At 45.0% G+C, this 288,358-nt stretch overlaps 3 protein-coding genes, 1 long non-coding RNA gene and 1 pseudogene across 14 annotated transcripts; 2 read left to right on the top strand and 3 right to left on the bottom strand.

The window, feature by feature from the left end:
- Positions 1 to 3,158: 3,158 nt before the first annotated feature.
- Positions 3,159 to 5,288, bottom strand: RHOB (ras homolog family member B). Its single transcript, XM_074991326.1, has one exon. The coding sequence runs from the start codon at positions 5,153 to 5,155 to the stop codon at positions 4,565 to 4,567; it is 591 nt and encodes a 196-aa protein (XP_074847427.1). The 5' UTR covers positions 5,156 to 5,288; the 3' UTR covers positions 3,159 to 4,564.
- A 31,952-nt stretch (positions 5,289 to 37,240) lies between these two features.
- Positions 37,241 to 37,999, bottom strand: LOC142010734 (b(0,+)-type amino acid transporter 1 pseudogene; annotated as a pseudogene).
- Positions 38,000 to 67,913: 29,914 nt separating this feature from the next.
- On the top strand, positions 67,914 to 192,778 carry PUM2 (pumilio RNA binding family member 2). Of its 7 annotated transcripts, none has more exons than XM_074991322.1 (21): positions 67,914 to 67,985; positions 109,678 to 109,746; positions 118,883 to 118,988; positions 119,359 to 119,546; positions 120,255 to 120,427; positions 125,246 to 125,516; positions 125,828 to 125,921; positions 131,525 to 131,650; positions 134,832 to 134,968; positions 137,464 to 137,602; positions 150,950 to 151,093; positions 152,154 to 152,435; positions 157,566 to 157,802; positions 164,283 to 164,550; positions 165,070 to 165,199; positions 176,688 to 176,816; positions 177,098 to 177,235; positions 180,539 to 180,664; positions 181,263 to 181,384; positions 187,884 to 188,076; positions 189,704 to 192,778. In XM_074991322.1, the coding sequence occupies exons 2-21, from the start codon at positions 109,696 to 109,698 to the stop codon at positions 189,833 to 189,835; spliced, it is 3,186 nt and encodes a 1,061-aa protein (XP_074847423.1). In that variant the 5' UTR covers positions 67,914 to 67,985; positions 109,678 to 109,695; the 3' UTR covers positions 189,836 to 192,778. The 7 variants fall into 7 exon arrangements, with proteins under 7 accessions (XP_074847423.1, XP_074847422.1, XP_074847421.1 ...); XM_074991321.1 differs by lacking the exon at positions 67,914 to 67,985 and adding an exon at positions 68,076 to 68,118; XM_074991319.1 differs by lacking the exon at positions 67,914 to 67,985 and adding an exon at positions 76,826 to 77,149.
- Positions 107,236 to 155,704, bottom strand: LOC142011586 (uncharacterized). 5 transcript variants are annotated; one of them, XR_012645141.1, is made up of 6 exons: positions 154,102 to 155,704; positions 143,890 to 143,949; positions 142,886 to 143,078; positions 138,729 to 138,796; positions 137,429 to 137,606; positions 107,236 to 108,359 (listed from the first exon to the last, which is right to left on the bottom strand). It is a non-coding gene; the product is annotated as an uncharacterized LOC142011586 (long non-coding RNA). The 5 variants fall into 5 exon arrangements; XR_012645140.1 differs by lacking the exon at positions 142,886 to 143,078 and adding an exon at positions 138,085 to 138,134 and having other exon boundaries at positions 154,102 to 155,676; XR_012645142.1 differs by lacking the exon at positions 138,729 to 138,796 and having other exon boundaries at positions 154,102 to 155,678.
- A 45,318-nt stretch (positions 192,779 to 238,096) lies between the features above and the next one.
- SDC1 (syndecan 1) lies at positions 238,097 to 278,859 on the top strand. Its single transcript, XM_074988982.1, has 5 exons — positions 238,097 to 238,242; positions 274,999 to 275,083; positions 275,892 to 276,397; positions 276,668 to 276,791; positions 277,596 to 278,859. The coding sequence occupies exons 1-5, from the start codon at positions 238,183 to 238,185 to the stop codon at positions 277,760 to 277,762; spliced, it is 942 nt and encodes a 313-aa protein (XP_074845083.1). The 5' UTR covers positions 238,097 to 238,182; the 3' UTR covers positions 277,763 to 278,859.
- The last annotated feature ends 9,499 nt before the right edge of the window (positions 278,860 to 288,358 follow it).

Below are 288,358 nucleotides of genomic sequence, written 5' to 3'. Positions count from 1 at the left end.
AAAAACAAAAAAATCCTTGCTTTTGTCCAGACTATTAGTGGCTCACCCATTTCTATCTCCCCAAAAGGTCATCTCTATATTTTCCTTGCGTCAGTGAAAATACATTCTAATGATGGAGTATCAAGTTGATAAATATTTTTAAAACCTTATTCTTACAGAACTATACCTGTTATGGGTGGACCTGGCAGGGTGGAGGGAAAAGGAATGGGGAAATAACAAAACTTCCCTAGACTACTTCAGATCTCATACACCTAAATGGCAGATATCTAAGAATTCAAAGGGGACCCCTAGTTAGCATCTCAGGCCTGAAACTGCACTGGTTACTCGAGCAAACCTCTCACTGACTTCTCAGGTTGAAATCAACTGCAGTTCTGAGTCTGTAAAGGAGAATATGGTTAGCACTATACTCTTGTCCTTAACTGTATTAATGTTAATGAGTATGTGCCAGGTACAACACAAGACAAAGCAAACTAAGGCTCCAATCTTTTAATGTGATCCGCCAGCTGGACTCGTGTGTGATCTCACTATAGTTTTACTTATAAATTAGCAGATGGCATAAGAAGGCTGTGCTCAGCTATAGCAGATTTTTTTTCTTACAGTAACCAAGAGGAAGCCGTGCTAGTCTATACACTATCAAAACAAAAAGCAGTCAAGTAGCACTTTAAAGACTAGCAAAATGGTTTATTAGGTGAGCTTTCGTGGGATAGACCCACTTCTTCAGACCATAGCCAGACCAGAACAGACTCAATATTTAAGGCACAGAGAACCATTCTGTGCCTTAAATATTGAGTCTGTTCTGGTCTGGCTATGGTCTGAAGAAGTGGGTCTGTCCCACGAAAGCTCACCTAATAAACCATTTTGCTAGTCTTTGAAGTGCTACTTGACAGCTTTTTTTCTTACAGGTTTTATTTTTTCTCTTGAGCCAGATACTACAGTACTTATGCAGGCTAAACACAAATGGTGTTTAGCATGAACATACTTGCCTCCTAAGCACCTTCGTACTAAATATGGATATTTCATTTTGTAGAAGAATATAGTGTTTATTTCTCTTGCCTCAGTTTCCCATTGTATAAGACAGAAATGTTAATACTTATTTCACCGGGACACTGAAAAGGAGCTTTTGGTTTTTGCATAGCTTGATATAACTGTACAATGCTACTGTAAGTAAAAAGTATCAATATTACCAAAATCAGATTTTTAAAAAGGGTCATGTTAGGTTTATCAACTTTGGGCAAATTACACAGAGGGTCTCTGAGCTAGAGTAAGGGTCTGAGTTTGTAGTTCCTTTTGCAGAAATAGTCTTTGGCAATAGCCCCTCAAAAACACTGGATGGTATTTTCAAAAGGGACAAGTGATTTTTGGGTACCTCAGTTGTTGGAGGATCAAATTAACATATTTTAAAGGGGCCTGATTTTCAGAGACTGATTAAGAGTGCCCATAAAAATCAGCTCTCCCTTAGAGCATTTAAAGCTTGGAACTCAAAAATTGAAACATCCAAAATCATTAGTTATTTTGGAGAAATCCTGGCCCCTATTTTTGCCTGGATTAAAAAGGCATTTTTCACTGGCAATCACTAACAGCAATTACATTCATTTATTGAATGTTAAAAAGAAAATCTTCAAATGCAGTACAAGATTTTTCCTGTGTCTACTGATTGAATTTCCAATGTGCAGAATAATAAGCCTAATAATAGCTAGGTGCCCAGTGATTTCCATGGGATGCAGCCATCTCTTCTGAAACAAAGTGCCACAAAACATGCTGTGTTTTGACGATGGTCACTTACTTGGCTCATAGTGCCAAGGCTATTAGTAACCATTTAGATTCTGTAAAACTGAAACACCTTATTCTCCAGTCACTTAGTGAAGTCAATGGGGTTACACTGGTATAAAAGGAGAACCAGATCAAGGGCTTGAGAACTCTTGGAGCGCACGTGAATTTTTACTAAAATGAGACTATAATTTTGTGCCTGAATCAGCAAAATGCCTTTATTTGAACACATGACATTGTCCTCAAAGAAGTCCCAAGTGATCCAGACCAAAAGGAGAAGAAAATGAAGAATATTTACTTGCAGAATGTCAGTTAGGGTCTCCCCTTCAACCATGGCAGGGGAGATGGGGTTTAAAAAAGTCAGTGATGAAACTTGGTACTTGGAAAAAAGGGATCTTTAGTGGGCTGCTCATGTGCTCCCTCCCTTTTTGAGTGGTTAAGAAAGAGTTATGTAGTGCATCTATGTTATGCGGGGTTGGGGGGAGGAGAAAGTGGCCAGTTTCACATCTTGCATTTGCATGCAGCATGTATTAAAAAAAACTCTTTTGTTGCCTTATACACTCAGTATGTTTTGCTCGTGGTAGTTATTTTCCCCTGGAAGTCTAGAAAAAACAGAAAATCATATTGGTTTTGCCTTCCTTGTTCCCCACCTCCAGCAAACAATACAAACTGTTGTTCTTTAACAGTCACACAATAGCCTTACTGTTGACTGAATTTAGTTCAGTCTGAAAGGAATGTCTGTCCTTGCAGTCAAGAACAACCTATGGCAAAGAACTTTGGGACACAAGTGGGGAAGAATCACTGACGCCACCCAGCAGGACAAAGGAGGTTTGTGTTTCTGAACTGGTTACTAATTGAGGAAGTGGAAAGGACATCTCGGCCAAAACAAGAACTCCATAGGGACACCACCACTTCCCTTCACTCCCTGCCCCCACCTCAGAATTTGCAATCCTCTCCTGCACAGGAAGCAAGATGTGATTTCCTCTGGAAAGCTCACCGAGGGACACCCTGCAAACACGTTACAGAATTCTGCTTCAAAAGAAGTGCAATACATAAGCCAGACTCACCCATCCCAAGGCTTATTTGGGAAATTAAGCCACAATACTCACACAGCAACGAAGGGTCCTGTGGCACCTTATAGACTAACAGAAAAGTTTTGAGCATGAGCTTTTGTGAGCACAGACTCACTTCTTCAGATGCTGGTCTTGGAAATCTGCAGGGCCAGGTATAAATAAGCCAGAGCAAGGGTGGGGATAACAAGGTTAGCTCAGTGGTCTGTGCAGTATGTAGATTGCAAAGGATTTTTCACCTTTACCCCCCCGATACTTAATACTCAGACAGTAGCTCCTGCTTCATTTAAGCCACAACATGGAACTACACAAAACTTCTCATGAATGTCATCATAGAATCTTTTAATACTTTACATAAAAAACTGCATACACAGCTTATGTAACTTCATGTAAACATCATACAGATCTCATTGCCTTTGCCATGTCAGTTCATTTAAAAAACTCTAACCCATCTTAGTACCACAGGCAAAAGAGAAAGCAAGTTACCTCAGAAAAGGACAAAAAACAGATGGATGGGTTCGTTCTGTGAACCAGAGAAGCACAGGTTTAACAGCTGCCCTATACAAATATATTTCAAATAAGCCCAAAAACATCTGGGGGGGGGCCAAAAACCAGTGATTCCACTCACTTTAGAGGAAAAAAAATAGTGGTTTTATTTCTTCTTTAAACTCTTAAGTAAACCCAAAACAAAAATGAGGTTATGTCAAAAGTGTTCATAATGCTACAGTGTTGTATGCATTCAACAAGTGTTAACTTTTAACCTCTCACTGTGCAAAAAAAAAAAAAAAAAAAACAAAAACAAAACAAAAACAACCAATTCTCACTGGCAAGATTCTTTTTTTTTTTTTAAATTAACCAAAATACATTTGCCGAAGAAAACTTTAACTAAAGGAGCAGGCATCGAGAAAATAAATGGCAACTCTCCCCACCCTTTTCCCAGCCTGCAGTGACTACCATCAGCAGATCTAAGGAGAGGACAGCAGATCATCTGTAGTTCAGCAGGGCGACTTCTACAGCTGGAGGTCAGCTCAGCAGGCTTAGTCATTCTTGACTGTTGGGGGTGGGGGGGGGGGGGGAGAAGAGAGTGTGTTCCTTTCATGACTGAAATCCAAGCTAGAGCAAGCAGTTTGACACCCACTCCCCAACTGACTTTAAATAAAAATAATATTTAGGTATATACACACTGGATAACCCACCCCTCCCTGATGTCCCTTTTAATCCAAGTCTTCAAATAACTATGTTACACAGCAGGTACATGGAAGTTCAGCTCAGTTCAGGAAGTCTGCCCCCCGCAGGGGGTTGCTGCTGGTGGTCTAAGAAAGGCAGCCCCACCCCAAAGCAGACAAGGCCTGGGGTAGCAAAAGCACACACCCCAAGGAAAGTCTCTTCCAAGTGCACCGATTCCCCTCACAAAGGAGACCGGCAGGCAGCTTTTTCCCGGCACAGTAGGTGGAGGGCGAGTCCCTAGATGGAAGTTGGGTTCCGTTCCCCTCTCCCACCATCTCAGCAGCAGCTGCTCTGGGGCTGCGTGTCAGTCCAGGAGCCGGTGGTTTGCAGGGGGTGGGAGCAGCCTGGGTCTCTGACCGACGGGCGGCTCCTCCCGAGGCTCAGGGCATGCAGACTCCGACCTGCTCCACAGCGGTCCCCCCGGCGCGCCAGCTCCGAGCAGGGGCGCCGCCCCCCCAGTGCAGCGCCCCCCTGCGGAGCGGGAGTGAGCCGGGCGCGCCCTATAGCACCTTGCAGCAGTTGAGACAGCCGCTCGGGGCGCCATAGCGCTTCTGCAGGGCGGCGCGCGTGGCCGTCTCGAAGACCTCACGGACCCCCTCCTTGGTCTTGGCCGAGCACTCCAGATAGTCGTAGGCCTGGATACGCACGGCCATGGCCCGCCCGTCCTCGGTGCGCACGGGCTCCTGCTTCATGCGGGCCAGCTCGTTGCGGACGTGCTCGTCGTTGCGCAGGTCCTTCTTGTTGGCCACCAGGATGATGGGCACATTGGGGCAGAAGTGCTTCACCTCGGGCACCCACTTCTCCGGGATGTTCTCCAGCGAGTCCGGGCTGTCCACCGAGAAGCACATGAGGATCACGTCGGTGTCCGGGTAGGAGAGGGGCCGCAGGCGGTCGTAGTCCTCCTGGCCGGCTGTGTCCCACAGGGCCAGCTCCACCTGCTTGCTGTCCACCTCGATGTCCGCCACGTAGTTCTCGAAGACTGTGGGCACGTAGACCTCGGGGAACTCGTCCTTGCTGAAGACGATCAGCAGGCAGGTCTTGCCGCACGCCCCGTCCCCCACCACCACCAGCTTCTTGCGGATCGCGGCCATGGCCAGGCTCGCCAAGCTCGCCTTGCGGTGCAGCAGGGCGATGGAGGCGCCTTCCTCCCCGCCTCCCGGCCCCCTTCCTCCGCCTTCCTCCCCCGCTCTCCCGGGCACCGTGGCGAGCCGGCGGGGGCTGCTCACGGCACCCTCAGCAGGGCCCCGGGGCTGAGTTACCGCCGCACGCCCCCCGGGCGGGTCGCGCTGCTTCAGGGGGCTCGCTGCACCGCCCTGCCGGGCTCGCCGCCTCCAGCTCGCGGCAGTCAGCACACGGCAGTCAGCGCGCGGCTCGCCGGCTCCTCCCTGCTTGCGGCTGAGGGTCCGCCGCGCGCCCGAAGCGGCCTCTCTAGGGGCTATTGCGTGGAGCAGGGTCAGCAACGTGGATCACAGCAGCGACCGCCACCAGACCTGCCGCACTCACAAGTACTGCAGGCTGCAGCCCGGCGCTGCTATTTAAAGGGGCCGGCTACTTTCTTAATATAGCTGGCCAATCGGAAGGCAAAGAGTGAGGTCATCGTTTTGAACAGACGCAGCCATTGGTGCGGCGGTGCAGCCACTGAGGCGGGGCCAGGCAGTCTACAGGCGGGGAGGGTGACTGGGCTGTGGTGCGCGGCTGTGAGCTGGGCAGCGGGAATCCCGCCCAAAGGCTGGAGGACGAGGGCGTTAAAGGAGCCGGCTCTGCTCTTCTCTCCAGGGTCGGGTGCCCTCAGTCTTCGTCCGAGGGGTCCCCTGCTTGGGAGCATTCTTGTGCTGGACTGATTCGTCTCAAACTTCCCGAATGACACAGATATTTTCCTGTCCCCCTCCCTGCCCCGCTCCACCCGTAGTGCAGCATCTCTCCATCAGAGTTTCCCAGGGCTTCACAAGCAGCTGTGCAGGATCCCTGCAGCTCAAGCTGCTCCTTCATCACAGCTCCATCTCCCCCTCATTCACTGGCTACAGTTAGTTATTGATACCAATCATCCCTGGGCTAAACGCTTCCCAGGCCGCATATGATGTGGAAGCAGTTAAAGATATTTGGAGTATCACTTTCTTCTCCCCCGCCTCCCCTCTCCCCGGGAATAAGTAACAACTTCATCAGGTTGTGATAGTTTGTTTTGTTCTGCTTTACGTTTTCTACTGTTAGTATCCTCCCTATAATGTGTTAGGGGGGTTGGCATATTACTAAGAAAGTTGCTTTGCTAGAGAGGGGGAAGGAAAAAGCACTCCAGAAAGGAGTATATGCCCAGTTTTGCCTTAATGCCCTGAACAAACATTGATCTGCAGTAATCTCAGAGGGGTAGCCCTGTTAATTTGTGTCTTCACAAATAACAAGCAGTCCTGTGGCAATGCAGGGACTAACAAATGTATTCAGTCATGAGCTTTGGTGGGTAATGGAGTGGAAAAACAGAATCCAGGGTTTATATGGGTAAGAGAATATACAGGGGGAAGGAAGGGGGAAAAGGGGTTACTGATCACTAGTAGGACTAGTTAATAAAGCAAATTAAGTAGGATGTGTTGCATCCCTGGAATGATCAAACATGGGGAAATTGTCCTTGTAGTGCATACGACAGTTCAGATATATATCACATTAGTGAATGTGCATGTCCCAGGAAGGCACCCTGCCATGTACATCAGACAAACCAGACAGTCTGCACTAAAAGATGAACTGACATAAATCTGACATGAACTGGAATACTCATAAACCTACAAGGGAACACTTTAACCTCCCAGGACATTCAATAATGGATTTAAAAGTAGACATTCTTCTACAAAAGGATTTTACCACAAAACTACAGCAGGAGACATCTTAATTAGAATTCACTTGCAAATTTGACATGTTTAACCTAGACCTGAAGAGAGATCTTAACTATCATAACTATCAATAGAACAAAGAAGCAATTATAGTTCACGTCTTCCTATAAAGTGGAATTAAAATTAGTCTGCTGCAAGAATCTCTCTCTTTCCCATGCTGTCAGCCTGTATTTTGCCTTTGCAGAGTTATGCTTTTGATGACCTGGTGCTGTAGATCATTTCCACCAATGGCTTATGGGATCCTAGTTTTAGCTGGCTGTAAATCCTCTTGTGGTGATTGGTGTGGTATCTTTCACAGTCAAGCTATTAAAACTACACATAGCACAATCATACTCATTTTAACTGATGTTGGGATCATGTTGGTATTAAAGGGACAGCACAACTTCCAAAGGAGAGTTGTAGATAACCTATGCTCCAACCAGAGTACAAGGTTCTAAGTCAAATAAGTCACACCTTCAAAATTATATTTCTCTGCAAAATTCCCTGTCCCCAGGAAAATATGACCATAAAGCCCCAAAATGCACTTGAAGGTTAAGTACCTGATACACTTTTAATTGGTTAGATTTCAAAGTGTTGGTGTCCCTGTGAATCCACTCATTAGGTGAACTCTTTCCCCGTCATGAGCTCATAAAAAGTTAAGCCATATCTGCAGAAGGAAGATTTCACTTTGCATGAGGTGAGAATCCTTCTAACAGACTTGTAATGTAAGAAGATAACTGAGGATTTGTTGTATCGAGTACTTTTTAAAGATAATCCAAGTTAATTTGCTGTGTAATTTAAAACATATCATCTACCTTTGCCATTTGTAAGTTAATTGAGCCTCTTGGAGCATGTGAATAAAAACTGTTTTTTTTTCCCATTGGAGGTTAGTGCCACCCTGTGGTGATCCCAATAGTCTGTTCTGCTAAGTCAGAACTTTTGCATCTTGTGAGGCAGAAAGAGAATTTGTGAATAATTTGTAAATATTTCATTTCTGTACATTCAGTTTAAGATTTATTTTTGTTGAGGGTTTTTAATTTGCTTTCGGACTCCATGAAGCTCAAATCAGATTTTGTCATTTTGTAAAAATAAATAGGGAAGCAGGTGACTACAGTAAACACCCCCCCGACTTACACGATTTTGACTTGTGCTTTTCTTAGAATGACGTGAGCAGCAGCTAGGCCCTTGCACTCCCGACTCCCAGCAGCTGCACCTAGCTCCCAGCTCTCCTCCACTTGTGGGAGCAAGGAAACTGACCAGTGCTGCTGCACCTGGCTCTGGGCTCCCTGCCATTCACAGGAGCAGGGATCCAGGCACAGCCAGGACTGCGGGGGACCCCTTCCTGATTTACACAAAATTTGACTTATGCATGATTACCCAGAAACGCAACCTATGTGTGAGTCAGGGGTCTACTGTAGTTAGTTATGTTTGACCTATCAACTGTGCTGTGAAATGAAGAATAAGGAAACGTATTGCTTATTAATTTCAAAAGTACACGGTCTGTTGTCCGAGAATGGTAGGGGGATTTGTTTGTGTGCATCTGAGTCCAGCTGCTGCTCTCCTTACTCATATGCTCTCCTTACTTCCATCTGGGACACATCACACAACCAGTCGTTTATAGTCAAGCCCTAAAATACAACCTCATCTGCTCCAATCCTACTGTCAGAGACCAAAAACTTCAAGTTCTCTATGAGGCATTCGTAAAATTAATTACCCACCAGGAGAAGTAAAGAAACAGATTGACAGGCCCAAACAACTACCCAGAAATCAGCTTCTTCTAGATAGGCCCAAGAACAGAACACCGCTTGTCATCATCCCAACCCAAACCCCTCCGGCACATTATCGACAATCTACAACCTATCCTGGAACATAATGCTAGGCGACAGGCCAGTTCTTTCCTATGGACAGCCACCCAACCTCAGGAAAATTCTAACTAGCAACCACACACCACACCACAGAAATACTAATCCCAAAGCCTTTCCTTGCAGCAAACCCTGCTGCCAACTCTGTCCACATATTTATACTGGAGACACCATCACTGGACCTAACTACGGCAGTTACATGATCTGGGCTCATGTTCCTGCACTTCCACTAATGTGGTATTTGCCATCATGTGCCAGCAATGCCCCTCTGCCATTTATATTGGACAAACTGGACAATCACTTTGCTAGAAAATGAATGGATACTAATCAGACATTAGGAATCTGCATACACATAAAGCCATAAGTGAGCATTTCAAGTTAGCTGGACTCAGCATTCAACACCTAATGCGTTCTAAAACAACAAGAGATTTTAACACCAGATTAAAAAGAAAAACACCTGAATTGGAATTTATTTTCAAGTTTGATACCTTTAACCTCAGATTCAAAGATATCAATTATCTCATGCATTACAAGGACAATTTCCCCTCCTTTGATATTCGCAGTGACCACAGGCATCCCACTTAACTTAATAGACACTTACAGAGGACTTTTTCTCCTCCCTTCCCCCTTCTTTCCTTCTGCCCTATCTAGCAGATTTGTCCATTTTTCTCCTGTCTTTCTTTTTTTTTCCCTATCTTTTTCTTTAAATTCTCTCCCTCTCCGTTATCAGGATTCTCCAGATCTGAAGAAGTGGGTCTGTCCCATGAAAGCTCATCATCTAATAAAGATTATTGTTGGTCTTCAAAGTGCTACAGTCACATATTTTGAGGGATTACTGTACTCTTCAAGAACCAGTGGTACATAGGAATATGGTCTACTCAGGTAAAATTTCCACTAAGTGCTGAGAGTTCTTCCTAAGAATTAATTTGTCATCTTCCATCTCTAATTAAAACATCAGCATCAGTGCAACTATTGAGGTTCAGTCCCTTTAAAATGCTAATTAAATATAAGACCAGTTGGCCACATTCAGTGGAACGTTTTCAGGCCAGGTCTACACTAGGAGGTACAATTGATTTTAGATATGCAAATCCAGCCAGGACAATTACATAGCTGGAGTTGACTTATCTGAAATCAAGTTTTGCTGCAATCTACACACTGGGAGGAACTCTACTGTCAACTGCCCTTACTCCTCATGACTGCCAGGAGTACTGGGGTTCACAGCAGTGCCATGAAGTTCGATTTAGCATGCCCCCACAAGGTGTGCTAAATTGAACCCTGGAAGATCAACTGCCAGAAGGTTGATCTTCCCATAAGCGTAGATGTACCCTCCCTTGCACCAGCAGTGACATCAATCCATAAACATTACCTTAACATCAAGATATAAACCCAAAAAAGAAATTTAGAGTCTGAGCCAAGGCAACTGGTGCAGCTATGTGGTACCTGCACTGAACTGACTTCTTTAGTGCTTAATAGATTTAGCTGGCCCAGGAAAACGCAAGGGCTGTGTCTACACTAGCATGTTCTTTTGAAAGATTTTTTGAAAGAAAAGGGCTCTTTCAAAAGAGCCCGTGCAGCATCTACACACAAAAAGTGTTTTTTGGAAAGTAAATCAAAAGAATATGGCGCTCCGTTAAAAATCACTCTTCCTTTCCCGTTTCAGGAAGAGCGCCTCATTTCAAAAGCTTCTTTTGAAAGAAAATGTTTAGAATGTGTAGATGTTCTGCAGGGCCCTTCTTTCGAAAGACCAGTCTTCATTGTCAATCCCTGGCCTGTTCTTTCAAAAGAATGTGGGTTGTGTGTACACTCTCTTTCGAAGGAGCAGATCACTCTTTTGAGCTGCTTTTTTGTGTGTGGACGCACTCTTCTTTAAGTTCTTTTGGAAGAGATCTCCCAGAGGGGCTTCTTTCAAAAGATCTCTGTAGCATAGACTTAGCTAACATAGCCCTATTTCATGAAGGCTATGATTGGAAGTGGAAATCTATGTATGTCCTTTTGACTTCCTGCTTGAGCAATGCATCAAGGTGAGCAACAGAGAAAGAGCGGTGGGCAGCCTCAGAAGTCACAGTTGTGTGGGTCACAGTTGGATGATTCCAGCAGCGTCTGGCAATTGACCTAAAGAGATAATGTGCATCAGTGCCTGAGCTTCCTTCTTAAGTAGGTGATTGAGGGCAATGGTGGGAAAGCAGGAAATTAAAATAAATATAGGCAGCTGGGACCAGATGGCTTTTCCTCCTTCCCAAGATATTTCATAGTCCCAGAAAGGTAGCCAAGTTAGTCTGTACCTTCACAAAACAAAAAAGCAGTCCTGTAGCACTTTAGAGAGTAACAAAAATAATTTTTAGGTGATAAATTATTTTGTTAGTCTCTAACATGCTACAAGACTGCTTTTTTGTTTTGTGAAGGTATTTTATATCATTAAAGGGCCAGGTCTGCCTTTAGGTTTGTATAGATCCCACTGAAGTCCATATGCATTTTTCAGAGCTGAGTTTGGTCAGGAGTACCAAGTTCTTCATGTTTCAGATATTGACGCTTCAGAAGACAGCTTAGATGGTTAAAAATTAGGCAAGTGGAAAGATAAAGATGAGAAGGAAATGGAACACCCTGCTGGATAATGCTGTTTGTTCCACTCTGCTTAGTTTTGCTCTTCAAGAAATCGGTGAGATACTGCAAAAAGAGGGAAGGGGTTGGATTAGGGAAGGGAGGTTTGAAGACAGTTAAACACAGAGCCTCCAAAAGTGTCTTTGCTGTTCATGGCAACCTATGCTACCCTTCACCAGCACTATAGTCATTGAAATTATCTTTAGAGATCATTTATTTAAACACAGAGAACCCTCACTTATATTAACACCAAAATGTGAACTTCCTGGGAAATTAATTTAATAATTGCATTATACCACATACATGTATATCAACTATATATGTGATCATCAACAGCAGTCTGATGTTTCTGTAACCTGTACATTATCATTATTGCGTCTGTATTTATTATTTGTGACATCTAGTGATTGTAGCCATGCTGTGCTACATGCTATACAAATATATAACAAAGATATCAGCCCACATCCTCAAAGGTAATTAGGTAGAGTACTTAATTTTTGTTAGTATCAGTGGAAGCTACGAGTCTAAATACATTTGAATCAGAGAGATAGATGTGTTAGTCTTTATCTTCAAAAACAACAAGAAGCCCTGTGGCACTTTATAGACTAACAGAAATTTTGGAGCATAAGCTTTCATGATGAAGTGGGTCTTTGCCCACGAAAGCTTATGCTCCAAAATTTGTATTAGTCTATAAGGTGCCACAGGACTTCTTGTTGTTTTTGTAAATACATTTGAGTGTCTGAGCCATGGTCTCTGCCCCAAGTTGGTCATAATCAAAATAGAAAATGAGAGACAATAGGTAGATACAAACATATGGGGAAAGCCCACATTAACAATGAGATCATACTATTTCTTAGCTTCCATTCATATATGTGATGATCTCCTGATTTAAATTCAGATTTTTTTGCTTCAATACGCTAATTCCATTGCTTGAATTAGAGATGGCAACCTAAACAAAACTATCTAGAGTATATATCTAGATAATATATATTTTCTCTGTCCTTTTCTTTGAAGGATTTTACAAGTGGTATTTTTATAATCCAGACAATTTATGTTCAAGTACAAACACACAGTAAAAATGCAAAAACCTAGCTAGGAAGCAGTCACTTCTCACTTTGCAAGTGACTAGGCAAGTAAGCTCATTTCCTGCTGTGGGGCAACACTGATTGAGGAACTCATATGTGCTAATAGCATTCTGTGTTCACTTGTATATTGAGTCCTCCAGGCTCTCTCTTCCCATGATGACAAAATCTTTACCCTACAGTTCTGATTTAGGTAAAAATCCCCCTGAAGTAAGAAAAGTGGGATTTGCCTAATATGGTTACTCTGAAATCCTATACTAAGAAACCTCTGATTAGCCGTGTGAAGAAAGGCTCAGATAATTAGCATGGGGCTTTCTGATGGGAGAGGAGAACTTATGGCATTTGTAAGGACTTGAATGCTTATTTCATGATGTGGCAAGCTTATTGCTCTTACAGGTCCATGAGAAAAGCTGAATTCAACACTCAAATATGGAAAGTGAAGGAATAGAGGAGATACTTTCCTGGAATACAAACACACTAAACAGGAGTTCACCAGAATGCAGTAGAACCCTGAGATACATGCACTCAAGTTGCGTGAATCTCAGGTTAACACTACTCTGAGCTGTGGGGAGCTGATGCCTGGCTTCAGGCTGCTTGCCAGTCAGGGGAGCAGGGAATTTGACCAGTGCAACAGTGCTGGTCAGTTTCCTGGCTCCTGTGAGTGGCAGGCTTCCGGGAGCCGGTCACCAGCTCCCTGCCATACACAGGAGCAGGAAAAGTGACCAGTGCTGCTGTGCTGGTCACTTTCCCTGCACTTGTCAGGGGCAGCAGCCAGAGCCTGACTCTCAGCTGCTGCCCCTGACAGGAGCAGTTTCCAACCCTGACAGAAGTGGGGAAACCGCTCTTGTTGGAGTGGCAGCCTGACTGTTGGCTGCTGCTACTGATGGGACCTGGGAAACTGACCAGCACAGAAGCGCTGGTCAGTTTCCCCTCTCCTGTGAGCAGGAAGCAGCTCAGAGCCAGGATCTTGGCTGCCTGCCACTCACAAGAGACAGAAAACTGACTAGCACTGCTGCGCTGGTCAGTTTCCTGGCTCTTGAGTTACGTGAAATTTGACTTAGGTGGGGTTGCACAAGAACGCAACCTCCACATAACTCGGGGGTCTACTGTAGCGTACTTTTGTATAACAGGCAAGCAAACAGGTAGTGCCTTGCACAGATATAAAATTGGCATTCGCCTCTGCATCTGCAAATGATTTGCAGATGTGGTTATCTGCGGATATAAAATTGACATCCACAAATTTGCAGGATTCTGTTTACAAAATTGGCATCTGTGTCTGCAAAAATGAGCTGCAAATATCTTCATGCATTTCCCCAGATATGGACACCTGATGAAGCAGGTCTTTCCTCATGAACGCTTATGCTCCAAAATATCTGTTAGTCTATAAGGTGCCACAGGACTTCTTGTTGTTTTTGCAGATATAGACCAACACAGCTACCCCTCTGATAACTTGCAGATATAAAGCGGATATCTGCAGATTTGCAGAGCTCTAACAATAGGTGCAGTACATGTAAGAGTCTATCCTGAATGAAGAGGGATTAACCTGATAATATGTTAAATAAATGTATAAACAATCAGAGTGTAATCCCACAAAGTGCTCAGCACCATGCAGCATCAACCCCTAATGGGATCACAGTCAAAATACTTTTGCTTTAGGACAATACCTTTACCCAGTGAACCATAATGTTTAGGCTACCAGAAATGTTCTTGAATCACACCCATGAGGACTTGTACAATCAGCCTAAAACATACACAATCATAGTAAAGAAGATGTATGTCAGAACATATTCAGGGCTCCAAATTTAAAAAAGTAAGTCATGAATTCCATGTTCGTAGGCTAAAGCTATCTGAAACCTAAAACCATGTTACAAATAGACAGCTCCTTCATAGCACCTCTAAAATTAAATGACTGGGGTGCTTTTCTCCAGGCATTGGCAGGCCAGCATGCACATAAAGGTTAGGCCAGAGGCCCCCACATTACAGGTGTGCTCCCCTCCGGGTGGGATGCAGAAACCCATTTACAAGAAATACAGCTGGGGCCTGGGTCAGCCCCCAGGGTGCAGAAAGAGAGAGCACCCAGCTCCACTCCTGTCCCTGGCATTACATAGGGGCTCCAGCTACCAACACCATGCCTAGTGCCTCTGGTGCCTGCCCTGCACACAGGTCTCTGTTTCCAGTCTCATGCCTAGGGTCCCAGCTGCTGGCCCTGCCTTGAGGATCCCAGTTGCCAGCCTCAGCATCTAGTCAAGGCTCCACTCCAGCTTGTGGCCTCAGCCTCTGCCCTCATGACTATGTGCATCTCCTCTCTCAGAACTCCTCCAGGGAGGAGGGGTGGTGTGGATAGAGGTAAGGGGATGGGAGACCAAAAGTTTGGTGGCACTGAGCTAAACAATGTGACACTGGGCACCACATTATCTCACTTTCAGGCATCCAGAACATCGATTCTCAAAGTGTGAGTTTAACACCTGAGCTCCTGTACAATGACTGGAAAGAGAGGGGTGCCATAGACTGTGGCTCACAAAAGCCAGTGTGCTTGGCAGGAAGCCCCCTGAAGCCAGCCAGTTGGAGATGCTGGCTAGGGGGGTGTGCGCTAAGTCCTGCCCCTCTCACAGAGCAAGGTGCCTAAGTCCAGGATGCAGGGAAAGGGGAGAAAAGGGTGGGATGGGGGGAAACAAGGACAACACAGGAAATTACAGACCAGTCAGCTTAATTTCTGTGCCAGGAAAGATGGAGCAAATAATTAAGCAATCCATCTGCAAACATCAGGAAAATAATAAGGTGATAGTTAACAGCAGGAATTTGTCAAAAACAAATCATGTCAAACCAACCCAACAGCTTTCTTTGATAGGATAACAAGCCTTGTGGATACAGGGGAAGCAGTGGACATGGTAAACCTAGACTTTAGTAAAGCAGTGATGCAGTATCACAAGACTTTCTTATCAATACACAAGGGAAATGCAACATAGATGGGGCTAATATCAGGTGGGGGGTGTAACTGGTTGGATAACCATCACAGAGAGTAGATACTAAAGGTTCAGTGTCATACTGCAAGGCGATAACAAGTGGGGTTGCACGGGGTCAGTTTCCAGGCAGTTCTGTTCAATATCTTCATCAACAATACAGATAATGGCACGGGCAGTATGCTTACCAAGATTGCAGGTGATGCCAAGCTGGGAAGGATTGCAACTTACTCAGAGCTTCGGGGGATGAGGTCAGAATTCAGAATGATCTGGTCAGACTGGAGAAATGGTTTAATGAAAACAGGATGAAGTTCAATAAGGACAAATGTGAAGTACTGCATGTAGGGAGGAACAACCAGTTTCACACGTACAAAATGGGAAGTGACTCCCTAGGATGGAGTCCTGCAGAAAAGGATCTAAGGGTTCTAGGGGACCAGAAGCTGAGTATGAGTCAACACTGTAAGGCTACGTCTACACGTGAAGCCAACATCGAAATAGCTTATTTCGATGTAGCAACATCGAAATAGGCTATTTCGATGAATAACATCTACACGTCCTCCAGGGCTGGCAACGTCAACGTTCAACTTCGACGTTGCGCGGCACCACATCAAAATAGGCGCTGCGAGGGTACGTCTACACGCCAAAGTAGCACACATCGAAATAAGGGTGCCAGGCACAGCTGCAGACAAGGTCACAGGGCGGACTCAACAGCAAGCCGCTTCCTTAAAGGGCCCCTCCCAGACACAGTTGCACTAAACAACACAAGATACACAGAGCCGACAACTGGTTGCAGACCCTGTGCCTGCAGCATGGATCCCCAGCTGCCGCAGCAGCAGCCAGAAGCCCTGGGCTAAGGGCTGCTGCCCACGGTGACCATAGAGCCCCGCAGGGGCTGGAGAGAAAGCATCTCTCAACCCCCCAGCTGATGGCCGCCATGGAGGACCCAGCAATTTCGACGTTGCGGGACGCAGATCGTCTACACGGTCCCTACTTCGACGTTGAACGTCGAAGTAGGGCGCTATTCCGATCCCCTCATGAGGTTAGCGACTTCGACGTCTCGCTGCCTAACGTCGAAGTTAACTTCGAAATAGCGCCCGACGCGTGTAGCCGCGACGGGCGCTATTTCGAAGTTAGTGCTGCTACTTCGAAGTAGCGTGCACGTGTAGACACAGCTTAAGGCTGTTGAAAAAAAAGCAAACATCATTCTAGGGATGCATTAACAGGAGTGTTGTGAGCAAACCATGAAACGTATTTCTTCCACTCTACTCTGCGCTGATTGTGCCTCAATTGGAGCACTGTGTCCAGTTCTGGGTGCCATGTTTTAGGAAAAATGTGGAAAAATTGGAGAAGAGCAGCTACCATAAAAGCCAAGTTATACGTCACTCTGATACCCAGCACATTCAGTTAACCGGCATGTGACTGGGGCTGACTGCTGCTTGGCTGGGAGGGGGTGGGGTGCAGAACAGAGCCAGCTGCCTGCTGCCTAGCAGAGGGGCAGGGAGGTGGGGGAAAGAAAGGGACACAGAGGTAGGCTGGCTGTCCACTGCCTAGCTGGGGGGCAGAGCAGGGCTGCTGCTGACCCCAGCTCTAATACCCAGCACATTTTATTATCCAGCATCCCCCATTCTCCTAGAAAATATGACCTATGAGAGAAGATTAAAAGAATCGGGTTTGTTTAGTTTGGAAAAGAAAAGTCTGGGAGGGGAATTGGTAGCAGCTTTCAGGTACCTACAAGGGTGTTACAAAGAGGAGGGAGAAAAATTATTCTCCTTAGCCTCTGAGGAGAGGACAAGAAGCAATGGGCTTAAATTGCAGCAAGGGAAATTTAGGTTGGACATGAGGGAAAAGTTCCTAACTGTCAGGTGATTAAGTACTGCAATAAATTGCTGCAGGTGGTTGTAGACTCTCCATCATTACAGATGTTTAAAAATAGGTTGGATAAATATCTAATGGGGTGAGCAGGATGGTGTTTGGTCCTGCCATGACTGCAGGGGACTGGACTTGCTGCCCTCTTGAGGTCCCTTCCAGTTCTAGGCTATGTCTACACTAGAAACATCTGTCCACATAAGTTACAGTCCACATGGTAATATTGACAGAACCTGACAGCAGATTGCATCTACACAGGACTTGCTCCGTTGGCAGAGAACTGTCAGGCTGCACTGCCCTCTGGTGCCAGAAAGCAGAATGGCAGCTCTGCAAAGAGGGCTGCCAGGCAACCAGAAGCCCTGTGTCGACAGGAGTGGCTACACCGCACTTTTGTAGACAGTACTGTGTCCAGAGGTTGTTATGCCTCAATTTTTTGAGGGATTATACTGTCAAGGAAAATGCAGAGCTCTGTCGAGACTCTGTCGTCGAGGCCCCTTCTGTCGACAAAACTATGTAGTGAAGCCCCAGCCCTAGTGTTCTGATTCCATGAAGTGCCTATCTCTGCCTGCGGTTCTTGGACTCAGGCACAGGCAGCTATGCCATTTTTTCAAGAAGCCAGGGATACCATTTAGGCCAGAGAGAAAGTGGTGGGGGGGAATGTGTGTGTGTGTCGGCGTGAAAGCTTTGTCCACACTTCTAAAATTGAAGCACAGCTGGGGCAGCGCTTTAATGTGAGCGTATGGCTACAGCAGGCCTGCTTGGCGAGAGCTCTCCCAGCCCTCCAGGTAAAACGCCTCTCTGAGGGGAGTAACTCCCAGCACTCAGGTGGGGCGGCGTTATTTTCACATTGTGGAGCATGGAAGTTGCAGTGCAGTAAAGTGGCAGTGTAGACTTAGGCAACGAGAGCACAAGCATGAGAATGACTATAGCCTGCGAGCATATACCCTGGATACGGGGGATTCAGAATCCTGTTCCCCTATTCCAACGACTCTGATTTACCTACAGTACAACAACTTCAACAGGAGAGACTGAGGGACGCCCGTAACAGGTTATCCCATATTCCACTGCTTAGGGCACTCGCCTGAGATGTAGCAGATCCCTGTCCAAATGCCTTCTTCCTCTTGAGCTGAGTGGTGACTTGAACTGGAAGTCGCCTACATCCCAGCTGGAGCTCCCCATCGCTGGGCAAAAAGTTCTGAGGGAGTTGTGCCACCTGTCCCCTGCTCCCAGCAGGCATGGTCAGATGGCACCAACTGGATTGAGTGCCACAAGTGACTGAAGTGTCCAGATGCTTGTCTTTCCTTGGCACCTGAACCACTCAGAGTCTCAGTGGGAGATGGGCAAAGCTGGATGCCCAGTGTCAAGCACCAGTGCACATGCTGACAGGCAGAAACTTGGGTGCATAGGGAACATCTGCTGCAAAAATTTAGGATTAGGCACCTACAAGGTTCAGCAGCAGTTTTATGTACCACAATAGTGTGAAACTGGGATCTAGGGATGTAGTCCCTTTTGTGCGTTCCAGCTTAAGTATCTGCATTTCAGATAACACCCCTGCAATTGATACTCTCAGTACACACCAAATCAATCTACTGTAGTTGCTTGTATGACCTCATTACCAGACCATCTGAGTGCTTCCCAATCTCTAAGTACCACACTGTACCGGGAACCCACTGATCGCTTTACTTACCTACACGCTTCTAGCTTCCATCCTGCACACATAACTAGATCCACTGTTTACAGTCAAGCCCTTAGGTACAATCGCATTTGGTCTGATCCAACTGACAGAGACCAAAAACTATAAGATCTCTACCAAATATTCATAAACCTGAATTACCCACCAGGAGAAGTACAAAAACAAATTGACAGGGCCAGATGAATACCCAGAGACCAGCTACTCCAAGATTGGCCCGAAAAAGCCAAGAACAGAACACCGCTGGTCATTAGCTACAGCCCCCAACTCAAACCACTGCAACAAATTATTAAAGACCCACAACCTATCCTTAATAGGGATGCGACACTCCAGAAGGCCCTAGGTGACAGGCCTGTTCTCTCCTACAGACAACCTCCTAACCTTATGAGGATTCTTACCAATAGCCACAGTCTATACCGCAGGAACACCAGTCCTGGGACTTTTCGTTGCAACAAAGCCCGCTGCCAGCTTTGTCCACATGCCTATTCTGGCAATACCATCACTGGACCTAACCAGGTTATTCACAGAATCACGGGCACATTTTCATGTTCCTCAACTAACATCATATATGCCATCATGTGCCAACAATGCCCAGATGCTTTGTATATTGGACAGACTTCAAATTCTGGCAGACAAAAGCTCCCCTAATAAATTATTTTGTTAGTCTTTAAAGTGCTACTTGACTGCTTTTTTGTTTTGATAGTATTTTGACTAGCACGGCTCCCTCTCTGCTACTCCTCTTTTCTAAGTTGCCCTTCCATATCAGAAGAAGGGTCTGTCGGTGTGATACGATGCAGAACTATGATCTGCTACTGTCCCGCATGCTCTTCCAGTTATCCACCTTACTAAAGGGTTTCTGTCTCCTGGATTGTTAGTCTTACCAAAGCACTAAATGACTCTGAACTTTCAAACATACAGAGACAACTTACTTGGGGGGAGGGGGAATTTTAAGCAGCAGTCTTGCCCAATCCAAATGAGGAAATGCCTGAAGCAATCTGTACAGGGCATGGCACAGCATTGCATAAGTGATATTTTCACCCTCGTTACATTATTACAAGTGAAGTAGATAGCCTTTTAAAGCAATGATCTCATTCACTCCTCTTTGCTGGTTGGCTGGCTAAATTAAGAAACACAAACATATTCCTTTAAAACAATACATCTGACGAAGTGGGTCTTTGCCCATGAAAGCTTATGCTCCTTAAATATTGAGTCTGTTCTGGTCTGGCTATGGTCTGAAGAAGTGGGTCTGTCCCACAAAAGCTCACCTAATAAACTATGTTTCTAGTCTTTATAGTGCTACTTGACTGCTTTTTGTTTTGATAGTGTATAGACTAGCACGGCTTCCTCTCTGTTACTATCCAAAATATCTGTTAGTCTATAAGGTGCCACAAGACTTCTTGTTGTTCTCGAAGCTACAGACTAATATGGCTACCTCTCTGATACTATTCCTTTAAAAGATTGTTTTCCATGAGAGTCCTTCAAGAGTAGTGGAGAGCTGTCTTCATAGGTGAATGAAAACAAAAAGGCAGTCCATTAGCACTTTAAAGGCTAACAAAATATTTTATTAGGTGGTGAGCTTTTGTGGGACAGACCCACTTCTTCAGACCATAGCCATACCAGAACAGACTCAATATTTAAGGCACAGAGAACCAAAAATTGTTATCAAGGTTGACAAATCAGACAAATTGTAATCAAATCAGAAGAGCAGAGGGGCCATAGGAGAGGGAAGTCAAGAGTCAGATAAAGCAACGTATGCAAAAGAGTCCTTATAATGGGCCAGGTAATTGCCCTCCCGGTTCAAACCACGTGTTAATGTGTCAAATTTGAATGCAAAAGAGAGCTCAGCACTCTGCATCTGATGAAGTGAGTCTGTGCTCACGAAAGCTCATGCTCAAAACTTTTCTGTTAGTCTATAAGGTGCCACAGGACCCTTCGTTGCTGTTACAGATCCAGACTAACACGGCTACCCCTCCGCTACTTGACACTCTCTCTTTGTAGGCAACTGTTAAAGTTCCTTTTCAGTAAAAAACTGACAAGATAAGATTAGATAAAAGTAAATGTCCTACTGATCTTCAAGAAAGGGAAGAAGGGTGTTCCTTGAACTTACTACCCTGTAAGTCCAACTCCTATTCCTTGTACAGTAAACCCTCGTAATGCGTGATTTCTAGTTGCGCTTAATTTGTATTTATATGAGTTTAGCACAACTCAAAATCCAGCTCCCCCTGGCCCTGGCTCAACCTTCCTGGCCCTGAAAAGCCCCGGTTTAAACCCCACCCCCAGCACCAGTTCACCCCCACCCCACATGGCTCTGGCTCACCACACTCCATGCACGGCTCTGCCTCACCCCCCATGTGCAGCTCCGGCTCACCACCCCCTGTGCAGCTCCGGCTCAACCCCCCACAGGGCCGCATGGCCCAGCTTCACCCCTCACACCTCCCCTGCAGCCCTAACCCAGGTAGGAATGGTGTCCTTAGCCTCTGTTTGTCAGAGGCTGGAAATAGGTGAAAGGGAAGGGATCCTTCAATTATTACCTATTCTGTGTCCTCCCTCTGGGGCAACCAGCATCAGCCACTGACAAAGACAGGATACTGGGTTAGATGGACATTGGATCTGACCAGTTCAGCCATTCTTATGTTCACACAGCGTGTATTCTTAGGGCAAAGAGGCTCCATGCAAAAGTACATACAACCACAGGTTCTACCAACCTGATCTTCAATTACTGACTGCTTTGCTGCAGGGATATGGGGCACTATTTAGGGAAGGCAGGGGGATTAAAGCCCCTCATACCAGGATGCTGCTTGCTCTTCTTTTATTTTATTTTCCTCTTTTGTTGAGCCTAGCTCATCATACAGAAAGACAACATCCTTTGGTATGTTTCTCAATGACAGTTCCATCACTGATAAATCTTGCCATTGGAGGCAACAATCAGAGTAACCAAAATCTTCATCCTGATACATTAGCAAAATAGCAAAACCCAAAAGAAGGATAATTAAATTCCACCTGATTTAAAATAAAAGCCTTACCCATTCTTCCCACCTGATAAGAGTTCCATTGGCTGTATCACTAGGAGAAATCTGAGTGTGGTTTAGACATTGGTTGTTGTACCACCATGACTCAGAGTTCCCTTCTGCCATCCTTCTTGAAGTGAGGTAGTAGGTGGTCATAATTTGGCTTCCACTATGCTTTTCCAGTACATGCACTAATTGATCTTCAGCAGGAGTCATCTGTTCGTCTCCTGACTTCCTTCAGTCTGTTTCTGGGAGCAGGTAGTCCCCAGCAGGTTTGTCTGTGGAAGGAGTTGGCCTGTCCCAGATCCTATTTTTATTTCCATCAGTATTTAGGTTCCTCAGAGTTTTCACTGCCACACATTATCCTCCTCCTTACATTCTTGTTGCTGCTTCCAACATGGTATATTACACTTAAGTAATTAAACAAACTAGAAATCATTATCACCGTATCCACTCCCATGCCAAATTATTCAAATGACAAGTGGGCTGATTTACTTGAAAAATCAAGGCCTGGAATTTATAACAAAAAAGTTCAGCCCTATTAATGTGAAAGTTCACCGAGGGACTTACAAAAGAGAGACCTTACAGTGTAAAGAGAGATGCAAAGTATCTGAGTTCACCCATTTCTGGATTCTACATCAACCTCTAATAGCAGTGGTAAAATCCCCTCTACTTCAATATGCAATTATGGCTACAGCTATATTTACAAAAAATTTCGAAAGTGCCATGCTAATGGCCAAATTGAAAAATACTAATGAGGTGCTGAAATGAATATTCAGTGCTCCATCAGCATGCCATGCAGCACTTTGAAAGTGCAGCGGTACGCTCGCCCATGACTCGTCTGCACAGGGGTCCTTTTTGAAAGAACCCTGCCAACATCGAAATCTGCTGATAGTAATAAGGGGATTTCAATGTTGGCAGGGTCCTTTCGAAAAGGACCTCTGTGTAGACGAGCTGTGGGCAAGTGAACCGCAGCACTTTTGAAGTGCTGCATGGCATGCTGATGGTGCACTGAATATTCATTTCAGTGCCTCATTAGTATTCTTCAATTTGGCCATTAGCATGGCCATTTAGAAGTTTTTTGGAAGTGTAGACATGGCTTACATCAAACTGTTTTAAGAAGAATACTTTGCATTTCTAAGGCACTTTTCTTTCAAATATCCCAAAGCTATTTTAAACACAGTTTGCTAAGCCACATTGCCTCTCTCTGAGACAGGCAGGCACTATCTCCATTTTGCAAATGGGGTTACTGAGTAACACCAAGATTCAGTGAGTTGCCCTAAGGGGCAGGGGTCTGCAAACGGCAGCTCTGGAGTTGCGTGTGGCTCTTTCAGGACTTTTCATGGCTCCCAATGCTATAATTGCAAAGTTTTGGGGTTTTTTTTCTTTTTTAAAAAAACTCCTGATTATTTTTGATAAATGCAGCAAGAAGCCCTGTGGCACCTTATAGACTAACAGTTATTTTGGAGCATAAGCTTTCATGGGAAAACACCCGCTTAGTGTCTAAAAGCCCAACAACAAACATCTCATATCTAAATAGCAAACACTATGTTATCTCAAAATGTTGGATAACTCCCCCTAGCGTCCTCCAGAGATACACACCTCATGGAGCTGGAAGGGACCCTGGGAGGTCATTGAGTCCAGTCCCCTGCCAATTGTCCTGTATTTTCAGCTCCAGCGCCCCCTGCTGGGCAGCCATGCTCAGTGCGGCTGCAGCAGTCTCCTGCCTGTGGCTGGCACACTGTCAGGCAAGCTCAGAGGCAGCCACACCCATGAAGCCAGTAAGGGAGGCTGCCTGTGTGTGGTGGAGGGTTAGGGTGTGTGTCACCCCACCCCCATACACTCTAAAGCAGCATATCCAACGGGCTGGGGGGTGGAGACAGCCAGCCCTTTCAGGCTGTGGGGATGAAACCCGATCCCTGGCACCCCCCTCTGCTCCCCATGGAAGCTGAGAGCTGCAGAGCTGAATGCCCAAGTTGGTGACCCCACAGGGCTGAGGACAGGCACTGAGGGCTGAAGCCCTGATCCGTGGTGTTCCCCTCTCTCCTGCCAATGAAGCCAGAAGCTGCAGGACGGAATGCCTGAGCGCTAGCAATCCATGTGCCCCCCCGGCCCCCGCACAAAAAAAAAACTGAGTAAAAGTGCAGTGCAGTCCCAGGGACAGACCCACTCCTCCTCTCTCCCTGGCTCTGGCCAGCTTCCAGCCCCCTTTTCTCACACAGCCAGTAAGAGCTGCCGGGGTGCAGGCAGAGCCGTCAGACAGCAGGGGCTGTGGGGAGCCCTCCTGGCACCCAGGCTCTAGTTATCCCCTGTCCACACACAATCTCTAGCTACGCCTGCCTGCCCACAGCCCCTTGCTACTTCCTGCCTGCCCCCTAAGCTACTCCCTGCCTACCCACAGCACCCAGCCACTCCTTCTGTGCAGCATGAGCTACCCCATGTCCACACTCTGCTTCTAGCTACTCCCTCCCTGCACCCTGAGCTACCCGCTGGACACATACAGCCCAAGGCTACTGTCTGCCTGTCCCCTGAGCTGTCTCCTGCTGGCACCCTAAGCTGCCCCTCCCTGCAGGCTGAGCTAGATGCTAATATGCACACAGTCCTTAGTTATCCGTCCCTGAACCCTGAGCTGCTTGCACACACACCCCAGCTAGTTCTTGCCCGCACACAGCCCTGCCACTCCTCTTTCCACACCCTGTGCTACCCTTCCCTGCACCCTGAGCTGATTCCAAACTTTTTGAGAAGAGCCTCAGCCCCACCACAGCCAAGCCAGGCTGGGTGGCTGCTGGTGTGAATGCAGCAGAGGTGGTGCTGCCTCCCTGGTCCTGTCCTATGGAGCTGGCTTGAGCCTCCTGGGCCCTGCTGCAAAACAGAAGTCATACTACACCTTTACCTGAGACCCTGCCTCAGCCCAGCCCCTCATGGCCCCCCTCCCCTGCTGGGCCCTGGAGTTTTAAAGTATCTTGGGAGCAGGGCCTCTCACAGATCCAGGCTGTGCCACACTTGGCCAAAATTTCGAAATGGCCATGCTAATGGCCAAGTCGGAGGATGCTAATGAGGTGCTGAAATGAATATCAGCTGACAGGAATAAGGGGATTTCGAAGTCTGCAGTGTCCTTTTGAAAAGGACCCTCGAGTAGCCGAGTGAGCGAAACGTGGCACTTTCAAAGTTCTGTGGCTGGCAGCATGCTAATGAGGTGCTGAATATTCATTCCAGTGCCTCTTTAGTATCCTCCGATTTGGCCATTAGCATGGCCATTTCGAAATGTTGGCCAAGTGCAGCCACAACCCCAGAGAGGCCTGGGCCATGCCCAGCTTTTGAGAGCCCTCGTCATAATACAAATTAAAAAAAAAAGATGATACATGAAAACAAAATAAGATTCCAAAAAAGAATGAGATGGAACTGGAATCCTTTTTTTAAATGTAACAAATGCTTTTCTAGCCTAAGAAATGGCAAAACTTTGACAAGTGTCTAAATCACAGGCCTCCTTTGAGCTCGACGTCAAGCTCAAATGGCATTTTACCCCTTCCCACCTGTGACCTCACTCCCGACTGGCCCTGGTTGCAGGAGGGTAGCACATAGTTCTGATTGATTGCCATTGAACTCGCTTGAGTTTGAGCCATTTTACCAGGTGTCCCGTATTCTCCAAAGGGAAGTATGGTCACACTATCCAGAGACGGGGAAGGTTCAGGAGTGAAAGTCAGGAAGCCAGTGGTACAAACACACATGTAAAGTGTGAGGAAATAGAATATGTAAAAGGTCTCTGAACATCCCGCAGTAAACATGTGTCGCCTTAGAAGTCATTGTGTGCACGCCGGTCTTAAAACAAGGGTTACAAAAAGCCTGGTTTGACGTTATTTATTAAGAACAGTCTTATATTCACATGCATTGTGGCTTTTGAATTATTGAGTTTTTACAAAGCAGGTCTTTGCCCGTGAAAGCTTATGCTCCAAAATATCTGTTAGTCCATAAGGTGCCATGGCACCTCTTGTTGTTTTTGAGTTTGTTTACTAAAGTTTAAAAGCTGGTTCTTCTTGCTGCAGTAAACTCTTCAACTGGTATTCAAGCAACCAGTACTCTCATCTAACTGGCACTGCCACCAGGCGCTAGCCCAGCACCTAGGCTTGGGGCTGCTGAGCACCAGTGGGGAATGTGGCAGAATGGGGGCCAGACCATGGGGAGCCAGCTCCCTCCCCTGCTCCTCCCTGAGCGGTAGCACGGCTGGGGCCTGAGCTGCTGATGCACCTGCTGAGCTGTGGTGGGACCCAGTGCCCCCCCCCCCACACACTGCTCCCTGCACAACAGCGCAGGCAGGTCCTGAGCCAGAGGGGGCCGCTGAACTGCAGCAGGACCCGACCCCCGCTCCCCCTGCCGCATGGCCAGGGCCTGAGCTGCTGAGCCCCAGCGGGGAGTGCAAAGCAGGCTGCTCAAGCACTCTGGGGGCCAGGCTGCTGAGGGCTTCTGGGAGGGGAGCACTGGTGCAGCACATCCCCACTGTCAGAACTGGTGGCAAGGGATCACTCTCTATTAACCGCACTATTCTCATACCCGGCAGCCTCTCTGTGCAGGGCTGCGGGTGTGAAAGAGTTTCCTGTATTACAGTTGCCGATCTCTGACCCAAGCTCCACATTCATGGATCTTTCCTCTGCTTGACTGTCTTTCCCTACATCCTGTTAATTCTCTTTTCTTGTCTCTTCAGTTCCTCCTCTACTTCCCCTGCTACTCCCCTGCCTCTCAAATAGTATTTATCTGATATGGGTCCCAAGACAGGAAATGATCTGCCCAAGGGCTATTCAGCTTAAGTGCCTATTGAATTCAAATCACCTGCTTAAGCACTTTCCTGACTTACGGCTAAAATTCTTTCCGTAACGTGGTACAGAGCTTTATCGATTTGGGTGAGTAAGTGCTGCTATTCCCATTTTACAGCTAGGGCTGCAGTGTGGGGTTGGGGAAACTGGGGAGTAGAACACATTTTCCAGTGTGGTCTCCACTTTGAGGCTCTTCACTCTTCTCTGGGCATCCAGCCTGAGACACCGAGGGCGTCCTTTACAAAACATTCACAACACAGGGCACCCGAATCTGGAGGCCACTTTTGAAAATGTGGAGCCAAGGAAGCTGGTTTCTCACTTGAATATGTCTAGCACCAAACTGACTGGCATCTGTTTTCACTTCGGTTTTTTAGACTTTTTGCCTTAAACCAGTGGTTCTTAACCAGGGGTGCATACACCCTCTGGGGGTGTGTAATGCCCTTTCTGGGGCTGCAAGACATGCCACGTTTTTTTAAAAAGTAAATCCTCAAAAACACAAATTAAGCACAGGCACGTAAGTATAACTACTTTGTTTCATCAAACCTATGTATTTATTAACATACATTTTTAACTGTTACTACAATATACTGACAAAAATTATTTTCAGGTTTTTAAGTTAATAGTAGTGAAATTATCTTGCTACAAAATACAGTGTATTGCCATGTTGCGGGGTATTTCTTGACGCATGTGCAGATGATGAGGTGGCAGTGCAGTGGCTTGGTTTGAATTCAGTTAGTTGCTAACTGTTAGAGCGTCGGTTACAGTTTACTTCCACAGCAAAACTCTGCAACATCTCTGGGTTGTACTTGCGTATTTTTGTATGCCTCCTGTACTATTATTTGTGGTGAGTAATAACATAAAACTATTTTGCATACATTTAATATGCATTTAAAAGTGTTTGGCCCCCCCATCTCCATTTTAGATTTTTAATCAGGGGTGCGAGAACATGTTTTGAGAACCAAATGGGTGCAGGCTGCAGTAAAGGTTGAAGAACCCCTGCCTTAAACAGTGGCTTCACCTTTGTAGCTGTCAACATTTGCGTCTTATTAATCAGTCCTTGCCTTGACTTGACCTCTGTGTTTGCATCTTGTTGGCTAGTTACTGGCTAACACAAGACTATCAGCCTTGCAGAGCTGGCACATGCAGCCTTTTCTTACTGAATAGGCTTAACTGAGCTTGGGAAACAATGAATTCTTTTGTCTAATTTCTCAGGCTATTGTCACATTCCATAGGAGAAATCTAATTTTCCCCTTTTTAGCCACAAACTGTCAAATGGGCTTTTAAAGATAATCCTAATATTGATGCCGAACAAATATTTTCCCCAAAATGATACCAAACTTTCCTGTAAAGTTGAGGCAGACAATGCTTCATTTGAATACTTTGTCAAAACACAAAACAATTTTTTTATGGCTACAGAGCTTCTACCAGCATATACAGGTATAAAATTGCAAGGTAAATACAGCCTATGCAGGCAGAGAGAGTTTTCAGCTCGGTGAATGAAGTTAGTTCTGTCAACATAGCTGCATCTGCACCGAGGGCTAGGTTAGTACAACTGTGTTGGTTGGGCCTGTGGTTGTTCATGTCCCTGACCCATGTAGCTACATGCACTTAACTTTGGAGGGTGACCAAACCTAAATCTCTGGCTCCTCACACTTTTTTCAAGAGCAAATTTCAATCTGACTATACAGCAAAACGCATGCCAGCGCATCAGGCCTCTGGACCCCTTAAACAATACATAGACTAAAACAAAATTAGCCTGTCTTGTTTTAGGGTTGCCAGATTTTTGGAGAGGGTTAGCGGGACAGACAGCCCCAGCTGCAGGATCCCTGGCAGGGGGATGTACGGGGAGCCCGGCAGCCCTGTGGCTGGGAGACTGTTGCAGCAGAGAGGCTGCCGCCAGGCCAGGGCACCCTGCACACCAGCTGGCTCCTGGACGCAGGGCTACTGGGGTCCCTCTGCACCCACGCCCCTCCCCCAGCTGGGGTTCCTGTGGCTGGGAGCCAGCTGTGGCATGAAGTCCCACCAGCTGTGGCATGAAGTCCCACCAGCTGCTGTTTCTCCCACCCCCGGCTGGAGTTCCGGCAGCCAGGATTTTTGGCAGGGCTCCATAGCCCAGCTGGCTACCAGCCACGGGGCTGCTGGGGTCCCCTATCGCCTTGTCTGGGCTCCCAGCCACCTCTGAGCCCCACTGGCAGCCCTAGCCGTGGGAACCCCAGCCAGTGCCGGGAATATCCATGACATATCCTGTGGTCCTACTTTTAGGCAAAAATGTCACTGTGGGACATTTTGGCGTAAATGCAGGATGCGGGACTTCCCATGGAAATTCGGGACTGCCCCGCAGATGCAGGACATCTGACAACCCTAGCTTGTTTTGAGTTTTAGTTATGAGCTAAACAAGAGGAAGGAGAGTCCAGTGAATAGGATTCTAGACTTGGGAGGCCCAGGTTCATTTCCTTGTTCCACTACAGGATTCCTAAATGTCTTAGGGAAAGTCACTGTGCCTCCCTCTATGGAGGATCTGAGAACTTTCCTCTTTCATAGAACGTTGCGATGATAAATGCGTTAAGGAGTGTGAGATGCTCAGATACCATGGAAATGAGGGCCATTAGAAGTATGTATCAGAGAACCAGACAATACTGAAATGTGAAATAAAAGTCAAGAGTTCTTGTGAATTTAAACTGCCACAATTCAAAATCTGTGTCATGCCACACCAACAAAGCAAGACCCACTCTGCAATCCATAAGTCCTTTGCAGGCAACTCTTTCTTCCAGAGTAGCTGGTGATAAAATGGTGGTTTTGTTTTGTCTTTTGAAAAATGTGTTTTGTCTCACTCTAATTCTACATGTTTACGTAAATACAAAACATGGCACTTTTCATTTGATAGACTTGATTACCAGTGAGGGAGAGAACAAGATACATTTATATAGCACTTTGCTTGTCAGTGAAATAAAGCAACTTCTAGGAGAAATGTCATGTATTTTTTTACCAGCTCTTACAATGCTTTAGGATAAATGTCCCATTGAAATAGCTAAGGAAATTTATACTATGTTACATGACACTGACAGAGTTGCAACTGGGCCAAGATTGCTATGCAAATTTAATGACACGATTGTGTAGCTAAATGACATTGACGTTGTTAGCACAACACTTATATGACAGAAAAAAAAATAACAGAGTACATAGCAATAATAGGATACTGTGTGGGAGTAATTTTTCAGTTTCAGCCCAATTTATGTCTGCATATTTCCTGGGGACCCTAGGGTGAGATAACAAACAATGCATTTCATTTAGAGAGTACGGAAGCCATAATTTGTATGTCCACCACAAAAAGCACATTTTAATAGACTTTCAAGTTATGGAGGCAAGTTCCTGAACAGCCCCAGTCCAAAGCTTGACAAAATTAAAAAAAAAAAAGGAAAGGCAAAACAAAATATAAATTATTTCTCAATTGTAGGATGCGCTGCATGAACATTGACCTTTATGTGAACTCAGAGTTATTTGTGGGAGAGGGAACTGTTTTGTGCTTTTCAGCACTGACCTATCATTTTGAATTGATTTTCCTTGTGTGATTTCTGCTTCCATTGCATTCTTGGAACACTATTGGCTCCCTCTTGTGGCCAATATATCATCTGCCAGTTCTCTACTCAGCGAAGATTAGCGCTGTCAATAATGTGCTTTGTGTTGAAAATACATTCTTTTGCTTTTGTAACTTGTTTTTTCATAATGTCTTGCAACTTTGGTATTCAAACTCTACTGCAGCTGATTAAAACAATGCAGCATTTTACAGTTTATAGCAACTGCAGAAGCAAACTGGGGTAAAGCACAGGATTTGTCATTATAGTTTCATGGAAATAAAGGACCCAATTAAAGAATTCTACACTTTAGATGCCCATGGTAGTCTTCTGTCCCTAGAAGGATGGAAAAATTGGACTTGCAGCTGGCAATGAACATAGGCCAGATGAGCCCAGAATGGACAGCGAATGACTGTGCTTCACGCATCCAAAATACGTAGGCAAACTATTGATTAATCACGGTTAACTCAAAAAATTGTGATTAATCGCAGTTTTAATTGCAGTGTAAAACAATAGCAATAAACTCTGGAAGCTCCATCCCCAGGGCTGGAAGCCAGCCTGGGGGACACCAGCAGCTCCAGCAGCCCCAGGGAGCAGGCCTAGGTCAGGCAAACTCCAGCAGCCCCAGGGCAGGGGAACTCCAGCAGTGACATGGAGCCCTGCTGGCAGCTCCAGCTCCAGCCCCAGGACCTAGCAGCACTGGGGGAACTCTGGCAGCCCCAGGGCAGGGAGCTGGCAGAGGCACAGAGCCCCATCAGCAGCTCCAACCCCAGGACATGGTGGTGCCAGGGAAACCCTGTCAGCCCCAGGGCTGCATGCCGGCAGGGGTGCAGACCTCTGCCAGCAGGAGCCTGGGGAACCCCAGCAGCCCTGGGGCGAGAAACCCCTCCAGCAGCTCAGAGTGAGGAAAGGCAGTGTTACCGTAGAATCTTGAGGTATAAGCACTCGTGTTGCACGTATCTTGGTTTAACTTGACTCAGGGTAGTGTGGCTCTGGTGCCTGGCTCTGGGCTGCCCACCACTCAGGGGAGCCAGGAAACTGACCAGCACTGCATCAATGATCAGTTTCCTGTCTCCTATGAGTAGTGGGGAGCTGAGAGCCAAGCTCCATCTCCCCTCCTCACAGGAGCCAGGAACCTGACCAGATCTGCTGCACTGGTCAGTTTCCCTGCTCCTGTGGGCTGCAGAGAGCTGGAGCCTGGCACCCAGCTCTGTGCCACTCACAGGAGACAGGAAACTGATCAGCACAGCAGTCAGAGGTGCTGGTCAGTTTCCTGGCTCCCCTGAGTAATGCGAAATTTTACTTATGCAGGGTTGCACAGGAACACAACCTCCCCATAAGTCGGGGGTCTCCTGTACTCACATGCTCAGTTCTGCTTGCAGAAGGGGAAGCAGCATGTTTGTGCCAGTTATTTGAAAGTTCCGGTTGAACGAATACTGGATAAAACAGTTCACTGTATTATAGACATCAAAATTTTCGAATATATAGAAAACATCCAAAACAATTAAATAAATGGTATTCCATTATTGGTTAACAGTGTCATTAATCGTGCGATTAATCATGATTCATTTTTAATCACACAGACTAGAGAAATGGGTGGAGGGAAATAGGATGAAGTTCAATATGGATAAATGCAAAGTACTCCAGTGAGGAAGGCACAACAAGTTTTGTACATACAAAAGAGGAAGGGACTGCCTAGAATGTAGTACTGCAGAAAGGGACCAAGGGGGCACAGTGGACCACAAGCTAAGTATGAGTCAATAACATGACACTGTTGCAGACAAAGCAAACGTGATTCTGAGATGCGTTAACGTAGACATAACTGTACTCTGCACTGATCAGGCCTCAGCTAGAGCACTGTGTCTAGTTCTGGGCACCCCATTTTAGGAAAGATGTGGAGAAATTGGAGAGCATCCAGAGAAGAGCAATTAAAACGATTAAAGTTCTAGAAAACGTGATCTGTGATAGAAGATTAAAAGAATTGGGTTTCTTTAGCTTGAAAAAGAGAAGGCTGAGAGGGGACATGTTAACAGCTTTCAAGTGCCGAACTTCATTTGCTCCCATCCGTCAGACAAACACCTACAAGACCTTTAGCAATCATTCTTAAAAACTACCAGAGCTAACTGAGGAAAGAAGAAACAGACTGACAGAGCCAGATGTGTACCCAGAAGCCACCTGCTACAAGACAGGCGCAACGAAGAAAATGACAGAACACCAGTGACCGTCACCTACAGCCCCCAGCTAACACCTCTCCCATGCATCATCAGTGATCTACAACCCAGCCTGGACAGTGACCCTTCATTCTCACAGACCTTGCAAGGCAGGCCTGTGCTCGCCTACAGACAGCCTGATAACCTGAAGTAAATTCTCACCAGTAACTGTAGACCACACCACAGTAACTTTAAATCAGGAACCAATCCCTGCAACAAACCTCTGTGCCAACTCTGCCCACACAGCTGCAGCGACATCATCACAGGACCTAACCACATCAACCACACCATCAGGGGCTCATTCACCTGCACATCTACTAATGTAATATATGCCATCGTGTGCTGGCAGTGATCCTCTGCCATATACATAGTCCAGTCTGGCCATTCTCTATTTAAAAGAGTAAACGGGCACAAATCAGATATCAGGAATGGTAACATACAAAAACCTGTAGGAGAATACTTCAATCTCCCTAGACACTCAGTAGCAAATCTAAAAGTAGCCATCCTGCAACAAAAAAAAAACCTTCAAAAACAGACTTCAAAGAGAAACTGCAGGGTACAATTAATTCACAAATTTGACACCATCAATTTAGGATTGAAAAAAGACTGGGTATGGCTGGCCAACTACCAAAGCAGTTTCTCTGCTCTTGGTGTTCACACCTCTGCATCAGCTGCTGGGCGTGAGCAACGTCTTCCCTGATTGAATTGACCTCATTAACTTTGGCTTTCCTCTTGATTGGTAATTCACTTCTTTTCATGTGCCTGTGTAACCCTTCTGCCAGTAGCAACTGGCAGCAGCCAGGACTGGGTTCAGTATCTAAGGATTCCTTTTCATCCATCTCACACAGAACCAGCTCAAGCTCACAGCCAGTAGCCTGGAAAATTCACACGCACCTCGGAGAGGCAATGCTTCCCCACTCACAAGCAGAGTCTGAGCATAGAAAAGAAACTATTCATGAAAGGGGCAGAGAAGTCACATGGCATTAGCCTGGGTAAATACCACACCCAGAGTTCATAACCAACCCCCAAGTAACTGTCCCAGCTCAAGTGGATTGAACAGTGTCCTTGACTCTCAGGCTCGCCAGTCCAACACTGTGAGGCTGTGTCTACACTTGCAATCCTCTTTCATAAGAGGCATGAGAATAAGGGAAATTGAAAATGCAAATGAGGTGCAGATTTACATACCTGACACCTCATTTGCATATTCTTATTTCGAAATAGCTTCTTTCGAAAGAAGAAAACCAGTGTAGACAATGCAAGTGTTGACCCAGCCTAAGAGTCCCATTCACATACCCAAACTTTCTCTTTCAAACTTTCCCACTTCAGATGCTCCACATACAGCTCTGTCCAGTCAGTGTAGACCCTGAGTTCCCTCATTGACCCTGAGGCAATGCCACCTTTGTGCTGGTCCTGTAGTCCACTTGCTCCTGTCAGCTGCCCCACTGGCCACCTGCCACTTCTACCGGCTGCCTGCTGGTTGCTTCTGCCAGCTGCCCACCACTTCTCCTACCAGCCACCCACCAATCGCTCCTGCCAGACGCCTGGCTGACTGCCTGTCCACCACTTTGTGGGTTTGGCTTGAGTCAAAACCCTGTGATTTCGGCTCTCAGTGACTTCAGCTGCCACCCTGTGATTTTAGCTCTCAATTTCAGTATCCACCGGGGTGGATTCTCACACAAAAAGAATAAAGACTCTAGCATACAGCTTTTAGTTCTGTCTTTGAACAGAGGTGTGGAAGGACTGGTTAAACCAGGCTTGTGGGTATATGGCCAAGGCTCAGGGTCACCTAAGGCTCCCAACCACTTAGTTCAACAAGCAACCTCTCCCACCTCACAATGTTCATATGTGAGGAGCCCTGTGCGATCCATATCTTAACAGCAACGATGACTGCCCTGTATCCTCACAACAACTCCAACCATTGGTGAGATTCCACAATTCTTACACTGCGTTACAGCATAAATTGTGACTTTACAACAACAACTCATTGCTTCACCTGCTACCCATGAGGTTTTGTTTGCAAGGCATTACATATGCACACCTTTGCATTTTCATGCAAATTATCTCTAAAGGACACATTCCTCAAATCCTTCAGCAGTATTGAGCTCCTGCTGACACATTCCTTATACCTATGTACACCTGCCTCTGGAATTTCCACTACACGCGTCTGACAAAGTGGATCTTTGCCCATGAAAGCTTATGCTCCAAAAATCTGTTAGTCTGTAAGAGCAACGAAGGGTCCTGTGGCACCTTATAGACTAACAGAAAAGTTTAGAGCATGAGCTTTCGTGAGTTAACTCACTTCTTCAGATGCTGGTCATGGCTACCCCTCTGATACTTAGTCTGTAAGATGTCACAGGACTTCTTGTTTTTGCAGATACAGACTAACAAGGCTACCTGTGTGATAAATAAATTATGTATCATTAATCACATGCAGCGGAAGACAGATAACATTTAATATTCTTGTAAGAGTCTCCACCCACTGTTAAATAGTTTAATTCAGCTTATCTGCTGGAGGTTAACTTTAAATTAATGTTCCTCTTAAAGTGCTTTTTTACTATTCTTTCAAAATGATTAATGGATCCAGCTACATTTTAATAGCCTACTGTAAACATCTTATAGGATGCATTAGCAATAAATTGTTAACAGATGGTGATGTTTTAAAATGTACTCCAGACAGCACAGTTTTGTGCTTTCATTCAGTCTGACCTCCTGATGAGGGGTACACAGGCACTTTTTTGAGCTACAGGGAGCTCAGTTCTGGATGGCCATGGTCAATTTCCACATGGGATTATTAAATCAGCTCAATTTTGCTTTGCACTGCCCCAGTGCTACAGGCAGCAGGTGAGCATGGAGGACCTGGTATGAGACTTTGACCAATTTAAGTGCAAGCTGATGACGCTTGAGGGAGCGGTGTCTAACGTCTGTAAAATGCATTTGTTTTATGTTCCTCTCCTAAGTCTCAGGCCGTCGCTTTATTTGCTGCCAGTCCTGAAGATCACATTTTGTTGCCTCATCCCACGAATGTGTCACTGAAATTGATGACATATGAATGTGACAACAATGACAACGAAGAATATTCAATGTGTCAAAGGTTTAAATGATGTTTAGATCACAGTTTGTCTGTGACAATTTGCCCTAACTGTCCTACAGATTTTTGCAATGGGAATATTCATCCATTGGAAGGATTTTTGGCTTGTATTATTCAGCAGGTCAGATTAGATGACTGCAGTGATTCCTTCTGGCCTTAACGTCTGTGAATTATCAAATACTAAACGCAAGGTTTTTTAACCACAGATATCACAAGTGGAGATCACCTGGCCAAAATTCTCCTTATTCCTACCTGTACCGTGGAACAATGTGCTGTATTCCCAAAGACTGTCACCCTCCACTTGAGAACAATGATCCCCTTTACTCTTTTCCACTCATGTGCAAATGTGCACCACCAGCAGAAACAAAAAGCCTAGCTGTGGGTGCTCTACTAATCAGCTGGGTGGCATTTGAATTTCTCATGATTAGCCGCACAAGCACATGGCTTACAGGGGAATGCTGCCCTAAAGGCATCTGCCTTTTAGTATTTAAAGCTCTTTGGGAAGGAGTGTTGTGTGATGTAAGACATTAATTGCAAGTTAGATAAATAGTGAATTGCTCACCTTTTACCAGATCTGTAAATTTATTTTGTGATACATTGGTATGAGATATACTCCATATACTTTTGCATTCACATGTCCCCATTTAACCATGGGCTGGTCTGTGATCTAAACATCATTTAAACCTTTGACACATTGAGTGTTCATCGTTGTCACATTCATATGTCATCGATTTCAGTGACATGTTCGTGGGATGAGGCAACAAAATATGATCTTCAGAACTGGCAGCAAATAAAGTCATGTTAAAATGATCAAGAGTCAAGCAACAGATTAAAGTACAATCATGCGACTTTGGAAATATATGGTTTAATCATTCACTTGACAACATAATGATGTTTTTCTCCATTAGGCAAGGAGTGCTTTCTGGTGGGAAATGATAGCTTGTAATCTTAAAGCATTGTGGTTAAATAGATGGCACGCACCATTTTAATCCTCAATTTATGGGCAGAGAATGAAGCACAGAGAAGTTAAATAATTTGCCCTAAATCCTAGAAAAATATTAGGGACAGAATCCAGCTTGCTTGGTTCCATGCTTTAACCACGAGACATTCTGTTCCCCCTCATTAGCTTAATAAAATAAAGCATTATGGGGAGTAAAGAGCACCAAAGAACTAGGAGTCACCAAGTGAAATGAATAGGGAGCAAGTTTAAAATAAAGAGAAGGAAGTATTTCTTCACACAACACACAGTAAACCTGTGGAACTCTTTGCTAGAGGACGTTGTGAAGGCCAAAACTACAACAGGGTTCAAAAAATCCAATAACATTCATGGAGGATAGATCCATCAAAGGCTATTGGCCAAGGTAGGCAATGATGGCATCCCTAGCCTGAGTTTGCCAGAAGCTGGGAATGAGCAGCAGGGGATGGATCATTTGATGACTACCTGTTCTGTGTAGTTCCTCTGGACCAACTGACATTGTCCAGTATCAGAAGAAAGAATATTAGGCTGGATGGATATTTGGCCTGACCTCATATGACCATTCTTATGTCCTTGTGTAAAATTAAACAAATAAGTAGCATTAGTATAATCTACTCACGTCAGGCTTCTCTAGTTCCTCCGTCACAAAATGCAGGTTCTTCCATCCATCATAGGACAACGGTCCCTGACAAAATGACATTCCAACTGGCCCAATGCCCGCAATTGTATTTTGAAAGGCATCCTGGAAACTTTGTTTGTCCGTTGACAAGCAACACCACACCACCTATCACAATCACCAGCAAAGCTAACAGTTTGGTGGCTGTAAATACATTCATAATGGCTGTGGCCAGCCTCACATTCAGACAATTAATGAAGGTTAAAAGCAAGATACAGCTAGCAGCTGCACACTTGATCACAACCAGAGGGGTTGAGCATCCTTGGTAAAATGGAGCAACAGCACATTCAGCAAAGCTTAAAGAGACAGCTGCAACGATGGCAGACCTTACCAAGATGATGGAAGTATATGCAAAAAGGAAAGCAGGAAGAGAACCAAAATTCCTTAAGATATAAATATAGTCCCTCCTGGCTCTTTGATTATGGTCCCAAGTTCAGCATAAGACAGGGCTCCAAACATGGCCGGCAGACTACAAACAGCCCAGATGATGAGATTAACTTCAGGGCTACCCATATGGTACAGCATCCACTCTGGAGACATAAAGATCCCAGATCCCATCATGATGCCAACAATCAATGACACAGCTCTAATCAATCCAATCTCTCACTTCAGCCTTAAACTCCCAGTCTCTTCATTTAGATCTGCAGCCAAACTAGAAGAATCTAGTCTCCTCCTTTTCCTCATAATGGAGCTGTTAATATATGCTGCTTCAGAGAAGGTGTAAAATAGCAGAACTCAGTGTTTCAAGTCAGGACTGTCTCAATCCTTAGGGTCACAGTTAATAATTGTCAGAGGTAACCACAGCTAGTCCTGTGGCACCTTATAGACTAACAGATATTTGGGAGCATAAGCTTTCGTGGGCAAAGACCCCCTTGCATCTGATGAAGCAGGTCTTTCCTCATGAAAGCTTATGCTCCAAAATATCTGTCAAGTAGCACTTTAAAGACTAACAAAATAATTTATGAGGTGAGCTTTCGTGGGACAGACCCACTTCTTCAGACCATAGCCATACTTCTTCAGCCATGGCCTTTCCGGTACAGACATCAAAACATTCCTGATCCACAAACCAGTTAGTCTACATTTTAATGGAATGGGCCATTCTGTTAATGACTTAAGAGTTTGCATCTTATTGAAGAAGAATTTTCAGTCTACTTTAGAAAGAGAAGCTGCTGAACTCTCTTTCATATTCAAATTCGACACATTAACACGTGGTTTGAACCGGGATGCAAATTTTCTGGGGCATTATAGGGGCTCTTTGGCATACTGGGCTTAATCTAACTCTTGAATTCCCTCCCTCCCCCCACCCCTCTGCTCTCTGATTTGCTCACCTTGATAATTTTTTTCTGATTTGTCAACTTTGATTACTATTTTTGGTTCTCTATGCCTTAAATAGAGTCTGTTCTGGTATGGCTATGGTCTGAAGAAGTGGGTCTGTCCCATGAAAGCTCCCCTAATATTATTCTGTTAGTCTTTAAAGTGCTACTTGACTGCTTTTTTGTTTTGATAGTATGTAGACTAGCACGGCTCCCTCTCTGTTACTATCCAAAATATATGTTAGTCTATAAGGTGCCACAGGACTTCTGGTTGTAGTTAATATTTACAACAGTTAAATAAGTTACTTCAGATATTACTGTTCTGCCATTTATAAACTTGTCATGTGATATATGAACTTACTTTCCATTTAGTACCATCTGATCCCACTGTAATAACCGCAAATTGTTACTCACAATGTTGGCTCAGGTCTTTTCGCTCTGACTGCAGGCAATAGGATTCATCTGCACTTAGCACTCGACAGCTGGTGCTCAGCGCCTGGCAGCATTGTGTAATACTGATTAGCTTGCATTTTGCACTTCTGTGTAAATCCAAAGACAAGCTGCAGACTAGCTAAATTCCCACACACATATGTAGTTTACTCTCTAAGGCTGATTTAAAGTCACTGTTTAAGCACTTTTCAAAAGTGGTACTGTAGACCCTGCATGCTGCTGGAGAAGTTGCCTTGTTTTTTTCCATTCAATATGAAGAAGCTGTTTAACTGGGTCTTCTCCAAAAGGATGATCATAGAATCATAGAACACTAGACTGGAAGGGAGCTCAAGAGGTCATTGAGTCTGGCCCCCTGCCTTCATGACAGGACCAAGCACCGTAGACCATCCCCAATAGATGTCCATCTAAGATGATTAAAAAATTCTGATGAAGTGAGTCTGTGCTCACGAAAGCTCATGCTCAAGACTTTTCTGTTAGTTTATAAAGTGCCACAGGACCCTTCGTTGCTGTTACAGATCCAGACTTACACGGCTACCTCTCCGATACTATCTAAGATGATTGTGTCTTGTTTGGCTTAGCCCTCCTTTCAGTTTCTAAATCAAGGACAGTGCAAGTGAGGTGAATATTCTGTCACAAACAATCCACACACATCATGCCTGCAATCATGGAATCATAGAATCATAGGGCTGGAAGGGACCTCAGGAGGTCATTGAGTCCAACCCCCTGCTTCAAGCAGGATCAACCCCGCAACTAAGTCATCCCAGCCAGAACCTTGTCAAGCTGGGACTTAAAACCTCTATGGATGGAGAATCCACCACCTCTCTAGGCAACACATTCCAGTGCTTCACCACCCTCCTGGTGAAATAGTTTTTCCTAATATCCAGCCTACTCCTCTCCTTCTGTAATTTCAGACCATTGCTCCTTGTTCTGCTATCTGATACCACTAAGAACAGTTTCTCTCCATCCTCTTTAGAGCTCACCTTCAGGAAGTTAAAGGCTGCTATTAAACCTTCCCTCAGTTTTCTCTTCTGTAAATTAAATAAGCCCAAACCCCTCAGCCTCTCCTCATGGGTCATGTGCTTCAGCCCCTTAATCATTTTTGTTGCCCTTCGCTGAACCTGCTCCAGCAAATCCACATCCTTCTTGTACTGGGGCACCCAAAACTGGACACAATATTCCAGATGTGGCCTCACCAGTGCCAAATAAAGGGGAACAACAATCTCCCTAGATCTGCTCGAAATACTCCTCATAATGCACCCTAATATGCTGTTAGCCTTCTTGGCTACAAGGGCACACTGTTTACCCATACCCAGCCGTTCATCAACCATAAACCTTAAGTCCCTTTCTGTTGTACTGCTGCTTAGTCAGTCAGTCCCCAGCCTATAACAATGCTTGGGATTCTTCCATCCCAAGTGCAAGACTCTACACTTCTGCTTGTTGAACTGCATCAGATTTGTTTTGGCCCAATCCTCCAATTCATCCAGGTCACTCTGGATCCTAGCTCTACCCTCCAACATACCTACCTCTCCTCCTCGCTTAGTGTCATCCGCAAATTTGCTGAGTCCCTCATCCAGGTCATCAATAAAGATGTTGAATAACACCGCCCCCAGAACTGAGCCTTGCAGCACTCCTCTTGAAACCGACCACCATCCAGATATTCAGCCGTTGACCACTAGTTGGGCCTGACCATCAAGCCAGCTTTCTATCTACCTTATAGTCCATGGATCTAATTCATACTTCCTTAACTCATGGACAAGAATGTTGTGGGAGACTGTATCAAAATCTTTGCTGAAGTCAAGGTATATCACATCCACTGACTTCCCCATGTCCACAGAGCCAAGTTACCTCATCATAGAAGGTAAGCAGATTGGTCAGGCACAACTTGCCTTTGGTGAATCCATGTTGACTACTTTTGATCACTTTCCCCTCTTACAAGTGCTCCAAAATGGATTCCTTGAGGATCCCTACTGTTATTTTCCCAGGTACTGAGGTGACGCTGACCGGTCTATAGTTCTCTGGATTGTCCTTCTTTCCTTTTGTAAAGATGGACACTACATTTGCCTTTCTCCAGTCATCTGGGATCTCTCCCAGTCTCCAAGAGGCTTCAAAGATAATGGCGAAAGGCTCAGCAATGATGTCTGCCAATTTCCTCAGTACACTTGGTTGCATTAAATCCAGACCCATGGATCTGTGTACATCTAGTTTTTCTAAGCAGCTCTTAACTTGTTCCTTCCCCACCAAAGGCTGCCCTCCACCTTCCCACGCTGCATTGTCTAGCACCCTAGTGTGGGAGCTGTCCATGCCTGTGAAGACTGAAGCAAAAAAAGCTTTGAGTACTTCAGCTTTTCTTACGTCATCCGTCACTAGGTTACCTCTCTGATCCAGTAACAGCCCCACACCTTCCCTGGTAACCCTCTTACTGTTAACATGCCTGTAGAAACCCTTCTTGTTACCCTTCACATCCCTTGACAGCTGCTGTTCCGATTCTGCCTTTACTGTCCTGATTACTGCCCAGCATTTTCCAGCTGTATATTTATACTCCTCCTCAATCATCTGTCCAGGTTTCCACTTTTTAAATGCATTCTTTTTTAGTTTAAACTGACCAAGGATTTCCCTGTTAAGCCAAGCTGGTTACCTACCATATTTGCATTTCTTACTATGCAGCGGGATTGTTTGTTCCTGCACCTTTAGCAAGACTTCTTTAAAATATTGCCAGTTGTCCTGAACTCCTTTTCCTTTCATCTTTGTTTCCCAGAGGATTCTGCCCATCAGTACCCTCAGGGAGTCAAAGTTTGCTCTTTTGAAATCAAGGGTCTGTATATTACTGCTCACCTTTCTTCCTTTTGTAAGGATCCTGAAATCTACCATGATGTGATCACTGCAGCCCAGGTTGCCACCCATAATGAAGGGCAGGTTCTGGCCACCCTTGAACGGTGTGAGAAGGTGAGGGAGAAAGTGTGCAAGCAGCTGTCTTCTCCCTACAGACTTCTGAAGGGGGCAGTGTCCCCAGTCCATCTGGCTATCTTACACAGAGGATAGCAGCTGCGGCTCCTCCCTATGCTCCTGATGCATTCTGGGGCTATTCTGCTTGCAGCTATTTGTTCCCAGGAGAGGCAAATTATGCAGCCTTTTCTTGGCCCCAATGGAAATTATACCTGAGTAAGGATTAATTTGGCTTATAAATTATTCATTTTGTGAGCGTATGCATTTCAATGTCTATGATCTATATGAAAGCACTGATACAGGACTTTTAACATATGGTACCAACGGAAATAAATCCAGCAAGCTCTCCGAAGCAGAGAATAACTGACAAAATCAACCTCACCAGCACCCCACCCACTTATACACATGAAGAAAACCAACCTCACAAGTATCACAGAGTCGGCTTTAAATTTTTCTACCAAGTTTTTTCCATAGAAAATATTGCTTTAGCTGAGGCAAAAAGTTTTTGATTAAACACTAGAAATTGTTTTGCTTATGTAAGGAAGCCCCCTTTCACTCACACTCCCAGAGTGATTCTGCCCTATACACACAACATACACACACATGCACAAACATGATCTTAGACACAAAAACCTCTTTTGGAACACTTGAAATAATTTTACTGCAATGTGTTTTGTTGAAAACCAAATACCTACATTGCATGGAGAATGCTGAACAAAATTAAAAAAAAAGTCTTTGGGAGAAGTTTTCACAAAAAACACACTGACCATTTTTGACAAGCTGGAATCACAAACAAATGTCAGCCAGCAATGCATCACTCCATCCTGAAAAATTTTTCCATGTAGCACAGAGTCAACCTGTGGAACTCCTTACCCAGAGTATGTTGTGAAGGCTAAACTATAACAAGGTTCAGAAAAAAAAAACAACTAGATAAATTCATGGAGAATAGTTCAATCAATGGCTGTTAGCCAGGATGGGCAGGGTGGTGTCCTCTGTTTGCCAGATGTTGGGATGAGAGACACAGAATAAATAATTTGATGATTACTTGATCTGTTCATACTTCTGGGGCACCTGGCATTGGCCACTGTCAGAAGACAGGACACTGGACTAAATGGACCATTGGTTTGACCTAGTATGGCCGTTCTTATGTTCTTATGTAAAATTATAATGAACCTTCAACAGTCAGGCAGATGCATCTTGAACAAATGATTTTAATGGAATAAAAAGCCAGACATCACGGTGCACATCCAAACAGCTGCTTTGTGGCACACAGATTTTAGGTGAAGATACTGAGAGAAGAAAAGACTAAGATGCTCCATCATTCACCAAGTCCAACTTAAAGAGACAGGGGCTGCAGTGGAGGCTGGGCCATCTGAAAACAATAGGTAACAATCTCACTAAGCCACAGTTCTGCAGTGCCTTTCATCAAGTACCTCACAACATTAATGGTGGATGGAGTAAGCCTCACAACATCCCAGAGAGGTAGGTGTGGTATTATAATACCTGTTTTACAAATCAGGATAGGAAGGCATAAGGAACCAGACTTTTAAAGTTGTTTAGGCTGCTGTGCATATGGGGTCCCAACTCACAATGTGAGGTAGGGACTTAGTCACTTTTGAAAATCCAGATATGTACCATCTGCATCTTTGGCTTCCTAAATGCCTTTAACAATTGAAAAATAGAGAAGCCTAGAGACTTGACCAAGATTCTGAAATTTCTGCACTTCAGCAAGAGCCTCACAAATGGGAATAGTACTGCTTCCTAACCTTGCAAGGCTGTGACATGGTTTAATTATTAATTATATGACTGATGAGGTGATCCGCAAATGAACTGCTATTATAGATGTGTAATAAGTATTATTGCCCTTCATTTGCTTTATACCACTAACTGGGATTGCATTCTAGGTTCTGTACAAAATTCAGATTCTAATCTATCAGCCTGTTGCACATCTAGGATCATTCTGCATTTTTCCAATGATTTCTTGAAGACGAACCTTGACCGACTTGCAAGCTTTAATGTTTAGTTTGCCTCTGATTGCCATTGTACACAACAGATTTCTCTAGGAAACAGAGACAAATTCTTTTCTTAGCTGTATTTGTGCAAATCAGGAGTAATTGCAATGACTTCAAGGAAATCAATAGCGTTACTCCTGTTTCACACCATTATAGTGAAAAGCAACTTGTCACCCCAGGGGCATACCCACAACAGCCCCAACAGAGGAAAAATACTTTCAAGATTCATACATCACTGCAGTGATAACTCCTTTGTGAGATTATGGTAAACTATTGTGGGCCTATTTTATTTATTAATAATAAGTTTAACATGCAAAACTGAGAATTCTTGAGTACTTAGCAAGCATTAGTTAAGCCTCAGGTCATCTCTCTGAGATATTTAAAATTAATTGCACAGGGGAATAAACAAAGGTAAAATTGTATTTGCCCCAGATCACACAGTAAGTGAACAGCAAAGTTGAGAATAACTATTCCGCCAAACAGGAATCCTGATTTTTTGTTCCTTGCTGTAACCCATAAACCACAATTACTGCATTTTATGCTTATTACCATATTATTATAGTTTCTGTCACCAGACACCTGGCAGTGTGCTACATTTAAAACTGTAGCCAAAATTATTATTTAAATTATATTTCATCTTCTGAAAATTTAACAAGTCCCAAGGTTAAGATAGAGATGTATGTGTGCTTGTGTATCTAAGGTGAGGGTGGATGGGGAATGCAAATATACAGAGAATGTATTTTTGTATCTTTCTCTCAAACCATATTCCAATCCACCAAGTCTTCTTGGAAACAATATAATGAAGAAAAATGGGGAGCTGCTAAACACTACATATGGGTTTCCATTTCATCCAAATGAGCAATTAAAAACTGAAAATGAATTAGCTATTCACTCTCTTCACCTCCCCATTTTATTCCAAACTAAAGCTGAGTAACATTTTTAGATGAATAATTTATTTGATGAAAAATGCAGGTTCAGTCAAATCAAAGTATGCAGGAATTTGCCATGAGGAGCTTCAGCCAGAGAAGGGGGTAGCGCTACATCCTCCTCCCCAGCACACTGGTTAGTCCAAGTGGCATTATGTAACCAGCTCCTGATACTGAAAGGATCTTTCCTGGCTTTTACACTACCCCATAGAAAAGGACTAGTGAAAGGTCCCCTTGATGGTTCTTCTTCTGCTCTCCTGTGTGGCAGGGTCCTCATAACCCCAAAAAGGCTGGGTCCAGGATCCTTGGGGACTTGACTGCTAACCTTCTCGTGGTGACCAAGGGCAGGGATGAGGTTGTCCCCTCTCGGGGGTGGCTCTCATTTCACTGAGCATTTACTTCATCCACTGATAATTACATAGGGCTTGTCTACACTAGCTCCTTACTTCAAAGGGAGGATGATAAGTAGGGTGTTGGGAGCTTATTAATGAAGTGCTGTGGTACGAGTCCACAACACATGCGAGTCCACAACCGGTGAGCCTGTGCAAGCTCAAGATGTCATCGTCGGACACAACGGACTACCTCTATATGCTGTGGTGCATATGCAGCACTTCATTAAGCAAATTCCCCCCCATGGCAACTTCAAAGTGTTAAACTTTGAAGTGCCGGCTCGCGTCTAGCTGTGGCTCACCCACCGGTACTTAGAAGTGCCTGGGGTACTTTGAAGTCCCTTTACTCCTCAAAATTTTGCACTGTAGCACTTCATTAATAATTGCCCAACACCCTACTTACCATGCTCCCTTCGAAATACGGAGCTAATGTAATTAGCCCTATGTAATTATCAGTGGATCAAATAAGTGTCCAGTGAAATGACAGCCCCCCAGAGAGGGGACAACCTCACCCCTGCCCTTGGTGACCACAAGAAGGTTAGCGGTCAAGTCCCCAAGAATCCTGGACCCAGCCTTTTTGAGGTTATGAGGACTCTGCCACGCAGGAGAGCAGAAGAACCATCAAGGGGACCTTTCACTAGTCCTTTTCTATGGGGTAGTGTAAAAAACAGGAAAGATCCTTTCAATTGCAGGACCCAATTACATAATGCCACAAAATTTTGAGGAGTAAAGGGATTGCAAAGTACCCCAGGCACTTCAAAGTACTGGTGGAAGCGCGGCTACACGTGAGCTGGCACTTCGAAGTTTAACACTTTGCAGTTGCCGCGGGGCGGAATTTGCTTAATGAAGTGCTGCCTTTGCACCACAGCACTTCATTAACAAACTCCCAACACCCTACTTACCACCCTCTCTTCAAAGTAGGGAGCTAGGGTAGACAAGCCCATAAAGTTCAAAGCAAATGCAATATATTACACAACTATACATTTGAAAAAAGAGAATAAGGACAATATGGAAAAAATTAATGAAAACGCATCACTCCACTCAGTGGCAGCAACACACACACACACACACACACAAAGTGCCTCTGGAATACAAGAACAGCTCACAGTCTCTTCCTTGTAGGTCCCAGGCCTCCTTCTCAGTCCCTGGCTGTGCTGCAGGGATGGTTCAGGTCAGACCCTTGCTCTGGGTGGCAGGTCCCTTCCCCCAGCGTCAGCCACCCTTGTGCTGCTCTCAGGCCATGCCACTCCGGGAGAGAGGCGGCACTGCCCGTGTTCACCGGAAGCGGTGTGGCGCTGATGGTGAGTGCGGGGGTGGGGCCATGCTGGGGTGCATGAGCCTGGGGGCGGGGGGGAGCACACACTGCCTCTGCTCTCTCTTGCTGCTTACTGCACCCACCTCCAGCATGCTCCAGCACCAGCTCCACTCTCTGCTGCTCTGCCTCTAGCTCCATGGCTGCAGCCCTGCTCCCAGCATGGATCTGCTGTCCGCACTGTGTCTCGGGGTCTCTCCTCCGCAGCATGGATCTGCTTCTGGGCTGTGTCTGGTTCTCTCTGGCTGGCATAGCTTTCCTCCCGAGCACAGCTCAGCTCCCTGCTCTCTCCTCAGCTCAGCCCTACTCTGTCTGACCCAAGGAATTCCAGATCACACAGAGCACAGGACCCAAACTCAGCCTGCTGCCTCCCCCATTAGCCTACGAGGCTGTCCTGGAGCATTGGCCTCTTCCCACTGTTCCTTGCAACTGTCAGTCTCAGGGCCCTGATTTCTCATGGACCCTTCCCCTTTCTCTGGGTACTGGGGCTAATCAGCCAAAAAAAAAAGAGATTTTGAAAAAGTCAGCTTCCACCCTCACAAAATAGCAACAAATGAACTTCCCTGGTTCACTGAAAGTGTTGAAGAATTTCAAACGCAGTTGGACTCCAGCCACTTTCTCTTCACCTCCCATTTTTGGAACTGCCACTAGGGGGCAACGTGTGGGGTGCACCTCCCAGCGCACTCACTATGAGTACTGCGCCACTCCCGGTGTTTGTGGGAGCATCCCTGCAATGCGCAGGAGAGTGCAATGGTGCGGCCCAAAAGCAGCATGAGCCCTGGGGAAGGGACGGAACTGCCCCATCACTCACCAGAAACAGGAGATGGGTCGGAGCTAGGACAGAGCAAGGGTGGGGAGTGGGGGAGCTCAGGGCAGAGAGGCACTCGGGAGGGCATGTGGCCCATGAGCCCCCTTCTCATCAGTTGCCACTGACTGTCACCAAAATGAAACATCAGGTATTCCAGGCTCAGTTCAGTTGTTCCTGACCCCCTGCCTGACCCACTAGAATTTGTTTCCAATAGCTAGGTGCATCCTATGAGAACTCTTTCAAAGGTGAGGTAGGAAGAAGACTACTGTAGGGGTTGTCTCCTGTTTTTGATATTAAGAAATGTAAAGTATCGGAGGCGTAGCCGTGTTAGTCTGGATCTGCAACAGCAACGAAGGGTCCTGTGGCACCTTATAGACTAACAGAAAAGTTTTGAGCATGAGCTTTCATGAGCACAGACTCACTTCATCAGAAATATAAAGACACTCTAAAAATACTATGTTCAGCTTGTTTCTTTATAATAGGAATATCATGAATACAATCCTTCCTGTTTTTACTGGAAGTCTACTTAGAGCAGTAGAAGACAGCAGCAGGAGTTTTCTCAGTGTTTATTATAAGCAGACTAGAATTTTTAACAAAGATCTTTCCTCCTTAAGCATTTGAGTTAAATACGTGTTACCATCAATGAAAAGCAACATATTTTAAACAGACCACCTAAAAACCCCTTCTCTTCTCAAATGTTCAGATTGTTCTTTCTTTTAATTTGTGATAGCAACATAATGCTACCAGTTCAGCAGTTATCCAATCTTCTCAATGATATATGGTATTCAAAGCCTGAATTTAAAGTTTAAAAATAAAGCAGTACAAAACTTTTTGTGAAGGTGGACTGGGAAGCCTATTAGGTCTTTTATTACAACAGAAAAAGAGCACTGAGTCATTTATTTTCCTTTGCAGGTTATCTTTCAAGCAGAAAGTAGATGATCTCACCATTATAAGAAGTTCCTCAGTTAAAAAAATGCAATAGAAGTTCCCCTAACACTCAATTGACTAGTATTTCACAAGCAGGAAATTGATAAATGTTGAATGTACTTTCTGCAATAGCAAAGGCAGCCATAAAGCCTCACAGGTGAATGAACTGCAGCTCTAACTAGAATGACTACATGACATGCACGAGGAAGTATTTATCTTCTGACCACGGTTAGTTGGTTTTCAGAGAGAAAACTGTTGACAAATTGTGTGGTACAAGCAGGTGTTTCAAATGAGTTAATGTATTTGATATGCTTGGAGAACCTTGGAAGTAAGGCAGCATAGCAGCACTAATGAATGTTATATTTAGTTCCCACTAATGACAGGTTTGGCTAACTTTTAATGGTGCTTAGAATGGGTCTAAGTCGCCCCCGCACCACACACTTGCCTAAGGGTTTAGGAGGGAGTTTGGCTGTGGGGTGGCGTCTCTGGGCTCAGGCAGGAGGTTGGGGTGTAGGAGGGAGTTGGGGGATTGGTGCTTATTTCAGGCTGACAGCTCCAGAAAGTGACCCACATACCAGTCTGGCAGCAGCTTGGTGCTCAGGAGAGGGGCAATGCAGGGACACACCACCCTGCAAGCTGCATGGGCATGGAGCTGCTGCGTAGGAAACCACCTTAGTTCTGTTGTGCCACCAGTGGTGGTCACAGCAGTGGCTGAAGGCCGCTGTGACCTTTTAAATCACCGGGGGGCAGCAGGAGGGGCCAAGGGACAGACCCAGCTCTGAACATTGGTGGTACCTCTGACCTGCCCCCTGGACCTCGCCCACAGCCTGAATGTTTCTGGAGCCGGGCACCACAAGCCCATACAATTCACCACTGCCCTTAGTGCCTATGCTGTAGTCTGTTGTGGGTCCCATAGTCTCTCCCGATGAAGCTGTTCCACTGTGGATAAATAACAAATGAGTGACTGCAGCAAGGGAGTGTGTGTGGACTCTGACTCCCCCATTTGGGACAGAGAGAGTAAGGCAGGGAAACTCTGTAGCCTCATGCTTGGGGCACCCACCTAAGAGGCAGGAGACCCAGGGTCTTGCCATCTCACTCTTTATTTGTACAAAATGGACCAGCGTCAAGAGGAAAGACTGAGAGAGGCCCTCTCCCCTGACTGTCCTATGGCTCAGTGATTAGCACACTGGTATAAGAATTTGCTCAACACCTTCTCTCCATCAGGCACAGGGGGCACGGAACATGCATCTCCCCCATTCCATGTGTGTATGCTCTAAGCGCTTGGCTAAGAGTTACATCACTGGCACCACCTCCTGCTGCCACTGCCGCTAGATGCGCACACCTAAGTACTTGGTGGATCAGGGCCCACATAATGAAGACTCAGTAGCTGTTGGTCAGTCGCTTTTTCTGGTGGTTAGAGAGATCGGTTTCCATTCCCATGGTAATTAAATAATGTTTCCCCAGTGTTCAGTTTTCAACCAAGCACCCAGTTGAAAAGGAACCCTCACCGGCTGGATGGAAATGAGTGATGCTGGAAGTAAGTGGGGCAGAGCTTGGAGAAGTGGTGTGACAAAGGGTGCTCCGTTTTGTTTGGGCAGAAATTCGGGAATCGGGACATTGTTAGCCGGTGGCCAGGTAATATGCGGTGAGGTATTCCCCTGGGTCCTAAACAACCCAGTTTTTTACTGTTAGAGCAGGGAGCTCCTAGCACTCTCACCTATGGCCAGGCTGTGGTAACCAAACGGTTAAAGTTCTTTTTATTGTGCCGGCTGTGTTGCAGTGACAAAAGGGTTACAGCAGTCAGGCTTAGATCTTAACTAGTTACAAGTTTATTAAGCTACAGTTATAAGCGTGTGGTTACAAAAGGCTATTGTCTACTTCTTATATGCTAGCAAAGTACAGGTGTTAACAAGTTACGTTACAATCCAATACAAAGATATCTGTTACCATCTAACACAATGATATCTTGATACAATGACATCTAGTTACAGAGCTCTAATTCTTTAACTGTGCGCACCAAAAAAAAGGAGACCTTGCGTGGGTATATCTTACCCTCTCTGCGTCTCTCGATACCAGTGTAGCCAAGCTGGATCGGTCACTCAATTTCGCGGAAAGACGAATACGAGGTTGGGCGTCCCCAGTTGCGGACCTCGGGAGGCAATCACCTGACCCGACCAGCAGGTAGTTGGTGGAATGCACTCAAAGTTAGAGTTCTGCTGGGCCCACCCTTATACCCCTTTTAGGTTACGTATTCTCTTTCTTATCTAAGGTGCCAGATCGTACTGGTCTGTCTTTTGTGACGCCAGTTTGTTACAAGGGCAATTCTTACTTAATTTGCACTTGTAAGACAGGAGATAAGCAATTTGGGAGTACAGGACATTCTTTTGCAGGGGCGGAGATTTCCTCTTCTGGGATGGCTGTGCGGGCATCAAATCCATCAATGCCAGCTGGGGTGATTTCCTGAGGTTCCCCCCCGGCCCACCTCTTGTTGACAGTTTGGCCTGTTAGCCTTTTATCTGTACTTTCTGTTTCTCAGGGTCACGATGAGCTAGCACATCTGGGCCTCAATGAGGGGCATCAAAGACTGTGCTGTCAGCAGCCGTTTCCGTGCCCTGTGTGCTCCTCAGTTGGTGTGGGGGGCAGCGAGCAAGCTGGCTTGTAAGGGGGAGACTTTGTCTGGCTACAGACATCAAACTATATAGAGAATCAGTCCCAAATTTCTTATTCTCCTTACATCTGGATGAGTTATTTACACCTATTCTATGTGGGTGTAAATGGAAACATTCTCATGTATTTGCCCGGATACCCTCATTTTTCAAGGTTTAAATAACTGCTTGGCGTATGAAACAGTGGAGATTCAGACTCCAAGTTTGTGTCTAATGTAAACTAACTTTTTATGAGCTGGATAAAGAGTGGTTTCATCATTGTCCTCCCGAAAAAGATTTGTGAGCAAACAAGGTCAGATTACCCTTTTCCCTTCTCTTGTGATTAGTGGGATCTTGCAAAACTCTTAGCAGAGCTGGTTAATAAATCCAATATCTTAACAACTCACTGGCATGGAAACTGAGAGCCATTAAACCAAAGTGAAACCCTGTATGTGACAGAAACCACTTAAAGCCACAGGGTGCATGCTTCAGCTCCGTTAGTTAGAGCACCTATACTTCATGATATTTGTTTTTGTCTTAAACATTTTAGACTTTCTGAGATCCAACTTGCTGGTGCCATCTGCTGGCTCATAAACAGTACAACATTTCATGGATTCATAGGGCTGGAAGGGACCTCAGGAGGTCATTGAGTCCAGCCCCCTGCTTCAAGCAGGATCAACCCCAACTAAATCATCCCAGCCAGGACTTAAAAACCTCTAGGCATGGAGAATCCACCAGCTCCCTAGGCAACACATTCCAGTGCTTCACCACCCTCCTGGTAAAATAGTTTTTCCTAATATCCAACGTACACCTCTCCCTCTTTAACTTCAGACCTTTGCTCCTTGTTCTGCCACCTGTCACCACTGAGAACAGTTTCTCTCCATCCCTCCATCCATCTCTATATTTGTCCTGTAGATCTTCAGTATTGACCTAAACTTATTTTTTTCTGTTTTTATGGGTTGAAAACTGTTGAAAATTGTTAAAACTTGAGGAAAAAACTAAGAAACATAAACTTGCAGAACACACTGAAAGCAGGAATGAAAATAAACCTAAATAGTTCCACCGAATATCTGGAGGCAGGACATACTTATGTTATGTGTGTGCGTGTATATTGCAAGGGGTCCCTGGGGAAAAAAAAGATAAATAAAAATGATCACAGAAAATAAGTTTTAAATGAATTGCAAAGTTACAATTAATTACTAGTTTTAAATTAAATATCTTCCAATCATGTTATTAATGACTGTCCAAAAATCTATGTTGTGGTTTCCTTTTTCATTCAATGAATCATACATAGCGGTTAGAATTGGCTTTGATGGGGGTCTGCAGTTTGGGGGTGTGATTGGGGATCTGTGTACAGTTTGGAGGGGGTGATTGTGTGGGTCCACACTAGTTCCCACTAATCTAAGGATATCCATAAAAAAAATAGTGTCCTACCTGCTGAGCACTTATTAAAATAACTGCATCTTCCCCAAAGATGTGGCGGGGATGAGGGAGGGGAGGGGTTGATTCCTGCCACTTTTACTGAGGATTATGGCCCCTTTCTAAGAAACTGGCACCAGTTTGGCCACGTCAACACCAGCAGCTTCTCCTGACAAAAGTGGCCTTTTGTTGACAAAACCTGCAGAGCATCTACATGGCCAAAGTGCTCCATTGGGAGTTTGCCAACAAAACCCAGATGAGCAGCTGGCAGAGTTATATCTCTCCCCAGTCAGGTAAAGCGCCTCTGTCAACAGTATTCTGGCGACAGAGTGCCCAGTTAGACACTTCTGTCGACAGAAAGCGTCCTCCACGGCCTTGGCAGTTGGAGCCAGAAGACACCCTCTCCACTGCAAGTGGGGCTCTATAGTCAGTGCTTCCACCTGTGTTGAAAGCAACAGAACCCCAAGAAGCCCTGTGCAGGAAGCTGGAGCTGTGGCTGCAGGCTGGCAGCACGTGCCCAGTACCACACCCCAGCAGCTCCTTCCTGGACATTGAAAAAATGGCAGAGACTGTCCAAGAACGTCCTGGCCCCTCCCAGATCTCCGACCAGGGTTCCCAGGAGCCCACTCAGGGGACCTGAAAGCAGGCCCCTTCCTGCTCCAGCGCAGAGGACCGGGACCTGCTGGCCCTCTGGGATAATGAGCCCAAATGCTGGTCCCATGTCCCAAACGCTGCAACACCCCCGTTACACCTGCATCACCGAAGCCCGGTGCAGCATGGCCACCCTGCACACACCCTTGAGCAGGTGCGTGCAAAAGTAAAGGTGCTGCGCCAGGGCTACATGTCAGCCAGAGATGCATGGCTGTGGTAGGGAGAAGGGGTGCCCTCATACCCCCATTACAAGAGGTAATGACCACATGCTGGGCGTGATGACGAAGGACAGAGCCAAGACACCCTGGACAGCAGGGAGGAGGTCCTCTCCACTGAGGTGCTCAGCCAGAAGCCAGGATCCTTGCCAGAACTACCTGAAGACCTGCTCTCTGACCTCAAATCTGGCCAGGGCACCCTCATTATCACCCCATCCTCCAGCCCCTCCTGTGCCATAGCATCCACATGGGCATCCCTGGACCTGTTTGCCAGACCACATGGTGAGCACCCAAGAGGCACATACACTCAGCCGCTGAGGGTGGGAGTGGCAGGGCATGTCACAGGCCCTGACAGGGTGGCCTGGGCAGGAATCCATGCCCTGGGCTAGGCACATGCACCATATCCACGCCGGGGCACCCCACCCGGACTCTGCAGGCAGACCTGGGCATGGCTACCGGCCCGCTCACAGACCCACAATGAGCCACACAAACCTCAGGGCCCATTGGGGTAGGCTGACTCCCACTCCCATGTCTGGGAGTGTGCCAGCCATATGGGTGACAGGCCCACCACACACACCCCACCACAGAGCGTGTCCCTCTGTTATCGGGCATGCCCATGGGTCATGAGCTGCATCCACCTCTCTGGACACCACTATAAGCTGCATGTATGTGTGGGGGGTGGCGGGGAACCCCAGCTACACCTAGCTAACTCGCCACGCAGGCTGGGGGACCCTCCATGGCTGTCCCCCCCACCGGCTTGGAGCACTTGTGGTATCATGGGCCCGGCTTGATGCGGGGGCTGCGGTCAGGCCGGTGCCCATGACACCACAATGTCCTCATGCAGCAAGGCCCACTGTTCAGAGGGCATGGGCATGCACACCCCAGATGGACCCATCCTACAGCCTGGGGGTGGGGACTGCTCCTCGTGGGGTGTAGGGGCAGGGCACTGTGGGCTGTGCTGCAGGAAGGACTCATTGTCCCCCCTCCTTCCCTTTAGCTGCACCTTCTGACGGCCAGGTCAGCCCCCCGTCCAGCCAGGCAGCTCAAGGGAGTAGCCAGAGCCAGTAGAACCAGGACTGGCACCATGCAGGTAGGGCACCCACCACCACCACAGAGCTGTGCTTGTGGCCCAAGAGTCCGTTGCCGCCCAGACAAGGACAGCCAACGATCCAGGAGCAGACCGAGTGTTCGTAGGGGCCACCACCCTCTGGCCCCTACTCCTGGAGAAAGTCCTCCCTCTTCTGTTCCACCAGATTATGGAGGGTGCAACAAGTACCACAACATGGGGGGCATTCTGCTCCCCCACATCCAGATGATTCAGGAGGTACCAGAACCATGGCATTCGAAGACAGCCATGAGGTTCTCAACATCGCTGAGCTGGATGAGCCTCCACAGAAGAATGAGGGGAGAAGACTGGACATGCCTGTGAGGATGTTGGGGGATAGCAGGCCTGGGCTCAAGCATCCTATGGCACCCGCCCCTCTACCCTCCCCTTCTCCACCCCACGCCCCCTCCTGTCCCCTCTCCGCCCCTCCTGCTATGCAGGGCCTGAAGCCAAGGGGTGCCTTACATGCATTAGTGTGGCCCTGAAGGTGGACCTCCCAACGCTGAATTGTTGGCTCCTGGAGTGACAGCTGTCGGGGTGACCAGCTTCCACAGGGCAATCATGACCCACTTCTCAATGGGGATGGCAGTTCTGCATGTTGATGTGTTGTCATAGGGCAGAGACAAGCCAGTTGCACAATTCTTGTACATCCTGAAATTCTGGGTCCACTGCTGATGCCGCTCATTGCCCCATGAGCAGCCGGTCCCACCAATCAGTGCTGGTGGGGTGCTGCCAGACCCACCTGGGCACCTGAGGCGGCGAGAGCGGCTGGGGCATTGTGGCGCCCTGGGCCTGCTCTGCTGGCTGCCTGTCAGGGTCATGCCCCCAGCTGCAGTGGAACAGACTCATGATCACCCGTGGCAGGGTGAGTATGAGCTGGTCCTTAGCAAGGGAGCCCTGCAGCAGTTTTGCTTTCCCTCAAGGAGGTAGACAAGCCTCAGCATGGGCAGGGAGTGTGGCTCGGGGGGGCCCTTTAAGGATGCGCGTGGCCAGAGGTACAGCATAGAAATCTCTTCTGACAGTGACTTCTGTCAATAGAAGCTTCCTATATAGACGTGGCCTTTATGGGATGAAGTGGAAAACTTGAGAAATCCATAAAAAGAAGATGAACTGTTGAGATTTCCAGGGCATTTGTCATTGAGTTTTGGGTTTCAATTTCACATGAAAAGAGGTCATTTTTGCTGAGTAGTGCTCGCTGGCGGACTCATCCAGGACATAAGAAGAGATGTCCCTTTCTGATTGTTTTTCAAGGCACAGGAAATTATGGCTGGGGTAGAGAGGGTCCATGGAGAGTCACGCCAAGGAATGAGCAAATTGGAAGAGTAAATTTAGATTGTGTTTTGTTCTTGTTTAACAATAAAGGCGAGCCCCAGGACGCAGGATGTTGTCAGGCTGGATAACATCTGGTGTGTATAACTTGTACTAAGACCAGGTTGTGGAATCCCTCTACTTACACACCTAGGCTCATACAGCGGAATTTCTGGGAAGGGGTGATTTTTATTTAAATGTGGAGCACTCCTCCCACAGCAGGCCCTGCCCTTCTCCCCCCACCGCTGGCTCTCCAGCTGGTCCTGCCCCGACCCACTCCAGCTGGCCCCACCCCCCCGGCATCCCCTCCAGCCAGTCAGGCCCTGACTCACTTCCCCAGCTTCTCTGCTGACGGAGGCCACACCCCTGTGCAGAGGGGCTCCTGCTGCCCTAATCCTCTCCCCAACTCCTATCAGCCCTGCTTGCCAGTGTCCTGGCTGCACGTGCCCGGAGCTCTTCCAGCTGCCCCTCAGCCTTGCACATGCAGCAGGACTCTCCTGACAGCATGCAGGGCAGGGGAGCAGTGTTGCCTCCAAGATTTTCCAACCTTGGGTAGGTTGAATTTTCTTTTGGGCGGCTTAAAATTTCCTGTGTGCAACATCAGTACTGAGGTAATGTGCGGATGCATACCACCAGCACGAACAAAGAACCTAGATAGAAATCTATATTGCAAACAGTCCAGAGGGGTGGAAGTTGTATATTAAAATAAGGGATAATTAACCAGGAGCAATGCTTACTGTTTATTTAATATGACATCAAGTAAAAAGAAAATGAACATAACTCTTGGAAGTATCATCCTGTGTAACAACTCACACTAGTGAATGCACCAAGATGCATATTATCCACACACAGAGCAGCTCTCAGATGCTGAAGAAATCTACAAGTCAATGAGAAATATCCCAAAAAATTCTGGGATGGAGTGTGGGAGGCTCAGGGAAGTGGACTGGGGAGGTGGGAGTGCAGGACTCAGGGCTGGGGCACAGGAGGTGCTCAGGGTACAGGACTGGAGTGTGTAGAGGATGCAGAAATTATGGCAGGGTGCTGGGGACATGGAGGTCCAGGAATCAGGGTTGGGGTGGATGAGGGGCACAGGGAAGAGTGCTGTAATGTGTGGGGTGCAGAAGTTAGGGTAAGGAGCTGGGGATGCTCAGGTTGGATCTGTGGGGCAGGTGGGAGGGGATTAAGGCTGCGGCGTTTTGGATCTGCGGGGCCAGCGGGGAGGTTCAGGCTGCCGCGGTTTGGGTGTGTAGGGCCAGCAGGGGGGTTCAGGCTGCAGCAGTTTGGGTGTGTGGGGCTGGCAGGGGGTTCAGGCTGCAGTGATTTGGGATGTGCAGGACCAGGAGGGGCTTAAGGCTGCAGCGGGTTGGGGTCTGCGGGGCTGGCGGGGGAGGTCAGGCTGCGGTGGGTTGAAGCCACATGGAGGGGAGTGAGGCTCATATTAGACGGGGGGGGGAGTTCACTCGTCTAGTGAACAACGGTAAGTATATGTGCCCCTCATTTTAGCGAGTACTCAAAAGTAGAGTACTCGTTTAACGAGGGATGAGTGTATTAGGAAAGATATTAGGAAAAACAACTTCACCAGGAGGGTGGTGAAGCACTGGAATGATTTACCTAGAGAGGTGGTGGATTTTCCATCCTAGAGGTTTTTAAGTCCCAGCTTCACAAGATCCTAGCTGGCATGACGTAGGTGGGGTTGATCCTGCTTTAGGCAGGGGGCTGGACTAGATGACCTTCTGAGGTCCCTTCCAGCCTTATGATTCTATGATTCTAAGACAAGTGTCCTTTAGAAAAGGATACTTTAACAAACACGGAGAACTAATAGGTAAGATCCCATTGGAAGAAAATCTAAAGCTAAATGGAGTTCAAGAGAAATGGTAGTTTTTCTGAGATTATATTAAAGGTGAAATAACACGTTATACAGATGCTAAAGAAAGATAGGATGAATAGTAAGAGAGCAATATGACACAAACAGGAGATCTTTAATGATCTGAAAATCAGAAAGGAATCCTACTTAAAATATAAAAATAGGCAAATTACTAAGGATGGATACAAAATGATAGCGCAAGCACACAGGTACAAAATCAGACAGGTTAGAGGTCAGAATGAGTTACATCTAGCAAGAGTCGTGAAAGTCAACAAGAAGAGACTCTATGAATACACGAGGACCAAAAGATGGATGAAGGAAATTATAAGTCCACTGTTTAACAGGGAAGGAGAGCTACTAATGGACATCAAGAAGGCTGAGGTATTTATGTCTGCTTTGCTTCATGTTTTACCGAAAGGGTTTATTTTGACCAGATGCTCAACACAATGAATATTAATGATAAGGGGAAAGAGACATGAGCTGAAATAAGAAAAGACTAAGTTAAAGAATACTTAGACAAATTATATGTATTCAATTAAGTGGGCCTAAGAAAATTCATTTTAGGGCACTTAGGGGACTATCTGAAACAATCTCTGAACCATTAGCAGGTATCTGTGAGAACTCATGGAGGAAAGGTGAAGTACCACAGAGCTGAAGAAGGGCAAACATAGTTACTATCTTTAAAAACAGGAAATAAAACGGTCCCTGGAAATTATAGATCAGTCACCCTAACTTTAATACCTGGGATGATATTGGTACAAGTTATCAAATAATTAAGTTGTACGCACCTTGAGGGTACTACATTTACAAATAATGGCCAATGTGCATTTGTCAAGAACAAATCAGGCCAAACCAGCTTAATTTCCTTCTTTTACAGGGTTACTCGCTTAATACATGGGGAAGCAGTAGATGTGATGCACCTTGATTTTAGTAAAGCTTTTAACACAGTCCCATCTGACCTCTTCACAAGCAGGGAAACGGGGTCTAGATAAAATTACTATAAGAAAGGAGCTCAACTTGTTGAAAGACTGTAACAGCAAACCACTGATAACTAGTTCATGAAACCGGGAGGATGGGGATTTATTTGATGGGGCACTGCTAAGATCTATCCTCAGTTTGATAATAGTTGATACTTTTGATCTGAATATTAATAATCTGGGTGCTAAAATAGAGAGTGTGCTTATGTGGGTAGCATCAAGATGGTTGGAAAAGCAAGCACTCAGGAAGACGGGATTAGAATTCAAAATTACCCTGATAAATTGGAGAAGTGGATTAAAATCAACAAAATGAAATTCCAAAAAAGACAAGTTCTTAGGAGAAAAAAATTATTTGTGGAAAGAGGCTGATATCAATTTGGGGTGTATTAACAAGAGTATCACTTGTAAGTCTTGGGTGGTAAGTGTCCCACTCTACTAAGCATAGGTTAGACTTCAGCTGCAGTACTGTGTTCGTGTCTGAGTGCCACACTTTAAGAAAGATGAGGAAAAAGTGGAGAAAGTCCAAATAAGAGCAACAAAAATATAAAAGTTTTAGAAAGTTTGATCTCTGAGGAAAGATTAGAAAAATGCTGGCATGTTGTCTTGGGGAAAAATCTGAAATGCGGCAGGTGGTCTAATAAGTCTTTACATACATTAAAGGCTGTTGTAACAAAGGTGTTCAATGGTTCTCCATGTCCACTGAAGGTAAGAAAGTATTAGTGAGCTTAATATGCAGCAAAAGAGATTCAGGTTAGATATTCAGAAAACCTCTCTAACTGTAAGAGTAGCTAAATTTGGAAAGGTTGGACAAACTCCTTCATCAGGACATAGAGCTGGTCTTTTTATTTTAAATTGTGCAATTTTCTAAAAATGATAATTTTTCTTAATAATTAAAATATTATACGTTAAACCTCAAATACAGTACTCCCTCATCTGGCAACATCCATAGTCCTGCAGGATGGACCACAGATGTTGCCAGATGAGAGAGTAGTGGGCTGCTGCAGGAGCCCTGAAGCAGGGCGGGGGCTGTGAACAGCAGCATGTGGCTGGGAACAAGAGCCCCCGCCTGCTCTGTGGCAGTGCAAGGGCTGTCTGAAGCCTGTGGCAGTCCTTTGGGGCCTGGCTGGGGCCAGAGTCTCAGGGGAGAGAGGCTGGAGGTTGCACAAGCCCTGGCAAATTCTCTTGTGTCCCAAGCACACCTGATATATAATTCCCTCTGGTTGACTAACTCTATAGGGAAACTTTAATGGAAAACAGGTTGCCATGAGAACTAAAACAGGTACTATAAAAGACTGTAAAAGTTACAGACTTTATTATAAAGTTAAGTACATCAATACATTCCACTGTACTGTTTTATATGAAGACCCACCACCTCACAAAGACAATTTCTCTTCCATGCTCATGTTTGTTGACCTTCACATGTCAAAATTTAGAATGATATTTTTAGGACAGGAGTTTAGGCTAGGAGTTTCCTTACTGAATGTGGTTCTGTGCACACAAAATAGGCAAAATCCAGCATTGGCTGATTTTTCAATGCATCTCTCAGACACAGAGTGTGACATGGGTTCTCAACCTGGATCGCTACCAAGAGGAGCCAGAAGGTTCTGAGCACCCTGTCATTGGAACATAGTTGGGGTCATGTCTGTAGGATAGTAAGTTCCAGTATGGGAAAGATGGTGCTGGTAATGAAAAGACTAAGAACCACTGGTCTAGACATTAGAGCAAAAGACTGAGAAGACCTGAGTTTTACCCCAGGATTCCTGTATCACCTTATGCAAGTTATTTAACCTTTTCGCACCTGAGTTTGTTTTCCTATAAAATATCATCTATTGTATTTATCAGGTGTGGCTTGAACATCTGTCTATGAATATATCTACCTCTAAAATTCTAAGACAAAGGGCATTATATAAGTACATAGTGATGCTATGAATATTATTTTTATTTTAACTGAAGCCTCAGTCAAAAGACTTTGCAAAGACTTAGATGCTGGCTTTTCTGCATTTATGTGAATAATCAAATTGAAGTCAATGGGATTACAGGTTGAACCTCTCTAATCTGGCAACATCTGTTGACCAGCATGATTTTAGGTAGCTGGATATCCATATATCATGGGGGTGGCCAAGTTTCCCATGGTCCCATAACGTTTTTATAGCCACAGTTCTGGCTCTCGGTGTTCTGTGCTGCCATTTAGCTGGTACCTATCCATAAATGTCTTCAAAGAACCCAGTAAGCAGTAGAAGTGTTGATAATGTGCTACACAATATTGACCTCCTATAGTTTGGCACATTCTCTGACTCAGTACCAGTTAGGTCCCAAGGTGCCAGATTAGAGTGCTTCAGCCTGTACTCACGTCCATAAAGTTGAGCACTGAATCGTCTTTGCAGGATCAGAGCCTTTGATTGTAAGTTTCTTGGAGAAAGGAGGGAAGCTTTCATTTTGTTCCCCCGCCACCCAGCATATCTATGACACTTAAATATATTCCTCTTTCATTACCTTCATTGGTTAGTAAAGAGTAGGTTGTAAAACAATACATTGAGGGTGGAGACAAATGCTCTTTTACTCAAAAATGGTTATATTTATTACCTAGGCTATTTTTTTGAATTTCCAGTGCTTTTTTTATAAGGACTAAAATTAGAATACTTTTCTACCTATAATTCTTGTTTTTTATACAACATGCACAGGAATCAAAATGAAATTAATCCTATTTACAGCTTCAACTATTGTTTGTACTAGGTTCACCACATGATCTTTAATTGCCTAAACTATGGTGTACAGTATATTCATCTCAAAGAGCTACTGCAATTAACAATTCACTAACTGAATCAGAGAAAATTATCATCCTACTGAGACGATTTATCTAAAAAAAGATCAGATTATAGCTGCTTAACTGTGAACAAGGTGGCATCATCTGAGGCCAAGCTATATACAAAATGTGAAAGTCAGCTTTTGCTATCCTGCTTTGGGCCCACATTTACATGCACAAAATGTTGTCATTAGCCACTCATTCTGCATTACAATAGCTAGCCATCTTGACTGTTGTGATGCTGAGGTATGTTTATTATGTATATCTATTTATATCCCAGGCTATTAAGGGGAACTGAGTGACTCAGAAACAAAAGTTGTCCTGCTGAGGAAATCCATGTTCTAACTATAGTTCCTGGTTTAGTCTGCAAGATAGTCCTACTGTGCTCTGCACTACAGAAAAGGATGTTTATTTGTGGCGATGTGTCATTGGTGATGACACTCAGATTAGGACTGTGTGTTTGACTCGCTAATCTTTCACTGGAAATTTTTGCAGAACATTGTTACCCTACTTATTCAAAAAATGAAATAATCTGTAGGGGATAAAATAATCTAATTAAACCTTACAGCAGCTTGTACATGTATAAAAAAGTAGTATAAATCTAACATGTGACTAGCTTTGAAAGCATTGTCACACAGTTGGGAAAATTCTAAGTCTTGTAGGTTCTTCCAGTAAGAGGAGAAACTGATGGAGTCTAGTACCTTTTGATGCAATTTTTATTTGCAAAGAATGTACTGTTTCTCTGAACATAGACAGAAAGAACCAAAATAACAGCACATACTTTCTTTGCTAACACATAACAACTTCTTTCAGCCAGCAACCCCCAGTAGCTCTCTCTGGAGACTTTTCTCAGAGCTGTGCCACCGATTGTCTATACCTTCTGCCTCTTCTGCTGCTTCTCACTCACACCCATGCATACCCTTACCCAGAGAATGCCTATCCAAAACTCCTCTGCACGTTTCAAATTCCTGAGTGGACTCACGTGTGCCTGTGTTTTAGACTGGAGGTTGCTTAACGTGAAGGGTGGTGATTATACCTCACCTATGACAACACAGCGTAACCCACACCCTAATATTATTATTTATTTCATTTGTAATTTCTCAAGGCTGATTTCCCACTCTGACGCTCCAAGTGCCCACAAGAGACCCTAAAAATACCTTGCCTCTATCGGCTTCTGCTTCAAAGCTTCTCAAGGACACAGAGGCTACATGTACACTGCCTCTCCCTTTTGGAAGGGGCATGTAAGTGCAGTGGATTGAAAATGCTAATGAGATGCCGACAGGAATATACAGCCCCTCATTTGCATAAGAGGCCACTCCCCATGTTGAAAGTGCTGCTTTTGAAATCCAAACGAGCCGTGTAATCGGGGCTCCTTTGAAAGGAAGGCCTGCTTTCGAAAGCACTGTTTTTTCTAATTTTTTCCAGGAAGAAGGGGTGCTTTTGAAAGCAGGGCTTCCTTTCAGCTAGTTTGCATTTTGAAAGCAGCACTTTCAATGAGGCGAATGGCTGCCATTACTACTTAAAAAATGCAAATGAGGCAGTGAATATTCATATCAGCGCCTCGTTAGCATTTTTGACCCGCTGCATTTATGTGCCCATTTTTGAAAGAAGGGGCAGTGAAAACGTAGCCAGATTCCCTGTCTTTGGGAAGTAGCTGCCACCACCCAAGTGAGAAAACCCTTATTTAGAACCCAGGAAGATGTACTTGGGATGTCTTCCCATGGGGTAGCCCCAACCTCTTAATCCTCCCTTGGAAGAGAGCTTGAAGACAAAGAGAGAAAGGAAAAAAACTAAATTTCAATCTCTGATAGCTGACCTTCAAGTTTTAGGTATGCGTACACACAGACCCTTCTCTAGGACACAGAAATTAAATCACTGCCTTAGAAAAGGTGATTCATTAACAAAACAGAAGATATACATGATAAAGTGTACTTGGTTGCTAGGTGTTACAGAGCCACTAAAAAAAGATAGATCAAAACAAGAGAATTACTTCCCTGGGTTCGGTTTAAAAGTTACAGTATACAGGGGAGGTACATTAGGCAGGCTGAGAATTTCCACACCAGACCCAAAATAACAAATAACCTACTCATGTCTGACTAAACATTTCCTTTCTATTTACATATCTCTATTCCTAGATTAATTTTGAGGCCTGGATATTTACTGAAGTTCCTCAGACCTGGTTCAGACTTAAACCATCTTTGTGTTTTTCTCCTTTAGCCACACAAAAGACTCTCCCAGCAGGTAACTGCTTCAGTTCAAAAATCCCCTTCCCCTTCCCCTTGGCTCAACTGGCTGCTGGTCAACCCAGAACCTACTATCTCTGGCTATGTCTAGAGTAGAGTGAATTGTTGTCAGAAGTTTTTGTCAAAAGATATCTTCTGACATAACTTCTGTTGACAGATCATGGCCAGACTGCAGGGTGGATCAAAAGAGCGATCTGCTCTGTCGGCAGAGAATGGCCAAACTGCCCAGCCACTCTATCGGCAAAACAGCCAACCAGAAGCACAGCAGACAGGGTTGCCTGGTACCCTGGAAGCCCCTTCTGCCAACAGAGGACACCCCAGAATGTACGGACTGGCTTTTTGTTGACTGATCTATGCTGACAGAGGTGTTCTTCCTTGTAGTGAGTGGGGTACAGTTGTTAACAAAAGTGCTGCATTAAGTGTAAGTCGGTTGACTTACTGTTGACAGAATGCACTTGGGAATCTGGATGCTCCACAGGCTTTATCAACAAAACAGCTATTTTGCCGACAATACCCTCAAGTCTAGACATAACCTCTGGGTTTAACCCTTTACAGTTATTCACTCCTGACAGTACTGATTTAGCAGTGTACTTAAGAGCACTCATAATGGACCAGGACAGAAATGTGGTAGCACGGCACAAACACAGAACAAAAAAGACAATCCCTGCCCAAAAGAGCTTATAAGACAAGAGAGGACAGACAGTTACAGATACACAGGTGGGAAAGCACAAGGAAACTGTGAGACAGTATTAATCCTTATATAAGCTGTGGTCTTAGCACACCATCAGCGTAATCAGTGTCATGTTTTTATGGGTATCATGTTAAAGGAGAGTTATAAGGAGAGATTTGAAGGAGGCTAATAGATGTATAGATGGGAGAAAACATGAATGTGTTTCTGTTTCATTGGGATGGTGGTGAAGCACTGGAATGCATTACCTAGGCTACGTCTACATTAGCACACAATGTCGAAGTAGCCTATTTCGATGTAAGAACATCAAAATAGGTTACTTAGATGTGTACTGCCTACACATCCTCCAGGGCTGGTGCCATCGACGTTCAATGTCGAAGTAGCGATGGAGAATGTCGAAAGGAGCCACCCCAGAAGGAAATGCAGCGCGTCCACACACACACAAGCACTCCCCGTCGAAATAAGGGGCCAGCAAAGCCCCAAGCCGCTCCCTTAAAGGGCCCCTCCCAGACACACTTGGCCTGCACAACACGAGATCCGCAGAGCCGACAACTGGTTGCAGACCCTGTGCATGCAGCATGGACCCCCAGCAGCAGCAGCAGCAGCAGCCGCCAGAAGCCCTGGGCTAAGGGCTGCTGCACATGGCGACCACAGAGACCCACAGGGGCTGAACAGAGCATCTCTCAACCCCTCAGCTGATGGCCGCCATGGAGGACCCCACTATTTCGACGTAGCGGGACATGGATCATCTACACACGCCCTACTTCGACGTTGAACGTTGAAGTAGGGCGCTATTCCCATCTTCGGATAGGAATAGCGATTTCGACGTCTTGCCATCTAACATCGATTTCAACATCGAAATAGCTCACAGCATGCGTAGATGCGACGCGTACTATTTCAACGTCGTGCCAACTACCTCGAAGTAGGTGGCTAGTGTAGACGCACCCCTAGAGAGGCGGTGGAATCTCCATCCCTGGAGGTTTTTAAGTCCCATCTTGACAAAGTCCTGGCTGGGATGATTAGTTAGGATTGACCCTGCTTGGGGCAGGGGGCTGGACTCAATGTCCTCTTAAAGTCTCTTCCAACCCTAGGATTCTATGATTTCATGTGTGTCTTTGAAAATTTAACAAGTAAGCAATGGAAGCTGGTATCAAAGGCCAAATGGAAGCTTATTTGACAGTGGAGTTGTTGCCCAGAACCGTCCTATCGAGGGGTCAGGTCTGCAAACCAACACTGTATATGTAAAACCTGTTATATGTTGCATTCTGCAGCAGGTCCAACATATGAAATACATACCTTTAGGAACAGAGACAATTAATATCTTGCTGATGCTGATGCTACACCATGAGAAGACTAAATAAAGTAAATTCAGGTTAATATGTGAATCATAAGAAACCCCAGGAGAGTGTTTGGGAAAGCATTATCAATTATTAACACCTTAACATTTATGCCCTAGCATTTTTTAATTAAGTAGATCAGAAATGGATCATCAATTTAAATTATAAATACATAATTTTGTTTCCTTTCTGCATGAAAACCAGGAGTGTTCTCCCTGTCCCTTTTTTTTTCTTTTTGTAGTGTAAGAAGTTTGAATGGTACTCTTGATGTGATAAGTTCCTATTTTATTTTTCAAACTAATTTATTATCACATTTACACATTTTTCTACTTTCTTTATTCATCCTACAAAGGGACAAATCAGACCATATATATTTTTGAAACTCAGGCTGATCAAAAAAATACTTAGCACTTACAGGGATAGTAACAGATAGGTAGCCATGTCATGAAAAAACTTACAGGGATGTAACACTGCATAGCATTTTAGAAGCATTAGCTAATCCTCACAAACACTATTATGTAGTAGAAAAGTGGCATTTTCCTTGTCTTACAAATGATGAAATTAAAGGAAGGGATAGCAAAATATTTTAAGTGATCACTAATTTTAGATACCTAGGGCCTAATTTTTTTCAGATGTGCATGCTGTACAACTTCAGCTGAAGTTCCCAAATCTTCTTAAAATGTGAGAATTGTCAGTACTTTATGCATGCTTTCTTATGGCATTCAGGAGGTTTTGTCTCCTGGGAATGGCCAGGTTGTAGCAGTGCTTCTATCAAGCTGCCTTTCCTCTAGTTAGGCCTCCCTGCTCTGAAGTTAGTGTTTTGGGAACCACTGCATTGGTTCTATGCCACCTGGGAAATTCCCCTCAGTTGTGGAAATCCCCAAGTAGCTGGTTAAACTGGCTTTACAGTACTTGTGCTCAATAGAACCATCCTAAAGTAGATTGGGAGTTGGGACTCCTGGTTGTCACGAGTATTTATTCAAAGTGTGGACATGTTGATAATATTGGAATATCAATGCTTAGACAAGTTTCAGCTTTGTCAGGGATTGAAACTTACCTTTTTTAAAACTATATTTTGTAAAACAATGTGTGTGGGTGCTATGAGGGGTTTACATACATATATATATATATATATATACACACACACACACACACACACACACACAGAGTACCTTTACATTTCCAAGAATTCCACGTTTGCTAGAGCTGGTTAGAGAACAGGTATGTATTTTATTCTTTCATGGAAGCTGTACTGATTTGTTTTTTAGTTTAAAAGCAATTGTTTTTAGATTGAAAATACACACTTCTTCACTGTGTATGGAAAAATATAAATGAATCTTTTATTTACATGTTTTTGGTTAGAAGGTTGTTTTGCTATATGGATCACGTGTGAGTGTGTCATGCTCCTTGAGACAAAAAAAATGGTATGGAAATAAAAACAATTTATTATGAAACCAAAAACTCACTGGTTTGAGTATTGGCCTGCTGAACCCAGGGTTGTGAGTTCAATCCTTGAGGGGGGCCACTTAGGGATCTGGGGCAAATAGATAAAAAAAAAAGGGGGGGGGGCTGGTGCTTGGTCCTACCAAGAGGGCAGAGGACTGGACTCCATGACCTCCTGAGGTCCCTTCCAGCTCTATGAGATGTGTATCTCCATATCTTGTGAGTGGTCTTACCACTGACCCACCTTTTTTACATTTTTCAGATGGGGTGGACATTCTCTTTATCCACACTCCCATGCAAACACATCTTCGAACCCTAGCCAAATTCTGTATTACAAGAATTCACCCTTCCAGCACAACCTTGTTTGGTGCTCTTGGGATTTTTCACTACCGCAGTAAGTCACAGTTTTCTTACTTTCCTTCTTAAAAAGCCAAGCAGTCCTGTTGCACCTTAAGGGCTAACAATTCTAGGTACAAGCTTTCTCAGGTGAAACCCACAGCTTATTTTTTGTGACGCTTCAAACTAACCGGGCTGCCCCTCTGAGACCGTAGCCTTCTTGCTCTCAACGATTGCTCGCGCACTCCAGGGGTGGCTGAATGATCAGCCCCAAAAGCGTGATCCCAGTCTTCGCTGCGCAGCTGGATGGAACAATGAGTTGCTCGGTGTTCCGCCCTTGGAACTCCGCGTCGCCCTCACGCTCGCAGGGCCGCCTGCGGGAGGCGGGTAGGACATGAAAGCGCGCGCAGACGCCGCGCCAACCCCGCTGATAGGCGCGCGGGCGGAAGGGACTCGACAGTTCCTGCCGCCCGCCCCGCCTCAGTCCCTGGCCGCAGCGCGCCTGCGCAGTGGGGGTTGCCGCGCTCCCTGTGTGTGGGTCTCTCGCCATGTTGTTGTGAGTCTCTGGCGGCTGAGGTGGGGGGGGAGGGGAGGAAGGAAGGAGAGACCGGGGGGGGGGCGGCGGGGGCAGGGGGTGTTTCAGGGCCCTGTCCGGCTCCGTTCCGGGGAGCAGCGCCGCAAGCCAGCCCGTGAGTATCTCCCGGGGCCGGGCTAACCCAGGTCGTGCGGAGGGGGCGGCAACGGGCAGGCGGAGCCCCCTTACCATAGCCCCGTTTTGTTTCGGGCCTCGGGGGCAGTGTTGTGGCTGGACACCCAGCTGGCCGGGGCCTGCCCGATGGGGGCTGCTGTCTCCTCTGCCTTTGTGCTGCGCTGCCGCGGCCTTCCTCCGGGCCGCCGTCGGAGCAGCACAAAGGGGGTGGGGGAGGGGACAAGGGTGTATGTGGGCGAGGGTAGCCTGGGGGAAAGATGGATGTGTGGGGGAGGGGCGTTTATCGGGGGCAGACTGGGAGCAGGGGAGCGTCTGGTGTGGGGGGAGGGGAAGGACTCTTCGGCGGGGGAGGTGTGTGTTGTGGAGTGGGGACTGCTGTGTGACCCTCTAAGCACCTGAAGGATGCTAACAACACTCCCCCCTCTCCGATCGCTGGGGGAGCTTACTACGTTTTGCGTGAGGCGCTTACGTGAAGGGAGGGGGTTTAGATAAAAGAGATGAAGTCGTGCCTGAAAAACAGCTGTGGTGAGGAGAGAAAGAAATGGGGAGAGGAGTTCCTGAAGGCACATCTGAGATCTAGACAAAGGAAATGTTTTGGAAATGTAAAGGCGGGTTTCTTTTCTCATAGCTTTGATAGAGTTTCAGGCCATGAGCTACCATTTCGGATGATCTCTCTATATCACAGATTATTTATTGTTTATTATTTCTTTAGACAGGATACCTATGTGTGTGTTTTGTTTTGTTTTTTTAAGGGATGTCAGGCTCAGAAGGCTAAATGCACGTTTTGTAGTTAATGCCACACAATGAAATGTTGGATTTTATTTTTTAAGGTGTGTGTATCTACACAGGCAAAATCAGAGAATGCATTGTGAGAGAATATTGCCATTCTCACATTGCAACTATGTGCAATGTGGATAACGTCTTTATTTGATTACCACTGATGTTAAAAACCTTTTTAACGGTCATTATACAAGAGATTTTTTTGTTTGGTTTTGTTGCAGTGAAGTTTTATGTGTACTTCAAATTATGTATTTAATTCTGTAAAAGTAAAGTGATACACATTGTACACTTTATACTCATCTGTTGTATGAAGCATACAGTACAAAGCAAGGAAGGTATTACAACTTAAAAAAAATGTAATGTGTTTTACGTGATGGCATGATAGTTATTTTGAAATCAACCAGAGTTTGGGGATGATAAAATGATAAAGGCATGCATGAGTTATATGTATCATTGAAAATAAATGCCCAGAAAAATCTTTACACCAGACATTTTTTTGAAATGTCTTTATTATTTACAGTCTCTTTTGTGTCCCTCTGCTAGGCTCCTTTACTTATAATTATTCAAACTTTGTAGGTCCTTTAAGGAGAGCAGAAAGGTAAACTAGTACATTTTTCAGATCTCTAAATACAAAAAAAAAATTGTTTTTTTAAATACATAGTGCTGCTAATTTTAATGTCTGGAGGATTTTAATCTGGACCTTCCTGGATTTAGAAGTAGGTACAGTTGTGTTCTTGGAAAGCTGGGGATCTTATTTTTGCAATGGTATAAAGGGGTGTGAGATTTTAAATCTTCCCTTGGTCCATGATTGAATACTGTATCATTGTCAATATTTTTAGTAGGTGAAAGCGGTGAGAAAATTGGAATGGGGGGGATGATTGACTTCTCTGGCAGTTTTGTTTTCTAAACAAGGCGTCTGGCAAAAAATTGGAAAGTTGTTAGTCCAGAGGAGAGAGATTTAATAGGCCAATGCATGTAAGGGTGTGCTTGATAAATACAGTTTTATTGCAGGGGTTTATAATGTATTGTTTGGATATCAAATATGTCTATGTACTATTTGAATCTTTGTAATTTTTTTTTCCAGTTTGGTGGGAGGGAGGAAATAGAATGGTGGTTAGGCAGTTACAATAATGAAAAGTGGAGAAACAGTTACTTATTCATTGTAATGGTGTTCGACCAGGAAGTATGCAGTTAACTTCCCTTAAACGTTAAATACAGTGAGAGCTATTACAGCAAATACATGTTCATTGATACAGAGAAAAACTCATATTTCCCTTTCCTTGAAGTGGGTGGGACGTTGTGATCAGTTTTAATGTAGGGATAGAATATGTTTCTAGTGTTTTTTATTGCCTGGTTGTATATTAATTAGTGGTGTAAGAGATTGTGGGCATATCATGGGTTAAGCATTAGCAGGTAGCTAATCTCATTCCCAGGTTCTCAAACTAAATAGCATTTTTTTATTTTACTTTTGTCCAGTTTTCCCTCTTCCTAGGTATGCATGTATACATGCACCAATTTTGTGTGTAGAAAACTTTCTAAAATGTGCTATCTTGAAAAATCAAGTCTTTGTCTTCTACAGTTGCTTCCAGAATGTTAACAGATTCCAAATGCTGGGGATGGATGACCTAGGATCACTTGAGAATTTCCCTGTTCTGATTCCTCTGAAGAGTCTGACACTTGGCCACTATCAGAAGATAGGATACTGGGTTGTAGGTAGACCACTGATCTGACTCTGAATGGCCTTTGTTAATTATAAAAGTTATTAAGATGGGCAGAAAAAAGCATTTGGTTAACTTTCATTATTCATATTAACAGTGATGGATTCTTTCTGGTATACAGAATTATGTAGGATGTCATTCTTGATTGCAGTAAAAGCTTCATTAAATACTAAGAATAATATTTAGAAGTATGAGGTGGTGATGACTGCAACATCTCTTCTTAAAGGTACCAAAAATATTGGTACTTAACATTTTCTTAAGGGAAGAAAACACATATTTTATTTATAAATGAAAGTTACTGAAGTGGCCATAGAAGTGTGTGTGATGGGTAGATCTTATAGATCCTGTTTAGGTTATATAAGGTGCGTTCATAGGCATGAGACATATTGATTTGCTTTTTTTAGTTATGTTCTTAATCTTCTTAAAAATTCAGTTGAAAAATGCTTCCCTCATCCAGGGTGAAGTTTTTCCACCCATAACAACTATTTATTGCTTATTCCACATGGTGGAACCTTTCCAGCATTGTCACTAAGCCAGTATTTAAGCTCTGTGAAATGGAACAAGAGGTCAATCATTGAAAAGCTTGTTTTCACTTTCTGTAACAACAAATTAAATTTGTACAGTTCCTGTAATAACAGGCTTTAAAGGCACTTGATAGTCATATAGTAGAAGTACTCCACAGATTCAAAGCACGTAGACTAAATATCGGTTCTAACGGTCTCTGTGATTTCCTATCTACAAACCAAAGGTGTGGGGGTTGAATGGGGGGCGTGTCTCGGGTCAGGGTGGTTGAGTGGGGCGGGGTTTGGAGCCCTGCGCAGCGCGCTAGGGGCTGTGGTCTGGGGCCACAGGAGCGGGGGAATTGGGGCAGGGAGTTGAGCTGCCAGGGGATTTAACCGGGGTGAACTGACCTGGCTGTCAGGCGGAGCTGTGCTGCTCTGGGAAGCAGGGGGAAGGGTGTTTTAGCCTGCCTGGCTGCCTGCAGGGGCACCGCTCTGGGAAGGTCGAGGGAAGGGGCTCTCAGCCTGTGTAGCTGCCTGCAGCTGCTAGAAGCTAGGCAGGCTTAGAGCCCAGCAGCTTCATGTTGTGTGAAACTGGTGTTTGAGTGAGTTTCGCGCACCGTGAAGCTGCATAAAGCAGAGGATTACTGTATGAATTGGGGGTCAGCCGCATAAGAGCGGGGTTGCATACTCTGAGACCTTACTGTATCTGTGTATCTATGGGTCCGTATAACTTGGACCAATGTAAGTTGGGGGTTTACTTGTATTTCCCAGACTAGGGTGAGAAAGTTATGTAGCTAATGAATTGAAACTATCTTATCTGTAGAAATATCATTAAAAGTATCCATTTTGTTGTCTATGGGTGGGTGTGGTTTTTTTTGACGCCAATGAATTATGTATTCTGCAAGTGGCTCTTGTAGAACTAACGTACTTATTGGAGGTACAGTCCTATGAACACTGTGAGGTGACTGTCCTGGGCACTGGGGAAGGAATGTGGAGGAGTTCTGCACCACTCCATGTTCAAAGAATTCATGTACCCCACAGATTTTTCTTCACTGCAGAAAAATGACTTTCTGATGGTGAAGCAAGGGGAAGCCACAGGAGTGGTTGTGCAGTCCTTTCCAGCAGTACGTTTTGAGTTCCCACGGCAGCTGTCAGAAAGGTAAATCACTGTGGGGCAGGGGGTGGGACAGGGGAAGACCTGACTAGTGGCTGCTACCCTGTGCTGGGGTCAGCTAATAGTTCCAGCTGGGAGGGGTAGGACATGACTTTCTCTTCCCCTGCATGGCATCACGAATCATGAAGCTCACCTCTAGATTTCTCCCCTGTCTGCAGGAAGCTGTGCAAATTCACCCTGCCATTTCCTGTGTCATTGCACCTCAGCTGCACGGGGAGGGAATCAGTGTATGGGGATCTGCTCTCCCATCTGCCCAGTCCCATAAATCCATACCTCATCATACCCAGACTGTCCTGCAAAGGCTCACTCTTCCTGTACCAGGACCACCCCTGTTGAGCCACCTGTACCTGTATTCCCCAGCCTACCAAACCCCAACCAGCTAAATGTGATTCCTTTATCCTCCTGAGCCTCCTCTATCGAGCCCCACCCCCAACTGAGCTCCAGCCACCTTCACCTGGACCCCTCTGCAGAGTCCCTTTACTGTTGCACTTAGAATCCCACACCAAGCCTTTGTGCATCCAGATCCTCCACTGAGCACACCCAGTGTGCCCACAGCAAGCCCACACCTGCAGCTTTTCCTCACTGCTACAGTTGAATCTTGCCTCGCTGAGCCTGCCTGCTCACACCTGGTGCATGTGGCCCAGAGGTGCAGGTCCCTCATATTGTTTCTGGGGTAGTCCTGCTCCTTGTGCTGTGTTGGGGTTGGTGGGTACAGCGTCACCACAAAGCTCATGTCCCGAGGGAGTTGACTATTGATCTCCCACTTCTGTGCAGTCAGTGGCCTCTGCTCCCCAGTGCCAAGCTGGAGCCTCCGGATTTATTTGGAAAGTACAAGTAGCAAAATTACGCAAAATTTTAAAATATTGTTGTGCAGAATTTTTAGGGTGGCTTGTGATGTGTGGGTGTAGGTGTGGTGTGCTGTTTTTTGTGCAGAGTGTACTCAGCAGTAATACAGGAAACTCTCTTCTGACCAGTATTCAGTCAACTGGTACTCTCAAATAACTGCCGCTGCCACCAGGTGCTGTCCCAGCACGTAGGTTTCTTCTTCCAGGTGGCTGTGCTACTCACACGCGGGGAGAGGATCCCTTCTGCCCTGAGCCACTTTGTTGTTTCCCTTCTTAAGAAGGGTCTGGTACTGGGGTGTGGGTAGAGAGCTGAGAGGAAGCTGTTTCATCTGCTGTTCCCTATCTCTTTCCCTCCCCCCCACCGCCAGGGCTGCAGAGGCTCCAGGGGTGCTCAGAAACTGCCACCACTGGTGGGGAGAAGAGGGAAGTGTGTCTTTCCACTGCACACCAGCCTCCCTCCCATGCAGCAGCATGGGCCAGTGCTTCAGCTGCTGAACTCCAGCAAGAGTACAGCAGGATACTGGAGCATGAGGTGCCTGGGGCCTCCCCACCACCCACCCTCATGGCAGTATGGGCTGGGACTGCTGAGTCCCTGGGGAGCCAGCCCCTCCTCCCCACATGGCATCCTGGGCCAGGGCCAGGGCCTGAGCTGGTGAGCCTTGGTGGGGAGAGCAGAGTGGGCTGCGCAGGTAGAGGCACCACTCCAGGGACAAGGGATCCCCCTCTGTTATCCATAATATTTTCATAATCTGGCAACCTCCCAGTCTTGGGGCTACCTGATATGAAAGACTTTATTGTATAAAGCTCTGTGAAATGCAGCAGCTGCAAAGCTATTGAATATATAATGTGCAGTAGGCATGTTAATGTTTAACTGGTAACGATGAGGCTTACTGGTTATGATTACCAGTTGAGGCTGGAGCAGCCCTCATCCTCCTGAGGGGGAGGGGCTGCATGTGGGTGAGGGCTGGCCATGGACTGGGCCTACTTTGGCCAGGGTGCAGTGGCCCCTTTATCACTGACCAGGGCAATGTCACAGGCAGGGACACTGTGGAAAAATTGAAGCAGTGTGGGTACCTGGTACACAGTGGGTGTAGGGGCTCCAGCCCTGCCAGAGAAGGCCTTGTCTGTGGCAGGGGGCTTCTACAGTTCAGCTGGGCTGGTGTGGCCTCCCCAGATGCCTCTCCTGCATCTTTTAATTGGCTGACTGGTTAAACCTAGCTCTTAACCTGTTAACTCATTAAATGGGATTTTACATCCCTAAGGTGCAGGATTTTTAACAAATAACATCTATCCAGAACAAAATACTGTGACTTGGACATGGTCAGTGTGTAATATTGATGGTCATGGTAATATCATGTGTTTTAATCAATATATATGATACTTTTGATTTTTTTTCTTTACAAATTAGAGTTGGTAATCTGATGAACATTTTAACAATTTAATCAATTATTTCCAAATAAATCTGCAATTTGCCTAGTCCTGGTAAAGCTAAGTAACTTCTCACTTATTGGCCGTGTCTACACTAGCCCCAAACTTCGAAATGGCCACGCAAATGGCCATTTTGAAGTTTACTTATGAAGCGCTGACATGCATATTCAGCGCTTCATTAGCATGCGGGCGGCCGCGGCACTTCGAAATTGACGCGCCTCGCCGCCGCGCGGCTCGTCCCGACGGGGCTGCTTTTCAAAAGGACCCCGCCTACTTCTAAATCCCCTTATTCCCGTGAGCAGATGGGAATAAGGGGACTTCAAAGTAGGCGGGGTCCTTTTGAAAAGCAGCCCCGTCGGGACGAGCCGCGCGGCGGCGAGGCGCGTCAATTTCGAAGTGCCGCGGCCGCCCGCATGCTAATGAAGCGCTGAATATGCATGTCAGCGCTTCATAAGTAAACTTCAAAATGGCCATTTGTGTGGCCATTTCGAAGTTTGGGGCTAGTGTAGACACGGCCGTTCAGTGCTAGAGAATACATGGGAGAAATGGACAGATATGAACTGCTACACTGCCTGGCTTTGTTTCTGTTGTAAATCTCTTTTTGCTTATGTCCATCATAAATGTGTGTGTGTGGTGTTTTTTTGTTTTTTTTTTTCTCGTGGGGAAGAAGGATGTAATAAAGGTGGATAGTCTGGGTATGTTTAGTTTCTTGGACACATAACATGCAAATAATGAATTTTCACAGCGTACATTTTAGCACAGAGTCACTTTGAGTTTTGTGTGTGTTCATTAAGAAAAATAAACTTTACATAGTTTATATTGCATTCATAATCTTTAGGCATACTGTTAATGCATGGTTACATTTTCAGTATAGAATGTATTAGTAGATTCTTTATTCTGTCATAATTGCTTTGGGGGTTTTGTCTTATTGTTGAATCTGAAGATGACTTAGAATTCATACCATTGTTCGTGGACTTTCATTTCAGTGAGGTAAACTGCTATTGTTATAGTAAGCTACATATAAATAGCATTGAGTCTAACAATGGCAGTAAAACAAAGCTTATTCAGAGTTACAGGAAAACCCTCAAACCATAGTATAGTATAGTGTTTTTTTTTTAAGTGACTGTACGTGGAGGAGGTGTTAACACTGGAAATAAAATGTGTGTGTATTGAGGAATTAGCAGGGGGTCATGATCTCTTCTTGTCCACAATTTTAGTCTTGAAAACTCCATTGCAGGTGAGAACTTGAATGAAGAAAAGCTTCTGCATACCATTTTTATGCTATTTTTCTAAGTGATAGTGGAAGATACAAAGTTTATTGTAAAGCTTTCATGGTGTACTTTAAAATGAAGATAACTGATAAGTTTTGTGGAAGCCATGGATTATTATGTTGTAGGATATATTTGTCTTATATTTATGTATTTATCCAGGTCTCCTTGAATTTAATGTTGCTGCCATATGATTGACAATACACTCAACAAAATGGACAAAGAGGAATCAGAAAATCAAAAGAATTCATGATTGGTTTTTTCCCTTGGAGATTTTTGGCAATAAAAACACAGGAGAGTTTATTTTTAATCTTGTCAGTTATACCTGTTTCAAGCCCAAGTGAAATTCTTCAAGTGGTCACTGGCAGACTGACTAGACACAATTTGTGGTCAGTGGAAAGCCAAAATATACTGTCAATTTGGTCAATGCTCTTTTTGATTAATATGAAATTTGATGTTAAAATCTCGCAGAAGCGAGAACACTCAATATTTTTCACTTGTAATATGTTTGCATTGAGGTTTGGAAGAGCTTTCCGTACTACTTAGGTGAAAGTGCTTGGGGACTGTGGAGAACAAAGCTGATAATAGAAGTTATAGACGTTATATGAAGGAAAGTACGTGGCAGTTGATAGTGACTTTTTACAATAAATTGACAGTCTGAAATTATTTTGCTCAGATATTTACATTACTATGTTTGGCTTCATGCTATGTTTTATCTGAGAATCTTATTTTAGAGACTTAGGTTGATAACTCTACCTTAATGACATAGAAGAAGCTTAATTCAACATCAAAGTTCTTTGTTATCTTATAGATCCCGGATTTTTTTTTTAAATCCTAGTTATAAGAACTGCATATTTAAAGACCCTTCATGCAGAAAGCCTTTTATGTTATCAAGACTTTTTCTTTTTAGGTTTCTACGTGGAATGAAAATTCCATGTGTCCTTCTAGGCATGAATGAAGTGGCCTGGCAGGAGACCAGAGGAATGATGCATGCGAACATTGGGCAGGAAACCATTGGGGTTGAAATAGGGGTTGCCTCAGCTGGAACAGTAGGTGAAGCAACAGCAGGGCCAGGGTCTGGAACTTCAGTGCCCAGTTCAGGTGGAAGCAATCCTCCCACCATTCCTAGAGCTGCAGTGTCAGGTGCATCCAGTGTCCAGGTACCCCTCAGTGGACGATCTCAAGATGATGCCACAGTTGGATATTTCTTCCAGAGGCAGGATGGTGAGGAGTTGAGTGGCTACTCCAGCAAACATCGCTGGCCCACAGGAGATAGCATTCATATAGATCATTCGGTAGGTAGTTTGTTTTTTTTTCTAATTCAGAAACTTCTGATATTTTTTTCTTGCATCCATATCTTTCAGAAAGATATACGTGGGTTATGCATGTTTTCTTTTCTGTATCAATTATAAATTTAAAACACATGATTTTCCATAATGTAAATCATTCAGGTTTTTTTGTTTTTGTTTGAGCAGTTAAATTAGCTTGCAAGTTAAATACAGTTATTCTGTGGTGATACTTCGTGTTCATAAAAACTTGCTGGGTTAAAATAAATAAGCATAAATGCTAGTTTTATTCTCCCCTCCCCCCCAGACCAGAAAAACTAACAAGTATTGATTATTAGATTGGAAATCAGATGGTAGCCAACCGTTTGTTTGATAAAAGGCCAAATTATAATAGTGCTAATGAAAACTAACGTGTCTCTTGCACACAATCTTACTTGTTGCACTTGCAGGTAAAAACTTGTATTATCAAGACTATAAAACTATAAGCGTTAGAACTAAGCAAGGGTTACCTTTTCTTTAAACTTAATAGTGTACGACAGGTATCTGCTTCTTTGGTAGGTAATGTAATCTAATTACCCATAGGCCGTATCTACACTAGCCCAAAACTTCGAAATGGCCATGCAATGCAGATAGGAATAAGGGGATTTTGACGTTGCCGGGGTCCTTTCAAAAAGGAGTCCCATCTGGATGAGCTGTGCAGGGATGAGCTGCGTCAATTTCGAAGTGCTGCGGCTGCCAGCATTCTAATGAAGCACTGAATATGTATTTCAGCGCTTCATTAGTAAACTTCAAAATGGCCATTTCGAAATTTTGGGCTAGTGTAGATGTAGCCATAAGGTTTCAAGTAGAAAACATGTAGCTCCAAGTGTGTAACTGCTACAGCTTTCTAATTTCTCTAGCTAAACATCTTTCCTCGAAATTCAGATAACAAAATGCTCTTTCCTGTGAACCTGAGTTAGGCAAGTTACAGAGTTCATTGGCACTTTCTGTGTCTTCCAAAACCTCTGGATTGTGGGATAAGTTACAAGGCAGTACTGTAAAATGGAGGAAGTAAATGAATAAAACAAAAAAAACTATCATCCTGAGAGTTCAGTTTTCTTTATTTTTTCATCCATTTGCTCTTTCCTTTTACCTGAATTTCTCTTGTCCTTTTATTTCTTGATTTTTGTATAAACTGTTAAAACATAAATCAAACCTCTTGCAATACTCTACTTGCAACTTGGAGAAGTAAGGTTTTTTGAATGCGTCATAATGTAATAGATTTTCTTCCCATCATTTTTGGTTTTGTGACAAATAGTAGATAACTAGAATGTGAACCTAGATTATTTTTATTACAGTTTTGCAAAGTGATACAGTCTGTGTGTGCGTATTCAAGTATATTAAGCTATTGATAAAATAAGAAGTGGCATATATTCTCCCCTATCTGGTGAGCAGGGAGAGCTGCAGCTCAGATGAGCTTTGCATAACAACAGTATTTGGATCCTTCAAAGTATTGCAACACTTGTTCAGCAGAGAAAAGTAAAAGTAAACACCTGGTACCTAAAGTTTTTAAAAACAAGACCTCCAGAAAAAACTGGTTCTTGACAGTATTTTGTTTTATGCATCATAAAGAGAAAGCTTAGTTTACTTTTGCTTATTCAGTTTTAATTGTTTGGGAATGGTAATACTTTTCTTCTAATCTGTATAACTGAGTCATATATCTCTCATTTTCTGCCATTTTCACCCTTCTTTGATTAGTCTAGAACAGGGGTCAGCAATCCCCAGCATGGGTGCCAAGAGTGGCACAAAAGCCGATTTTCATCGGCACGTGAGGCAGGAACTCAGCCCCACCCATCCTCCCTCCTGTACCTGGGGGCTTGCTCGAAGCCACACCGCCTGTGGATTAACAAAAGAACAGCTAATGCTGCCAACTACCACTTAAACGGTAAAGCTCTGCATCTTAATTTATTTATCAATTAAGCTGCTTTAGGACTATGGAATCATAGAACACTAGAACTGAAAGAGACCTTAAGAGGTCGTTGAATCCAGTGTCCTGCCTTTGTGGCAGGACCAAGCACCATCTTCTAGATCATCCCTGATAGATGTCTGTCTGCTCTGCTCTTAAATATCTCCAGTGATGGAGATACCACGACCTCCCTAGGTAATTTATTCCAGTGTTTATCCACCCTGACAGTTAGGAAGTTTTTTGTCATGTCCAGTCTAAACCTCTCTTGCTACAGTTTAAGCCCATTGCCGCTTGTCTTTTTTTTTTTTTTCCGGGGGGCGGGGGGGTAGGGGCAGGGGCAGGGGGGAGCCCGGGGACAGGAGGTGGCCCAGCTTCCCTTCCCCAGACCTTGTGGGTAGGCACTCACATCATAACCTCCCTCTAACAAAATCTCTCCCACCAAGCACCTATTGGTGACTTTAGAAAGTATCACCCACACTTGGAGATCAGAAGGTCAGAGGTCAAAAAATCAGATTTTGGTACTCCGCCTCAGAAAGGTTGCTTACTGTTGGCTTAGGAAAAATAGGAGATTACCATAAAAGAACAGACCAGTAGACTTCCCTAGTACTGTTCTGTATGCCTTTTAAAAGTTGCAGAGTGTTCTTTGTGGGCAAGAAGGCACACCGAGCAGCAACTTTTTGAGTGGGGATGTAAAGACAGGAATTACATTAATATTTATTGTCTTGTAAAGTGACAGCACTCAGAGTGAGATACTAACGGATGAGGTGCATGTAAAGCTTCGAAAGAATTCACAGTTCCATAACTAACTAATTTTGTGCCTGAGGCAAGAATATAAAATTGTGCACCCTCATGTTTATATATTCATAGTTATTTAGTAAAAAATGGGAAAATACATAAATAACACAACATTTGTTTGTTGTAGTTATGAGGGCTTTGTGCCTGACCAGGACCTGAAGACACCATCTGTGTAAAATCTGTCTGGAGGCTAAAGAGTAGGTGCAAAACATGCCAAGGTAGATGCAGCTGACAAAGAGCACCTTGCCTGCCCAGGAGAAATGGGTAGGACAGGAGGCACATGAAGTACCAAATCAGATGGCTAGCATGGATTGCAGTTGCAGAGAGAGTGCATTATCCAGGTAGGGAGACAGCAAAACGGGCACACTGTCTATCAGAATGACCTTGCCATGAGTAGTTACTGGGGCAGATAATTTGAGGGATTCAAGCAAGGGAGGGATTGAGCTCTCTTCCCAGGTGGCACCTTGGGGAGGAGTGCAGGAATGTTATCTGTATTTTGGCTCTAAAGAGGGGAGCATTACCTACCCCAGAGCCTAGAGGTGTTGAGGTTACTATCTGAATGACTCATTTTTCTAATTAGGGGTCCTGGGGCAGGGGGCCCTATCTACCTGTTTACTCCAGAGGAGAGCATGGCTAGTGGGTGCATAACCTGCCCAGGTGGGGAAGATAGCAAATTGGACATACTGCCTGGCAGAATTCCCCTGTCATGAGAGCAGTAGCTAGTGACATGATTAAACAATGCTGAGTATATTTAGGTTCTTATACAGGCCCCATCCTGGTAGTCTAAGTGCTTCCCAAGTAATGAAATGTTACAGATATGTGAATGAGTAGTTTAAGTTTACTGCAGGATCAAAATATTGTATTCATGTGCAAAAATGTACATGCATGTGTGGTTTTAGAATAAGTTAGAAATAACCTGTACACATGGTCTGAAACAAAACACTTGTGTTTGTCTGTATGGACAGCATACATACAACACACACTTAGTATTTGTAATTATTTAGAGCTAAGTGAAGAAGTGACAGATAGCCCAGAGAACATTTATATTTTAATGATTTCCTACTGCTTTATATTCATACCAAATTTGTACATATAGTAGTTTAAACTGAAGCTAGTAGGTCTCCATTAATGGAGTGGATATTATTGGATAAATTAATGCCGGGGTGAGCAAATCTTGTAAATTGGGTCCTGCTTTTTGTCCCTGCAATCAGTAGGGCTCCCCCAACCTGTCCAGAAGCAAGTGGTGGTCCCCCAGAGGTGACGTGCAACGCTCCCTCAGCGGTGGCAGAAGATGGGAGAGCCAGCAGAGGTTATGTGCACCCCTGCATTAAGGTGCCATGGGACTCCTTGCTATTTTTGCAGGTACAGGCTAACATGACTTCCCCCTCCGAGACAAAGAAAAGGATTTATTTTAAGTGGTCTTCTGGCTTCCCAGCTTTTAGCATGCACTCAGCTCATGTTTTTAAAGTTTTTCTCTGTAACTGTGAAGTCTGGAAACATATGTGGGGGGGAAGAAACTGGTGATCCTCCTGAAATCACTTGACTCCAGGACCTGGGCCTGTAAGAAAAACACCAAGTAACATGAGATGCAATAAAATTCAGAGAACTAGCAATACCAGATGAAAGCCAATGAATGCTAGTCAGGGCCCTAGCTTTGTATGTTCCCCTTTGTAATTAATCTGTAATGAGGCAGCACTTTGGACAAATTGAAGTTCTAGGTCTTAGTCACAAGCCTTTTGCTTGAGGATAGTTGGCTCAGTGCCAGGATAAAGAATAAACAGTTGTATGCCAGTGAAACATGGACTTTGCGCTCAAAACAAGAGCAGCGGCTCAACACATTCTACGTGCGCTGCCTTAGGCGCATACTCGGTATCTCATGCAGGACAAGGTCCGCAGTAGAGCAGTGCTTGAGAGGGCAGGCACCGCCTCCATGTTCACCCTTCTCAAACAGAGGCGTATGCGCTGGCTGGGCCATGTCTCACACATGACGGATGGCCGAATATGGAAGGACCTCCTCTTCGGCGAACTGGCATCTGGAAAGAGGCCGAAAGGGCAACCTAAATTGCGCTACATGGACAAGTGCAAGCGTGACCTCAGCGCTCTCTATCAGCGTGAACACCTGGCATTCGCTCGCCTCAGACAGGCATGCCTGGAAACAGGAAGTGAAGGAAGCTCTTGCTATGTATGTAACTACCTTGGTGAAGGAAGCGGAAGATGGGAAAGCCCTCAGGAAGATCCATGCCTGTGATGCCAGAGCGACATCTACCTACTGCTGCTCACAGTGCAGAAAGGACTGCCACTCCCGGATTGGATTGCACAGCCACAGAGATGCTGCTTGAATCAGTCCAACTGGGGCGCAAACTTATCAACCCTCGGGACCGAAGGATGCCGCCTACTACTACTACTACTACCTGGTGCCAGCCGCTGCCTCCCCGAACTATGTGTCAGCTAGGGTGGGAGGGTTCATGCTTGGCTGATAAGATGAGAATCTTGGTTTCAGCTGTTTTTGCATGTTGTCGTCCCCTCCCTGAGAGGCATCACACATTCTGGAACTTTCCCTTGCATGCATCATGTGGCAGCTAGTCTGTGGATAGTGGTTGTGCTTGGTCGCGAAACTTCTACTCAGCTGCTTACATGTTGTCCTGACCTCCCACATCCCCTCCCCCTCGCAGTGCCACACAGTCTGGAACTTTCCCATGCCCAGAAGCATCATGTGGCTTGACCCCGAACCAATAAAAGGATGTTTTGTGCAAGGTGCCAGGTAGCTTGCATATGGTGAGGGTCCTGTAGCCGGCCAGCGGAGGGTCCCCCTGCTCAGTTACAATTTTTGGGAAACAGAAGAAAATACTTTGTCAGTAGCATGGCTGTCCTCTCAGAGGAAACTTTTGAATGGTCTTTAGTCAAAGGCCAAAGGACTGGCTATAGTCTGGAGTCTTTTAGCTGCCCGGGGGAAGTCTCCCTCAGCGATCATGATTTTTGGGTGCCAGCTGTAGCTGGGTGTCTGGTAGCAACCAAAGCTGTAATTGTTTCATTGATTCATTGCAGTTCAGTGTAGCACCCATTTCAACTTAAACAAACTCTTGTTCTGAGGTGGTTCTTTGCCAGGAGGTCTATATCCAGATCCAAGCCTGCAAAGATCCAGTGCTTTTGCATCATGTTTTCAAAAACCTGTCGGTTGGGAAACCCAAAATCTTTTTTCTATCCATTCCTAAGTGCTTTACTACCCCCTCCTTCCCTCAATTATAAACAGTATGTCTCTTATAAAGGCAAGCCAGACCCATCTGGAAGAAGGGACATTTGTTTAACATGGCAAGGGAAAAAGGGTAATGAAATGTGAAATATTAGCAACAATAGAATCAGCAGTTTAGGTTACTTGTGTTGAAGCATTTCCTTTCTTAAAAAGAAAATCCAAATACTTTTTATCTTCAAGAGTAAATAGACAATTGTATCTTGGGTCTTAAATAATACTGCATGCTTAAATATGGATTTTTCTTTCTCAGACTTGCTGTGCTAATATGTTTGGCAAACTTTAGATTGGGAAGGAATTTTCCCACACTGGACTGTACAGAAGTTTGCCCTTACTTTGGAGCAGTGCAGTTTCCCATTCACATTTGGTGAATGTTTCCCGCATACGTTTCCTCTACTTCCAGTGCAAGGAGAACTTAACATTCTTCCAGTTGCATAGGTGCCTCGCTTTAAAAGAAAAAGTGTTGTTGGAAATATAGGCAGGTTTTTTGTTAGATTAATGATCGGTTTCATTACATTAAAAATGTTCTTGAATGCCTTTTGAACAGTCATTACCTAGTTGCCCAAACAGAATGCCGATACTTTTGTAACCCATTCTTAGTTCATGCCTGAGAAGAATTTTTTTGCTTGAATTCCGTCAGAAACTGACTGTGCATGACAGTACTTTTTATCTGGCAGTGTTTGAAAATTCTCTTTTGGATTGTTTGGGAGCATCTCAAATTTTTAAAAAAAAATTCAAATTCAAGCCTCCAAGTGTTAAACAGATTTAACAATTAACATACTATTTCTCAAAATAAATTTGTCTAATACGTGGATCAGTTTTTTTCTCACCACTTGCCTTTCAGTTTTTAAGTGAAATTCAAACTACTAATAATCTTTTGTACTCTATTGAAAAATGCTTTACAAGTAACAACTTAATGACAATCACTAAACTCAGTTTGTTTAAAGTGGCAAAAGCTAGCATGGATTGCCCTTATAGTGATTAAGTGATTGTCACGGTTTACTTTTCCCGGCAAAATCTTAAGATTATAACAATTAATGGTGTTACTGACGCTACCACTGATTCCTGTTTTCCCCATTCAACAGGAGCTAGAACAACCTATTTAAGTGAAATGGAAGAATACTAGGATCATCTTTTTATCCCAGTGCTGCTGTCGTCACCATCAGCTTCTCATTAGCTTGCTTTGAATTGCCTCATTACCATGGCCCCTCCCATGGGACAGTAGTAGTGCATCAGCAGCCTGAGAAGCTGATGGTGACAACAGCAGCATTGGGATAAAAAGATGATTCTAGTATTCTTCCATTTCACTTAAATAGGTTGTTCTAGCTCCTGTTGAATGGGAAAAGAGGAATCGGTGGTAGCAGCAGTAACGACACCATTAATTGTTACAATCTTAAGATTTTGTTGGGAGAAGTAAACATAGAATCCTAGGGTTAGGAGGCACCAACTGGGTCTTCCAGTCTAGTGGTGTTCAAACTTTATTTTTTTTTCACCACCCATTGGAAAAAAAACGCCCCGGCAGCTCAACATTGGATCCTCTGACTAGAATTTTCACAGAATCACTATAAAGGGCAATCCATGCTAGCTTTTTGCCACTTAATGACAATCACTAAAATCTGTTTGTTTAAAGTTATCACTTATAAAGCATTATTCAATAGAGTACAAGAATAGTTTGAATTTTACTTTCTTAATTTGATGGGTGGGCTGGCATGTTTGTTTCTGATCTCAGTATATCAGGTGCATTATTCAGTTGGTTTCCTTTTTGTTTTTAACCTTGTCAGAATCCAAAATGCCAGTTTGTACATGTAAGCTATTGGAAGCCATAGTAACGACAGGAAAAACAAATCTTAACAGTTGATAGTCTTTGAAAACTTATCCAAAATGACGGGTTTAATGACTTATGAGATATTTTGGGTGTGCTTTTATAGGTAAATTACCGCAGCATTTTTTATTTCTAAGGAATTAAGTTTAGTGCCATTATTGATTTAGGATTTTGAAAAGCAAAAACATTTTTCAACCAGCTCTTCTTCAAATTTTCAAACCCCTCTACAGGGAATTAGTGACTCCCACGTTTCTGACAGAGCTGCAAAATGTAACTGTGACACTTCATATTTTCTTTAACTTCACTGCTGTTCTCCTCAGCATGTTGTAACACTGGGAATATGTAGTAGCTCTGATTACTTTTCATTTGTGTTTGCCACAGTGCTAATGATTCTTGGAATACTTTTATCTGTTTAGTCACTAAACAAATCATTTCCTCTCCCTTGTAACTTGAAATTCAGTTTGTTTTATGAGTTGGGAAGAAGGGAATTTCGAAGTCTAGGGTTTATTTCAAAGAACTTATGGCTACATGGCCAGTTTGTGTTGTGAAGCAGCACTTTCGAAGTGCAACTGGTTGTCGTTATGCTAATGTGGTGCTAAATATTCCTATCAGCGTCTTGTTGACCAGTTCTGATCCGTGTCATTTAAATATCCCTTCTGAGAGGGAGGGGTAGTGTAGAGAGGGTCAATCAGTTTTTCAGGGTGAAGTTAACTAAGCCTTCAATTTGAGTCTACGCTGAAAACAAAACTGACATTGTAGAAAGTAGTTTTTAGGTGATTTCATTCAAAATGGCTGTGTTCTGAAGTGTGTAAACAACTGTCTACAAACAAGTGTTGTTAGAAATGAGTAAAACATCAGACATTTAAATAATTTTAATATTTTAAAATTGCAATGAAACAGACTTTAGGAGATCATGACTAATGCTGTGCAACTCAGTATTAAGCTGTGACCTGTTCTTTGAAAAAAATTATCTAGTGTAATCTCCCTGCCAAAAAGTAGGATTTGTCTTAAACATTCAAGGGAGAAGTTTTCAAGCCTCTCTTGGCACTCTATAGCTGAAATGTTTTCAAGGTTTGATGACAAACTGGTTCGGCTTTTGGCATCCTACTTGTTAAATGTAGTTTCTTATCAGGAGCTTCCTATATTGATTCTGTACAGTGGACCACCTATTTATGCAGAGGTCGAATTCTTGTGCAACCCTGCCTAAGTGAAATTTCATGTTATTTGAGGGAGCCAGGAAACTGATCAGCATAGTAGTGCTGGTCAGGTTCCTCTCTCCTTTGAGAGATGGGCAGCTGAAAACCTGGCTCTGGCCTGCCCGCCCCCAAGTTGTGTTAAACCAAGATATGTGCAGCATGAGTGTGCATGTCTTGGCATTCTACTGTATTATTGCCGCTTGCTTTCTTGGTCACGGTTTTAGGTGGACTGATTATTAAATAAAACTAACTGGTTTGAAACATGTTAACTTGAGAGACAGCCCACCTCATTTATTCTTGCAACAGTTTGATGGAGGTACTCAGGCTGGAGCTGCTTTGATTTAAGACAGATACCTACCTTCAGGATGCTTCCCCTCTGTGCTTACTGTGAAATTGCTTAGGTCTGAAGTTCTCTAAGGTATGCTGCAAAACATATCTAGTTTTCAGATGCTTTCAGGGAAATAGAGGTATGGTTTGTATTTGTGGGGAGGGAGGTTAATCTGGAAATGGGAAGGGAAGATAGGCTGCTGGATTTTGAAGATACTGTAAAAGCTCTGTTATCTGGCACTCAGTTAACAAGACAGCTCCATGAACCAGCATTTCCGGTACCTGCCAGAACAAATCTTCAATCTGGTAACTGGGACTTACAGACTAGTTATGCAGTGGCACATTGTGCACTGTACTTCTATGCAAAAGAGGCAGAAGACAAGAAAACATGCTGATACCAGGGTTTTAATCAAAAAGCAGATTCCAGGGTGTGTCATTTGGGCTGAATCTGTAGTGACCCTATCTCCTGTCTTCTACATTTCCAGTTACAATGTTGTTAATCGTTTCCCTGATGCACTGTAAGAACCTGAACTGACTTCCGGATCCTAAAAGATTAAATTGTGTTCAGTGTAGCTTTAATGTTAGGCGTATACAGACATTTTCACAGTAGGTATCTTATGACACTACATATCACTAAGGGTAGTGGTGCAAGGTGTAAACCCTGGTTCCTAAAAATACACTTAAATTTTTCAAGAAATCAACCACTCACTGGAGTGGTGAGTACCTGCCTACTAATTTATAATTTATTAATTTTATTTTGCAGAGGGGTCCCCATTATAAGTCGTTTTGCGTGTAAGTTGTCAATTAAGGAAACTAAATTCATTATACGTTGCACAGATCCACACTTAAGTCGTTTTTCAAGTCTTTGCTTCATCCTTCTTACTGTCTGTAAGTTCTGAAGTACATATAAAACGTATGTTTAATTTTATGATTTTTTTTACATTAAAAATGTTTAGTGTGTAGTGTATGTGGTTCATTGTTAACAGACATTAAAACAAGAAAACAACTTAAAGGACTCTGTCTCTATCCCAATGTATTTACATGTATTCTTACTGTAGAAAATTCCGCTTTGTAAGTCGTCTAGGCATGGTTACTGTGTGGGAGGTCCCTATCCCCCATTTACAAGTATTCTTATGGGGCAGAATTTCCCTTTATATGTCATTTTGCTCTACATTGTGACTTCACAGTCCCTAACTACCCCCTCTATTCTAATTCTTTGAAAATTAGTAATTCATTGGTAAAATGTAATTATCAGTTAACCAGAATATTTTATTAGTGTATGCCTTCCATTACCCTAACTGTATGGATAACAGAGCTTTTACTAAGTTTACTTGGGTTGTATTTTTAATAGCATTAAGAATTTAGCGTAGGGGATGGGTTAAGGTTTTTCTTCCAGCCCTCATAATCAATTATCTTGACAACTTGAAATCTTCTTTCTGACTTTCAGAGATTCCAAGGCCCAAAGGAGCCATTCTGAACATTTAATCTGACCTGCTTTATAGCAAAGGTCATAGAACTCCCTCAGGATAATACCTTTTGAATTAGTTTTGCTTTTTTTTGTTTGTTTGTTTTTGTTTCTGTGGGGGGAGAGAGAGCTCAGTGGTTTGGGCATTGGCCTGGTAAGCTCAGGGTTATGAGTTCAATCCTTGGGGAGGCCATTTAGGTATCTGGGGCAAATGGGGAAAAAAAAAAGTTGGGGGAGAGATGGTGCTTGGTCCTGCCAAGAGGGCAGGGGACTGGACTCAGTGACCTCCCAACATCCCTTCCAGTTCTATGACATGTGTATCTCTGTATTTCATTTTTGAAAAATCTTAAGTGTTAAAATTGCCAAAGGACCAGTATTATCAGTAAGCTGAGCGCTTAGCCAGCCAGCCAACCAAGAGAGATTTAAATGATGCCCATCTGATTAGCAGAGTGCCCACAGCTGGCAGCATGTTTTTTACTGGTGGTACACGTATACACATGCCTCGGTGCACATAACAATTTATTCTGTACATTGGTGAAATAAATTAGAGGGAGCATTGAACATGACACTTGAAATTGTTCCAGTGGTTAATTATCCTCACTTAAAATATTGCACCTTATTTTTAGCCTGGGTTTGTCTAGCTTCAATTTCCAGCCGCTGGATCATGTTATACCTTTTTGTCTCCTGAGCCAGAGTCCCTCATGAAGTATTGTTCCCTTTGTAAGTGCTTGTAGGCAGTGATCAAGTCACTCCTTAAGCTTATCTTTGCTCAATTGGAGATACACATCTCCTAGAACTGGAAGGGACCTCAGGAGGTCATCTACTCCAGTCCCCTGCCCTCTTGGCAGGAACAAGCACCATCTCTGACATGTATTTTCCCCAATCCCTAAATAGCCTCCTCAAGGATTGAACTCAGAACCCCAAGTTTAGCAAGCCAATGCTCAAACCACTAAGCCAAACAGAAAAGTGTTGAAATCTACACTGGAAGAGAGGATTGCAAAGCAATGGTTGTAAATAGCATTGCTCATGATGTAGGGAAGGAGGAAGATGGAACATAATTGAAAAAAACAAATGTGATTGAGAGATTAACTGATTTCTTGAATAGTGGATAATCTGATACCTAAAATTCTAATCAGAAATTAAGTGAATTGTTTTGAGTCCTTTCTTTACCATTCTAGATTTGTTTTGTGTGTAGACAAATGTTCATGTATGTAGAGCTGTTTTACTCCGAATGGCGCAATTCTGTTGATGTTGGCTAGTACCTTACTCTTCTAATTCACATTGGCCATTTCTACGCATGCGACTTTCTTTGAAAGTGGTGTGCTAATAAATGGCCTGAAATATGCTAATGAGGCACAGATGCAAATTCCCCACACCTCATTAGCATATGGTCACATGATTTGGAGTCCAGAAGACATTCTTCTGGACTCAAAAACACCATTTAGAAGCATGGCCCCTGGGGGGGCGGTTCTGTAAGCAAGTCCTTCTTCCGGAGGCCCCTTCTTCCTGAAAATTTTTGGGAAGAAGGGGCCTCTTTAAGAAGGACTTCTTTCCGGAAGACCCCCGCCCCCCAGGGGCCACACTTCTAAATGGCGTTTTGGGCTCTGGAAGAACATCTTCTGGGCTCCAGATCACGTGACCTATGCTAATGAGGTGCAGGAAATCTGCATCTGCACGTCATTAGCATATTTGGGCTGTTTGGCATGTGTAGAAACGGCCATTGAATCCAGGGTGCCTCTGCAAAAGTTGCAGAATTTGCCATAGAACTTTCTATTCCACTGTTTTGTTATGACCCAATACTAGTAATTTGAGAAGTTTCTTCTACAGATGAAGTTTAATATTTTATGACTTCTGAGCTACCTGTTTATTTTCAACAACTTGTTTATTACCAGAAAAGTTTCTGCTCTTTTTGATCTAGAAGTAATAATTTCATCCACTTCCTTTGAAGAACTATTTCAGTCAAAACTTTTAACTGCGTTTTAGTAAGAGACACGTCCATGACTAAGCTGTGTTTTCATGTTTTGGTACCCAAAATGTATTGAAGTTCAGGAAGTCTGTTTTCTTTCACAGCTGCCTGTCCAAGACACTGTAAGAATTGTATTCCTGCTGTCATCCAGATTACTTTAAAAAAAAAAAAAGGTACATTGTCCAAAAAGTACTTCTTCTGAGGACTAAAGTAAATGGGTAACCGTAATTCCTTTTAAACACTGTCTTCAACATTTCTATAGATTAAAGTAGAAAACTCACACTCTACTATACCATTGAAAATTATTTCTCAATACCATTTTAAGGCACACTAACTAAATAGTGCCATAATAAAAAGCTTTCAGGTGCTACTCAAGCTTTTCTTTAGATTCTAAAATCTTAAAGAGCCATGGCTGTATATTTTGAGAAACTTTTGATCTGCACACTGGCACTTTGGCTTCCATTGTACAAAAGTAAAGCTTAGTACAATCCAAAAACATGCCTCTTTTGAATATGTAACAGTTTAGTGGTATTCTGTGCTTCCATCCCTAAAAGAGGAGACTAGAAATTGTCTTTCTACTACATGTGCTAGGTCAGATGAGAAATATTTTCAGTCCCTGCTTGGACAGGCTAGTGGTTCAGCTGCTCCTGCAGAGGTCAGGCTGTATTTATTGGCCAAAACTAGTCCACCAGGCGCACTACTGATGTTTATGATGTGGTTAATTAGGGAACAGAAAGTCCTGGTTAAGAGATGAACAATAAGAGAAATAGTATCCCATATTTTGGTGTTGTATCTCCCTAGTTCTTAGAAGCAATATTGTTTAACAGCTGGTGGCAGACCTTACGATTTGAAGTCTTTGCTTCATTCTGGTCAGAGTAATTGTATGGAGGTCATAGAAATATGGTAGAACTTGAGAGAAAGGAGGAGTGGTAGGTTTTGTGCTAATAGGCTCCCATCTTGATACAGGAATCTAAGTGCTACACTAATACAAATAATAATGCTCAGTATTTCCTGGGACTTCTGCTTAATCTGTCATAATATCCTTCAACACTACCCTTAAAGCAAGATGTCTGAGAATTCTGCGTTCTAGGTCCGAGTTAGTAGTAGGCCAGTCACTGTATGGTAGGTGTTAATCAGTTCTGCCATGTTTTTGTAAGTTTCTTGAAAGAAGGAATTTTCTTTGTAAATGCTCCAAGATTAGTTCTTTGTATGTTAGCTCTCTGTTTTTCTGGTGTTCCAACTTTTCAGTTTCCTAGTTGGTATCTAAAGAAAATACTCTTTGATGGAAGTATTCTTTGTGTTTAGACACAGTAAATGTGCACCACTCTGTAATATTCATCTGATTTTCAGTCTGTACAGTAGACCACTGACTCACTTGTAGGTTGCATTCCTGGGCAGTCATGCGTAAGTCAAATTTTGCGTAAGTTGGGAGTGGATTGGGGGAGGGGCCCTGCTGCCTTCAGGTCCCCCAGTCGTGGCTGTGCCTGGCTCCCTGCTCCTGTGAATGGCAGGGAGCTCAGAGCCAGGCACAGCAGTGCTGGTCAGTTTCCCCACTCCCCCACCCTGCTGCACCAAGCTGCCAGGTGCCCCACACACCAGAGAGCCAGGAAACTGACCAGTGTAGCAGCATTATAATCACATTGCAACTTGCATGGAAAAGCTATTATTATAGGCAAGGCTAGTACCATTTCAGGAAAATTTAGCAAACTTTTCTTTGAGTTTTAGAAGCTAAGAGTCTTGTCTTCACTAAACGTGCGCTGTGCTGCCAATGGCTCAACAAAACCAAGATACAAAATTTTCTATATAACTGTTACTCCCAGTTCTTTTGGGATGGTGTGAGGCACAGAAATTGAGAGCTGGGAGCTTGTGTGCTATACTGTCAGTGACCCCTGTGGCTGACATGCTGGGAAAGGAAGGCATCACTTTAGAATGAACGTAAGGATGAAAAGCACAGTTAGGGATATGGAGTGTAGTGAGACTATGACTGGTTGACCAGTGTAGCTGAGGTTTAGGTTGGGAAGCTGGGACTAGATGATCTTGAGAGGAAGAGGGGAGGTTACAAATCAATTGATGGCCAAAAAATAGTAGGTTGGCATACTCTATGTAAACTAGTGCCAGAATGGGACAAGACATGAACTTTGCCAATGTGTTTCGCAGACTGGGACTGTCTGGGCATGGAGAATTGGTCTGGGACAGATAACTGGGGAGGGAGGTGGGGCAGGGGCAGATTGGAGGGTTTAGGACAGGAAAGGTCAAACGTATAGGAGGAGACAGATTAGAAGTTTGCACCCCCTGGAGCAGACTCCTAGAGCCTGGAATGGAACCCAGGTTTCCTGAGACCTGGTCTACAGTACACTCTTGGGTCTGCATAATTGTGTGCTGGGAGGAAAACAGAGTGTGACGACCTGCTATTCAGTTCTGTTATTTTGTAAGCTCAGGTGTCAGCTTTGTGTGGTGGATCTGAAGGTTCCGACTCTGCTGAGCCATGTAGATGCAAGTATGTCACATGATTGAATATTTTTCTCCAGTTGACCTTTTAAAGAAAGCTAGGAAATTACACGCAACTATTGAAGTTTCAAAGTCAAGCACTCCAAAATTAAGAAGTGCCATACTTAACGATATCTGTGCAACCTGAAATGGGCACTCTTTTATGTATGCCTTATTTATTCATGATTACTCATTGTATTTTCCACAAGACCTTTGCCTTATTCATTGTACACCTTGGACCTTCTCTGTTGTAAGTCAGGATTGTGTAGTGAGGAGACTGCTGATTGCATGACCACCCACGGATCATTTGTTGGTGAAGTTGGAAAGTTTGTGTGCTTAAATAGGGACTGAGAAAGTAGTTGAGGGATTTAAATGTGACCCTAGAGTAGAAAGTTAGATTTTATGCCACAGAGTTCTTTAGTGATTCTTGGCATGTCACTTCAACCACACATTCTGACTTAATATGCTGGGCTCTGAGATGTAGCAGGGCTGCAAACTGAAGTCACTGGAAGCTGTGCTTTGAACATGTTTATGCTTTGTAATGAATGCTAAATCTGATATCTCAGTTACCTTCTACCTCTAATAGTAATATCTTTGTGCCTCAGTTACCCATTTGTAAAATGGGGTTCTCATCACCCTGTCATCTCACTGAGCTGTTATGAAAATAAATTAGCTTTTCTGAAACGCTCTAGTTCTGTAGTGATGAGTGCTATAGAAAAGTCCATGACAAAATTTATAAATCTGCTTCAAAACAGGTATGAATAATGTGGTGAACTAAGATGGGGGCTGAGAGTAAGCAACAAGGAAAAAAATGAATAGCTTGTTCATTGTATGACTATAGTTCCAGTTTGTGCACCAAATGAGGCAGGGATCCTATGGGGACAAAATAGCTTTTGATGTATTTTAAAAGCATATCAAAATGAACAAAAGCAAGAGGGTTGAATGCAGATTATTCTAGTGTTTCCTAATTTGGGTGCTTGATTTTGCAACCTTAATATTCTTTTAGCGTAAATTGAGGGGTTGGTTTAATATTTAGCATAAGCATATTGCAGTGTGTGCATTTGATGAATGTACACCTTAAAGTCTGTTTTTGGGCTTGTAAATTGATTGTCTAAGTTCTGTCTCCACAGGTAACTCAGTAGCATCCACTCAGAGGCAATCCAGGATATTTCAAAAGACCTCCCTTTGTGTCATCATCTGACTGACTGATGCAAATCCTTCAATTATGTGTGTGTTGCTCAACTGGAAAGCAAAACGATTACATTTGCTTTTGTAGTTTGCCAGTCGTAACCTGTGTTCATCTTCTGAATAAGTAAAACTGAAAAGGGGTGGTAGATCATGTATCTTTGCGAACTGCTCAGTTTATACAGTTAGAATGCTTGCTTGTTTTTTCTCGTGCGCAAATTATTTTTGGGAAATAACCTAACTATAAATCTTAGTAATTAAATTATGTATATTAAGATTGTTAATATTGTAGAACAGGTATTAAATTGCAGAGGAGCTGATTCTGAAAGATTCCTTGTATCACTTTTTAATATGATCTAAATATCTGTAACTTAATGATAAATGCAAAACAAAGCAAGCAGTCCTGTAGCACCTTAAAGACTAACAATATTATCTATTAGGTAATGAGCTTTTGTGGGGAAGACCCACTTCAGATTCTGGAGCAGGACTGAGAATCTGAAAAAGTGAGTCTGTCCCAGGAAAGCTCGTCACCTAATAAATAATATTGTTAGACTATGAGGTGCTACAGGACGGCTTGCTTTGTTTTGCAAATGTACCAACGAACACAGCTACCTCTCTGAGATTGATAGATGCTTCACATTGATGTGCTTTTCCCCAAAGGCAAAACGTGCAAATAATCACAATGTTTAATCTGCAGTATTACTATGGACAAATAGGAAAAAGCCCTAGTTCAGAGAGGATTTAAGATGGAAGGCTTATTGTAAAATAATAAGAGGACCAACTGTACTGGGGATAGTAACAGAGAGGTAGCCTTGTAAATCTGTACTCCAACAAAACAAAGCAGCAGAAGTACAGCACTTTAAAGACTAACAAAGTGATTTATTTGGTGATGAACTTTTGTGGGACAGGATCTGATTAAGGGGTTTGTCCCACAAGAGCTCATTGCCGAATAAATCATCTTATTAGTCTTTAAAGTGCTGTATTTCTGCTGCTGTGTTTTGTACTGTGGATGTTAACCCTAAATAGGTGAGGCTTACTGGTCACAGTTAACTAGTGGGGGCTGGAGCAGTTCTCCGCCTGCTGCAAGTATGGTATGGCTTCAGCCTCACAGTGTTCGCCATGGGCAGAGACTGCCTTAGTATGACTAAAGCAGCCCTGACCTGCAGCACAGGTGGACAGAGGGAGCACTCCAGCCCAACTGAGCTGGACTGGCCCTTCCCCACTTACTGTTTAACCGGTTTACCAGTTAAATAGGATTTTACATCCCTGGACTGTACTTACATTGTAATACATACAGAGAATGTTTCCTCTGATAACAATACATTCTTGGAGAGATGGACTGAACTCTAGATTTTTTAAAATAAAAAGGCTTTATCTCTTCTAAAGTTTCAGGTTTTAATGGGAAGTGAAAAGTTTCTCTGCATTAGTGTCTGAATGAGAAAGGAATTTATAATTTTAAATGCATCCAGTAAAAACACCCATGGAAATTCCAGTGTTTTATTTGTGTATTATATAAATTACCCACATTAATTCAGGTTATATGTTTAAATTTATAACAAATAATTTCAGGTGGGTAGTACCATTATGACTCATGACGTTGGTAAATTGTCCTTTAAGCTATGGTATAGTTCTTGTAATTGGGAAAATAATCACCTCCTCGTCATCCTGTGCCCTAAATTAGGGAAATCATAACTGGGATAACTCTGCCACACCACATAGAGGAAAATATCCTGCAATTGATATTTCAAAGGTAACTCAGCATTTTCTACAACATTTGGTTGGTGGTTTGGGTTCTAGATTTGTGTGTAGTTTTTTCTGATGTGGGATTTTTTTAATCACATGAGGAAACGTTGGGGAAAACTGTGAAAATGAGTAAAAAAAAAAACTGAAAATGAATGAAATTTTAAATATTATAGCTATAACTGGACAGTGCCACCTGTATTAAGTGACTAGAAAGGACAAATTAAAGCCCAGCCACCGAATTTTAAAAAAAGAACCAACCTACTACTTTTTCCTATTGAAATTCTGTTTTTGATGGAGGGACAGCCAAATTTGTAGCATATTATGAATACAAACTGGGATTTATGAAGAAAAGATATATACTTTGGGCTTACATACATGACTTCAGGTGAGAAAGTATGCCTTTGGGATTTAGTATTCAATTTTGTAACCTAATAGTGTGACTTTTAAACTCAGCGTAGTAATTTTCTCTTATAAATCTCAATTCCAATCATTAGTGTACTACAGTTGACCCTCTTACATCTAGCGGAGGGATACTCTGTAAGGTGCCACAGGACTTCTTGGTGTTCTCGAAGATGCAGACTAACATGACTGATGGATATTTTGGAGCAAAAGCTTTTGTGGGCAAAGACCCACTTCATCAGATGCAACTCATCTAATGAAACAGGTCTTTGCCCACAGAAGCTTATGCTCCAAAATATGTTAGTTTGTAAAGTGCCACAGGACTTCTTGTTGTTCTCTTACATCCAGGACTCTCTGGTCTGGAACATATGTGGTCCTATAGTTCCTGAGAGCTCTGGTGGCTTTGGGTATGTGGCAAGCAAGCATACTGGCAGCCAGAGCCCTGGCCAGGGCAGCCATAGCTGGGCCAGTGGCTGGAGGGCCATTACAGGCTGGGACGCTGGGGCCCAGAGTAGTGGCTGGGCTGGGAAGCTGGCAGGATATCATTTACTTTCTCTGGTCTGGCAAAACCCTGATCTGGGGCCACTATGGTTCTGAAACTTCTGGACCAGTGAGGTCAAATCTGCACAGGGCATGCATGACAGGACCCATTAAAAGAAAGTGTGAATTGCCTCTCTAAACACATGGTCATTCGGATGTAGCGTATAGCCCTGAGCGATTAGTGTAGACAAGCACTTGTTCTATTTACAGAGATGTAAGAGTGACAGTATAGGTCGTGGTGATTATTTATTTATTTTTGTTAAAAGCTATCTTGTAATGGTATTAAAATGTTTGCTTTTCTAGTTAATCTTTGTTAGCTATGTACCAAAGCTGTGAAATCAGGTTTTTGTGTGTACTCTATATATGGTTGTCCAACATAACTATAAAATACAGCTTTTGATCTACTAGGAGACTGTTTGATTTCAAATAGTCTGAAAGAGAGCCATGTTAGAAGGTAGTGTGATATGAGTACAAATATGATAGCAACTACGCTTCTACCAGTGTAAACAGTGAAAGGGATATCCATAGTCAATCAGATTGATGGGTCACTGAGCCTAGTTTTGTAGCCCAACAGTGGCAATAAAATATTTATAAGAAAGTTCAAGAAAATATGTAACAGGCATTTGTGTGTTAACCTGTCTTGGGGGAAGGTTCCTCTTAATAATCAGGATTGGTATGTGCCCTGAAGTGAGAGGGCTTGATGTATCTTGTGAAACTCGTTTGTTTAATAGTTTCAGTTGTAACCCAAGATAATCTTGTTAGACATATAAATGTCAGTTCCTTTTCATATACAGGTATTAAGTACCATGGAGTAATTGAGGATTGTCTGGAAAAATATTAGTTCTTACCCCCTTTGGACCGGCCACCTTTTACTTTTATTGACTATTCCCTTTTTTTTAAGTAATTGTGAAAGGAAGCTTGCATTGAACTTCTGTCTGTGCTATTCCTTATATTGTATATTTTCTTTCGTCTTTGAGGTAAACAATCCCAGTCTTTTCAGTCTCTTCTCATATGGAAAATTGGTCATTCTTGTTTCCCTCACTGAACTTCTAATTTTGCTATAGCATTTGTGAGAAACATTTTGTAATGGGGTGATCACAACTGAACATGTATCCTCATCATGCGTATGTTATATTGATTATTATAATGGCAGAATTTTTGTAATGTCCTCACTCTGATTGTGTATCCATCCTGAAATTTTTCTTCCTACTTTTTGAAAAAAGGTCTTCGTTGAACTGCCCTCGGTGATGGGTAGGTCTGATTGTTTTGAATTGATGCAATCAGTGTCCGCCCTTTTTTTTTGTGTGTGCTCCCACAGAATGCTAAGACTGGAAAGGACCTTGAGAGGTCATCGAGTCCAACCCCCTGCCCTCATGGCAGGACCAAGTGTTGTCTAGACCATTCCTGATAGACATTTCTCAAACCTGTTCTTAAATATCTCCAGAGATGGAGATTCCACAACCTCCCTTGGCAATTTATTTCACTGTTTGACCACCCTGACAGTTAGGAACTTTTTCCTAATGTCCGACCTAGACCTCACTTGCTGCACTTTAAGCCCATTGCTTCTTGCTCTATCTTCAGAGGCCAAGAAGAACAAGTTTTCTCCCTCCTCTTTATGACACCAGTTTAGATACTTGAAAACCGCTATCATGTCCCCCCTTAATATTCTTTTTTCCAAAGTAAACAAGCGCAATACTTTCAGCCTTTCTTCATCGGTCATGTTCTCTAGACCTTTGATAATTCTTGTTGCTCTTTCCCAGACCCTTTTCAATTTCTCCACATCTTTCTTGAAATGCGGTGCCGAGAACTGGACACAATACTCCAGCTGAGGTCTAACCAGCGCAGAGTAGAGCAGAAGAATGATTTCTCGTGTCTTGTTCACAACACACCTGTTAATGCATCCCAGAATCATGTTTGATTTTTTTTGCAACAGCATGTTTAACTTGTGGTCCACTATAACCCCTAGATCCCTTTCTGCTGTAGTCATTCCTAGACAGTCTCTCCCCATTCAGTATGTGTGAAACTGATTGTTCCTTCCCAAGTGGAGCACTTTGCATTTGTCCTTATTAAACTTCATCCTGTTTACCTCAGACTATTTCTCCAATTTATCCAGATCATTTTGAATTATGACCCTATCATTTAAAAACTGAGTGATTGGGCAGCAAAATGGCAAATGAAATTTAATGTGGGTAAGTGTAAGGTCATGCACATTAGGAAAAATAACCCCAATTATACATACAGTATGATGGGGACAAATTTAGCTACAACAGATCCGGAAAGGGATCTTGAAATTATAGTGGATAGTTCTCTGAAAACATCCACGCAGTGTGCAGTGGCAGTCAGTAAAGCAAATAGGATGTTAGAAAATAAGACGAAGAATATCTGACTTCCCCTTTATAAAACTATGGTACGCCCACATCTTGAGTACTGCATGCAGATGTGGCCTCCTCACCTCAAAAAAGATATATTGGCGTTAGAAAAGGTTCAGAAAAGGGCAACTAACATGATTAAGGGTTTGGAACGAGTCCCATATGAGGAGAGGCTAGAGAGACTGGGACTTTTCAGCCTAGAAAAGAGGAGACTGAGGGGCAATAGGATAGAGGTATATAAAATCATGAACTGTGTGGAGAAAGTGAATACAGAAAAGTTATTTAGTTGCTCCTATAGTATAAGAAGTAGAGGACACCAGATGAAATTAATGGGTAGCAGGTGCCAAACTAAGAAAAGAAAATTTTTCTTCACACAGCGCACAGTCAACCTTTGGAACTCCTTACCAGAGGACTCTGTGAAGGCCAGGAGTCTAACAGAGTTTTAAAAAGAGCTTGATAAATATTTGGAGGTTAGGTCCATAGATGGCTATTAGCAAGGGGTAAGGTATGGTGACTAGCTTTTTGTCGAAGGTGGGAGATGGATGGCAGGAGACAAATTGCTTGATCATTGTCTTCGGTTCACCTCCTCTGGGGCAGCTGGCATTGGCTACTGTCGGGAGACAGGATACTGGGCTAGATGGACCTTTGGTCTGACCCGGTGTGGCCGTCCTTATGTAGCAGTTGCAACCCCTCCCAGCTTGGTATCATTTGCAAACTTAATAAGCATACTTTCTATGCCAATATCTAAATCGTTGATGAAGATATTGAACGGAACCGGTCCTAACACAGACCGCTGTTGAACCCCACTTGTTATACTTTTCCAGCAGGATTGAGAACCATTAAGAACTACTCTCTTGAGTATGGTTATCCAGCCAGTTATGCACCCACCTTAATAAAGTAGCCTCATCTAAATTGTATTTGCCCAGTTTTTTGATAAGAATATCATGTGAGACCGTATCAAATGCTTCACTAAAGTCTAGGTATACCACATCTACCACTTCTCCCCATCCGCAAGGCTCATTATCCTATCAAAGAAAGCTATTGGATTGGTTTGACATGATTTGTTCTTTGCAAATGCATGTTGGCTGTTCCCTATCAGTTTACCACCTTCCAAGCATTTGCAGATGATTTCCTTAATTACTAGTTCCATTATCTTTCCTGGCGCAGAAGTTAAACTGACGAGTCTGTAGTTTCCTGCATTGTTCTTATTCCCCTTTTTATAGATGGACACTATATTTGCCTTTTTTCAGTCTTCTGGAATCTCTCCTGTCTCCCATGATTTTCCAAAGATGATAGCTCATTCCAAGGCATCCTTCAGTCTGCGTAGACTATGGATCGCCCCCTTAGTACCTCCATTTAAGATAGTCATTTGCAGTGTTGACTGTGACTGTGGAGGCCCACATGAGAGTGACAGTCCTTGCTACATCTGCTGCATATGTAGTGGGTGTCTGGCAGGTCCTTGCTGTCCTTTCTACGGGCTCACTTCTCCTCTGCCAGCTGTCTGATCTTCATCTCGCCCTTCTGAAGGCCCTTGTGTAGTTCCTGCTTCCAGATGCTGCGGTCGTCTATCCACTCTTCTCAACTATTTGGATCGACGTCTACCTCCTTGAGGTCCCTCTTACAGACGTCTGTGTAGCACAGTTGGGGGTGTCGGGGAGGTCTTTTGCCAGAGGCTAGCTCGCCGTACAGAATGTGTTTCGGGATCCTTCCATCGTTCATCCTGTGGACGTGGCCAAGCCAGCGGAGCCGCCGTTGCCTGAGGAGGGTATGCATGGTTGGAATTCCAGCTTGCTCGAGGATGGCGTTGTTGGGCAGTCTGTCCTTCCATGATATCCCAAGAATGTGCCTGAGGCAGCACAAGTGGAAGACATTCAGCCTCTTTTCCTGGCGGGCGTACAAGGTCCAAGACTCGCTGCCATAGAGGAGGGTGCTGAGGATGCAGGCTCTGTAGACTTGCATTTTGGTGTGAGTGTACAGCTTGTTGTTCCACACTCTCTTGCTAAGTCTGTACAGAGTTGTGGCTGCTTTTCCAATCCTCCTGTCTAGCTCAGACTCCAGCGACAGGGTGTCAGTGATGGTGGACCCGAGGTAAGTAAACTCGTGGACGACCTCTACCGTGTAATTGTCAGTGTTGATTGATGGAGGTTCAGCAATGTCCTGACCAAGTTCGTTTGTCTTCTCTAGGCTGATGGTAAGCCCGAAGTCCTTGCATGCTTTGGAGAAACGATCCAGCAGTTTTTGAAGCTGGCCTTCTGCGTGTGTCACTGCAGCAGCGTCGTCTGCAGACAGCATGTCTCTAATGAGCACTTCTTGCACCTTAGACTTACCCTTCAGCCTTGCAAGATTAAACAGTTTCCCGTCAGATCTTGTGTGCAAAAAGATGCCCTCTGTCGAGTATCCAAAGGCATTCTTCAGGAGGAGTGCGAAGAAGGTCCTGAACAACGTCGGAGCAAGGACGCATCCTTGTTTGATGCCACTCCTGATGCTGAAGGTATCCGATGATCTGCCATTCTATTGGATGGTTCCTCTCATGTCTTCATGGAAAGACTGGGTCATCTTGAGTAGCCGTGGTGGACAGCCTATCTTGTGGAGCACTTTAAACATCCGTCCCTGCTGACTGAGTCGAAAGCCTTGGTCAGGTCGATGAAGGCAACATAGAGTGGCTTCCTCTGCTCCCTGCATTTCTCCTGCAGCTGCCTCAGGGAGAAGATCATGTCAATGGTAGATCTCTTGGCACGGAATCCGCACTGTGATTCAGGATACACCCTCTCAGCGAGCTTCTGGAGTCTGCCGAGGATGACAGGAGTGAACAATTTATCAGTGATACTTAGGAGGGAGATACCATGGTAATTGTTGCAGTCACTTCTGTCTCCTTTGTTCTTATACAAGGTTACAATGTTGGCATCCTGCATATCCTGTGGAACCTCACCCTCTCTCCAGCACAGGCACAGCAGCTTATGAAGGAGTCCAGGAGTGTGTCCAAGGCATACTTGATTACCTCTGGTGGTATACCATCCTGGCTGGGGCTTTCCTACTGCAGCGCTATCAATAGCTTTCTTCAGTTTGACCACAGTTGGTTCCTGGTCCAGCTCGTCCATGACTGACAGGAGCTCGACAGTGTTGAGGGCTGTATCAACCAGTGTTCTCACATGAATACAGCTTGGAGTAGTGCTTGACCCATCGCTCCATCTGTTTGGCTTTGTCAGTGATGACTTCACCAGATCTAGATTTCAGAGGTGCCGTCTTGTTCTGGATGGGTCCCATTGTCTTCTTTATGCCCTCGTACATTCCCCTGAGATTACCAGAGTCAGCACAGGTCTGGATACTGCTGCCGAGCTTAAGCCAGTAGTTGTTGGCACAGCGCCTGGGTGCCTGCTGTACTATTTTTCTGGCTACTCTGAGTGCTTGCTGGGTACTCTGACTCAGTGAACGTTTATACTCCAGAAGTGCAGTGCGCTTCTTTTCAATGACTGACTGAAATCATCTCGTCGGTTAGCTTTGAACCAGTTGTTTTGTGTTCCAGCTCTTCTTCCAAACACTGACAAGGCCGTATTGTAGATTGTGTCCCTCAGATCCTGCCATCTGGATGTCGCATCAGCACCCCCAGGGCTGCTGCACAGATTCTCTTTAAGGGTCTCTCTGAACATTTCAGCTTTTTCTGAGTTTTCCACCTTTTTGGCATCAGTGCGGGGCCTTCCAGTTCGTTTAGAATGGTGCAGCTTCTTGAGTCTCAGCTTGAGCTTGGAGCAGACTAGCGAATGATCTGTATCGCAGTTGGCACTATGGTAGCTGCGTGTCAGGAGGACATTTTTGAGGTTGTCGCATCTGGTGATGACCAAGTCTAATTGGTGCCAGTGTTTCAAGCGTGGGTGTCTCCATGACACTCTATGCTGTGTCTTGGTTCAGAAAAATGTGTTTGTGATGCACAGATTTGTGGTACATGCAAAGTTCGAGGAGACACTGTCCATTGTCATTCATTTTTCCCACACCGAAGTGACCTAGGCAAAGAGGGCCATGACTCACGATCAGCTCCAACTCTTGCATTGAAGTCACCCGAAACTAAGAACTAAGAAAAGACCTGTAAAGAAAGATCTTTTAATTGGGCTGCAACAAGAAATAAGGTATTTTGTAATCATTTAGATAAACAGTACTTGAGGATCCCAGCAAGCATTGTCTTTGATTTGTTTATACAGTATCTAGTACAATAGAATCCTAGTCTGTGACTCAGATACATGGATGGTGTGGTAATTCGTGTAATAAGCAATACTACTGAGAACTTTGTGGCTGCTTATGTGATTTCAACCAACATATTTTCTTTTTGGGTATATAGATTTCCTTAATGAATTCTTTAATTAAATGAAGAATTAGGAATATTTTGGTAGACAAGAAACAAAAATCTCATGTCCTAGAGACTAGAGCAGACAAACTTCTTAAAATATCACTCTTGCTTGCAATACTGTTTCTGATGAAAACATGACTGGTGAAGGAGGTACAAATAAAGGCTCCATTCTTCTGGTAACAGTATAATCTTATGATAATATTGTTAATTATGGGAATGGAACATAAACAAAAGTAAAGTTTAGGGCAACGTAGAGGATTGATCTACAACCGTAGAGATCTCCAGCTTCTCAGTTTTTGTTATCCTTTACTCTTTTTGTAGAGCTCTGGAGATACTGTCACTGTAATTTTGAATTTTTTAATGTTGAGAACTGTGTAGGCTTTATAATCATAGAACACTAGGACCGGAAGGGGCCTCGAGAGGCCATCGAGTCCAGTCCCCTGCCCCGACGGCAGGACCGACCACTGTCTACGCCATCCCTGATAGACATCTATCTAATCTGTTCTTAAATATCTACAGCGAGGGAGATTCCACAACCTCCCTTGGCAACTTATTCCAGTACTTGACCACCCTGACAGTTAGGAACTTTTTCCTAATGTGCAACCTAAACTTCCCTTGCTGCAGCTTAAGTCCATTGCCTCTTGTTCTCTCCTCAGAGGCCAAGAAGAACAAGTTTTCTGCCTCCTCCTTATGACATCCTTTAAGATATCTGAAAACTGCTATCATGTCCCCCCTCAGTCTTCTTTTTTCCAAGCTAAACAAGCCCAGTTCTTTCAGCCTTTCTTCATAAGTCATGTTCTCCAGACCTTTTATCATTCTAGTTGCTCTTCTCTGGACCTTCTCTAATTTCTCCACATCTTTCTTGAATTGGGGTGCCCAGAACTGGACACAATATTCCAGCTGAGGTCTAACCAGCTCAGAGTACAGCGGTAGAATGATTTCTCGTGTCTTGTTCACAACACACCTGCTAATGCATCCCAGAATCATGTTTGCTTTTTTTGCAACAGCATCACAGTGTTGACTCATATTTAACTTGTGATCTACTAGAACCCCTAGATCCCTTTCTGCTGTACTTCTTCCTAGACAGTCTTTTCCCATTCTGTATGTGTGAAACAGATTATTCCTTCCTAAGTGCAGCACCTTACATTTATCTTTATTAAAGTTCATCCTGTTTACTTCAGACCGTTTCTCCAATTTATCTAGATCATTCTGAATTATGACCCTATCCTCCAAGGTAGTTGCAACCCCTCCCAGCTTGGTATCATCTGCAAACTTAATAAGCGTACTTTCTATGCCAATATCCAAATCATTAATGAAGATATTGAACAGAACTGGTCCCAAAACAGACCCCTGCGGAACCCCACTTGTTATGCTTTTCCAGCAGGATTGAGCACCATTAACAACTACTCTCTGGGTACGATTAGTCAGCCAGTTATGCACCCACCTTATTGCAGCCCCATTGAAGTTGGACTTGCCTAGTTTGTCGATAAGAATATTATGCGAGACCATATCAAATGCTTTACTAAAGTCTAAGTATACCACATCCACTGCTTCTCCCTTATCTACGAGTCTCGTTATTGTGTCAAAAAAAGCTATCAGGTTGGTTTGACATGATTTGTTTTTTACAAAACCATGCTGGCTGTTCCCTATCAGTTTACTACCTTCCAAGTGCTTGCAGATGACTTCCTTTACTACCTGCTCCATTACCTTTCCTGGCACAGAAGTTAAGCTGACTGGCCTGTAGTTTCTTGGATTGATCTTATTCCCCTTTTTGTAGATGGGCACTATATTTGCCCTCTTCTAGTCTTCTGGAATCTCTCCTGTCTCCCATGACTTTCCAAAAATGAGAGCTAACGGCTCAGCTACCTCTTCTATCAGCTCCTTGAGGATTCTAGGATGCATTTCGTCAGGCCCTGGTGACTTGCAGACATCTAATTTTTCCAAATGGTTTTTAACTTGTTCTTTTTTTATTTCAAAAACTAACTCTACCCCTTTTCCACCAGCATTCACTATGTCAGGCATTCCTTCAGACTTCTCTGTGAAGACCGAAACAAAGAAGTCATTGAGCATCTCTGCCATTTCCAAGTTCCCCGTTACTGTTTCTCCCTCCTCACTGAGCAATGGCCCTACCCTGTCCTTGGTCTTCCTCTTGTTTTCTAATATATTTATAAAAGGCCTTCTTGTTACCCTTTATTCCTGTAGCTCGTTGGAGCTCGTTTTGTGCCTTAGCCTTTCTAATTTTACTCCTGCATTCCTGTGTTATTTGCCTATGTTCATTCTTTGTAATTTGTCCTAGTTTCCATTTTTTATAGGATTCCTTTTTTAGTTTGAGATCATGCAGGATCTCCTTGTTAAGCCAAAGCGGTCTTTGCCCATATTTACTATCTTTCCTACATTGGGGAATAGCTTGTTTTTGGGCCCTTAATAATGTCTCTTTGAAAAACTGCCAACTCTCCTCAGTTGTTTTTCCCCTCAGTTTTTCCTCCCATGGGATCTTACCTACCAGCTCTCTGAGTTTACCAAAATCTGCCTTCCTGAAATCCATCATCTCTATTTTGCTATTTTCCCTCCTACCAGTCCTTAGAATTGTGAATTCTATGATTTCATGATCACTTTCACCCAATCAGCCTCCCACATTCAAATTCTCGACGGGCAAGTCCTCCTTATTTGTTAAAATCAGATCCAGAACAGTTTCTCCCCTGGTGGCTTTTTCAACTTTTTGGAATAAAAAATTGTCTCCAATGCAGTCTAAGAACTTATTGGATAGTCTGTGCCTTGCTGTATTAGTGTCCCAGCATATACCTGGATAGTTGAAGTCCCCCATCACCACCAAATCCTGGGCTCTGGATCAATATTTCATCTTTTGTAGCAAAATAAAAGTATATATAAAAAGACTTCTGAATGTGGTTAACGTTGTTAGACAGTGACTTCCACAATATTTGTATTTTGAATGTAGATTAATAAGAGCGTGTTACAAATTGTTTGAGAAGTGCACAATGATCAAAACCATTTTCTTGGAGGTGAATTATGTATACATTATGTATATGTCATGTTTTATCTTTCAGTAGTAAATTACACATTAATATAATACTGGAGCCACTTTACTATCAAGAAGTCTTCAATTTTTTTTATGTATGTCTGTGCAGGTCAGTTTAGTCACTAAAAATTTAGATGACCCAAATTCAAAAGTATCTTCTAAAATTGCAGTTCCATTTTTTCCTCAAAATTACATTTTCCACACACGTGGATTTTTCATCTTTTTCCCTAAGCTTTTCAGGTAAAAGTTTGTCATTAAACAGGTTGCTAATCTGCTGTTGTTTGCTTACTTCAGTTTCATTGATGTAGTCGGTGTGAAAGTGGGTGTGGCATACTTTTTGGCCTGTATGAGGTATGGAAATTGTATGGAGGATTGGGTAGGGTCTGAAAGGCTGTGTCTCTCCAAACAGCCAAGCGAGTCCCAGCCTTCCTACCAACACCCTCCTATCCAACCTTCTGACATGTCCTGAGACTCCTGCTCCTCACATCCTGATCAAACTGCCGAGCACACTTGGGTTGCTGGTTCAACAGCTATGCTGCTCAGATGTAGGGGGAGCTGAGGCTGCAGGGAGGGGTTTGGGTTCTAGCCTCCCCTGGAAATGGGATCACCAGCAGCTGCAGTTGCTTGTTGGCTGCCTAGGAGTTGGGGTGGATGCTCCCAGAAAGGCTGTACTGACTCTGCTCCTTGGCGGGAACTTGGGGACTAGACTGAAAGGTTTCATGGTCTGGACGTGGTCTGTGGATCGTAGTTTGCCCTCTTCTGGTGTAAAATCACCCAAATTGACTTAAACGCCCAATTTTAAAGTACGGCAAACCAATATTCACAGTCCTGGGTCCGGCAAGTTGCTGCACATAAAAATATTGTGGTTAATAGATAGGGATCCCTTGCCACCAGTTCTGACAGTGAGGATGCACTACATCAACATTCCCCTCTCCGAAGTCCTCGGTAGCCTGGTCCCCAGAGTGCCTGTGCAGCCTTCTCCGCACTCCTTGACAGGGCTGAGCAGCTCAGGCCCCAGCTGTGCTGCCTTGTGTGTTGTGGGGGGGCTGGCTACGGTTACCCATCCTGCCACGCTTCTGCTGGGGCATAGCAGCCCCCAGCGGCTCAGAACCTGGCTGTGCTATCACATGGAGATGGGGGAGGAGGGGAGTGGCAGGTCCTGCCGCAGCTCAGCAGCCCCCTGTGACTCAGAACCTGCCCGCACTGTCGTGTGGGGAGGCTGGGTCCTGCCACAGCTCAGCAGACTGTGGCTGCTGCCACGCGTAGGGAGGTGTGTTTGGAAAGGGGGATGGCTCCCTGTGCTCCTGCCGCCCATCCTGCTGCACTGCTAGCTGGTGCTCCACGGCCCCCAGCCTACATACAGAGAGAGCTCCTGGTGGCAGTGCCGGTTATTTGAGAATAACGGTTGAAAAAGAGTTTACTGTATGGGGGAGTGAAAGTTTGTTTAGGTTGCTCTTTCAATAATTAAGCTAAAAACAAAGTATCTGCTAGTGCTGGTTGAATACGTGAAGACTCACTAGGCATAGAATAATGAATAAAAATGACCAAAATGACTTTTTCCTCAAGAAGTTGTATTTTATGACTTTCAGTTAAGTATTTGCTCAAGTAAAATGAGCTACGTACTCATTCTGACATCACAGGTTCTATTGTAGTTTAATATACTCCCGGCTTGACAAGGTCCTGGTAGAGATGACTTAGTTGGGTTTGATCCTGCTTGAAGCAGGGGGCTTGACTAGATGACCTCCTGAGGTCGCTTCCAGCCCTAAGATTGTATGATATTCAGTAATGACATCTTGAGAGAACTTAGTTTTAGCTGTGGAAGAACCACCGTCTCCATGAAAGCAACACTGTTGTTTAATTTTGGAATGCTAAATTTGCTACAAAAAACTTGCTGTTTGAGGAATTTACACAACTGCAAGTTTATCCAAGCTATCTACAGTAAGTTGATCACATTTTTACTTGCAGTTTTCAGCAAATATAGTTTTTCATGTTTTCATAACTATGTTTATGAATGACTGGAAAAACCCTGATGTGTGAAAGAAAATTGCATTTGTGTACCTTGTTAAATAAACATCTGTTTAAAATGCAACGTTTTGTGCAGTGTTTCCTACTGTGGATAGGAAAGTGCACATGCACAGTGTTCCAGGAGCAACTGGTTGCTTGGGGCTGCGACAGAACAAAAGCAAGGAATTTTTTTGCTTCAGCTTCCTTCAAAAATCTTAGGTATAGTAGTGATTCTAAATACTGTGCCATCTGCTGTTTATTGTTCCAGACTACCCATCTGGGGTTTTGCTTGTTCTTGTTCCTCTTCTTTTTCTGAGTTTTCCCTCGTGTTGAAAGTTCCTTTGAAGGCCATCCTATAGAAGGAGAAAATATTTACTAAGTGTTTATTGGGGTTGAGGTCAGTGTGTCTGATGGTGATAGGATAAACAAGTGTTTACTAGTTTTATTTGGCCACGGAACCCTTTTAAACTCTAAAGAATTTTGTGGGACCCCAATACAGTTTTGTATATGGAGCTGAAAATGTAGACCACAAATAAGTAAGGATAATAATAAATGTTAAACAAGGTCATAAGATCAACGTTTAGCTTAATTGCACCAATTTAAAAACAAAAATCACATTTAACATGTTAAAAAAATGAAGCTCAAAAACTAATATGCATTATGATGGCAGTTATGCGAAGAGTGGCTTTTCTTCTTTTTTGGCAAATTCTTTTTATATTTGGTTTAATACTGGAAAGTTGGATTTGCATATCGGGCACGGCATTCAGTCAATTTCTGTTTTTTGTGGGTTTTTTTGGTTTTTTTTTTTGTTTTTCTGCATAATTTGAGAACCTGGTTTTGCAAAAGTATGTGCTAGCGAAGGGTATTAACTGACGAATTGCATGTCTTGATAAAGCTGAATGTTCTGGACATCAGTGTCTCAAAAATGATCCACACTCCTGAGAGTGAGTAAGGTGGTATATAGCAGGTGAGCGCACCAGTGACTGCGCAGTGCTGAATAGTGACGTTGTCCTGGGAACTCTGGCTACGCGGGCTATACACAGGGACGCTTATCTTAGCAAACACAAATGATAATTGTTTTTAATAAAATTCATTAATGCTTAAATATTAGTTGTTTTTAAACCGCAAAATATTGTTGTAATGGAATTTTCTTGCAGAACCCTTATTTTCACTTCATGAAACCCCGGGGTTCTGTGAAACACCGTTTGGGAGACAGTGGGATAGGCAGTAGTGATAGCTACTCATCTGCACTCTGAGCTTTTTCCATACCTTTGTCGACCTTCAGGTGTACTCAGTAACTTTGTGTGCAACAGATCATTTCTTTTCCAAGTTAATATTTGTAAACTAATAATTAATTTCACAAATGCTTGTGTTGTGGATAGAAAATCTGTAATATGTTACACTTACAGTTTATAATAGTTGTCCTTAACACAATAATGCAAAACAAATTTCAATATGAAGTATTAAATAATTGGTTATAACCTTAAAGTAGATTCTTTACCATATCTGAGAGGTGTATGATTGTAGACTGAGTAGCAAATTGTAGAAATCGAATTTAAGAAACTCTAAAAATCCAGTAAAATCAGAGGTGGATTAGAGAATTGCATGAGACCTAAATGATGATTAGGATAATGGATAGCTAATTGTCTTTTTTTTTTTTTTTCCTCCCAGGTTCGATCTGTGGATGAGATGAATCATGAGTTTCAAGCTCTTGCACTAGAATCTCGGGGAATGGGAGAGGTAAATATTTGTAGGCAGTTAGAAAAATCCTGTTTGAAGGATTGAAAATTCTAATTACATTTCACTGTTTTAGACTCTTACTGTGTTAATGAAGTGTTTTTGATCTGAGACAGCAATTTTTGAGATATCCAAGGACAATATTTACAGTATCTAAGGTGGTGTCTATATTTACTCCAGTATTGAAGAACTATAGTAAAGGGAGCTATCATGTTAACACGGGTCAGCAACCCCTGGCACAGGTGCCAAAAATTGCATGCAAGCTGATTTTTTCGTCTGCACGCTTCTGCTCAGCCTCTTCCCTCCTCCCCCATGCAGCTGGGAGTTTGCTCAAAACCATTCTGCCTGTAGATTAACAAAAGACAAGCTAATGCTACCAACCATTCCTGAACAGTAAAGCTCTGTATCTTTATTTATTTATTTATTAGTGAAGCTGTTGTAAATAGGATTGTTGGTAACTTTAAAAAGTATCAACAGTGCTGGATCATACAGCGTGGTCAGGAAGTCAAAAGGTCAGATATCAGCACTCTGCCTTGGAAAGGTTGCTGAACCCTGTGTTAATATTTTGGGATTACCAGTTGATAAGATTGGAGGGGGGGAAAGAGCTAGTAATTTAAGTTGTTGAAGTGCTTGTGGAAAAAACAAATCCCTGCTGTTGCTGCTTTCTGAGAAGTTATTTCCACTGACCCCAGCCTGACCGAGTGGAGGTGAAATCTGAAAAAAAGGTCTTGATATAAAGAGTGGCATTAAGATTTAAAGGAATCAGGTGTAACAATCAAATCAAAAGTGATTGGCTCATTTAGGTAATATAGTGATAAATATGGGTTATTCAAATGGCATGTGTGCCATTCAATGAGTCTTGTTTATCACAGTATTATGTAAGTGAGCCAAAGTATTTCGTGATTTTTGGCGCGCTGTATCAAGTATACCGTTAGGCTTGCTGTTCTCAAGCTCAAAGGTTTATCCTTATTTTTAAAAATTTGACTTTTTTCACCATGTTCCCAGATTGTGTTAGTTAACTCTCCAAAAGTGACCGCAGTTTCAAACTCTATCATAGAGGTAAGTATGAGACATTTTGCAAATATGCACCATGTACACCTGTGGTGGGCAACCCACAGCCCCTGGGACTCCACCTGCACTGGCATTGGAGCTCCACAGTGCCTTGTTCTTTCCCCTTCTTCCCGGGACTTCTGAAGTGTGCTAATTGTCTGATTCGCTCTCTGTCCCTGTTTCTTTCCTGGCCTCCCAGCACTGGAACACCATGAATCTGCTGTTTGTGATGTTGCAGATTTGGGAGGAATGGGGATGAGGAATGAATCTTGGAACTTATGCTGTACAAAAGTGCTGGGTGTGGGGGAAGAGCAGGGCTCTAGTGCCCCAGTGTGTAAGAGGCATGTGGGAGAGCAAGGCCACAGGTGGAACCCCACTGGGAGTGCTTTTCTGGAACACTCTCACTCTGGAAGACTGTTCTAGCCCTAGCATCTGTATGAATGGGAGACAGCCAAACTTGCAATCAGTTTAAGAACTGCAAACTTGAACAGAGATTTCTGGCTCTCCAGTCGCAAAGCTCCTGAATAATTAGGTGTATATACTTGAATCTGCACGTGAAACATTTGAGGTTTGAGAAATGCACTTGTCCAGGGCAATTACAATATGATATATGGAGGTACGCATCTCGTAGAGCTGGAAGGGACCTCAGGAGGTAATCAAGTCCAGTCCCTTGCCTCCTTGGCAGGACCAAGCACCATCTCTCCCCCACTTCTTCTCCTTCCCCCCCTTAATTTGCCCCAGCATCCTAAATGTCCCCCTCAAGGATTGAGCTCACAGCCCTGGGTTTAGCAGGCCAATGCTGAAACCACTGAGCTATGCCCTGCTCCCCTCCCCAGTGCAATCATCTTCTGCAAAAATCTAAGTCTCAGTTTTTTTATGCAAGTAACATATAGGCTGGGTCTATACTTGCCCCCAGCTTTGAGGCATCAAAGTTCGAAGTGCTGGCGTGCGTGTAGCCGTGGGTATTCCAAAGTGGCAGTGCTACTTCCAAGTCCCTTTACTGCATAAAATTTGATGCTTCGAAGTTGCCATGGGGGAAGATTGGCCTAATGAAGTGCTGCATATTCACCGCATTACTTCATTAATAATTTCCTGTGGCCCTGATTACTATGCCCCCTTTGTAGTTGGAAGCAAATGTAGACAAGCCCTTAGTGATGCAAAGCTAACTTTCCATATATAAGCTGATGTAATGGTATTTCCTACATTGGCAGACACAATGTATATGAACCACAGTACCTGTGATTTCATTGCTTTGATTATATAGTAATTAAAGGGTGCAGCATAATTGTACATAAACTGGTCATGTGCTAGGTTAAGGCATGATAATTCTGCTTAACGCATGTTAAGTGACAGCCCTAATGTCTTTATCTTTCTAGTTATATTCCTCTCTTCTTAATGACCATAAGGTCTAGGGATTTGAATATAAAAAATAGTGAAATGGCCTTCAAATATAATTTACTTTCCTCCTGATGATCCTGCCAGCCAGCTTTATTCCTGGCTAGTAGGCATCTAAGAAATTGGAATATTCATCCTTTTGTTAGAGGAGAGGAGAAGCAATGGTGTTGAGTTGCTCTTTGATGGGTAAGAAGTGGGATCTCATCTACTCTCAATACATTGTCTCTTCTTGTTGCCTCCTCATTAATGTCTCTGCTTACATTCATAGCCAATTAACTAGCACCTGTAAATCTTGTCCATTTCTTAGGCTACATCTACAGTATGAAGTAGTCAAATTTATTAAAGCTGACTTTGTAACACTGCTAACAAAAGCGAACTTTGTAATAAAGTCGATGTTGAGTATTCACGTGCCCTCCACTAAATCTCCAGAGTTTGACTGTTGCAGCACTGCATTCTGGGAACCTGTCCCACAGGTCCCTCATCTCTGTTGCATTCTGGTTTTTTTTTGCTGGTGCTTCATGGTAAACAAATGACCCGTAAGTGGGTGTGGGTGTGCGTGTGCATGTGCATGTGCAATGTCATCTTCCCACACTGCATTGTCCTCATTCTCCTCCTTTTGGAAACGGACATTTTTCACAAGTCTCTTTCTCTGATGAGAGAAATTGTCATCTGCATTACAGATCTTTTAACCTGAGAGCACCCTCTGTCATCTTCCCACTCCTGTTTGAAAGTAAGTGGCCATTTTTCAAAAGGAAAGATGGAAAAGTATTGAATCCAAGGGGAAAGAAAACCATGATTGAACCATGGGAACAGGTTGCTCAGCTAGTTTTTCCCCCGGTGAAAGAACACCAGATCATAGAATCCTAGGGCTGGAAGGGACCGCAGGAGGTTATATAGTTCAGCCCCCTGCCTAAAGCAGGATCATCCTTAACTAAATCATCCAGGACTTTATCAAGCTGGGATTTAAAAACCTCTAGGGATAGAGATTCCACCACCTCTCTAGGTAAAGCATTCCAGTGCTTCACCACTCTCCTGGTGAAATAATTTTTCCGTATATCGACCCTATACCTCTCCCTTTTTAACTTCAGACCATTGCTCCTTGTTCTGCCATCCATCACTACTGAGAATAGCCTCTCTCCATCTGCTTTAGAGCTCCCCTTCAGGAAGTTGGAGGAAGCTATCAAATCGCCCCTCATACTTCTATTCTGCTAACTAAATAAACCCAGATCCCTCAGCCTCTCCTCATAGTGCACAGCCTACTCCAGTACATCCACATCCTTTCTATAGTGGGGAGGGGAGCCCAGAACTGGGCTCAGTACCCCAGATGTGGCCTCACCAGGGCTGAATAGAGGGGAATAATAACTTCTCTAGATCTGCTGCAAATGCTTCTCCTAATACGCTCCAATATCCCATTAGCCTTATTGGCTATAAGGGCACACTGTTGACTCATATCCAGCCTCTCATCCACTGTAATCCCCAAGTCCTTGTCTGCTGCACTGCTACTTAGCCAGTTGGTCCCCAGTTTGTAACAATGCTTGGGATTCTTCCATCCCAAGTGCAGAACTCTGCACTTGTCCTGGTTGAACCTCATCAGATTTCTTTTGGCTCAGTCCTCCAGTTTATTTAGGTCACTTTGGACCCTATCCCTGTATCTGCCTGTCCCCCTAGGTTAGTGTCTGAGGATGCAGTACATTCCTCATCCAGGTCATTAATAAATATGTTGAACAATACCAGCTCTAGAACTGATCCTTGGGGCACTCTTCTTGAAACCAACCACCAACCAAACATAAAGCCATTGGGCTCATCTGTGTAGCCAGCTTTCTATTCATCTTACAGTCCATGTGTCCAACCCATACTTCCTTAACTTACGGGCAAAAATATTGTGGGAGACCTGTATCAGAAGGTTTGCTAAAGTCAAGATATATCACATCCATTGACTGCCCCATGTCCACGGAGCTAGTTACCTCATCATAGAAGCTAATCAGGTAGGTCAGGCATGACGTGTCAATGTGGATTCACTTAGGGCTATTCTTGTTCACTTTCACCTCTTCCAAGTGGTTCAGAATGGATTCCTTGAGGATCCCCTCCATGATTTTTCCAGGGACTGAGGTAAGGCTGACCGGCCTAGAGTTCCCTGGATTGTCTGTTTATCTGTCCTTTTTTTTTAAAGATGGGCACTGCATTTGTCTTTTGTCTCTCCCAGTCTTCATGAGTTTTCAAAGCCAATGGCCAAGGGCTCTGCAATAACATTTGCCAGTTCCTTCAGTATCCTTGGGTGCATTAAAGCTGGACCCATATATTTGTGTATGTCTAGCTTTTCTAAATATCCCTTAGCCTGTTCTTTCCTCACTGAGGGCTGCCAACCACCTTCCCGTACTGACTTGTCTAGTGCTGTAGTCTGGGAGCTGCCCTTATCCGTGAAGGCAGAGGCAAAAAAACCTGAGTACTTCAGCCTTTTCCACATAATCTATCACCGAGTTACCTCCCTCATCCAGTAACAGCCCCATGCCCTCCCTGAACACCCTCTTATTGTTAACAAGCCTGTAGAAACCCTTCCTGCTGCCCTTCACTTTGTTTGCTAGCTGCAGTTCCGGTTGTGTTTTCACCTTCCTTATTACTCCCCTGCATTCTCTAGCAACATATTTATACTCCTCTTTAGTCATCTGTCCCAAGTTTCCACTCCTTATACACATGATTTCTCTGGTAAGCCAAGCTGGTTGCCTACCATATTTACTTCTCTTTCTATGTGTCGGGATGGTTTGTTCCTGGGCCTTCAATAAGGTTTCTTCAAAATATTGCCAGTTCTCCTGAACTTCTTTTTCCTCATATTAGCTTCCCAGGGGATCCTGCCCATCAGTTCTCCGAGGGAGTTGAAGTCCGCTCTTCTGAAATCAAGGGTCTGTTCTCCTTTTTTCCTTTCATCAGGATCCTGAAATCTGCCATCTCATGATTGCTGCAGCCCAGGTTGCCACCCACTTCTATTTCTCTTACTAGTTCTTCCCTGCACTAGAAGAATCTGGATCCATGTGAATGGACCAAGACTCTGAAGGCACTGTGGAAGTAAGGGTGGCAATGCTTATTCACAGAGAAGGAAAGTGGGCAGTCCCAAGGGAAAGAAAGTCAAACAGGTGGTGGGCTTCAGAAGCTGAAGCACTCTTCAAAAATGTGCTGTGGGAGCACACAGCTGATTGTGCTATGTCAATAGATACCTCAGTGGAGGAGCACCTTTCACAAAGCAGGAAACCTTCAATCTCACTTATTTTTACAATAACCAGACCACATGTGGAAAGGTAGGGAGGAGATCATGTCAACAGGTACCTCAGTGAAAATGCAGCAAGCCTGCCGCTGCTGAGATTGTGGCTCCCCGAAGCCACATCCTTTGGGAAGAGAAAGTAGTGAAGTGGTGTGCTGAGGCTGGGGGGCCAGTCCAGACAATTTACACTGCCCTCTGTGGGTCCAGCCTCTTTTCCCCCTCATCCTTCAGTGGACTGTGTGCCTAGATGGAGGGGTGAGGGAACAGTCCCCAAAACAGAAATGGCTGAGGCCAGCCCCCCAACATATTCAAGGGCCAGCTGAGGCTCCTCTTCACATGGTTCCTTATTAGCCATCTTCCTGGCAGGTGTTGCCTTACAGGGGCCAGCCAGCCCCTGAAAATCTTTGTCATGCAGGGAACCAGTGCCCTCTTCCCCCGGGTCCCCGGGCACTCAGTGAGCCCCAGAAAATGTGAAGTGCAGAAACCTTCACCCCACGCAGGCCAGGATATGCCGCTGTCTGGAAGCATGGTCCTCATGGCACAGCCACCGCATGGTGCGGGGGTGGGGGCTAGTCCTTTAGCTGAACTGAGACCCTGGCTCTCCTGATGGCCACATGCTGGGGCTCTCTTAAGTGGCTAGAAGCAATTGCGACATTCGTCATAAAGAAATGAATTCAAAGTGCCAGGCTTCCTGTTTCGTGCATACCTGAGCTGCGTCTACACTAGCAAGTTCTTTTGAAAGATTTTTCAAAAGAAGGGGCACTTTTGAAAGATCCCATGGAGTGTCTACATACAGAAATGTTTTTTGAAAGTAAATTGAAAGAACGCAACGCTCCTTTCGAAATCACTGTTTCACTCCCATTTAAGGAGTGAATATTTAAGGAAGAGCACCTTTTTTTGGAAAGCGTCTTTCAAAAGAAAAAGTGTAGATGTTCTGCAGGGCCCTTCTTTCGAAAGAGCAGCCCTCATGGCACCTGTTTTTTTCGATCCCTGGGCTCCTCTTTGGAAAGAACGAGGGACTATGTGGACTCTCTCTTTCAACAGAGCAGATCACTCTTTTGAGCTGCTTTTTGTATGTGGACACATCTTTCGAAAGAAGTTCTTTTGGAAGAGATCTTCTAGAAGGGCTTCTTTCAAAAGATCTCTGTAGTGTAGACATAGCACTGGAATGCAGGGGAGGTGAAAGCAGACAGAATGTGCACCTGTGGGAGTACCGTGGGATACCTCTGGAGACCAGGAAAATTGATGGAAGGTAGTGCTGTTTCCTCACTAGCATTAATCTGACCTTTTAAATTTGAACTTAGCATTAGGCCGACTCTCACATGGTCAATGTAAAAATGTCAGTGTTTGTGCTCCCTAAAATCGACCTAATGTTATTTGCAGTGAAGACAGTGACATTGTAAAATCAAACTAAGTGCCTTAAAATCGACATTATACTGCAGCGTAAACATAGCTTTAGAAGCCCTACCAAATTTGTGAGTGGGGGAGAGTGTCATGTACTGTGAAATCTAGTCTCTTGTATACTTTTGCCCTATATTCTAAAATACCCTGTGCTTCTGAGTGCAGCTTTTGTAATTAGGTATCCTGCCAGCAACTGCTGTTCTCTAAACCCCACCTCCAAAGGCATTATGGAAGTAAGTGTGGCAATGCTGTGCCCCCCACCCCCCCATGAAAGCCCGCAGATCCCCTTTTGGGGCAGGCCCTCAGTTGGAGAAACTGTGTGAATCCTAAGGGCTTTGCACATGTATATTTTTTCTATTTTGTAAAATTGTGTTTTGTTACACCACTGAAATTTAAGGTTGAAATATCTTCAGTATTTTTAAAATGGACTCTAAATTTCGTAGGGCCCTTCCTATATGGTGGTAAACAGTAGTAGCAAAACAGAATAACTTATGTTCCTTATTGCAGCCAGCAGCAGCTGTGTAAGCACTATTGCAAATTAAGCAAAATAGTATTGTATCTGATTCTATTTGACGTTTTTCCACTTTCATAAGGCCTAGAAACTTGTTTTAAATGGATGATGAAACTGTGCAGAATTAGGTTAATATTCTGCCTTTGGAAGTTTTGCTGATTTCCATTAATGAATGGATTGTTAAAAACGTTGAATTACAATTTCTGTGCACAAAACTTATAGTCTAGTGAAAACTGCATTCTTAATACGTTTGAGAGGGCTTAGTGTACATCACAGTGGCAGGGTCGGTAAGTCTACTCACATTGACACTCACGTTTAAAGTAATACTTATAAAACAAGTTGAAATTTTATAATTTAAAAAGACCAGTGGTTTAGGACGCCGTTTCTACACAATTTTCGGGAAGAAGGAGCTTCCGGAAGCACCACCCCCCAGGGCCCTGCTTCTACATGGCGTTTTGGAGTCTGGAAGAACGGTCTTGTGGACTCCAAGTCACGTGATGTTATGCTAATGAGGCATGGGGAATTTGCACCCACCCGTCATTAGCATCTTTTGCTCCATGTGGAAGTGGCCTGTGTTGAAATAGCCAGAATGTTTTTGAAGTTTATTGCAGTGCCTTCTTTCTAGAACCGTACAAAAACTTGTTTTATTCCAAAATAGAACAGAACCTGAGATTCTAATACTGAAATGGCTTTGGTTTTTCTATCTTAAAAGTAGTAACTTGAGCAAACCATATTGCTGAGGGGAATAACTTAGAATTGGAACCTCTGATCTTTAGATCACTGGGTTGGTCTTGTCAGGGTGGTAATAAGCTAGAGTTAGCTGATCTACTGTGGAGTTGGTCAAAGCTGGCACAATATCATCATGAAAACTACTTCTGGATTTGGTACTCTCAAATTGTCTAGGCTGAGAGGCTAAGACTTTGAATCATGATAAAAAATAGAATGTCTTTTCTCCCCTTTAGAAATGTAGCGGACTAGGTGAAGGTTGAAGAACATCAGTGAAAATTTCAGAGGAAAGCTTACATAGTTACTGTTCATTCTGTATGTGTCCTTGGTAACGATAATATTTAAGTCTTAGGTTGCCATTTGGACTCCTTTCATGTGGAATTGTTACAGTAAACATATCTGGCAGTCCTAGGAGTGGGAGGTTGCTGGGTATTCAAATATTCTGGGTAATAGAGAGGTATACCTAGCAGTGCATAACACTAAAGAAAGACAAGATTAGATAGTAAGGAACAAATATGTATGTAGAGTACTTTTTAGTTTATTTGTATTTATTTTTACTGTAATTTACTTATGGAAAATGTAACTAAAATTTACTTATGGTTAAAATTCCAGTTATTTGAGATTTCTGGTTGATAGATGCTGGATGTGAAACAGTTTTCTCTTGATGCTGCTTTTTGTTTTTTTAAATGTGTAAATGTAATTTTGTTTCCTTTTGTCCAGTTAACATCTATAGAATAAATTAAATAACTGGATTGGGGGAATTTTTGGCTATTTTAAATGAAGTAACTTTCCATCTTAAATAGCTTTTACCTGCCAAAAAGTTTTGGGAACCTGATGATTCAGCAAAAGATGGACAAAAAGGGATATTCCTTGGTGATGAGTGGAGAGAGACTGCATGGGGAACTCCTCGTAAGTGATTGTAATATTTTTATTTAAAGCTCATTTGTGTTAACTAATTGTTATCTGAAAATCATAGTTTTATAAAACCGTACGCATGCATTAATTTTGAAATTTTCCCCTCATGTTACTTCTGAGAAATCTATACTGAAGAGATAACAATAGTATGTCAGTAACACTTAGTGTGTCAAAACTGATACACAAGATTTTTTTAAAAATATTTTTAGTTATAAATTTTACAAATAAAAATAATACTGACTTTTTATATAATTATAATGTTCTCGTTTTGCTTAATATGTTCCCCTTTATGAAGTGTTAACAACTTCTCAAATTGTACAGTACAGATTATTTATTTATCTGTCTATCTGTCTATTTTTAACAGACCATTCTATGTCCCAGCCCATTATGGTACAGAGAAAGCCTGGACAGGGTTTTCATGGAAACAGTGAAGTAAATGCTGTATTGTCTCCTCGATCAGAAAGTGGTGGCCTTGGAGTGAGCATGGTAGAATATGTTTTAAGTTCCTCTCCAGCAGATAAATTGGATTCTCGGTTTAGGAAAGGAGCTTTTGTAAGTAATCTAATGCTTTAAGCTTGCATAGTTACTTACAGCAGTGCTATGAATTCTTGTACATAGTTATACTTTTCTACTGCATTTTTCCATTTCTCTCCTTCTCTCCTTGCCTTCAGCTGAGTAATGGGTAGTTCTTACCCACTTTTTTTCCTTAGTTGGAAGGTCTTAACATGAAGGGGATAGGGGGAAGCGTTTGTGGAGTTCTTGGCCTTGAACAAGTATCTCAGGAAGAAAAAATTACATTTATTTACTTTTCTGCCTGGATATGAAGTGTTTGGTAAATACTGTGCAAATCACTGGTGAGCTGTAAAAGCTCTAGGGAACTATATTTCAAGAAACATACAAAATGGCCGTTGTACTAGAGCTTAATATTTGTGTTCTTTATGAACACTTCTTTGAGTTTTTTTTTTTTTTAACAGTATGTAGTGATCTAAATTGTGGTGTTACTGCTTTACCAGCACCGCTATAGTTAAGGTTGAGTTAACTTTTCTTTTATAAATCCTGACAATACCCTTTTATGTTTGAACAATTATTAATTGCATGTGGTTGAAACTTCATAAACAAGTTACCTACCAAATGCAATTTCACTTAAGCCAAAAGGTTTGTATTTTTTTACATGCACTATAGTGTAGAATTAGGTCATCTTATGGTGCTCCTTTTGTGTTCTGTTAAATATTCAGAATCAAACAGATTCTTTTTCCTCAGGGCACTAGAGATGCTGAAACAGATGGACCTGAGAAAGGAGATCAAAAAGGAAAGTCTTCTCCATTTGAGGAGGACAAAAACAGAGATCTTAAACAAGGAGATGATGAGGATGTTACTAAAATAAATGGCAGAGGTTTGCCAAATGGAATGGATGCGGATTGCAAAGATTTTAAGTAAGCGTTTAACTGTTTCTCAAGAAGACAAGCGTATCTCTTTAGGGATACTTGAAGTTCTGGTTTATGTGTCAAATTCAAACATTTCTTCAGCTGTAGATTGATTCTTCTATCTCACATCCTCCCCCTCCTGCTTTGCCATGTTACTTTATAATTTCATTAGCTCATGTGTCATTTTTCATGAGAAAAGTTCATCTTAACTAAATTTAGTAGTTCTTCAAATAAATTACTACCTGCAAAAGGCAGTGTGTAAGCTGTATTAAGGGGGACTTTAAGGTTAGTTCATGATTTATTAAATGGATAAAAATTAATTTTTCTGACTTTTTTTTTTCCTTAAACTACCTAACTTTCACATCTGGCTCATGTTTAGGGAGTTAGTCTGGCAGAATTTTAATGTTCCCTCTAATTTTTCTATGAAGCAGTGGATCCTCACACCATATAACTTGTTGAAAATCCAGTTCAGTTTCCCCACATGCCAAATGCTGACCAGTCTCTTGTATTCAAGTTTCTTTTGTTTTAAAAGAAGAGGAGACATGCTTAGAATTTGAACATTGATCCCACTCAATAATCCACTCAGCTATACCCACAAGCAGCCATCCTATTTTATATAATATATAATTAAACCATTAATCTGGTACTTGTGAGATACCAACTAACTTGGTATCTAAATACCTACATAATCAATCTTGATCATTAACATGAACGTTAATGGGACCATCAGGCTGCTACTCATAAGTCCCATTTCAGTTCCCATTGGAGAACAGGAAAGTACAAAACCCAGTTAAAGATTATCATAATCAAACTAAAAAAGGAATTGTATAAGAAATGGAAACTCGCACAAATTACAAAGGATGAATATAGGCAAACAACACGAGCATGCAGGAGCAAGATTAGAAAGGCTAAGGCACAAAATGAGCTCAAACTAGCTACAAGCGTAAAGGGAAACAAGAAGGCTTTTTACAAATACATTGGTAACAAGAGGAAGACCAAGGAGAGGGTAGGGCCATTGGTCAGTGACGAGGGAGAAACAGTAACAGGGAATTTGGAAATGGCAGAGATATTTAATGATTTCTTTGTTTCGATCTTCACTGAGAAATCTGAAGGAATGCCTGACACAGAGACTGCTAGTGGAAAAGGGGTAGGTTTAGAAGTTGAAATAAGAAAAGAACAAATTAAAATTTACTTAGAAAAATTAGATGTCTGCAAATTACCAGGGCCTGATGAAATGCATCCTAGAATCCTCAAGGAGCTGATAGAAGAGGTATTGGAGCTTTTAGCAATCATTTTTGGAAAATCGTGGGAGACGGGAGAGATTCCAGAAGACTGGAAAAGGGCAAATATAGTACCCATTTATAAAAAGGGGAACAAGAATAACCCGGGAAACTACAGGCCAGTCAGCTTAACTTGTGTGCCAGGAAAGATAATGGAGCAGGTCATTAAAGAAATCATCTGCAAGCAATTGGAAGGTGGTAAGGTGATAGGGAACAGCCAGCATGGTTTTGTTAAAAACAGATCATGTCAAACCAATTTAGTAGCTTTCTTTGGTAGAATAACGAACCTTGTGGATAAGGGAGAAGCAGTGGATGTTGTATACCTAGACTTCAGTAAAGCATTCGACACGGTCTCACATAATATACTTATCAGTAAACTACGCAAATACAACTTAGATGGGGCTACTATAAGGTGGGTGAACAACTGGCTGGATAACCGTACCCAGAGAGTATTTATTAATGGTTTTCAATCCTGCTGGAAAAGTGTAACTAGTGGGGTTCCACAGGGGTCTGTTTTAGGACCGGTTCTGTTCAATATCTTCATTAACAATTTAGATATTGACATAGAAAATACACTTATTAAGTTTGCAGATGATACCAAGCTGGGAGGGGTTGCAACTTCTTTGGAGGATAGGGTCATAATTCAAAAGGATCTGGATAAACTGGAGAAATGGGCTGAGGTAAACAGGATGAAGTTTAATAAGGACAAATGCAAAGTGCTCCACTTAGGAAGGAACAATCAGTGTCACACATACAGAATGGGAAAGGACTGCGTAGGAATGAGTACAGCAGAAAGGGATCTAGGGGTTATAGTGGACCACAAGCTAAATATGAGTCAACAGTGTGATGCTGTTGCAAAAAAAGCAAACGTGATTCTAGGATGCATTAACAGGTGTGTTGTGAACAAAACACGAGAAGTCATTCTCCTGCTCTACTCTGCACTGGTTAGGCCTCAGCTGGAGTATTGTGTCCAGTTCTGGGCACCGCAGTTCAGGAAGGATGTGGAGAAATTGGAGAGGGTCCAGAGGAGAGCAACGAGAATGATCAAAGGTCTAGAGAACATGACCTATGAAGAAAGGCTGAAAGAATTGGGCTTGTTTAGTTTGGAAAAGAGAATATTGAGGTGGGACATGATAGCAGTTTTCAGGTATCTGAAAGGGTGTCATAAGGCAGAGGGAGGGAACTTGTTCTTCCTTGCCTCCGAGGATAGAAGAAGAGGCAATGGACTTAAATTGCAGCAAGGGAGGTTCAGGTTGGACATTAGGAAAAAGTTCCTAACTGTCAGGGTGATCAAACACTGGAACGAATTTCCAAGGGAGGAGGTAGAACCTCCATCACTGGAGGTATTTAAGAAGAGGTTAGATAGATGGCTTTCAGGGATGGTCTTGAAAGTGCTTGGTCCTGCCATGAGGGCAGGGGGCTGGCCTCGATGGCCTCTCGAGGTCCCTTCCAGTCCTACTTTTCTATGATTCTATAATTAACTCTTAATATTCTTTCTTTTCTCGGTCTAAAACTAAACCTATATATTTAAATGTTTGTTTGTTTGATTTATTTTTTAAGTTTTGGAAGGTAGGGAAAAATATATTTACACTAGGGATAGGAATGGATCCTCCAGATTGATTTCATGTCTTTTGGATAATTTGGACAAATAACTCATCACCTATATTAAAAAGAAAATAACAAAAATCTTAATTCTATCAAAAGAGAAACCCTAAACACGTAGGCTTTGTCTACACTACAACGATCTTTCGAAAGAAATTCTTCAGACAGGACTTCTTTCGAAAAGGTATCCACACACAAAAAAGTGGATCAAAAGAGTGATTTGCTCTTTCAAGAGAGAGTGTTCACACAGCCCCTGCTCTTTCAAAAGAACGGTCCAGGGATCAAAACATCAGGTGCCATGAGGACTAGCTCTTTCAGAAAAAAAGGGTCAGAGGAGCATCTACACATGTCCTCTTTTGAAAGAGGGTGTTCTTCCTGAAACGGGAGTGGAAGAATGCTTTTGAATGGAGCACCTCATTCTTTTGATTTAATTTCAAAAGAATGCTGTTTGTGTGTAGATGCTTTCCTGGACATTTTGAAAAAGCCCCTTTTAAAAATAGTCTACTCTACCAAGTCTACACTAGCAAATTCTTTTGAAAAATATTGTGCATCTGAAAAGATGCATTCACTCTTTTGAGATGCGTGCTGCAGTAGCAAAAATGAAACATTTTTAAATTAACTTTAATAAATTGTCTACTGCACATAGAGAATTAATTAAGTCTGTTTTATTTTTCTTTAAATATCTAAAGTAATGACAATATTAAAACTAATTGCTTTCCAAAATATTTTTTTAGGAATGACCTGTTTTATTTGCATAAATGCAAAAAAGCATCCAAAACCAGTAAACCTCTCGAGAAATAATAGATAAGGCTATACAACTAAAGAGGCCAATTTGAAGCAGAGTTATGAATCACTGCAAATAGAGGTTTATAATTGAATTATTGACCCAACTTTAACTATAGCAACACAACAGCACCACCATAAGGAGCAAACCTATCCTAACTATATTTTTAAATGTTTTGTCCTGTTCTTCTTCCTGTATCTCATATTGTTTATATTAAAACAGTATTTTGAATTAACTTGTGGTATGGGTTTTCTTCCTATATAAGTGAAATAGCTATTGAAATAACCAGTGCATGAAGCTTTGGGATTTTATCTGGTTTCTAGCTTTGTTGACACAGTTGTCACCGGCAAAGAAAAAGTAGTGGTTTTCAATGCATAATCTATGTGTGGAGCCAGGCTGGGTTACTTACAGACAAAAGTTCAATGGATTCCTTAATAAGTATTAAAGTCTGCCATGATATTGTTTTGACACCATCAAAGCACTAGATTGTCTACGTGCTCTGGATTGAATCCATTTGTTAAAAAGAAAAGTATTATGGTATTTTTTAGTTTTCTCCCACCAGAAGATGGACTTCTGATTTTTATTTTTTTTTTTAAATTTTTGATACGGGAAAGTTCAGAGTTATTTGTCTGCCGATTTTTCTGGAGGCACCCATGTAGTTATTATTGTGGGAGAGATTTAAATTTTTGATTGCTGCAGAGATCAGAGAGGTAGGGCTGATGCAACATTTCCCATTTGGGAAGTGGAGTGTGGTACCGACCAATCTTTGACATCATACTATGTCTTTTCAGCGTACAGTTAGTACAATATATGCCAGTTTGCTGTAAATTTACAACCCATCTTGACAGGAACTAACTCGCCATCTAGACTAGCTCTTACAGGCGATCTGTAGTTCATGTCATTTCAGTTATGTCAGCTTGGAGGTATTTTTCAGTGGACTTCATAATGCAAGTAAACTGCTAAAGCTAAGGATGTACTTTTTTCCTAAGGTCACCTTTCTATGACTGTTAAACTGCTTACAGTGGATCTTCTCTATCTTAATCATATTTGTAAACCTTTTCAAGTTTGAAGATTCTTCCTCAGCAGTTTGTAATATGGTTGGCCATAGCTGATTTATTTATCAAGGCTGTAAGAGGCTGTCTCTTAATTTCCTCTGTGCAGTCGTACTCCTGGAAGCCGACAAGCCTCCCCGACTGAAGTAGCTGAGCGCCTGGGTCCTAACCCTAACTCCACAGAAGGATTAGGTCCACTTCCCAATCCTACAGCCCACAAACCTCTGGTCGAAGACTTTTCAAACCCAGAAACTCAGAATCTGGATGCCATGGAACAAGTTGGTCTTGATTCTTTACAGTTTGACTATCCTGGCAATCAGGTACAAATGGACTCTTCAGGAGCTACTGTAGGACTTTTTGACTACAGTTCTCAGCAGCAGGTTAGTGCTGTGTGTGTAAAACTTGTGGGAACGTGGTTAAAATGTTCTATGGCTTGAAGATGTCGCAGATTTTTTTGTTCCTGATAATTAACTATTTTAAGCATAAAATTTCTGGTGTATTTCACCTTATTAAACTCCTGTGCTTGAGAGAAACTAGGATAGGAACAAATAAATGTACTTAAAATTCCAAGTATTTTGTACACAGTTTATAAACCTCTTCTGATACAGGTTAGAAGTCTTTTTTACATGTAAATTCTAAACTTGAAGCATATCTCACATCTTTAAACTGAAAAATGTTTGCTATGTCATAGCTTTTCCAGAGGACTAATGCGCTAACTGTCCAGCAGTTAACAGCAGCCCAGCAACAACAGTACGCATTGGCTGCAGCTCAGCAGCCACACATAGGTGAGATTTTTATCATTCATAAATACTTTAGATGTCAGTGTCAAAGAACTGACAAGTATTGTTTTGCTACACTGCTTTCAGGTTACTAAACAAATCTAATTCAAGCTTGTTGGCTTATGATTTTGTAGCTAGTTAATGAAGGATAGATAGTATGTTCATTGTTCCTACCCTATATAAATGGGTGTAAAATTTCATTTTCAGTTTTTTGTTTCCTCCACATAAGTATTTGCCTACTGTACTTTTGTCTTCCGATGACTGCCTGAAACTTGTTTTTACTTCTGCAGAACTGTATACATTGAAAATATGGATGAGATTAAAAATGGGAAATACACTTACTTTATGGCATTAAAATAAGGCAACTCCATTTGTAAAATGGGATGATGCTTGATACGCCTCTTCTTGAGGTTGAATTGAGATTTGTAATAGCTCATTGAGAGCCTTCAGTAAAAGGCACTGTAAAATGCAAAACAGCTTTTATTGTTCTGAATAGCATAATTGCATCATGAATTGCTGTTTATTGCAGAAGTGCCGTAGTAGTTTTCTAGTTGAATTAGTGTTGAATTTGGTAATTAAAGCAGAGCTGAAATCTTTGTTTTAAGTCTTCAGTGTTTGAATTTAATCTGCGCATTTCTTAGGAATCCTGTGGTTCTTTGGACTCTAATACTTCAGAAAATTAAGCAGAAAATAAGATTGTCTACAGTTTGACAGAAGTTATTTCGCTAGCGGCTTGTGTACACTACCACCCTCCTTCGAAGGAAGGATGGTAGAGTGTTGGGAGTTTACTAATGAAGTGCTGCGCTGCATACGCAGCACTTCATTAAGCAAATTCTCTCTCTCTCCCCTCCTCCCTCCAGCAGCTTCAAAGTTCTAAATTTCAAAGTACCTGCTCATGTCCCTTTACTCCTCAAAGTTGCCCCAGCACATCGAAGTACCGGTGGGTGAGCCGCAGCTAGATGCGAATAGAAGGAAGGTGGTAATGTAGACAACCCCTAAGTCTTGTTTATAAGGAGATCTGTGCTGAAGCATTTCCTGGTTCAATGAAACCCTTGGTGCATTGATATGTTACCAAGAAAGCATTCTTCTCCCTTGTCTGTGGCTCTCACGAGACAGGGTAGCAACAGTAACTAAAGAGAAGTTGAGTATCTCTGTGGAGGCATCAAAACACAAAAGAGCTACTCAGAGGCTACTGCTTCAGTGAACTGAGGCAGCCCAGCAAAGGAGCCTCTCAAGTTGTGAATACTTTGAAGGGACAGTTGACTCCAACCCCTGTACATACCCCACTTTCATCCTACTTTGCCAGCTTGCTCCTGAGGTCTGGACGTTTACATGCAGTGGACATTGGGGAACAGGGAAAGATATGGGAAGTGGAAGCCTAAACGAGACTCGTGTGTGTTTACCCAGCCACTCAACTAGAATGAGAGTCTTTCTTCTGTTCAAAAATAACAAGCAATCCTGTGGCACCTTAGAGATTAACAAATTTATTAGGTCATGAGCAGTGTAGGACCCTGAGCATCTTCAGCTCCAAGTCTCTCAGTCTTTTCTTTCAGTATAGTTATATGTATTATAGTTATATGTATTATCATAGTGCCTAGGAGCCCAAGTCATGTCTGGAGTTTCAGAGCAGGGATCTCAAATTCACAGCCATGGCCATCTATAACCCAAGTGGTTCTGCAATCTGGCCAGTGCATGGGTGTGTCAGCCTATGTATGGTCCCTGCAGCCCTTGGGGGATCTGTCCATACGCTTCCTGCAAGCCCAGCTCCTGCACAGCATCCACTCCACCTCTTTCTGCCCCTGCTCAGTTCTTTCTCTCCACCACTTCCCTAAAACCCTCTCCCCTGAGGCATGTGACCTTGAAGACCACCAGGAGGGAGCTCTGCCATAGGATGACAGTAGGGGTCGTGGCCTCAGACCACCACATTCACCGCAGCAGTGGGAGCTGGCAGAAGCTATACAGCACAGCATCCTCTGCTCGCTGCACTTAATCGCCATGGTGGGAAGTGGAATGCACCAGTCCCTGCGGAGTGACTGGTCTGGCCTGGGAGTTAATGACAGAGCATGGGTCTAGGGGAGGCTGCCCCAAACCAACCTATGGACAGAACAGCTCTGCACATACTTCCCCTGGCCATAGGGATGTGCCAGCAATGGTGCAGAGCAAGCAGCTGGAAGGGGTTCTGTGGGGAGGGTTTAAATTTCCCCGGGGTGGCAGGCAGGGCTAGTGGCAGGAGTTGGGGAAGAGTGTACGGGTTGTCAATAGCGCCTGGAGACATGGATTTTTGGGAAGAAGGGACCTCTGGAAAGAGGACTTCCTTCCGGAAGCCCCCCTGGGGCCACGCTTCTACACAGCGTTATGGAGTCCAGAAGAGTGGTCTTCTGGACTCCAAATTGTGATATTATGCTAATGAGGAATGGGGAATTTGCATCTGGGCCTCATTAGCATCTTTCGCTCTGTGTATTAGCATGCCACTTCTGAAGGAAGTGGCCTGTGTAGAAACGGCCACTGTGTTTAAGAGCCTTTATTGAGGGATGTGGTCAAAGACTTTCTGAAAGTGCAAGTGCACTATACTAGGTCAAAGTTATCTATATATTTGTTGACTCTTTCAAAGATTTATAAAGGGAATAGATTTATGAAGGGAAATCATGCCTCCCCAAAGCCTTCCTCAACAAAATGTGTTAATCTTTGTGTCTGATAATTCTGTTCTTTACTTTAGTTTCAATCTGTTTGGTTGGTACTGAAATTAGGCTTATCAGCCTGTAATTGACAAGATTGCCTCTGGAGTGATTTTTAAAGGGTGAAAAAATAAATCAGTGTCCTATTAGCTATCTTCCCATCATCTGATACAGCAGTTTATTTAAATGGTAAGTTACATGCTGTAGTTAGTAGTTCTTCAATTGATGTCATCTAGTCTATTACCGATAAATTAATCGGTCTGTTCCAAAATCTCTTCTGTTGATACCTCACTCTGGGAACAAGGTAGGTGAGGTAAACCTCTCTTACTGGGCCAAGTTCTGTTCGTGAGAGAGATCAGCTTTCTAGCCACCTAGTGCACTTCTTCAGGTCTGTTCTCAAAAGATAATTCTTAATGCTTAAATTCATTATTCAAAAATCATGGTGTCTAGCAAAATAATTTTAAGTTCCCAGTCTTGTCCTTTGAAAGCAGATGTGAAGAAGAGCTCTGTGTGACTTGAAAGGTTGTCACTTTTGCCAGCAAAAGTTGTCCCTGTCACCTTTTGTCTCTTTAACACATTGGTGTCCAATGGGAATTGAAAGATCACCACACTTGTGGTTGTGATCTTTCTGTATTTGTCACAGGCCCCCCGCCACCTACCCCCAGAGGCAGGTGTCTTCCCCCCCACCATTGTAAATGCTGGTGACTTGCTGGAGCCGCTGCCTGAGCTGGTGGGGCCAGAGGAGTGGCTGGGACTGCCACAGCGGCTGGGCCCACTGTTGGGGCCAGCACAGTTTGGGGCCGTGGGAGCTGCTGGGGCCAGCAGAGCTGCTTGGGGCGGCCTGAGTGGTGTAGGGCCACTGGGGGCGGGGCACATATATGAGCAGGCAGCACTCGCATGTGGCTCTGGGAGCCTCATTTAAGGGCTCCAAGAGCTGCATGCACCTTCAAAGACAATTGCCACAACCTGGTGTCCCATTGGCCACATGTGGTGAGCGGCAACCATATTGGACGCCGCAGTTTTAACACCTTGTGACTGATACAGCTATACATATACATTGCATACCTCTGTCTGGGGCAGTTCATCACCTAAAAAAAACAGCTCATGTGGGGATTTTTCTCATCCTCTGCAATGAAGATGGGTGCAAAGAATTCATTTAGCTTCTCTGCAATGGTCTTGTCTTTGAGGTGCTTTAGCACTTTGATCATCCAGTGTCCCCACTGATTGTTTGGCAGGCTGCCTGCTTCTGATGTACTTAAAGGCAGTGTTGCTGCTAGTTTCACTTGACAACCTTATTTGGGCTGCCTAATTATATTTGGCTTGACAGAGTGTATGCTCCATTTATTTTTCTCATTAAAATTTGACAGTTTTTAAAGGGAGGTCTTTTTGTCCCTAAGCACTTTTTCCTGTGTTTTTTAGCAGTGATTAGTGTTTTGTTCCTTGTTTTTGGTTTTTATTTGGGGTATGCATTTAGTTGAGCAGTTGTGTGGTATTTTCCAAAAAAAAATTCCATGCGTTTCACTCTTGACTACCTTCCTCATTTTTTGTAATTCCCTTATATGAAGCTAATTGCTACTGTGGTGGATTTCTTTGGTATTTTTTTCCCCAAAACAATGTTAAATTTAATCACATTATGTGTGTTAATATTAAGTAGTTCAGCTATGTTCACTTCTTGGACCAGATTCTATGTACAATTTAGGACCAAATTAAAAATTGCCTCTCCCTTTGTGGATTCTGGGACTAGCTGCTTGAAGAAACAATCAGTAATACTGCCTAGAAATTTTTCTTCCACATGATGTTGTGCAGTGACATGGTTAGTTGACATCCCCCCATTATTATTTGGTTTTGTGCTTTGTTTTGTTTTTTAAAGTCTCTCTAATCTCCCTGAGCATTTCATAGTTTCTGTCGTCATCTTGGTTGGTTGGTTGGTAGTGTGTGTTTAGTGCTGTATTCTTTCTATAGCATGACATTTCTGTTCACAGATACTCTGTGGTGTTTGATTCATTTAAGATTTGTACTGTATTTGGCTATACTTTCTTTTATGTATGTGCCACTCCCTCACTAGCATAACCTCCTGTTCTGTATTTTGTATGCTTGCTTACTGAATCCCATTGATTATCATTCACCAAGTTTCTGTGATGCTTATTATAACAGTATGTTTATTTAACAGCAGACACTCAAGTTCACCCATCTTAGTATTTAGACTTCTTTGTATATGGATATAAGCACTAATTCAGTCAATATTTTGTTGACTGCCTCATGAGACATAAGTGGAGTTAAGCAGAGGCTTTTGTGCTGAGAAAAAACTTAATGATTTCTCCTCTACTTTTGTCTTCACTTCTAAACATATAGAAGGGTACATTCAGTACTTGTATCACATTAAAACAGCGGGGTTAGAGAACCACAGGAGAGTGGTAGGTGGGAGGTATATAAGCCCAGGTTGATCAATGTGTTATTCCCTGTGGATTTGGAAAAGGTTACTTGGTAATTTGGAGCACGTGAAACCAACTAATTGCCCACTCGAGCTAATAAAAACCTGCTTCACTCAGACAGGTGAAAGAGAGCTAGCTGACTGTAGTTTGGAGTCACACTGTTGTTGATTAGTGTACCAAGAAGGGCAGAGACTTACTCAGCACAGAGGACCAAGAGAAACCCTACCCAGGGAAATGGAGGATAAAAAACCTGTGAAGCTGATGAGCTTGAGTTCAGATTAAGGAACGTTCCTCGGTCCCTTCCCCATTCCCTTTCCTCTCCCCCTCCAGGCCGCTTGAAGAGCCTGAGTAGGTACAGGATTGGGGCTGTGACTTATCACAAGAAAAAGTGTGGGGCAGTGGCTGTTTACTACATGATAAACTTAACTTGTGATCACATTGATTTAAATATGTGATGTTTGTTGGCTGCTCGCTGAAATTGAATCTTTGTTTATTAATATAGCAGGTGTATTCTCAGCAGGCTTGGCTCCGGCTGCTTTTGTGCCAAACCCGTACATTATCAGTGCTGCTCCTCCAGGTACCGACCCATACACTGCAGCAGGGTTAGCTGCAGCTGCAACACTAGCAGGTAAAAAACTTTCTCGATTTTTATTATAATTTACTGTTTTCTGTTTACTAAAATTCGTTTATAAATTGTTATTGAGAAAATGATTGATTTGTAGATAAATCAGTATTTGTAGCGTAAGATGGTTTTCTGTGATTGAGGGCATAATCCACTCAAATTGCATTTTTTCTGAATATTTTGTACACTGCTGTTGAAAATAATATCTGACTGCTCTGTGCAGAATATTACTTTTAATTAATATTTTATCTGAAAATTTTGTTTAAGTATTGTTATTTTGTATTTATTTAAAAATGAGAACCTGAAACCCCAGTTCTGTTGTCTTTCCAAGAAGATTCAACAGGTCATTCATAGAGCTGAGGTTTGAAAATCATGTCTTTTGAATCTCTGCCTAGAGCTTTAGAAGCATATGTGTTTGTTCCTTGTGCCTGAGCCTTTCATAGAGCAATGGGGCGGGGTGGGGGGGAGGGAATACAGGTTACGCCTCTGAAAATGGACACTAACTGGTCTGGCAGGACCCACAGATGGTCCCAGACCAGAGAACCCCAGAGCCTGAAGTCGGGAGAGCCAATGCAAGCCAGGGTAACAGACTTGGGAGCCCAGCTGGGGGAAGCACATGTCTGTGGCCATAGTCCTGCAGTAAATGGAGCCTTAGTTACCCAGCAGTGTGCCAGACCTGAAGCCCCATAGTGGCCCCCAGGAGTGTGGAGCGTGAACCCCCCTCTCCTCCTGGTAGTCACAGCAGCCCATGGCAAGCGGGGCTGTGGCCAGGGCCCCCATGGCAGTGGGCAGGGAGCCTCAGCAGGAGTCCCTGTGCTAGCAGACCCACATTTAGGGGCGGCTCAGTGAGCCAGCGGCAGCTGGGCTTAGGGGCCCATGGCAGGGATCTCCCTCTTTCCCCTGGTCTGGCAAATTTTTCTTGTTCGGCTAGGGTTAGATCCTGACAGTCAGGGAGGTGCAATCTTAACTTGAAATAGGAAGTGTGATTCTAAAACCCCCAATATTGCAGAACACTGAGGGCAAGTGTAGTATTTGTAACTGTTTCAGATATTTTTGCAGAGTGATTTCAGGTTTTACGTTTTATTGTCTCCCAGTAATGGTGTGATGGAAAGGAACGTAAAAGATGCACACAGTACTTAAGAACTGTGGCAGTTGATGAGCAAAGGGACGGGAAACGAATAGAGCCTTTCATTGCTGTGTGGGTTTTTGTTTGTTTTGAGGAGTATTTTAAATGCAAGTAGGCTGGAAATTATCTGCCCTGGGTGAGTCTCAAAGGAAAATTGGGTGGCTGTATTTGCAGAAAAGAAGAGGCATACAGAATGAGGAAGCAGGGAATCAGTAGCGTTAAGAAAAAAGATTTAAATAATTGCTGCAGGAAGCTCTTTGGCTCAGGCAAGAGAGGCTGGATGTATCATGTGCAGTACTGAAGTGATTTTTTTAACAAGTGTGATAAAACTGATTGGAGTATACTTTTACATTTACTTTGAGTACTGAATGTGTGTGTTTCTAACAGAATGAGAGCCTACCAAAAGGGTAGTTATTGTTATGGTTTGTATCCTCTTTTACGTCCCACTCCCAGAAGTTGACCACCATCTAAGCACTTGTTTGGATTATAGCTTGGATTAGTTTGGATTTATTCACCTGTTTTAGAGCTCATTTTAGAACAATTGATTACACTTTTATTAAAATATCTGTTAATCATTTTTAACTTCTTATAAGTTTTTTATAGACGTGACTTGAATATAAAGTGTGTTCAGAAAGTAATTACAGCGCACCCGCATCAAGAGGTAGATGTAAACTACCTCCTGGTAAAGCAGTTGATCAATTTTGAATTGTTATGGGAGTTATATATAGGACACTACCAGATTCACAGCCATACATCATGAGCCATGAAATCTGGTGTCCTCTCATGAATTTTAACCTTTTATATGCTTTTACTCTATACTATGTAGATTTCATGGGGGGAGACCAGCATTTCTCAAATAGGTATCCTGACCCAAAATGGAGTTGCAGGGGAATCACAAGGTTATTATAGGAGGGTCACAATATTGTCACCCCTGCCCAGTTCTGAAGGCAGCACCTCATGAGCAACAGTGCAGAAGTAAGGATATCAATACCGGATGCATGTTGCTCTTACTTCTGTACTGCTGCTTTCAAAGCAGTGTGGCCAAAGAGTGGCAGCTGCTGACTAAGAGCGCAGGTCTCCAGGCAGCAGCACAGAAGTAAGTGTAGCAGTGCAATGCCATCCTTACTTCTGTGCTGCTGCTTGCAACAGTTCCACCTTCGGACCTGGATTTCTGTCCAGCTGTCCAGCTCTGAAGGCAATATTGCCAGCAGCTGTGCAGAGGTAAGATTAGCAATACCTCAGCTACCGTATAAGAACCTTGCAACCCTTTTGGGTCAGGACCCCTACATTACAACACCATGAAATCTCAGCTTTAAATAGCAGAAACAGTGAAATTTACCATTTAAACAATCCTGTGGCTGTGAAATTGACCAAAATGGACTGAATTTGGTAGGTAACAGGTTTATATGCTTAAAACTTAAATTCAGGATTGGCTGTCTAATGGAACAGCTGCATACAAAGCAGAGACAGTGGTGTGATATTTTTCATATACACAGCAGCACTCTAACAGTTAACACTGCTATTTATTCTAAGGACATCCACCTTTCCTGTGGTGTTCTATTAATATTTCAAACAGAAAAGGGGGTTAAAATGAAGCTCATCAGTTTAATAAAAAACGAGAAGTTCCGTGGCACCTTGTAGACTGACAGATTTTTTGGAGCATATGCTTTCTGATGGAGTGAGTCTTTGCCCGTGAAAGCTTATGCTTCAAAAATCTGTTAATCTTTAAGGTGCTACAAGACTTCTTTTTGTTTTTGCAGATACAGACTAATGTGGCTACCACCCTCTGATACCACTTTAATCAAATGGCTCTTTTGAAATCAATACGTCTGGTTTCACTAACATTCAGCCTCCTTTAGGAGCTCTTGACAATTGCAATGCAAGTTTTCTTTGTAAAAATTAAAGTTGATTTATGTCAGGGATAATAGTGTCTTCTGTGTGCTGTTCATTCAGCATATAGTGCAGCAGAGTCAAAATCCCAATGAGGGCTTTTGTAGAATCTGTTGCTATGTGAATGATCATTTTGATGAACAGTAAATTACAGAAGAATGTTTTTGTTAGGTCCGGCAGTGGTGCCTCCTCAGTATTATGGAGTTCCATGGGGGGTATATCCAGCCAATTTATTTCAGCAGCAAGCTGCAGCTGCAAACACCACAGCCAATCAACAGGCAGCACCGCAGGCACAAGGGCAGCAACAGGTACAGTACATTCTTCAGTCAGAGAAACGGTATACTTTTTAAGACTTGTTTGTATGATACTTCAAAATACCAGTTTTAAAACGTAATTCAGCTGGAATTGTAAACACTAATTTCATGTCACTCTTCAGACTTTCTTTTGTGCTTGTCAGCTGTCTATGTATCAAAAGTTTTGGTTAGCATTTGAATTGTTCTCACTTCTTAAATTCATTAACATTATCAATATATCAGCATCTTCTTAGTTTCAGCTAGTGCATATTTAATCTTTTCTTTTCTCTTATATATCTACTGTTACAATCCTGATAGAAATGACTACATTACAATTTGTTCCCTTCATCTGGGTTGCTAAAAGTTCCTGGAAATGAGTTGCAGTGCTCAGGCCTAGTCTTCACAAAAATTAGGTTAACCCAGCTATATGTCTAAGGGGTGTGAAAAATCCATACCCTGAGTTGCATAATTCAGTCAGTCTAACCCAGGGCTAGGTTAAAGGTACTGCCTGTAAGAAAGGTAGATTACTGACCCAAAAGGAAAAACTGTCCACTTTGCACAGGTAGTATCTTCACTGCAGCACTACAGTGGCATGTCAGCTGTGCTGCTGTAGTGTTTCAGGCATAGCTAAGCCCTTTGTAAGTAGCACTTTGTGAATAATCAGAAACATTCCTACAAAATTTTAAATGATTTTCATAGTCAACAGCAAGAAAAAAATTAGGTTAGACAGCCACATCCTCTTGAAGCTTTTTTCTTATAATGCTGCAGCACGATGCAGTTGTGCTTTAATAGCTCTTAATTTTCCTCCTACTGGAAAATATTTTATTTTTATTTTTCTCCGCTACTATTATCATATGCATTGCTCTATAACGGAAAGATATATTTCTTAAAGACAAAAAATAAATCTTACATGGGGTATGTATTGAATAATGAAAAGTATTGTTTCCTCAAAACAACAAAACATTCAATGTCATTCTTATCTCAATATATAATTTTCCAGGAATGTCCTTTCTTAAAATTCTGAAGTTGCCCCCTCACCCGATAAGCTTTCCTCCCATTCAAAGCAATTGTTTGACACCAGTTGTCTCGGATGAGCAATCTAGATAGCTGAACATTGTTTCTTCCTGGCAGATGTTTCACTCCTACTTGTTGAATAAATATCTGTTTCCCAAGTAGTGAGTCCCTACAAGGTTTATGTGGGTTACCAGCACTTTTCAGACACCTTAAGCACCTCTCAGCCCCCCAGTAGAATGTCTGCCATAAATGCTCTACTTCTGTACTCTCTTTTCGGCTGGCCTGGGGCAGCAGTGCACGGAACAGGTCCTAGGCATGAGTAGCAGCATGGAGGAAATTGTCAGAGCAAACTGAATAGTCAGCAGCCTACAGGAGACTGGCTGACTGGTGCTACAGGGAAGGTTGAAGAATGAGAGTAGAAAGGGCCGGGCTGGGGTGGGGGAAGAGAGGTAGTTGAGCAGGAAGCTGGGGGATTTGTCTGGGGAGGGGAGAGAGGAATTAAGATGTTGAAGAGTAGTAAGAGTAAGAGGTCCACATTCCTGTATGACAGCTCATAGAATGCAGTAAGTATTATAATAGATACATGTTTGTGTATGTGTTCCAGAAACAAACGAGTGTTGGGTTTCCAAAAAAGCCAAAATGTGGTCGATGTGTTGTCTTATTAAAATATTTGGGAACGACTAATTTAACCTGTAAAGAACTTGTGTGAGATACTTTTGTAGGAACGCACAGACATAAGATGCTAGCTAAACTTCATTTTTCTTTCCAAAATTTTCATCTAGAACATGTACTGTTTTGTCAAATAGGTGATTAAAATATAAAGTTTATTTGTCATAACTGGGTAGAGGAGTTAAAAACCTGAAACAAAGTCTCGCTCGCTTATCTACTTCCATAAGATTTGATGATAAAGGCTGTGCTTGGATATATTTTGGCAGGGGATAGGTTAGGTAAGTATATTGCATAAATTTTCAAAGATTAGGATGTGAATTCTTTTCAATTATGAAATGTTAATGAAGAAAAAGTTTTCAATTGGGGAAGGAAAGGGTATAGAATAATAACTGTATATATTTTAATGTGTGTGTCAGGTAAGGATCAGATTTTAGTTATTAAACTATCAGGATTCACAGATGTTTCTAGATGCAGTTTTAGGAGCATTTTTATTTTATTTATTTATTTATTTATTTTACAATTTTATTTTCCTCTAGAATCATTACCATTTCTAAAATAACCTGTCTCTGTTTTGCAAAATAGTAGAAGACCCCAAAGAATCCTTGAACCTAGCCCTCTTGTACTACAGTACTTTCACAGACGTAGTCTATACCTTTTACACTTCATGTATTTATGCACTTGAAATCATGAAGATGAGGCATTCTGAAAATTAAATTCAAAGCTAAATGTGACTGAAAACACAAACCAGCTGTCCTACACCTTTTATAGCATATAATTGATTTTTGTACTCACATTTTAAGAAAATAGTATATATTGGTCTTTTGTAGGTTCTGCGTGCTGGAGCAAGTCAGCGCCCTCTTACTCCCAATCATGGTCAGCAAGGGCAACAGGCAGAGTCACTTGCAGCAGCTGCGGCCGCAAATCCAGCTTTGGCTTTTGGTCAGGGTCTTGCTACAGGCATGCCAGGTATCTCATTGATGGATTAAGAAAATTAAAAATCAGTTTGAGTTAAAATACTGGTTTTGTTAGAAGTAAAGTTAACTATTTCTTTAAATCCTATTATATTTGTAAAAGGCTATTTGGCACTCGTCTCTGTACAACTTTGCTTGTTTAGTTGGGTGAAATCTCGGCACAAGGTTTTTCAAATATTAGAGGTTTTCTTGCAACTTGTTTTTAGCTGTTTATATCCATTTAAAATATCTGTCTTTACATTTAATGTATTTAGTTTTGGGTAACTTCAGAACATCTCACAAATGGATAATGCCCCACAGATATGCAGTTCCAAAATAATTTTATTAGCTATCAACAGTCAATTGTTACTGCAGCTAAAGCCAAAATAATTTATTTATTGTAGAATAAATTTCATGCTTTTCCCATATCACTTTTAACAGCACTGAAATGGGGAATTTAAAATGGTAGAAGAAAAAAGTAAACTGCTTTATTATTACCTCTATAAAGGATGATGAGTTTCAAATGTCTACACGTTTTGGTACGTAGGCTTACAAAAGAAATAAAACAAAGCTGCACATTCTGAAATTTTCAGTCTCCCAGAGTTTTAAACTCTCCTCAGTAAAGTAGCATATGCTTAATAGCTTTTATTTAGAGAAAATGTTTATCCTAGTGTACTTCCATTTGTACGTGATAAAAGGCACAGTGCGTGTCATTGAACAGTGTCGGAACTGTTGCTAAACTGCATGAGCCGGACAACTTGACCATTCTCCTTGCCCTCATATCAGTACAAATGTGTTTGAGTGGGTCTTTTTTAACTTCTCAGTTTAATTATAGAGGGTGCTATCATCTAGCTTCAGTTGATGGAAGTAGTAAGCAAAGAAAGAAGACATGCAGTAGTAGTGTATCATTATTGGGTGGTGCAGTCCAATATTGCTGGAGGCTGCAGGACTAGAAGGCCTCTTTCCACTCAGACCATCATATATTTTTAATTCCAGCTGAGAAACAAGTTGGCTTTTCAGTTTCTCCTGGCCAGATAGCTCCATAACTTTAATTTGTTTTGTTTTCATGTAGTGGCGGCTACATTTCAGCTTCTAGCTGCCTTCTCCAGAAGTGAGGAATCACTAGAGCAGTGAGTCTGTACCTTTTGTGTTCTCCAAGACAATGACTCTCAGGCTCCTTTTGCATTTCACAACAGCAAGCGATGATACCCTGCAAGCATCAAGCCATGTTAGAAGTGCTATAAGTAGCTTTTCAGGGCCTCAGCAGATAACCTATGCCCTTCTATCACAAGCCACTGTCCTGTGCTCTGCCAGGAAATGGGACATGAGAGTTTAGGTTATACCTGGTTACAACAAGCCTTTGCCAGGACATGGGTGCTGAGAGGGAGAGGCATGTGAAGTCTTGACACCTGCTGGAAGCTGCTGCTCCAGTGTGGGAGGCTCAACTGGGTGCATATGAATTTCCACAGAGAACTCTTCACAGCCTGCTCAGTTGTGAGGCTTGCAAACTCCAGTGCCCTTGGGTTCCAGAAGGAAAATCATTCTTTTCCTAATATAGCTGGTCATGTTGTTAAGTGAAATAAAAATCAGGGTTTAAACCTTTTCTTTCTTGCCTTTCTGTGCTGAGGGAGTCTTTTGCTGGGCTCTTCTGGCAAAGTTACATTCATAGTGCTGTGGAGCAGACTAACCAGTGCCACCATCCTCCCCCGTGCTGCAGCATATCACGCAATGAAGCTCTATTTTGCAAGCACTAGTGGAATGGAAATTGCACCTCTCTGGTTTTCAGAGAGTAGGCTCTTCACTCTACCAGGGCATGGGGCACAGGCAGGAAGGTGTGTCTTTTCCCTGCTCTCTAGACTTGCTACACATCAGGCAGTTTGTGGCCAAAACAGAGATAACGGGGTTCCATTCCTCATGCAGTTGCACCATCATGAACCTGGATTCTTCCCTCATTGTCAGACATCACTTTGGGCACAAACAAGGCTTCACCATTGCTGTCTGTGCTGAGCTACTCTTTAGATGTCCTCTGTCATCATAAGTCCCATCAGCTTTCCTCTATGCAGTCTGGTGTACACTAGGAAGCAGTGTTCCCTCTCAGCTGTGCAGTTGTCCAAGAGTCAGTCAGGTGCTGCACACTTGATTTAGCAGAGCCATAGACATCTGGCAACAAGTTCAGGTGCCCTTCCTCTTCTCCGCTCTGCAGCCATGTTGCTCCTGCCCCCCATCTTGGAGCCCCTAACCAGCTACTCCTGGGACCATCTTCAAGTGCTCTGGAATGGTGTTTGAAGCATAAAGGGTCATAGGAATCTTCAGCACATCTGTCAAGTAAATACCTTGTGACATAAGTTACGTCAGTGCCATATGAACTCCTGTTCTTACTTTCCGGTGACAATATAAACAAGAAGCTGGCAGTATTAAATGCAAAGAAAACTTGTTTGTGTGACCGTCTGAACAAGAAGTAGGACTAAGTGAACTTACAATGCTGAAGTATTGCATTGTTTTTGAATGCAGTTATTGTTCATACATAATTTTACATTTGTAAGATCTACTTTCAGGCTAGAGACCTTTTTAAGTCCATTTTAAAAAATTTTTCAAGAAAACAAGTCCTGTGGCACCTTATAGACTAACAGATATTTTGGAGCATAAGCTTTTGTGGTCAAAGACCCTCTTCATCAGATGCATGATTGGGGGGGGGGGTTTCCTGGGGGGTATTTGAAGAGTGGGGTCCCAGTAAAAGGGAGGGCCAGAGCTGACAAGTTCTATTCAGCAAGGTGGAAATGGCCCATTATCAGTAGTATGTATCAAAAAGGAAAAAACAACTCGGATCATACAGGCCCATTGTCAGAGTCTAATGGGAAGATATTAACACCCAGGGCTGAGAAGCTGCTTTTGTAAGGGGCAGTATATAAAGCATTAATGGAGGTATTGAATAGAACCGGTCCCAAAATAGATCCCTGCAGAGACCCACTTGTTATGGACTTCCAGCATGACTGCGAACCATTAATATCTACTCTTGTAGAATGATTATCCAGCCATGAGTATGCACCTACCTTATAGTGGCCCCATCTAAGTTGTGTTTGCTTAGTTTATTAATAAAAAAAGATCATGCAAGACCGTATCAAATGCCTTACTGAAGTCTAGATATGACACATCCACCACTTCTCCCTTTTCCACAAGACTTGTTACCCTGTCAAAAAAAGCTATCAGATTGGTCTGGCATGATTTGTTCTTTACAAATCCATGCTGGCTATTACCTATCAATTTATTTCTTTTCAGATATTTGCAGATGAATTCCTTAATTATTTGCTCCATTATCTTTTGTGGCACAGAAATTAAACTGACTGGTCTGTAGTTTCCTGGATTGTTCTTCTTTCCCTTTTTGTGGATGGGGACTATATTTGCCCTTTTCCAGTCTTCTGGAATCTCTTCTGACTTCCAGGACTTTTGAAACGTGATAGCTAAACGCTCAGAAACCACCTCTATCAGTTCCTTAAGTGTTCTAAATGCATTTCGTCAGGCCCCGGTGACTTGCAGCCATCTAATTTTTCTAAGTAATTTTTAACTTGTTCTTTTTGTATTTTATCCTCTAAACCTACCCTCTTCCTTCTAAGCATTCACCATGTTAGGTATTTCTGCATCTGCCTTCTTGGTGAAGACTAAAAGAAGTCATTAAGCACCTCTGCCATTTCCAAGTTTCCTGATATTGTTTTTCTCTCCTCACTGAGTAGCGGGTCTACCCTATCCTTGGTCTTCCTCTTGCTTGTAATATATTGATAGAATGACTTCTTGTTACCCTTTGTCTTTAGCTAGTTTAAGCTTGTTTTGTGTCTTGACCTTTCTAATCTTCTCCCTGCATACATGTATTGTTTGCTTATATTCATTTTTTTTAATTTCTCTTAATTTCTACTTTTTATAGGACTCCTTTTTGATTTTGAGATCCTGCAAGATCTCCTGGCTAAGCCAAGGTGTTTTTAACCATACTTTCTGTCTTCCCTATGCAGCGGTATAGCTTGCTTTTGGTCCCTTAATACTATTCCCCTGAAAAACTGCCAACTCTCTTCAGCTTTTTCCCTTAGTCCTGCTTCCCATGGGACCTTACCTACTAGCTCTCTGAGTATACCAAAATTTGGTTTCCTGAAAATCAATTTTCACTATAAATAGCAAGGTAGACTACTATCCAGCACATCCACTGTGTTGTCTGACAGGTGGCCAGTATCAACTTCTTCAGACGAAGGTGCAAGAAACCACATATTGAGCCATTATGGTAATCACAGGGGAAGTTTCCTTTTGTTTCCGCTTAAAGGCTGGTTTATGACAGAAGGAAGACTGTTTGTTTACATTACTTCCAAAATTAGGGATTATCTAATGTCAAAATTTCTCAGTGGCAATGAAAAAATAATGTCCTGAACAGAGAAGAATCTGTCACCTTCCAAAAATGTTCACATAATGATACAGAAGGAGAAAAAGCATTGAGGTCATCCTCCAATCCTCTACTGACAGAGAAGGCACTTTAGGCTTAATAGAGAGCGAAGGACCCTTCTATAACACTTTCAGCCAGGATTCTCTATTAGCTGTGTTGAGAGACTTTGATATCCAAGCAAAACTAAAGCAAGAAACTTTACATATTCCTCTGGTCAGTCACATTTCCAGGTGTGAGGGGAAAGAAATCTCTCTTAGGGCAGAAACTATCTTTTTGTTAGTGCAGGTTGAACCTCTCTAATCCAGCACCCTCGGTACCTGACCAGTGCCGGATGAGAGAATTTGCCAGACTACAGCAGGTCAATATTGTCTAGCACATGACCAACAGTCCCACTGTTTACTGGGCTCTTAGAAGATGTTTGGAGGTAAATTACAGTTAAATAACCTTACAGAACACTGAGACCTAGGACTGGTGGCTGGAAACAAAGTTTTACGGTGCTACAGGAAACTTGGTAACACTCATAAGTGGTTGTCTGGCCAACTAAAATCCTGCTGGATTATGGAAGTTGCCATTAGAGAGAGTTCCAGATTGGAGGTTCGGCCTGTACAATACTATGCAGAATGGAGCCCTGCCTCTAAATGCTACAAATTATTGTAATCCCAGAGTTCTAATGATCTCAACCTAGACTAGATTTCAAGGCCAGAAGAGACCTCTATTTTCACCTTGTCTAGTTGTACAGATTCTCCAAAATAATTCCTAGAGTTTGTCTCTTAAATTAACATTGGTTTGTGATTAAAAGTCTTCTGTCATAGAGAATCCACCATGACCCTTGGTACATTGTTGTAGTGGCTCATCACTTTTACCATTAAGAATTTCTACCTTGTTTCCAGTATGAATGTGTAAATTCAGCTTCCAGCCTTGGATCATATTCTTCCATCTTACTGCAGTATTGAAGAGCAGTGTTCCCTGTAAGCTGTGCACTTGTGTGGCTGTTCAGGAAAGAGTCCAGTGCCTCTCAGCTGGTTAGTGAAGTGCCCCCAGCTGAACTTGTATTTTTCCTGTTAGTGCATAACTAAATTTATTCCACACGTGGATGAAAAAGATTAGAGAAAACATGGTTGAAGAGGCCATTTTTAAATAGTTGTTCCCAGTGTAAGTACTTCTAGACTGTAATCACATCACTCCTTAATCTTTGTTTAAACTAAATAGATTGAGCTCCTTGAATCTGTCTTTTATAAGTCAGGTTTTATAATCATTTAATCTTGTTTGTCAACATCTTGAATCGTGGACACCAGAACTAGACGCAGTATTCCAGGCACGGGTGGGACAGTGCCACATACACACAAGTAGAGTACCCTCTCTACTCCTACTTGAAATTCTCCTTTTACTAACATGACCCAGTGACTAAAAGTTGAACCTAGATATGTTCAAATGGAAATAAGGCTGTCTGAGCAATCTAAAGATACTTTTTAAGCATGAGAAGTACTCTTGGGAGTTGTACCTTATTCATCTCCTTCCATCCAAAATGCCAACACCTTAGAGCCTCAGAGATGTAGCCAGACAAGATGGTAAAATCCTACACCATTTGACATACTAGCGTGCCTTTGTACCTGGGACCATTTTTGAGTCCCATCTAAGAAGGGTTTGCAAAGTTCCATTGATCTCCAGACAGACAGGCAAATACTATTGGGTTCATACCCATATAATTCCTTAAATTACAAAGCTTTTGTGGGTAACTTGCATTTTCTGCCTATTATTCTCCTTTAATAATAAAAAAAAAACGCTCTTGTGTACTCACATGCATTTGTTATTCACAGTTCATTACTTCCCATTAATCATGGATTGACGAGCGAAGTCATGCAACAGAATGAGAAATTTCATACCTGATGATGATTTTTATTTCTGTTAGCATCTTCTCACCTCATTCATTCCACCCTGGTAATCTGGTAAACATACAGAATATCATTTAGAACAAATTGATTTTTTTTCTAAAGGGAAAGTTAGAAGTTTTATTTATCCCTAAGGTAATTACGTATTAAGTAGTTGTCTTGATAGCAATCATTGCTGCAGTGTTTCTTTAGCTTTGGAAGGAATCTGGTATCCTGGGGTCTTAGTCATGGAACTGGAACTGCCTCCTAATTCTGTTAATTCACTACTGAGTGGTAAATGAGGAGGTGGATTAAATTTAATCTACAGACAGTTTTTGTATCTGATTTTCTTTTAGACAGCCTAAAATGTTAAACCCTGTGGGCCAGGTTTTCAGAGTTAGTCATGCATGATGACATCCCACCTGTGGATACTTTCAGTGCATGCAGTCTCCAATATCTGCAGCTATGTGACTGTGCATCAACACACTTATCTGATTTGTGATACCCTGTGTGGTTTTTTTGCTCATGAATGAGGTACACATATTAGCATACATTTAATTTGTGAAAACTGGCCTGATAACTTCTTTTTAAAAGTAGCAACAACTAGATGCATTTTGGTCTCTTTAATGGGATCTGCTCTAATTTTACTGAATAACACTCAGTTCAAGCTAAAATGGATTTTCCAAGGAGGGAAATGAGATTTTACAAAGGGATATTTTAGATCCTGATTTGAGTTTCTAACCTCTTACAACTTTATTTCACAGACAGTATTAGAATACACAAATGAATAATAAATATCATGTAATACAGACTTTTTTAAGACAGATGTTTTATTGAGTTTTGTATTCAAAACACATTTCATGTTTAACTAAACGAACGAGTTTATGAAATGTAATGTGATTACATATGGCTTCCAGTTATATTTCAAGTAGTTCCACACTGAACGTTTACAAAAGACTTAGCTTGGACTTCTAAGCCTCACAATATGGCATCACAATGTGCAAACCCTAGCCTCCTGAATACAAAATGAAAGCAGTTCAGATAAGTTACTTAGGTTTTTTTTTTTTAGTAATTTATTTTCTATTTTTATTTAGAAGAGCCAAGAATTCTGATTTGATTCTGCCCAGTCAGCTTGGCACGGTCTGTTTAGTGTGTGTACTTATAATAAAAAAAAATTGGGCGGCCTCGGATATGGGGCTTTCATTCACAGAGTAAAGTCTGACAGTGGTCTTCATCACATCATGATTAATGCAATATCGTCTGTCAGTAAAGAATCTAAAGAATCGCAGATCAGTGATAGGAGTGAGAGAAGTAGTAGGTCGGGAACCATGTTGAATCCCAGTGATTTCTCGCTAGCCAAAGCCTATAAGATCTTCTATGAAGATGGAAGCAGCACAGGAGATCCAGTTTAAATCTTCTCTTTTTGTGAGCTGTCTCTTTCATTGATGAAATCTGGCGCAGAATGGTCTTATCAAGGCAGGAGAGAATACAGTTTAGTCTCATTGTAAGGTACTTAATGGGATCATCTCAGCAGTTTAGGTGGCATTTGCCTGCCACGCTCTTATCCATGATCTCTGGCAGTTTGCTAAAGGGTGGTAAGATGGTGGCAGGCAAATGCCAGCAACATGTGGCATCCTCTCAGTTCTTTTCCTTAGACATCTCCAGTCTGGACATAGTATAGAAAAACATTGCAGTGGCCAAGAAGTTTAGTGAATTTTCAGTATAGTTTTAGTTTTTGAGCTCAGATGTGAACATGTTATATTAATTCAAGTTTGTATAAATGTACAGCTGCCTTGTTCTTACCCCCCAGGCCCCCCATATGGTGAATCATTACTTTTTGTAATGTGTGTGTAGTACCAGGTGATACAAAACACACAGTAGAAAAATCTCACTTCTGATACTCTATTCTGCATTCTTTACAGAAATTCCCTAATACCAAGTGCAGTTAGAAAACCTCGCCCTTTTCAGTCATATGAAAATAGTGGTCTTAATGGTGAAGTCTGCCACAGCCAGGCCATTTTGTATGTAGAGGTGGCAGCGCAGGTTATAGTTAAGACTGTCTAACACTTTACATTATACAACCCAGTTTTCAGTTGCTTATAACTATTGCCAACTTGTAACAGTTCAGGCTTGAAATTTTCCATGCTGGGTGTTTGCCTCAAGTTGAAATTTTTTAAAATATTCAGCAAAAGCATTTGTCAATTCTGAAAATGAAGCTGGGGGGAAATACATTGTTCTACCAGTGTTTTTTGGAAAAAAAAGTCCTTTAACTCCTGTTTAGTTGAGAAACTGTAGTGTTTCTTTGGCTTTCTTGGCTGTGAAAATCTCACCAAATTTGATGGAATTTATGGATGTAAAATCCCACTTAATTAGTTAACCAGTTGAATGTTAAGTTTAACTGGTTACTGGTTAACGCGGGGGGCACCCTCGCCCCAGCCATTAATGGTGGACCGGGACTGCTCCAGCCAGGTTAGAGCACCCCCACGTGCAGTTCACTGGGGGCAGGCTGTTTCTCTCGCCCCTTCTGATGAACTATAACTGTAAGTCTCATCTATTTAGTCTGAGACTAACTGGTTAAACATTAAACATCACTAGTTGAATTATGAGCCTCTGAAAATTGGTGCTCAAACATGCTTAATTAGACTTTTGCAAATTGGTGTCGACATCCTGCAGAGATTCTAAGGGCACAGAGCATGCACTAGTCCACAGCTTTAGGAAGTTCTGGCTCCCAGCCTGTTGCTGTAACCACTGTGTTACTCTCCGCCCCGCTTCCGGCGGGCATGCAACCCAAGAGTCCTAGGTTCCAGCCCCCCTCCCCTGTAACCACTGGTTAACTGAATAAACTTGTGGTGAGAGCGGCCAGCCCACCCTCCTCTCTCTGGCCCTGATGCACTGAACTTAAACTTTGAATTGTTCTTCCTGGGTGTCTTAGGAGTGTAGTGGCACCAGGTACTGGAATTGAGAGCAGGGAGATCTCCTTTCTGTGGAAGAGGAGGGAGGAAGAGGAAGCACCCTGACTGGAATGCATAAAGGGTGAGGACAGTACCATGCTCCAGGCAAAGGGAGCAGGACTAAGGGGTTTATAACTTCTACAGCCCATTCACCTCTGTACCCTTGAATTGAACCTCAGGTTCCAGAGTTTCATAATGTTCTCTGATGTCTAGGCATCAGCTGCAGGAACCCTCTTGTAAGATAAGTCTTCTGGTAGCAGACTTATAAGGGTTGCTCCTATAGCTCCAGTGGCAGAGCTATAAGCAGAAATGTAAAGGTTCTAGTTCATCTGATAATCCTTTGTGGGGGTTGAAATGGTTCCTCGTGATGGATTTTGTTTCTCAGTTTGCTTTCTAAACACTTAGTTTTCCTAATGTAGTTTCTTTTGTCAAATGAGCATCAGGGTTGCAAAGCCAAGCTCTCAAATTTAAGAAAATAAAATAATTAAGGTTGTCGGTGCAACTTTATTCAACCTCTTTGTGCCATCTTTAGTTTACACCATTTTACCTTATATGCTCATATATTATTTTTCCCCTGCAGGTTTTCTGTGTTAATCAGTGTGCAGGATGGACCTGCTCTGGGTATGAATTGAAGCAGTAGTGAATGTGGTTGTAGTCAGTAGGATCCTTATATTACTTGTTACAGAGTTGAAAGGTGTGGAGCGAACAAAAGTGGGGAGTACAGGAAAAGGGAGGATGTTACTGTGATTTACACAGTTGATTACCATGCCAGAGATTTTATCTTAGTTATAGTGTGGTGCCAGTCAGGTGAATTGAACTAAACATCACAGGTGGTCTCTGATTATGTGGTGGTCATCTTTTGGGTACTTGACCTGAGATTGAGGTTGCATAAGTTCTGAGCACTCACAACTAAAGCTAAAGTTGGTTGGACATATGCTTTGAACATATTAAGAATTGTAAAAATAAGCACTGTGGAAAAACGAGGTTTTTGGCATTTCAGGGTGAGTACCCAACGTAAGTGGACATTTCTGGTGATGTTGGTCTGCATTTCTCTGTTTCTCAATTCCCCATTTCAAAAATGGAGGTGACAGTACCACCTCACTTCAGAGGTGTCTTCAAGATAAATTCGTTAGTATTTGTGAAGCACTCAGATATTACAGAGAGGCGTAGTGCAGAAATACCAATACAGAGACTATTGATTGTGCTCAATAAAATATGGGTGAGGCATATTACGTATAGCCTGGGGCAACATATTGGACGAAAACAATTAAAAACCTGAATTCTGAGGAACACAATCCATTGTGTGCACTGAACGAGGCAAGGATACTGTGAAAATATAGTATGTGATGATGTAAATTGAGGTTAATTCCGGCATTTTCCAACTTTTTGAGGACTTGTTTTTTGCAACCTTTGCATTACTTTAGCATTATTTTTAAGTAGTAGTAGTGACAGTATGGCTTAGTATGCTGTACCAGCAATTCCGCAGTCCCATCTGGGTCATGAGGGGACCCCACCAGTCCCAGGGCTGGAAGGCAGCAGGGGCATGGATCTCTGCTAGCAGCTCCTGCCCCTGAGAGCTGCCCAGGGCTGGGAGTCAGCCCTTGTCATCATCTCCAGCCTCAGAGACCCAGGGGGAACCCCAGCAGCCCCAAAGCTGTGAGCTGATTCCTGTTGGCAACTCCAGCCTTGGGGACCGAGCCAGAGCCGGAGGAGCCCCAGTAGTCCCAGGGCTGGGAGCCAACCACAGCAGGAAGCTGTACCTGCAGTTTCAGCCACATAAACCCAGGTGTGGGGCAAGGGTCTCCAGCTGCTACATAGTAGAGCCAACTGGTGCAGGAGTCCCACCAGCAGCCCCAGTTGTGGGAACCCGGGGCAAAAGGGAGGGAGCCAGGAGTCAGCTGCATACCAGCTTCTCTTGTTAACAAAAAAAAGCAATATGTAATAGTATCTGTCTAAGATGGCCAGACTTGCTGTTGTATATGGCCCTGTCAGTCAGTCTTCAGATGTTTGAGAGACAGTGCTACTGCCATAGCTTGGATCTTCAGCCTTATAGGCGGGGGTTCTCGGGGCTTCAGCTCAATGGGAGATGCCTACCACCGCTTGGGGCTGAAGCCCTGAACTCCGTCTGCCTACTAGGCAGAAACTCCTCCTCTGATTTTTGCCTGGGAGCTGCAGGGATGGTTTTGGTTTTACTTTGTTTAAATATATACCAAAATAAAATTCAGAAATTGCTGTTTATTTCTTTTGTCTTTTCCTCCCCCTTTCTGGAATCATCTATTTTTCCTACTTTTCTACTTCTGAGGCCTTTATTTTGACTCTTAAATATCGTGTGCTTTATAGTGGATGTAAGTATGTAGGTGCATGTTCTTTGAATGCTTTTGTTTTCTTTTCCTCTCCCTCCCAAGCTCTCTCCCACAGAATGAAACTGATACAAATGTAAGTGGTTTTATTTGGAGCACAAAATATTTTCTGTGAGTTTCAAAGTGAAACTGACTAGGATAGGGTCATTTTAGTTCCAGTAGTTAATTTTAATATTCTTCACCTGTAATGTTGCATAAATAGTTTTCTCCCAAAACATTTTTGTGGGTGGAATTTTAAAGGTGGTTTTTCGTGGAAGTGCAAGAAACTCTTAATCCCCTTCCTAATTTAACTTAATTTGGGGGATGAGCAATGATAGGGTTGGGGTTGGTTTTGTAGCTTGCTCTGTGTACTTACACACACAGTTTGCAGATGATACCAAGCTGGGAGGGGTTGCAACTGCTTTGGAGGATAGGGTCATAATTCAAAATGATTGGGACGTACTGGAGAAATGGTCTGAGGTAAACAGGGTGAAGTGTAATAAGGACAAATACAAAGTACTCCACTTGGGAAGGAACAATCTGCTTCATACGTACATACAGAATGAGAAGCGACTATCTAGGAAGGAGTATTACAGAAAGGTATCGAGGGGTCATAGTGGACCACAAACTAAATATGAGTCAACAGTGTGATGCTGTTGCAAAAAAAGCAAGCAAGATTCTGGGATGCATTAACAGGAGTGTAGTGAGCAAGACACGAGAAGTCATTCTTCTGCTCTACTCTGCGCTAAATGGGTCTCTACTAGAGTACTGTGTCCAGTTTTAGGTACCACATTTCAAGAAAGATGTGGAGAAATTGGAGAAAGTCCAGAGAAGAGCAACAAGAATGATTAAGGTCTAGAGAACATGAGCTGTGGGGGAAGATTGAAAGAACTGGGCTTGTTTAGTTTAGAAAAGAAAAGACTCAGAAGGGGCATGGTAGCGGTTTTCAAGTACCTCAAAGAGGGTTACAAGGAGGAGGGAGAAAAATTGTTCCCTTTGGCCTCTGAGGATAGGACAAGGAGAAATGGGCTTAAACTGCTGCAAGGAAGGTTTAGGTTGGATATTAGGAAAAACTTCTTAACTGTGAGGGTGGTTAAACACTGGAATAAATTGCCCAGGGAGGTTGTGGAACCCACATCCCTGGAGGCATTTAAAAGCAGGTTAGATAGACATCTGTTTGGGATGGTCTAGAGGGCAGGGGATTGGACTTGATGACTTTTCAAGGTCCTTCCGGTTCTGGTGTTCCATGATTCCATGAAATAATGGTAGAAAGGAAGAAATAATCATATTTTAAAAGTATAAGAACAAATACATTAGAAAATGGCACTCAGCTATAGCAAATAGTTACAGATATACTTTTTTAAACCCTGGAACCAGAAACCTGCTTTTTAACACTGCAAGTAAATAAAAAGTGCTTTTAATTCTCACTGCCACTTAGCAAAATTTTTTTTTTTAAAGAGAATCGATTTTTTTTTTTTTTTCCCCCAAAATAAAAATCCAATTTAGGGAAGCTCAAGTTTTGGGGTGTGAAATAAGAGAGCTTCCCGTTTTCATTAATGTTTTTCCAGTGTAAATGTACATATGTATGACAATTATTTTCAGAATGGTTTTCTAGCTGTTTATCTCAGCCTGAGGTTTAGATGCCACTTAGAGAATATTATAAAAATGTTGTCTTCTGGGTTTGTTGGTAGGCATGAAATTCTTCAAGGAGAGGAGAGATGTCCGCCTATGTTTTTCCCTTAAACAAAGGCTTTTACTACAAACATTTTATTTTATATCATCTAGGCTATCAAGTAATAGCCCCCACTGCCTATTATGATCAGACTGGTGCCTTAGTAGTAGGCCCTGGAACAAGAACTGGCCTTGGAGCACCAGTCAGGTTGGTGGCCTCGACTCCTGTTCTAATTAGTTCTGCAGCAGCACAAGCGGGTAAGTATTAGATTTGCCACACTTTTTTTTTCAAGTTTATATTGAAACTTCTCACTCTAATCTTCATTGAGGAATACTGATTATTAATTGTGGATCTTCTTCTCTGTAAACCCTGCAGATACTGCTGGTTCTGAAAAATATACCATACATGCTCTTTCTTCTTCTCTCATGCCTTTCCCCATATAGGCACACCCCTGCAAATACTGCTGCTTCTCAAAGGAATAGCTTCCCTTTTTTTTTTCCTTCTCCCCATATACATACAGGCACCTCCCTGCAAATACAGCTGCTTCTCAAAGATGTGCATTCTCTCCTTCCCCTCTCCCCATGCATATACATGCACTTCACATTAGTCTCTAAAAGGATGCTTTATCTAGGGAAGCACCATTTCATTACTTCGGCCTGGCAGAAGGTTATGGATTGCAGTGGGTTCCCATGGAGAAAGCAGCAAGGATTAAAATGTACGAAAGGGGTAGTAGGAAGAAAGGGAGACCTTAATGTGACATCAAAAGGGTTTGGTTTTATATTCTACCCTTCATTAGTTGTAGGTTCTGGTGCTCTTGTTTATTGAGCAAATTGTACATTTTGCATTAGCTTGTTGCTCCTATAAAATTAAAATCGTGACTTATGGCACCAGATGTAGAAGATTTCAGTGAATAAGACTTTGTTGTCCATCTCCAGCTGCTTATTTTAGTCAAAGCGCATTTTTGACTGTTGCAAATGAAGGCACCTTTCATTGGTAGCTACAACTCTGCTATCCTAAGCTTTATTACCAAAATACCATTCTGAGCATAGTCATTTTTTTGTCTGTAGTGAAATTTTTCTGAATTGCATTGACAATTTGCCCTGACCTCTATTATCCAAAAATAGAATTGTGTTCATTTTTTCCCTTGGATAATCAAGATTGTATATTATTGCAAAGTATATTTAAGTTCTTTAAAGGTGTGCATATCTTCTTCTTTGGGAGGGATCCATGAATATAAGATTAGATCTGAATAGTCCATTTGCAAAGTCAAAATGTTGTAGAGAGCCATTATGATGATTGAAAACATGTTTCTTACAGCTGCAGCAGCTTCAGCTGGAGGAACAGCAAACAATCTCGCGGGAGCCACGAACGGTCTGTTTCGGCCCCTTGGTGCTCAGCCACAACAGCCGCAGCAGCAAACAAATAGTAGTCTACAATCTAATTCATTTTATGGCAGTAACTCTTTGACCAGTAACTCCCAAAGCAGTTCCCTTTTTTCACATGGTCCTGGCCAACCAGGAAGTACATCTCTTGGCTTTGGAAGTAGCAGCTCTTTAGGAGCAGCTATCGGCTCTGCACTTGGTGGATTTGGCTCATCAGGTAGGTTCTTGAATGTAGTGAGGAGATTCTGTGGGATTTGTAATTTAAGGAAAAAAGAACTTGTGTCCACACACATTTCCAAATAACTTGAAAAATAGGTTATTCGGGTTTATAATAAAAATAATTTTAGAAAGAAGAGCAAGAGGCTGTTTGGTCCACCAGCTCTTCTGTATAAGAAGCAACTTGTTCTCTTCATTTAATAAATTAATTAAAAAAATCACTTCATTCATAAACCTGTCCAAAAACAATTACTTTCCTAAAATAAGAACAGTACACCAGTTTAGAATTTTCTTATGTTTATTCTTAGGAAGTTCTCTGCCAGTACTGCATTTTGTAATTAAAAAAAATATATATATATAAAACTGTTGATTGGCCTGTTTTTCAGATTTTGCTCTTGAGAGATTTAATTGGCTTTTTATGTCTGGACATTTTTGAAGTTATTTTAACAGTATGATCAGAATAGTATTTGACACACACGCTGATCATATGAGCAAATGTTGTGCTCATCCTTACCAGATATTTTAAAAGGCCTTAAGTCTGTGATTCTGTGAAGTATTAGTCCTATTAATAGTCCCATAGACTTCTTTGGGATTACTCTGTTATGTATAGTTAAGATTGCCTCTAATTCTTGGCAGTACTATAGCCTTAATACTTAGCATAGATGTCCAAAAATGAAACAGTCTATTTTGAAACACAGCCATATTATGACATTATTATGACAGCCATAATATTCTTGATTTTTTTTAATTGTAGCAAAAGCTTGATATATACTTTTTTATTCACATAAGAGCACATTAAAAGGTAGCTTTTCCTGCTGAAATTATTTATTCAAAAACTCGAAGCTGTAAACTGAACTATCTTTGTAGAAAATCTCTTCCTCAGCAATATGCCTTCATTAGTTATTGGTTACTTATAACACTGGGTTGCTTACTACCTTTATTTTAGAAAAATAACACCATGGAGCAAACTTTGAAAATGAATAAATGTTGGGGCAAAAATTTGAGCTTGCACACTTGAACAGTATTATTTTAGGTATGGCTTATATACAGGTTGTCGCAGCATTGTTTTGCACTAAAGAGTATGAATAATATTCATTGTGATGAAAATGCTAAAGCCAGCAAATGCAGAATCAAAGCTTACAATCTGACCTTTAAATATGCAAATTTTAAGAGCACCCAAATGTTATGCCTTTTTAAAATAGTGTTCAGTGTTCTTAGATGATTTCAAGCAGTGTTGATGCAGATGGTCCTTACTTACAAAGTAATTAGTAATTGGAATGCACAGACTTTTAAATGTAGCTTCTTTGCTAAGCCACTCTGATTTTTTTGAGCACTGTTAAACAGCCATGTTGTGCTCCAGATTTGGTTGCACTTTATTGGCTGCTTAAGTGAATCCTATTTGCTTGTATGTATATGTCTGATTTGCAGAAATGCACTCAGAGCGCGTGCACGCGTGTGTGTGTGTACACACAAAAATAGGATTCATGAATAAGCCCCTGTGATGAATATATTATTGTTCATTATGTGTATATATATTAATTTATAAGATATAAACCCTGTAAGAAATCTTTAAATGTGTAGAATATCTTGAAATGCACAACTTGTTGAGCAGCAGCAGCAGCATCAGAAAGATAACACCCCAATTTAAATAAATGTTAACCACATACCTGCTAAAGACTGACGCAAAAAGGACCTTTCCAACATGTCTTGAAAGTCAACTGATTGAGTCTGTGTCATATAATGGCGGGTGCCTTGGCAGCAGCCCCAGATGCTGAAATCTGAGTCATTACCTCAAGTCATTTTACTAACAGGGTAGTTCTTCAAAAGGAGAGAAGCAGTCTGTGCTTTGAATTTTGAGAAGTGCCATGGAACTCTCAGGATAAAAGTTGCTACCTAAAACTAATATATTCATGTGCCCTTGTGCCTAATATACCTGATACCAGCCACATTATAGCCCTTTCAAAAAAAACTGTAGGTTCTGATACAAATACTAATTATACCAGCTTAAATATCTGAACTGCTGTTTCTTGTAATTTTTTTTAAATCTAATTTAGAGCTTCAGAATCTATGATGAACCTAATATCCTAGCTGACTTGCTGGTAAATGAAATAGAACAAACAGAGGCATGCATGCTTGTAATGACAATGACTTGTACTGTCCTCTGTTCTTATATATAAATCACACACAGAAACCTGTGTTAAAAGAACATTAAGGTTGCATATTCAAGTACTTAGGAAATGCTCAGTGCTAAGGTTGCCTGTGCACCCTTAATTTAAACCTCTTGTGAACATGCATTATGCTACAAATTTTAATTACAGGATCACGACTTATTTATTTCACCGGATAGGATCCCTACCTTATTCAGTGCACTACATGGACCTGCTTTTGGGGGCATATTAGGGTAGTATAGTGAAGGAGATTCTGTATGCATTTGTTGCAGAAGTTAAAGGATAGGTAGTGAGTGAGGCAGAAGAATGCAGGAAGAGAAAGCAATAGTTTCATGGGGAAGGTGGTTGAATGCTGTCCTGGAGAATTCTATTTGTGCATTTGCTGCAGAGGTCCTGTGTGGTGCAGGGCAAGTTGCTTAAACCAGATTTTTCACAGGGGACCATTGATTATATTCCTCAGCTTTGGGGAGCTGGATTTGAGACTTTGGGTCTGATTTGTAGAAGTACACTCACAGCTGCAACTGAAGTTTAATGGGGTAATAGAGTCCTCTTGCAGAGCTACTGTGAAGCTAAATTCATTAATGTTTAGGAAGCACTCCAAAACTATAGTGACAAGTGCCACAGAAGAGCCTATGAGGCAATTTGTGTTTAGTAAGTAAGATATGAGGGATATCTGATAAAACAATGAGAGGAAAAGAAAATATTGAATACCTACTTTATTAAGCTATCTCTATGGAAAATAGTATGTAATAATATCATTAGAGATTGTCATAATGCATATTCCCAAAGACACCAAATAAGGCAACCTTAGTTCTGACATTTCCTGTCTTGCATTTGCAACATTCTCTTAATGTAGTTCTTTGGATGCAGTCTCTTAGTTTTTAAAAAAAATCAACTCCTCTCCTTCCGCCATTTTCCCCCCACCCCCAATTCTATCATGGAGCATCAAGTAGACACCCATTTTGTTTACCAGCTGGGTGTTGGAACCTTCATGGCCATTCCTTCCTTCTAGCACTTCTCATCCCAGGCTTCTTAATCTCTCCTGGCTTCTTGTATCTATCTGGTCTCCTTGCTTAGCCAGCCCCAGCCCCATTCTGTGCCCAACGCTTCCCTGGTTCCTTGTGTGATATGTCTCTGTCCCTAAGCAGCTTTTCCAGTGTCATTGTCTTGTCTCTGCACCCCCCCCCCACGAGTTCTTTGTCCCAGTCTCCACATTGGCACTTCCTCTGATCTCAGGCCTCTCTTGATTCTTTCTCATTGGCCAGTTACTTCCCAGTCTAAGTGTTCTTGTCCCATTCAGTGCCTGAGCCTATCAGCAGGAGGCAATAAGAGCACAGAAGAGAGAGACTCCATACTGTCAATTCTGGTATCCATGCCTAGCACAGCATGCGACAGTCCATAGCTGCAGTTGCCTGGAGAGTCCTCCTTGCTGGAGAAGGGGATAAACCTACTGTAGACTTGCTCAAAATCTTCTATTGAGCATATGCACACTCTTTTGCCCCCAGAGGCTTATAACTTTAACAAATCTGGGCAGCAAAAGGCTCATCCCTGAAACAAAGGCCACACTGAGCCAGATTTCGAGTTTCTGCCCCAAGCTATAGGGTTATGAGAGCATCTTAAAGAATAGTTGCCAGAATTGAACATATGTGAAACATTCTTCACTAGCTTTAGTCTTTCTGAAATGGCTGAACTATTCTGAGTACAATTTTCCAAAAAATGCAGCTTGAGGCAGGACTGCAGAAAGGAAAACTTCAGCCTAAATGATCAAAGTTGGATAAACTTAAAAGCAGCTAGCAGTCCTGGGAGGTGTCAGGCAACTTTAATAGTAGGCAGTACTACCAGCCCCACTTGTTGCTTTTATATGTATAAATGTGTCAGGGCTTAGAACAATCAGCTTTGATCTTGTCCTTTTTCAAACTGATCTAAAAGTCAGTTTGCAACTCCAGCAACCTTAGTTATGTTCACCAATGTGCTAGACATGTTCCAAAATGAAAGCAGGAACTCCATTTTAACACTTCAGCCTTACATAACATCACAGAATTGTTTTAATGTGCAAAATTTGTAAAAGGGTAATTCATATATCTAGATACAGGTCTATATAGATATATCCATATCCCTTAATTTGTCCTAGAATGGTCATCAGTCTCTGACAATACTAGGCAATATTCCTGTCCTTTGCTAATACAATTTAGGGTAAGCATCTGTTCCATAAATTACCTTCAACTAATACCACAGTATTATTTAAAGCTGCTCACAAGTCCCCATTTTTTTTACCCCACCCTGTGCTCGTCTTCTCTTCTCATTTTGTATCCTTTTATGATCTTCCGCCAAAATATTCTTTCTGAAAGCCAACAGTTCTCTCAGGTAATTTGAAAACTGGTTGTAATGGAATTACTTTCTTAGTGTGGCCAGATGTTTCCACAGCTCTGAGGTGTATGAAAAAGAAGAAAAACTTCAGTAGCAGCTGAGGCAAAAGTGAAGGATAGTCATTGTTTTACTTTCTCAACTTTTAAGCAATTACTTTTATCCAGTCTGTTTCCTGAAACCAAGTGGCACGAACTTGAATTATTATTTCACGTGGGGAATTTTTAGTAGATATTAGTGGCTGGCAATGCTTTCAGCACCACTGGATTATATAAGGCATAGTATAGAAAATTCCTCACTACTGGTTCCAAAGCCTGAAGCCAGGACATTAAAGCATATTGTTACAGTATACCAGTAAAACGTGTGAAGTGAAATGTCAAAAGATTTGGCATTGACTAAAATGCTTAATTCCGTATCTGTGGTGTGTTTATACCCACTTTTGATTTATTAAAAAGCATGTATGGTTACCACAGGAATTGTCTTTACCCTAACAAATTGTTATGATTGTGATCACATCTGTTATTGCCCAGCTGTAGTTGGGGATAGGTTTTATTCAGTTAAGACTGTATGTAATTAGGGTTTTTTTATTTCTTCTTCAGTTGGCAGTTCTGCAAGTAGTAGTGCCACAAGGAGAGATTCTCTATCTACTAGCTCTGACTTGTACAAAAGATCTAGTAGCAGCCTAGCACCCATAGGGCAGCCATTTTACAATAGTCTGGGATTTTCCTCCTCTCCAAGTCCAATAGGCATGCCTCTGCCAAGCCAAACTCCAGGACATTCACTTACGCCACCGCCATCACTTTCATCACATGGATCCTCATCCAGTTTGCATTTAGGTAAAAACAAAACAAAACCCTTTCTGTTTGTATGTTTGTATGTATTTCTGTATGTGTAAAATATTGTATGTTGCATAAAAGATGTCACACTATCTTTGCTGTCAAAACAGTTTTTAATTAGAGGGCCCAGTCCTGAAAGCTGCAGAGTGCACTTAAACTTTCATTGATGTCACAGTGCAGAGCGCACAGCATTTTGCAGTATGGAGCCAACAATTGATATCATACCACTCTTCAGATATGAAAAGTAGAAAGGAAGGTCTGATGCTCAGTAAGATAACTCCTTTTTGTAGTGTGCATATATATTTTTTTTCTACTATGTCTGACAGGCAAAAGTGTGTTATTTTTATTTGTGCTTTGTGTACTTACATTTATCAATGACCCTTTAATACGAGCAAGTGAATTGTTAATAAAATAACTTCCATCTGTTAGGAGAAAAATTTAACCATACTTCACAGTATTGAATGTGTTGAAAGATAATTTTGAATCTGTGAGTCTGCTGCCTTGAGTTCAGCTACTTTGCCAGGACATCAAGGATTATCACCAAGCAGATGAAGAAAATTGAGTTGTTAGATATCCATAATTTATTTTTCCTGTGGTTCCTCTCTTCCTTAGGTTATTTTCAAATTCTTTGTTAACATTTGTAAAAACATTTGATTCAAGAAGAAGTTTTGTGGTAGTTTAGTTGTGAAACCACAAATACCACATTCATTTAAACCCACAAATAAGGTATATGTTTCCAAGATTGTGTTCAATCCAGGCTTACTTCATAATACTTTTTTACTCTAAATTTTAGTGATTTTTATGTTTGGATATATGAAATTGCACATAACTATCAGAATGAGTTTGATTTGGCTCCACTGACTTCGTAGTCATCCATGAAGATAGTAGACAGTTTAATTGCTGTGTACTTTTTGTACAAATTAAAACAGGAAGAAATGAGAATTGAAGCTCTAGGGGAAACGAATTTTTTTTTGAGCCAGAATTGTGTAAGTGGTGATGCACTCATGTTAAGCATAATTGAAATATATGATAGTTACAATTTAGTGTCCCACTTTAGTATAACTTTATTGTTATATACTGACTGCTCTAAATAAAAAAAAAAATGGGTAAGGGGACATTTTAGAATACGTGGTTTTTACTTACCTTCTTTCCTTTTTCAGGTCTGTAAAGTGTACCTTTTGGGCTGAGACCAAGAACAGAAAGTTTCAGCCCAAATACTAGCTTTTCAGAAAATTACAAGGGGGTTATCATTGAAAACTATTTTGCATTTCTTAACTTGAGCATTCATAACTAGTGAAAACTATAATTTAAATCCAAAATTTTGGGGATGTTATCAATACACACAAAGTTGATGAAGTCTGTATGTTGCTTTCCATTTAGTGAACTATTTTAAGTAACAGGGTCTGTTCCAGTTTTGAGAAAATACATAATGTGCCATCAGTATCCAGGATTCAGTATGTCAGCAAAATTGTGTTAAGTGCCAGGTTTAAACCATTTAGACAGTAGTGGATTAATGTATGTAGACACTATAAAGTTGAATTTATAAAATTGACCATGAGATTCCGTGATTTACTTTATTTCATACATTTTCAGATCAAATATGATCAGTTTACTTGTAATATTGTTTTCCTGTCCTGAATAATCAAATTAAAATCTGGAAGTCATAGTGTTATTTTTAGGTCTCATATTTAACAGTAATGAAGATTCAGTTGCACTGCAGCAGATAGATTGTCCCTAATGGATTTGCACAAACATGAAGGTGTCTCAGGAGTTGAAATTTAGTTACATGTTCTATTTTTGGAAAGCTGTGTTGACTTAGTAATACTATCAGGTGCAAAAAAGTAAAGCTGTTAATAAAGTAAGCAGATCTGTCTCAATACAAAGAGCAGATGTAAGGGAAAAGTATTTTTTCATGATTAAGAGCAGAATGATATTTTAAGGCTGTGCTTGCACTGCTGTTTATCTGTATTTTGGTAATGACGGTCAAACACAGCTCTAGTCCTCCTTTGGATCTTGCTTTTGAAGTCCTTTGTCTTGTCTTGCTAGTATGGGCAGGTCAACTAAATTTAAATTCCTGTACTCTTAAAATGGTGGTTGGTACGCAGTGGATCCTATCCAGACCACTGCAGCTGAGTGCAATATTAAGTGGTCATATACCTGGTTTATATCCCCTTTGTCAGACACTTCTCAAAATGTTAATACAGCGTAAATCCCCCGGCTGCTCCTTTGCAATAAAGTAATGCGCTTTTAGAGATTTTAACCGCCACCAACTCATCTTACCACTTGACAAAGTGTAATCTCACAAGACTTATTTTAGTCACTTGTCCCTTGTCAAGTCATCACTTTACAAGCTGGTTACTTGTAGTTGCTCCTTACTAATAGCAAGTCCTGTTAGGCTGCGATTTGAATCATGTAGGACACTGAACTATATTTTCACTTATAGTGATAAAACTACATAAGCCCAACTGGTTTAAAATCATGTTTTTAATACAGTGAGGTTTTTTGTCAGCATGTATGTGGCAGAATGTTTTAAGTTATTCAAGATCAGAGCAGCATATTAAATATTTTTTAAGCTGTGCTTTATCCTTATTGTCCAGGCAGAGCTTGTTAGCCTGAACTGCTGATACTGTTTTATCTTTTATCTCAGAAGTGCCCTTAAGAATTGGTTGGTATGGTTAAGAGTCGTGGCCCACTGGCAGGCCATGTGGGGTACTTTGTAGCTTTTCCACTGTGGAAGACTTGTGTAAACCAGGCATCATAGCCACTGTATTAATTCATAAAATAATTTATAAAATAATTTATGAACAGCCTGAATGTACTTGAGTCCTTTACGTTTTCCCATAGGTGAATGAAAAATAGAGCTAACCTGAGGATCAGCTAGGGCTGTTCCCTTATTTTAACTATTTATAAAAACTGTTCATTAAATAATGTATTATTTTTTTGTGTTAAAAGGAAGATTGTTAACCACTCTTAAACACGACAGCTGTTGTATGGGAAAGCTTTGATACTTGGGAAGAAATTCTTGAACTAGTAAATTACTAATAAGTATTGCCTTTCTTGATAGCTAAAAGAATTGCTGAGACTGGATTTTTTAAATTTTTTTTTTTCATTTTTTCCCCCAATTTCATGAAGACGTGTGTGCTAGCTAAGTTAGGAATTAATAGTTTTTACTACATAAATATTCTTAGGACTTTTTAAAATTTGTATTGGCCCAGTTATTGTTTTACCATCCAGAAGATCTCCCTTGTGTGCAATCAGAAGTGATAGCAAATAAAGGTGCTCTTCGTTACTTTATTTGGCATACTGTGCCCTTCATGATGTCCTGTTTGGTTCACTTCTTAATAATTCAGTCTCTAAAGTTGATCTGGTAGAGTAGTCAGCAAAACTTCTGTATGTAGTGCTTTAGCTGTTAGTCATTGTCTAGTCCTTTTAATGAATGGAGCAATGCAGTATGTAGCCGTTGGCCAAGTTATTTTAAAGAAATTGACCTACTAGACCTCTGTTTGGTATCAGTTTGCAAAAATAAGTTTTTGAATTTTTGTGGAATATATAGTTACATAACAAATATCCCCATAGTCTTGCTTTTATTTTAGGATTTTTATTCAGTCTGTTTTAGTTTATTAAATTAGAATACTTCAGTTAACCACCTCATCAACCAGTCGCTATTCCACAACATTTTGTTTTAGCTTTCCAGTAACTCCTAATCAAGATGGAATAATGTCCCAGAAGCCTGACTCTTTCTCCATGCTGATCAACCTTTGAGGAAAGGCAATATGTTTTCAGCCTTACCACAATATGCTATGATCTTGTCATATGCCAGAAGCTAAACAAGGCTAGGGTAATTCTTGAATAGAAGGCCTTTCTTTACCAGAAATGGGTAACATGGGATGGATGACTTGATTACCCGTTCTGTTAATTCAGCACCTGGCATTGGCCACTGTCAGAAGACAGGATGCTGAGTTAGATGGACCTTTGGTCTGAACCCATTCTTAATTATCAAGGCGTTATTTCAACAGGATTTTGCGATGGTGATTCAGCACATTATTTTTTCCTTTAAGTTAGTATATGCTTTTGTTGACAGCATTAAAAAGAAAACAAGTTGATTCTAGGGACAATTTGCCAAATAAAATTTGATTGTAAAGTGTTTTAAGTTCCTTAAGGATGAAATTTTGCAGTAAGAATTGATTAATATATGTGTGCTAGATAGCTTACCCGAAACGTGAAACAGAAAAATTGTCATACCCAGATTATAGTCTCATGGGCCCTGTTTTTCAAAAGTATGTTTTTTAATTATTCCTGACCCACACATGCAATTTTCTTGATGGTGTGTGTATACACCAATTAGGTTAATAAAATATATGAGCATTTACTCAAAATGATCCTGATACTTTCTAGAGAATACTTTCAAAACTTTAAAGTGCTATGAGACTGCTTTTTTGTTTTGATAGAATACGGACTAACACGGCTGTCTGTCTGTTACTAGAGAATACTTGTGTAATAAAATAACATTAATTTTAAACCCTTCTAGTCTTATATGGTGGCAACATTGTATTAAAGCTGCACACGCATTTCCATTAATCAAACCTTGATGCATAATTGTTGCACTAGGTCTGCTCCACTATTCTTAAAATAATAATGAGTGAGGATTCTGCTGTAGTAATTTAATGCTGAGAAGGCACATTCCCCCCCCCCCCCCCCCCCAATCCTTGGCTGTTTTAAAAAAAATTTTTTTGTTTCATAAATTTTCTCTGCATCCATCTTGACCTATGGAACTGTAAGAATATATTTGTGTACTGGTATGATCATCACCTGTTTCTTAAAGTATTGATTGTTAATGGAAATCACGTACATGGTAGCTGTGGAATGTGTATTCTGCAGCTACCTTCTTAACAAGTAGTTAATTTTTTTTAACTTAGAGACTCGAGCACATTTTTATATCAGTTTGAGGTGCTGTACATCTAATTAGGGATCTAAGCTACTTATTCCTTTAAATATCTATTTCACAATTATTAGTTTTAATTACCTTTTGTTTTTCTTTTAGCTTACTGTTCTATCCAATGCAATATAAATTACTGCAGCTCTTTTACTCTTTCTCAATATTTTGCATACAGCTCCAGTAACTCAGCTGGCCGTTTGAAAAAAAATTCTGGGAGACTTCATGTGTGGTTTACTAGCCCACCATAATAATGTGATTGCTTGGTCTAGTAGTTTGGTGGTAATTTGCTGGCTGAACAAATGTTTGGTTGTGGCTTACAAGGAAATGGTCGATTTTTAATTTTTAAAAAATCTGTTTCTTGTTAGTATGTCCTCCTTTACAGCACATACTTGAAATTCCTTTTTAAAAATGAGTGTGTGATTTTTAGAGTGGGGAGTTGAGGAGATTATTTCTTTCCTATGCTGCTAATAAAGTTGGTGGCTCCCTGTCTTACCAACTTCAGGGAAAACACTGAAAATGAGGTGGCTTTTTCTCCCTGTTAATTTTTTTAGTGTCTGTTAGCATAGTAGGTGCAAGATTTTTAAGCAGAAAGGATTTTCGTTATTTATTATTTGTATTAAATTAGCAATATCATTTTAAGTATCATGTAGCAATTAAAATGTATGTTGTGTGGTATTGGATTATGGTCATATTCTGGGTACAACATAGAGAGGATACTGATGGGTTTGTGTGGTAAAGACAGCTGTAGGTGAAAATACTGACAAAGCAGAAGAAACAAGTGCTGTGAAAAGCAAGATCAGTTCATGTATAAATAGTGAGGGGCAGAGCAATATATGGTTTCAAGGTGCTGAGAAGCTGAAATTTGATATAGAGTATTGGCAGCTAGTGGAGGAATTAACATTTCTAAAATGAATTTCCATTTACATAATCCTAAAACAGCCAACCATATTTTAGAACCATTTTAATATTCTACTTTAAAATTTGTTTCACATCTGTGGATTGCTTGCAAAGCCTGGGATGCTGAAGTTTTCTGGTTTTCCCCCAGAACAGGTACAGCATGGGCAATGGCAGCACAAAGGTCCCAAAATGCCCATTCCACTATGCCATAACTCACTGTAATATCACCATAAGGTTAAAGGATAGTTCAGTTTTTGTGGCCAGTTCAACTTTGTGGCCATCTTTGCAATTACCAACCAAGGGAGTGAAGTAGTGCCATTTGTAAAGTAGAAACCTGCCCCTTTGGCATTGGGCTAAGACCACCCAATTCTAAAGTTTCTATACTTATTTTGTGTAAGATTATCTCATTGAAAATTCTTCTCCCTCCTGCCCTTCACTTAAAAAAATAATCGGGATGGGGATGGGTGAGTGGTATTTTTTATTTCTTTAACAAATCTAACCAAAGAGAGCATCTCAGTTGAGGTGACTGCATAGCAAAAAGACATTTTTTTTTCTTTTCCTTTAAAACATACACCTATTTCGTACAGCTGTTAATGTTGCTTACTTTCTTTTAAAGCTTGTATACTGACAGAGCTGCTTCATTGTAGGAGGGCTGACAAATGGTAGTGGTCGCTATATCTCTGCAGCCCCTGGAGCAGAAGCAAAGTATCGCAGTGCCACAAGTACCTCCAGCCTTTTTAGCTCCAGCAGCCAACTCTTCCCTCCTTCACGTCTTCGTTATAGTAGGTCTGATATTATGCCCTCTGGACGCAGTAGGTTGCTGGAAGATTTCAGAAATAATCGCTTCCCTAACCTTCAATTAAGGGACCTTGTTGGACATATAGTTGAATTTTCTCAAGACCAGCATGGATCAAGGTAAATGTTGTAGTAAAACTTAGAGCTGAAGTAATCTTAATAGAGATACCTAAATTGAGTTAGTGTTTCATTTTTAATGTGAGCTTGCAGTTGTTCCATTACGAAGTATTCATGTTTACAAGGACAGTTTTTAAAATACAGCTATATTTAAGTACTGCAGACAGTGTTACACTAGCCTCCCACAATATCAGGAAAGATTTCACGATAAAAGTTATATAAGGAACTATATGTACAAAAATAAGTAACGAATAATTTCAGCAAAGAATAACTTTTTCTAAACTCTTAGTGATGAGCAGCTTACCCTTCAGCCATGTTTTTGTTTTAACTTCAACCATCAGTGTCACTCTGAAACATGCCTATATTTATATTTTAAACCTATTTAAATGAAATTATTTTTAAATATAGTTTAATGTCCCAGTTTTGATTATTTGATGTTCCATCAAAATAAATGTGGTGATTTGTAGTATTTGAGTTTTACCACTGTTTATATAATAGCATGTAAATTTCTGTTTCTCTTAGATTCATACAGCAAAAGCTAGAAAGAGCTACACCAGCTGAGCGACAGATGGTATTTGCTGAGATTCTGCAAGCAGCATATCAGTTGATGACTGATGTATTTGGAAACTATGTAATACAGAAATTCTTCGAGGTAAGTATATACTTTAGTCAGCATTTTTGTGCATGCACAAAAAGACGTTATTTAAATGTTCTTTTCCAATATTGTAACACATATTCACTTACCATAACACCTAATTTTTTGATCTTGGAGGCTACTTGGTAGTTTTTTCAGCACTACCCAAGTAAAGTGGGAGTTTTTCATGTGTGGTGGGTGTCTTTGCATGGCCCCATCCTGTTGGCAATTGTTCTCTCCATGCTTCCACTGGAATCATATTTTAGGAAGCCGGGAGAGTGTGCTTTTCCTGCCTCTTGTAAAGAGACACCATGCTTTCTGTATCACTTAGAAACATAAATTGTGTTGGCTAAATAATGTTTTAACAATGTTGAGAAGCTTTTCAGGAAATACTGTTTTAGACCCACTTTATTATAGCTGGGGCCATAGAAGTTTTGTTTTGTTGTTTATTGTGGTTATGTCAAGAACAGACATTAGATGATGCTTTGAAGTGGTAAGTTTTTTTTAGGCCCACTAAGGGCATTTTTAAGTTGAACATCACAGCAACTTAAGTAAGTAAATATGTGAGTGTCCATCACGGTGGGTAATATACGTACAGATTGAACCTCTTTTTTTCTGGCACATTTGGGATCTGATTGGTGCTGAATGATAGAATTTGCCAAGCCATGGGAGGTCAGTACTGTCCGGCAGTATTACCACCACGTCTACTGCTTACAGGGATCCAAGAAGGCATTTGGGGTAAATTAGATCTAAACAATGTTACAGAACACTGAGAGCCAGGACTCATGGCTGTAAACAAACGGGATACTTGACTCCACCTATGATAAGTGGATGTTTGGCTAACGCACTGAGTCAGAATAACATTACAGCAGCTAACCTCTACAAGCTGCCTCTGCTTCATAGTGCTCCTGTGTTTTTCAAGTGGGCAAGGTACCACAGAGATGCAGAAACAATGAAAATGGGTTGTTGAAAAGAATGCAGCACACATTTGCCCATTGTCTGCATGCTTTTGCAGTTTTTATATGGTGCATGCTCCAGCTTTTTCCCTGTGCAGAATAGTCCGTAGGACAAGTGTGCCAAAAATCATGGATGCATGATTAGAAGGGCATTTTCAGGACATACAACTGCATCCTGGTGAGACAGGGGCTTTGAAAAATACTTATGCGCCATGGTAGATAAACTGCTGAACATGAACTCTGTCCAGTGTTGTGATTGAAAGGGCTCACAAAAAAATTGAATGCATAAGCAGGTGATACTACCTCTGTATAAAGCATTTGAGACCACTCTTAACGTACGGTCTGATTCTGGCATTTACACTTCTTTAACAGTCAAGTTAGAAAAGCTAGGGAGGAATCATCAAAGAGCTATTTATTGTGAGGTCTGGAGCTGGTATTATTGACTTGATCCTGAAATTCTGAGACAGGCTCTTCTAGATACTCTGCATGGAGCTAGAACCGGTCAGCTCATAGACAGCCTGATATGGATGCAGCACAGTGGTCTTTTTGACTCTTGCACTCTCTCGTGTGTACCACAAGGTCATGGCTCCACATCTAAGGGCTTCTGGTCAGTGGTTTCCAAGCCCACCGTGCCCATTGTCATCAACCAGCTGTCCCACCCCTAGAGTGCTGAGCTTATACTGGCCACCTTTCCTTCCTCCGGTAGGCTTGGAAATTACCCAGCTGGAAAAAAAGTAAGCAATCACTTGAATTAAAAATGGTTACTCACTTTCTTGGAACAGTTGGTTTTTTCAAGATGTGTTGCTCAGATCCATTCCACACCGACCTGCCTTCTCCTTTGGCAGAGTAGCCAGCAAAAAGGAACTGAGATGGCAGGACATCAGCAGGGTCGTACACTAAGTACCATTGAGGCACCACTCCATGGGCGTCCACACCTGCCCCCATGGGTGCTGCTAGGGGAAAAACAGACAACTGTGCACACAGTACACATACATCTACTTGGAATGGATATGAGGAAAACATCTTGAAGAATAACAGTTCTGAGAAGGTGAGAAGGTTTTGGGGGAGAGTTGAACAGTTTACCAAGGATTATGGTGTAAATTTGTGTTTGCTTAGTCTTTAACAAAGACTGGATGTTATCTTAAAGATATTAAAATTTAAAGATAAATTGTGCTTAACTCAAATGATTTACTGAAATTTTACCACCTGTGTTATGCTGGAGAAAATATTTGATGGTGGATGGTGATTTTTATAGTTATTTCATCTTGATCTCCTAAATTGACTAAGTCCTTTCCCAAGAAATGTTCACAAGAAAGACCACACTAATTCACAGATACAGCAAGGGGGTTCCAATGTCAAACACTTCTCTTTGGCTTCAGCTACCTAAACACCCAGAGTGCTAGTACACTTCAGAGTTGCTTCATGGGTCCTAGACAGTTCCAAACTTCTCCAAGATATGCAAGGCACCAAAAGGTGTCCAGTGGCATTTACAACCTCAGTTAGCTACTTCAGAGTTGACCCCTTCCTCTGCTACTGTCCTTTTACTGTCTACAAAACAGGACAGTTTATTAGGTTTATTTGCATTGTTTTATCAAGATGCAGTAATGGGACCCATCAAGGCTGTTCCCTATTCTGACACTGCAAGTGTAGAAGCTGGGAGTTTGCAAGATGTTTTAAAATATCTTGCTACAAAAAGCTAGTGTTCAAACGCACAAAGGTCACATACTTCTCATCCTTGGTTTGGTATTGCTGCCACTATCCAAATGCAAAACCTCTTGAAGAACCCAGGAAGGCACACTGGGAAATTCCTTCCTTTGGGGTACTCTCAGGCTCTCTTAACCATCTTCTGGAGAGAGCTTGAAACTCAACTGTTGCAATCAGTTAGCTGAAAAGGGAACTTTAATTTCTCTTAGTAATTTTGACTGTACAGTCTTAGAGATGTGTACACAGAAACTCCCACTTCTTCGTCGAGTGTCCCCACGGGTGCTCCACGATAGGTGTCGGGCTTGCCCCGGCACCGCAGATCGGATCTTTCCAGCAGTTTCTGCCGGACCGCACATGCGCTGGCGCGCGCCGCTCCCCTGCACACTCCCGGCCACGTGCGCAATCCGGTCCCCGCCAGTTCCTTCTTAACCGCCATCGGCTGCAGACGGAATCTGCTCAGGCTGCGGCCAGAGTCAGCGTATTTAGAGTTTTTCAGAGTTTTAGGGTTTCTTTTCAGAGTTCTTAGTTAAATTGTTTCTTTATTGCAAAAATATATATATATATAAAAGTCTTAGTAACGAGAAGGAGGAGCGGAGGCAACCCAGGGACGTGAAGGCCAGTAGGCCTCCTGCTGCGGCAGGCTGGAGTCCGTGAGAGGGGAACAGGCACAGAGAAGGTGCTAAGTACCCTATTAACAGCTCAAAGACTCACCACAATGTCCTCTTCAGGATTCAAGAAGTGTGAGTCGTGCTGCGAAGCTATGCTGGCCTCTGATGGGCACAGTCAATGTATTAGGTGCCTGGGGGAATCACACGTCACCCAGAAATGCTCCTTCTGTGCAAAGCTCACGGCCAGAGCCAGAAAGGATAGAGAAATGCGGCTGAAAATGCTGCTGTTTGATAAGGCCCTCCAGCCAGACATGCCGGAGAGGCCTCAACCGGAGGGACCCACAGGGCTCCATAAAAGGAAGGCGGTGTCCCTCACCCCCTCGGTGCAGAAACGGAGGAAGCTTTCTCCAGCCCGATCCCTGCCGGCGGTCACAGCGAGCGGGACAGGCGTAGCACACAACCCCCAGCCGCAGTCACAAGCGAGCGGCAGCGCAGCAGCGCACGTGGCAGAGGCTGAGCCTCCGATTACTAAGCAGCCGGCCTGCACATTCAGAGTGGCGGCCAGGCAAGCGCTGGAACCGGCGGCACCACCGCAAGCGGCACAGACCCCCGCGGCACCAACGGTGCAGGGCCAACAGGCACGTAGCCTGCAGGCACCGGAGGAGACCACCCGCGCGGCACCGCAGATGAGCGTGCCGGGCATGGCGCCGACAGCGGGGCCGAGATCCCCGGCACGGGGAGGGGCGGAGCCAGCCCCGCAGGGGAGGGGAAAGGCAGCAGCGAAAACCCGGCACCGCAGCCCTTCTCTGGACAGGGCTGCAGGGCTGCTCTCAACAAGTCCTCCCCTTATCTGCGTACACCAACCAGGAGACATGGGTCTCCCCCAGCCTACCCAGAGCCGCCTCCTCCGTTCCTCCATCCAGCGTCACCGTGGCTCGGGCCACCCTCGCCTTTTCTGGGATTTGACCCTCTGGAGTACTACCACAAACCAGTTTCACCATTGTCTCAGTCATCCAGACGATCTCGCTCCCCCAGACATCGGGGGTATCCACCTCGAGAGTGGTCCAGGTCTCCATCCCAGGAACCATGCCTGTGCTGCCACGGTCGTCCTTATCACGCTGGGCATAGACACCACAGGCATACACCCAGGGGCAGGTCCCCCTCGACCGCCCAGTACCCCCGCGGGCTCTCACGGACAGGGACGGAAACACAGCCGTCTCAAGGGGAGCTGATTTTTGAACCCCGAGATTTTCTCTCGCAAGCCTCCAGTGAGAGGATGTATCACCGGCAGCAGGACCCTGCGAGTTCAAGGGAGGTCTACCCTAGTGGTTCCTCCTTGTCCTCCCCCGACGAGGCTACGGCCCCCGGGGATGTTGCCCCCCCGGACGACCTCAAACAGTTTCAGGAGCTGTTTAAAAGGGTGGCTTTCACGCAAGGCATCCAAACAGCAGAAGTGCAGGAGAAGCACCACAAGCTCCTCAAAAACCTGAGGCCTCCGGCCTCGTCCAAAATCGCTATCCCACTCGACGAAGCAATCATGGAGTCTGCTACCACCATATGGGAGACCCCGGCTTCCGCTCCACCTATAAACAAGAGGGCGGATAAGAAATACTTCGTCCCGGCGAAGGGCATGGAGTTCCTGTTTAGTCACCCACAACCAAATTCTCTGGTGGTAGAATCGTCTCAACAGAGATTGAAGACTTCCCAGTACAAAGCGGGGGGGAACGGATAGAGATGCCAAGAAGCTAGAGCTATTTGACAGAAAGGTATACTCCTCCTCCACCCTGCTGCTGAGAGTGGCTAATTATGCAGCACATCTAGCGAACCACAATTTCGACAATTACTCCAGGCTTACTTTTCTCATGGATTCACTTCCAGAAGATAAGAAGCCCGGTGCTGAAGGCCATCGTGCAAGAGGACTATGCAGCTTCAAGGACGGGAGTCCAGATCGCCCTGGACGTAGCGGACATGGCGGCACGCTCAATGGCTACGGCAGTGGTCATGCACAGGGAATCCTGGCTCCAGACATCGGGTATCCCGAAGGATCTGCAGGCAAAAATTGTCGATCTCCCTTTTGACACGCAGAAGTTGTTTGCAGAGTCAACTGATTCGGTCCTTCATTCCAGTAAAGACTCAAGAGCCACACTCAGAACCCTGGGTATTTATACCCCTCCATACAGAAAGAAAAAGTATTACCCTCAACAAAGGCGATACCCGTACCAACCTCAGCGTGCTCAGTACCAACGGGGCTACGACCAAGGGCGGCATCAACAGCAACAACAGTATAGAACTCCTAGGCGACGTTCCCAACAAGGCCGTGCATCCTTGGGGCAGGCCCCAAGACAACAAGTTTGACGGACAGGTCGAGGGCTGCACTATTACTACCATCGCGCAATGTCATCCACAATTAATGTTCCATCATCGCCTCCGACTGTTCCACTCACAATGGCAAAAGATCACCACAGACAAGTGGGTACTAGAGATCATAGCCACAGGTTACGTGATCCCCTTTCAGTCGCTCCCACTGCCAAGACCTCCGCCCAGGCCTCATCTCAGGGATGCCTCCCACGAGGCGAAACTCAAGCACGAGGTGGACCACCTGATGCTTATAGGGGTGGGGGAAAGAGTGCCGGAGCGACTCCAGGGGAAAGGGTTTTATTCATGATACTTCCTCACGGAGAAGAAAACAGGAGGCTGGAGGCCCATCTTAGATCTTCGAGGCCTCAACCGGTACTTGCGCAAACAACGCTTTCGGATGGTCACAGTCGCCTCTATACTCATGGCACTGGACGATGGAGATTGGTTTGCAGCCCTCGACTTACAAGATGCGTGTTTTCATATAACGATCCACCCGGCTCACAGACGTTTTCTCCTGTTTATGGTCGGCAAAGAGCATTTCCAATACAAGGTTCTGCCGTTCGGTCTCTCCTCGGCCCGACTGCCTACTGAAAGGGGCCTCGAAGGCGGAGGTACTATGCATGATACGCGTAACAGCAAACACGTTTTCTTCGCTGGGCCTGGTCATCAACCTTGCGAAGTCAAAGATTGACCCCACACAGGACATCGAGTTCATAGGGGCACGCATAAATTCTATCACAGCAAAGGTTTATCTACCCGACGCTCGCTTTCGCGCCATCGGTTCCCTGGTACAAGTCATTACATACAGCCCCACGGTGCCGGTTTTAATGTGCTTGCAGCTGCTCGGCCACATGGCAGTGGCAACGTTCGTGGTACAGAACGCCAGATTGCATATGTGCAACCTACAACATTGGCTGGCGAGCGTTTACAAGCTGGCATCCCATGCCGTCCGCAGGGTGGTGTCGCCCACGACAGAGGTGCGCAGATCCCTGCAATGGTGGGTAAACCCCAAGAACCTGCTAACAGGGGTACCCTTTCACCAACCACAAATCTCTATTTTTCTCACCACCGACGCCTCCCACATAGGGTGGGGAGCACATATTGGTGAAAAGGTGACGCAAGTACTGTGGTCCCCTACGGAACAGTCACTGCATATAAATATACTGGAGCTCAGAGCGGTGTTCAACGCCTGCAAACACTTTCAGGACCACATACAAGGCAAGGTAGTCGGGATCAATACAGAAAATATCTCCACCATGTTTTGTATAAATCGACAAGACAGAGCTCGATCCCGTGTCTTATGTGCGGAAGCAGTCCGGCTGCGGAACTGGTGCATTGCCAACAATATAACGTTGAAAGCCTCGTACTTACCAGGCGCTCACAATGTGAAGGCAGACCAGCTGAGCAGGCACTTCGCACTCACACACGAGTGGCAGATCCGCTCCGATCCGCTACGACCGATTTTTCAGGCATGGGGGTTTCCTCAGATAGACCTGTTTGCCACTCAGCACAACAAGAAGTGCCCCCAATACTGCTCCAGGGCAGGACTGGGGTGGGGGTCCTTGGGGGACGCGTTCGCGATTTCGTGGAAGGGCCCACTGCTTTACGCGTTCCCCCCCATGGTGCTCATCCACAAGGTCCTGCAGAAAGCCAGGAGGGAGAGAGCCCGCATAATCCTAGTGGTCCCCACATGGGATCAACAGCAATGGTTCCCTTTGCTTCTCCGCATGTCGGATCGTCCACCGCTTCCCTTTCCGGTAGCTCTGGACCTGCTCACGCAGGCCCAGGGGTCCATAGTGCATCCACACCCCCGAGGCCTGCGCCTACAAGCATGGTTAATCCATGGCTCAGCTCCCTAGAAAGTACATGTACAGAGGAGATACAAGTCCTGGAAAGTAGCAGAAGGATCTCCACCAGGAAGACCTACAAACAGAAATGGACTCGATTCACTGCATGGTGTTCCACCAAGCAGTTAGCTCCCCTTGAAGTGCCTATACCCGTCATACTAGAATACTTACTGGACCTCAAGAGAGGCGGGGCTCTCCCTCTCCTCGTTGAAGGTCCATCTCACCGCTATATCGGCTTTTCGGCATGAAGAGGAAGGGCCCACGGTGTTTGCCCATCCTACTGTTACCAGGTTCCTGAAGGGGCTGGTAAACCTGTACCCCCCTCGGAAACCACTTCCACCATCGTGGAGCTTGGACCTGGTGCTCAGCGTGCTAACGGGATCACCCTTTGAACCCTTAGCCACGGTTTCCCTCCGTCTCCTTACGATAAAGACAACCTTCCTTCTTGCAATCACGTCAGCTCGCAGGGTGAATGAGCTCGCAGCAGTTATGGGAACGCCGCACTGCACGGTATTCTCAAAGGAGGCGGTAACCATACGGCTGCACCCAGCCTTTGTTCCGAAAGTTTCTTCAGAGTTCCATCTTAACGAACCTATAGTTTTACCCTTGTTTTACCCGAAACCTCATAGCTCCAGCAAGGAGGCACGCCTGCACCTCCTGGACGTGAGGAGGGCGTTGGCCTTCTACATAGACAGAACTAAGTCCTTCTGGAAAACGGACAGACTCTTAGTCTCTCTGGCTTCCAGGTCAAAAGGAGAGGGTCTCTCTTCACAGAGAATCTCGAAGCACATTGTGTCCTGCATAAAGATGTGCTACGAACTTCGAAAGACTCCTTTACTGGCCCCGCCTAGGGCTCATTCCACCTGGGCGGTGGCGGCATCAACAGCCTTTTTCAAGGGCATCGTGATAAAAGACATCTGCAGAGCGGCGACCTGGTCATCGTATGACACATTCGCCAAACATTACGCCCTACACCGGGTATTCCAAGAGAATACCCGCCTCTCGACAGCAGTCCTTTCGGGGGCAAGCTGCACATAACCCAATTACCCACCTCCTTTCTTGGGTTACTGCTGGGTAGTCGCCTATCGTGGAGCACCCACGAAGACACTCGAGGAAGAAAGAGAAGTTACTCACTGTAGTAACGATGGTTCTTCGAGATGTGTCCCCGTGGGTGCTCCACCACCCGCCCATCCTCCCCGCTTCGGATCTCTGTTTAGTGTTTTTCAGGAGCATCCGAGGCGGTTGGTCAAGGAACTGGCGGGGACCAGATCGCGCACGTGGCCAGGAGCGCGCAGGGGAGCGGTGTGCGCCGGCGCATGCGCGGTCCGGCAGAAACTGCTGGAAAGATCCGATCTGCGGTGCCGGGGCGAGCCCAACACCTATCTTGGAGCACCCACGGGGACACATCTCGAAGAACCATCGTTACTATGGTGAGTAACTTCTCTTTCTAGGACACAGGAATCAGATCCTGGTCTTAAAAGGATAATTTTTTATTTACAGCATGCACGCTGTCTTCGTGAAACAGTACTTGGTTGCTCAGTGTTAGAGCAACTGCGGAAGAAAAATAAAAATATTGAAAATTGCTTCCTTGCATTCAGCGTGTAAAGTTTCATTTCTACAGACAGTACACCCTGAAGTTGCAAGGGGGTTGCATTCCTGCAACCCCCACATAACTCAAATTTTCACACAAGTCAGTGGGGAGACCACAACTCTCTGTGTGTTAAGGTGTCTGAAGCCAAAGAGAAGTGTTTAACTTTGGAACCCCTTTGCTGTATCTATGAATTAGTGTGGTCTTTCCTGTGAACATTTCTTGGGAAAGGACTTAGTCAATTCAGAAGATCAAGATGAAATAACTATAAAATCACCAACGACCATCAAATATTTTCTCCAGCATAACACAGGTGGTGTAAGGTGTTTTAAATTTTCACTGCAGCCTGGTTCCTGGCTCCCCTGGGCTTGCAGGAGCTGGAAAAAGATCAGCTGAGCTGGTCAGTTTCCTGGTTCCCAGAGTGGCGGGGAGCTGGGAACCAGGGAGCATCTGGTCAGTTTCCCAGGTCCGTCTCCCCGCGCCCCCCCAAGCAGCAGGGAGGTTGGAACTAGGCAGCAGCCTGGCTCCCCTCCCCTTGGAGAGCTGGGAAACTGAGCAGGGCAGCAGCCTTGGTCAGTTTCCTAGCTCCAGCCAGTGGAGGTGGAGCTTGGATCCGGCTTCCTTCCAGCCAGGAAACTGACCCGAACTGCTGCCCTGGTCAGTTTCCTGGCTCTGCAAGCAGAGGGGAGCTGGAAAACGGACTGATGCTTTGTTCCCAGCTCCCCTCCACCTGTGGTACCCGGGAAGCTGAACAGCCCATCAGGGCTGGTCAGTTTCCTGGCTGCTTCTCCCTGCCTTCCACCAGCCGCCTGGCTGTCACCGTGACAGCCACGCCACTGGGGGAAGGAAGGAAGAAGGGGCTCTTAGCCTGCTGTGGGCAGCTAAACAGGCTGACAGCCATGGAGCAGCTTTGAGTTGTGCTTAACTCACGTTGAAGCCACATATTTTGAGGGTTTACTGTGTGCTTGGCACAGAGAAGTCCAGCGATCTCCAAAATGAAGAAAATAACCAGATTACATCTGACTAAGCCTTTCCTTTTCTACTCATTTAATCCTTCCCTGGGCATGGGTGTCACTGGATTCTCCAACCCAGGTTCCTTGGTTCCTCATTCATGCTTCCAGGGACTCAGCTCTGGCCAAACAGGAACAGGAAGGGCCACTGCCTTCAGTCCAAAGCTCATACTCTGTCTCCATTGTCTCTCCTGGCCTCTGATCAATTCACTTTCTACTTCCCTAGCATTCCTGGAGACACTCTAGGACATGCTATGATTTTAACCCTTACAGGCAAGTCAATTAGGGTTAAGTTTAAAGAGTTAATGATAAAGAAAAGAATTCAGCTCACTGAATAATTAGAATCTCCAGAAAATAGAGCCCTCATCATCATTTACCACAGTATTTAATCTGATGCACTGAAAGATGACATTAAAAATGTTATTCAGTAGAGCATTGGGATCATAAATTGGGGTTAAATTGCAGAGGCTTATGGACTCAGGTAATAAAGCTTGTTGAAATGGTACTGAGTAGAGTTGCTTGGAAATTTTCTATTGAAATGGTTTTGTTAGAAAATGCAGATTCAGCAAACCTGAAATGTTTTTCAAGAAATCTTTGTGTTTCAGTAGCCACTGAATTGCAGAGAGGATTACCGCCAAATCCTGCGTACTCATAGCTGCATTGTGAGAGCTATCCCAGAGCCATGGATGCTAAGACTTTCAGGGTGTGTGAACCCCAGCTTTATGTGGGTCTTTTTAAGTTTCCAAGCTCCCTAAAATAGAAAGGATCATGGAAGATTCTTGGGCCAGCTAATTTTCCGTACTGCCTCATTCGCTGACCAACTGGGTCATTGGAAAGTTAGCTGCCCTTGAAGTTTGGTAGGTGTAAGTTCCATAGCCCTGGGGTAGTCTGTGTGATGTGGCTGTTTTGTTTTACTGCTGCCCTCCACTGAACAGCTCCTCTCACCACTGCTATTCATTGTTACACAGTAGTAAAACTGACAGACAGCATGTGAACATCACTCAGTATCCGTCAGGAACAAACTTTTTTTCAGAATCTTCAGTTTGCGGAAATGTTTTTTTAAAAAGTTCATTGGTTCTAGTCAGACTGAAACCAAAAACAAAGCTCTGTGTGTCAGCCAGCTCTGGTGCCCGGTTTCACAAAAGAGTCATCAGGTTATCACTCTCGTAACAGTAAAGTCTGCTTTTCCATGTTGGCTTCTGCAGTGGCTTGTTTAAGCATATAAAATACAAACTGTGGAAGTGTGAAATCTTGCAGAAATACTGTGTTTGGAGTTCTTTTAAGTATTTATGCTCTTGAAATGGAGGCAAGTGATAATCAACAGTTGCATCATTGACATGAGGTTGTCATAAATTGTGACAAATTTCTGCCAAATAAATTACATCTTACTTCAGTGCATCTGCTTTCATTTAACAGCATCTTTGTTTTCTTGCAGTTTGGAAGCCCAGATCAAAAATTAGCTCTAGCAACACGCATACGTGGTCATGTCCTGCCATTAGCTCTACAGATGTATGGTTGTCGGGTTATTCAGAAAGCACTAGAATCTATCTCACCTGACCAGCAGGTAATTGTAAGTTAAAACAGTAGTGGGCTTTTTGTTGTATTTATTTTCAACAAATCCATAGTGTACTCTAAAGATTTTGAGTTTTTATTATATTGTGATACGTGCTTAAACTAATAAAACATTCATTTTATTTTAAGTCTTCAAGCAAAAAAATAAACCGTTTGGTTGGTTAGATTTACAATAAAAAAGATTTTGAATATTACTTTCAGAAGTGCACTTTTGCTGATTTAGCAACAGTGTACAGAAGTGGGTAATTTAATGTTGTCCTTATTCTTTTGCAGAATGAAATGGTGAAGGAGTTGGATGGTCATGTTCTGAAATGTGTGAAAGATCAAAATGGAAATCATGTTGTACAGAAATGCATTGAATGTGTCCAGCCTCAGTCACTCCAGTTTATCATCGATGCTTTCAAAGGACAGGTAATGTTAATTTCTCTACTTTACTTTAGTTTAGGAGTTGCATCATTGACCCAAGGAAATAAATAAAACCTGGGAATTAGACTGTTGATGTGATGGACAGTGAGAGCTTGTTGGAGATGAGGCCCGTGGTGCTTTATTTAATTTAGTAGCAGAAATACTCAGCTTTTATTGTCAAGCTTTTGTTCCAGTTTGGAGACTGACATGATCAGGTTTCCTTTGTAATACTTTATTTTGGTTAACAGTAAGTATTTCTCATCTCTGTTTTATATAGCAATAGAAGTAACAGCAGTTACAAGACTCTTGTAAAGAGAGATTTTTTTCTCTGTCTTTTCCTGTATGTCTTACCTTAGGTGGTGGTAGTTTCTTCCAAAGTTATCTATCTAATTCTAACAACACAAAAAAATTCCTTCATTAAATTCAATTGCATGTTCTCTGAGCTTGGATCAACAGAATTGCCTGATATGAAAGGTGAAACTCGGCTAATTTTCCAAATATCTTTATCACAAGGTTAATAAAGTACTAAAGACAGGATAGAATGCACTGAAACTAAATAAAATTTTAACATGACCACAATGTACTTGTCTAAGTCTGAAAAGTGCAACTAATTCAGAAAGGTTATTAGGTTTTTTAAGTGGTGCACTATGCACATTTCTTTACAATATCTCCAATGTATCATTCTCTCACACACGTTACCGTGTGGAGAGGGATGTATTTTCCCTGTGATGCTAACCTTTTATTGTGAATAGTAATACATGGCTTACCAAAATGATGTCTGAACTTATTTTTGAATCCCCTTGCTATTTACATCGAAGTATGTGGGGTGAAGGGGTTTCAGTGGGTTCTAAATACAGGCCCTTGACTAAATTACAGCCCTGTTTACTGGAGGGCCATGCATTATTCCAGGTGTAATATAATGTAGTACACTCCTCCCTCCTGTAACAAGTACTTGACTTACGAGTACTCACTAGAATGAGGGATGTACATACATAACTTTGCTCACTAAATGAGTGAAAGTCCCCTGATTTAGAAGAGCTAGCTGCAGGGTCCCTGGCTGGGGGACAGGGAGACCTGCAGCCTCAGCTGGCTGTGATCCCTGGTTGGGGCATGGGGAAACCCGCAGCCCCATGGCTGGTTCCGCTTCAGTTGTGGGGTCCCTGGCTGGGGCGCGGGAAGACCTGCAGCTGGAGCAGAGCCAGCTGCTGGGTCCCTGGCTGGGGTACGGGGAAACCTGCAGCCCCACCCAGCCCACTTCCAACACCCCGGCCCACAACTCCCCATGCAACCCCCCACCCGCTCCCAACACCCACCCAGGCCGGGTCCCGAACCCCCCAGCCCACCGCACCCCCCGCAGGCACTGCTTCTGCAGCCCCAGGAACCAGCCGCCACCTCCACCACCGGAGCCGCTGCCAGGTTTTAACCCTCCCTCCTGCTTGTGGCCCCAAACTGCCCCCAGCCTTTGGCCTTTTTCAATACACTCCCCACGTAGACCATCCATGACGGATGTTTATTCTGTACTTCGAAGACTAGAGGATGATTCCACAGCTTCCTTTAGCATGTTTGTTCCAGTGCTTTAAATATGCTCTGACACAGTTTTTCCTAATATATAATCTAAATCTTTCTTAGTGCAGATTGAGCTGATTACTTGTCTGACTTACAGTGCTCTTGGAGAGCAGTTGATCACTGTCCTCTTCATAACAGCATTTTAAATATTTGAAGACTGTTTACAGGTCCCCCATCAGACTTCTGACCTCAGTACTAAACATGCCCAGCTTTTTTTAACCTTTCCTCACAAGTCAGGTTTTCTAAACATTTTATCATTTTTATTACTCTGTCTGGTTTGTGCGTGTATCCTAAACTGTGGTGACCACAACTAGACTTACCATTTCAGCAGAGGTTTCACCAGTAGTGAGTAGAGCAGGACTATTACGTGTGCCTTGCATCGGACACTCCATGCACCCATAATGATATTAGCATTTTTTCACAGCTGCTGCACATTGTTGACTCGTACTCAGTTTTTGGTCCTCTAGAATTCCAAGTTCCTTGTCAGCACCACTACCCTTTAGCTAGCTTGTTAACTCCCCATTTTGTAGCTGTACATTTGATATTTTTCCTTCCTATCTGAAGTATTTTGTGCTTGTCATTGTTGAATTTCACCTTTATTGAAATTCAGAGCACTTCTCCAGTTTGTCAGGGTTGTTCAGAATTTTAATCCTGTCCTTTGCAGCTCTTGCAACTTCTCCCTGCTTGTTGTCATCTGAAAATTTTATTTCTCAGTCCATTATCCAAGACATTTAATGAAAATATTGAATGGTACCAGATCCAGGAAAGACCCCTAAACTCTAGGTGTTATGCACTCCCAAATCTTGAGTACTGTCCTTCAGTCAGTTGTGTGGTCCTTTATAGTACTTTCATCTATACCATATTTCTCTAGTTTGCTTATGAGACTGTTGTGCAGGACTGTCAGAAGCCTTACTAAAATCAAGATACATGTCATCTACTGCTTCCCCTCTATTGACTGGTCTAGTAACCTACTGAAAAAAATTAGAATTGTCTGGCATGATTTATTGGTGGCACATCCATGCTTACTATTCCTTCTAAGCCTGTTTTCTAGATAGTTAAAATTTGATAGTTTAATAATTTGCAGACTAATTTTATTAACTGTGTATGTGAATTAATCAAAACACCCACAAGTAATTCTTTTGTGTTCAATCCTGGCCATGACATAAATATTTAAGCCAAAATTGAAGCCCGTATTTAAATCAAACCTTCAAGGACGTACCTGATGTCTGAAAAGAATTTACGTAAACTGAGTAAGCCAAAGAACCAACTGCATTGGAGTGCCCTCTTACCCTTGCTACTGTTGTAAGTTTTTCTGCTTATCTGAGTGGGCAGTGCCCAAAGCACTTATCTGCTCTTACTGAGAAGCTGATGTAATCAGATAGTTCCAGGAGCTGGGGCTGTCTGATGTTGGAGACTGAAATTTCTAACACTAGAAGACAATGAGAAGTCCCGTGGTACATTATAGACTAACATATTTTTTTGGAGCATAAGCTTTTGTGGGCAAAGGCTCACTTTGACAGATGCAAATCTTATGCTCCAAAATATCTGTTAATCTATAAGGTGCCACAAGACTTCTTGTTGTTTTTGTGGATTCAGATTAACACGGCGACATTAGCAGATGTCACTTTTGTGAAGTCTTCAGTACTTTGAAAAGTAGATAATATTCAGTAACTTTTTGAAAAATAACATACAGCACACTTGTAGGCAATGTATCTAATTTCAAAATTTTTAATTCTGTTTAAGGTTTTTGTGCTTTCAACTCATCCATATGGCTGCAGAGTAATTCAGCGAATTCTGGAGCACTGCACTGCTGAGCAGACTTTGCCTATCTTAGAAGAATTGCATCAGCACACAGAGCAGCTTGTGCAGGTTAGTATGCTCTCATGCTCAATGTGCAGTTGCTATCCACTCTTTTTTTGTTGTTGTTGTTGTAGATTAGACTGTTATTTCTTAACTGCTCTTTTATGTAAATGTTCTTTCTTGATTTAGCAAATACTGATTTTCTCCTTCCAACTTCTCAGTCTGTTTCTTTACAAACACAAGTGAACATGGAGATGATAGTTTTTGTTCATGGTCTTCTGGCATAATGTGTGGTAGAGTGTTTATTAACTGTATACATAGAATCAACTACAGAAGTTCATGAAGTTTTTATGACCGCTACAAATTGGTGGCTTTATTCTTTATGAATGTGTGTGTGAAATTCATTTTAAATATATTTAGCAAATAATGTCATTCCTGGGCAAATAATTTTTATCACGATTCAGATTTTGAACCTAAAATCTATAGGCCCATGAATAATTCTTGGTGAAATGCTTTTCAGATGTGCTGTTATCATTTTGTGATGGTCACTTACAGTTACAGTTTTTCTCTTCACAACTATGTCAGTTTTACTTCTTGAAGTGGATACAAAATTGAATAAGCTGGATGAGTTTTCAGATGAAGAAAACTGAAATCTTTTTATTTTCAGGATCAGTATGGAAATTATGTTATCCAACATGTGCTGGAGCATGGTCGTCCTGAAGACAAAAGTAAAATAGTTTCAGAAATAAGAGGAAAAGTTCTAGCTCTGAGTCAGCACAAATTTGCCAGGTACTGTAGTCATCTCCGTGTTGGAGAAGTTCACTAACCTTTGAGCGTTGTTTTGGTATTGATTTAGATCATAGAACTCTAGGGCTTGAAGGGACCTCAGGAGGTTATCTAACCCAGGCCTCTGCCTTCAGAAGGATCAACTCCAACTAAATCATCCCAGCCAGGACTATATTCATCCAGGACTTAAAAATCCCTGGGGATGGAGATTCCACCACCTGTCTCGGTAACATATTCCAATGCTTCACCACACTCCTGGTGAAACAGTGTTTCCTAATATCCAACTTACACCTCTCCCTCTGTAACTTCAGATCATTGCTCCTTCTTCTGCCATCTGACATCACTGAGAACAATCTCTCTCCATTCTCTGTAGAGCTCCCTTTCATGAAGTTGAAGGCTGGTATCAAATTGCACCCCACTGTTCTCTTCTGCAAACTAAATAAGCCCAAATCTCTCAGCCTCTCCTCATGTGTCGTGTGCTCCAGCCCTGTAATCATTTTCATTGCCCTCCACTGAACCCGTTCCAATGTGTCCACATCCTTTGTATAGTGGGGCTCCCGGAACTGGATGCAGTACTTCAGATGTGGCCTCACCAGTGCTGAGTAGAGGGGAATAATAACTTCTCTGGATCTGCTGGAGATGTTTCTCCTAATGCACCCCAATATGCCATTAGCTTTTTTGGCTACAAGGGCACACTGTTGACTCATATCCCATCTCTCATCCACTATGATCCCGAGTTCTTTTTCTGCTGCACTGCTACTTAGCCAATCAGTCCCCTGTAACAGGGCTTGGGATTCCTCCACTCCAAGTGCAGGACTTCACACTTCTTCTCCTTGTTGAACCTCATCACATTTCTTTTGGCCCAATCCTCCAATTTGTCTATGTCACTCTGGATCCTTTTCCTACCCTCCAGTGTATCTACCTGACCCCCTAGCTTAGTGTCATCTGCAGATTTACTGAGGGTGCAATCCATCCCTTCATTCGGGTCATTAATAAACATGTTGAACAGTACTGGCCCTAGAACCGATCCTTGGAGCACTCCACTTGAAACTGACTGCCAACCAGACATTGAGCCATTTATTACTACCCGTTGGACCTCTCTGTGAAGCCGGCTTTCTATCCATCTTACAGTCCATGTATCCAATCCATACTTCCTTAACTTATGAGCAAGAGTATTGTGGAAGATAGTATCAAAAGCTTTGCTAAAGTCAAAGTAGAGGTCCTCCATTGACTTTCCCATGTCCACAGAGCCTGTTACCTCATCACAGAAGCTGGTCAGATTAGTCAGGCATGACTTGCCCTGGATGAATCCATATTGACTACTCTTGATCACTTTCCCCTCTTCCATGTGCTCCAAAATGGATTCCTTGAGGATCCCTTCCATGATTTTTCCAGGGATTGAGGTAAGGCTGACCGGTGTATAGTTCCCTGGTTTGTCCTCCTTTCCTTTGTTAAAGATGGGCACTATATTTACCTTTTTCCAGTCATCCGGGATCTCTCTTGATCTCCGCAGGTTTTCAAAAATAATGGACAAAGGCTCTGCAATGACGTTTGCCAATTCCCTCAGTACCCTTGGATGCATTAAACCCAGACCCATGGATTTGCGTACGTCACTCTCTTTTCTAAGTAGCTCTTAACATGTTCTTTCCCCACTGAGGGCTGCCCACCTCCATCCCATACTACATTGCCTGTTGCCATAAGTTGGGAACTGATGTTGGGAACAGCCCCCATGCGCTCTCTTAACCTTGTTATTGTTAACATGCCTGTAGAAATCCTTGTTGTTACCCTTCACATTCCTTGCTAGCTGCAATTCCAATTGTGCTTTTGCTTTCCTGATTTACTCCCTGGCATTCTCCAGCAATATATTTATACTTCTCCTTTGTCATTTGTCCACTTCTCATATGCATCCCTTTTGAGTTGGAGCTCTCCAACGATTTCCCTGTTAAGCCAAGCTGGTTGCCTACCATGTTTGCTTTTTACTGCACATCAGGATGGTTTGTTCCTGTGCCTTCAATAAGACTTCTTTAAAATACTGCCAGTTCTCCTGAACTCCTTTCCCCTTTATATGTTACCCAAGGGATCTGCCCATCAGTTCTCTCAGTTATGTCCTTTGTTGAGGAACTTATTTGATTATTTTGCCATTATTCAAAATTCATTTAATATTTTGCCTAGAGCGTCCATTTGCATGAAAAAGTGAAACTTTTGCGGGGGGAAGCGGGAGGACTTGCCACTCAGCTCCTTGAGGAACTATGGGTCCTGTGAAGCCGTGGCTCTGCTTCAGCCCACTGTGCATGCTGACCTAGAACCAAGAACCTTTTAGGACCATGGCTGCCAAGGAGACATAGAATACTAGAACTGGAAGGGCCTTCGAGAAGTCAAGACCAGTCCCCTACACTCGTGGTAGGATCAGACGCCATCTCGACCATCCCTAACAGATGTATGTCTAACCTGCTCTTAAAAATCTCCAAAGATGAAGATTTCACTGCATCCCTAGGCAATTTATTCCAGTTCTTAAACATCCTGACAGTTTTTCCTGATGTCCAACCTAAACCTCCCTTGCTGCATTTTAATTCCATTGCTTCTTGACGTAACATCAGAGCTGTAGAAAAATATTTGTTTTCCCTCCTCTTTGTAACAATCTTTTGGGTATTTGAAAGCTGTTATGTCCTTTTTCAGTCTTCTAATTTTGTTTGTTGCTCTTCTTTAGACGTTCTCCAGTTTGTCCAGATCTTTCCTGATATGTGGCGCCAGAACTGGACACAGTACTGCAGTTGAGGCTGAACCAGCGCATAGTAGAATGGAAGAATTATGTCTCATGCCTGGCTTACAACATTCCTATTAATACATCCCAGAATGTTACTTTTTTTTTTTGCAAGTGTCAAACTGTTGACTCATGTTTAGCTTGTGGTCCACTGAGACCCCCATCTCCCTTTCTGCAGTAGTCATTCCTAGACAGTCATTTCCAGTTTTATGTGTGTGAAACTGATTGTTCCTTCGTAAGTAGAGTACTTTGCCATCTTGCTTATCTGAGACTGTTTCTCCAGTTGGTCCAGATCATTTTGAATTATAATCTGATCCTCCAAAGCACTTGAACTCCTCTTCTGTTTAAGATCTGAAAACTTTAAAAGCATACTTTCTCTCCCATTATCTAAATCACTGATGAAGATATTGATGAGAACCAGTCCGAGAACTCAACCCTGTGAACCGCTGATAACTACTTTCTGGTTATGCAACCATTTATTCACACACCTTATAGTAGTCCTGTCTAAATTGGATTTCCCCTAGTTTATTATAAGAAGGTCATGCAAGACTTCATCAAATGCTTTACTTAAGTCTAGGCATACCACATCTACTGCTTCCCCCTTATCCACCAGGCTTGTTATCCTATCAAAGAAGCTGTCAGATTGTTTTGGTATGATTTGTTTTTTACATATCCATCCTGTTATTCCTTGCCTTATCTTCCAGATGCTTGTGAATGGATTCTTTAATTATTTTCTCCATTATTTTTTCCTGTCAGAGCACTTGAGTTGACTTGTCTGTAATTCCCTGGGTTGTCCTTACTTCCCTTTTTTATAAGGCACTATATTTGCTCTTTTCTCATCTTCTGGAATCTCTCCAGTCTTCCATGACTTTTCAAAGATGACAGCCAATGTTTTGATGGAATACTCAAGCCAAAAAAGCAGTCAAGTAGCACTTTAAAGACTAACAAAATAATTTATTAGGTGAGCTTTCGTGGGACAGACCCACTTCTTCAGACCATAGCCAGACCTGAACAGGCTCGATATTTAAGGTATAGAGAACCAAAAACACTAATCAAGGTGGACAAATCAGAAGAAAAAATGATCAATGTGAGCAAATCAGAGAGTAGAGGGGTACAAGGGGAGGGGGGAGGTCAAGAATTAGATTCTCTTTTATTACGGTTTTTGATTCTCGGTGCCTTAAATATTGGGTCTGTTCTGGTCTGGCTATGGTCTGAAGAAGTGGGTCTGTCCCACAAAAGCTCACCTGATAAATTATTTTGTTAGTCTTTAAAGTGCTACTTGACTGCTTTTTTGTTTTGATAGTATATAGACTAGCACAGCTCCCTCTCTGTTGTTATTGAGTATTCCAGTATGTATTTCATCAGGTTCTGCTGACTTGAAGACATGTAACTTCTCTAAGTCATTTTTAACTTGTTCTCTTTCTATTTTGACTTCTGAATCTCTCTTATTTTCTCCAGCATTCACTCTGATAGGTGTTCAAGTGCCACCCAGCCTCTTGATGAAAACTGAAACAAAGAAGTCATCAATCATCTCTGCCATTTTCACATTTTATTTTATTATTTTTCCCTCTACATTAAGTGGTCTACCTTGTCCTTCCTATATCTCCTGCTTCTAAAATTTTTTGGAATGTTCTGGTATTACCCTTTGTCCATAGCTAGCTGCAGCTTGTGTTGTGCCTTTGTCTTTCCAAGCTTGCCCCTGCATACTTGTGTTGTTTGTTTATGTTCACCCTTTTGTAAGTTGGCGCAGTTTCCACCTTTTTATAGGGCTCCTTTTTGATTTCTAGGTCATTCAAAATGTCCTGGTTAAGCCAAGGTAGTATCTTGCCATACTCCCAGTATTTTCTACACAGTTGAATATTTCGCTCTTGCACCTTTAATAATGCCTCTTTTAGAAACCTGCCAGCTCCTTTCAGTTGTTTTTCCTCTCACTCTCGCTTCCCCTGGCACTTTTGCTACCAACTCCCTGAGTTTGCTAAACTCTGCCTTCTTGAAATTCAGCGTCTTTGTTTTGCTCCCTTAGAATCATGAACTCTGGTTATGTCTGCATTAGAGTGATTTGTCTACCGAAGACTTTGTCAGAAGATATCTTTTGACAAAACTTCTGTCAACAGATTGCAGCTAGACCAGACCATAGGACGGATCGACAGAGTGATTTGATTGCCCGGCCGCTCTATTGGCAAAACAGGCAACTTGGAAGTACAGCAGACAGAATTGCCCAGTGTCCTGGAAGCCCTTCCTGTCAGCAGAAGCTCTCTCTCTCCTCCCCCTACCCCCTACCCCCAGCAAACATCCAGACTAGCTTTTTGTAGGCAGAGGTGTTCTTCCTAATGGTGAGTGGGGTACAGCTGTTGACAAAAGTGCTGCCTTCTGTTGACTTACTGCTGACAGAATGCCCTTGGGAATCTGGATGCTCCACAGGTTTTGTCAACAGAACTGCCATTTTGCCAACAAAACCCTCTGGTCTAGACATACCCTATCTTTTCGTTATTACTTTCACCCAGGTGCCATACACTTTCAGATCCTTAGCCAGTTCCTCCCAGTTTGTTAAAAATCAAATCTAGAACAACCTCCCCACAAGTAACTTTCTCCACCTTTTGAAGTTTAAAATTGTCACCAGTACATTCTAAGAACTTGTTGAATAACCTGTGTCCTGCTGTGTTACTTTCCCCAACAGATGTCTGAATATATAAGTCCCCTATCACCACCAAGTCCTGTGCTTTGGATGGATTTTATTTTATTTTTTTAAAAAAGGCTTCATCCATCTTTTCTTCCTGATTAGGTGATCTGCAGTAGACCCCTAACATGATATCACCTTTGTTTTTTACCCATTTCGTCTTTACCCAGAGATTAGCAACAAGTCTGTTCCTGATGTGCATTTCAACCTCTGTCCAGGTGTATATATTTTCAATATTAATATGCAACACTTCTTGCTTTTTTCCCCGTCTTGTCCTTTCTGAGCAAGCTGTACCCCTCTCTTCTGTATTCCAGACATCCATATTATCCCACCAACTCTCTGTGATACCACCTATATCATAGTTTATTTACTAGTATTTCAGGTTCTTCCTGCTTATCCCCTGTGCTACTTGCATTTGTATATGGACAACTAAAATACTGATTTGAGTTTGTCTTCCAGTTCTGTCTTGTCTCTCCTTTATCCCTGCTATTGCAGCCCATGCTCCTCCAGATTTCTGCCCCATCTCCATATTTATTTTACCTGTGGGCTTTGGTCACATAAGCTTGGAATCAAGGGCTTCTACATATTTGACTCACTGTAAGTCCACCATGGAGGCTGCCAAGAAGCTGGTGGCTTTGGGAGCAAGGGATTTTCGTTTTCAGTCTGTCATTTTATCATCAGTCTGCATGAGTAGTCAGGAGCCTGGAAACTTGGGCAGCCTAGACGACAGGCAAGTGAGCTGCCAGGAAACCAGGCAGGTTTCACACAGTGTTTGGACGTTGAGTCATTTTCCAACAGAAGAATGTTGACTTGGAAATTTTCCTGCAAGCTCTAGTTTTGATTGTGTCAAACATACAGATGCTCAGTACTTTCCCATACAAAAAGAACATCCTTTCAAAACTAAGGAAAAGAATTTTTGTGCCCTTTCAGTATTTTGTGCCACAGTCATAACGTGTGTATAAAACACTCGTGTGCCAATCTCTGTTCATATCAATTAGAAAGTAATACCCTGAACAATTCAAAAACTTGTAAACCTCTAAAACAGTTACCTTTTTCTTTTCCAGCAATGTGGTAGAGAAATGTGTAACTCACGCATCTCGTGCTGAAAGAGCTTTACTTGTTGATGAGGTTTGTTGCCAGAATGATGGTCCTCACAGTGCCTTATACACAATGATGAAGGACCAGTATGCCAACTATGTTGTTCAGAAGATGATTGACATGGCTGAACCTGCACAGAGAAAGATTATAATGCACAAGGTACATGATATGTAGCTTCATCAGCTTTGGGAATTCACCCCTCTTTCCCCGCCTTCCTATCTTCATGTTTCCTCTCACCCCTTCTTTGTACGTATTTCTAAATATACCTCAGGCACCTTTTCTTCCTGGTAGGATTGTCTGCAGTAGACCCCTAATATGACAGCACCCTTTTTTTTTATTCCTTTTACTCCCTTCTTTAGAAGCCACTTTTCCTGTGGGTTCATGAGTGGACCCTTACAACAAAGGGGTAGTTGTGGCTTAGTAAAATAAGAAGTTTCTCTTTATAATTTTTTAAATGACTAAAGTTAGTTTGGTAAAGCAGCGTACACTTGGACCATGATTTAAACAGTGGTGGATTTTAAAAAAAACAAACAAAAAAACCACTGTGTAAACATACATAATGTAAAAGATGTCAAGGGTCTGTGGGAAATAAGGGATTTGTAACCAAGCTCGCAAGGTTACTGTCCTGATTTATATAAGACTACAGGTTTTATTTTAAAAAGTAATGAAATTTAAGTTTACTATAGTACCAACCTCTACTGATGTTGAGGATTACGTAATTATTGTCATGTTGAAGTGAGAATTCTGTGGGATTGTCTGGGGAAGCCAGGGAGTGTGGAGCAGTGGGGTGGGTTCTGTCTTCAGATGGGTTAGCAATGGCAAGGGCTCAGGAGGGATCATTTACATCCCCTCTGGCCAGCCTTGTGCAGGGGCCATGGGCACTCTGGCAAGCTCTATCCCCCCACCCCAAAAAAAAAAAAAAATCACCAGGGCAGGGGACTGAGCTGTAGGGGCTAGCATCACTCTGCCTGGTGATCCTGCCAGACATCAGTGTAGGGGGCTTGCTCTGCTCTGCTTGGGGTTCCCGCTGGAGAGCAGGATCAGGTACAAGAGCTTGCCCCGTTCTGCTTGTTTGGAATGCCAGGTGGGTGGAGTGGGTAACTTTCCCACACGCAGACTCCACTCCCTGGCAGGAGCACCAGGCAGAGTGGGATGAGCCCTGCTCCGCATTGCCCACTGGAAGCTTCAGGTGGGTGAATAAAGCAGGGCAAGTCCTCAGCCATACTCCCTGGCAGGAGCACTGGGCAGGTAGAGCCGGTCAAGCCACTAAGCCCCTCTCTCTATCTGGAGCACTGAGTGGGTGAAGCAGAAGAAGCTGCTGCACCATAATCCAGCTCCCTTGCAGGGGAGAAAAAACGAAGTTACATGTAGTCTGAATCTCATTTTTATTCTTAAAAAATAACCAAAATTTTTTAATGTAAAAAACCCATGAATATTTCTTATACACATTTTAAGGTACATCTCACTGTTGCAGGAGTCTTTGAAGCAGGAAAATGTTCTGCGTATAGGGAGCTGCTGAAGCTTTTCGCTAAAGTGAAAGACTGACAGCAGGTAAAGGCTCTGGCAGAGGGAAGGCAGCCTTTACCTGTTGCCAGTCTTTCGCTTTGGAGCCTTGCTGGGAAAATGTAGTTACATGTAAAGAAACAAACAACTTGAAGACAAATATATTTAATAGAAATTGGTGTGTACACTACAACTTAATTTGGATATCCAATACTAATCAAGCTTGGCATCTAGATTAGATTGTTTTTTAGACCTAACATAACTAAATTTGTCTGATTTGCAGATTCGACCCCATATTACAACTCTGCGTAAATATACCTATGGCAAACACATACTGGCCAAGTTGGAGAAATATTACCTGAAGAACAGCACTGATCTGGGGCCAATCGGAGGACCGCCAAATGGGATGCTGTAAAAGACCATGTGTACAGGCAGCAACTTGAATGAAAGAAAATTTTCATTGTGAATTATCAAAACCCACAACTTAACTGTAAATGTTTCTGATTTTTTAAATCTATTTATTGACTTTGTTCATCCATTTGTAAAATTTTTATTGTTCTTGTGTATATTTTTGGGGAGTGAATTATAAAATATCTCCAGTCCTGGCCCGGAGACCTATCAGATTGAACTGCTGACAAAGCACAGATGCCTGTATATGATGTAATTGTATCAAAATAGCTGTCACATATTTTGTAAATTTTTACCTTGTAAAGTCACTGAAAAATAGTTTTTAAAGGGAAAAAGTACATTATTCTTTTAATACACTGGCTTGCAATCTGCTAGGTCTACCCACCGTCAGAGCACAACAGGTTTCTAGAGTTGTAAATAGAATGTCTTCCCTCCCCTTCTCCCTTTGTGTGGAGTCTTTTTATACCAGATTAAAATTGATTAACTGCATAAATATTATTTAACATGTTACAGAAAGTTAAGTTGGATTTTGGTGGTTCACAACACATTATCCAAATAGTGAAAAGGTCACAGCAAACTAAAGTAGGCATTGACAAAACAGTGGGAACTTTAAAGACAAGCATCCATCATTTGCTGTGGACATGATTTTTTAAAATGCAATGCCCTAATATTTTCTCTAGCAGTGTATAAAAAAAAAAGATGTATATACTTTAATTGTTGTACAAGTTAGAGGAATAAAATCATGGTGGTACTCTCATACAACAAAGTACTGTCTGAATAGAAAATAATCCTGCATTAACTTCGCAGTCAGTTTTGCAATGCAGGAAGAGTAGATTTGTATTTTTTTAATTTGCATATAGAATTGTGAGACACGATTTGAAAATGTTGAGCATTTATTTTGCTTTCTCACAGTAGATGCAAAAAAGTAAGTATTGATGGAGGAGAAGAGGGGCCACTGAACAGTAAACTTGATAGCTCAACATGTAAGCATGATTAAATATTCAGATAGCTTTTTTTGCTTCCTATAAATATATGCATTGTATACGTGTAGTTAATAGGTGTAAGTTTACAGTTTGAAAAACAAATCTCTTGTTTCGATGTTTATTAGAAGCCTTGCTAATTTAGTAGTGATGCTTACCTTGGTTGTACAGATGTACATTTGTAAACCTTCATGCTGTAAATGTAATTTGTTTTACCCCACTTTGGGGACAAAAATTTGCATTTTAGTGTATATTCATATCCCCCTCCCCTCTTTGCCCTGGCATATAGTGTTGTATAATGTAAATTTATTTCGGCAAATCAAGAGTGATTTTTTAAAATTCTATCTTTATATGGTTTCAGAAATATGAACCAGCTTTCTTTTTATCTATTGTGAGAAACATTATGTTTTCTTTATAACATAGCTGTTGATTCTGTTTAAACGGACATTTTGGGAAATGAATCAGTTGAATATTTAAGTCAGGATAATAAGAATAGTGAGCAAGAAATGGACTGAAATATTTGGTTACCCAAGAAACCAATGCTTCTTCCATCTTAATAAATGTGGCATGATTCTTTTGTACAGAAGAGTACTGTATTTTTGAATAGCTTACTCCCAACCTAAAGCAAATATGTATGATAATGTCAACTTTTTCTCTAGATATATGACATTGTAACAGTAATATGAAGACGATGTACATTTACAAGCGGCCTTATGTACATTTCCCAATGATCTTTTTAAGGCAAAATTGTGACCATACGTGTATAATTAAAATCCTTTTTAATCCTTTGCCTATGGAAATATTTTGGAAAAAAGCTTACTTTCAGTTTCTGAAAGATAAAGAAAGTGCTTGTATTTTGTTGAAACAAGTATTTTGTGCAGAATGTTAATTTTGATGGCATAACTTTTTTTAAATCTACAAGCTATTGGATTCTGTGTCTTGAGCACTGATGACAAGTCTGTTATGGTAAGGCTCAGATGATGAAGAAAAAAGAACCAGCAGTGGTATAATCTTGTATATGGAATTCTGTCATCTTACTCTTCACAATCAAAATCTACAGAGGTTTTCTTGCAGCATAAAATATTAGGTTGAGTTCTGGGGGTCTTTTTGTTTTTGTTTTTGTTTTTGTTTTTTTGTAGCATTAATTTACCAGATCAGCTTGCTGGAAGTTGGTCTGGCTTATATCTGACACTCAGGATCTGTCAGTTATACCCTCCTGCGTAATCTAGTAGTTTGCATCTAGAACTGTGCTTACGAAAAGTCAACTTCCATTCCAGTTTGTTGCATGAAGATTAGTTTTCAGTACCTGACTTTCCCTCCATTAGAGGCAGAACCCAGTCACTTGAGCTGGGGCTGAGCTTAAAATACACAGAAAAGCTTTGAAGATTGTGCTTTTTTGGCACAGGAGATCAGAATCCAAAGTTTCACTTTGAGATGGTCCTTCAAGATCTCTATTCAGCCCTTTGTACAAATGGGGTATATATGTTACTATGTAGAATGCTGACATTCACCGCAGTTAGTGCTACACTGAGTATTATGCTGCTGGATGTTTTTTTATAACTGATGCAACATGCACTCTTTTATGCAGAAGCTGAACCTATCACCGTTTGTGTTTCCCTTCCCCTACCAGCCTGATCTACCATATTTGGCTTTAAACAGGGTCTTTAAGCTGTAACACATTCAGCAGCCACTGATTCATCTTTTCCCAATCACTTTTATAACGGAATTTTGTGGCACAGAAGAGATGCCAGAACCTCAAGATTGAATCCTCTTCAATACATAGAAATTGTACTGAAGTTTGGGTACAACCACTAGGCTTCTTTTTCTAGAGTGTCTCATTTTGATATGGACTGTTTATGGACCAATTTGTCTAGTCTGATTAGGTCTGCTCCTTGTGGTTCATAATGAATAATGTAATGTTCACATGTATATGCTGTAAAAACCAAATGAAAATACGAATAACACTGAAATATACCTGGTCTTGTGTTTTTCTGTAGGGGAAAAAAACATTTATATCTTCAGTTAAAATTAAATCAGTTGCCCACTTCCCAATTCAGCCTAACTTAGACTTTATACTTCTCATAAATAAGCCATGTTCAGATGAAAATTACTGATCTAGTTACCTCATGTTTCCTGTTCTTATCAACTAAGAAGTTCTAATGTATAGTTCAATTAATGTAATCCTAGCCTTGTGTATAGTATAAGAGTTTTATATGTGATTTCTGGATCTGGGTGTTTTTACTAGTGAGTCAGGGAAGAGTGAAGAGACTTCAGCTCTTTGCCTCACTCTTGGTGTTACAGGTAGGCTTCTGGCTGGCTACAGACTCTTACTAATTTCCAGTAATAAACCCAACTTAGGGGACAACTTTGCATGGACCAATATTCTAATGTATCAGGGTGGATATACAATCTGTGATCATTTTCAGTTTCCTTATTCTGATTATTGAATTCAAGGGTCTTCCTTCATATGTTTCAGCTGCCAGCTGAATGACGTAGGGTCAAAAAAATTGTTTTAAAAAAAAATCCTGTTCCATTTGAATAACAGACGAGTGACTTTTCAAAATTAAAAGTTCATTTGACAGAACAATACACATACTGTGGACACATTCTATTTCCACACTTTTGAATACAGTAAACCCTATAGTTACATGGGGGTTGCGTCCTTGCGACCTGTGTTACTCAAATTTTTGCACAAACTGGGGGGATAGAGGGAACCAGGCTGCTGCCTAGTTCCTGGCTCCCCTGAGCTTGCAGGAGCTGGGAAACTGACCAGCCCAACAGGACTGGTCACTTTTCTGGCTGACAGAGTGGTGGGGAGCTCCAGGCTGGTCAGAGGCGCTCATGGCCAGTCAGTTTGCCAGTTCCACCAGCACAGGGGAGCTGGAAACCAGGCTGCTGCTTTGTTCCCAGCTCCCCTCCACTTGTGGGACCAGGAAACTGAACTGCTCACCAGTGCTGGTCAGTTTCATGGCTGCTTCTCCCTGCTTTCCTCCAGAGGTGTGGCTGTGAGCAGCTGTGGGCGCTAAAAGCCCCTTCCCCCAACTGCAGTGCTTTCAGCCTGACAGTCCCGCCACTGGAGGAAAGTGGGGGAAAGCTTTTAGCTGCGGGGAGCTAGGCAAGCTGTAAGTCCCTTCTCTCTGCCTTTCCCCAGCTGTTAGCAGCTAAGCAAGCTAAAAGCCTTCCCCCCCGCCTTCCTCCAGTGGTGCGGCTGTCAGGCTTACAGCCAAGGGGCTGGGGGAAGCCGGGGGGGAGTGGCCACAGGGGAGCTTCAAGTTGTGCTTAACTCACATTAAAGCGGGTTATGCGCAACTTGAAGATGCGTATTTTGAAGGTTTACTGTACTGTTGAAATTGAAGAACTTTTCCAAATTTTATTGCTCAACTTGCTGTGCAAAATTACAAGTATCTTCTGTATAGCACAATGATTAAGGTCTGCTGCTGCATTGTATAACTTGTTTGGAGACTACCTAGATCTCTTGGTTGAAAGTGGTGAAGAATAAAAGTGAGATTCATACTAAACTTAACTACTAGTTTTTTTTAAAGGTCCAAAATGCAAACGATGTTGGTAAAAAGCTTGTTAACTGGCCATGCATAGAACCCTTGGTCAAACACTATGAAGTGCTTAAGAATAATGCTAGGTGAAAAGTTCTGTCCAATGAATCAGTCTGTCTTTACTTGAAAAATCCTACTGTTCTTAAAATGAAGTACTTACTGTGCAGGATCTCTTAACTAATATTCAGTGCTATGATGATGAATGCTATAGTAAAACCCCATAAACAAGAAAATTAGGAGAAAAAGGTTCTGTTTGTGTATAAAGGCCCTCAACCTAAAGTGTGTTACTTCAGAATGCCATGCTAAGGCTCTGAGGCTACGTCTGCATGACAGCAGTCTTTTGAAAGAAGTCCTTCCAAAAGAAGTTTTTGAAAGAGTGCATCCATGCACAAGAAAGCAGATCAAGAGTGATCAGCTCTTTTGAAAGAAAACGTCCAAACACCCCCACTCTTTCGAAAGAATGGGCCAGGGATCAAAAAGTCAGGCGCCATGAGGACTGCTCTTTTTGGGGGGAAAAAAGGGTCTGTGGAGCAGCTACGCACATTTTCTTTAGAAAGAAGCTTTTGCAAGAAGGTGCGGTCCCATTTCAGGAAGAGGAAGAGCGCTTTTGAAAGGAGTGCCACATTCTTTCAATACAATCTAGAAAACACTTTGTGTGTAGAAGTTCTGCTGGATATTTCGAAAGAGCTTGCGAGTGTAGACGTGGTCTGGGTTTTTACTAAGATTTAGAGGACCCCATAGGCAGTTTGCTTAGTTCTTAGCTTTGTTCTGGCAATGGTGATGTTTCTGTACTGTTTCGGTTCTTTTGAGTGATTGTCCACATTAGTTCCACTTCTGGTGCACATGTAAGCTGATTTGGTTTTTGGCACATGTAAGCTGATTTGGTTTTGGCTAGTGCTGTTGAATGCTCACCACTGCACCTTATGTATTGTCCTGCTCCTTCACCTAAGGCTGCAGGGGCGAGAGTGGGCCTAGCTGACCCCTCCCTCTTGACAGCAAGATGGAACCCCTGCAGTGTTTGCTTACTCTGCGCACTATGCAATCTTGTTCAGCTAGTTAGGTCGGTAGTGCAGTTATGTTGTTGAGGGCTGGGGGGTGTTTATTCACACCGGCTTGGGAGTTGGGAGATGCATGAGCTGCTTGATACCCTTTGTACTGGTTATCAGTATGAGTGAATAATCCCAAAGATTTAAAACTTACCCCTCTTGTATAGATGCTGTCTCACTCAGAGATGGGCATGCCAGATGCCCTTTTTGCCTCAGTAATGCTAAGCAAGGGCAGTCAACTTCAATCTCTTTCTGTTGAAGTGCTTGATGAAGTTCTGGGGCAAATGACCCTGCCAAGCCTGAACACTTACTTTTGAAACAGCAGGCAGTCCTGTGGCACCTTAGAGACTAATAAATTTATTAGGTCATGCGCTTTTGTGAGTACAACCCACTTCATCAGATGGAGTGGGGAGAAGAAATAGAATCCAGGGTGTATCTATAGCACCCAAAAAGTAAAAGGAAGTTACCTGTCATTAGTAGGAGCAGTTAATAGAGCAAATTAACCTGAATGTGTCTCATTCATAGCATATAATGTAGAAGTGTGAAAATATCCAATGCAGGGAAAACTGTCCTTGTAATGTGATAGACAGTTAAGATCTTGCTTAATGTTAATTTTGCAAATTAATTCCAGTTCAGATGTCTGCTTCTGTACTCTGGTGATAAAATTCTTTTAGAGAAGAATGGCTATTTTAACATCCGTTGTTGAATGTCCAGGGAGGATAAAATGTTCCCTTATGCATTTATGTATGTTACCATGCCTAGTGTCTGATGCATCCGTTTATCTTTTGGTGCACAGACTGTCGGGCTTGTCCAATGTACATAGCAGAGGGTCATTGTTGGCACTTGGTGAGATATATCTCGTTAATGCATGTGCAGGTGTTAATGCATGTGCAGCCTGATTTTATGGCTTATATAGGGCAGGGGGAGAATTGGCAATGAGGTTGGTTTCAGGAGTTGGTTGTTCCTGGAGCAGAGTTGCTGTAGAATGGTGTGTGGCTGCTGGTGCGTATTTGGTTTAGGTTGCGAGGCTGACAGTAGGTGAGGACTGGCCTGCCTCCCGAGGTCTGTGAGAGTGAGGGATTGTTTTCCAGGATAGGTTGTAGATAGTCAATGATGTGCTGACAGGGTTTAAGCTGGGGCCTGTTGGTGATGAACAGAGGTGGTATTACTTTCCTTATTGGGCTTATCTTAACATAGGTGACTTCTGGGTTCTCGTCTGGTTCTGCCCGTCTGTTTCCTTCCCCAGGTAGGTATTTAAGTTTTAAGAATGCTTGATGTGTTTGTCTCTGTCAGTGGGTTTGGAGCACACCTGGTTGTATCTTAGGGCTTGGCTGTAGACAATGGATCACGTGACGTGTCGTGGATGGAAGCTAAGAGGCATGTAGTCAAGAATAGTGGTCAGTAGGTCCAGTATAAGGTGATGTTTGTGACCATCATTTATCTGTACTTTGGTATCCAGGAATTGCATCTCTTGTGTGGACTGGTCTAGGCTGAGGTTAATAGTAGGGTGTACATTGTTGAAATCTCTGTGGAACTCTTAAAGGGTCTCCTCCTGTGGATCCATGTGATGAAGAGGTCCTCAGTGTAGCTAAAGTAGAGGAGAGATGCTAGAGAAAGGGTGCTGTGGAAACACTTTAGGTCAGCCATGAAAATGTTGGTATATTTTGGGACCATGGTGGTGCCCACAGCAGTGCTGCTGACTTGAAGGTATAAATTGTCCCCAAATCACAAATAGTTGTGGGTGAGTGTGGCTGCATCTCTGAAACGTACTTTGGATCAATTCTCATGAGTTGCAGCTCTACAATGAGCTCCTGGGCTCATTCTTCCTCAAAGATCCAACCTTGACTATTGAATCTGACTGAGCACTCAAAAACTTCTTCCAATCAGTTATCAGAATGGCTTAAAAGATGTATTGCTTCCATAGCAGGGCTAGTTAGAGGCCACCTTCCCTTCAGTGCCTACTGGACTGAGACAAAAGGTATGACAATCACACTTACCAATGCGATCATTGAACCACCAAGCTTCCCTGTTCAGGTGGCAAGTGGCATTTGGGAACAGAATACAAGGTAGCTGTAGTGCAGTGTGGTGCTGGTGGCCTGTGATGTAGAGGAAGTCAGACTAGATGCTCTGGTGGTCTTTTCTGGCCTTAAACCTTATGACTGACGCTGTAGTTCCTTGCTTGGGAGAGGACAGAAAAACAAAAGGTTATTCATTTTCTTTCTCCCCTTCTATACATAGCACTGGTATCCCACATCAGTGCATTCTCTACTTCTTATAAGCTAAGAATGAGCAAGAATGCCTGCAGAAAATAGAAGATTAATTGATCCAGTTGTAAAATCTTCCTTCTCTCTGGCTGAGGCAGTCATCCTTTGTACTCCTAGGCAGCCACGTGACTTTAAAATCTTCCGAGACTACTTCTGATACACTGCAGGCTCCAGTGTACCCTGTAAACTGAAAACTTGGGCAGCCACCCACGAGAGATTCTGGTGCCACCCAGCTGATTAGCACAGCCCCCACAGTCTCCACAGCCAGCAGCATGTTTCTGCTGGCTGTGCACATCCCCACATCTCTTGGTGTACCGAACAATTTAATCTGCGCATGAAGGGGGAAAAAGTAGCGGCAACTTAAACAGGCACCATGGAAATTCTGGTGGCCAAAATGAAAGTTCTTCATCGAGTGTCCCCGTGGGTGCTCCACAATAGGTGTCGGGCTCGCCCGGTGCTGCAGATCAGAATTCTTCCAGCAGTTTCTCCTGGATCGTGCATGTGCCGGCGCGCACCGCTCCCTTGCGCGTCCCCAGCCACGTGCGTGATCCGGTCCCCGCCAGTTCCTTCTCAACCACCATCGGCTGCAGACGGAATCCGCTCAGGCTCCGGCCAGAGTCAGATTAGACAGTGTTCCTACGTGTAAATCGTTGTTTCTTTTTTTCAAAAAAAAAAAAAAGGAGAGAGAGGAGCGGAGAAGAGTGGATGTGAAGGCCAGTAGGCCACCCGCTGCCCTGCAGGCCAGGGTCCGCGATTCGGGTAAACAGGCACGGATAAGGTGCTAAGTACCCTATTAACAGTGTAAGACTCACCGAGATGGCTTCTTCAGGCTTTAAAAAGTGTGAGTCCTGCCGTGAAGCTATGCCGGCCTCCAATGGGCATAGTGAATGCATCCGATGCCTGGGGGAATCACACGTTACCCAGAAGTGTTCCCACTGTGCTAAGATCACAGCCAGGGCAAGGAAAGACAGAGAAATGCATCTTAAAATGTTCCTGTTTGATAAGGCCCTCCAGCCAGACGTGCTGGAGAGGCAATCAGAAGGGCCCTCTGGGTTCCACAAAAGGAGGGCAGCTTCTCTGACCCCCTCGGTGCAAAAACGGAGGAAGCTCTCCCCAGCTCGATCCCTGCCAGCGGTCTCAGCGGGCGGGACGGGGGGAGCACACAGCCCCCAGCCGCATACTCGGGCAAGTGGCACTGTGGCAGCACACGTGGCAGAGGCTGAGCCTCCGATTACAAAACAGCTGGCATGCGCAGCGCCTAGAGTGGCGGCCAGGCCAGCGCAGGAACCGTCGGCACCGCCACAGGCGGCACCGACCCCCGCGGCACCAACGGTGCAGGGCCAGCAGTCATGGAGCCCGCAGGCACCAGAGGATGTTATCCGCATGGCACTGCAGCTGAGCGGGCAGAGCACGGTGCTGACAGCAGGGCCGAGATTCCTGGCACGGAAGGGGGCGGTGCCAGCCCCACAGGGGAGGGGAAAGGGAAGAGCAAAAACCCAGCACCGCAGTCCTTCTCCGGACAGGGCTGCGCTGCTGCTAACAACAAGCTCTCTCCCTGTGCTACATACACCGCACCGAAGGCCTGGGTCTCCACCAGCCTATCCAGAACCTCCTTCTCCGTTCTTCCAACCAATGTCACCATGGCTTGGGCCACCTTCACCCTTTCTGGGATTGGATCCACTGGAGTACTATCACAAACCAGTGTCGCCGCTATCTGTGTCATCGTGGAGGTCTCGCTCTCCCAGACATCGGGGGTACGCACCCCGAGAGTGGTCCAGGTCTCCATCCCCGTGCCCATGCTGCCATGGTCGTTCCTATCATGCTGGACACAGACACCCCAGGCCTACGCCCAGGGGCAGGTCCCCCCCGGCCAGCCAATACCCCCGTGGACACTCCCGGGCGGGGATGGAAACTCAGTTATCTCAAGGGGAGTTAATTTTAGAACCCCGAGACTTTCCTTCGCAATCCTCCAGCGAGCAGGTATACCATCGGCTGCAGGAACCTGAGAGTTCGAGGGAGGTTTACCCTAGTGGTTCCTCCTCATCCTCCCCAGATGAGGCCATGGCCCCCGGGGAGGTCGCTCCCCCAGATGACCTTAAACAGTTTCAGGAGCTGTTTAAAAGGGTGGCTTTCACACAAGGCATTCAAATGGCAGAAGTGCAGGAGAAACATCACAAACTCCTGAAAAATTTGAGACCCCCAGCTTCATCCAAAATTGCTATCCCGCTGGACGAAGCCATTATGGAGTCAGCCACTATCATATGGCAGACTCCGGCCTCTGTTCCGCCTATGAACAAAAGAGCGGATAAGAAGTACTTTATCCCGGCAAAGGGCATGGAGTTCCTCTTCAGTCACCCACAACCGAACTCACTGGTGGTCGAATCGTCCCAGCAGAGGTCAAAGACTTCTCAGTACAAATCGGGGGGATCGGATAAAGATGCCAAGAAGCTAGAGCTGTTTGGCAGGAAGGTATATTCCTCTTCCACCCTGCTATTGAGAGTGGCAAATTATGCGGCACACCTAGCGAACCATAACTTCGATAATTACTCCAGGCTTACTTCTCTCATGGATTCACTTCCGGAAGATAAGAAGCCGGTGTTAAAGGCAATTGTGCAAGAGGGCTACGCAGCTTCGAGGACGGGAGTCCAGATCGCCCTGGATGTGGCAGATACGGCGGCACGCTCAACGGCTACAGCAGTGGTCATGCGTAGAGAATCCTGGCTCCAGACATCGGGCATCCCGAGGGATCTACAGGTGAAGATCGTGGATCTTCCCTTTGACACGCAAAAGTTGTTTGCAGACTCAACCGACTTGGTCCTCCACTCCAGTAAGGACTCGAGAGCTACACTTAGAACCCTGGGTATTTATACCCTTCCATATAGGAAGAAAAAAATATTACCTTCAGCAAAGACGCTACCCATACCAACCACAGCGTGCGCAGTATCAACGGGGCTACGACCAAGGGCGACATCAACAACAGCAACAGTACAGAACTCCCAGGCGATGTTCCCAACAAAGCCGTACACCCTTGGGACAGGCCCAAAGGCAACAAGTTTGACGGGCATGTCGAGGGCTGCACTATCACGACCATCGCGCAATGCCACTCTCATCTCACGTTCCATCATCGCCTCAAACCGTTTCACTCCCAATGGCAAAAGATCACCGCAGACAAATGGGTACTGGAGATCATAGCCACAGGTTACGCGATCCCCTTCCAGTCGCTCCCACCAACAAAGCCTCCCTCCAGGCCCCACCTCCGGGATGCTGCCCATGAGGCGAGGCTCAAACAGGAGGTGGACCACCTTATGTTCATAGGGACAGTGGAAAGAGTGCCGGAACAATTCCAGGGGAAAAGGTTTTATTCATGCTACTTCCTCACAGAGAAGAAAACAGGAGGCTGGAGGCCCATCTTAGATCTTCGGGGCCTCAACCGCTACTTGCACAAGCAACGGTTTCGGATGATTACAGTCGCCTCCATACTCACGGCACTGGACGATGGAGATTGGTTTGCAGCCCTCGACTTACAAGATGCTTACTTTCATATAATGATCCACCTGGCACACAGGCGCTTCCTCCGCTTCATGGTCGGCAAGGAACACTTCCAGTACAGGGTTCTTCCGTTTGGCCTCTCCTCAGCCCCCAGAGTCTTTACCAAAACCTTGGTAGTGGTGTCAGCCTACCTGCACAGACAGGGAGTATTCATATTTCCATACCTGGACGACTGCCTACTGAAAGGGGCCTCGAAGGCAGAGGTCCTACGCATGATACGCGTCACAGTGGACACATTTTCTTCGCTGGGCCTAGTCATCAACCTCGCGAAGTCAAAGACCGACCCCACACAGGACATAGAGTTCATAGGGGCGCACACAAACTCTATCACAGCAAGGGTGTACCTACCTGATGCCTGCTTTCGCACCATCAGTTCGCTGGTGCAAGTCATTACATACAGCCCCATGGTGCCAGTCTTAACGTGCTTACAGGTGCTGGGCCATATGGCGGCAGCAACATTTGTGGTACAGAATGCCAGATTGCACATGCGCAGCCTGCAGCATTGGCTGGCGAGCGTTTACAAACCGGCATCCCACACTGTTCACAGGGTAGTGTCGCCCACAACAGAGGTGTGCAGATCCCTGGCGTGGTGGGTAAACCCCAAGAACTTGTTAGCAGGGGTGCCCTTTCACCAACCACAAATTTCTATTTTTCTTACTACCGACGCCTCCCACATAGGATGGGGAGCGCACATCGGCGACAAGATGACGCAAGGGCTATGGTCCCCTGCGGAACAGTCACTGCACATAAACATACTGGAGCTCAGAGCAGTGTTCAACGCCTGCAAGCATTTCCGAGACCACATATGTGGCAAAGTAGTCGGGATCAATACAGACAATACCTCCACTACGTTTTACATAAATCAGCAATGAGGAGCCCGATCCCGTGCCCTATGTGCGGAAGCAGTCCGACTGTGGAACTGGTGCATCGCCAGCAACATTACGTTGAAAGCCTCATACTTGCCGGGCGCTCACAACGTGAAAGCAGATCAGCTGAGCAGGCACTTCGCACTCACGCACGAATGGCAGATCCGCGCCGATCTGCTATGACCAATCTTTCATACATGGGGGTTTCCCCAGATCGATCTGTTTGCCACACAGCACAACAAGAAGTGTCCCCAGTACTGCTCCAGGGCAGGAGTGGGGCGGGGGGTCCCTGGGGGACGCATTCATGATTCTATGGAAGGGCCCTCTACTTTACGCGTTCCCCGCCACAGCGCTTATCCACAAGGTCTTGCAGAAAGCCAGAAGGGAGAGAGCTCGCATAATACTAGTAGTCCCAACGTGGGATCGGCAGCAATGGTTTCCCTTGCTTCTGCACATGTCGGACCGCCCACCGCTCCCCCTACCGGTGGTGCCGGACCTACTCACGCAGGCCCAGGGGTCCATAGTGCACCCGAACCCTCAGAGCCTGCGCCTACAAGCATGGCTAATTCATGGCTCAGCTCTTTAGAAAGTACATGCATGGAGGGAGTACAACAAGTCCTGGAAAGTAGCCGAAGGACCTCCACCAGGAAGACTTATAAGCAGAAATGGACTCGATTCACAGCCTGGTGTTCCGCCAAGCAGTTAGCTCCCCTTGACGTTCCTATACCAGTAATACTTGAATACTTATTGGACCTCAAGAGGGGCGGACTTTCCTTATCTTCGCTAAAAGTCCACCTCGCTGCTATATCAGCCTTTCGGCATATGGGCGGGGGGGGGCGCCACGGTATTTGCCCATCCTATCGTTACCAGGTTCTTGAAGGGGTTGGTAAACCTGTACCCCCCTCGGAAACCGCTTCCGCCATCATGGAACCTGGACCTGGTGCTCAGCATGCTCACGGGTCCACCTTTTGAACCATTAGCCACGGTTCCCCTACGCCTCCTTACGATATAAACAACCTTCCTCCTTGCAATTACGTCAGCTCGCAGGATGAGTGAGCTCGCAGCAGTTATGGCAACACCGCCCTGCACAGTATTCTCAAAGGAGGTGGTAACCTTACGGCTGCACTCAGCCTTTGTTCCAAAAGTTTCTTCAGAATTCCATCTTAACGAACCAATAGTTTTATCCTCGTTTTACCCGAAGCCTCACAGCTCCAGCAAGGAGGCACGCCTGCATCTCCTGGATGTGAGGAGGACCTTGGCCTTGTACATAGACAGAACTAAGTCCTTCCGGAAAACGGACAGGCTTCTAGTCTCTCTCGCTCCCAGGTCAAAAGGAGAAGGTCTCTCTTCACAGAGAATCTCAAAGCACATTGTGTCCTGTATAAAAATGTGCTACGAGCTTCGAAAGACTCCTTTGCTGGCCCCGCCTAGGGCTCACTCCACCAGGGCGGTGGCAGCGTCAACATCCTTCTTTAAGGGCATTGTGTTGAAGGACATCTGTAGAGTGGCGACCTGGTCATCCTATGACACCTTCGCCAAGCATTATGCCCTACATCGGGTATTCCAAGAGGATACCCACTTCTCGACGACAGTCCTTTCGGGGGCAAGCTGCACATAAACCAATTACCCACCTCCTTACTTGGGTTACTGCTGGGTAGTCACCTATTGTGGAGCACCCACGGGGACACTCGATGAAGAAAGAGAAGATACTCACCGTAGTAACGATGGTTCTTCGAGATGTGTCCCCGTGGGTGCTCCACCACCCACCCATCCTCCCCGCTTCGGATCTCTGTCTAGTGTCTTTCAGGAGCATCCGAGGTGGTTGGTCAAGGAACTGGCGGGGACCGGATCGCGCATGTGGCTGGGGACGCGCAAGGGAGCGGCACGCGCCGGCGCATGCGCGATCCAGGAGAAACTGCTGGAAGAATTCCAATCTGTGGCGCCGGGCGAGCCCGACACCTATTGTGGAGCACCCACAGGGACACATCTCGAAGAACCATCGTTACTACGGTGAGTAACTTCTCTTTCTTCAAGTGCTGGTCCCTAGAGCCAGGTGAGTGTACATGATGCCATGCACCCCCATCGGGTAATTCCAACAAGCAGTGTCCTTCAGTCCACCCCCACAGCAGGTCTCATGCTCCAGACTGAGGGCATAAAAGGCAGTGTGAGCTGACCCCTTTCCTGTTCCTCCTTACAGCTGCAGGCCCCATGTGCAAAGTCTTCTCCAGCATTTATCCTTAATGACCTGCAGTTAATTGTGTACATACTGTCCTAGCTTTTATAACAGTATCGTGTTAGAGTGAATTTTTTCCCATGCCAGGGTCCTTTCTCACAGTCTGGGGCCATGCCCAGAGTCCTAGGGTTCCAGAACTCTCCCCTGCCTTTACTGCCTCTTCAGGAGCAATAGTCACCAGCACTGTCTCTAGAGCGTGAGTGAGATGCACATTGCTGGAAACTGCAGCATTTGCCGCTCGTTTCCATCAAGAACACGTGAAGTTTAGGAGGCACAACTGAGCACTAGTCTTAATGATTAATAACCTATTTAAACTGTAAACTCTTGGGCAGGGACCATCCTCTTGTTCAGTGTTTGTACAGCTCCTACCACTGGAGGATCTTGTTCCATAACTGGGGCTCCTAGCCACATCTTAACACAGGTTGCACCTCCTTGGTCTGGTGACCTCAGTGGTCCCGGATGAGGCATTTTGCTGGCCATGGGGAAGTGAAAGTCCCCCTGCTGTCCTGCTGCAGTGGGTTCCCTGGTCCCAGCTCCATGCTGGGCTGCTGGGGGACCACCTGCTCCCTGAACCCAGCCCTGCACCGGACAGTTCCCAAGCCCTAGCTCCATGCCAGGCTGGCAGGTGACACCAGCACCCTGGCACTGGCCCCACACAGAGCTGCCTGGGGACACCAGTGCCATGCTTCTGTGTAAGGCTGCTTGAGGATACTTGCACCCTGTCCCTTGCACCCCGTGGGGGTTGCCAGGAGACACTGCCTCTAGACCCAGCCCCACTACCCTCTGTGGGACTGCCAGGAGGCCAGCTTGGGTGCTCTGCTGCCCCAGCTGTCTGGTCCAGGAGCGTCCCTCATCCCGTGGTTGCCTGTTCTATTCACGCCTGAAGCACCTGGCCTTGCCCTCTGTTGGAACATAGGACACTTGCCTAGCTGGACCTCTGGTCTCACCCATGTGGCCGCTCTTATGTTCTTTCCCCCTTAACACTAGTGTGCATCTCTACATATGTGATTTGCAGGGTTCACCCAGAACTTCCTCTGTGCAGCTCAGGAGAAAGCGACAAAGTCCATGGATGCCACAGAATTATCTGCCTCAGACATTTGAATTGTCCTCTTCAGGGTATGCAGCTCATAATGCTTCCAGAGTTTAAACTGGGGCTGAGGCTTAGCTCCATGTATGTGTGTACAGTCAACCCTTGAAATGGGCGATTTTGAGTTGCGCTTAACTCCACATTAATGCAAAACTCAAACTCTCGCTCCCCTTGGCCTAGGTTCAAACCCCGCCCCCCAGCCCCGCTCCCCACGTTCCCCGCTTGTGTGGCTCTGGCTCAAACCTCCCACATGCAGCGACTCCTCATCCCCCACTCTCCTGCAGCCCTCACCCACCCCAGGCTTAACCCCTGCCCACCTCCCACAGCCCCAACCCACTGCCTGGCTTAACCCTCCCATGCTGCCCCACCCCAGCCCCAGGATTTACCTTTCAAAAGGAGCTCTAGGTGCTCCTGCTGCTTCCTGGCTGCAGAGTGTGCATTCTGTCGAGGTAACAAGCTGCCCTGACTTATGTGAAATTCCAGTTGTGGGAATGGAACCCTCACATAAATCGAGGAACTATGATATTGAGAAGGGTCTTGCAGAGTTTTCCAAGACAGCTCTGGTTTGTCCAAAAACATTTTCACCATTTTTTCAGAGCTTTTTACTGGGGGGGGTGGGGGGGAAAGGAATGATATTTCCTCCTGGAGTTAACTACACATTCAAACCCAGTGTCGGGGGTGGGCTGGGAATCCTCCCTGATCTACTCTCCCAGGAAGTAAAAGACAAGCACAAGGAACATGGAATTTCTCAAAGAACTCAGGAGGACTGCACAAAACAAGCCAGGGCAGGTCTGTCTATGGGCATGTCTCTGCTCCCAGCACAGAGGGACTCTCACCAGCCACCCTCAAGAGAGTGTGCTCATATAGCTGTGTGGACATTGCAGCTCTTGCAGAGACTCAGGTCAGCATCTTGAGCAGCTAGTGTGGGTTTCTGCTAAAGCCACAACAGCCACACAGCTGCTGTTATTGCACATAAGCTCACTCCACTCTGTTGACCCAGGCTGAGAGACTTGCTCCCTGCTACATCACAAACATACCCTATGAAACCAGGTTTCAGGTGATCTTACTCTGAATCACGGTCTGCTGTGGAAGAGGTCAGGATTAGCTGTCTGCATCATTGCACGTTACACCCAAGTATATCATTGCACAGGATTTTGTTGATGAACTGAATGAGGGCCTCCAAGATATTACAAAATGCAGAGTGCTAAAGAGTCTGTCGAGCAACCCCATACTCAGCAAGTAGCTACAACGGTGAGAACACTGACAGCTTCACTCCTGTAAGAACCAGCTCCAGAACTGCTTTTTACTATCCACTTTACTAGAAAGACCAGAGCAGAAAGCACCATGGGTAAAGATTAGTTGCTGACAACTTGCATCAAGCAGAGCCACTGACAAGATCAAAGTCTGGCTTAATAGCTATGGAATCCCACTACAAGTCTCCTCTGATAACTGGTCTCAGCTTTCACCAGTTTGTCAATACGTAGGATCTCATCTCACCAGTCCTCGGTTTCCAGAGAGCAATGGGGAAGCAGAAAGCATAAGAGAATCAGTGACGTGACTTCTTACAAAATCCATAGATCCTTATCTGCCTTGTTAGTACCCATTCAATTTCTCTGACCAAGGGATTGTACATGGCTGAGGAGTTAATGGGTAGAAAGTTAAGTCTATACCCCCTTCAGACCCTCATTGGCCTGACTTATTGACACTTCAGAGGAAATAAGAAAAATAGGAAAGCCAGCTTATGAGAAAATTTCACAGACCCCTCCAAAATCAAAACACTTTTAGGCATAATACACTCAAGAAAAAAAACTCTGTAGAAGTGCAGGAAAATACGGCTCCATCTTACCAGAAATTACAGGCTTGCTGCAGAAAGTACTGTGTGAAATTCTAGAGCTCATGTTACTCAGGAGGTCTGACTCCTGATCCCTTGTGGACTTAGTCGGAGAGATTTACCAGGCCCCTATGCAGAAATTTTTTTGTGTGTGTGCATGTGTCCTTCCCTGGACAAGTTGAATTTTCTTTTGGGCAAGATAAAATTTCTTAGGTGCACGAATATGTAAGTAGAGTGTGGATGTGCATGTCCACTATGAACAAAAAACCCTCGATATAAATCTACATTGTAAACCATCCATAGATGTGGAAGAAAAGGTATTAAAATAAGGGAGGATTAACAAGGTGCAATGCTTATATTTAATACGAAATCAAATACAAAGAAAATGAATGCTACTGTTAGAGTGCCTGTGTTATCATCCTGTCTATCAACTCCTACTAGCGACCACACCACAATGCATATTATCCACACACAGTGCAGCTTTCAGATGCTGAAGAAATCTATGAGTCAATTAGAAATACTCCAGAAATTCTAGGATGGAGCATGAGAGGCTCAGGGCAGGGGGCTGGGATGTGGGCTGGTGCCGGAGTCAAGAGTTGGGGTATCGGAGGTGTTCAGGATACAGGATGTTGAACAGTAACAGAGAGGGAGCCGTGCTAGTCTATATACTATCAAAACAAAATTTGTGTGGAGGGGGTGCAGAAGTTAGAGCAGGGGGCTGGGAACGATGGGTTCAGGAGTAAGGTGTGTTCAGGGCATGCCTGACAGATGAGAGCCCATTCAAAATCCAGTTGCAAGAGAAACTGCTTCCCTTATAACTTGTAGCTCAGCAATCAGCCAGGCTGCAGGAGACCCAGGCCCAAGCCCCTTGTGGTGAGTGGGAGGGGTAATGTCCTTTTCTGGACATTCCAGCCCCACGGTTAACACCATTGCGGTAAGGATTACAACCACAGGTCCTGGAACATCTCCAGGAGTGCGAGGGAAGCAGGAAGTGAGGTGGCAGGAGGCCAGGTGAGCCAATGGAAACACAGTATGCGCTTTGGAATTGGGAGCAGTGACCCTCCTCTTCCCTCAAGGCCCTCCCGTCGCTCCTTGGATGGTCACAAGCTAGTAGGAGGGGATTGGTTTGCCCAGGGGCTGCCTGTGCTGCCCCGTTCTGTGGAGAAGCAGAGGCCTTCGCTCTGCAGGATGTGCGCCCAGCACCTCCTGCTGTAACACGGGGGTGGGGAGGTCAGTGCTTGCTGCTCGCCCCCAGGGGGTTGGTGCGGAGTCGGGGGCTCTAGAAAGAGCGAGAGGCAAGGAATATTGCCGCAGGCGTGTGGCTGTCTGGGAATATAAGCCAGCCAGCCTTGCTGCCTCCTGTGTGCAGGTGCTTGCAGGGACAGCGCATGTGCCTGCTCTAAAGTGACTATTTCCCTTAGCGCTGAGCAATACGAGCCCCCGGGCGCAGTCCTCATTGCACTCAGCAGAGGCCGTGTTACTGGGATGTAGCAGGAATTTTTGTAATATGTTTATGAAGTGTGCCTCAGTTTCCCACTGCTCCTAGTGGGGACAAAAAGTTTCCCCTGGCTCCCAGAACAGCATAGGAGATGGGTGGGCTTGTGCATGTGGGTGCTACCTCCATGGCTAGGTGGAAGAAGTAACGTGGTTAAGGAAAAGGCTGAAAGCGACCCAGATACAAGGGTCCAGGAGCCAATGCAGGCTCCCATGAGAGCTCAGCATGGTCCTGCCTGAGAGCAAAGGACAGAGCTGAAGTTCAGGTCAAGGAGAGAGGTCACCACAGCCTGCCTCACAAACTGCTCTGGGCTGACTAGAACAGGCGCTGCGTTAAACTTTCTTCCTTCGTGCTAAGCTGAGGCCCTCCCGTGCTGTATGCCAATAAACTAACAATTCCCACTGAGGTGTGAAGCCGCCCACCCAGCCTAAGCTGCATGGCCAGAGGCAGCCTGCTGCACAGCTGAATCTCGTTTCATAGAAGCATAGAAGGCTAGGACTGGAAGGGACCTCAAGAGCTCAGTTTCAGAGGCCAAGAAGAATAAGTTTTCTCCTTCCTCTTTATGACACCCTTTTAGATACCTGAAAACTGCTATCATGTCCCCCCTCAATCTTCTCTTTTCCAAACTAAACAAGCCCAATTCTTTCAGCCTTTCTTCATAGGTCATGTTTTCTAGACCTTTGATCATTCTCGTTGCTCTCCTCTGGACCCTCTCCAATTTCTCCACATCCTTCCTGAACTGCGGTGCCCAGAACTGGACACAATACTCCAGCTGAGGCCTAACCAGTGCAGAGTAGAGCAGGAGAATGACTTCTCGTGTTTTGTTCACAACACACCTGTTAATGCATCCTAGAATCACGTTTGCTTTTTTTGCAACAGCATCACACTGTTGACTCATATTTAGCTTGTGGTCCACTATAACCCCTAGATCCCTTTCTGCTGTACTCATTCCTACGCAGTCCTTTCCCATTCTGTATGTGTGACACTGATTGTTCCTTTCTAAGTGGAGCACTTTGCATTTGTCTTTATTAAACTTCATCTTGTTTACCTCAGACCGTTTCTCCAATTTGTTCAGATCATTTTGAATTATGACCCTATCCTCCAAAGCAGTTGCAACCCCTCCCAACGTGGTGTCAGCTGCAAACTTAATAAGTGTGCTTTCTATGCCAATATCTAAAGATATTGAACAAAACTGGTCCCAAAACAGACCCCCTGCAGAATCCCACTTGTTAGATCTTTCCAGCAGGATTGAGAACTATTAATAACTACTCTCCGAGTACAGTTATCCAGCCAGTTTTGCACCCACCTTATGGTAGCCCTATTTAAGTTGTATTTGCCCAGTTTATTGGTCTTACTAAAGTCTAGGTACACCACATCCATCTCTCGCTGCCCTCCCAGAGCTTAGCACAGCAATGGTGCTGGGTGGAGACCTTTTCCTGTGCCCTTTCTCTGCTTGGCACAAGTAGCTATCATAGGGTTGCTGACAAACACCCGACTGCACACACTGGGGTCTGCGCTCAGCAACAGGGCCCCTTCCTCCTCCACCAGAGTGAGGCCAAAGCTGGGCACTAACTTTGGCCTCTGTGTAGTCGTGAGGTTCTCCAGTGCATCCCCCCCTCACCCTCTTCAGCAGGCTTCCCCTGGGGGCCAGGGCTCCTGTCAGTGGACACATGAGTGGTAGCTGCCAGGAGAGGAGACGCTTGCCCCGCAGCCTGTCCTTTTGTTATGCTCACTGAGGCATGTGTGGATGTACACCACCCATAGAAACATGCTGCCAGCTGTGGGCATCGCTGGGTGCGCCGCTAACCAGCTGGGCACCATTTGTATCTTTCCTACATGGCCGCCTAAGTGCTCAACTTACGAGGAACATTGACCCTGAGGGTGACTGACCGCTGCACCCAGGTACTGAGCTACGTGGTGGACTCTCCGTCTCTTGGTGCCTGTCTGGGAGGCGTGTTAGTCAAACACGAGGCATTGGGGTCAGTGCAGGGTGCGAGGGTTATACAGGAGGCCAGAGGAGGTGAGTGAATGGTTGGTCCCTTCTGGCCTTACATGCGATGGATGTACACAGAGGAGTGGGGGCTGAGAGGTGCAAAGGCTGAAGCACAGGACTGGGCACCAGGAATACCAGGTTCCACTCCCAGTGTCTCAGCCTTGCCCAGACCCTCTCTCTGGCCAGGCTGTGGTGTGTTGTGAGCAGATCCAGCCACTGGTTCCTTTGCCTTTCGTGATCCCCTGGGGCCAGGTACAGACCGGCCACAGCTCCTAGTTAGGGGTCTCACAGGTGCACTCCTAGGGGCAGACAATCTGTGTGGTACCCTGGGCAGCCGACTGCCTTAACCCCACACCCAGTGCCTCAGCCATCCTGAGCCCTTCCCAGCTGCTCAGACTCACTTCCCTGAGCCCCACCTAGCTATGGGCACGCTGCCAGCTAGTGCGACCCCGCAGGGCCAGCATGCCAGGTCAGCAAGGAGCAGCTCAGCCAAGGAGTTCCTAGCCCCAGGCACTTCCCTCTTACAGAGCATGAGAGAGTTACCGGTCTTTGCCACATTACTAACAGCCCCTTGAGTCTGACCCCATCCCCGTTGTGAGGCTGGGACGGGTTGGGGCCGTTGGCTAGACAGCCCATCCTGCCGTCTCTCCTGAAGTGGGCCATGCAGCATTACACAAAGGGCACCCGCCCCTTTAAACACCAGCTCCAACCCTCTTTTCTGTTTCCCGAGGGCTGAGGAACTCCAGTCCCTCCTCCCCAGCCAGCGTCGACAGCAAGAGTTGCTTGTTCCAATGGACGGACCAGTAATGGAGAGAGAGTCCATGCAGATCACCCTGATGTGGGCCAGAGTTGCTCCCCCCAACGCAGGACACAACACACAGCCAAGGCCCTGCAACGGCATCCACCAAACCAGCTGGAGTTCATCGCTGTTAGACCCAGACAGATGTGCAGCCTGTCCCCCCAGCTCACGCTCCAGCTCGGGGCAGATCAGAGATCCCTTTCCCTCCTGCCTCAGGTTCTCTGTGAAGTTTCACTCATAATGCTGTGGGGTGTGAGAGTTGATTAATGGTGGCACAGCAAAGTGAGCAGCCTCAGCTTCTGTCACCACCTGTTGTGTGGGCATCCCGGACAGATGGGGCTGGAGGTGACTCCTGCACTAGAGACCTGAAGGGAACCAGGGACCAAGGAAGAGATTTGGGTGTTGGTGTGAGGATGAAAAACAAGAAGTCCTTATAGACTAACAGATCATCTGCTCCGGATGTTCACACATCCGCATTCGAATCTGGCAATGGGCCACATCCCCCCAAGTGATCTGACTTGTTTTCTCCTCTGTTGATGTATACTACTGATAATGGGCCATTTCCACCCTGACTGAATAGACTTTGTCAGCTCTGGCCCTCCCTTTCACTGGGACCCCACTCTTTAAACACACCCTGAACCTCCCCCATGCATCTGATGAAGCGGGTCTTTGCCCCCGAAACCTTATGCTCCAAAGTATCTGTTAGTCTATAAGGTGCCACAGGACTTCTTGTTCTCGAAGATACAGACTAACATGGCGACCTCTCTGATAAGTGTAATGATGATGATGATGTGTCACCAGCAGATGTCAGTGCAGCACAAGGCCAGGGCCAGCAGGCCGGGGAGCCAGGCGCTCCGTTAGCTGTGGGTGTCTGTAAGGAGTCCCCAGCCTGGCCCAACAGCTCCAGGCTAAAGTCAGAGAGGCCCTGCCTCACCCCCACCGCACAGGCACTCAGAGCACAGCAGCTGAAGAGAGCCTGCAGGCCAGGCGTGGGGGAGGTCAGTGGAGTGAAGGGAGCTGGTTGGGGGCCTCAGGCCAGTGCTTAGCTTATGGACGTCCACACCCAACACACGCCTCTCCGCGCCACAGGGCTGGAGGTGCCACTGAGCAGAGCCTTGGCTGAGAACAGGAGCAAACGTCAGCAGTGACAGGAGCAGAGTGGGGAGGGCTGAATGACACTCACACCTCAGAGGGGCTCTGAGGACTAGACTCATCTGCCCTCCTGCACGTCACTGCCCTGCACCTCAGGCAGAGAGAGACCCTGGGGCTGTCCCCTCGGGCACATCCTTTGCCTGCACATGGCCTCAGGAGTCTGTGGAGGACGCAGGCCACTTGTTTTATGAGCCAGGGTAAACGGCACTTCCCTAGTCACTTTTGCACTTTGTGGCTATGTCTACACTTACTATGAACATCGAAATGGCCATGGGAATGGCCCAGTTGAAGAATACAAATGAGGTGCTGAAATGAATATTCAGCACCTCATTAGCATGCCCCCACCTGTGCCACTTCGAAAATGCCGCAGTTTGCTCGCCCACGACTTGTCCTCATGAGGGGCCTTTCTGAAAGGACCCTGCCAGCATTTAAATCCCCTTATTCTATAGCAATTTCTGTAAGGGAATTTCGATATTGGCAGGGTCCTTTAGAAAAGGACCCCCATCTGCACGAGCTGCGGGCGAGCGAACCCTGGCACTTTCGAAGTGCCGTGGCTGGCAGCATGCTAATTAGGCACTGAATATTCATTCAGCACCTCATCCCTATTCTTCGATTTGGCCAGGAGCACAGCCATTTCAACGTGTTTAGTAAGTGCAGGCACAGCCTGTTTGATTTTACAGACCTGTCTTATCCCCCATTAGGTGTCTCATTTTCAAGCTGCGAAGTTCCAGTCTTTCTGATTCTGTCTCACATGGAAGCTGTTCGATGCCCTTAATCCTTTTTCATGCCCCGTCTCTATACGTTTCCCCGTTGTGATACGTATTTTAGATGAAGGTGACCAGAACTGCATGCATAGTCAAGGTGGAGGCCCTGCTTTGCCTCTCTCCCAGGTGTTGCCACCAGGGAAATGGCCGTTATTTGTGCTGCAGCATTGCCAAGGTCAGGGCCTCCCTGTGTGAAGGGCTGGACAGAGAATCCAAAGTAGTTCCCTGCCCCAGCAAGCTTCCAGGCTAATTGTCAAGGTAGGATGTTAGCCTGTGTTACAGCTGCCTAGAGAAAGCAATGCACCCAAGGTCCCACAGGGAGTCAGTGGCACTGCTGGGATCAGGCATTGCTGCCATGCGCTGGGCAGGGGAGAGCCAGTCTGGTAGCAAAGGCTGTTGCCAGACCTGTGGTCTGCAAAGCTTGAACAGTGTCTTCATGCCCTGCCAGTCTTATCAGCTATTCCCTGCTGCTGACACCAAATCACCAGAGAATAACAGCAGGGAAAGCAAGTGAGCCTCTGCTAGAACAGTTAGCAACCCTATAATTACATATAAACATTAAAAAACGACTGTCTTTCCCTAAAGCTTAAAAATAATGAAAAAAATGCAAAACTAATTAAGTAGGGAAAATATTTGTAAATTTTGTGTTGTTATAAACTTGTTATTGTTACAGAAAACTACTGGAAAATAAACATAAGTAACCTTTGATGACACCGTTTTTAATGGGAAGAGTGGGGGTTTTCCACCTTTTGATCACAAATCTGCTATTAGGAATGATGCTGCACCTGATCTGAGGATCCAACTCTCCAGCATCACATGATTTCTCTGAACACAACTTGTGCCTGAACAATCCCAATCGACTGATTGTTTCAGCTTGAGTCACGTAATAAGAACTATACTCAAGAATGTGTTATAAGTATTGATACACCAACAGTCTAAATACAATTCAAATTACCTTTAGTATTTGTGTTATGCACAATTTCATACCTAATGTTTTGGAAGGAAAAATATCACTAGCATCAAATTTTTTACCTGGAGCACCTATTCACATCATGCAGAATGTCGCTGCTCCATGGAACACAGATTGAGAAGTGCTGGGCTAGGAACCAGAGCGAGGGCTGGAAACACAGTAACAAATAATGCCATGCTAAGCTGGGGCTGCACATATGAAGGGTCCCCTCTCCTAGCTAATAGTAGCAGTTTCCCTCCAATTCACAGTCGGCTGCAGAGTTGTCTGGCTTCCCAGGAACCAGGAGCCAGGTCTTCATGAGAACATATCCCACGTCGAGGTGTCTCCTCAGTGTCCAGATACAGCGCACTTCTCCCTCCTCTGGGTTCCCCTAAAACAGGCTCTTGTCCTCATCCATAGATAGGGTGATCCCCATCTGTTCTGACCCAGGGGAGTTCCACTGTTTGCAGGTGTCTCTGGTCTTTTCCCACTGAAAGTCTCGGGAGTGAGCAAGGCTAAACCACTGAGCCTTCCAGCTCAATTACTGGTTCATGTGGTCACCAAGACTCAATATCACCCAGTGCCTCATTTTCAGTCCAGGTCCATAAAACACACCTTCGATACAGGCACATTCTTCTATAAATACTACCCAGGTTACACCCTGCACCAGTAATCAATGCTGACAAGTTACACGCTCTCCCTGGATCCCATACAGGTGATGTGTTTCGTAACTAGCCTGTCAGAGGTGTGTTTGGTGGCATGACTTTGTCAGGGCTGAGTTGTTTGGGAAGAACAGGCTGCCAAGCATACTGGCAAGGGCTCAGGAGCCCAGGTACCAACTAAAGGCTGATGGTTAGGAACCAGCACACAAATCCCAAACTGGCTATGAGTTTGGTACTTTCATTTCACCAAACTATTGAGTGTTAACCGCTCTGGCACTGTTACAGCCTAACCCTGGAGTCACAGCCAGGTCCCTTGTGTACCTAGTGACTTCCAAACAAGGTACAGCAGTGCTGAGGTGGATTTGGATTGGAGAAAGGGAGAAACCCCCTAAGTGTTCTCTGCAGCCCAAGCCATCCATCGTAACTTAGTTCAATGTTGAGCTGGCTGAGCATATGGAGGGGCTGGCTGGAGGAAGCTGCCAACAATGGGCCTTCGCTGATCTGTAACTGCTCGTGACAAATATCCCCTGTGGCTGCGGAATGGGATTCTTTGTCTAAAGGTGCAATACTGGTGGTTTTCTGAGAACAGCTGAGAGGGCCAAATCAGGGCCCTCTTTACACAGAGGAGAGGTTATAAAAACCAATCTCACCAAATCTGAAGAGGTTCTTCCAGCCCCAAAGACCAGCCACCTCCCCAGATCAATTATATCTCAGATCTTACCCAAAAGAGCCGCTGTGCCAATCCTTTAGAATCTGAAAGAAACAAAGAAACAAAGAAAGAAAAGGGTTGAGAGTAAAATTGTTAAAGCAATTGAAATACATACACCAGTTACGAGTTCTTGATGCAGGCTTGCAGCAGAGGTGGGATAGAGTGTGATCTTAAAAGTCTCTGGGATACATCCTTTCATTCTTTCTGAGCCCAAGTTCTTAGCAAAGATGCTTCTGACATGGTGAGTTGAAGTGGAGGCAAAGAGAGAGGAACCCCAGGGTCCACTTTATAGCCTTGCCCATGTACAGGGAATTCCCTTGTTCTTACTCTGTGGAAACAGACCCAAGATGGAGCCTGGCACATGAGCAGGTCGCCTGATCCATGTCCTTTTCAGGCAATCAGCCATTGCCCATCTGCTGGTTTGAATGTGGCCAGTGAAGTTCCTCAGACACTATTAAGGCCCTTTGTCATTTACGTACTGATTCACTTGACTAGGAACCCGTTCACAATAGGCTGCCAACAGCGCCTCCAAGAGGTGTCATGGGCCTTGGGGCAAGGTGGGAGAGGAGCCCGGCTCTCTGCCCCAGAAGGGGTGTGGCCAAGAGCAGAAGGGGCGGGGCCACGGGCAGTCAGTCCCACCCCCACACTTCCTCTGAGCAATGCGCAGAACTGCACTGTGTTTCAGAGGGGCCTGCTGCTTTGGTTGCGGTGACAGCCAGAGCTCCCTATGCAATGCCAGGCCTTGGGCCAAGTGCTCCCTCCCCACACACACAGTGGCTGGCCCGATTGCCAACCCTTCCTCTTCGGATCACCCAGAAACAAACATTCCAAATACAATTGCGGAACCAATACTTAGAACTTCAAGTACAAAAATGAGATCTGCGTATGAGTGGCAAACACAGAACCAGCAAATCAGCTTTCAGTAGGCGCCTCCCTGGGCCCACTTGGCACAAACAGAAAACGGTGGTTCCAACAATGTTTTGCAAGTTCAACTTGAAAATCTAACCACATCTCACAGGGGCTCGGAGCTACTCAGGGGAGCTGACAGCCTGCACAGGCCCTGGGGCAAGGTGTGTGTGGGAGAGTCTGGATCCATGGTCCTGAAGGGGCGCGGCCTCAGGTGAAAGGGCTGGGGCAGCTAAGCCTCTGTACCAGCCCCTGGCTCACAGAGATGCCTGGCCCACACTGCCCAGTGCTCTGATGGTGACTTAAAGGGCCCAGGTCTCAGGTAACTAGGCACACCAGGCCCCTTTGAATTGCCAGGCCCCAGGGTAACTGCCCCTCCGCGCCCCCCACCCCCACTGTCTGCAGGTCTGAAGTTGCTACCAAGCATTCTTTCCAGGTATTTGGCTGGAGGGTCTTGCTGAAATTCTCATCAGCCCATGTTTTGGGGTGGGAAGGAATTTTCCCCATGAGTCAGATTTGCAGAGCCCTGGGAACGCTGCAGAGGAAGGAACCTGCCGCCCTGGGGCCTAGGTCACTGGCTGGATTCAGTTAGTGGAAGTGATGAATTCTCCATAACTTGACGTCAGGAACCAGCCAGTGATGATGGGTCTATGACAGGGGTGGGTGGATGAGGTTCTGTGGCCTGCAACATGCAGGTCAGACCAGGTGATCATGATGGTCTCTTCTGCCCTTAAAGCCTGAGTCTATGAGACCTGCCTTTTGGTTGCTCTTGGACTCCTGACCTCAGCTCTGAATGCTTCTCTGACTGTCACTGCGCTGAATACTAGACACAACTGCCCCGGCTAGGCATGTAGGGGGCGTTGTTTGGGGAGCTGGCACTGTTATGCCAATAGAAGAACCTCCTCCTGTGTGTGCTGGCTGCATGTAAGCTAGGGCATTACGCTCGCAGAGCTCCACCAACATAGGCTCTGGAGCATAGATGCCCCCTCAGTTTTCATGGAAAAAAAGTGTTTCAAGCCCTCCGGTTTGCAGAGAAAAAGCTGAAAACCTGACCTAGGCATGTGGCCAAGGCTCGGAAAGCAAAGGCACAAAACCAGACCCCAAGCTAATTACTTGTTCATTCATGCTTTAATTTCTTCATTTATTTCACTTTACTCCTGTTATTTTAAGACTGTTTTATTTATTTGACTCCTAGTGTTGGTCCATCAGAGGTTGTCTGTGCTCCTGGGATGGTGAATTTTGCATTGATTTACCATCTATTGGATGGTAAGTTTCATTTCTGCTGTTCCAGGATACTAAGATGCAACAGGGAGCAGGAAACTATAGAGTTCATAGATGATTGTATAAATTTTGGCTGATACAAGTGGTAGGGAGACAATATTTTTGTGGCCCAGTTACATATTTCTTCTTATACACTTGTGTATAAAGAAACATCTGGCCACTCAATGCCAGGGATGTGGATGCCTGAGAGGCACACCACACATCTGGGATTTCCAGGCCATGACCTGCTTTTCGTTCTTTAAGCTCCCTTCAGGCAGATATTTGAAATATGGAAAACTTCCCTGAGGGGCTACAACCACTTCCATGGACATTGTGGGAAAGTCTCCCAAGAATTATTAGCCATGTTGGACTTTGGGATTGTAGAGGAACCCCCTTGTGCAGTATTTCTCACACTGAGGATCCCCCCCACCCAAAAGGGGTTAGCAAGACAAATGGAGGAGGGTTGCTCATAGGGCCACCATCCCTTTAGGTTTTCCCAGCCATAACCTCCTCTTCAATCCTCTGGTCTCCGTCCAAGTGGACTTTGGAAATGGGAAAAGTCATAGACATGTTTTCTTGGCCTTCAGAGCTGGGAGGCTGGAGTGGAAGCTGCTCTCAGCTCCCCAGCCTGGCAAGCATTGCCCCTACCAGCAGCAGCACAGAAGAAAGAGTAACAAGCTATGGGATTGCCACCCTTTCTTCTGCTCTGTTGCTGGTGGTGGCACTGACCAAAGCTGGGCTCCTGCTCTCCCTGGATGCCCAGCTTGGAAGGTGAAGATGCCACCAGCCACGGTACATAAGGAAGGGTGTCAACACCATGTCACCCCCCCGCTCCTTCTGTGCTGCTACTGCCAGCAGCACCACCATCCAAGCTGGGCATCTCACCAGTGGCCAGGCGCTCTGAGGCTACCTAGTATTGCCAGAAGCAAACAGTGCAGAAGCAAAGGCAGCAACAACACACCAAGCCACCGTTACCCTGCACTGAGGCTTGTGGTGGTGTTGACTTCTGAGCTGGGTGTCCTGCCAGCAGCTGCCGCTCACTCGCTGCTCAGAGCAGAAAGCAGCGCTGACCCCAGCAGTGGCACAGAAAGAAGTGGTCTGCGACTGCAACCCACCACCCTTCCTTCTACACCACTGCTGGTGTCAGATTTGCCATCTAGGCTGAGTACCTGACAAGCTGTCACCATTCCCCAGCCACCCCTCTTAGAAGCCATGCCACTACCAGCAGTAGCACAGAAGGAAGGGTGGCAGTACCAGATCACACCACCATTCCGTCTGCACCACTGCTGGTGTCGGATTTGCCATCTAAACCGAGTACCTGACCCATTGTCACCACTTCAGTCACCCTTCTGAGAAGACGCAGCCACCCTCAGCAGTAGCACAGAAGGAGGGAGGCAATACCATACAATGCCACCCTTCCTTCTCCACCACCGTGCAAGGTGGCGTTGCCTGTCCAGCTGCCCAGCTTGGAAAACAGAACTGCCAGCAGCAGTGGTGCAGAAGCACAACAATTACATCACCTGCCACCCTATGTTCTGCACCGCTGCTGGTGGCAGTGCGGCCTTTTGAGCTGGGTACCTGGCCAGACGCTGCCACTCTGCAGCCTCCCAGCTTGGAATTCAGTGCTGCCAGCAGCAGCGACACACAAGGAAGGGAGGCAACTCTGCACTGTGCCACCCTGCCTGGCAGCAGCACTGACTTTCTGGCAGCCAAGCTTGAAAGGTAGAGCCACGGCCAGCAGTGGCACAGAAGGCAGCAGCAATACCATATAGTGCCACCTTCCTTTGCCCTGGTGTTAGAACTGCCTTCTGAGGTAGGCACCTGGCCAGCAGCACCCGCTCCCTGGTCACTCCATTTGGAAAGAAGTTCTACCACCAGCGGTGGTGCAGAAGGAAGGGTTGTAACACCACACCATGGTGCACTGCCTTCTACTCTGCTGTTGGGAGCAACCCTGACTTCTGAGCAGGGCAGGCAGAGAGTAGGAGCCACTCACTGGTGTGATGTTATTGGGTTTTAAGGTGAATGGGAAAAATATTGTATCAAGGTTTGCATCAAATCTTATGCCAAGTGGGCCAACTGAGGTGTCTACAGAAAGCTGGTGAGTCACTGAATCTGTTTATACTATTTATGTTTGTATCATTTTTACATGTGAAGTTGTAAGTATTAGCTCTGTGCTTGTATTTGAAATTTCAGTTTCTGGGAAACTAAGGAGGTATATAAACATATGGCTCAAGAATTCAGGGAAGTCATCAGGAAGGTGAAAGCACAATTAGAGTTGTAGCTAGCCAGGAACGTGATGGGTAATAAGAAAGGTTTCTACAGGCATGTTAACAATCAGAGGCTGTACAGGGAGGGTATGGGGCTGTTACTGGATGAGGGAGGTAACCTGGTGACAGATGTGAGAAAGGCTGAAGTATTCAATGCTTTTTTGCCTCAGTCGTCACGGATAAGATCAGTTTCCAGACTACTTCTCTACGCAGTGCAGTATGGGAAGGTGGTTGGCAGCCCTCAGTGGGGAAAGAACAAGTTAAGGGCAATTTAGAAGAGCAAGACATGCACAAGTCCATGGGTCCAGATTTAATGCATCTGAGAGTACTGAAGGAGTTGGCAAATGTCATTGCAGAGCCTTTGGCCTTTATTTTTGGAATTTCATGGAGATCAGGTAGGGTCCCAGATGATTGGAAAAAGGCAAATATAGCACCCATGAAAGAAGGGTACTTCAGGGAACTCTAGACCAGACAGCCTTACTTTGGTCCCCAGAAAAGTCATGGAGGGGATCCTCAAGGAACCTCTTCTGAAGCACTTGGAAGATGAGAAAGTGATCAGGAATAGGCAACGTGGATTCATCAAGGACAAGTCATGGCTGACCAATCTGATTAGTTTCTATGATGAGGTAACTGGCTCTGTGCACATGGGGAAGGCAAGGTCATATACCTTGACTTTAGCAAAGCTTTTGATACAGTCTCCCACAATATTCTTGCCTACAAATTAGGGAAGTATGGCTTGGCTAAATAGACTAAGGTGGATGGAAAGCTTGCTAGATCTTGGGCCCAAAGGGTAGCAATCAATGGCTCACTATCTGTTTGATTATTGGTTTCAAGTGGAGTGCCCCAAGGATCAGTTCTAGGGTCGGTAAGGTTCAACATCTTTATTAATGACCTGGATGAGCGGATGGATTGCACCCTCAGCAAATTTGAGGATGACACAAAGCTGGTGAGAGGCAGATATGTTGTGAGGGTAGGGTAGGGATAGGGTCCAGAGTGATGTAGAAAATTGGAGGATTGAACCAAAAAGAAATCTGATGAGGTTCAACAAGGACAAATGCAGAGTCCTGCACTTGGGATGGATGAATTCCAAGCATTGTTGCAGGCTAGGGACTGACTAGCTAAGTAGCAGTCCAGCAGAAAAGGACCTGGGGATTACAGCAGATGAAAAGCTGGATATAAGTCAGTGTGCTCTTGTAGCCAAGGAAGCTAATTGCATATTGAGTGCATTAGGAGGCATATTTCCAGAAGATCTAGAGAAGTCATTCCCTTTTACTCAGCACTGGCAAGACTACATCTGCAGTACTGCATCCAGATCTGGGCCTCCCCAGTATAAAAAGGATGTGGATGCATTGCAGGGGGCAACAAAAATGCAGCCCAGCAGAGAAGCAATGGCAGATTGCCCTAATGACATGGACAAGTGACCTGCTCACGTGCCAGGCTCCTTCTCCACATGGAGAAGGATTGAGGAGGACCCTGAGGTTCCTCCATCTTTGTCGCCAACCCAACTCATTTCAGGAGCATCTCTGCTATGAACTGTGCCTGCAAGGATCGCCGACCCATCCTAACAAAGGATGTACAGGTTCAACCTCTCTAATCCAGCAACATCTGTAATCCAGCATGATATTAGTCAGCTGGACAACCACTCATCATGGGTGTGGCCAATTTTCCTGTGATTCCATAAAGTTTGTTTACAGCCACCAGTCCCCACTCTCAGTGTTCTGTGCTGTTTAGTTCTAACTTACTCCTAAATGTCTTCTAAGAGCCCAGTAAACAGTGGAAGTGTTGGTAACGCACTAGACAATACTGACCTCCTGTGGTCTGGCAAATTCTCACATTTGGCACCATCAGGTCCCAAGGGTGCTGGATGAGAGCGGGTCAGCCTGTACTCCAGACACTTAAGATAGCAGCCTACTTCACCTCTGCGGCAAACCTGCATCAAGATGAGTGGAGTATGCAATGTGATTGCTTTAAGCAATTTTACTCTCAAGCTAGTCTCTCTTTTTAGCAGCTTCTCTCCAGTTCGGCATTTTCTTTTCCATTAAAAGTCAGCAAGATTTTTCATACTCTAAATCCACTTTCTTCACTGCCTCCTTCTCCCTGATTGTTTCTGGACACAGACTCCTCAGAGGTATCCCCAGGAGAATACAACAGGAGCAGCTGGGTCAGGGTCACACTGTGCAGGGACCAGTGCAAGGCCCAGGAGACCTCTCGAGCGCCTCTGTGCCAGGCTGCCAGCCATGGTGGTTCTGTGATGGACATCTGGCCACTGGAAAGCAGACAGAGGCGCTCTGTTCATTTCCACAGCCCCTCCATGGCCCTTCTGACACGAAAGACTTTTACCAGCTGCCAGCACTGCCCAGAGGCTGACCCTTCACTGGGCAACAGTGGTCCCTGTAAGCTAAGCACCCAGGAGAGATACCACACAGCTGATTGGCAGAATCCCCCCTGCCACCCACAGTGGGCTGCATATGTGGCTATGGGCAGCACACATAAGATTTATTTTGCACATGAATGGAAAAAGTTAGATGGACCCCTGCTGGGCACCTCCATGGTTCTTGCTAATTTCCCAGGGCCAGAAGTCAGACCCATCACTCTTAGCACTGCAGGAAACAAATAAGCACCTAGAGCAATGAGCCACACAGGTCTCTGCAGACTCAGACCCCCGAGCTAGAGGTACAGGGCTCCACATCTCAGAGCCACCATCTAACTCTCTCCTCACCCCCAGTCAGCCAGCTGCTCTCTAGCCCCTGTGACAAAGTCAGTTTCGCTCCTGGGCTTCTGGCCTCTATTCAGTCCACAGGTCCCACTTCAGGGCCCAGTTGCCCTCAGTGGGGTGAGGGGTGATCAGGGGGAAACTAAGCCCCTGCACACCTGCCAGGTTCCAGCCAAGGGACCCTATGCAACTGCTGGTGGGAAGGGCTGACTCCCTTAGCCCTTGGTGCAGCAGTTCTTCTCGTTGGGCCTCTTTCCCAGATGATTCCCCCTGGTACCCTCTCCAGGTTGCAGCTTTAGCAAGTCCCCACTCTCAATTTGCAGCAGCACCGCACACTGCCTCTGGGGTTTCTGGTGTTCCTCATCTGATCGCACACTCTGACCACCCTGCTGCTTCTCTCCCTCCCCGGGGAGACGGGGGTGTTTCAACGGCTTTTAAAGGCCTCTTATTAGCCCAGTCATGGAGTCAGCTGGCCCCAGTTAGGCTGAGCCATCTCCCACCCAGCTGCCGCTCCAGGCAGGACGCCCTAGGCCTCCTAGGAGGCTCCTACAGGGCTGCTGCTGCCGTGGGACCCCCTTCCCCCACAGTTGGAAGGTGAGGTGCCGAGAGACAGACAGCCCCTGGCTGCCTGAAGCCCCTGCAAGGCTGTCTCCCCCCCCCACCTCGCTTCTGGGGTCCGCTTCCCTCCTGCCTTGGGCAGACAGGCTGTTTCTTTCTCCCCCCACTCCTCCACCCTTCCAGCTAGTTCTCTCAGGAGCTGCTGAGCGGGTGGAGGGTGGGGGACTCTTGCCCCCTGCCCTCTAGCAGGGGAGTCCCCCGCTCCTTTCCATCCTTTGGGGGAGGAAACTGCTGGCCTCCCGTTTGGGCCCACCCCCTCATCTAGCAGCTGCTGCATCCTCACAGCTTGGAGAAGGTAAGGGGCTTTCCTAAAGCTGCGGTTGGGCTCCCTCCACAGCCTCCCGTGGAGTGGCTTAGGGGAGGGGTGAATTTGGGCGGGGCCCCTCTCCACCGGGGCTCCAGAGGGGGTGCTGCATAGCCAGGGGTGGGGTGTTAGGGTGTGGCCCCTGCCCCACCCCTGCAGCTGCCCCCTCCCTTAGTGCCCCCCCACACCCAGCCACCGCCAGGGCCTTCCCTATCTGAGCCCCCTCTAACCAGCTGCCCCTTCCTCCTCCCCCTCGTTTCTCAAGGCTCTGCAGCAGCTGCTGTGGGCCCACCCCTCAGGCACACGTGGGCACACCCCTCCCCCCATTAACCCCCCCAGCTCCCCCTAGGCTGGCTGTGCCACCCCTCCTTCCAATCCCCCCTCCTCCGTGTGCCCGCACCCCCCCACTTCTGTTTCAAGCAAGTGCCCGAGCCCCCCCCCCCATGCACAGAGTCTGATCCCTTCACATCCCAGTGCAGAAACAGGAGCCATCTTACCACCTTGTGCTGGGAGTTGTGGCCATTTCTGTGTTCCCCTTGCCCTGATCTCACTCCCCTTGCCCTGCCCTTCCCCCATCTGACTGGGTCCTCAGCCCGGCCAGTGGGGGAGGGGCAGCCACTTCTCACTCCCTCCTTCCCTTCCCCTCCCCTCTCTTCCCCCTCCCCCGCTCTTTCTTAAAGGCCCCCACCCTCAACAACCCCCCCAAAAACCCACCAACATGACCTCTGTGCCCACTGGGGAGTCATCCGGTGATCCTCCCCTCCCCCTCCCTTCCACTGTCACCCCTCCCACCCATGAAACGGCAGCCCACTCGTCCAGGGCCACCCGGAACTCTGTCGCCATGTTGGCTGAGGGCACGGGCGCGAGCGCAGGCTCCGGGGCTCCTACCGCCTCCACTGCAGCGTCCTCCGGCAACCCAGCTCCGAACCCACCCCCACAAAAGGGCAGGAAGGGCCAGGGGAAAAGAAATGGCAAGAGCCCCGCCCAGAAGGCCAAACCTCCCGTGGCGGGGACTCTCATCCCGGCTGCTAGAACACCCACTGCAGCCTCCCCTTCTTCCCTCCCCCAGCTCCCTCCACCACTCCTGGGGCCCCGACCGCTCAGCCCCCAGGCTGTATGCCCAGGCGGCGGCCGCCGCCCCGCACCCTGCTCCTTCCGCCTCCGCCAGGACTACCATCCCCGATGGTCGCGGCCCCCTCCCCGCGCTCACCAGGAGGCACGGAGTCTGCTGCCCCCTGGTGGCTGCCTCACCCCATGTGGAGACCTACATGTGGGCGTTGGCATGGGTGGTGGGGCCCGCGGCCGTGGTGGTGGCCTCCCAGATGTTCGGGAAGATCGTTTTCTTCCTGGCTTCGGAGGCCGCCGCCCAGGAGGCGGTGGAGAGGGGCCTGGCAGTTGGGGGTGTGCACGTGCCCCTGGAGCCGCTCGAAGACCTGGGCGTGCGGGTGGTTTTTTCCTCTGTCCCACCCTTCCTTCCCAACTCTGCCCTTCTGCTATTCCTCACCACCCTGGGCTGGCCTTTGTCGGTCCTGAGTCCCCTCCCCCTAGGCTGTAAAGACCCCGCCCTACGGCACGTGCTCTCCTTCTGCCGGCAGGCTTGGGTCCAACTGCCGCCGGCGGCAGCACAGGGTGGGGTGGCCCAGGAGGGGACTATACTGGTGCCGTATCAAGGGGCCCAGTACCGGGTCTTCTACGTGCTGGGGGAGGCCCAGTGCTTTGTGTGCCAGGCAGCGGGGCATGTCCGGAGGGATTGCCCCCTGGCCCGGCACGAAGAGGAGCCCGGGACCTCCTCCGACCCGGGGGGCATCAGCCACGAGATCGGCAGCGCCCTGACTGCAACAGGCCCTGGGACCGACCCTTCTCCTCTTGTCCCGGACGGATCCATCGCTGCTCGGGTGTTGGAGGGCGCCCGGCTGCATGGTGCCAGGCAGGAAGAAGCAGGCGCCGGTGCCTGAGCGGACACAAGAGCTGGGCCCGTGGAGGAGAGGGAGGCAGGGCCAGCGGCAGGACCAGAACAGGGCCCACCCCAGGGTGGGTTGCCCCTCTCCCTTGCCACCCTGCCCCCTTCCTCCCTCCCTCCCACCTCGTCGGCTCTGTCCCCTGGCCCCTCCTCCTCTATCGCACAGTCGGCCTCCTTGGAGGGCTGGGTGTTGGTGGGGGGGAAGCAGAAGAAAAGGAGTGCACGCGCCTGGCACCCCACCCCATCGAAGGATGGGGTGGACATGCCACACAAGGCACTCAAGAGAGCTGCTAGCCCCGATCCACCTGCCGAACCCCCGGCTACTGACCATCTACTGGGGGCGACAGAGGCTGCCGCAGTGGCGGCAACAAAAGACACCATCCCCTCTGCCCTGGAGCCAGAGCCCAAGGAGGCCGAGATAGCTTTTTCTGCGCCCTCGCCCTCCTCCAACACCCCTCCGGCTGCTATCCAGACCATTGCTGCGGAGCGCCCGGAGGAAGGAGGGCGAGGCCGAGGCCGAGGCCCACCCTCGCAGGAGGTTGAGGCCCTGAGCCTCACCCCAGTGGCTCTGGACACAGACAACCTACTATTGGAGGCCTGCGGGCCGTCCATTCACTCACCACCACTCCCCTCACTCTCCCTCTCCCCACCCACCAGCGATCCCCCAACTGCCACCCCCCTCTGCTTTGGGACATCTCAGGGTGCGACCCCCACCTTAACTAAGGATGACCTCCCAGCGGGGGTCGGCCAGCCCCTAGATGCCCCGGAGGAATCAGTGTTTTCCCTGTACCCCCCCTTCGCCCCTAGAACTGAAAACCCCGACACCCATCCCCCCACCCTGTTGGCACCTGCCGCCAAGTGTGCTGGCACCTCGCCCTTACCCCCCCTCTCCCCCACTGCCTGAGGAAGCCCCCCCTCCCAAGACCCCTTCTGTTCATATCCCCACCCCTGCTCCCACTTTAGCCCCACCACTTGCCACCACCCCCATACCTTTTTCCAGCCAATGCCCCGCCCCAGAACCCGCAATCATACCCCTTCCAGACCCTCCCCTTCCTCCTCTTCCTCCACTCCCTCCTTTTTCTCTCCTCCCTTCCCCCTCCCCCTCCCCCTCCCGACCCTTCCCTTCCCCCGATGATTTCCATCCCCCCTGCCCCCACCCTTCCTCTTCCCACCCCTGTCCACTCATAACTGCCCCCGAGGCCGTAACCCCTCGGGAAGTCCCTCTTGTATCGCCCTCTCCCAGCACTTCCGGGGCTGCTCTCCCTCTGCCGCCCTCATCCCTCCCAAAATTAGACCTCAGTCCCCACCTCAACCTTTTCTCTGCCCGTGGGGCCCAAAAGAACACGAGGCCGACGGGTACTCAAGACCCTGAGGCCTCGGCACCCCATGCGCTGGTGGGAGAGATGCGCCAGTTCTTGGAGGACGTCCGCGGCTCCAAGAACAAGGTTGCTCTCACCCTCCAGCGCTGGGGGGATTTCCACTCCATCTTAGAGTCCGTGAGGGCCCTTCTGAAGGAGGGCAAGGGGACTGGGAAGAGGGACACCACGGCTTACCAATGGGCCCGCAGCTTCCGTGACGCCCTCATCAGCTTTGGGGTTGGTCACAGTTTGCTGAGTGGCCCCACGGGAACCGTTTGTGCTCCCTCTGGCGAGGATCCTCCCCAGCCCTCCAAATGGCACCGATCATCTTTGCCACTCTACATGCCAGGGGCTGTGGGTCGCGTCTCCGCAGGTGCCGAGTGCTCTCCTTCCTCCAGGAGGTGGGGTACTCGGTCACCTTCGTACAGGAGACCAATACTACTCCAGCCGCCGAAGCCAAGTGGTGGCTGGAGTGGGGAGATGGGGTCCACTTTAGTCAGCTCTCGGCCCACTGGGCCGGGGTAGCGACCCTGTTCTCCCCAGACCTGCAGCCCGAGCTGCTGGGGAGCGTCGAGGTTGTGCCCAGCAGCCTGCTGTATCTCCAGGTGCAGGTGGAGGGGCTGCCTCTCCACCTTGTCAACATCTATGCCCCAACACTCAGCCCAGAGAGACCACCCTTCTTCCGGCAGGCGGCGGCCTTCCTCGACACCATCGATCCTCGTGAGTGCCTGGTCCTCGGTGGGGATTTCAACTGCACCTCGAGGAGCAGGACTGCACGGGGACTGAGCAGTGCCAGGCCGCTGAGGACGTCCTCAGGGAGCTTCTCAACCATCGCTCCCTGGTGGACGTCTGGCACAGCCACCACCCGAACAAGGACACTGGTTTCACCTACGTCCAGGTGGTGGGCCATAAATCTGTACACTCCCAGTTGGACTGTATTTATATCTCGTGGCACCATCTCTCTTGGGCCCACTCCTCCAGCATGCGGCCGGCCCCCTTCTCGGACCACCACCTGGTGGCTGTGAAGGCTTCCCTCTCTCCGGGGAAGCGGGGGTCGGCCTACTGACATTTTAATAACAGCCTGCTGGAGGACATGGGCTTCATGGTGTCTTTCTGGGAGTTCTGGCTGGCCTGGCGCAGGCAACGGCACGCCTTTCCCTTGGCATAGCGGCGGTGGGATCTGGGAAAGGCGCGCGTGGCTCTTCTGCCGCAACTATACTCGGGGAGCCAGCCGGCGGCAGGATGCATTGATAGGGCAGCTGGAACGGGAGTTCCTCGAGCTGGAGAGGCGTCTAGCTGCCAGCCCTGGAGATCCATCCCTCTGCGGCATGTACTGGGAGAAGAGGGACGAGCTCCGGGCACAGGGGGCCTTGGTGAGGTCGTGAATCCAACTCCTTCGGGAGATGGACGACAGCTCCCGCTTCCTCTATGCCCTGGAGAAAAAGAGGGGTGCCAAAAAACATATCCTCTGCCTTCTTGCGGAGGATGGTACCCTCTTACAGATCCGGCGGAGATACGTGAGAGGGCTCACGCCTTCTATGCCACCCTTTTCTCCCCGGATCCGACCGACGCCGACACCTGCAGGGCACTTTGGGACCAACTCCCTTTGGTCAGCACAGGCGACCGGGACTGGCTAGAGCTTCCTCTCACTCTAACTGAGCTCTCGGAAGGCCTCCGTCTCATGCCCACCAATAAATCCCTGGGCATGGAGGGGCTGACCATGGAGTTTTACCGCGTATTTTGGGATGTCCTCGGCCCAGACCTGGTCAGAGTCTGGGCCGAGACCTTGCAAAGCGGGGTCTTCCCCCTGTCATGCAGGCAGGCTGTCCTCACCCTGCTGCCTAAGAAGGGGGACCCCTGAGACTTCAGGAACTGGCGTCCCATCTCACTCCTCAGCACGGACTACAAGATCATTGCTAAAGCCATCTCCCGTTGCTTGGGGTCTGTGCTGCAGGACGTGGTCCACCCCGACCAGACCTACACTGTCCCAGGCCGTACCATCTTCCACAATCTGTATTTGGTCTGGGATCTCTTAGAGCTTGGGTGTAGGGATGGCCTGTCGCTTGCCCTCCTGTCCTTGGACCAGGAGAAGGTGTTCGACAGGGTGGACCACGAGTATCTCCTGGGCACCCTGCAGGCCTTTGGCTTTGGGCCCCACTTTGTCGGGTTTCTCCAGGTGCTGTACACCGCCTTGGAGTGCATGGTCAAGCTCAACTGGACCCTGACCGCTCCGGTCAGCTTCGGACAGGGGGTACAACAAGGCTGCCCTCTCTCAGGACAGCTCTACACCCTGGCCATTGAGCCCTTCCTCTGTCTCCTTCGTCGAAGGTTGATGGAATTGGTGCTTCGAGAGCCGAGGCTACGGCTGGTCCTGTCAGCGTATGCTGACGATGTGCTCCTCGTGGTTCAGGACCCGGGAGACCTGGCGTGGCTGGAGGCTTGCCAAGCTGTCTACTCGGCAGCCTCCTCTGCCCGGGTCAACTGGGTCAAGAGCTCTGGCCTAGTGGTTGCAACTGGATGGCAGACGAGCCGCCTCCCACCTGTGCTTCAGGCCGTCCAGTGGAGAGTGGGTCCACTGTGCTATCTGGGTGTCTTTCTATCTGCCACGCATCCCTTTCCGCTGGAAAACTGGCAGGGTTTAGAGGTCAGGGTTGCTGAGCGGTTGTGGAGGTGGATGGGGCTGCTCCAGTATCTCTCCCTACGATGAAGAGCACTGGTGCTGAACAAACTAGTCCTGTCCATGCTTTGGCACTGCCTCAGCACCCTGGTCCCACCCCCAGATTTCCTGGACCAGTTCCAGAGGTTAATCCTGGAGTTCTTCTGGCCAGGACTGCACTGAGTCCCTACAGGGGTACTCCATCTTCCCCCGGTGGAGTGGGGACAGGGCCTGACTTGCATGCGCACTCAGGTCCATGTCTTCCGCCTCCGGGCCCTGCAGGGACTCCTCAACACCAACAGTGCAGATAGTCCGGCATGGCGTACGCTGGCGCACGCTTTCCTCCACCGTTACTGAGGGCTCCAATACGACTGGCAGCTCCTTTACTTATCCTGGAGAGACCATCCGCGAGGCCTCTCGGAGCTGCCGGCCTTCTACCAGGACCTCCTCCGCACTTGGCGGCTGCTTGCAGCCTCCAGGTCCTTAGGGGCCGCCGCAGGGGAAGACCTCCTCACGGAGCCCCTGCTACACAACCCCCACCTTCGTGTGCAGGTGGCAGAGTCTCCCACAGTGCGCCGGAGGTTGGTCCTAGGTGGAATCACCAGGGTCAGAGACCTCCTGGACTACGACCGGGGGGACTGGATGGAGGCCCTGGCGCTCGCCCGGCCCATGGGGCTCTCCACCCTACACTCCCCCCGATGCGTACTTGAGGAGGTGAAGGCCGCCCTGCCGCCCACTGCTCACATCTACCTTGGTCGGTCGGGTCCTGGAAGAGGGTGCGCACCACCCCCCTCTCACTCCTAGTCCTCCGGACCTCCCCGTAGGCCCCCGGCTTCGTGACCCTGCCTGCCCCCCTCCCTCTCACCATCCCAGCCGGCTACATACCTTGCAGCCGGTCCCCTTCTGAACTGCGCCCAGACATCATCTGTACACGCTCGTGCTTCACATGCTTCACTTCCCCACCCTCGTGTCCCGCCCTGACCACAAATGGCAGGACCTCTTTCCACCGTCGGAGGGTGGGGAGCCCCGGTGGGCCAGCCTGTATTCCACCTTGGTTCCACGGCCCACCGGGGACATCAGCTGGAGAATCCTCCATGGAGCGGTGAGCACGGGCGTGTACCTGGCGCAGTTCACCCCTATCCCAGACACCTACACATTCTGCGGCATGAGGGAAAACCTGGCGCACATCTACGTTGAGTGCGCCAGGCTGCAGCCCCTCTTCCGGCTCCTCCAGAACCTCCTCTTGAGGTTCTGGCTGCACTCTTCCCCACACCTCCTCATCTTGTCACACCCTATCCACGGCCCCACAAAGTCGCGGGACCTCCTCATCAGCCTCCTCCTGGCCATGGCCAAAATGGCCATCTACAAAACCAGGGAGAGGAGGCTGGCAGGGGCGGTGACCTGCGACTGTGGGGCCTACTTTCATTCCCCCTTCGGTCACGAATCCGAGCAGAGTTCCTCCAGGCAGTGTCCACCGACTCCCTGGACACCTTTGAGGAGTGGTGGGCGCTGTCCGGGGTCCTCTGCTCGGTATCCCCTTCCGGCTCCCTTATTTTAAACCTCTGACCCTCATTCCCACCCATTTTTTCCTTCGTTGTCTCCAAAACTCATTTGGGACCAGTTGCTTTTAGTAGGTCCCCCCTCACTGTGAGATGGGCTATGCCTGCCCACTCCCTGGCCTCCAATAGGTGGTGCTCCACAGGCCCTTCTGCTTGTTTGGGTTCCCGCTGCAGAGGGTCATCCGCCCTGGCCCTGCCACACCCCCGACAGTTGCTGCGAACTCAGGGCACTATTGCCTTGTTGGGACCCTCCGTGCTGCGGCTGCCCCAACCGTGCCCCTTTGCATGGGATGAGCTCAGGGCCCTGCTGACCCCTATGCAATGCATGCGGCTGAGTAGGGCACCAAACACCCCCAGATCACATGGAAGCCAGGCAGCTGCGCACTGGGGTGATACCGGCTCCAGCAGCTAGCCCCATTCCCCAGCTCCCTCCCAGCGAGCTGTGCCCAGCAGTGCCAGCTCTAGGGCAGGGCAGAGCCAGTGATACCCTCTCCTCTGCCCCCTCCTATCCACACTCCCCCCTCCCCCCCCCGAAGCGATGAAGTTCCAGGGCTTTGCAGGGGCTGGCACTGCACTCATCTGAAGAGGGGGAGGGAGTGACCTGGTCCCATCCTGCTCTGCTGGTGCCCAGCTGCATGGCTTTGCTTCCTGCTGCCTGTGAATGTGGAGCAGGGGGTCCACCCCTTCCCCTGAGCGACACAGAGAGCAGCCTGGGGCTGGATCACTCTGTTTCCCCTGCCGCCACTGAGAGCGGCATGGGCCTGAACCCTGCTGCTGCCCTGCCCTGTCCTGTCCTGCTGCAGCCCCTCTCAGCTCTGGCCCCTGAGAGCAGCCCCCCCACCACCACAGAGGGGCCATCCTCCATAGGGCATCACACCTTCTGCCGACGGCACTGGGTGAGCTGAGCACCCGGGCAGGAAATGTGCCACTCTGTCCTTCTCAGACCACACGCTGGGCGGTTGGGTGTTTGCAGGTTTTTTGTCCCCCTTCTCCCAGGCAGCAAAATGACGGAGGCCTTGAAGAACAGCCTTTGGTGGAAGGAAAATGGAGACATGGCCGTTTCTCCCAGCTAACAGGAGAAGGGATCAGCTGGCTGGAGAGAAATAACAGGGCCATAAGCAGAGTTCCAGCATGGCTGATTTAGTGCCTTTGGTAGATGGGGCTATTCCTGCAAAACTGGCACCAAGTTCCCCCAGCGGCCAGAGATGAGAGCTCCAGGCACAACATTCACTCCGGAGCTGGGGTTGGAATCCACAGGCGCTGAGCAGGTTTGGGGACAGGAGTGAGTTTGGAACTCTTCTTCTGCCACAGCACTTTCTGAGCCTCCTGCAGCCTGGGTTCTGGGATCCAGACCCACTTGTGCCTCAGCTCAGTCACTGGAGTGGCCCTGACTCTGGGCTGCCTTCCCCCGGCTCCCCAGGCTGCCATGTTCCGGAACTCAACCCTCCAAGCTCCTTTCCTGTTCACCATCCTTCTCCTCCCGAGCCAGACATGCGGGGCCTTCCCCTCCCCAGTCATGGCAGCTGGGGCCTGGGGGCAGTGTTCATGATGACCATTAATTCAAATGGCGCTTAGGGAAATAGGACAGTGCTGGGGAAGAGCCATGGCCTCCGTGTGCCTGCAGCACAGAGCGGAACTCTGCTCAGCTGCCCCTATTCTGAGAGCCGAGATTGGGGTTCTGAGGCTAGAAGGACCCACTGTGATTGGCTGGCTTATTGCCTGCAAGACACAGGCCAAAGAGCTTCTGGCAACTCATTCCTGCTCTGAGGCCAGCAGCTACCACTGAACTAGAGGTTTTAGGTCAGGGTTTCTTAAGCTGTGTTCAGTGGAACACTGGTGTTCCATGAGCAACTCAGTGGGATGCTGCAAACGTTTGGACAAATACCTTGAAGGTATATATATTCTGTTATGAAAACCAGACACATTACTTCCTCCTTGCTATGGTACCTGATTAGATTACTTCACTTTGGCTTTGCTGTGTATGTTGCTGGCTTTTTTTTTTTTCTGACAACAATTTTTTTTTCCAGAAAATTTTTATAGGCATTCCACATAAAAGAAAAAAAAAAGTTATTATTTGGTGTTCTGTGGTTTCAAAAAGTTTAAGAAACACTGGTTTAGAAGAATATCTCATCTTGCTTTTCAAATCACCTGGCCGGAGAATCCACCACGGCCCTTGGTAAGCCGTTCCAATATATTAACTCACACTGTTAAAAATGTTCCCTTTGTTTCCATTCTGCATTTGTCAGGTTTCTGCTTCCAGCCACCCCTTAACCTTCTCTTTGTCAAGCTAAACTGATTGAAGTCCCTGAGTCTGTCACTGCATGGCAGGTTCGCCAAGCCTGTCATCATTCCCGTGCCTTTTCTCTGGCTGCTCACCAGTGTATATCAACATCCTTCCAGATTTTTTTTTCTCTAGTTTCTTTCTGAAGAGGTCACATAAGCCAGTGTCATGACTAAAGTTTTGGCAGCTCTGAAATGTACTCTTACGTCTAATTAAGCCTTTGGATCATAGTCGTGGAACCAGATTGCCTTTTTGCAGTGGGATACTCATAAGAATGGACATATTGGGTCTGGCCACTGGTTTATTTAGCCCAGTACCTAGTCTTCCACCAATGGCCAATGCCAGAGGCCTCAGAAGGAATGAATGGAATAGTGCAAATTATCCATCACCTGTCATCCAGTCCCAGCTCCTGACAGTCAGAGGTTTAGTACATGCAGTTGTGTCCCTTGCCAGTCATGGATTTATCTTCCATGAATTTATCCAATTCTTTTTTGAACCCAGTTATAATTTTGGCCGTTGTAACACCCCCTGGGAGCCAGTTCCACAGGTTGACCATGCAGTGTGTGAAACACTGCCTTGTATTGTTTGAAAATTTGCTACCTCTTAATTTCCTTGGGTGACCCATTTTGTGTGTTACCATAAACTTGGGTTTAACCGGCATTCTATCACCTGGAACTCTCAAATAACTGGCATTTTAACCATAAGGAAATTTCAGTTACGTTTTTCTATAAGTTCAGGATAGTAAAAGTAAACACAAATAAACACAGCAAATAACAGTGTAAGTTTATGGTGCATAATACTACATTTCTTGGTAAATAAAGTATCCTGCACCCATTTTTGCTTGTTTCTTACTATCCAATCCTGTTTTTCTTTAGTATTATGTACTGCTCGGTATACTGCTCTATTATCTAGAACATTGGATTACCAGGCAGCCTCCTGGTCTGCTGCTGACTATGAAAGAGTTTCCTGTATTCGTTTATCTTTCTGAAGATCAATCTCAGAGCTGATCTAAGTCAGGCCTGGCGGGTGGGCAATGTTCCCACTAATATATATGGAGATACACATCTCATAGAACTGGAAGGGATGTCTGGAGGGCACCTAGTCCAGTCCCTTCCCCAGGCTAAAAGCCATCCCTGATATCTAGTAACAGAGAGGAAGCCGTGCTAGTCTATACACTACCAAAACAAAAAGCAGACAAGTAGCACTTTAAAGACTAGCAAAATAGTTTATTAGGTGAGCTTTCATGGGACAGACCCACTTCTTCAGACCATAGCCAGACCAGAACAGACTCAATATTTAAGACACAGAGAACCAAAAACAGTAAGCAAGGAGGACAATCAGAAAAAGATAATCAAGGTGAGCAAATCAGAGAGTGGAGGGGTGGGGGGGAAGGTCAAGAGTTAGATCGAGCCAAGTACGCAGACGAGCCCCCATAGTGACTCAGAAAGTTCCCATCACGATTTAAACCATGTGTTAATGTGCCGAATTCAATGTTGAAGTAGGGTGTGTGTAGACGATCCGCGTCCCGCTACTTTGAAATAGCGGGGTCCTCCCAGGCGGCAATCAGCTGAGGGGTTGACACGCTCTGTCCAGCTCCTGCGGGGCTCTATGTCCCCATGCGCAGCAGCCTTTAAAGCACCATGGACCCGGATTTCCTGTGGCAGGAAGCTGAGAGAGTGCAGGCAGCAGCACACGCACCTGCAAGCCTTCCGGAGGCCCCGAACCTACCACCCACCACCCATGGCATCCACCCAGCTCCCAGAGCGCCCCGAGGGGACCCAGGCACCCCTGGCAGCCAAAGGGGGGGCCAAAAAGGGGCAGGGCTCCTCCTGGTCGGAGGCCGAGCTCTGAGACCTGCTGGGGCTCTGGAGTGAATAGGAGGTGCTCCACGTGATGGGGAGCAAGCGGCAGAACGCTTCCAAGTTCACCTGACTGGCTGAGGGCCTGGCCTCCCGGGGTCACCCTGCCTGCACTCCGGATCATGTCTGGAGCAAGGTGAAGGAGTTGTGGCAGGGGTACACCCGGGCCTGGGACTCGGCCAGCCGGTCTGGGGCCAACCCTGCTGCTTGCCCCTATTACAGGGAGCTCAGGGCCATCCTGGGCCCCCAGGACACCTCCTCCCCCCCCAGCCACCCTTGACACCACGGCTGATGAGCCCCAGCAGTGAAGAGTCGTGTGTGAGCTGGACAGCTTTGTCTCTCTCAGAGGCAGAAGTTGGTCCACCAAAAGTTACCTCACCCGCTTTGTCTCAGTTGCTGTGTCTCTGAAAGAGAAAATTAAATGCCTGGAGTTCAGCTGGTTTTTAATATCATCATTGGATCACATGATGCAGGAGCCAGATGATGAATGTTCACAAATACAATTAGCTGTAAGGGGGAAAAAGTTGCTGCTGCAATACATATTAAATTAAAACATCACATGGTAAAATGAGGCGGGTGTTCACTTCCAAGCTCTCAAGCTGGAAATGCAAGAGTCAAGAATCAGAATGCACATTTTGCAGGGGAGGGACGTTAGATATTTTTATTCGGCCAACTGCCACTGGTGAGCGAGACAGCTTTGGAGCCACAAAGGGCTTCAGTGGGTCCTCTCTCTCCAGCACTCACCTAAGTGCCAATTCTGATGAAATCTGTATTACCCACAAAACCTCACGATCTAATAGATTGGTTAGGCTCTAAGGCAACAGCCACACAGCCCCAAGTTATTTCAAGATAAGAGCTGTTCTTTCAAAATATCTTTGCTGTCATCTACACTACACACACGCACTATTTCAAAAGGAATTCGAAATAGCGAGTGCATTATATCAGAACTGGCAAATCGCATCACAGGAAGGATAGTGCCTATTTCAAAATATCAAAAGGGTAGCTGAGTTAGTCTGTATCTTCAAAAACAACAAGAAGGGCTGTGGCACCTTATAGACTAACAGATATTTTGGAGCATAAAGTTTCATGGGCAAAGACATATTTCACATCTGACAAAATGGGTGTTTACCCATGGAAATTTATGCTCCAGATTACCTGTTAGTCTACAAGATGCCAGAGGACGTCTTGCTGTATTTCAAATTAGGGGCTGTTAAGATGTGGACTTCAGTGCTTATTTGGAAATAGCTATTTCGAAATAAGCGCTATTCCCTGTGGCCGTGGCAACACTACCCTTTCCTTCAGAAGGGGCATGTAAATTACAGCCACTTGAAAATGCAAATGAGATGCTGGTATGAATATTCAGCACCTCGTTTGCTTAATGGCTGCCACCTAGCCCACCTAAATAGCCATGTAGCTGGGGTCCTTTGAAAGGGTGCCCTGATTTCAAAAGCACCCTTCTTCTCATAAAGCACCCTTTCAAAGTAACCTTGGCTACATGGCTAGTTTTAGTTTGAAATCAGCACTTTCCACAGGTCAGGTGGCCAATATTATGCAAATGAAGTGCTAAATATTCATATTGGTGCCTCCATTGCATTTTCACATGGCTGTAATTTACATGTCCCTTCTGAAAGCGAGGGCCTGTCTTAACAGCACCTAGTTTGAAGTAGGTATTTCAAATGAGGTGCTATTTTGAAATAAGTGCTGTATGTGCAGACGGTGTATTTCGAAATAGCTAAATGCTATTTTAAAAAATATTTTGTGTGCAGCAGCTCTATTGTGAAACAGCTTATTTTGAAATAGGGCTGCTGTGTAGCTGCAGCCTGACAAGCCACAGGCCTGTTGGTTGCTTTTGAAGTTGGTATATGGAGATACACGTCTCACAGAGCTGAAAAGGGCCTCAGGTCAGGGAGCCCAGTTCCCTGCGCTCTTAGCAGGAGCAAGCACCCTTCTTTTCTTTAAATCTACTCGCCCCAGATCCCTAAATGGGCCCCCTCAAGGGGTGAGTCACAAGCCCGGATTTAGCAGGCCAATGCTCAACCCACTGGGCGACCCCTCCCAGGCTGAGGGCCTTGGTTGAGGGTTATGTCCCCTCTGGCTCCCATGGGGCAGCTTCCCAATCCCACTGCCACGCGCAGCCCCGTGTAACTCGCTCCAGGCTTCCGCGGAGCAGGCGATCGAAAAGCGAAAGCATCGAGCCCTGCAGCAGCCGGGGCGCGTTCGGCTTTTGTCTCCAGAGGAAGCCCCGCCTGGGAGAGGAACGATTCCCCCGCAGCGCAAGCGGCGAGGGAGCCCCGGCAGCACACGCCGCCGGCCCGCGGCTGCGCACGAGGGAAATCACAGGGCTGCGCAGCAGCGCACGTAGGAGCGGCAGGTAAGGACGAGGCGGCGCTTTGGTTAGGAAAAAGCCCTGGGGGAAGCTCTCTGAGGCGCGGAACGAGGCAAGGTGGGAGGGAGGGGGCGTGGCCGGGGCGGGCGGTGCTCGCCCCGGAGCCGTGCCGGGGGCGGGGCTTGCGGAGAGGGCGGTGATAGGTGAAGGTTGGGGCCGGGGCTGTATTAGAAGGCGGAGCGGGGCCGCCTGGGCTCCTTGCGGCAGCGGAGCGAGCACGTGAGGAGCGACCCGGGAGAAGCAGCGGCGGCAGCAGCAGCAGCAGCAGCAGCGCCAGCGCCAGCGCCAGCCAGGAGGATGATAAACGTGTCGGCGGCCGCGTGGTTGTTAGCCCTGGTCGTGCAGGCGGCTTGCGCGGTGAGCTGGGGGCCGCGGCCGCACGTGCGGGGGCGGAGCGCGAGCTGGGCAGTCTGTGGGTTTACTGCGCTTTACTCCCTGCAGAGCCCTCAGGCGCGCTGGGGCCGCGCCCGGGGGACGCCGGGCTGCGATCGGGCGCGCTGGGGAAGGGCGGGGAGGTGGCGAGGGGGCTTGGCCTCTGTATCCAGTCACCCCAGTGGCTCCATGTGGGGCGAGGCTGGCGGCTCCCCTTGACCGCCGCCCAGCAGGGTCTGCATCTCCCGCCCTGGGCACTGCCCCAGCTCCCCTCCCCGGCTTCCAGGGCCCGCCGCAGCCCACCGGGTGCCTGGTTCCCAGGTCCTGCCCCTCCTCGGGGGGGCTGGGACTTTGCTCTTTGTGCCGTTGTCTGCAGGCGCCCGCTTCGCCGCCGCCGCTCCCCAAGGCGGGCTGGGGGGAGGCCGCCCTGCTCCTGGAGCGCCCGACGGCCCCGCTCCCGACCCTCCGCGTCTTGGCAGGGCGGCGAGCGCAGCTGGCTGCCCACGCTCGGACCCCTCCAGCAGCTGCGGGGTCCCAGCTCGGACTCGGCCGCTCCTCTTTCGCGCTTCCCCTGGGGGGCTCTTTGCTCCCACTCAGGGAAAGGCGTTGAGAGTCCCGCTCTCAAATGGCCCCTGGCAGGTAGTGTGCGGCTGGGCGAGCTCCGGGAAGTTTTCCCCAAGGCCTGACGCTGTGCGTGTGGGTGTTTGGGCTCACGCGATGGGGCCAGAACCACCCTCTTGGGCGCCTTCCCCGTTCTCTGTGGTTTTAGAGGGACACGCTAGTCCTTCCTGTGCCAATGGCCGGTTGCATTAAGTGCCCCCTCCGCGCTGGGTGACCTGCTGGCTTCAGTTTCTGCAGGGGGGAAGAGAGCCTTTCCTTTGACTTGAAAACCCTTTGTAGCTGGCAATCAAGGCCTCTGGGCAACTAATATCTAGCTCCCTAATTGCAGCTTAAGGAAGCGTCTTCACTAGGCTGTCCAAGTCCAAGTTCTCCTGGCTACCCTAGTCAAAGCTCCTGTCTGGGGTAAAGAACAGTTAAGTCCTTAAACATAACTTCCAACTACAGCCTTAAATGTACTTTCAACATGCTCAGAGTCCCAGTGGTTCTCCCTCATTGGCTACACATTGTAGCCAGCAGATGTCAGACCAGAACAGCAAATTCACTTCAGTGTTTCCTGCCTAGCTGACACAGTAGTCAGACAAAGCATTTCAAAAGTTAGGTGTTGCTCTTATGGTGACGGCAGAGGCCATTCTATAGTCAACTTAATAGTCGACTCAGTTGGTCTGCCTTGAGTGAAGTGGCAAAGCACTGACTGGTCACTAAAGTGACTGTAAGCACACTGATCCATAAAACCTACTCCTTAGGAGTGTATTCTCCTTTCATAAGGCGCTCATGGCGACCTAGAGACTTAGTGGGAGAAAAAGGACTAGGATTAAGCAATGCTAGCTCCTAGGCCCAGACCTTCTGTGTGAGCAAGTGCACTGCTTATTGAGAGCTATGGCTTGTGCCATACTCACCTTCTCCTGTGCTGAAAACTACATGGGAGCTGAATCTGCACTAATCTTGTAGGCATCGCAGGACAGCAGTGACCTCCACTAAGTGGCTGATCCTGAAAATGGAACTGTCCCTTCCTGGTTGAATTTCAAATGTTCCTGAAGCTAGAATGGGCAGGAGAAAACCCCAATGAAGGGATGCTACAGAAATCCTGAAGTGGATGTCTCAGACCTCTTAGGTGTACTTGGATTTTTCTCTACCCTTTGTAGTACTTTACCTGTACATGTGTTCTCCTGACTGTCATGGATAACAAAAATAAAGGGTTGTGATGGAGAGAACCTAGAGGTCATGCAGATTATGCCTATCTAAATTTGGAAAAGCTATTCCTGCTGCTTCATATGTGTACATTTATGTGACTCGAACGCTTTAGAAATCCATCATCGGCATTAGACCTCAGAGCAGTGCATGGGCCCAACCTTTGGAATCTTAAAATGCAGCATTTTATTCACCTTAGCTTATTCCTGTCAATAATTAAGCCTTCCCTGGCAGAGATGGGCTGGCAGAAGTGATACGTGTGCAGTATGTTACAGCGCTCTTCTTGGAGATGGGTTGGTACTTCTGGGCTTTGTCCAGCCTTTGGGTCACAGTAGGTGGAACGGGTTCTCTTAACTGACCCTGATCTACTAATGCATAGGCCATACTGGCATCTGACAATAACTAGTAGCAGGAATACGCTAAACGAGAAGATGTGGGTTTAAAGTGACTGGCCAATATCAGGAGGAACAAACTGAACAAAAGCCTCAGGCAGCAGGTGACTCTGAGTATCCGAGTAACTTCCGTTGTAACTGTTGCCCATGTCTGTGTAACCCACACACCTATGTGCGGTTAACTGTCCTGTGTACTGTTACCTATTGTCTACAGCCTAAGCTGCTAGCCAGCTGGCCTTGAGCTCAAGCTGTAGAAGTGCCTGCACACTACACTCAGAGGTCCAAGGTTTGAGTCTGCCTGAGGGCAGGTACGTCCACATTCATGCGGTTTAAATGACGGCTGCTGAGAAGCATGGTTCAAAGCTCGCTTCCCCTCGAGCAGCCCTTGACCCGAAAGGTGGTGTTTACCAGCTTAAGATAAGATTACTGAAGATGACTTCAGGCCATGGCTGTGGAAAGCACAGCAGTGCTGTGTAGGCATTGCTACCCGCTGGGATCCCATCCAGTGTGCTTGTTGCTGCCAGTGTTCTAACTTCCCTCACCTGCTAGTCTGGGGAAGGGGCTGTAAGTGCCAAGCAGATTTTACCTGATACAACTATGCTGCCATCAGAGACTCGGCCACTAGTCTCCTTGCCGTGTGGCTTGGTGAAGCTGTGGAATGGTCTTTTTCTGTTCCTTAGCATGTCATTAGTTTTTGTGTGCTTCCCACAAGATGAGGGCAGGGGGTTTCCTGTGGAAGTTGGAGTGGCGGAGAGTGCATTGTTCAGGACAGTAAGATACAGCACAGCCTGCCGTATTTGCCCTCTGAAGTGATGTGACAGAAGATGAGAAGGGCCTGAAAGTTAAGTGTATTATAAAGGCTCGTAGCCTCCTGGGTTTCTTGGCTCTGCAGGAGTAGAAGTCTGTTCCTTGCATTGCTTAAGGGAAATCTGGCCGTGACTGTCCCATCCTATAGGAGTGGATATGTCCATGCGTGTCCCAAGAACCTGGGATGGATCCTTCTCCTCACTGCAACAGTTAGTGCTGCCTGTAACTGCCTGACTGGTGTACTGCTTTGCCTGGCCACACATTTGGAAAAGACTCTCCTCTGATCTAGCCTATGGTCACACAGCACTGGTGTTCCTGTCCAGCATGCATAGCTTGTGGCTGTGCTGGGTTTATTTCTGAAGTTTGTAGTCTGATATTTTAACTGGTTAATGTTGCCCCAGAGCTCCCAATCTTTAGAACAGCTGCATGAGCAAGTTATTCCTGCTGTGTAATACGCTTCATAGGACCTTGGCAAGTCTCAATCTGTGGCTGTAGACTGACAAGATGCAATTGCTCACCGGCCTAGTTTAAACAGAAGTTGCTAACAATTTCCCCTATCTAAAACCTTGCTTTGCTTCTAAAGAGAACTCATTTGGGTTGTTTCTCGTGCTACTGGTGCATGTAGAGTCTACAGTGGAGGCTGGCAGACTGAGAGGGTGAGCAGAGAATCTGGTTTTGCTTTGTGTTCAGTGTGGGGAAACCACTTCAAAGGTGGTATTGTTCTGAGTTGCATGTCAGCTAGTGTCTTGTAAGGAAACTTGTTAGTCCAACTTCCCCACTAAATCTGTGCTAAGGAGAAATCTGTTACTCAAGCTACCCATTAAATGTGTGGGAAAACTAGGGTTTTCCTGAATAAGTGTCCAGTTACTAGAACCAGCTCTTATACAGAAAGCAAGAGATTGGCATGTGGTCTCAAGCAAATGTAATTATTAGCTAGCTCAGAAAGCTAAAGCTCTTCCCAGTGAGGGCCTGGTGTGGGATACCAATGTGAGCATGGCTCTTGCAAGTCACTTTCATCTGAGATGACTTGCCTGGTACTGCTGCGTGATTAACACTTTTAATGGAAACCCTCAAAGCTCCAATAGCCTGAGACAAGTTGCAGCAAGTTGAACAAACCTGTAAATCTCTTCAGATGTGAAGCTGAAATCATTCCTTAAGTGTCCTAACCTGAATTCTTGCCACAGTAAGGCTTAAACATAGTTGATGTTGAGCACCTCTTGCACTTGGGTATTCATTACTCTTGAAATAATTCTTTTAAATGCTGTAGCCAAACCTTGCTTGGTTTGACTCCTGGTATCCAATTTGGACCCTCAGAGTGCCTTTTTCTAGAACGGTGAGATTCCTTGAAGCCTAACCTGGACCCAAGTAGGCTTATAGTTCAGCAAGGTCTGTCATAGAAGTACAGGTTGAACCTCTCCAGTTCTGAGGGTACCAAACTAATACCAAATGAGAATTGGCAGACCTTGGGAGGTCAGTATTGCCCAGCAGCGTTATCAACTGCCTACTGGACTCTTGGAAGGCTTGGTCTACGCAGGGGATCAAACCCAATAGGTTAATTCTAGCTATGCTAATTGGGTGGCTAGAATTGTGTATCAGGATCAACTTTGTTCCCTGGTGTAGATCAGGGATCTTTGGGCTCATGCTGATGTCCCTTACCTGTGGAGTACCAGGGTCAATGGTTGAGCTTGGAGATCCTTTTTGCAGTATCTTCACACATGGCAAAATAGATTTCCCCAGAACATCAATCACAGCATGTCAACCCCTCCCCCCCCCTTAAGTGTAGGCATACCCAAACAGATTTAGAGGCAAATTAGAGCTAAATAACAGCATAGAACACTGAGCCCAGGATGTGATTTAGTTGTCATGTAGGTTTTTGTGAGTGTTCCACAGTAACTCAAAATAAAAAGGAATTTACTTCTGTTCAGGAAAAGGTAATCTACAAATGCACCTGTTCCCAGCCCCAGTTAAAATGGCTCCATTTTACAATGTAGGGCTGAACTCCAGCAAACTCAGCTGGCTTCTTGCTAGATCCAGGGCTGTAGCATGACATCAAGAAGGTGAAGTTTTCTCTGTATCCAGGTGGAACAGTGCGCTGTCAGCTACAGAATACATACATTTTTTTTGCCTTACAGGCCAGGTCATAACCCTTCTGTATCACTGAACAATCCAGTTGCAGATAGAAAATGAAGTACTCACGAGTGGTGTCCACTGAGTCTTTATAAAACTTACCTCCGTGAGAGAGGTATTGTAGCAATGCTGTCAAACATTTTTTCAGTTCTACATGCTAAACTTCTTTTTCGGTAAAGCCCTTTAATCCTGCTATTGGATTCAAGATCCTCATCCCCTGTATAGTTTGCTTGATTTGAATTTAACAGTGACCAATATTTACAGTTGTATGTGCCTAACACTGGGACCTGCAGTGAGTGACTGTGATGCCTTTTGAAGTCACTGAGCATAGGGGATGCTGGGTACTTGTGGATTTTTTGCACTACATGCTTAAATATGCAGTATTGCTTTAGATACTTGTGCTTGACTTGATTTGGAGAAGCACATTGTATCCTCAACATGTTTGGTAATCTGCTCTGGATGGCCTGTTTGGAAAGCTGCCTAGAGAAGGTGTTTGATAAGCAGAGAATCTTTATCTGAAAAGATGTAGCTTCTGTGTATGGAAAGATCAGTACAGACTCAGAGTGGCAGAACTGGACATCTGACTCAGAACTACAGCTGATTTGCAAAGTTCTGCAGTTGACTTGTTACAGATCTCTTCCAAAATAAGAGGTCTTCACAGCTCACAACATTTTCTAGTGGAATTCTGGCTCAATGGAAAAGTAACTTCCCATTAGTCATTTGAACTGCAGGCATAAAATGTTGCACAGTTTTATGGCTTTTTAGCCTCGATCCATAATCTGGAAACCCCTCTGGGGCTGTTCTGACTTAAATGAAGTAATAAAAACTACTTGTCTGACTTTAATATCTTGGGGTAGTGCTCTCTAGTAGAAGTCAATTTCATTCTTCCTCCCCCCACTTCTGTTTTGCAAAGTGATTCACTTACACTGAACAGATGGCTGCATTCTGTGTCACTGTCTTTTTGGTCTGTGGTAACAGAAAGCTTTCCAGAATGAAATGATTAGATCAAAATTTAGAGGCACCGGACTCAACTCTGAAGTGGATGACTAATGCAATAATTGGTTTGCTTCCTCTTTAAAGAAAGATGTCGACTACTAAAGTTTGGAATTGGATGGAAACTAGTGAGGAGCAGCGTTATCAGACAAACTTCAAAGCTCGTACTTTGGGGAAACACCACACTGCTTTTGTAAATGTATATTCATGAAGTGTCAAGAATGTGGGTCAGAATGATCCAGTTAACTTGCTGTACAGTTGTTTTTCCCCACCCCACAATGCCTTTTGACACTGTCTTACCAAAGGCTTAGTGGAATTTGAGTTATGGGATAACAAGAGTACTGCTGTCATGGATCAGTGATTTAAAGGATAGGACACAGGAGAAATAAATGGCCCATTCCCCAAATGGGAAGAGGGCAACTGCATGAGTCCACCAAGCATCTGTATTGGGATCAGTGCTGTTAAACATAGCTATTTGCCCTGTACCAGAAATAGATATCAGCAAAGCTTGCCAGCTCACTAAGTCCAAAGGTGAGTTAGGAGAGAGCTCTTAATTCTTCAAAGTGAGACAGGGTGACAAAATTGCACATGAAGTTCAATATTAAGTGCAAAGTAATGTATGATGGGGTGTGTGAGGGTGGTGGGGGTGGGGACAGGTAATCCTAGTGATCAAGGAAAATGATGAATTCTAAATTGTTACTCAAGATTTTTCATGAATTGTATTCCAAAAAACCCACATGAATACACAGCATGTCAAGGTAAAAGGCTAGAAAATGGGATAAATATTGTGCCACTATATAAATGCAAGGTCCACCCACTCCTTGGGTTCTGAGTCCAGTTTTGCTTTCCTATTTCAAAAAGGAAACGAAGCTACAGAAGGCTGGGAGGGCAAGAAAAATGGTCAGGAGTAGGGAAGAGCTTGCCTGTAAGGAGGGACACAGGGCTGCTTGGCTTAAAAGACCATTTGGGGAAGAGGATTGGTATGGAAACAGCGAGGAGAGAAGTATTTGCTGTCTTGCCATACAGAAATCAGAGGTCTTTTATAAATTTAATGAATAGGGAGTAGGGTTAATTCAAATATGAGGAAGTAGTTTTCTCAATGCAAATTAACTGGTTTTAAAAAAAAAAAATATTCATGGAGGGGAAGTCTGTCAATGGCCATTGGCAACCCCATAGGCAGGACTCTAAATGCATGCCAGAAGCTACAAGAATATGGAGGATCTTTGTAATTTCCTGGTTCTGAAGCTCTGGTATTGAATACAGCTGGAGACCAGGTATTACGCTAGGTGGACTCTTGGTCTACCCTATGTTGGCAGCTCTTCAGTTTTATTCCATGCAACTTTTTACTATGGGAACTTTATGGATTTTTGAGGGGAGAGGAAGTCTGTCAGATCAAATGGTTTCAATGATCCTTCTCCAATCTGTAGCACCCTAGTACACCAGTTCAATGCACTAGTGAACAGTGAGGCACAAGTTATTTGACTACAGTGGCTCATGAGCAGGCATATACTTGACATATTATCTTTTCCACTGTGACCCTGTCCTCTATCAAATGCCACTCACTACCATATTTGCTTAATGCAAAGAACAGCTGTTTTTAATTCTTTACGAACTCATTCGTGGAGAAACTAAGGTGGTTCTGAATTCAGTGCATGGCTAAGACATCTACAAGGCCCTTCTGTGGGGAAGCTTACACTCCAGATTTGGTTCAGATTTTTGGACAAGGTGATGCTTGCATTGAGTATTGCACTTTGGTCTACCAACCCAGTTTTCTGACTACACCAGCCTACCTATAGCACAGAGCAGTCAGTTCTCTAGAGAAGTTTAGCTTCTCATCCATTATTGGAAACCATACTTTGGCCCATTATTGTTAATGAGCAAAAACCTGAAAGGCTCCTGGTCTCCCAGACAGACCTGTTTCTCTGAGGATATGAAGAACATGCTCTAAGGACCCCTGCTTTCTCCTCCTGATTACCCCCAAACCTGAACTGAGTTCAGAGGCTGCATTACCTTTCCCATATTCCTTCAGAATGGCTGTGTTGAGAGAAACTGTCCCAACTGCCAGTCTAGTAGCCCAGGCAACCATACGTATGCTTGGTAGAACAGGCATTGGCACCTAGGGCTCCTGGAAGACCAGATTACATGGAAGATGGGGGAGGGAAGAACAAGCCAGTTTACCATCTGGAAAGCAAGTAACTGTTACACTAACCACTTCCAGATGAAGGGCCATTGTAATCTGCTGTTTACAAAACTCCAGTGACTTTGTCTGGGGTCTGCGTGAACTTCCCTGGAATCATGCTGTGGCTGGCAGGCCTTAAAGGATAACCCAGCTTGAGTCTTTTCTGTCTCAAAGTAGATTCAGGACCTAACAATTCTCAAAGGCATTCAAATGACACACAAATCCTAATGATCTGTCAGTCCAGTGTCTTAAAAGTGTGGTGCAAGAGAGCTGGGTTGCAAACCAATCATAGTGGTGTCAATGCTATGTAGTACAATTTTAATTTAATTAGGGGTTTGGGGGACGTTACTAATCTGTTCCTTGAAAGATGGTGAAAGGCTCTGGCTTCTAAACCAAGATAAGGCAGCATGAGTAGATGTTTCCAGCATGCACTTTTTCTCATCACATTCCTCATTAAGTCACACAACATACACAGGAAGGTAGTTTTAAACTTAGCTGTATCTCTGCATGGGCTTAGGAGACTGAAGCTGCCAAACAGGAGCTGGGGCTATTTTCAGCTCTGTCAGCATCTTTCCATGGTAAGAACCAAACAAAAAATGCAGAAATAAAAGTAAATGAGAAATAGTTCCTTATTTACATGTCCTAGATTTAAAAATAATGGGCCATCGCTACTGGCTCTCTATGCATACTTGTTTTGGATTGTCCAGGTTGGGGCAAGTCCCTTCATAGGAAAAAAAAAAAAAAAAAAAACACACGGAACAATCAACAGTGTTGGCACCACATGTGGGAATCCTGCCTTTAACCAGAACTAAGCCCTTGAATGTAAACTGTGGATACTGCTATTTCTGTGTGTACCTACACCTGTACATAGGAGGAATAGCAATAATCCAAAAGCTGGAAGTGGCAAAGGTGTCCTGAATTGAATCAGCCTGTTGCCTGACATGTCCTGGGCTGGTTAGTGGATTAAAAGGATTGCTTGAGTAGGGTGACTTCTGCTGCACTCCCCCCCAGCAGCCAATACTCTGTCATTGGCAGGCACTGAAGTTGATGACTGCATATGCTTCATATAGTCAAGTGGAAACAGATCAGTGTGCTTAAATGGTACCTATGTGCAAATGAACAACTGTTCCTGGCTTGTGGAAAACTCATGGTATTGAGACACGACTTCCTACTTCTGTCAATTGAGGACAAATGTGAATGGCTGTCTTGTAGCAACTTGCCAGCTGAGCCAAAGGCAAACTTAAATCTTCTGGATTCTTCCATGCAAATAGAATGTGACTGCTCTTCCCACCAGAGTATGGAAGATCAAATGAGGAATGATTGGGCAAGGGTAATGAGTGCATCACTACACCAATTGAATCATGCCCTTCAACAGAATGGCTGTTTGAGCTTCCCCCAGAAGTGATGTAGCCCATTAGTCTGTCCACAGACCTTGGTTATATGGCCATACCACTGAGACTCTCCCTTTACAAGGATCCTACTTTTAATAGAGTCCCCTTATGTCAGGGAAGAATCCTGTCTGGCTGTTGGACACACACTTGGGCATGTTGAAACATCTGTAACTATTAATCAGGCAAATGTACAGACTAAAGATGGATGCTTTATGCAGCAATTGTAAGTGACTTGCCTGGACTGTGCTGTTCTTTTCCTGGAATCCAAGATTCCCATGTTGAGGGCAATGTATCAAAATACTTCTATGCTGGTGCTACAACTACAATAGCTCATTCTGAGTTTGCTCTTCCCATGAGGGAACTCTGAACAGAGATAGTGATCATGTACCATATCATACTTCCAGAGCACTGATCTGTAGTCACTGAGGTGCAAAGCTAATGAAGATAAGCCTTACAACTGCTTCTTCAAATTGTTGACTGATGCTTAGTTGTGATCCTGGGAAGAGGGTGTTCTGAGGGCTTCCTCTTAGTCACCCATTTCTTCAGGCTCCTTTGAGAAGGGATCAAGGCTACTTAGAGTGCAGGGATTTAAAAAGCCAGCTCCTAAGTGGCCCGTGGAATTTAAGTCCTGGCACAAGTCCAGCAGCAGAGAGGTCGCTATCTGGTATATTGCAATTAAGGCATTATATATAATTATATGCCATATGGGCGGGTGGTGTACATGTGAATTTGGTTCTGGCAGTTCATATTCTTCTTCATGCTGAGTGTGGGCTCTTGTGGCCAGAGTGTCTCAACTGGAGGACAAAGGCTTTCTGGGACTTCGTGTAGGATAGTCTCTCTCTTCTATTGAGAATGGCAGCCTGCAGGAAGGAGAACATCAAGCTGGAGTGGAGGGAAACAGTTGGAACCCTCCTTCCAGATATTGGGGTACCCTCTTGCAATAGGGATACCTCTCTGGGGGATGGGACCTCTTAAGAAGATAGTACTGGAGGATTAGTTATTAGAAATGCAGATAGCTAGGCTTGTGGTGACAGGGAGGACTGCATGGCAAATTGCCAGCTGGGGTGGGTGATTGTGGGTTTCTCCAGACATCTCAGCATTTGTGCAATGGTGGGTTGCAGCTGGTGGGTAGGATACATGTAGGCAAAGTGACTGGGAAAGGTAGAGAGGTCCTGGAGGTAAAAATGAAAGTCCAGAACCTCCATAGGGCACCCTCTGAAATGCTTCCTGTTCCACGCACAAGACCAGTTAGACAGGCTCTAAATGCATGGGTGAGGTGGTAGTGATCAAAATATTGAGTTTTATTAAGAGCTTGGGAGAAATGAGGTGCCTGTGCAGGCAAGATGGGCTCCATATAAAACAAAATTGTAACCAGACTGCTGACATGTGAAGCCAAACATCTGACCGTTTTCAGCTATGGTACTAGGGAGGGCTGACGGGTATGAAGGAGGATACAGTTTGGACAGACTTCTGCCTTAGAGCAGGATTCATTATAGAGATCACTTCAGCTGTTCTCAGCCTGTTAACCATTCTGGGCCATAAGTGGCCCACTGTGTTATGGTCCATGTTGTATACTACCTCTGCAGCCCAGAGGATTTCACAGGGGCCACCACTCTGGGCTGATAGGGCCACAGGTTGAGAACCACAGCATGTGTCCTAGAGGAAAGGAGGGGAGATGTTAAATGAGCCCTATTCAAATGTATCACAAGAAGGCCTATAACTAAATATTGACCAATTTGTTCTGATTGTGCTTGTGTGCAAATGCTGAAGTCTAAATACAAAACTGAGTGGATTTGGGTACTTAGTGCTAAATGAAGATTGTGATGCTAATCATATCACTAACTTCTTTCATGATTATTATTGGACCATGTCAGGGCCAGGTTACAAAGTCATAGTCAAAATACAATGTAAATCTTAAATGAACCAAAATCTAGCCATAGAGATGTTATGGTATAAATTCCATGTTTGTGTAAAATGCAGCATGTGTGTGTGCAGTTTGTGTAAAATGGATACTGGAAAGTCTCATGAAATGGTCAAATTAAAGAGGCTGCAACAGAGAACCCAGTGAGGGATTTCAGCAGTCCTCATCAACTGGGAATGTCACCTCTGTACGGGATGCAGGCCATGTCTGTACACCATTTAATAAGCTGCTCCAAGAAGCTGGGGTTACAGGGCCCACGAGGGAAGGGGCAACTCCTGGTGAAGTCTTAACTGGCACTTAGCTGTGGTCTGAGACATAGCTGGTATTCAGCAAGAGTAATTCTAATGCAGTGCCCTTTGGGAAAGGGAAGAGGCATACCAAAGAAACCCACCACAGCAGTTTTTAACTTCAGAAGGGGGAACTAAGTTAAGTGGAAATGAAAAGGATTAGAGAAATTTGCAAGCTGCATGGAAACTACTTATTTTAAAAGGTACTGATGGGCTCAAATTGAAGTGTGCGCCTACAGTACAGGAAGGTTAAAAAGCAACTGGGCCAAACAGCATAAGAGGTACAGACTTCCTTTTAAAAACTAAAAGTCAAATCTTAGTGAGAAATGGAAAGGAGCATTAAATCAGGCAAGTGAGATGTAAATTTCATAATTAGCCAGGCTGACAAAACTTTGAGGGGCAACAAACTTAACAGCAAAAGTTAAGTGTGTCAGAAGCAGGAAGCCCCCTGAACAGTGGTGAGCCAATAGGTGGTTGAGTTAAAGGAGCCCTTCAGAAGGACAGGGCTGGGCATGGGAAGCTAAATGACTCTGGAAGGTGTGAGGGGAAATCCCCACACCTGAGCCAGTCTTTAACAGATCAAAGTAACTATCCCAGATTCAGGTGATGGAGGGAGTTTTTGGCACAAGCTGGTATTATTGAACAGTAAGTTACTAAGGCCAGATGGCATTCTTCCAAGGGTTCTGAAGAAACTAATATGAAACTAACTGTAATATGTAACTTATCACTTAAATCAGCCTCTTTGAGATGACTGGAGGATAGCTTCCCAAAAAAGCTCCAGAGTCAGTCCTGGCAGTTATAGGTCAGTAAATCCAACATCCCCATCAGGCAAATTAGCTGAAACATAGAACAGAATGATCAGACACAAATGTCTTGTCTGTAAAGACCCCATGCCTTTGAAGGGGTCAGACCTATGAAGAAGGTGATAGAGTACACTACTGGCATTCAAACTTCTAGCCATCCCTGTTGCCTCATCCTTCACAAAAGTCTCAAGCTTGGGGTGGTGGGGTAGGGGGGAATGGAAATCCTCATGGATTATTTTCCTGTCCCAACCAGTTACTTACTCAGGATAAGTCCAAAGCCAATTGCAAAGTTACAGAAGTCTCAATCAGGTGAGTGGACAAAACAGCTGATGTTTTCCCATGTGCACATATAACTTCATAACCCCAGCTCTCTGCTTAACATCACCCAGGCTCTGCCAAGTCTCAGTTCAGGGCTTCTGGCTCATCGCATGTTGCCCACCTCCTGGGGACTGGAGCTGCAGGCTTCTCCTCACCTGGCGCAGAAGTGGACTACCATGCTGTAAGTCTGGTCTGCTTTATGCAGTTCCCAGAAGCAGCCTGCATGTCCATGCACCTCGGGGGCCATGGGCACCATCAGGGAAGCTCTGCATATTGCCCTTGCACCCAGCACTGCATCTGCAACTCCCTTTTGCTGGTGGGGTCGGGGTGCACCATGCAAATCCACTTGGCCTTGCCTCTGCCCAGGCCAGATATGCTGGCTGCTTCTGGAAGCAGCCGGGGAGCTTACCTTAGCTCTGCTATAGCACTGAGGTAAGCAGTGCCTGGCTGGTGCTTGTTCCCTGAGTTGCCTCCTGCACTCAACCCCTCAAGCATAGCTGGAGCACCCTTCTACACCCTAATCTCTCATCCCAGAGCCTACGCCACCAGCCAGAGCCCACATCCCTTTGGCTCCAGAGCGCCAGCCTAGAGCATTCTGCATGCTCCTCTGCAGGGTTGAAGCTGAGTGCTGGCTTGTCCCACTGTGGGGGAGGAGGAGCCCCAAGACTCTGATGGAGGGAGCCTGTTGCAGGGCTGTGTATGGCCTGTGATATTTTTGTACTAGGGCCACTGGCTCAAAGTAAAAGTTTCCCTCCCCAGGATAGATGACAAAATGGCAAATGTAATGGCACACCTTGAATGCTGCTGCCAATTCTGGTGTCCCATCTCAACTATGATATATTGGAATTGGAAGACAGAGGTGGATAACAAAGTTGGAGGTATAATACAGCTTCTGTATGAGAAGAAGAAAAACTAGCTTGTCTTGTCTTAAAGGATGGCTAAGGGGATATGATGGATGTCTATAATATTGAATGGTATGGGGAAATAATCTTTCCCTTCACAATACCAGAGTCAAGAATACAAGAATCAGGGTAATGCCTACAAAATAGGCATCAGGTTTAAGTGTTTGACTGAATAAACCAGGTTCAAAAAAATCTGAAGTTCATGGTCACCAATGGCTATTGGCTTAAAGTCAAGGATGCAATGTCAGGCTCTGAGTGTTCTTAAAACTCAGATAGCTGGAGTTGGGACTAGATGAGAAGTTGGCTCTCAACAACCCTGTTCTGGTCACTTTCTAGGACACAATGGGCACTCTACCCATTGTTGAAAGACAGGATCCTGGCTTAGGACCATTGATCTGACCCAGTGTGGCCATACTGTAGAAACTTTGAGATCAATAAGTGTTTTTGTGGAACTGAGTGCTGCTTCATTAAAATATGTTCTTTCAAATCCAGTTATCAGTTAGCTTGACTGTCTCTAAAACTCTTGCATGGTAAGTAAGGAGAGACCTGCCCACAAGAGATTCTGCAGTAGTAAGTAAGCCTGGTATTTGTTGTGATTAGTTGTGAATGGAAAACCAATATGGGAAAGGAATATTTCTTACAAAGATGTGGGGGGTGGAAACATAGTACAGTAAGGTCTGGTCTGTTTGCCTTTGGCCCAATGTAACTCAGCCTTATGGGTGTGACCGTATTTTACACTAGTACAACATCTATTGTGAGATAGATGCTATTACACCACAGTTTGTTATAGCTTAGCGCCCTAGTGAGCGGAGGCTCTTGTGGCTTTTGGTAGAGTTGATAGATATCCCACTGGCCATGCCTAGTGGCATGGGAAAACTTTTCCTGTGTTTTGTCTGCTACTCTGTTGTAGCACATCACAGGCCTCTTTCAGCTGTGCTCCTTGCCTTTGTTAAGCTACCATTTTAACTGCATAACTGAAGTACATCCAGAATGGCTGTATTAGGAATTTTCAGAAAGCTTAGCATCTCCTTTATGGGGTAGTGAGAGGAAGATGTCAGTAAAAGGAGTGCCTACTTTAGACTGTATCTGAGAGGTAGCCATGTTAGTCTGTATCTTTGAGAACAAGAAGTCCTGTGGCACCTTACAGACTAACAGATATTTTGGAACAAAGACCCGCTTCATCAGATGCATTAGAAGCAGGTCTTTGCCCACAAAAGCTTATGCCACAAAATGTTAATGTGTAAGGTGCCACAGGACTTCTTGTGTAACTGAAGTTAGCAAGATTCCTAAAATAGACATGGTAAAAACTCTTCACAGGAGTATTGGTCCCAGATCCTGCTTTAGTAAGAGCAGTAGGACTACTCACCATAACTAGAAAGGTTTATCTTGTAGCTGGCTTCAGACAGGCTTCTTAAATGTCAGACTTGTATTTCTTGAAGTAAATTGTGGTGGAAATCAGGATGTCCATGACCTTGCTATTGTAACCTGGCAACTAACTGCATCCCCAAATTAGGCTCAGTGCTAACAGTTTTCCCACAAGCCTGAGGGGGACTCTACACTTGGGAATAAAGTCTGTTTCAGATATGCAGTGCTAGTTAGGCCATCAGCGTAGCCAGAATAGACTTTCTTGCCTAGTATAGTCCCAACAGCTTTACGCTTGCATCAGTCCCTTACTCCGCACCATAGCTGAGCCCAGAGAGGTAGATTTTTCCCATGTTCTAACAGATGTGTCAAAAATCACTCTTCGGGATCAATTGCTCATGGGGTCAGACTAGTTACATACCTACTCCACTTGTGTAACTTAACTAAACTCAATGATTAACTGAACAAAACCTTCAGTATGCCATAAGTAAGAATGACACTTGCATGTGCTATCTAAGCCTCCAGAAATTCGGTCACTAATGTTACAGGTCTTTGGGATGAAATTTTCAAATGCTGGATTAACTGCATGCAATGTTTATGTAAACTAGTCTTTCAACTATGGAAATTTAAACTTACAAAGGATATCTGAGTGTCTTATAAGAAAAGTTAATGACCAAAACTGGCTGACTTGGTTGAAGAACTTAGCTGAAAAAATCTGACCATTCCTCAAGAGCTCTGAACTTATTAAGCATCTTGTCTGTCACTGAATGTACCCATTTTACAAGACCTGAAAATAACCGTAAAATGGCTTCTTATAATTACATGACTAGCAGTGAGCAAAGTAAAGGGCAGGTGAAGTTGACCATAAATCAGCCTGTAGGCTTGATAGATGCTAGAGGACCTAGATAACTTAGGAGGGAGTTAACTAGGTTATTGGTGTTTCTTTTGGTCTGGCAGACATAAGTGGCTCTGAGAAGACTTGCTAACTTTCGTCTTCTGCTGCAGTTGGCAGCAGAGGTAATGGCTCAGTACTTCCAGGGCCAGAAGGAAGCACCACATTCTCCCAGATTGGTCACTTACCTAGCACAGGCCAAAGAATGTCACCTAGTAACTCTAACACTAGCTTGCATGGCAGTGGCTTTTGGGATTTCAGTCCTGGAGGAATTCTGCAACTTTACTATGGCTCCAAATGCAGCAGTTGGAAAACTTCCCCCAGGAGTTGATTTGTTTGCCTGCAAAGAACTAACCTGAGACTTCAGCTCACACCTGACAGGCTGCCCAGAGTGATTAGAATTGGCTACCAAGTAGACCTCAACATGAGTCTGGCAGAACTGAGATGTTCTAGCCACTTCAGCAAACCTCTGAGATCTGATCATGACTCATAGCGACCTTCTATCATAGGGTAAGAGTGAGTTGGATGGAAGTCTTCTGGAGTATTAAGTGACCTACTTCTCTGTGGGTAGCTCAGCCACATTACTCCAAAGCAGTGGAGCATGGATTGCACTGCTGCTGACCTAGCTATGAGTCTGCACTGATTGCTACAATAGATGTTCTGAGCTCTGCCGTGATTAGCAAATAGCAGTGGGCCTCTAGGGCAGCGTTTCCTAACTTTATTTGGCCACAGAACTGTTTTAAATGCAAAAGAATTTTGTGCCATTTTTATGGAATACATTTTACATGGCTTAATCCCTCAACCCCAACCCACCCTCAAGATTGACCCACTTTAGTTCCTGACCCTTCCAACTGAAGAGGTCCCCAGCCTAACCTCACCTGAGTTAGCTCCTCCCATTACCTCACCCACATGACAAATGAGCCTACCTTAACACTGCTGCTCCTCCAACTCTAGTCCTGCAGGCCTGATTTCATTGTCTGCCCTATGGCAACATGAGGCTAGTCACAGCCAATGAAGGCAAGGACAACACAGAACTGCAAGACCCATCTGACTCCCCTTCTGCACAGCTATTGGTTCCCCGTGCCCTGCCGCCATTACATGCACACCAGCCACTTGGCAAGTGAGGAGCTTTCTGCAGCTCCCTGCCCTGCCACAGCTGAAATAATGGAACTAAATTCAATTGCTTTAATGGCCAGATCCCTCCTGCCATCCATAAACCAATTAAATTTTGTTCTGTTTCAGCAGTGGCAGGGCAGGGAGCTGCAGAGGACTCAGTGGCAGCAGTGTCTAGAGCTGCAGATTGCTGACCTGTGTTTTCTTGCAGAGCCTTTGGTTTTGCTTTAGGGAACCCCAGGGTTCTGCAGGCCACCATTTGGGAAATGCTGCTCTAGTGTGCCTGGTAGCATGCAGAAAGCACATGTTGGCAGCAGAAAAGCATTTGAAAGTTTTGAGTGCTTGTAAAAGTAAGCTGCTCATGGTATATTAACAATAATTAACTATTCTGGTGCAAAAGTTACCACTTTTGCTCACTTCTGGTGGCCTCTCCCTGGGCAATCCAGGGTTGAAATAAATCCTTGCAAATGATCTTGGCCTCTTTCCTCTCACAATCTCTTGCTTGTGTCCTCGCTAAATGAAAACCTGTGCCAAGGCTGAGCTTGGTCTTATTCAGAGAACTCAATGGGAGGGAGAACTATAAAGCTACTCAAGTTAAGCACTGCAACTTAATGCCCGTCTCTATCTGAAGGATGGGAGTGCCTGGCAGTCCCAAAGGGCATGCTACACGTAGCCACTGTGTCCTGGGTGATGGGCCAATGGAGAATGACAGGCTAAATCTTTAATATTTTGAAGAAAGCCCAATAGTCTCTCTGCTCTGTGGCTGTGGATCTCCTGGCAACCGACTCCTCCCAATGCCATACTAAACTAGGTGCCTGGAACTCGGCTCCCTTACCAAAAGAGCAAGTGACAAATGCCAAGATCTGCAGCTTTAGTTTGTCCAAAGCCTGGAGCCTAAACTCATTTCTAGCATCTCAATACTGGAACTTAGAGTGCTGGTGACAAAGCAACTTCAGTCAAACTTCTTAATCTGTAAATGCTTAAAATGGAGTCTTGATTTTAGACAAGTGGATGAACAGGCTCCCACCCTGCACTAGTGTCAGCACTAACCGTTCTCAGAGTGCTGCGGTGTAATAAGCAGTGACTTCTCACCTTAGTTCAGTTAGATGCCTCACCGGCTTATTTTGACATAGGCTGAACTGCTTTCTAATTTATTTTGAATTAAATTGAAATTGGCCAGGTGTTAGAATTAATAACTAATGCTTTTAAAAAGTTGAGGGCATTCAGAACTACTACACTGGCTGAAGTTACACTGGTGCCATTTGCTCATCCTTTCTGAACAAGTTACTACTAGAAGTGAGTCTGAACTCCAGGAGGTATGACTGAAAGACCTGTGCTACAGATGCTGGTGGTGTCTTTTCAAAAGCCATTCTGATTTCTCGCTTTAGAGCTCCTTCAATCTCATGGTGCAGTGGAAACTTCTCATTCTAGTTCATTTAATCGTACAAGCTCTGCTTTGAATCTGATTGTAAAAGGCAGCCTGTATGTCTCGCCTGTAACAATGGTGTCCATATTTCTCTCCCTGGTTGCAGGAGAGTCTGTTTGGTGGGCTACAGTGGCAGAGCTGCTCTGGCTCTCATTTGGGTGTTGCCTCAACCCTTCTCATCCCAAAATACATGTACCCAGGCAGCTCCAGTTACCTCAGGCTTCCTCCCACTTGCTCCAGGTTTTTTCCTACATCTTCCTGGGAAATAATCATAGGGCAGTTGAGCATACTGCAGCACTAAGAACTCTGGGATGCCCTCAGAAGCACATGAGAGCCACAGTAACAAGGGCAGGGGTTTGCATTATACCCAGTTACCAGAGTCACTCTTGTAGTGAAGGCTGGCCACAAAGGACAGCATTGGAATGGTTTCCTGAATCAAGGGAGCAAAAATTAAAAGGGGTCTCACACAATGTTCACATCTGGTCCCTAAACTCAGAGGAATAAGGTGGTGTCTGGATTACTTTTAAATTGGACATGCCAGATTGAGGATACAGTTAATTTCAAACAAATTGCTGCCCTTGGAATCCCTCTGCTTGTTTTTCTGCAAAGCAATATGGGCCTGAAAGAGTTACTGACTTGCTGGTAGTAACTAGGGGTCTGCTCATCTAGCATCTTCCTGATATTGGTGCATGCTATGCAGTGTGCTACAAATCAATCTACCTTGGGACTGACGCACTCAGCAGGTTGATGTTTAACTTTTTGGGATCACTGATAACTTCCAATAGGAAAAATGCCAGTCAGGCCACAGTGTCATGTGTAACAGCTAGCATGTGATTCTGAGAACACTGACAACCAAGTAAGAAGATTCTTGCTGTTATGAGTAGAACTGGGTGACTTCTAACGTGGCCTTAAAGCTCATCAATTCATACAGAAACAGAAGTTAAACTTGGCTTCCCTTGATGCTGCCTCTTAATAGCTGAGCCAAACCCTGCTTTCCTCTCACTGTGCAACATGAAAATTACAGGGGTTTCACTAATATTAAAGACTGGATTTAATCCTAAAATCTGTCAGCAAATTGTCTGATGGGCTGTCCTGTCTATATTCAGGGTAGGTCCTAGACCATCTTTTGTCTTAGCATGGCAAAGACTGCAAACACATGCTGTCTTTCACTGACTAAATGGTGTGGGGGTGGGGGGGGGTGGTTTAAAACCCACACTGATCAGAGTGTAAATGAGTGGTGGCAGTTCCAGGTCTTGGAAGGCTGCTTTCACAAGTGGAGACTTCAAAAGAGAAAGGACCTAACCCAAGAAATCCCAGCACAGGTTAAGTGATATCTTGTAACTCCTGTTCGTAAAGCAAATAGACACAAGCCTGTTTAGTTTGGTTTTTCTTTGCAACTATTTTTATACAGGATGTTAACCTGAAGGGCTCCAAGGTTGACTGGTAAAATGACATGACATGGAGCAGAATGACCAGGACTTGGTAAACAGCAGGCTCAGTTCCAGGGGCCAAGTCAAACTCCTCCCCGCCCTATTGATTCCTGACCTGAAAGACGTGGTACATCCACGTATCAAAAGTGAAGGTACAGGGACTGTCGTCAAAAGCTTTACTGGCTTCAGAAATCAAAACTGGCCCGTGTTAAACCGGGCTCTGAAGACCAGACTTTGTCCAGCACTTAAAGGCTTTGATTCTTCCAAAGAGCTCTCTCAGTAAATGGAGTCCCATTCTAGAACTCTTGGAAACTGAATGGGCTCAAGTTTTATCTTACTTATGGCCAGGCAGGACACGAGATCATGTAGTCAGGCCTGTGACATTGGCCATAGCTGTCGTTTTGGTTAAAAGCGTATCTTGAAAGGCATCCAGTCTTGATTTTAAGTCTGTCAAGTAATGAGTCATCACTTAGCCTTCTAACTGGCCCTAATGGTTACACTCACTGTCCATTCTCAACCTTCTTTAATAAACACCCTTTTATAAAAAAACAAGTACCCCAGTACCCACAATTTTCAGACACACAATCCCCAATCCACCACCCATCCCCAAGAACCGGGCACCCCAGCACAAACAATGTGGTGCCACCACAGGAACTGCACAAACCAGGGCCTGAGCTCTAGCCACATGCAAGCAAGAAGCAAAAACGCCTCATGAACTTGGCCCCTGACTTGTGTGTGTGTGTCTGAGGCAAGTGTCCTGTCTTTCCCTGAAACACTCATGCAACTTGGAACACTGGGCTTCCCCTTGCACTCAAAGCCCAGGGGTGGGGGTGGGGGGGGGCAGGATGCCAAGGCTCAGGGTTTCCCCCAGGGCCAGATTAACTCTTAAGGCCCAGGGCAAGTAGATTTTTGTCAGGGGAGGAGGCAGGCTCTGGGATGGAGCTGAAAATGAGGGTTTCAGTGTGGGGCGGCTGCTTGGTAGCAGGCTGAATGTGGCACAGGGTCTGAGCAGGAGGTAGGATTCAGGAACAGGGTTCAGGGCAGAAGGGGGTAAGGGATGGGAATGTGGTGTCTAGATGGGAGGTGGGGTATGGGAGAGAGCAGGGACTGGGAAGCTTAAATGCTGCTGTTCACAGGGGGATGGGGGAGACTCCACAAGGCCCAGAGCTGGGGCCTGCGTGAGCTGCACGGTCTGCCTTCTGAAAGCAGCAGCACTACTAGCAGCATAGGCCAGATGAAAGGGCTCTGAGGGTTGGATGCCCCAATCTAGATGCTATCCATGTGCTTCTGTTCTCCAGTGCAAGTGCTCGTTTCATGATAAGGAAAGAGATCCACTTTCCCCAATAGTGAAAGTATAAAAGGAACAGGGAGAGCTGTATAGCTCCTGGCCTGGTCTTCCCCCAGCAGCCCCCAAAAGCAGCTGCCCAAGGGAGTCTTAGCCTCACTCCCAATACAACAGATTGAGGTTAAAATGACCGGGCTCTGTTAAAACTGCTTCCAGTACTTGCAGCAATGGAGTAAGCTTTCCCATATGTACGCAAGGCCATCTGCATAACACACTTGTATCCCTTGCTTGCTTCTCCAATGCTATAGTAGTTCATGGAGGCAAGGCACAGAGCAGGGACCCTCTGGGTGCTGCAGTTGACCATGAATGGCCTCTGAAATGGGCTTCTGCTTAGTGGTTCTTAGGCAAACTGCATTGATAATGTAGCGCCCATTAACCTTTTGGCTGGCCCAAGTTTGAATGTTAGCTATGAATCTGCTCACTGGAAACTACTGTATTCACCTGCTCGTGGTCAGTGAGATGTGTGGCATTTGTATTCCATCTTGGGGTTCGCAAACTGTCCGGCTTGTGCCATGTTGGAGCAGTCTGGCTAAAGTAACTGCCAGTGGTACAGCAGGATGATAGAGTAACCATAACTGTCTGAATTAGAAGCAAATACCTCCACTAGTCTAAAGTGACTGCCCACAGGCCTCATTTAACCCCTTTTACGTGCGTTCCTTCACAGTGCCTTTCATTAGCTTCTCAGCACATAGCAGTTATTTTTCTCCCATCTTCAGGTTAATGTGAGATCTCTCACTGTATGTATGCACCCTGCAGGCCTGTGGCTCTGAGCAGCTGGGGGCAGAGCTAGCCAGTGGCTCTCACCTGTCTTTTTTCTTTGTGCAAGACTCCCCTTGTTCCACTCTTAGTATCAGTGTCAAGTTTCAGGTGGCTCTGGTGCCAATCCTCCCAACTGAATTGTTGCCTCCAGAATTTGTGGATCTATGATTGTGAGATTTAAATGTGTTTAACTCCATAAATGTCTGGAATAAATTCTGCTTTTGACTTCTTGCCAATTGATATCGGTGAGCAACCAGGAAATGGCCTATAGCAGATGTACCTCTGTAAGGTCTTTCCAGCATGTCTGACAAGATGGCAGTTGATGGCTTCCATGTCATAGGTGAGCTGGGTTTTCACACTAGGTTGTAGCTGCAGTGACATTTGCATGTGGTGTGATCAAGGACTGCAAAGGAGAAGCCACTTTGTGGCAGAATGAGTGGGGTGGGGACCAAATATGCAGCAAAGCAATATTCCAGATAATCAGGCTTGGCAGAATGTCAAAACTAGAAAGATGAAAAATTGGATCCTGCAGATTGCATAGTTGTAGCGAGTCACAGGGGAGTGTCAGATGGATGCAAATGAAGCTCAACGTCTGTTAACACCTTTTGACATGCAGTTGAAAAAGAAATCAAAGTTCTCAGGCAGCCATCTTTCTTCAAGTGTCCCTGTGGTGCTCCACATTAGGTGTCCAGGCTCGCCCGGCACCGCAGATCGGATCTTCCAAGCAGTTTCTGCCGGACCGCACATGCGCCGGTGCACGCCACTCCCTTGCGCGCTCCTGGCCACGTGCGCGATCCGGTTCCCGCCAGCTCCTCTTAACCGCCGTCAGCTGCAGACGGAATCCGACTAGGCTACGGCCAAGTTAGCGTATTCAATGGTTTTAACTGTTTTTTCTTTAAAGTTTTCAAGTTCTTAGGCTACTGTTAAGTTAGCCAGTTTTTGTTTTTTTGTTGTTGTTGAAAATAACAAGCGGGACGGCATTCAGTCCAGTCCTAGTAACAAGCGGAGCACCGGAGGCCAGGAGCCTAGGGCCATTAGCCCTCCTGCCGCTGCAGGCTATTGCAGAGGGGGAAAACAGCACAGAGAAGGTGCTAAGTACCCCATTAACAACTGAAAGACTCACCAACAATGTCCTCTTCAGGATTCAAGAAATGTGAGTCTTGCCGAGAGGCAATGCCAGCATCTGATGGGCACAGTCACTGCATAAGGTGCCTGGGGGAGTCCCATGTCACGCAGAAATGCTCCTTCTGTGCAAAATTAACAGCCAGAGCAAGGAAGGACAGGGAGATGCGGCTTAAAATGCTGCTCTTCGACAAAGCCCTCCAGCCAGACGTGCTGGAGCGGCCGCAGCAGGAGGGACCCTCCAGGGCCCATAAAAGGAAAGCCGCCTCCCTCACCCCATCAGCGCAAAAACGGAGGAAAGTCTCCCCAGCCCGATCCCTGCTGGCAGCAACAGCGAGTGGGACAGGAGGAGCACACAGCCCCCAGCTGCAGCAACAGCTGATCGGCGGCGGCATGGAGAGCCACGTGGAGGTGGCTCAGCCTCCGATAATCAAACAGCCGCCCCGCACCGCAGGCAGGGCGGTGGCTAAACAAGTGCCGGTACCGGTGGCACCGCAAGCAGCGGCACCGACCCCCGGGGAACCGGCAGTGCAGAGGGCCCAGGCATGCAGCTTGCAGGCACCGGAGGACACCACCCATGCGGCACCGCCCATAAGTGTGCCGAGCATGGTGTGGATGGGGCCGAGATCCCCTACATGTCAAGGGGCGGAGCTACCCCCTCAAGGGAGGGGGAAGGCTGCACACAAAACAAGGCACCACAGCCCCTCTCCAGACAGGGCTGCAGAGTTGCTTTCTCTCAGCCCTCCGCTCACGCTGCAGACTCCAACTAGAAGGCAGGGGTCCCCCCCAGCCTACCCGGAGCTCCTGTCTCCATTTTTACAACCAGCCTCGCCCTGGCTGGGACCACCTTCACCCTTCCTGGGGTTTGAGCCGCTGGAGTACTATCACAAATCGCTCTCTCCAGTGTCCCAGGTCTCTCAATGATCTCGCTCCCCCAGACGCAGAGGGTATGCACCAAGGGAGTGGTCCAGGTCACCTTCCCAAGAACAGTGCCCATGCTGCCATGGTCGCCCTTATCACGCGGGGCATAGACACCACCGGCAATCTACCAGGGAAAGATCCCCACAGATGGTCCCGTATCCCCGAGGGCAATCGCGAACGGGGACAGAGACTCAAGTATCTCGGGGGAGCTGGTTATGGAACCCTGAGATTTTCCCTTGCAAGCTTCCAGCGAGCGGATGTACCATCACCAACAGGAACCAGAAGGGTCCAGAGAGGCATACCCTACTGGTTCCTCGCTCTCCTCCCCGGACGAGGCTACAGCCCTGGGGGAAGTCCATCCTCCGGATGATCTCCAACAGTTTCAAGAGCTGTTTAAGAGGGTGGCCTTCACGCAAGGCATCCAGACAGCAGAGGTGCAAGAGAAACACCATAAGCTCCTCAAAAATCTGAGACCTCCGGCCTCCTCCAAAATAGCAATACCGCTTGATGAAGCAATCTTGGAGTCCGCCACTATGATATGGCAGACCCCTGCGTCTTATCCGCTCTCTTGTGGACAGGCGGAATAGAAATACTTCGTGCTGGCGAAGGGCATGGAGTTCCTGTTCAGCCACCCACAGCCAAATTCCTTGGTTGTGGAGTCGTCGCAACAAAGATCAAAGACATCTCAATTCAAGACGGGGAACAGACAAAGATGCCAAGAAGCTAGAGCTGTTCGGCAGAAAGGTCTCCTCCTCCTCCACTCTACTGTTGCGAATGGCAAATTATGCAGCGCATCTAGCGAACCATAATTTCGACAACTACACTAGGCTAACCTCCCTCATGGACTCGCTTCCAGAGGACAAGAAACCAGCGCTCAAGGCCATCGTGCAAGAAGGCTACGCGGCCTCGAGCATGGGAGTTCAGATCGCCCTGGATGTTGCGGACACAGCAGCATGCTCCACAGCTACGGCAGTGGTGATGCGAAGGGAGTCCTGGCTCCAGACTTCGGGTATACCGAGGGAGCTTCAGGCAAAGATAGTCTATCTTCCCCTCGACTCGCAGAAGGTGTTTGCTGAATCAACTGACTCGGTCCTTCATTCCAGTAAAGATTCAAGAGCCACACTTAGGACCCTGGGGATTTACACCCCTCCATACAGAAAGGAAAAAGTACTACCCTCAACAAAGACAGTACCAGTACCAGCAACAGCATCCCCAGTATCACAGGGGTTACGAGCAAGGGCGACATCAACAGCACCAGCAGTACAGAACTCCCAGGCGACGTTCCCAACAGAGCTGTGCGTCCTCGGGGCAGGGCCAAAGGCCACAAGTTTGACACACAGATCCAGGGCTGCGCCATCACTACCATCGCACAAGGTCATCTGAAGCAGTTATTCCACCATCGCCTCCGACCATTCTCCAACCAGTGGCAAAGGATCACCACAGACAAATGGGTGCTGGAGATCATAGCCACGGGGTATGCCATCCCCTTCCAGTCGCTCCCACCGCCACGACCTCCACCCAGGCCCCACCTCCAGGAGGCCTCCCACGTAGCGAGGCTGAAGCAGGAGGTAGACCATCTCATGCTCATAGGGGCAGTGGAAAGAGTGCTGGAGCAACTGCAAGGGAAAGGGTTCTACTCGAGGTACTTCCTCGTGGAGAAAGACAGGAGGCCCATCTTAGATCTTCGAGGCCTCAACCGGTACCTGCGCAAGCAACGCTTTCGGATGATCACAATCGCCTCCATCCTTATGGCACTGGACGATGGAGATTGGTTCACAGCCCTCGACTTACAAGACGCGTATTTTCACATAACTATCCATCCGGCTCTCCGACAATTCCTCTGGTTCATGGTAGGCAAAGAACATTTTCAATACAAGGTCCTACCATTTGGCCTCTCCTCGGCCCCCAGAGTCTTCACCAAGACCTTGGCAGTGGTGTCAGCCTACCTGCACAGATGGGGCATTTATTCCCATATCTGGACGACTGCCTACTCAAAGGGGCCTCGAAGGAGGAGGTACTACGCATGATACACATCACAGCAGGCACGTTCTCTTCGCTCGGCCTGGTTATCAATCTGGCAAAATCAAAGAGACCCCCACACAGGACACAGAGTTCATAGGGGCACACATAAATTCTATTACAGGTGAGAGTATATCTACCAGAGACTCGCTTTCGGGCCATCGGCTCCCTCATGCAAGTCATCACCTTCAGACCTACGGTGCCGGTGCTTATAGCTGCTGGACCACATGGCAGCAGCGACGTTTGTAGTACAGAATGCCAGGTTACACATGCGCAGCATGCAGCACTGGTTGGCGAGCGTATACAAACCAGCAGCGCACACCGTTCACAGGGTGGTGTCGCCCACAGCAGAGGTGCGCAAATACCTGCAATGGTGGGTAAACCCCAAGAACTTGCTAACAGGGGTACCCTTCCACCAACCACAAATATCGGTTTTTCTACTACAGATGCCTCCCTCATAGGGTGGGGAGCACACATGGGCAAAGAGGTGACTCAAGGGCTGTGGTCCTCCACAGAGCAGTCACTGCACATAAATATACTGGAGCTCAGAGCAGTGTTCAACGCCTGCAGACACTTTCGAGACCATATACAAGGCAAAGTAGTCGGGATCAGTTCAGACAATACCTCCACCATGTTTTATATAAATCGGCAAGGAGGAGCTCGGTCCCGTGCCTTATGTGCGGAAGCAGTCCGGTTATGGAACTGGTGCATCGCCAACAATATAATTTTGAAAGCCTCGTACTTACCAGGCGCTCACAATGTGAAGGCAGACCAGCTGAGCAGGCGTTTCGCACTCACGCACGAGTGGCAGATCTGTCCCGATCTGCTACGACCGATTTTTCAGGCCTGGGGTTTTCCCCAGATAGACCTGTTTTGCCACTCAACACAACAAGAAGTGCCTACAATTCTGCTCCAGGGCAGGACTGGGACGGGGGTCCCTGGGGGACGCATTCACGATCTCCTGGAGGGGCCACCTGCTTTACGCTTTTCCTCCCACAGTGCTGATCCACAAAGTCTTGCAGAAAGCCAGGAGGAAGGAGCCCGAATGATCCTGATAGTCCCAACGTGGGATCGACAGCAATGGTTCCCCCTACTCCTGTGCATGTCGGACCAGCCACCAATGCCCCTTCCGGTGGCACTGGATCTGCTCACACAAGCCCAGGGGTCCATAGTGCATCCGCACCCCCAAGGCCTGCGACTACAAGCGTGGTTAATCCATGGCTCAGCTCCCTAGAGAGCACATGTACGGAGGAAGTGCAACAAGTCCTAGAAAGTAGCAGGAGGACTGCCACCAGGAAGACCTACAAGCAGAAATGGACTCGCTTCACGGCATGGTGTTCTACCAAACAGCTGGCCCCCCTTTTGGTGCCTATACGTGTAATATTAGAGTATTTACTGGACCTCAAGAGAGGAGGACTCTCACTATCCTCGTTAAAGGTCCACCTTGCTGTCATTTCGGCGTTCAGACATGAAGAGGAAGGGCACACAGTGTTCGCCCATCCCATGGTTACCAGGTTCCTCAAAGGGTTGGTAACCTATACCCCCCTCAGAAACTGCTTCCACCTTCGTGGAACTTGGACCTGGTGCTTAATGCGCTAACGGGACCACCGTTCGAGCCTTTGGCCACGGTTTCTCTCCGCCTCCTTACGATAAAGACGACCTTTCTTCTCGCAATCACGTCAGCTCGCAGGGTGAGCGAGCTTGCGGCAGTTATGGCAAGGAGGGGGTAACCATATGGCTGCATCCAGCCTTTGTTCCTAAAGTTTCTTCTGAGTTTCACATTAACGAACCTATTGTTTTACCCTCGTTTTATCCAAAGCCTCAACTCTAACAAAGAGGTGCGCCTACACCTCTTGGACGTGAGGAGGGCGCTAGCCTTCTATATAGACAGGACCAAGTCCTTCTGGAAAATGGATAGACTCCTAGTCTCTCTCGCTCCCAAATCGAAAGAAGGTCTCTCTTGGCAGAGAATCTCGAAGCACATCGTATCCTGCATAAAAATGTGCTATGAACTCAGACTCCTTTACTGGGCACGCCCAGGGCTCATTCCACTAGGGCAGTGGCAGCATCAACAGCCTTTTTCAAGGGCGTTGCGCTAAAAGATATTTGCAGAGCGGCAACCTGGTCATCCTATGACACCTTCACCAAACATTACACCCTTCACAGGGTATTCCAAGAGGATACCTGTCTCTCGACAGCGGTCCTCTCGAGGATAAGCTGCACATAATCCGATTACCCACCTCCTATCTTGGGCTACTGCTGGGTAGTCACCTAATGTGGAGCACCCACGGGGACACTCGAAGAAGAAAAAGGTTACTCACCGTAGTAATGGTGGTTCTTCGAGCTGTGTCCCCGTGGGTGCTCCACTACCTGCCCATCCTCCCCGCTTCGGATCTCTGTTAAGTGTTTTGCAGGAGCATCCGAGGCGGTTGGTCAAGGAACTGGCGGGGACCGGATCGTGCACGTGGCCAGGAGCGCGCAAGGGAGCGGCGCACACCGGCGCATGCGCGGTCCAGCAGAAACTGCTTGGAAGATCCGATCTGCGGCGCCGGGCGAGCCCGACACTTAATGTGGAGCACCCACGGGGACACATCTCGAAGAACCACTGTTACTACGGTGAGTAACCTTTCTTTCTCTGCTTGCCTAAACAGTTTTTCCCCTCTGCCCTATTTATGATGGACTTGATGCCTATGGGCATGTGCCAATTAGAAATGTAAGCCTTCCATTCAGACACATGATGCTGACTCTTCTATTCTCCCAGTAAGGCTTCCTCTGAGAAGAGTAACTCCCACTGACTAATTCTGATCTCCAGTAGGAAGTAGTGAGTATAGGGTATGAATAATTCTTAATCTAGTTGAAGGACTTCTATCAACACTTGACCCTACCAGAGGCTGCTGTAACAAATAATTGCTGAGGTACCTCACCTACACAAACTGTTTGTTTGTTCCTACTTGTATGAAGTTTGGGTGGGGTGAAGCCACCAACTGTTTACAAAACTCCAGCCACCACTTCACTAAAGCTGGCATTCTGGCAGGTATGAAGCTTCTGCAGTTGAAAGTGGCTTTGGTGTCATGCTGTGAGGCAAAATGTATTTATCTAGACAAGAAGCATTCCGTTTTAATGTACTACATTGGGAAAGCCGTGTTCTGACCCTTAAACCCAAAACACTGGAGTGCCTTTATGTAAGGTCGGCATGATTTGCTCACAACACATACAAAACTGGTGCTGTGCTCAGAACTAGAATAGATAGCTTGCTGCTGTCTTCAAGTACTTGGCCACTGCTCGTGGCCCTCTTTTAGTGATACTGAATCATGACCTCATCAAGGTAGTAGTTGATGCAACTATTCATTATGAGCGGTAATGACTGCGGTACCACTGTGGTAATCCTCTGCCAAAAACATACATCCAATCAAGATGAATGGCAAACAATCGCTTCAGCAGGGTATTTCGCAAATGGGTCTGTTATGATTGTAAGCCTCAGTTGTGTGCTTTATGAAAGGCTCTGTTTTGGTATTCTGGTAGCATGATGGTGCCACTCCAAAGCTGCATCTACTTGCCCCATCCCTTTCAGAAGGGGTATGCAAATGCAGGTGAGCAGAAATGCAAGTGAGGTGTGGATTTAAATGCCTCACTTGCATGTTCCCATATGATCTGGCTTTCAGAAGAGCCATTTCCAGAAGTCAAAGCAGCCATATGCATGGGGTTCTTTCAAAAGGAAGCCTCTTTGAAAAGCACCCTTCATCCTACTTCTTTCCAGAAAGAGGGGTTCCTTAGAAAGGGGGATTGCCTCTTGAAGGTACTCCATCCACATGGCTGCTTTGGCTTCCAGAAATGACTTCTGCAAACCAGATCATGCAGGAATATGCAAATGAGGTGATTGAAATCATAAGAACATAAGAATGGCCATACTGGGTCAGACCAAAGGTCCATCAAGCCCAGCATCCCATCTGCCGATGGTGGCCAATGCCAGGTGCCCCAGAGAAGGAGAACAGAAGACAAGTGATTTATCTCCTGCCATCCATCTCCTGCCCTTGTTATGAAGGCTAGGGCACCATACTTTATCCCTGGCTAATAGCCATTTATGGACCTAACCTGCAAAAATTTATCAAGCTCTTTTTTAAACCCTAATAGAGTCCTGGCCTTCACAGCCTCCTCGGGCAAGGAGTTCCACAGGTTGACTGTGCGCTGTGTGAAGAAAAATTTCCTTTTATTAGTTTTGAACCTACTACCCATCAATTTCATTTGGTGTCCCCTAGTTCTTGTATTATGGGAAAAGGTAAATAATTTTTCTATATTCACTTTCTCCACACCATTCATGATTTTATATACCTCTATCATATCGCCCCTCAATCGCCTCTTTTCCAAACTGAAAAGTCCCAGTCTCTCTAGCCTCTCCCCATATGGGACCCTTTCCAAGCCCCTAATCATCTTAGTCGCCCTTTTCTGAACCTTTTCTAATGCCAATATATCTTTTTTGAGGTGAGGAGACCACATCTGCACGCAGTACTCGAGATGTGGGCGTACCATAGTTTTATATAGGGGAAGTATGATATCTTTTGTCTTATTATCGATCCCTTTTTTAATAATTCCTAACATCCTATTTGCCTTACTAACTGCCGCTGCACACTGCGTGGATGTCTTCAGAGAACTATCCACTGTAACTCCAAGATCCCTTTCCTGATCTGTCGTAGCTAAATTTGACCCCATCATGTAGTACGTGTAATTTGGGTTATTTTTTCCAACATGCATTACCTTACACTTACCCACATTAAATTTCATTTGCCATTTTGCTGCCCAATCACTCAGTTTGCTGAGATCTTTTTGTAGTTCTTCACAATCCCTTTTGCTTTTGACTGTCCTGAACAACTTGGTGTCATCTGCAAACTTTGCCACCTCACTGCTTACCTCATTTTCTAGATCATTGATGAACAAGTTGAACAGGATCGGTCCCAGGACTGAGCCCTGGGGAACACCACTAGTTACCCCCCTCCATTGTGAAAATTTACCATTTATTCCAACCCTTTGTTTTCTGTCTTTTAACCAATTCCCGATCCATGAAAGGACCTTTCCTCCTATCCCATGACCACCTAATTTACATAAAAGCCTTTGGGGTGGGACCGTGTCAAAGGCTTTCTGGAAATCTAGGTATATTATGTCCACTGGGTGCCCCTTGTCCGCATGTTTATTAACCCCTTCAAAGAATTCTAATAGATTAGACAGACACGACTTCCCTCTGCAGAAACCATGCTGACTTTTGCCCAACAATTCGTGCTCTTCTATGTGCCTTGCAATTTTACTCTTTACTAGTGTTTCTACTAATTTACCTGGTACTGATGTTAAACTTACCGGTCTATAATTGCCAGGATCTCCTCTAGAGCCTTTTTTAAATATTGGTGTTATATTGGCCGTCTTCCAGTCATTTGGTACCAAAGTGGATTTAAAGGATAGGTTACAAACCACTGTTAATAACTCCGCAATTTCACATTTGAGTTCTTTCAGAACCCTTGGGTGAATGCCATCTGGTCCTGGAGACTTGTTACTATTCAGCTTATCAATTAATTCCAAAACCTCCTCTAATGTCACTTCAATCTGAGTGAGTTCCTCAGATTTGTCACCTAAGAAGGCTGGCTCAGATTTAGGAACCTCTGTAACATCTTCAGCCGTGAAGACTGAAGCAAAGAAATCATTTAATCGCTCCGCAATGGCACTGTCTTCCTTGGTCGCTCCTTTTATATCTTTATCATCCAAGGGCCCCACTGCTTTTTTAGCAGGCTTCCTGCTTCTAATGTATTTAAAAACATTTTACTATTGTTTTTTGAATTTTTGGCTAGCTGTTCCTCAAACTCTTTTTTGGCTTTTCTTACTACATTATGACAGTTAATTTGGGAGTGTTTATGTTCCTTTCTATTTTCCTCACTAGGATTTGACTTCCACTTTTCAAAAGCTGCCCTTTTCTCTCTCACTGCCTTTTTAACATGGCTGTTTAGCCATGGTGGTTCTTTGTTAGGTCTCTTACTGTGTTTTTTTTTATTTGGGGTATACATTTAAGTTGGGCCTCTAGTATGGTGTCTTTAAACAGTTTCCATGCAGCTTCCAGGGATTTTAGTTTAATTACTCTACCTTTTAGTTTCTGTTTAACTAGCTTCCTCATTTTAGTGTAATTCCCCTTTTTGAAATTAAATGCCAGAGTGTTTGACCGCTGCGGTGTTCTTCCCAACACAGGAATATTAAAAGTTATTATATTGTGGTCACTATTTCCAAGCGGTCCAGTAACAGTTACCTCTTGGACCAGATCCTGCGTTCCAGTCAAGACTAGATCGAGAATCGACTCTCCCCTTGTGGGTTCCCGTACTAGCTGCTCCAAGAAGCAGTCATTTAAGGCATCAAGAAATTTAATCTCTGAATCCCGTCCTGAGGTGACATGCACCCAATCAATATGGGGATAATTGAAATCTCCTATTATTACTGTGTTTTTTATTTTGATAGCCTCTCTAATCTCCCTTAACATTTCAGCATCACTATCACTGTCCTGGTTAGGTGGTCGGTAATATATTCCTAATGCCATATTCATATTAGAGGAATGAATTGTTATCCATAATGATTCTATGGAACATTTTGATTCCTTTAGGATTTTTACTTCATTTGATTCTATATTATCCTTCACATATAGTACCACTCCGCCACCCGCACGACCTGTTCTGTCTTTCCGATATAATTTATATCCCGGTATGATAGTGTCCCACTGATTGTCCTCATTCCACCATGTTTCTGAGATGCCTATTATGTCAACTTCCTCCTTTGATATGAGGTACTCCAGTTCACCCATCTTATTAGACAGACTCCTAGCATTAGTGTAAAAGCATGTTAGAAAACTACCACTATTTATATGTCCGCCTTTCACAGACGTGGTGGATTTTTTTATGCACGATTGTTTCACATCTGATCTTGCCCATATATTATTTCCCACGTTCCCTATCTGACTAACTTCTAGGGAATCCCTGTCTATGGAGCCTCGTGTAAGAGAAGTCTCCGTCCGATCCAGGTGCTCCCCCGCACCAATCGGCTTTCCCCCACCTCTTAGTTTAAAAACTGCTCTATGTCCTTTTTAATGTTTAATGCCAGCAGTCTGGATCCACCTTGATTTAGGTGGAGCCCATCCTTCCTGTATAGGCTCCCCCTACCCCAAAAGTGTCCCCAGTTCCTAATAAATCTAAACCCCTCTTCCCTACACCATCGTCTCATCCACGCATTGAGACTCTGAAGTTCTGCCTGTCTATCTGGCCCTGCGCGTGGAACTGGAAGCATTTTAGAGAATGCCACCAAAGATGTTCTGGATTTCAGTCTCTTTCCTAGTAACCTAAATTTGGCCTCCAGAACATCTCTTCTACCCTTCCCTATGTCATTGGTACCAACATGTACCACGACGACCGGCTCCTCCCCAGCACTGCCCATAAGTCTGTCTAGATGCCTCGAGAGATCCGCAACCTTCGCACCAGGCAGGCAAGTCACCATACGGTTCTCCCGGTCATCACAAACCCAACTATCTATATTTCTAATGATCGAATCCCCCACTACTAAAACCTGCTTCTTCCTAACAGCTGGCGCTCCCTCCCCCGGAGAAGTATCCTCGGCACGAGAGGATACAACATCACCCTCTGGAAGGAGGGTCCCAACTACGGGATGGTTTCCCTCTGCTCCCCTTGACTGCTCTCCTTCCCTGAGCCTTTCATCCTCCGTAACAGCCTCAGGACTGTCAGATTGGAGGTGGGACAGCCCTACTATGTCCCGGAAAGTCTCATCCACAAACACCTCTGCCTTCCTTAGCTCCTCCAGTTCAGCCACCCTGGCCTCCAAAGCACGCACTCGGTCTCTGAGGGCCAGGAGCTCCTTGCATCGAGCGCACACATACGCCACCCGCCCACAGGGTAGGTAGTCATACATACTGCACTCGACACAATAAACAGGATAGCCCCCACTCTGCTGCTGGGCTTCTGCCTCCATTTCCTACTCCTAGTTATATATGAGGGTTAATTAAATGTTTCAGATAGAGGTTGTTATAAAGGATTTAGTTTAAGGGCAACAGAAGTCACTGGCTCCCTCCAAGCTCCCCCTCTCAACTCCCCTCTCCAAACTCCCTCCTGTTAGCACGCACCCTGTTTGCCAGCACCCGGTCGCAAAGCTCCCTGGTCGCTTACTAGCAGGGTTTAAGTGCTCGGCCTCCCTGATAGCTCCTCCCTCTGCCTACAGCTCAGCCAATCAGCACACGGTGTTTCAATTCAAACCTAATCAGCTTCCAACTGCCTGCCTGCCTGCCTGCCTGCGCACATGGCCTTTCAAACAAACAAACACTCAGCTCAGCACTCCAAACAAACTCCAAACAAACACACAAGCCCAAAACCTCCAAATATAAGCAGCCACTTACCCCAAGGTGCTTTAGTTTGCTCCTTCCTTCTCCTCCTCCAGGAGAGCCTCTCCAAACTCCCTCCTGTTAGCACGCACCCTGTTTGCCAGCACCCGGTCGCAAAGCTCAAATCCACACCTCATTTGCATTTCCAATCAGCTGCATTTGCATGATACTTCTGAAAGGGAGGGGCCATGTAGATACAGCTTAAGAGTTCTTATGGTAATTAAATCTTTTCTGTTGGCAAACAGGACTGGGTATGCATGAAGCTTGTGGTTTTAGTCTGCCTTTGGTGCCAACTGTAGTTGAACAGTGAGTGACAATGACTGACTATTCATATAGTATCATGTATGATCAGTAGTTCTGCTGTGGCTGCCAGAAAGCAGTATCCTTAGTTGCTTCTCATGGATGGCCCCTCTGAGCTAGTAACTTTATTTTCAGCCTTCAAATACAGCAATGTAACGCCACCTCCATTCTGCTACTTTGGTTAGTCAGCAGGATTAAAGGTCACAGTAAAACCTTGACCATGAGGTGTGTGCACTGATCAGAACTCAACTAGTTAGCAGCTACAGATGAAATGTCTAGCCTTTGTGTCCAAGAAGGCCAACAAATAGGTACAGAAACCTGGTTTCTCAACTTTGTGCTACTTGTGTTCCAAGAATGGCCACTGTTGAACCAGACCTACTGAAACATTGTGGTCACTGAGGGAGTGCAGGGGAAACAGGGCACCATGCATAACTGGGATATCCTCATGTAATGATATTGCTCTTCTAATAAACTTCCTTATTTTGTTCTGCTAGCAGGTAGATGTCTTGGCTTTGCTTAAACCCTTCATGGTTTAAGATCATGGTGCCAAAGAAATGTATCTTTGTATTTGTGGGGGTTTGAGATCCCAGGTCACTTCTGCTGCAACTGTCTGCAGCACACCCAGGAGCATCTCCAGGTGTGACTCCTTGAATGCTCATCTGGGTCAAAACTTTCAGCTGAAGTCTGCAAGCTAGTAGTGTGCTGCAGTCAGACTGGGCAAATTGGTACACTCAAAGCATCCATATGGATTAATTCAAGGCAATTTAATCTCTAAGTTGAAAGCCTCAATCAAAATTTATTTTAATCAACTTCCATTTATGCTTCAATACTTTTCTGAAGAAGTATATTATGATATACCACTAAAGAGGTGCATTAAACTGTGCTGACTTACAGCTAACAGAGCATTTGTTAGATTTAGCATCTTGCTACCTAGGAGGGTCAATTATAATTATGGTATAGGATGATTGATATTACTTGTTCAAGTCACAAATCATGAACAAAATGCTGAAATTGCACTAGGGTGGTTGATGAAATTTAAACATGACAGTATATAGTCTAAGCAAAGCAGTGTTAGGCTTTCCACTTTCTATTCATAACAAGCTGAGGCCAGAATATGTTGAAATGACACACCTCCTTAATGTGCACTACCAGGCCTGTTTGGGATTGTGGGTGATATAATAGATAATTGCAAAGAATATGTAGGTGTGAGCTCTCCTAGGATGGTATCCATTGAGACTGTAGCCATTTTAAACAAGCCTGCCTTTCCTAGCAAGAGTGTTCTCAGCCTTCTGAATGGACACTTAAAATAAGTGCTAGTCAATCCTCAAGTGAGTTGACTTCACTTGGGTTGGAAGCCAAGCATTGTGCTGCATTTGCAGAGTAACTATTGCACAACAATCCACCTAGATAAAGAGAAGTGGATTGATTAAATCTGGCTTTGGTTATCCCTGAAAAACAAAATTTTCATTCAGGATGCTTATTGCATTTCTTTCCACTAGTATTCCCGTGTAAGTGCCTGCAACTAAAATCCAGAACTAGAGGCTATTTTCAGTGTGACTTCCTATGTCGTAAGTCAGCCCAGAAACCATAGCTTGTACATACTGAACGATGGCAAATGCTGACCTTTCTTGATGCTAATGATGTTTTTGTGTTTGTCCAGACTATTAATCACTCTTGTGCTAGTCTCTTGGCTAATGTGTCCCTTTCTCTTTGAAGCAAACTACAAATCTAAACCTTCCACCTGAAGACCTCGACTCATCTGGTGATGATGATGATGATGCTTTCTCTGGCTCTGGGGCTGGTGAGTGGGCTCATATTTCTGCTTGATTGTCATAAATTCTTTAAGGCCTGGGGCTCCCAGTATACAGCTTAGTAAAGATGTGTCCTGGCTGCTTCCCTAAAGGAAGGTAATGCAAGATGTGTCCTATGTCTGTCTCTCCTTCTGGGAACAGCTAAGTTATTCTAGGCTTTTTTTAAACCTTAAGCACAAGTAGAAAGCTGAGAATTGAAATGAGCTTCCAAAACCATATCCATTTCTGCTGACATTAAACCAGTGATCCCGGAGGTGTCCACAAAGACATTAACTGTACTATTAATGGCAGTGATTCCTGGCTCTTGCAGGCCACTAAAAGGAAACTACCCATTTTGGATGGGAGATCCTTGCTGATAGGGTTGAGCATAGGAGCAAGGGGGAAAGCAGTGCTGAGAAGTCCTCTGGCTTTTGGGAATGTAGAGTGGTGAAACAGAACTAGTCTTATCCATCAGACTTGCATATGATTCCCCAGCCCAAAGGGGAGTTCTAAGTAGCTATGTAAGTAATTGCTCGTTAATGCTTGCCAAAAAGGTTGGGGTGTCACAAAAAGAAACCCTTGGTAAATGGACTGCTTTGCCTCTTTGGCACAGTTCTAACAGTGGTGTACTGAACTGGCAGTACTTGAGTAATCAGCATTTTGGGGGGTGATAAGGAGCATTGTGAAGAATTTGGGTCTAATCTAGGTCTTTGCCCCTTCTGATGAAAGGCTAGCACACCATACAACACACTGAGCTACTTGTACTTGTCTGATCTTGAGTCTTCTGTACGTCAGTTTAATGCTGAACATTCTGGTTAGGTTCCTTGCCAGATCATCCTCCTGTGGTTGCCTGGAATGTTACCTTAGAACGTGCAAATTCATCATCAAGGTCAGCAATAGCTCCTGGAGCAAGTGTTCACGATCCTGCAGTTCATGGCACGGAAAGCCTAGCTGAAACAGAAATGGTATCCTCAGCCCCAGCTAGTGACAAGGTGCCTGATGAGGCTATCCTTTCAGTTAAGGATGAAACTCGTGAACTGGGCTCAGAGAAACCTACAACAAATCAGGCAGTTATCCCAACAAGAAGCTCAACTACTCAGAGACCTCCTCTCGGAGTGACCACCGACCAAGCCTCAGACACAGTTCATGTAACGGAACCTGGTATCCATCACTTAGGCCCATCTGACACCAAAGAAACAATTCATCTCAACTTCACCACTATTAGTGATGAAGACATTGGATCTCCCACTGTAGTTCCATCCTGGGGTATCATCCCTATGGAAACCACAGAAATGCTGTCTCCTGAAGAAAGCTCTGGGGATCAGGTAAGAATTAAGTTTTATATGAAATGTCTTTCCCATAGTGCTGAAACCATACTACACTGATGGAGTGTAAGAACCTGGTTCCACTCCACGTATGAACTTAGTTTCTAGAGTACCTCATAAACTGTTAATTACTGGGAGTGAGGGAACTCTTTGTCATCAGTTGAGGGGTAATCTAAGAACTACTGGTATATCAAAGGTCAATGTAAAGCTTCCAGTAACTCCCATCAGTGAGCTGAAATGTGACTGGCTTGACCTGTACCTTTCCCACAGGGGGACTTCACTTTTAACGAAGAACCAGTAGTGCGTGAGGAATCTGAACTGGTTGACTCTTCAAGAGATGCTGAGGCTGCTGGAACTTCCCAGGGGCTAATGGACAGGAAAGATGTTCTAGCAGGTATTTTGAAATCTACTGAATGCAATAGAACAGCTTGTGTAACCATCCTATTTGCCAGTTGCCTAATTAGTAGAGTACTCATCCATACTGTAGAACTGAACATTTCCCTTTAAAAATCTCCAGTCATCAGAGCTCGAGGTATTTTTGGAAACATGCAAACATTACATCAAGGCACTGTGGCACAAAATATAGGTGCCGGATCCTTGAGTTTCTCCTGGTCAATGTCTAGATTAACACATCACTAATAAGTCATATGGGAATAAGGTAAAATCACAACTGACACCATATTTGGTAACATAAATGAAGCTGTTGCAGAACTGCTCTGCTGCCAGAGTCCTGCAGAGCTTAGGTCTAGGCTGCTGTTAAGCACATGTTGAAGTTGGTGGTTATACATGGTCAGGAAAAGCTTTTACAGCCAAGGATGGAACAAAAGCCTCTTTGCAGTACTAGACCCTTGCCTGTTGGTGGGAGTTGTAGTTGAGATATGATGGGGTCCTGGTAGTAGAGGATGTAACCTGGATGACCCCATCTTCAAACCCTTCTTTTGGGGAAGGCATGGAAAGCCTCTGGAGGGCAGGTGTTTAGAGGACAGAGTGCTCTGTTCCAACTGAAAGGTAAAAAGACCTGGGTACCGAATTTCCATTTGACTCTGAAAACTCTGAATCGTGTAATATCTCTTGATTTTTATGAAGTGCTCTTAAAGGTCTTGTCTCCAGTCCTACTAGTGAACCCTGGAATAGACATTCTGAAGTTTTTTCTCCTGAATAGTGTCTAGTGTGATGGGTGTTTTTTGCCTCTCCACAGGTGTCATTACTGGAGGAATAGTAGGCCTGCTGTTTGCAGTGTTCCTGGTTGGATTTATGCTGTACAGAATGAAGAAAAAAGATGAAGGCAGCTATTCATTGGATGAACCAAAACAATCAAATGGAGGATACCAAAAACCACAGAAACAAGAAGAATTCTATGCATAAGCACTGGTCTTCAGAACACTTCCCCCTCTTTCTTGAACTCTTCTGTCCTTGACAAAACCGGCTCATGGTTTTTCTGCATTAAACTCAAGCCATACACTCGTTTGACATAGCCCTCTGCCACCTTGCCACTGGAAACTTAACTACAAATTAGCTCTGGATGCCTGGAGCCTAGCCAGCTTTCTTGTACAAATACATATTTTTTCTTTCTTAGAAAAAGTGGAATGTGGGACCACAAGCACTGAACTTGCTGTGTCTTATCCAAAGACTCCTGGGAGGGAGAGCTGGCCTATATGTATATAACTGACTTTTTTTAGGAAAACAGCAGGAATTAATAGCTAAGAGAGCTTGAATTATCCCTGTTAAAAAGCCTTGTTACACTCAAATAGTCTCTGCTGTATGTATAATGTGTGAGATGATCTTTGTCAAATGCAGTAGAATCCAACAGCTGGTACCTCATGGTTCTTTCTAGTTGCCATGACTGTAGCACTTAATAGTGGCCATAAGACGTCAGCTGGAAAGAGGAGTGAAGGGCAAGGCACACAAACATTTGAGCACTGGTTTTGGAATTGAACACTAGGAACAAGCTCCTTAACACTTGGGTGCATATAGTAACTGTAACCTACACCTTAAATTGCATCTGGGCATCCTACTCTCACCCTGCTGCTTTTGAGGTTAAACGAAGAAATTGCTTTTGGGACCAAACCAACTTTAAGCCTCGTCTTACTGGCTCAGACATCTTACACAAGTCTGTGTGAGACCCTGTTGTATTCCAGACCACTGTTCTGGGCAACTAGTGCCATAGCCTATCTGTCTACCTCTGCATTGTCTGTTTGTAGTGGTGACTTTGAACTGGGTCTTGGGCAGTAAGAGAATCATAAACTAAACAGATTCATTCTTTCAGCTTAGGATTGTTGTGTTATAGATTCTCATGAATATTTACTCTGGAAATGATACTTGGGTCTTCTATAACTTTGGGTAACGTCAACATTAATGTCTTCAGTTTCTGAGCATAGAGGTGTCAGTAATGGGTAATAGGCTGACTGAGTGGTGGTGTCTAGAGGACTAGAGTCGTGTCTGAGTTAATTATCAGAATAGACCTAAGAACAGGAACACTTTCCAAAAGTCTCTTGTTTGGATGAATGTACAGTTTCGTGACTTGGTTTTTTGAATGCAATAGCTTTTAATGTAATATAAATAGATGCATTCAGTTGTAGCTTATATCATGCACTTCAGTGTCATCTTGCACCATAAATTTTACTTAAGGACTTTGTTCAAAAGAAATCTTAAGTTTGACACAGCCCTTGCCTCTACTTCACCATCTAGATTTTGTTAGCCTGTTTCAAATTCAGAATCTTTCTGACACTAGTGAAGGTACAGTGGAGGAAGAATGTTTACAATGTAAATATTTATATTGTGAAGCTGGAGAATGTGATCTGAGAACAACCCAGAGGCACATGTGTTGCATGTTCAGTTCAGATTTTTTAGCAAATGAAGTGTAGAATGTCAGCCTCAATTGCTAATCGAGGAAATTGGTGCTTTGTCAATTTCTGAACAATACCAAGAAAATACTTACTTTGCTCCAAATGTTGTGGACAAGAGATTACCCTGATGTGTGAATGTAGTTCTATGTTAACATTCTTAAAGACAAAACTGTCCATTACTGCCTTTATTTTTTACACTGAACTTTTATAAATTAATGCAACAGATGCTGTAATGCTTTACTTTGTACAGGAATGTAGAAAAACCAGTAATTGCATTCTATGAGAAATTCTCAAACCACAGGAAACACTATTTAAAAAAGAACATGACTTCAGTTGTACTGCCAACCTTTCTACAGGCCAAGAATAACTCTGTATATTTTGGTAATCTAAATGGATAACTGGAGTTACGGACATAAAGAGCTTTTTGTATTTAAGCTGATCCAAATAATGGAATATACTACTTCAGCTGGTTGTCTGTACACCTGCAATAAATGGCATTTTGGCAAATAATTGATAGCCTGTTCTGTCAGCCTGCCTGGGAGCTCTCCTGATTTTTCCCTTTCCTCAGTATGTTGCATATAACAATGCAGAACTCCAGGATTACTCACTTTGAAGCTTGTGTGTAGAGCTACACAAATGCAAGCAGTTTCAGCCCTGATGAGAAGAGACTTTTTTTTGAAGAGTAGGTGCCAAAAGCTTTGCCCATCCCCACTTGGTAACTGTGGGGAGGAGCCTGAAGTATAGCCCAGCAGTTAACAGCTCTGGTGCTTTCAAAGGCTGCTCAACCTACTTTGTGCTCAGACCGAGTTGTGGTTCCTCCCTTCCCATGATCCCAGTTCCTGGCTTTGTGAACCACCACTGTAGTGCTAAATGTTTAACAGGCTGCTATTGGCTCAGAGGTGTTGCGGGGGGCAGGGGGGCTGCTAGTGTGCAGGCAACAGCTTGGAGTAGAGGTTGAAGTAAGGAGGACTTGGATTTCTTCATATGACTGTACATGGCACCATGCCTCTGGTCTAGGACTGGCTGGGGAATTTTCCTGTTCCCAGGTAACTTTTTTTTTTTTTTTTGCATGTGCTAAATCTTGACTTTAATCAGTAGCCTTCAGTCAATAAAATGACTTGTACAAGGACTTCACCAGGACCTCACCAGCTTCTATTTCTGTGGTCTAAAGGAGCTCTTGCAAGCAGTGGGGAGGTGAAAGGAAAGTTTTCAAAAATAAAGCTCAGTTTACTGGAGTCAAGTGGTTGTGTTGGTTGCTAGCTTTCTACTTTAAGAACAATTATAGCCTTTGTGGTTGTGCATAGGAATTACTAGGCTGTGTCTACACTTGGTAAAAACTTCAAAATGGCTATGCTAATAGCCAGCTCGAAGAATGTTAATGTGCTGAAATGCATATTCAGCATCTCATTAGCATGCTGCAAGCTGCACCACTTTGAAAGTGCTGTGGTTCACTGGCCTGGGGCTTGTCTACATAGTCCTTCCACTGAGCGGAGAGGAATAAGGGGACTTGGAGGTTGGCAGGATCCTTTTGAAAAGGACCCCAGTGTAGACAAGCCACAGGTGAACAAAGTGCTGCAGATGGGGGCATGCTAATGAGGTGCTGGATATGCATCTTAGTGCCCCATTAGTATTCTTTTTGAATTTTGTAGTAAGTAAACACACTTTAGAGTCAAATTTGAACCTAACTCCTCAAGACAAGAGGTCAGGCTTTCTTTAAAGTCCAACATGCCTTAAGGTGAGCCTAACCCTTTCTTGGGAGGGAGAGGAACATCTGGGACTGCCAATGTTCTAATGCACTTCTGTTTAGGAGAAACTTAACTTTTATCTACTCCATTCTGAGGAAGTGGGTTTTACCCCTGAAAGCTCCTGATCTGGTAAATTTATTGGGCTCTAGGCTGGTACAGGACTGCTTGTTTAGATGTTCAGTTTGGGATGCACAGTGAAACATATCTTGCCTGCAAAGTGCTTCCTTTTATTAGCTTTCTGAGTAGGGTTAGGGATCATGTGCATATTGCCATATCAGGGTGAAATAACTAAATTATTTTGATGCTACACTGAACTGTTAAGGACAGAGCCAGGGAGAGGCTCTGTGGATTGAAGGGAGGAAAAAAAAAAACAAAAACCTATTGCTGGACTGCACAGGGTCAGTCAGTCCCTACTAGTGGGAAAGGGGCAAAGAGTCAGTAAAGGTAAGAAGGGGAACTCCACTTTAAACTAAGCGAGCAATAGGAATGTAGTGAGGCTCCTAGAGCCACTGGCTAGTTGTGGATCCTCCTAAAGGGGTGGGATTAGGCCAGTTGTGCATGCACAGATCAATACTTTCTGCAGAGGAAGCCCTTAGCACACTTCTCTTCCTTCTCTCCCCCAAGAACACTACTCATCACTGCTTGTACCCCTACCAGAACTAAATCCTAGCCCCCTTTGGCGTTGACAGACAATGTCCCATTACCTGCTGGGCTCCTCAGGCTCTCAGTGGTGGGTATGTTCTGCACTCAGAGTGCTGGTAGGAAAGGATTGCTTTGCAGAAAGATGCTGACTTCCTTCCCTGGGTGCAATGTGGTTTAATTGGCTGTGCCTACTCAGAGAGGGAGTCTGGCAGTTTTTGCTACAAGGGCAGTTGAAGTGCCTGCAGATCAGACTGAAGCAAAATTTCCTGTAAGCTGTAAGGATGCACAAGTGTTCAGAGACCCTGCTAGGCCTAGACCCTCTTGTGGGAGGAACCTCCCAGCTCCAGTCATGGACCTGCTATGGCTAAGGGATGGATGTCCCACCTGGGCCAATTTCCTGGCTCCAGCCCAAGAGCTGCTATGATGCACAAAGGAGCTTCTTCCCCTCCAGCCCAGGTGCTGCTTGGAGGAGTCCTTTCTGCCTGCCATAGCTCCAGGGCAGCCCACATCCTGAGCCCCTCCAAACTTCTCAGCTTCACCCCCACCAGTACATTTTGTTAAGAGCACAACTGCAGAGATGTCACACATCACCTCCATGTAGACACACAATTCATCCTGCACAAGTGTGGGAAAACAGGAGTGTGTCTCTCAAAGGCAGCTTCTGTTGACAAAACTTGCTGAGTGTCTACATGTTTACAGTGCCCTGGCAGTGTTATAGGTCTCCCCGATTGGGTACAGCTCCTGTCAGTGTGCCCAGGTAGACAGTTCTGTTGACAGTCAGGGCTTCCCCTTCTGTGGGCAGCCTGGTCTGCAGAGCTCTGCTCTGCTCACAGAGCAGGGCAGTCTGGCCACTCTAACTGTGCCTTGCATGTGTAGATGTGATCTGTCAATAGAAGTACTCCTGAGGTTTCTCTGACAGAGGCTGGTAATTTAGACTTAGCCAAGGTGCATGGTCCAACAGAAGGTTTACCTCCTCCTCTGCTGGGGTGAAGGAAGCCTTCCAGCTTCCACGAAGGTAAGATCTGCTAAACAAACTCTAGCTACCTCTGCACTACACACATTTAAACAGCATAGCTATACTGATGTTCAAACATCTCCTGTGTGCTGCTCTGCTGACAGGGGAGCATCTGCCAACAGAGCAATATCTACACCAGCCCTTAGGTCATGGTAGCCTGTCACTCAAGAAGGGGTGCTTATTCACACCCCAGAGCAACATCAAGTGTGCAGCAGTGAGTGGTAACATGTTCATAGCTTGAAAATCATGGACTGGACAGAGGCATTAGATTGACTTATTACAACAGCCTGTAATGTCTCACCAACCCCACAGCTGCATTTTCTCCCTCATCCCACCTCCCCAGACAACAAAAAAGCAGCCCTGTAGCACTTAGTCTTTGAAGTGGACTGCTTTTTTGTATTGTGAAGATAGACTAACACAGCTACCTCTCTGACTATCCACCACCTTATGACTGCAGAGGTGTTAATAGGCCACTTTTCCTGGCATGATTGCTTGACAGATGTTAACTGCTTAAAGCAGCCTGGGCCCCCTGGTCTGTAGCTGTGACACAAGGTTAAGGATTCTCTTCTCACTGCATCTTAGTTGTAGCCAGGGCTTATGGTGTGTCTCATCCCAGTGCTGATCAGGTAGGAAGCCCGGCCCCGTTCTGATAGCATCACATTTGCATGCAGTCCAGCTCTACAGTGTCCTACTGACATCTATTTATACTTCAGGGGGAAAAAAACCCTTCAACAACAGACTTCAATGGGAACCAGCAGAGCTGGAATTCATACGCAAGCTTGATGCTCTGAGACTGGGTCTGAAAAAAGACTGGCAATGACTAGATCACAACAAAAAAGTGATTTTTTCCCCCTTTTTTAGTATTCACAGCTTCTCTTCAACTGGTGGGAACCAGCCATGTTCGTCCAATTGAATTGATCTTGTGCTAGCATGGGTCCTCCACCTAGTTAGGGAATGTTTTTGTGTCTATATGCCTGCCCAACTGAAATTTCCATTTCATGCACCTCATGAAGTGAGTTTCAGCCCACAAAAGCTAAGACCCAAATAAAGGTGTTAGTCTTTAAGGTGCCACAGAACTCCTCATTTTTGCTGAAATAGACTAAGGTCATTTCCCCTCTGAAAAAAAGATCAAGGTTTCTCTATGGCAGAGCACCTATAATACATAGCTAGACTGGCTGAGGACTCTTGAGGTGCAGGGAGGAGGAGACACAAGGGGACGTGGAACTCCATTAGTAAATCTCACATTTAGTAAAATTCCCAGAGGCATGTGACCTAAAGTCGCCAGCTAAAGTTAAAACTTTAACACAGTGCAAGGTTAAAGAAAAGCAGCTTCTGTACAGCTGGGGCTCATGCTTTGCTACAACCTCTTCTCAGACAATCTCCTGTGGCAATGTGATGCCATGTGCTGGGCTGGGAAGGGAAATACCTTGTTTCAAAATAGTGCTGCTAGCCACAAAATGCATTTAGCTATTTCAAAATGCAACGTCTATATGCATAGAGCCTATTTCAAAATAGAGCTGCTGGATGCATGGATGGCTTCTTTCAAAATATCAGAGGGGTAGCCAAGTTAGTCTGTATCTTCAAAAACAACAAGAAGTCCTGTGGCACCTTATAGAGTAACATGTTTTGGACCATAAGCTTTTGGGGGCAAAGACCTGCTTCATCAGATGCATCATCTTTGCCCATGAAAGCTTGTGCTCCAAACTGTCTTAGTCTATAAGGTGCCACAGGACTTCTTGTTGTATTTCAAAATAGGCGCTATTCCTTGTCTTAACAGCACCTCTGTTGACATAGCTATTTCAAAACTGGCACCGTTCCTCCTAGAATGGGGTTTACTCATAAGAAATAACAGCTGTTACTTTGCTGTGTAGATCTACCCAAAGATTCAAAAAGCAGAAAAAAATAGAAAATTAGTCAGAACAAAATACAAGTAATAAATAGCTAAGGGTTAAAAATAGACTGAAATTAGTAAATTGCATAGTGAAAAGTATCTCTTATCACAGCAAACATCTTGCTTGTTGTAGGTAATTATGATTATTATCATAGTGCCTAAGGGCCAATTAAGAACGAGACCCCATTGTGGTAGGTGCTGTACAATGATAAAAGTAAATGGTTCCTGCTCCAAAGGGCTTGCACTCTAAACAGCAAATACAGATGCTGACTGGGAAAAGGGGTTCCAACTCAGAAACTGCATGAACAATGTGATGCAGCAAACAGCATGTTAGTTCAATGACTATATGTTGCAGGTGGCAAGGTCATTTAGGCAGGGATAATCTAAATGGAAAGACATGGGCAGAGAAGAAGCTGTTAAAAGGGGCAGGTGTGGAGTTAAACTATGGTTAATAGACTGGCAAGAACGGAGAGGGTTGGGGCAAACAGCCAATCTCAGGGCAGTTAAAGTCGAGTCAAAATATAGAAAGCACGCTGTCTGTTCAAAGGTCTGTGCTTTGGCTGCCCCTGTCCTATTGGCTGGTTATCTCCTCTCTGCAGTTTTCCCTGTCACTTGCAATTTTAGATTGCAAACTCTGTGGGGCAAGGATTTGTCTTTCTTGCATATTCTCTAGCGCACAGGATGCTTGTCGTCTTGTGTTACCATAGCATGCATACATAAATCCCTCCATCAACACAAAGCATCTCATCTGTGAATCTGAGTTCTTGGCTGCATCAGAAAGTTCTAACAATTTTAACTACAGTAAACTCCTACATATCCAGCAGCCCAGGGACTTGGAGGGCTATGTCTACACCACAGTGATCTTTTGAAAGAAGCCCTTTCAGAAGATCTCTTCCAAAAGTACTTCTTTCGAAAGATGCATCCATGCACAGAAACGCTGCTCAAAAGAGTGATCTGCTCTTTTGGAAGAGAATGTCCACCCAGCCCCCAGCTCTTTCGAGAGGACAGGCCAGGGATCAAAAAATCAGGCCCCAAGAGGACTGCTCTTTTGAAAAAAAGGGCCCCTGGAGCATCTACACACATTTTCTTCTGAAAGAAGTTTTGAAAGAGGGTGCTCGTCCTCAAACGGGAGTGGAAGAGCACTTTCAAAAGGAGCGCCACATTCTTTCCATTTAATTTCAAAAGAACGCTGTTTGTGTGTGGCTGTTCTTCTGGGTATTTTGAAAGAACTTTCTAATGTAGAAGCAGCCAAGGTTGCCAGATATTCAAATATTCTGAATAATAGAAAAGTATTACCTACCAATGCATAACACTAAAGAAAAACAAGATTAGACATTAACAAACAAGCAAAAATGTACATGGAGTACCAGGCCCTTTTTGTTAAAAAAGAGGGGCTGGTATTCAGATTCCTCCCTGTCCCCCACCCCCAGCCAACCCCGCAGCTGGGACTGCTCAGGTGCTGGTATTCAGTACCAGCAAGTAGCAGTGCAAAAAATGCATTGCAGAGTACTTTATTTACCAACAACAGTAGTAATGTACACTGTAAACTTGTAACACTTTGCAGACTAGCAAAATAATTTATTAGGTGATGAGCTTTCATGGGACAGACCCACGTCTTCAGACCACAGCCATACCAGAACAGACTCAATATCTAAGGCACAGAGTACCAAAAATAGTAATCAAGGTTGACAAATCTGAAGAAGTGGGTCTATCCCACGAAAGCTCATCACCTAATAAAATATTTTGTTAGTCTTTAAAGTGCTACGGGACTGCTTTTTTGTTTTCATAGTATATGGACATAAGAACATATAAGAACATAAGAATGGCCATACTGGGTCAGACCAAAGGTCCATCAAGCCCAGCATCCCATCTGCCGACGGTGGCCAATGCCAGGTGCCCCAGAGAAGGAGAACAGAAGACAAGTGATTTATCTCCTGCCATCCATCTCCTGCCCTTGTTATGAAGGCTAGGGCACCATTATGAAGGCTAGGGCACGGCTATCTCTCTGTTACTGTAAACTTGTACTGTATTTGCTGTATTTATTTGTATTTACTTTCACTATACTGTACTTTTGGGAAAAGTAACTAAAATTTACTTACGGTTAAAATGCTGGTTATTTGAGCGTTCCGGATGATAGAATGCCAGATATGAATGAGTTTTCTGTAAATCAGTTTAAAAACTGATTTGGTTAAATCACCAAAACAAACGAGTTGTTTCAGTTTACCCTCTAAACCCGTACAACTCTCTTGTGCAGAAAAGTCATCAGAGAGAACAAGAGGAACAGTCATCAAGGTCGCCTGTTAGTAGAGAACTGCAATGAGATGAACCTTAAACCAGCTATCTTTGGGATTTGAAATCATTTAGCACTGTTCTGTTCATCAGACATGAAATAAAGATCCTGACTGCCTGTGGGCATAAAGTTTTAAGACATTGTCCCCAGGAGAGCTGTTAGCCCTGTTTTTCTGGCCAAATTCCGGTTCAGGAAACTAACATTTTGCCTTTCTGTGTTCTCCCTGATGCCACCATTGGATATGGGCTTTTCTCTGCATCCTTTTGTGGATCCTTGAGAATGGGGCTGTGCTGTGTGAATAACAAGCACGGGCTAATACTTGCATGCAGATGACCGCATTTCTGCAGAGAAGTTTACTGTATTTTACTTCATGCACATGTTTTGTGCCGCTAATTCTTTTTTTCTTTTTGGAGGGGTAGGGAACACTGGGATGTCATTGGGTAAATACTGGAAGTATAAATACCAAATCAAGTCTGTCTGTTCCTTTAAAAATATACCCCCTCATTATATACCCTGTTCAAAGGGTAAATTCTACCGCACACGCCCATCATTCGGTTCATGCTTTGTATGGCTCCCTGGTGCAATAAGTGCTTTACACAATGTTTATTGCTCTAGATTCAAACGGTTATGATAGGGAGGCACCTGCCCTGGAGTAACATGTGGAGCAGGTGGGTTTGGTCAGGGCCATTCCTACCAGTACACAAAATATGCTGCCACATGGGGCACCACAAAATCTGAGGCACCAAATTGCCCCAGATTTCGTGGTGCCCTGGGCAGCTGCGTATGGTGCCCTGGGCACCTCTGGTAGCCAGCCTCATCTTCTGCCCCCTCCTCATTGGCTATGGCCCGCATAGCTATCCCTATGTGGGGTGCAGGGTCCAGGACAACTCCCTATTCTGCTCCTGCTCCTCCCCCACCCCACCCTTTCCCCTAAGTCCCTGTCCCTGCTCCATCCCCTCCTCACCTCTTCCAGCCCCTGCTCTGCCCCCATCCTGTCCACGCTCCACCTCCTGTAAGCCCTATCTCCCAACCTATGAGGCCTAGGGTTTAGCAGGGTTCCTGTCACTGGCTGCAGGGGGCAGGCCACCCCTGCACTCTCTTAAGGCAGCATGAAGCAAAGCAACCTGGCCTCAACTCACTTTCCTCTGCCAGCTCCCAGCTACAGCTCTTTACCTCCTGTCACCAGTAGAGCAGGGGGTGATTGCACCTCTTATCCCAAGCACCTTTCCCTGAGTGACACAGCAGAGAGGTGGGGGGACCAGAGTGGGCTGGGGCTGGGGCTGTGTCACTCTGCCATCACTGATGAGTATGGGGAGGGCCTGGTCCTGTCTGCTTCCCTGACCTGCCCCTGTCCCCCACAGCTCCTGCTCCTGCTGCTTTTGAATGCCCCATGAATGGGGGAGGGCAAGTACGTGGACTGTGCAGGACATCAGCACTGCTAGGGACAGCCCTAGGTTTGCTATGTAAAGAAACAGAAGGATGACATTTACCTGCAAGACAAGAGTACATGGTCCATGGAATGGGAGAGAAGA

The sequence above is a fragment of the Carettochelys insculpta genome, chromosome 3 (genome assembly GCF_033958435.1).
Source record: "Carettochelys insculpta isolate YL-2023 chromosome 3, ASM3395843v1, whole genome shotgun sequence".
NCBI lineage: Eukaryota > Metazoa > Chordata > Testudines > Carettochelyidae > Carettochelys > Carettochelys insculpta.
This window is presented reverse-complemented; position numbering and strand designations above follow the sequence as displayed.

Bases quoted from the DNA above. Each gene is read 5' to 3' on its own strand.
- RHOB (XM_074991326.1), bottom strand. From the start codon at position 5,155: ATGGCCGCGATCCGCAAGAAGCTGGTGGTGGTGGGGGACGGGGCGTGC.
- PUM2 (XM_074991319.1), top strand. From the start codon at position 76,838: ATGATGCATGCGAACATTGGGCAGGAAACCATTGGGGTTGAAATAGGG. The intron at 120,428-125,245 runs GTAAGCGTTTAA...TCCTCTGTGCAG, and splicing joins GCGGATTGCAAAGATTTTAA to TCGTACTCCTGGAAGCCGAC. The intron at 151,094-152,153 runs GTAAGTATTAGA...TGTTTCTTACAG, and splicing joins TTCTGCAGCAGCACAAGCGG to CTGCAGCAGCTTCAGCTGGA.
- SDC1 (XM_074988982.1), top strand. From the start codon at position 238,183: ATGATAAACGTGTCGGCGGCCGCGTGGTTGTTAGCCCTGGTCGTGCAG. The intron at 275,084-275,891 runs GTGAGTGGGCTC...CATTCTGGTTAG, and splicing joins TTTCTCTGGCTCTGGGGCTG to GTTCCTTGCCAGATCATCCT. The intron at 276,792-277,595 runs GTATTTTGAAAT...GCCTCTCCACAG, and splicing joins CAGGAAAGATGTTCTAGCAG to GTGTCATTACTGGAGGAATA.